This window comes from Daphnia pulex, chromosome 9 (genome assembly GCF_021134715.1).
Source record: "Daphnia pulex isolate KAP4 chromosome 9, ASM2113471v1".
Classification (NCBI taxonomy): Eukaryota; Metazoa; Arthropoda; class Branchiopoda; order Diplostraca; family Daphniidae; genus Daphnia; species Daphnia pulex.
This window is the reverse complement of record NC_060025.1, coordinates 7,410,900-7,618,126: the sequence shown is the minus strand read 5'-3', so window position 1 is coordinate 7,618,126 and position 207,227 is coordinate 7,410,900. Positions and strand designations below refer to the sequence as shown.

At 40.7% G+C, this 207,227-nt stretch overlaps 26 protein-coding genes, 6 long non-coding RNA genes and 2 other non-coding genes across 77 annotated transcripts; 19 read left to right on the top strand and 15 right to left on the bottom strand.

The window, feature by feature from the left end:
- The first annotated feature begins 6,098 nt into the window (after positions 1-6,098).
- Positions 6,099-7,086, top strand: LOC124202884 (protein PBDC1-like). The gene is made up of 5 exons (XM_046599383.1): positions 6,099-6,243; positions 6,308-6,373; positions 6,431-6,490; positions 6,557-6,852; positions 6,923-7,086. The coding sequence occupies exons 1-5, from the start codon at positions 6,214-6,216 to the stop codon at positions 6,984-6,986; spliced, it is 516 nt and encodes a 171-aa protein (XP_046455339.1). The 5' UTR covers positions 6,099-6,213; the 3' UTR covers positions 6,987-7,086.
- Positions 7,087-9,529: 2,443 nt separating this feature from the next.
- Positions 9,530-16,179, top strand: LOC124201612 (attractin-like protein 1). Of its 4 annotated transcripts, none has more exons than XM_046597774.1 (23): positions 9,530-10,121; positions 10,205-10,300; positions 10,449-10,577; positions 10,650-10,843; positions 10,922-11,107; positions 11,174-11,253; positions 11,368-11,617; positions 11,700-11,995; positions 12,064-12,208; positions 12,271-12,519; positions 12,595-12,850; positions 12,915-12,978; positions 13,319-13,411; positions 13,476-13,712; positions 13,785-14,016; positions 14,090-14,164; positions 14,237-14,598; positions 14,663-14,824; positions 14,887-15,017; positions 15,115-15,242; positions 15,305-15,468; positions 15,533-15,647; positions 15,789-16,179. In XM_046597774.1, exons 1-23 carry the CDS (start codon positions 9,751-9,753, stop codon positions 15,920-15,922), a joined length of 4,149 nt encoding a protein of 1,382 aa, XP_046453730.1. In that variant the 5' UTR covers positions 9,530-9,750; the 3' UTR covers positions 15,923-16,179. The 4 variants fall into 4 exon arrangements, with proteins under 4 accessions (XP_046453730.1, XP_046453729.1, XP_046453732.1 ...); XM_046597773.1 differs by having other exon boundaries at positions 9,563-10,121; positions 12,915-12,987; XM_046597776.1 differs by having other exon boundaries at positions 9,634-10,121; positions 15,115-15,233.
- LOC124201613 (protein TEX261-like) lies at positions 16,104-17,323 on the bottom strand. Its single transcript, XM_046597777.1, has 6 exons — positions 17,163-17,323; positions 16,908-16,987; positions 16,688-16,841; positions 16,556-16,623; positions 16,376-16,487; positions 16,104-16,304 (listed from the first exon to the last, which is right to left on the bottom strand). Exons 1-6 carry the CDS (start codon positions 17,230-17,232, stop codon positions 16,186-16,188), a joined length of 603 nt encoding a protein of 200 aa, XP_046453733.1. The 5' UTR covers positions 17,233-17,323; the 3' UTR covers positions 16,104-16,185.
- Positions 17,324-18,017: 694 nt separating this feature from the next.
- Positions 18,018-19,593, top strand: LOC124202858. Of its 4 annotated transcripts, none has more exons than XR_006878359.1 (4): positions 18,018-18,226; positions 18,287-18,502; positions 18,564-18,782; positions 19,197-19,593. It is a non-coding gene; the product is annotated as an uncharacterized LOC124202858 (long non-coding RNA). The 4 variants fall into 4 exon arrangements; XR_006878357.1 differs by having other exon boundaries at positions 18,591-18,782; positions 19,197-19,256; XR_006878360.1 differs by having other exon boundaries at positions 18,018-18,231; positions 18,298-18,502; positions 18,591-18,782; positions 19,197-19,256.
- Positions 19,594-23,237: 3,644 nt separating this feature from the next.
- LOC124202853 lies at positions 23,238-25,309 on the bottom strand. 5 transcript variants are annotated; one of them, XM_046599327.1, is made up of 5 exons: positions 25,058-25,308; positions 24,822-24,991; positions 24,604-24,758; positions 24,329-24,521; positions 23,240-24,256 (listed from the first exon to the last, which is right to left on the bottom strand). In XM_046599327.1, the coding sequence occupies exons 1-5, from the start codon at positions 25,212-25,214 to the stop codon at positions 23,339-23,341; spliced, it is 1,593 nt and encodes a 530-aa protein (XP_046455283.1). In that variant the 5' UTR covers positions 25,215-25,308; the 3' UTR covers positions 23,240-23,338. The 5 variants fall into 5 exon arrangements, with proteins under 5 accessions (XP_046455286.1, XP_046455284.1, XP_046455283.1 ...); XM_046599329.1 differs by having other exon boundaries at positions 23,242-23,687; positions 23,755-24,521; positions 25,058-25,307; XM_046599330.1 differs by lacking the exon at positions 25,058-25,308 and having other exon boundaries at positions 23,238-24,521; positions 24,604-24,677; positions 24,748-24,758; positions 24,822-24,940.
- A 313-nt stretch (positions 25,310-25,622) lies between these two features.
- Positions 25,623-66,688, bottom strand: LOC124202855 (mechanosensory protein 2-like). 18 transcript variants are annotated; one of them, XM_046599344.1, is made up of 10 exons: positions 66,601-66,688; positions 66,120-66,175; positions 58,999-59,025; positions 50,049-50,258; positions 32,759-32,859; positions 31,283-31,438; positions 28,987-29,084; positions 27,098-27,259; positions 26,841-27,006; positions 25,623-26,775 (listed from the first exon to the last, which is right to left on the bottom strand). In XM_046599344.1, the coding sequence occupies exons 4-10, from the start codon at positions 50,239-50,241 to the stop codon at positions 26,656-26,658; spliced, it is 996 nt and encodes a 331-aa protein (XP_046455300.1). In that variant the 5' UTR covers positions 50,242-50,258; positions 58,999-59,025; positions 66,120-66,175; positions 66,601-66,688; the 3' UTR covers positions 25,623-26,655. The 18 variants fall into 18 exon arrangements, with proteins under 18 accessions (XP_046455300.1, XP_046455299.1, XP_046455288.1 ...); XM_046599343.1 differs by lacking the exon at positions 58,999-59,025; XM_046599332.1 differs by lacking the exons at positions 28,987-29,084; positions 66,120-66,175; positions 66,601-66,688 and adding exons at positions 30,129-30,226; positions 61,467-62,283.
- Positions 66,689-67,210: 522 nt separating this feature from the next.
- LOC124202852 (iron-sulfur clusters transporter ABCB7, mitochondrial-like) lies at positions 67,211-71,032 on the bottom strand. Its single transcript, XM_046599325.1, has 15 exons — positions 70,648-71,032; positions 70,464-70,592; positions 70,216-70,408; positions 69,905-70,071; positions 69,735-69,836; positions 69,504-69,662; positions 69,420-69,437; positions 69,169-69,343; positions 68,871-68,989; positions 68,765-68,803; positions 68,521-68,687; positions 68,090-68,219; positions 67,887-68,030; positions 67,693-67,824; positions 67,211-67,624 (listed from the first exon to the last, which is right to left on the bottom strand). Exons 1-15 carry the CDS (start codon positions 70,873-70,875, stop codon positions 67,418-67,420), a joined length of 2,109 nt encoding a protein of 702 aa, XP_046455281.1. The 5' UTR covers positions 70,876-71,032; the 3' UTR covers positions 67,211-67,417.
- Positions 71,033-71,960: 928 nt separating this feature from the next.
- On the top strand, positions 71,961-75,847 carry LOC124202851 (prolyl 4-hydroxylase subunit alpha-1-like). 2 transcript variants are annotated; one of them, XM_046599324.1, is made up of 13 exons: positions 71,961-72,130; positions 73,011-73,200; positions 73,274-73,425; positions 73,499-73,669; positions 73,756-73,920; positions 74,018-74,165; positions 74,237-74,338; positions 74,421-74,610; positions 74,678-74,788; positions 74,859-74,972; positions 75,102-75,161; positions 75,255-75,420; positions 75,484-75,847. In XM_046599324.1, the coding sequence occupies exons 2-13, from the start codon at positions 73,019-73,021 to the stop codon at positions 75,558-75,560; spliced, it is 1,638 nt and encodes a 545-aa protein (XP_046455280.1). In that variant the 5' UTR covers positions 71,961-72,130; positions 73,011-73,018; the 3' UTR covers positions 75,561-75,847. The 2 variants fall into 2 exon arrangements, with proteins under 2 accessions (XP_046455280.1, XP_046455279.1); XM_046599323.1 differs by having other exon boundaries at positions 74,228-74,338.
- A 436-nt stretch (positions 75,848-76,283) lies between these two features.
- On the bottom strand, positions 76,284-78,178 carry LOC124202850 (collagen alpha-1(III) chain-like). The gene is made up of 4 exons (XM_046599322.1): positions 78,042-78,178; positions 77,856-77,924; positions 77,608-77,780; positions 76,284-77,541 (listed from the first exon to the last, which is right to left on the bottom strand). The coding sequence occupies exons 2-4, from the start codon at positions 77,865-77,867 to the stop codon at positions 76,506-76,508; spliced, it is 1,221 nt and encodes a 406-aa protein (XP_046455278.1). The 5' UTR covers positions 77,868-77,924; positions 78,042-78,178; the 3' UTR covers positions 76,284-76,505.
- Positions 78,179-79,411: 1,233 nt separating this feature from the next.
- On the bottom strand, positions 79,412-81,459 carry LOC124202849 (collagen alpha-1(I) chain-like). The gene is made up of 6 exons (XM_046599321.1): positions 81,412-81,459; positions 81,282-81,344; positions 81,047-81,216; positions 80,514-80,980; positions 80,083-80,427; positions 79,412-80,008 (listed from the first exon to the last, which is right to left on the bottom strand). Exons 2-6 carry the CDS (start codon positions 81,291-81,293, stop codon positions 79,587-79,589), a joined length of 1,416 nt encoding a protein of 471 aa, XP_046455277.1. The 5' UTR covers positions 81,294-81,344; positions 81,412-81,459; the 3' UTR covers positions 79,412-79,586.
- Positions 81,460-85,202: 3,743 nt separating this feature from the next.
- Positions 85,203-87,330, bottom strand: LOC124201667 (1-phosphatidylinositol 4,5-bisphosphate phosphodiesterase zeta-1-like). Its single transcript, XM_046597828.1, has one exon. It carries the CDS (start codon positions 87,093-87,095, stop codon positions 85,203-85,205), a length of 1,893 nt encoding a protein of 630 aa, XP_046453784.1. The 5' UTR covers positions 87,096-87,330.
- A 99-nt stretch (positions 87,331-87,429) lies between these two features.
- LOC124202845 lies at positions 87,430-88,747 on the top strand. The gene is made up of 4 exons (XM_046599316.1): positions 87,430-87,865; positions 87,957-88,243; positions 88,313-88,414; positions 88,484-88,747. Exons 1-4 carry the CDS (start codon positions 87,544-87,546, stop codon positions 88,511-88,513), a joined length of 741 nt encoding a protein of 246 aa, XP_046455272.1. The 5' UTR covers positions 87,430-87,543; the 3' UTR covers positions 88,514-88,747.
- Positions 88,670-91,592, bottom strand: LOC124202844 (WD40 repeat-containing protein HOS15-like). 2 transcript variants are annotated; one of them, XM_046599315.1, is made up of 13 exons: positions 91,504-91,592; positions 91,294-91,441; positions 91,077-91,231; positions 90,962-91,008; positions 90,458-90,895; positions 90,164-90,393; positions 89,930-90,100; positions 89,695-89,874; positions 89,566-89,631; positions 89,373-89,509; positions 89,144-89,318; positions 88,961-89,074; positions 88,670-88,886 (listed from the first exon to the last, which is right to left on the bottom strand). In XM_046599315.1, exons 1-13 carry the CDS (start codon positions 91,518-91,520, stop codon positions 88,863-88,865), a joined length of 1,902 nt encoding a protein of 633 aa, XP_046455271.1. In that variant the 5' UTR covers positions 91,521-91,592; the 3' UTR covers positions 88,670-88,862. The 2 variants fall into 2 exon arrangements, with proteins under 2 accessions (XP_046455271.1, XP_046455270.1); XM_046599314.1 differs by having other exon boundaries at positions 91,294-91,553.
- Positions 91,593-91,737: 145 nt separating this feature from the next.
- LOC124202846 (E3 ubiquitin-protein ligase Topors-like) lies at positions 91,738-92,701 on the top strand. The gene is made up of 4 exons (XM_046599317.1): positions 91,738-91,883; positions 91,941-92,077; positions 92,153-92,356; positions 92,423-92,701. Exons 1-4 carry the CDS (start codon positions 91,871-91,873, stop codon positions 92,636-92,638), a joined length of 570 nt encoding a protein of 189 aa, XP_046455273.1. The 5' UTR covers positions 91,738-91,870; the 3' UTR covers positions 92,639-92,701.
- Positions 92,702-95,769: 3,068 nt separating this feature from the next.
- Positions 95,770-96,816, top strand: LOC124202847 (E3 ubiquitin-protein ligase Topors-like). Its single transcript, XM_046599318.1, has 4 exons — positions 95,770-96,027; positions 96,089-96,225; positions 96,301-96,507; positions 96,569-96,816. The coding sequence occupies exons 1-4, from the start codon at positions 96,015-96,017 to the stop codon at positions 96,701-96,703; spliced, it is 492 nt and encodes a 163-aa protein (XP_046455274.1). The 5' UTR covers positions 95,770-96,014; the 3' UTR covers positions 96,704-96,816.
- A 1,423-nt stretch (positions 96,817-98,239) lies between these two features.
- LOC124202848 lies at positions 98,240-99,417 on the top strand. The gene is made up of 3 exons (XM_046599319.1): positions 98,240-98,582; positions 98,649-98,804; positions 98,873-99,417. The coding sequence occupies exons 1-3, from the start codon at positions 98,514-98,516 to the stop codon at positions 99,050-99,052; spliced, it is 405 nt and encodes a 134-aa protein (XP_046455275.1). The 5' UTR covers positions 98,240-98,513; the 3' UTR covers positions 99,053-99,417.
- Positions 99,418-102,363: 2,946 nt separating this feature from the next.
- Positions 102,364-103,390, bottom strand: LOC124202843. The gene is made up of 2 exons (XR_006878356.1): positions 102,513-103,390; positions 102,364-102,451 (listed from the first exon to the last, which is right to left on the bottom strand). It is a non-coding gene; the product is annotated as an uncharacterized LOC124202843 (long non-coding RNA).
- A 663-nt stretch (positions 103,391-104,053) lies between these two features.
- LOC124202841 (26S proteasome non-ATPase regulatory subunit 9-like) lies at positions 104,054-106,824 on the bottom strand. 2 transcript variants are annotated; one of them, XM_046599311.1, is made up of 5 exons: positions 106,710-106,824; positions 104,840-104,957; positions 104,680-104,779; positions 104,432-104,622; positions 104,054-104,356 (listed from the first exon to the last, which is right to left on the bottom strand). In XM_046599311.1, the coding sequence occupies exons 2-5, from the start codon at positions 104,933-104,935 to the stop codon at positions 104,129-104,131; spliced, it is 615 nt and encodes a 204-aa protein (XP_046455267.1). In that variant the 5' UTR covers positions 104,936-104,957; positions 106,710-106,824; the 3' UTR covers positions 104,054-104,128. The 2 variants fall into 2 exon arrangements, with proteins under 2 accessions (XP_046455267.1, XP_046455268.1); XM_046599312.1 differs by having other exon boundaries at positions 106,763-106,781.
- A 70-nt stretch (positions 106,825-106,894) lies between these two features.
- LOC124202838 (anoctamin-1-like) lies at positions 106,895-111,586 on the bottom strand. Of its 3 annotated transcripts, none has more exons than XM_046599306.1 (15): positions 111,449-111,586; positions 110,807-111,055; positions 110,485-110,742; positions 110,372-110,428; positions 110,139-110,299; positions 109,904-110,072; positions 109,220-109,839; positions 108,956-109,149; positions 108,700-108,893; positions 108,529-108,626; positions 108,319-108,470; positions 108,047-108,252; positions 107,807-107,982; positions 107,444-107,732; positions 106,895-107,372 (listed from the first exon to the last, which is right to left on the bottom strand). In XM_046599306.1, the coding sequence occupies exons 1-15, from the start codon at positions 111,467-111,469 to the stop codon at positions 107,229-107,231; spliced, it is 2,988 nt and encodes a 995-aa protein (XP_046455262.1). In that variant the 5' UTR covers positions 111,470-111,586; the 3' UTR covers positions 106,895-107,228. The 3 variants fall into 3 exon arrangements, with proteins under 3 accessions (XP_046455262.1, XP_046455263.1, XP_046455264.1); XM_046599307.1 differs by lacking the exon at positions 111,449-111,586 and adding an exon at positions 111,131-111,379; XM_046599308.1 differs by lacking the exon at positions 111,449-111,586 and adding an exon at positions 111,185-111,379.
- LOC124202840 lies at positions 111,494-113,445 on the top strand. The gene is made up of 2 exons (XM_046599310.1): positions 111,494-111,863; positions 111,961-113,445. The coding sequence occupies exons 1-2, from the start codon at positions 111,793-111,795 to the stop codon at positions 112,874-112,876; spliced, it is 987 nt and encodes a 328-aa protein (XP_046455266.1). The 5' UTR covers positions 111,494-111,792; the 3' UTR covers positions 112,877-113,445.
- On the bottom strand, positions 111,878-113,720 carry LOC124202842. Its single transcript, XR_006878355.1, has 2 exons — positions 113,292-113,720; positions 111,878-113,171 (listed from the first exon to the last, which is right to left on the bottom strand). It is a non-coding gene; the product is annotated as an uncharacterized LOC124202842 (long non-coding RNA).
- A 5-nt stretch (positions 113,721-113,725) lies between these two features.
- LOC124202839 lies at positions 113,726-116,261 on the top strand. Its single transcript, XM_046599309.1, has 5 exons — positions 113,726-114,031; positions 114,101-114,268; positions 114,954-115,515; positions 115,588-115,782; positions 115,847-116,261. Exons 2-5 carry the CDS (start codon positions 114,245-114,247, stop codon positions 116,131-116,133), a joined length of 1,068 nt encoding a protein of 355 aa, XP_046455265.1. The 5' UTR covers positions 113,726-114,031; positions 114,101-114,244; the 3' UTR covers positions 116,134-116,261.
- On the bottom strand, positions 116,182-122,223 carry LOC124202837 (phosphoinositide 3-kinase regulatory subunit 4-like). Its single transcript, XM_046599304.1, has 22 exons — positions 121,953-122,223; positions 121,614-121,794; positions 121,398-121,547; positions 121,140-121,312; positions 120,947-121,066; positions 120,733-120,859; positions 120,482-120,654; positions 120,324-120,416; positions 120,148-120,253; positions 119,932-120,072; positions 119,672-119,872; positions 119,476-119,590; positions 119,093-119,394; positions 118,736-119,029; positions 118,355-118,669; positions 117,841-118,280; positions 117,688-117,777; positions 117,519-117,622; positions 117,344-117,448; positions 116,986-117,269; positions 116,736-116,920; positions 116,182-116,667 (listed from the first exon to the last, which is right to left on the bottom strand). The coding sequence occupies exons 1-22, from the start codon at positions 122,042-122,044 to the stop codon at positions 116,379-116,381; spliced, it is 4,080 nt and encodes a 1,359-aa protein (XP_046455260.1). The 5' UTR covers positions 122,045-122,223; the 3' UTR covers positions 116,182-116,378.
- Positions 122,224-130,266: 8,043 nt separating this feature from the next.
- On the top strand, positions 130,267-155,664 carry LOC124202836 (probable G-protein coupled receptor B0563.6). Its single transcript, XM_046599303.1, has 6 exons — positions 130,267-130,865; positions 147,046-147,195; positions 151,848-152,131; positions 152,711-153,003; positions 155,096-155,294; positions 155,409-155,664. Exons 1-6 carry the CDS (start codon positions 130,382-130,384, stop codon positions 155,562-155,564), a joined length of 1,566 nt encoding a protein of 521 aa, XP_046455259.1. The 5' UTR covers positions 130,267-130,381; the 3' UTR covers positions 155,565-155,664.
- Positions 155,665-159,973: 4,309 nt separating this feature from the next.
- LOC124202835 (sulfotransferase 1A3-like) lies at positions 159,974-162,375 on the top strand. Its single transcript, XM_046599302.1, has 8 exons — positions 159,974-160,406; positions 160,501-160,600; positions 160,682-160,741; positions 160,819-161,035; positions 161,105-161,231; positions 161,330-161,424; positions 161,493-161,673; positions 161,751-162,375. Exons 1-8 carry the CDS (start codon positions 160,034-160,036, stop codon positions 161,873-161,875), a joined length of 1,278 nt encoding a protein of 425 aa, XP_046455258.1. The 5' UTR covers positions 159,974-160,033; the 3' UTR covers positions 161,876-162,375.
- A 3,840-nt stretch (positions 162,376-166,215) lies between these two features.
- LOC124202834 (SET domain-containing protein SmydA-8-like) lies at positions 166,216-169,435 on the top strand. Its single transcript, XM_046599301.1, has 8 exons — positions 166,216-166,418; positions 166,579-167,093; positions 167,226-167,291; positions 167,888-168,016; positions 168,098-168,170; positions 168,265-168,493; positions 168,754-169,021; positions 169,094-169,435. The coding sequence occupies exons 1-8, from the start codon at positions 166,339-166,341 to the stop codon at positions 169,348-169,350; spliced, it is 1,617 nt and encodes a 538-aa protein (XP_046455257.1). The 5' UTR covers positions 166,216-166,338; the 3' UTR covers positions 169,351-169,435.
- Positions 169,436-169,490: 55 nt separating this feature from the next.
- Positions 169,491-169,575, top strand: Trnat-cgu. Its single transcript is given in 2 exon segments — positions 169,491-169,526; positions 169,540-169,575. It is a non-coding gene; the product is annotated as a tRNA-Thr (tRNA).
- Positions 169,576-169,785: 210 nt separating this feature from the next.
- LOC124202833 lies at positions 169,786-180,155 on the top strand. Its single transcript, XR_006878354.1, has 17 exons — positions 169,786-170,272; positions 170,325-170,396; positions 170,473-170,638; positions 171,773-171,902; positions 171,986-172,116; positions 172,176-176,427; positions 176,497-176,664; positions 177,089-177,183; positions 177,242-177,441; positions 177,513-177,744; positions 178,514-178,735; positions 178,821-178,904; positions 178,964-179,219; positions 179,296-179,500; positions 179,567-179,851; positions 179,912-180,059; positions 180,117-180,155. It is a non-coding gene; the product is annotated as an uncharacterized LOC124202833 (long non-coding RNA).
- Positions 172,997-173,088, top strand: Trnat-cgu. The gene is made up of 2 exons: positions 172,997-173,032; positions 173,053-173,088. It is a non-coding gene; the product is annotated as a tRNA-Thr (tRNA).
- Positions 180,156-180,187: 32 nt separating the features above from the next.
- LOC124202832 lies at positions 180,188-182,130 on the top strand. 4 transcript variants are annotated; one of them, XR_006878353.1, is made up of 5 exons: positions 180,188-180,421; positions 180,532-180,652; positions 180,749-180,896; positions 181,031-181,598; positions 181,720-182,130. It is a non-coding gene; the product is annotated as an uncharacterized LOC124202832 (long non-coding RNA). The 4 variants fall into 4 exon arrangements; XR_006878351.1 differs by having other exon boundaries at positions 180,749-180,909; XR_006878352.1 differs by having other exon boundaries at positions 180,749-180,934; positions 181,031-181,494.
- Positions 182,131-182,180: 50 nt separating this feature from the next.
- LOC124202831 lies at positions 182,181-183,112 on the top strand. Its single transcript, XR_006878349.1, has 3 exons — positions 182,181-182,692; positions 182,747-182,856; positions 182,930-183,112. It is a non-coding gene; the product is annotated as an uncharacterized LOC124202831 (long non-coding RNA).
- A 5,514-nt stretch (positions 183,113-188,626) lies between these two features.
- On the bottom strand, positions 188,627-190,690 carry LOC124202830 (nucleosome assembly protein 1-like 1-B). Its single transcript, XM_046599299.1, has 4 exons — positions 190,572-190,690; positions 189,308-189,508; positions 189,107-189,250; positions 188,627-189,053 (listed from the first exon to the last, which is right to left on the bottom strand). Exons 2-4 carry the CDS (start codon positions 189,503-189,505, stop codon positions 188,787-188,789), a joined length of 609 nt encoding a protein of 202 aa, XP_046455255.1. The 5' UTR covers positions 189,506-189,508; positions 190,572-190,690; the 3' UTR covers positions 188,627-188,786.
- Positions 190,691-190,904: 214 nt separating this feature from the next.
- LOC124202828 (paraplegin-like) lies at positions 190,905-197,043 on the top strand. The gene is made up of 8 exons (XM_046599288.1): positions 190,905-191,152; positions 191,226-191,527; positions 191,589-191,946; positions 192,007-192,171; positions 192,239-192,390; positions 192,448-193,264; positions 193,327-193,524; positions 193,585-197,043. Exons 1-8 carry the CDS (start codon positions 190,985-190,987, stop codon positions 193,768-193,770), a joined length of 2,346 nt encoding a protein of 781 aa, XP_046455244.1. The 5' UTR covers positions 190,905-190,984; the 3' UTR covers positions 193,771-197,043.
- Positions 194,896-206,374, bottom strand: LOC124202829 (RNA-binding motif, single-stranded-interacting protein 2-like). Of its 9 annotated transcripts, none has more exons than XM_046599290.1 (9): positions 205,867-206,358; positions 205,042-205,784; positions 204,650-204,967; positions 199,691-199,951; positions 198,770-199,068; positions 198,545-198,695; positions 197,887-198,381; positions 197,510-197,816; positions 194,896-197,436 (listed from the first exon to the last, which is right to left on the bottom strand). In XM_046599290.1, the coding sequence occupies exons 2-9, from the start codon at positions 205,135-205,137 to the stop codon at positions 197,426-197,428; spliced, it is 1,938 nt and encodes a 645-aa protein (XP_046455246.1). In that variant the 5' UTR covers positions 205,138-205,784; positions 205,867-206,358; the 3' UTR covers positions 194,896-197,425. The 9 variants fall into 9 exon arrangements, with proteins under 9 accessions (XP_046455246.1, XP_046455245.1, XP_046455248.1 ...); XM_046599289.1 differs by having other exon boundaries at positions 198,533-198,695; positions 205,867-206,357; XM_046599292.1 differs by having other exon boundaries at positions 205,042-206,358.
- Between the last annotated feature and the right edge of the window lie 853 nt (positions 206,375-207,227).

Below are 207,227 nucleotides of genomic sequence, written 5' to 3'. Positions count from 1 at the left end.
TACACGTTTTGGTCAAAAAGGAAAAGCTGACAGATGAACATGTCCGTTGGTCCGTGAAAGAATACAAGCAACAAGACACAATATAACACAACAGCTGGGAGGAGGATATACATCAAGACCGGTCTTATGTTAATTGTATGCTGCTCCCGACTGTACCTCACCGGTTTGGGTAGAAAAAAAGAGACCTTTGCGCTGCTCCCTCCCAATTGGCCGAAATCCGGTGTATAGACGTAATCCATCGCACCGATTTGTACTGTACAACACATCTCTTTGAGAAGAAGAAGAGAGAGAAAGCCACAGATAGAATTTTGTTGTATACACGCACACGGTGAAAATGCGAAGCAAAAGGAAAGAATCTAAAGTCTAAAGGGAATATACGAGTGTCTATAATTAGAGCCTTCGGCTATTGACTGGCCCACTTTTCTCTCTCTCTCTCTCTCTCTTGAGTTCCATACACAACAGCCGAGCAGTAGTAGTAGTAGTATAGGTGTACGTAGGATATACCGTTGTTTTTTTTTTTCCATTTTCAATTCTTATACTTTTGGGTATTTCCAATTTGTGAATAGAAACGGAAAGAGAAAATCGTCTCGATTCAATACTTGTTTTTGTTGTTTTGATTATACATGACGTCCCGTTAATTATTGATAGCGCGCGGTGTAAATTGACTTTGAATATTCTATAAGAAATTAAGCGGGTTTTGCTGTTCTTGTCTCCCCTATTCATTCTTTTAAACGTGGTTCGTGCCAATTTTCGTATCCGGCTCATCTCTCTTAAGAAAAACGATTGAATACGTGATGAGAATCATCAAGGAATTTTTTTAAAAAATAAATAAAAAGACGATGGAGATCTAACCGGGAGCTGGGATATAATAAATTGGCGTGTGTGTGCTGGCGCTCTTGCTGTTGCTGGCTCTTGATCAGATCTCAACAATAAAAGGAAATTTGTCATTAGAATCAAAAAGAGAGAAATAGAAATGCTAAACATCACACTCTACTACTGGAAGATTTAGTGTTTCATCATCCCGAAATAATGTGATAACAAAAATGGTTGCTGTATACATTTTGAGCGTGAATAGAGGATGGAACTTTTACCCGTTGCCTATATAAAAGCAACACGATGTGTGAGTGTATAGGATAGTAGTGACGCCTCGGGAGTGTGTGCGAGCTCGACGTCATTAGCCCAGACATGGAAAGGTTTCGCACTTGGCTCTTCTGCAGTGATGCCCGTTGTACACACACACACACACACTAAAAGCCCCTCCATCTCTCGTCCCTTTTCCATACAGTAGTTTGTGACTTTTGGGTCGTATAATCATTCCCCATCTCTCTACTACTCCCGAGCAAAGAACGAATGAACGAGCCCCTTTGGCCATTGCTGCTGCTGCTACAAACCGTACAGATAGGCTATACACCCAAATCGCTTTGTTTTTAGCTATAGTATAGATGCCGATAAGCTTTCTACACAGCCAAACAACGTGCGTGTATATATGTATAGGCTGGCTTCTTTCGTACTATTTGTCTATGACGATTTTGGCACACGAAATCCCCCTTCCCATCTTATATATGACTAGATGCTGGTGACGCCTCTTTTGCTCTAGATCTCTCTCGGCTTTGCATATAAATCTTGTCGTCGTCTATAATCGGCCAGAAAGAGGACGACGACCAACAAGTTTGTTTTTAACTTTTTTTTTTTTAAATTTATTTAAAAAAGAAAATTCCACGCGGAAAAAGGAGAAAGGGTAAACATAAACACACACATAGCGGAGGACCACCCAATCAGCGGTCGCGGGAATTGCGTAATTGAGCGCTCCGAGCGGTCTAGCACCGCAGCAATGTCTGTGTTGATGGTTTTTGGTTTTGTTTTTTCGAACGAAGAATTCACGCAATGTTTGTGTGAATGTAATTGTACATAACCTTGAACTTTGCGTGAAATTATTTTCGCGGGTGCGAAGGTTAAAACAGTCCAAACGCGCAATGGCGTGTTTCATTCTTAATTGATAATTCCTGGGAAGTTCTTTTTGTTTTTTTGGGGTTTTTTTCGGTAGATATACGCAGAAACGAGATGCGATCAATTATCCATAAATTTTTTTGGTGTCGGCCGTCCAACTGGAAATGAGAGAATCTATGTAGGGAATCAGAAAGTCGTTGCCGCGGGTGGTCATACACTTTGAATTGTTCGTGCAACGCCATTTTGCGCGTCGTGACGATAAAAAGGCCGCCGTCGCCATCGCCATCGTTCGATGAGAGACCATGAAAAATACAATCTAAAAAAGAAGAAGAGGTTTCTCGGCGTGCGCATATAAAGTCACAAGACTCTTTAGAATATAATATAATACTACGCGCAATTTATGGCTACTGCTGTCGGGGTTCGCGCAACTGATTGGACAAGTATTATTTTGATTTTATTTTTCCCGAGCTGGATACAAAACAAAAAATATTCCGACAAAATAGTATCAAGATCATTTTCCCGCTCGTTCAATTAGGTAAAGAGTCTTGTCTTTTTCTGGTGGCCGCTCGATCTGAAAATGATGGCAAGACAAATCAATTACCGTCTGATGAATCGCACGGGATTGGCGGCCTCAATCACGGCAGACAAAAGGATAGACGGCGGGGTCCGCGTGAGTGCCAGAAACATTACGGTCCCTATTTTTATACACACATTGGTTCCGAGCTCTGCTCCAATTACCTTCTCTCACGTGACACACACACACACTAACTTAATGAATCTTGGCTAACCGCTTGTGCGTCTCAACCACGCAATCATCACCGACTTGAGACTGTTACATTATGTCTAGAGCGACTCTTGTTAGTTTATTATTAACAGCTGTGTGGATCGACTGACATTCAAATCCAATCGGATTGGCAGTGTGTACGTAATGAATGCGTACATTGATCTTTTCAATTAGGTAATTGGCGAAAAAAGATGCGCGATAGATTGCTAGAAATACTTGTTGTTTTTCCCACCAACCGCTCTCGTCCGGAGCTTGTTATCTAATTACTTTGGTGAATAACTTGCTGCAGAAATGAGACAAAGGAATGCGGGTCGGTTTTATTACGTTGGAAACGAGCTGAGCTTGAGCTGAGAAAAACAAGAAAGGAGGAAGAAGAAGACGAAGAAGAAGATAAATAGTTTTGGCAAGATTCCCAAATATCGCAAACAATCAACGAGGGAAAAGTCAAGAGATGCCCGATCCAGTCGCGGTGTTATGACGGTATACACACACGGACTAATCAATAGTCGAGGGACGCATGCGCGTCTATATAATACACAACACGCGACACGGACGACAAATACATTCCAATCAGCGGCATTTCAATATTTCAATAGTTTTTCCACCCCCTAATTTTCAAAAGAGCTCTCTCTCAAAACATTTCTAGATCCGCAATACGAAATATCGATTCAATTTCTGCAAGTAGGGCGTTGACGCTTTAAGGTCAATCAGATAAATCAAATTAATATTTTTTCCCTTCTCCGTGCAGTGTGTGTAACGATGGAAAACTAAAAAAATAATTTCAAAAAAGGGAAAGCATGACATGCTGTGTGTGCGCTTGAGGTGAATTTCAGCGATGCTACACGTAGTACGAAGAAGCATAAAAATACGTAAATGCTTAACAAAAAAAAAACAGATACCACACGCTTTCGACTTGAAATTTTTCCGTTTTCTGTTTGGTTCCTCCCGAAAAAAAAATGATGACGTTTCACTAAAAAAGAAATATGTATGGAAAAACGTTGCAATTTCTTCCAGCCGGAGGAAAGTTACCGTCCCTCTTATTGTTTTCTCTCTCTATTTAATAATGGTTAGGGAGTGCCCCTGCGGGAAATATTGGACACTCCGTGCAACGTTCGCAATTTTTTCCAGAGGGGGGGAATAGAAACCAAATGTTGCTGATGTCGTATTTTCCCGATTTCAGTGTATAGAGACGGTTGTTGTTGTTGTTTTTATTTCGTCTGGAATCATTTGATTAAGCGCTGCAATAGCAAAAATACAAAAATGGAAATACTACTTGGTGTAATAGGTATTGCTCGTTTTTTGTGTGTGTGTGTGTAATTTCTTTTAAGAAGAAAAATGTAAAAACATGAGCGAGGAATCGCCATTTATATATAAGGTGATAAGATCGATCTGAGAAAGAAAGAAAAAAAAGGAGTGACTGCGGTGAAAGGTGATTGTGAATCAAATATTGGATGTGATTTTCCGCCTGTACTTTCGAGAGAATGGGCAAAAAGGGTCTTGAGATGATGGCGAGAAAATATTAGTCACTATTGACACACTTTTGCCCAATGTATTTTTAACACACACACTCAAGAGAGAGAGTCGTAGATTCTTTTTATTTTATTTAAAAGATTCTCAATTGACGAACGTTTTATTTTTTTTCATTCGCAATGACTCACCCGTTAATTGCCTTTTTACACGATTCCCGCTTTCCCCCCAAAACTTGATATTGATTCGCCCCAATCAAAAGCAAATTGCACCGGATTAACCCCCTCGAGCTTTTGCTGGCCATGGGAGTTTCCGCTCAAAATAAACCATACAGCGACTCAAATCGACTCGAGGCATCGAAATTGAAATGAGGGAAGGCTTTCGTTAATTGCCCAGCCTTTTGAACGGTCCAACCAAACTTGTAAGTATAATGGGGCACTAAATATTCGCTACGGTCTAGAAACCAGAAAAAAATAAAAAAATAACGTCCTAATCGACCCTGAGACAGCCCGTACCGTCTAAAGCGCGTAAAGAGAGAGAGAGAGAGAAGGACGCATATAATATGTTAGACGTGGGATAGTCATACAAAGCTACTTGGCTTCTTGTCAAAGAAAATTGATCGAGGGTGGGTCTTTCCATCCGTAAGCAAACCTGTTCATGTATCCAATCGGAGAACAACATATAATAACTCACGCGCGTTGATTGCCTTTCCAACATCGTTCGTCGTGACTTTGTGACGCCCATCATTAATAATGAACCTGTTAACAGTTTTACACAAAGAGACAGGGCAGACACCTTGAAATTGAAATTCGATACTACCTCGAACAACCGAGAAAATTAAAAATAAAAAAGATAAAATCAAAAGAAAGAAAAATGTAAGGTCGCCATCTTTCAATTTCGTTTGAAGCGAGAACCTGTCCATCCGATCTGTCTGATGCGTTTGAAAGGCAAGGTTTGGAAAACATCCAGGTTGTATCAATGTCATTTAAAGATTTTTTTTTTTTTTTTTTAATTAAGGTCAATCGACAACAACAACGAAAAACGCCCTTTGACTGAATTTCTTTTTGATCGTTTCACACCTTACATTTTTATCTATTTTTGATTGTGCATTGTAAATCCACATCCTCTCTACGTTATAATTAATACCTCGTTTGTTTGTGTCTGTTTTTATTTATTTTATTTTTGCTACAAATACTATTGAAATGTGAGGTAATAAACTAATAATGTATTATACACCAATACCGCATTTCCGGTTGTGTCCAGATGTTGCAATAGCCAGTCGGTAAAATAAAACGTGATTGAAATAAGCGTAGACAAACAAACTATTCATAGTTGTGTTGACTCGTTTCCGTCCATTATACAGCCCTGTATGAAACGGCCTGGTGATTATAGAGTATACTGGTGAAATTTAATTTTTGCCGGAAATCATGTCTTTTGGACAGTCCAAATTTAACACAACAATAGCAACTGATTTTGTGTATATTTTAGCCAACGCCGAGCGGATGACCGCTGCTCCGCAACGGGGACGGCATATTTACACAACAATGTTCTCTCTAACAGTAACACAATCAAGGATGTGAACGTACACCATCGTTGCCGGGGAAAGATAACACCGTGGCGAAAAATTGCCACGTTTTCTTTACCAAAATACACATACAAAGCCCTTTAATGATCAATTATTTGTGTATTTTGAAGGCATCACTGTTTTAAAAACATTTTGTCAGTAATCACGGCAATCACGGCTGGTTGTTATTTCTTTATGAGTGTGAAGATACTTAAAGTAACTGCTACATGTTCTTTTATTATTAAAACAAAGAAGAAACAACGAAATTTTTTGTTTATTTTCTCTTTTTTGAAAAATTTCTGCGAGTTCAATTTGGTGTTATTAATATCTGCTAGATGGCATAAAGTGTCAAATTGGATTTCGTCTGCTAGATCCACGAGTTGATGTTTTATAAATCGTGTGTCGTCCTTTCGGTCAGAATTCTTAACGAAAAAGTTGATAATAATTTGTCATGGCTGTGGAAAATTTCGGAAAAGACATCGTGAGTTGACGTGCTATGTTATTCGAATGCTTAAATAAATTGTCGGTCTTCATTTATAATACAGGGAGCTGATGGATTGCTTGCTGCAGCCTCGGTGTTGGAGCGACCAGCAGAGGAGTTCGTGAATGACGTAAGATCATACACATTTGGTTTTCAACAATATTTTTCTTAATTTTACTCTTTGCAGTCTATGATTGAAGAATTATGGGCCATTAAAGCATTTGAACATGCTGAAATCTACTTCAATGTAAGTCTATTGAGTCGTTTATTTTCCAGCCATGAGTTGTGTCATTAAATTTCAATTGATCAGTAGTTATTGAGCTCAGTGGACCCTAAAGTTTTAAGATTGACCAAAATGGATGATCAACTTTATAAACATTTTCGGGAAACATTTCCTGACCTCAATGTGGCTTCTGTAACCGAAGAACAACTCAAATCTGCTGATGCCAAAGAATTCTGGAGATCATTTTGTGAAATCTACAAGGAAACGGTGGAAGATTACAATTACGCAACATTGATTCGCCTAAACTCAGCCAAGGAATACTGTGAATCTAATTCCATGATTGTACCTAGAGTACAGTTCTTAGCAATTGAACTAGCAAGAAATAGGTATTTTGTCTGAAAAAATGTAACCTTTTTTTATTGCTGTAATGTCATTTGCTTTTTTGTTTCTCTACAGGGAAGGGCACAATGATTTGATCAGAACCAATTTCAAGCCTAAAAAACTTCAAACTAGATCCTGAAAGCTGAGAAATTAACAAGAAAATACTACTCTTGAGCACTATTTACTCAAAAGTTTGCTTTCTCCGGGATGAAAATAAACGCTGAATTTGATTATTGTAACATCTCTTTTGCATTTCGTGGTATTTGATTTACATATTACGTATACACATAATCTATTAAGCCGATCATATAGTCTAGAGTAGAAGATGGTAAACATGTTTGTATTTGCACTTGAATTTCCTAGTATAGGCCTAATTCGAGCAAATAGAAAGACATCGGAATTCCGTTTGAAGTACTGTACACGCGGTATTGACTATCTTTTTATTGTGGTAAACTGTAACATTTGATTATCAAAATGTATTTGCAAACATGGTTATTTTCAAGAAAATCATGACTAACTTCTGTATCGATCGAGGATGCACTTACAGCACCAGCAACTTTGACATTTTCAGCGTTAAATTTTGATTTATTATGCAGGGATACAAAAGTCGGAAAATCTGGCTTTATGGGATTACTTAACCCACATATTCAAGACGCCATATAATCCTTTCTAAAATCGCTGAATGTGGCTGTGCTGCTGCGTAGAGTTTTTGAGTCTTAAGTCGACATTTTGGCATAAATCAAGAGTATATGAGATATGACAGATTCGTTTCCCGGATAAATCAACCCGTGGAAAAAATCTCGTACAAGCTCCTCCTCCCATTAAAACCATTGTGAGATGAAACTTTTAAAATAGTTTGTTCATGCGCAATGCGTGAGATTCTAGTATTTGTGTTTGACATTGATTCACAAATTAATACTGCATACTGCAATTTAAAATTTCGCGGCAAACAAGATTCCTTCGGTAATATCCCTCGGTAATTTTTTTTAAACGTTAAAGAGACAGAAAATAAAGGTTATGGTAGATTAATACATACTATAACGTTTGGAAAATTCTGTTTCCCTTTATTCTCTTTCATAATTGATTCTTTATAACTAATGGACTAATAATATGTTAATAAAAAATATTATGAGTGGTGCGACTTAGGTGTGGCGGAGGCTTCACCCCGCCACCCCACGTCGCACTTCATGTTTAGATTAAGTTTTAGCAACATTTATTACTATAGTAACATGGAATTGGAAAAATTATTAGTTACATATATATTACATATAAAGAAATGGATGTGGTCTTATAGCAGTTAGATTAAACCACCGCTGAAAAAATCTTAATTCAGGCATATAACCTAAGTGTTTTATGATCGGTTCCGAAATCGATACCGATGGTAGCGTCGCTAGCGATATTACCATAACTTTACTTCGTCTTTCGTTACATTGTTTGGTGTACACACCAAGCCGACCACGCTTTCCCTCAGACTTCATGTCAATGATGGTCTATTGGTTAGAAACCCGGGCTGCCACTCGTATGGATCGGGGTTCGAATCTCGATCAAGTCATTTAGGAAATTTAAATTTGTAACTTTTGAAAAATTACACTTATAAAACTTTCGGGGGTAAATGGAAGTGGAAGATCGGTGGTAACTCTTCACGACCGCCAAAAGATCTTGATGACTGTGGAGAGGACATGGGAAGAAGAGAGAGATGACCCAGAGCTTCAAAATGAGTATGATCAAACATTTTTAAAATGTTCCTCAACTTCTTGGTTGATGACTAACTGTTAAAAAAAAGGGGAATAGAAATTTTACTTGATCAAAAAATTTATTAAAATCAAGATCATCATTTATTAAAAACAGTAAACAAAAAGAGGCAATAATAAGAACAATAAAGACAAAATCGAACAAGAACAATAAAAATCAAATCAAATATCATCAAAAAATCAATATCATATCATGAAAACTTGTCTTGCTAGGGAAGATTCAAACTTTTTTTCTTTTTGTTTACACTGCTCAGCACTCTGACAGTTGGAAGGTTAAGCAAACAAAAGCGAATTCACTGCCTAGGATTCGGCAACCAGCTAATACAAATACGCAAATTAAATTTTTAAAACAGTAATAAAAACAAATGAAAACCCCGTTACGCCATGTATCAAATTTTGACAGAATTATGTACAAAATTTGGTGACAATTGGTCATTCAGGGAAGAAACGTATAAAGGAACACTAAATGGACATTAAACCCTCTGAATTTCACTACTAGCTACTACTACCCTACCCCCTATACCCCACACCCTATATTGTTAAGGACCTTCGTATATAAATATACCTCAGGGATAACTCGTTTAACCGAACTTCAACAATTTAATGATGAAACAGAAAGAAAAGCAGCACTAATAAATAATGCACCACGAGAATATCGATGGTAAACTGATTAAGTTCGTTTGACAAAGATGGCAGAAGAATATAAATTAGTGCTACCGTGAAAAATAAAAAAAAGGCGCTTTCATTAGGACATTGCACTCTGTTATTCTCTTTTAAGGGCTCGCCGCCACTGGTGCTTCGCGGTGGTAAAACATCTGGATAAAACCCATTTCGCTGCTCACTTATTTTTGTCTTTTACCTTGGAGAGACTGAAGCAAAAAAGGCGGTGCTAGAGCAGCACCGGGGTTCTTGTGGAGAAATGGACTGAAAAATAAAGAAGGAAAAAAGAAGAAAAATCCGGTGATTGGCCTGCTGCTGCTGCTGCTGCTGGTATACTGTATGCAAACTCTCTCAGCCGAGTCTTCCCAATGCCCATGCCCGTGGGCAATGTGACGTCACGCCTTCGACAGTCGACACGACTGTTTTGCTGCGAGTGTTCTCTTCTTGTTTATTGAGAAACTCGTTGTTAGTTGTTAGTCGAATGGATGAAACATGGAGTTGCAATCATCCTTTATCAGTGCCGTAGAATTTTATAAATATCGCAGAAAACATAGTATAGCAGCCTTATATCTAGTCTGTCTTGGATTACTAATTGCAACCCAAACTTCCAAGGCTGAAGAAGTCTATCAGTGCGACAATCATACACAAACCTGCATCAGCGAGTCGGAATTTGGTGAACAAAATGATCAGCAACTTTTCAATATACCTTCACCTCTTCCTACCTGGGCAGAAATACCACAGTGTAGAGGGAAAATATTGTTAAATCGTCCCTTTGGCTTCCTTTCTGATGGACCTAGCAATTATTCATTAGATACAAAATGTGCATGGATTGTTCAAAGTTCTGTGCCCAATGCAACTATTTCGTAAGTACACAAATTCAGAAAAGTAAAAAATTTCTCGCAACAGTATTGATTTCATTAATATAAATATTTCCTTAATTCTTTAGATTACAGCTCATTGAATTTGCAACAGAATGTAGTTGGGATCATCTCTATGTCTATGATGGAGATTCTGTTTTTGCCTCACTTCTCGCAGTATACAGGTATAACAAATGGGGAAATCGCTATCAAAACAAACACATATATTGTTGTTAGTTTTAGTCTATAAGTGGCTGTTAGTTGAAAATTTAAACATTTCAATCTCCTTAAAAGGGAATTTTGTGAAAACACTTTTTTTTTTTGCATTTCCAGTGGCCTAACCATATATGGCAATTACAAGGTGGAAGAGTTAAATCAAATAACTTCTACTTCCAACACTATCCTGCTATACTTTTACAGTGATTTGGCATATAACATGTCAGGATTTAATATATCTTATAGGTATGTTATTAGCATTATTTTCATTTTTGGCAGACTTTCTCAATCAACTAAATCAAAATAATCTTTTCACAGTATAAATTCATGCCCTTTTAATGAAGAGGGAAAAAGATGTTCTGGCCATGGTGTATGTATTGGAAGTACTTGCACTTGTGATGCTGATTTCTATGGACATAGCTGTCAGTATGCTGTCTGCCCTAATAATTGTAGCAAACATGGTGTATGCAATATGGAAACTCACAGCTGTGTCTGTGATGAAGGATGGTCAGGTAATATAGCACTAGCTATGCTAGAAAGCTAGGCTTTCTTTATAACAATAATAAATCTCTGATTCTTTTTTTTTAAAGGGCTTGACTGTAATCAGACTAGGGACAGAGGATTTTGGACCAGTGTCTGGGAATTCAATGGAACTCGTGACGAACGTCTGGCTCGCACTCAAAGTAGTGGATCTGTCTGGAAAGGAATTCTATGGGTCGTTGGAGGGCATGGATTAGATCTTAAGTTACCGTTAACTATGGCTTTTAATATATCAGGTTTGTGATTGTTGAGGTTGTAATGGATAATGGAATTTCAGTTAATTCAAATATTTTAATCAATAGGAAACGACTGGTCCCGCGTAGAAACAAACGGACTGTTTATTCCAACATTGCGTCACGGCCACTCTACTCTAATACATGAGGTAAGGATAGACCGATAGTGCTGGCGATTTCATGTTTTATTTTCGGTGTTTCGCTATACCACACCTAATATCGATTGCCAAAAGAACCCAACCTACTAATTTTACCTGCTTCAGGGAGTTTTATATATGTATGGAGGCGTTACTCATGATGGTTCCGTCTCGTCCCAATTATGGAGCCTTGACCTGTCTACAAAAGAATGGATACTCGTAGCGCCCAGTAAAAATAAAGAGTGCCATCATCGATTGTGTGGCCCGGTAGCAACTACGGGCCACACTGCAGTCTTGGTCAAGGATAAGATGTATGTAATTTTTGGTTACAATCCTATCTATGGATACCTCAACATTCTGCAAGAGTACAGTATAGGTAAAATTGCATATTTTAAAAATATAGAAAATGATTTTAGCTCATAATTCTGTTTATTTTTCTTTGACTAACCCAATTTCAGATAGTCGACAGTGGAGTGTAGTGTCCAGTTCTGGTGCCCTGGTTCAGGGATCCTATGGCCACAGTTCTGTATGGGATCCTTTAACGAAACGTATATATGTCTACGGCGGTTACCAGTCAGAAAGTAGCTCTGCCTATGGTTTGACGGATGCCCTACATTCTTACGATCCGGCGCTAAGAGTTTGGCGTGTTCATCCATCGAGTGGTTCCTACCGTTATCTACATTCCGCTATTATGAGCGGTGGCCTCATGCTTGTTTACGGAGGAAACACACATAACGAAACGGCAATTAGCAATGTATGGCGTAATTTTTTTTAAAGAATTTTCTTGAAACTTTCTAATATGGTTATTTCGGACGAAATTAGGGTGCCAAGTGTTATTCATCAGACTTTATCGCCTACGATACAGTGTGTGACACTTGGTTCAAATTAAATCAACCTGCGGCCACCAGCGTTGGTGGCGATCTGTCTCGTTACGGGCATTTAGCTGCTTCATTTGGTCCTTCCTCAGGTAATGAAAGTTCTTAACTTAGTTTTTTTTTCCCCGAGTAAATAAACAATTTTATTTTCCAGATTTGAATGATAGTGATGAGTACCACCAACCATTGCTTCCTTATGGAATGTTGATTTTTGGCGGGTTTGACGGGCGATTGAAGAGTGATGTTCTAGTTTACATTGTTGGCATTTGTACATCTCTCGCAACCAAGGAGCAATGTCTTACCGCCATGCCTGGTGTAAAGTGTGTTTGGAACAAAGCAGCCAAAAAATGCGAGCCTTTAGCCAGTGTATCTAAAGAAGGATATGAAAAATGTCCAGGTTTAGGTAATTGGAATTCTACTTTTCCTTTGCTTTTTTTCCCCCAGCAAATGTAACTAGTAAGAAATCTTCTCTTTATAGCGTTTCCAGAGTCGCCAAACTCCCAGACTGAATGGTCTTCTTCTGCCTCGGCGATAGGATATGCAATCAATTCAACTTTGCAGTGTGGTTCAATTTCGAGTTGCCCGACCTGTTTGCATACGACATTTAACTGCGTCTGGTGTGGCCATAATTGCCAATATGCCAAGTGTAAAGAAGGGCTTACACATACAAAAGCAATTCCTTCACTAGAGCACTGTCAAGTGGCCGACGCCAACTCTTGTAGGCTGTTGCATAGGTACAGTAATCCGGTGTCGAAGTTAAGCCTTTGAAACTTTTCATAAAGCCGATTTGCTTTTCAGCTGCTCAGCCTGCCATACGGAACCGCATTGCCATTGGGAGCCTGACGCCCGTTGCTACTCATATGTGCGCAAGGTTACATCTTGTCATTTGCGTCTCTTTCTTAAATCCTTATTTAAACAGCACGATTGCTTTCGTTTTTTCATGAACACGACTTTCATTCATACGGATGGCTTTTATTAGGTGTCCGGCCTTTGCACGTTTCATTACCCATTTTAAAAGATTCAGATAAACTTGAATGATATTAAAAAAGGTCATGACGTTTTTAAATTAGATTTTGCATGTCGTGAAGAATTTGTCATATTTAAAAAAAGTACCTAATTGATAGAAATCAGCGGTTTGGTTTCATATTAACGTTCTTTTTTTCTGATTATATTTTACATTGACCTTGTGTTTCGATTTTTAGATGGGAAACCGTACTGAGAAAGTTGACGTTAAAGAAGATCAAGTATGTGACGCAGCATGCAGTTTGCGTACCAATTGCAGAAATTGCACCCAGGTATTTCAATATCATCATTTTAATAACCACGTAGGAATCATTCGTTACTGGAATTGTTTGACAGGGTCCTTGCTTGTGGTGCTCAAATCAGAATCGCTGTGTTGACAAGAACGCCTACATTCCTTCCTTTCCATATGGTCTCTGCACCGAATGGACTACACATGAGAACAAATGCCGAGATTTGGACTTCCCGCAACTTGAAGACGGGGGTTCATCAGGACAACGAAATGTACCTCTAGGAGCAAGTGTCTATACGAAAATGACTACGTGCAAATCACATCGCAGCTGTTCCGAATGCCAGGTTGAATACGGACATGCGTTTGGTTGAAATGTGGAATAACCTTCAATATATTTTTTTCTCGCATATTTGTAGGAGGATCCCGCTTGCGGTTGGTGTGATGATGGTTCAAACCGAGGAACAGGAACTTGCATGCCAGGTGGTTTCAGTGGTCCTGTGACAAATGTACTGAACTTTCGTACAGAACTGTTCTGTCCCAGTCAACAGTGGTTCTTCACCAGTTGTCCACCGTGCCAATGTAATGGTCATAGTACGTGCATTGAGGGAACTCAGAAATGCAATCAGCCTTGCTTACACCTTACCGAAGGTAATCACTCGTAGTTTATTTGTTTTGCTGATTATGATTTTATCAAAACCGTTTTTTTAATAAATTACACCAGGTCCCCATTGTGAAACCTGTACTTCAGGCTACTTTGGAAATCCAGTGAACGGAGGAACATGTTCACCTTGCCAATGTATGACAAATCTTTGATATTCTGTATTTTTGGAAACATTTCTAATCCATGTGTGCTGGTTTTAAATTAAAGGCAGTGGACATGGAACACAATGTCATCCCCTCACTGGTCGTTGCTTTTGCACCACTAAAGGCGTTGTGGGGGATCACTGTGAACGATGTGATTTAGCAAATCATTACTCACCTGGGCTACTAACAGTATCGTCACATGCCAACACCAACTCTGGTGTCCCGGCCAACTGGACAGTGTTACCGACATGCTATTACGACCTACAACTCGATTTCCAATTTACGTTTAATCTCTCCAAGAAAGAAGACCGCCACATCAAGCAGATCAATTTCCGCAACGTACCCCTGAAGCCTGACCTTGATCTTGAATTCAGTGTACAGTGCTCCACGCTGGCCAAGCTGAACATCAGTGTTAGATCAGCCAAGGTTGTTCACCTCAGATTGAATGTCATTGTTCGGGCTCTAATTTTTCTTTTTTTTTACCCCTCAGGTGGATGCTGAGGACATTGACGAAGAAAAGTATATATTGTTTAATTACAATTGCACCACATTCAAATCGAGATTTCAACGTAATGAGTATCACTTCGGCAGTGAAGAGAATACTACGTTTTACGTATACGTCTACGATTTCCGCTCGCCAATCCAAATTACGGTATTAGAAAATTCTAGCTTGAATGTAAAGGAAAGATACAAATTTTCGTTCAACAATTTCAGGTCTCGTTCAGTCAACATCCAAAATTGGAGTTGCAACAGTTTTTCATCACCTTTTCTGCTTGCTTTATATCCCTGCTCATGATGGCCGCAATTTTGTGGAAAATCAAGCAGAAGTACGACATGTATCGAAGGTAAAGACATTTTCCCGTCCAATTCCCAGCCATTTTTGGCTTCTAACTCTTAATGATATGTGTTCTCACGTCTTTGTTTTTTATTTTCTTCATTTAGGCGACAGAGATTGTTTGTAGAGATGGAACAAATGGCCTCTCGCCCATTTTCGCACGTACTTGTGGAACTCCAAGTGCCGCCCAATTTCCCTCGTCGTGCCCCCGTCCCTAATAATAGATGTACGTCAGGTTAGTATTTGAGTTATTTTTATTCATATTTCATTGTCATGTGTTAATAACTATAAATTTAGTTGAAAGTCGAAGTCAAGGAGTCACGGTAGTGGGCACTCAAAGTGGTTCTATGAATCAACATATAATTGAAACGAGTCTGTGCAACAACGTAACCCCAGCTCCCTCATCTTCATCTTCCCATTCATCAGCAGTTACTTCTAATGCCGTCCGTCGAAGACGCAGGGTAAGTCCCATCAGAGATCAATACGTAACCATTAATTTCACAGATCATGCGTATTATTTTGCAGTTCCGTCCAAGTCCGATTGCTTTAGAACCTTGCGTCGATCAGAAGGCTGCTGTGCTATCGCTTTTGATACGACTTCCAAATGGGACTCTTCCCTACACACCCCCAGGACAGTCGGGTACTTCACTTTGATTCATTCTTGTTAATTTTATTAGACCATTTGTTAAGTTTGATTAAGTTTAAGCCATTGTTAATTTTATTGAGAATTTTATTACATAAATCCTTCTAATTTGGTTTTGAATTGTTTATATCAATTTAGGGCTAGCAATTGCCTCGACGCTCGTCTCTCTAGGTTCGTACTCGAGTCGAAAGAACAACATCAGTGAATCTCGTGAAATGCCCAGGAGTATGCCTAAAGCGAAAACTCCTCCAACGCTTTCACAACTCGCGTGAAATTATGATTTCAAAATTCAACCTTCTTATTCTTTATCTATTCTTTGCAAAAAAAACAAATTTTTTATTTCACTCTTTACTCGCTTCTTTTATTAGACTCTCTCGTTTCGTCTTTTATTGTAACATTCCTACAATAGTGTGCATGATTGGCTCTAAAATATGTAACCATGACAACTTATTATTCGTGTTTGTACAAAGCGCCTAATGTGTATTTGTTTCTGGTATTAATATCAATCAATACAAATATTTCATTTCAAGATGTATTAAAATTGCTTTTGCGGGGAGATCCATGATAAGTCTTTGATGTAGTTGAAAAAATATAACAGCCCATATTTCTTCTTGTTACTTGAAAAATAGTGTGAGACCAGGTCATCTTCATTATCTAATAATACAAGTTAACAATATAATAGGCGTTAGATTTGAGCTTATAATGAAATAATGTGGGCAACTTACTGATGAGTGGTCCTCTTTCTGATGTTGTCGGGAGAACATACTCATTGGCAGAAAGGCTTACAAAGAATAAAAATGGGATCATCCATAGTGAGATGGTAAAGTAAGCCAACACCTAAATTTAATGATCCATTCAATGGTTACAACTTGTGATTTTACCTTGGAAAATATGATGTAGCTTACCTCTAGAAAGGGGAAATACTTTGTCCCAAAAAACGCAAAAGCCCAATAGTGGTTCAGTCCAAGAGAAGCTATGAGAATAAATGAAATTAAATTGTTTATAATAAAATTAAACTGCAGAACAAGTTTTGTTACCTAGACCGAGGATGAATGATGGTGATGTTAAAATAAAGTAAGGAAATGTCTTCAAAATTGACAAATTACACAGTTGATGAATGACATTACAAAGTAAAAGGCTAATTGGGAATGACTCAAATATTCCAAGTCCAAATTGAATAACAAGATTTGCCTGTAATCAAAATGAAATTGTACTTGATTTACAATAGTCTTTCGAATTACTATTTATAAGCCTTACCCATATCATGTAACGAATAATTTTGCTTGTAATACTGGTATATTCCTCGACCAATTCAGCTAGAAAGTATAACCCAGCAGCTGCAAATAAAACAAAATACCAACATAAAGTATTTCTTTTAAACTAAAGTAATAGTGCGTTTATAAATGCTCATTGATCTCTTAATTAGCGTTTGTTTTTCAAACCGGCTACTGCCTTGGCTAGGGTTTGTGCCGTGACATACTACAGCTAAATACAATCAAGTCTGATACATACCAATTGCAAGGGTCACGCACAAAATCAATATTATAGATGAAATAATCGCCAAGACAAACAAAAACCACATTCTAGACGTGTAATTGTAATAGAGGCACGTCAAAACTCAAAAGATATTTTATTTTCTGGTTTAGCCAGTGATGACATGGCAGACGAAATGAATAGCTTGAAGGTGCCCGGAGGATAAAATAAAAACAAGCTTTGATTGGCTAGCCAAGATGGGAGGCAGAAAGACAAAATTCGAAATTTCTCTATGGTTGGAAAATCAAGAAGCTGATTAAAATTTTTATAATTGATGCTAACTGTAAGTTAACATTATGTTGTTTTTCTATGTTCTTCTGACATTGTAATAACTAATAACTAATTGCCGTTACAGTTGCACGGTTGTACCCAATGATGAAGTAGGAGAAAGTGCGGTTAATCATCGTTTCTTTTATTCGCTTCATTTTACCAATAAATTTAATGACGTACGCCATTTAGACTTTTTTAATGGAAAGAAAAGACATTCATCTTACTGTCGAACATGAAAATAATTAAAGAATTTATTGGAGTTCTATTGTCGCGTTGTGGAGTTCTATTGTCGGGTATTTTTAATAATATTTAAAAAAGGAGTTCTTATCATCTTATGTCTTTGGAGTTCTACTGTCGCATACAAAGACATTTTTTTAAATTTAAAATATTGGGGTTCTATTGTCGGTGGAGTTCTACGGTCGCCATAACGGCGGATTGTCCTCCCATCCGCCAGGTGACGCGAGTGTCTTCGTGAGTAAGAAATATTTGCCATTTGTTTCCGAGACGCTGACTTGAATGTGTCTTCCAAGTTGATTGGTGTCGATCTACATTTTGGTCCTACATTTTTAGCCATTAAATGTAAATGGTAATGCTAGTTTGGATTTCTTAAATTTAATTAATCTTTGACGTCTCTGTCTGAATTTACAGGCAATCTGGCATTTAAGTTTACTTGGCCAAATGTGATGACGTGGGAAACTGCTGTCCATTTTGTCGAAATGTCGGCCATTGTTAGCTGTACGTCTCATCTCGTGCAGAAACACTTCACAGAGCTAGTAAAGTAATTTTGTTGATCAATCTCCCTGCAATAATGCAATAGGTTTTACTTTTATAAGTTGATTTTCAGGTCGGAAATGGAGATCCCTTTGCTCAACTGTTGCAGAAATTTAGAACACGACAAAGTCTGAGCTTCATGGCTGTAGTATCATTAATGTGGTTTTGTTGCAGCCAGTTGGTGAAAGGTGTGATCGAGTCATGGTTGAGTTGCAGTTCATGCAGTTTATCGAGTTGGTGCTATCCAGGGTGTAACTGCAGGAAAACTTCTTGAATTGGTAATTTGAACTTGATTTTGTTTTTCAATAGCTAGGTGAAGTCTGTGCTTCTTTGTTGTAGTCTAATGTGCGCATGGATTGGTTGCAGTCATCCAGTGAAAGGTGTGATTAAATTGAGCTGTTGCATGCAGTCTTTGGTGGTGATGTTGTCCTGGAGTTTGGGAGAGTCCCATGCTTTAAGTCTTCTGGGATCAGTATCTGAGTTGACGCTGGATCATGCTGCATTGTGGTTGCCGAAATGTTGGACATCTAGTAGAACTGAAAAAAACTCCTTGAAATGGTAATTTGATAAAAATTATAAGTTCTAACTTGGGAAGTATTATGCTTGGACTACTATAATTGCTTACATTGTTTCATTTTAACATTTGGGGATTTCATCATGTCAACAGCTCTTTCCTTCGATCATATGTAAATTGAGTTATGGATTGTTTAAGGGGAATTGGTTAACAAGATAGGCAGATACTGTAGAAGAATGTTTTTGTTTTGCTGCAAAGCACTACAAATTTCAAATGAATTTGTATTGAAATCTTAAATGAGTCATCATCTAGTTTCATGTAAATTTTTGTTTTAACTATAGTTATCAGAATATCAGATAGTGTTGCCATAGAATATTTGGGTGAACTCCATTTGAAGTGATTTTTTTATTTTATACAAAATTTCCATTGATCAAACATTAATTTCATTTTGGTCATAGGTTTGTGTTTACGTAGCAGTGATGTTGCTGTCCAATATGGCATGTTGTTGCAGCCTATACTGGTGAAAGATTTTTTGCGTCGAATTATGCTGTTGCTGTTCCTTGGTGCCGGACTGCTGGTGTTGTGCACAAAAGTTACATCCAGTTTTAATTGTTATTTGTGTCTATGCAGTTAACCGTTTATATGTGGAAAAGGAACAGAAAAGTTCCTTGGTTTTGAATCGGTGGTGTTGTGCTTCATAAGTTACATCCAGTATTTGGTTTAATTGAAATTTGCGTCTATGAAGTTTACCGTTTATATGTTGAGAATGAAACAAATAGTAATACGGGGAATTTTTACGTTGAACAAATAATAAACATGCCTTCGTGATTGGGAAACCAGCGAGGAGGAGATTGGGGGGGGGCAATTTATTTTCGTTAACTAAAAGAAGTCGTTGTTTGTTTTAATAAGGTAGAAATAAAATCCTTTGTCTATCACATCCATATACCTACCTATATAACCACATCTATTCCTAACACCCCATAACTTCCATCAACACCCATTCCTTAAACCCCAATTCCCCACAATTATCAAATATCTGTAATATGTACATGTTATTGTTAAAAAAATAAACCATCTATTACATTTCTGACACATTACAAAATAAACAATTCATTAAACAGAGCGTCCGGTTTGAGACAATTTTTTTTGTGCGAGGCTTTTTAGCAAGTAATCCGCCACCCAATTTGACAAAAAGTGATAGTTTGTTTTCTCGGAAATTGCGTCAGACGGTTAAAAAATTTCTAGTTCAATAATCTCATGTAGAAATTTGCATCTAGTCTACTGGTGCAAATTGCGATTCTTTAAGCTTGATTATTTAGGAGATGTGTTAAAAAAATTGTGAGTAGCCAATAAATTGAACTAATTCGCTTTTCAGAATATTTTGAAGATAGATCACAAGAAAATCTAAAAACAACAAAGTGATCTAAAACCAAAATATTCAGAAGAAGTGGATAGTTAAATTGTTTAGCTACCCATATTTGCTTTCAACACATCACCTAAATTAATCAAGCTTAAAGAATCACAATTTGCACCAGTAGACTAGATGCAAATTTCTACATGAGATTGTTGAATTAAAAATTTTGTAACCGTCTGACGAAATTCCGTGAAAACAAACTATCACTTTTTGTCAAATTGGGTGGCGGATTGCTTGCTAAAACTCGCACATGCAGTGTCGGCGTAGATCCAGGGAGATTACCTGGAAATGGAAGGAGAGAGAAGAGTGCGAGGCAAGTTTTACTGGGGAGCGATTAGTCATAATAGGCTTCCGGGTTAGACTCATGACCCTCTAAAAGTTTTCGTCGGATCATGCGCCTTCCAAGTCCCCGTTCAACCAGAGCCCTCCCCTCCTCCTGGTTTCACAGCGGGTGAGTGACCACCGGCGGGCGTTGGTTAGTGGTTAGTGAGGGAAACGGGGCCACAGAAAAGAAGGGAGCCCAGAAATGCATTTGTAATTTAATCTAACTACACAATTTATCAGTCTTGGATTACAGCATTCTCTCGTCGGTTTTCAGTTTCACCAATGGAGTCCATGATCAGTAGCGAAGGATTACCCTGTAAGCAGAATGAACATTTAATTGGATGACAATAATTTTCAATAAGATTGTAGCGAAAAAAAGCAATACCTAAAATCAAGAGGGACTGTGTAAGGAGCTAAATAGGGAGATTCAAGGGTAGCAGCCATTGGGTTAGCAAACAAGGGAGTAAGGGACCTCGTTCACTTTCTTGAAAGAACATTACTTTTCATATTTAGGAACCTGAAGGTTAGAACCTGTAAATGAAAAAAAAAAAAAACATTTTAAAACTAAGTAAAAGAATAATTAAAGTTATAAGTATATTACTCACGCAATATTTTTCTCGCCAAAATCATCATCTCGTCCAAGGAAACGCCATCACACATCGCGAACAGCCAAAAATCTAAGGGTAAAACTCCGTGCTGTGTTGAGAGCAGGGTAGTAGAAGCCAGTTGGGTAGTCGAATGATGCTGGCCGCCTAAATAATGTGCATGTAGGCCGCATCTTCTCGGTCATTACCTAAATGGCTAAATCAAGAAACAAAATGTAAACAAAATTTAAATTCAGTGACATGACAATTAAGTTACACAGGTAACACCAATCAGCTTTCCTAAGCAATCCAGAAGATGGAATGAGTCAAGTTCGATGACAAAGCGAATGATCCGCGTTGAACGTGTGGTCATTACCTTATTTTGGAGGGATAACCAGATGCCCAACATTTGGTCTTATAGGCAACATCTAAATAAGAAACCAAACAATCGTTAACATTTCTATTAGTATGACAACTTCTCAAAATTCAATGTAAACACAACTTACAATGATGATAGGCATGATCACAATATTTAACCTCTTTTTTTGTCGTTGACAAATATAGGGAGATTCAAGGGTAGCAGCCAATGTGTTAGCAAACAAGGAATCTTGTTGACTGTAATAAGTCCTTTTTCTTGGAAGGACATAACTTCTCATAAAGCCAGTCATACCAATTTAGAAACCTGTAAATAAAACAAAAATTCATATTAGACTGCAATTAATAAAGTTCAGTAACATGACAAGTGAACTTTTATACAATGAAATCACCAATCAGTTATCCAAGACTCTCTATAAGATGGAATGAGAGATTGTTCCATGCTGGGGTCGGTGATCTAGCAAGTTCAATAGAAACAGCCGATAATTAAGATGAATCCTAATAAAACATGAGAAGAATATATGTTTTAGCATGAAATAAAGCTAGTGTTGGTTTTTACCTGTATCATTTCGATGACACAGTAGAATACAATGAGTTTGAAAAAAATAGTTGACGGTAGGTTGCACGACTTTCACGTTTACTCTGACTGTGAGTTGATGAAAAACAAAAACATTAAGGTTATCCAACACCAACACCGACAAGTTATTACAGACGAAATCACTCGAGTTTACCTATGAATCATTGGTAATTTTCGAAGCTAGCTCTGGAGGACTGTTGACTCAGATGAAATGTTTTACCTATGTTACGAGCGGGTTTTTTTAATTTGAGTGGTCTCTCTGAGTTCTCTTCTGTCTCTGTGTCTCACGTAGACACGTTCTGACGAATAAGCGAAGAAAATTTCGCGTTTTGGGGCAAGAAAAGGGAATTTTGCATGTATTTCTATATTTGACCGCTAGATGGTGTTGTGCCGAAACTTTTTTTAATTTTTACATTTTGTTTGTGACCCTTTCGGCGTGCCACTAAACGCATGTTGTTTCTGGTGATCCTTGGCGCAGTAAAAGACTTGAGCGCATCCGCCGCAAATTTGCGAGGCTTTCGAAGAACAAACTGGAGTTCTATTGTCGGGTATTTTTAAAAAAATTTAAAACAAGGAGTTCTGCTTCTGGGTATTGATGTATGGAGTTCTACTGTCGTTGGAGTTGTACTGTCAGCAACCAAAAATTGGGTGGTAATTTATGCTACAAAATTTTGTATATTATTTTAAAAAACTTATTATAAATGAAATAACAAGTTCAGTACATTCGCCATCGGCGAATTATATATCTCATTTAAAAAAAAATGGGTCAAAGATAGTCAAATCAAGAGTTAGGCTTACCTGTAATCAATTAAACATCCACTGTTCCACTTCTGGCCTATAAAGTTGTAATTTACACCATAATTCTAGGCCCACACTTTCCTAAATTTCAATTAGAATAGAATACATGGATGGGTTTGACACTTAATGAAGGTATTCCATATTCCAATTTGTGGTGGGTACCAACAGAACCTCGAAGCAGAATAACATCGTTACATCACTTTGGTTGTTTATAATGGTTAGGAGTGTCTTCTACTATTTGTTTCACAGACATCATCACATGGTATAAGTACTGTAAATGAGAACACCAATTTCATTTTCATGACATCACTTTAACTGACTGCAACAACCCAATTTTTTAACCCATAGCATCTAGCTTCAACACACAACAACGTTTTTGCCAACGCCATCTAGTTGGCACTATCGGCATAATTTTTACCACATACATAAACTTTTTTTTTAATTTTTTTGTTTATTGGAAAACAAAGGGAAGGAGAAAATTATTGCTGAGGTAATGTTAAGTCCTTGTTAGAATATTAATAGTAATCATCAATTATCATAATAATAATCTCCATATTCACATTCAGAACTGTGTGAAGATGACGAATTATTCTCTGGGGCTGGTTCGAAATTCCAATAATCGATGGATACGAACCAATTATTTGCATTAATTTCATCTTTCCAACAATCGACAGCATCCTGCGTAAACAGTTTACAATGGTGCAAAACGATTTGCTTAAGAGCATTGTTGTCATTCATTAACAAATCAATACTAGACTCCGTCACGGAATGACAACCATACAATTCCAGGTACTCAAGATTCCGAAAGTTGTGAAATTTCTCCGCCTCTTCCAAAATCGAATCCGTCAGCGTTGTGCAGTCGTGAATGCTAATGTATCTTAAAGTAGGCGTTACCAAAAGTGACATAAGGTTGTTAGACCCAATGGGACAAGAATAAAAACTACCATTTGATCCTGTAAACAAACTCAATTTTTCAAGTTGCCACAGTACTCGTTGATCCAACTTGATTCGTTTTTTGTCTTCTTTCTTTGTTGTGTCTTCTTCCTTCCAGAACGTCCCACAGTCGGAATGAAACTTAAGTGTCAAGGAGCGTAAACCGGTGCAGTGCTCCATGATGACTTGAATATTGATGCCTCGAATACGAGAGAGGCTAAGCGTTTTCAGTGAGCTTCCTATTCCTTTTAGAATGGGGGCAATGCCATCTTTAAAAGTAATCTCACATTCATTTTCGAATTCGCCTATGTGCAGTTCAGAGAGTCTTTCAAGGGACAATAAGCTTTGCAGATCACTGTCTTTTAACCCACTTACAGCCATGATCTTCATCTCCATTATGTAAGGGCATATGGACACTATTAAATTCAGGCTTTCACGGATATACGGCGTATTAAGTGGATCGTATCGCCAATCACTGACGCAGATGTTGATTAACGAGTATTTTGGGATATCCTCCAGATTTTTGGTAAAAAAATCGATATAGTGGATATTATATAAAAGTTGAACGGAAACCTCGTTCCATACTTTTAAGGAAGGTAAATTTGATAACGCAAGTTGAACTCCTTGTTTGGTTATTTGGGTTCCAGCGGTGCTCAATTTGCAAATTTTTTTGCATTCTCCGTGTCTCTCATTTGTTCTTCCTGAATGGTTAACACGAACACATAATCCCTCGATGCCCAAATCTGTTACACCACTGCAGTGGGAAATATTCAACTCCCTACATAAAAAAAATAGACAAATTGAACATTAATTTAAAAAAGGTTAAATGTTATAAAAAATATTTTGTGTTGTGTGCATACTTTAGTTCTTTACAAGATGTCCCTATGATTTGCAAGCAATGGTCTCCTACTGCAGAATATGGTATGTCCAACACCTGCAATTTTTCAAATGTAGGAAGGTATGTAATAAAGTCTTCAGAGATATGATGACGGCTAAGGCTCAACTTTTTCAAATGCTAATAAAAAGAAAAGGTGAAAGTTAAGACAAACTTAAAAAATCATTTTCAATTAATTTGTACATGGCATTTCACTGATGCAAGGTTTAAAAGATCAGAACTTTCATCCTTATCTTCTAGGCAGTTCAAATTCAAATCACGAAGTTGGGGAACAATAAGAAAGTGAAAGACTTCTTTCTTTATTCTGTCTTTAGTGCTCAGATTCTTGATAATTTCCTCCAATTTCACAATAGCTGAACACATAAAAATTAGCAAAACACATGAAAATATTATCATAAAACTAAATATTGGGAACTTACGCAATAACTCAAAAGGATTGTTGTTAATTTCTGGACCAAAGACATAACCCGACTGCTTGCAAGTCCATATTTTACACAATTTATCCATGTTGTCAGAAATACAGTCTACACAAATTTGGCCCAGGGACTTTAACTTGTTTTCAATTACTTGAGGCATGGTTGATTGGGTTAAAATAATAGTACAGATTAATTCAAAAACTTTCAAGATGCCTTACACATATGTTGTGAATAGAGAAATGTTTTCAAAACAGACAGACGACAATAAATTATTGTGGCGTTGCCAGATTATAAATTTCAAAAATGATTGTGACTAGTGAGTAGTGACATCTATCAGCCGCGGACCCGCGGTATAGTCCAGTATTTACCGGGTTCATGTTTTTAAACTACGCTTGTAGCCTTTTACTAGTTAGCGAAATTAATTTTCACAAACGCAGAGTTCTTTGTTATATTTGGATTGGTCTTGGGACATTTTTGGTGATGATCTTCGCAACACTGCACCTAGACTGTAGCTGTAGGCCTAAACTCACAAAGCACAAACAAATTATTAAAGAATATGACCATGAGAGTTCTTTGATCTTTATATTGATATTTCTTTGAACGAAAAAGATGTTATAATTAAAGGTAGGTAGGAGATTATCACAAGACGTCTTTTTGCCAAGATAATTGGCATATAACAACAAGTGACGGGCATATTTATATGACCAAATGAAAAACAAACAGCCGCAAAGTCCGGTGACATTAGCCATTTCTGCCCCAACTTGCCAAGTCGATAGCAGAATCAGTAAAAACAGACATGGGCAATGAATGTGATTGACACTAAAATAGAACAAGAATATCGTAAGAAAAGAGAGAGTGAGAGATAGAGAAAGGAGAGAGAAGGATATTGACATTTCTTCTGGAGCTAGGGACAGACAATATCGATGATATTAAATCAACTAAAATCGTGCTAAGTCCAAAACCAAGACGAAAATGTTTCCATCGTAACAGCAGTTTGTGTGCCGGCGGTACGTTCCAGCTTAATAGATTATTAGCAAACAAGAAATTCAACAGAAACAAAATATTCCACTAGATAATGAAGAACTCTTATTAGATGGTTCTTATAGAAAGAGTAAAGGGATAGAGAATAAAATGACTCGAATAATAATACAAGTGGGCCACTATTTGATTATAAATTCTTCGTCGTATCTTTTTTTTTCAGTTGTAGAATTCAGTTGATACTCTTGACGTGTTTTCTGTTCATGAGTGCTGTCCTGTGTGGATGTGTTTGATGCTTATGGCAATTGAGATAAAGGTGCGTCTACTGACACAATTCTTCTGGGTATTCGGGTCAAACAATTATCAAATGAAATAATGAAATTTTCTCGTCTTATGTTACTCATATGGAAATCAGAAATAGTCTACTGTGAATAGAGAAATTTCTCTCCGACCATAACATTACCAGTAGAATTGTGTACATAGTAAGAAGCACCATAATGATACATATTGTTTCAAATTCAGTTTACAATGATTGGGCGGGACGGTTGATACGTGAACGATGGTTAATTATAATTTTTCAGCTGAAAATCTGTCGATCGATTCACGTACGAAGTCCGATTAAACTATTTTTTGTCTTTTTTGTCAGGTTTTATGAAATGTTTGAGGATGTCGATCGGCAACGGAAATATGATGGTCGAATTCTTTTCGGCCGAGATGGTGTTGAGCGTCTGAAGGTAGCGCAACTGCAAGAGCACAAACAAATCATTAATAGTGAGTCTCTTCGTTAAAGACAACAGTCGATACATACTTGAAGAGCACCAGGGGACTCGGAGATAATTTCAGCGGCCTCTCTCAGAGCATGAGAGGCTTTCTGTTCTCCCTCTGCGGCAATGACTTTAGCGCGGGCTTCACGCGCAGCCTCGGCCTCTGCAGCCATGGCGCGTTGCAGTTGAACTGGCAAGCGAACGTCCTTACTGCGAAACGCATCACACAAATCGTTAGTCACTACATGAACCACTAGGAAAGAAAAAAAATCAAATAAAAAATAAATATTGCTTGAATTACATTTCGACACGTTCGACCTTAACACCCCAAGGGTCAGTGGCTTCGTCTAATGAGCTCTGCATAGTATGAGAGATGGTTTCGCGCTCCGACAAAACTTCAGCCAAATTTTTGGTACCCAGCACGTTACGCAGAGTAGTGGCCGCCAGCAAACGGGTCGAGTGGCTGTTGGCGTATACAACAATAACATTAAAAGAAGAATAGGAAAAAAAAGTGGATTGTTAAAACGTAATATCGGGATGGTGGAAAGAGAAGGTAAAAGGTTTTGATGTTTTCTCTTTACGTTGAGAGAGTCGTCGTGGTCAACGCGCACGAATATAAAAGCCGAAATTGAAATTCAGAAAACAATACGCCGTTTGGCTTTAAATTTGGTCCCATTACGACTCTCTTACGCATGCATTACCTACGGAAGAATAAAATAGAAGGATTTGTGTTGAAATGTGTATGTGTGTGTTCTTGTGCCGTGTGAGTGAAAAATGACGCACGTCAGATGCAGTCAAATGAAACCATTTGATAGCCAATGGTTTCACTCAAAGCATACAAGTGAATCGTGGTGGAATTGAGTTCAAATGTTTTTGCTGTGGCTTACACTATCTTTGATACTTTGACTTGTGCCGACTTGTGCTATGGTCACTCTAAATAGCGAAATTTTGAAAAATCATTTTTCATTAAATTTGAATGGGAAAAGCCGAAGTATCAATTTCATTGTGTGTCTCGGGCCAATCAAATTCAACTTTCGAGGAAATGAAAATACAAGAAGGATTTCGGAAATTTAATGTCAAAACAATAGTAATAACAGTAAATGGAGAATAAGGACAGATAACGTCATATAATAATAAATATTGAGAGGCGTATAATAATGAAGGTAAACCATGCGAGGTTTTGGTATTTTCGCGCAAAAAAGACCATCCAACCAACAAATAAATCAAGAGGGAGAATGGCAAAATAGACTGTTCGTTTCTTTTGATTTAAAATAATGCAATCGCAGAATGGTATTTTTATGTTGAAATAAAACAAGAAATCAATTGAAGGATTGGCTTAATTCAGAAAATATGTCAACAGCAATCAATGAAACTGATTTTAAGAAAAGATCATCAAATGTAACATGTTGAAACGCAGAAATATAAAAACTGAAGAGATGAAAGGGGATTGTGTCATTCAAAATAGAAACCAAAATCATTAAATACCACTTAATTGCGCGTTACTGCCCGCTTTGAAGGGGGTTGGGGGGGATTTTAACTTCAACTTTTTTAACTTAACGACTGCGACAGTGTTTAATTGTTGTTTTTTACGTGCTAATAGGCCCTTAATGATAGCGAACTGATCTTCTCACATCCTTCTTCGTACGAAAGATTAACCAAAAGAAATCATGAAAAATGAACCAAAAAGTTCACCTCTGGTTTTATACACACCAGGGCGGGGCCCGAAAATAATTAACGAAAAGTACACACAAAAATTGGTAATTTCTTCACTGTAAAGTTCCATTGGAATCAAAGCAGTCTTTCTTTAGTTTTTGTTTTGTTTTCAATGTTTGGAGGCTTATGTTCCGATCGCGCAGTACGAACGAAAATAATGATCGAAGGAATTTTGACAGGCGGTCTACATTCCAAAAATACAATACTGTAACCATATTTTAAAACAAGGTGATAAGACTGATAACGCTGATCGAAGATAAAGAGAGAGCGACTGGGGTTCTAGTATTTGAAAAATAATAATAATAATAATAATAAAAATAAATTCCGAAATAATTGGAGAAAAATTCAAAGTCAAATCATATGTGGTCTGTTGGTGGTGTAATTGAGAAGTGGTTGAAGAATTGGGTTAGTTTTACGTCTTTCTGGTGTTTTCCAACATCCTTTTAAAAGTTGTTGCTGTTGGGTGAGGAATTTTACCTGAAATTTTCCACATTGGAAACGGCTATGGTTGGATTGTGCACGCGGTAATAGACGACCGCGTCGACGGCCACCGTCACGGAGTCACGTGACAAGATCTGGACAATATAAAGAAGGATCATGCAAACATAGATTGAGGTGATGTGTAGGATGTTGGCTAATGATCAAATGTTGGAATCAGAATAATCGTAAAAAATGATGAACCTGTTAGGGTTTCGAGCCTATGTGTAATTGCGTATGGGAAAAGATTTTCGTGGGTAAAAGAATTGCGGGATGATCGGTAAGATATTCCGAGTAAGAAGACGAGGAAAAAAAAGGTTCAAAAATTAAAATTAGAAGAAAAGAACTTAAAGACAAACAGTAGCGATGATATGATGGACTGATGGGGAAGTATTCTTCTTAAGTATAGTTACTCTGAAACGTCGCAGTTTAATCCAACCTTATTTGATAGTAAACGAATGTTTGAAAATTGCCGAGAGTGTATCCACCTTGGACAAATGAACATAAACACGAAATAGCGCCTCAGCTTGGAGAGACATATTTGACCAAACACATCTGACATCAATACCGACGGGCCTATTAGCATTTGTATTGTATTCCAATGGATAAGAGGAAAAAAAAAAGAGAAGCAGCTGTGCTGGCTTCACGCCTTACAAACTATTTTTCGTTGCGCCCCCCGACCTCCCTGATGGTTTCTTTCGCCGAAACTAGAAAATTTGAAAGAAAAGAAAAATCAACTGAATCGTAACAAGCTCATGTTAAATGAACAATAATATTCCGCACCAAAGAAAAAAAAAAGAAGAAGAAACCAAATCAAACATGCTCAATATTATATCCGTGCACTGGATGCAATCTAATATGACAGGCAAATGCTTCCCACACTGATGCAAGAATTGACTAGATAGTTCGACAAAAAAAAATGGAAGATGGGGTTCACAATTCTGGTTATGTTTGAAGTGTTAACAACAAAGAATGTTTATCTACAAAGGATTTTAAAGTAGTGTTAAGTTTTTCTTTTTTTCTTTTTCTTTTTTTTAAATTTGGCAGATTTTAAAATTGTTCTTTTTTTTTGTTTTAGTTCGTGTGTTGGTGTGGCAAATTTGTAGCGGTAGCTTTTTTGTTTGGTGGTGATTGGGGCTAACCTGTAGTCCTCGACGTTGTTGGTGGCCATGATGGGGTTTTTGACGCGGTAGTAGACTACGGCGTCTACGCTCACCGTGACCGAGTCACGCGACAAGACCTGCATTGATAACACAAGGTGGCGGTGTGCAAATTTCTAGTTTTCTCTTTTCGCTGCTCGTCTCTTTTCCCGCCTCACGCTTATTCTCCCGTGATTTCAACGCCCAATTTCATTTCAATTTGAAATTGAGTTTGAGGCTCAAGTCATCCAGCCAAAATGTTTCATTAAATTAAGTGACTATTTCATGTTATATGTCATCATCCGCGTTGTTTGGTACAATCTCTCACTAAACTGTCTCTCGCTAATGTAAAAAAAAAAAAATCGTAAAGAAATAACAGAAATAGAAAACCGATCAAGGAAAATGAAAAGTCGCCCCCAGAACACAGCACTATAACAAGGTTCATAATGGTGAATAATAATGTCAGGAAAAAACGAAACCCAAAGCCAATAATAATAAGATAATAATCAATAAACGATGTATAAGTTATTAACTGAAGTTTCCGGGTGTCAACAAACCCTCTCCCCAACTGATTTTGAGATGCATCTTCTTTCATGCCCGATGTATATGTATGTATATATAATATGGTCGTATATATAGTAGATCAGTCGAAAAAAGATTGTGCAACGACATAAATAGAGAAAATAGAATATTCGTCGACGTAATAATAAGAAAAAAAAGCGACTGAAACAGGCAAAAAGATACCCTTCCGACCGACTCAATGAAAAAATAATCAATGTCATTATTAAAAAAAAAAAAAAAAAAAAAAAAAACGGGGAAAGGGTCTATACTGTATAGCCTTTCCTACTGGTGAACATAACTTGGAAAACCTATTACCGTATTCAATTACGTTTCAGCCAAATTATTCAAATCCTCTTCACACCCAGTCGCCCGTGAATATTGACGCCCAGATAGTCGCTAAACCCCAACATCGGTGATGATTAAGAAAATAATATACGAAATAGAGTCGTTCCTCTCTCCAAAACTTAAGAGGGGAAGATGAAAACTCGCGGAGGCGTCGCCAAGGATGATGAAAATGATCGGTGAAGCGCATAGTTTTTGAATAAAATATATACCAAAAAAAAAAAGAAAACGAAAGGTTGAAACCGGGTGCTTACCTCTTGCGGTGGGACATCGAAGGAGACGGTACGAAGATCAATTTTGCGGTAAGTATCGATGCAGGGAACGATGAAGAAGATACCGGGACCTCGAGCTCCGCCTTTGAGCAAACGACCCAAGCGGAAAATAACAGCTCGTTCGTATTCTTGTACCACCTAGCGGAGCGAATAGTAATGGAATATTTAATAACATAATAAACCGCAGACAATGAGAAGGGACTTAATAAGGCAGTCAACGAAGTCACTACCGACGAAATGGGGAGACGAGAGAAATGCATTATTCCCGTCATGATTAGCAAAAGAGAAGCGGAAGGACAAAGATTTTGGCAGCGGTGCGCGACAGCGGGGGTAGACAAATTGGCACCGAGAACTTTCCTTGACTAAACCCAAAGCAAAGAGCACAACATACCAACCCCCCAAAGGCCCTTCTTATATATACGTAGTGAATTACACAATACAAGTGCGCGCTCCTATTTGTTTCTGTTGGCTGCTGCTCGTGGCTCATTATTAAAAACTTTGGTCGGTTGCTGTCGACAGTCCAATCTTTTCCCGGGAGGATGAAAAGAACTGGGCTGCTCCCCGCTCGAACGCAAACATCCCATCCAACTTTCCAATTAAGAACCTCCCCTTTTCTCGTTTAGTTCCGTTCAGGTTTCGATGCGCTAAAATAAACGTCAGAGCCAGCACTACCTCGCGATATTCACGAACCACTAATACCCGAAATTTCTCCACTCTTTGTGCATCTTGTAAAGCAAAACAAGACTTAAGGAAAACAAAGAGATGTTTGACTTTCAAGGGACTTTCATTGAACTTAACCACCGCCGCTGTAAACAAACTCCGACTCCCATGCATGTGCTTGTTAGGGTAGAAAGCAGACGAGTTAATAACGTTCCCCTCGCCGGGAATTTCGAACAACTCCGTTCTTATTTGCCTCGGGAGAATTCGTGAGAGAAGAGAAGTGGCGCTGAATATTCCTCAAGTGTTTCACCCGCACTGCGGATGAGCTTCACTTGATTAAGCCTTTTTCAGACTTTGCTCGCTCTGACAGCCTTAGGTAAACTCCGCACAGTATAAACAGAGCATGCAGAGCATACATTAGGGGACGGAAGAATCGAATTGAGTTCAAATTTTATTATTTTACACGATTGGAAATTTTGTTTGCCATTTCCATTGTGGTTTATATTTGGCAATTCAAATCCACCACATCAACTCGCGACGCATCAAACCGTTAATGGCCAAGGAAGCATTGTAAATTGATTGAAAAATCGGCAATATAGAGTTTCGAATATCACTGGTGATGACATATCAACGGTATATTGGGGGAAAATGGCTAAACCGATACGACGACAAATTGGAAATGGTCCCAAAAGACCGTGCGACATGTAAGCCGATTATTGAAATTGCTTCCATGGCTGAGAAACAGTAGCGCGCGTAGGCTAGTATTATTATTATGTGAAAAGTGAAACTGTGTCTTACCTTGACGGAGAAACATAGCGAGAGCGGGAAAGTTGCCAAAATGAGCAGGAACGAGAAAAGTGTCAAGATGAATGCACAGATGCCAGGTCCACCAGGGTCTGCTGTTAAATAGAGGCGAATGGGTGAAATAAGATTACGAATGACTCGGCAATAACATGTTTCTCTAATTAAATGACACCCAAAAATTTGTTTTGTCAATCAAATTCGATTGATGCATTGGAACGCGGATGGGACCGAAAGAATCAAATTAGCCGAGTTGAAATTCGCACAGCGAATTGAAGCCCAGACACGGGAAAGAAAAACAAAAAGCACATTTTCGAAGTTGCACACCACCTGCTTTTGATTGCCATTAGCGACTAAACCCTGAGAGAAAGACTCTTGCCTGCTGATCCGCGAACGACAGGCGGCCCCCAAATTCTGGTCCTGACTGGGTCCGACAGCGGCTGTGGGTAATCGGCAAAGGAGGTGCTGTACTTGCTCCTGAATTCGGGTGGGATGGACGAGCCCGCCTCATCTCCGTTAGCTGCGCTTCCACCGCCAAAACGATCCGAAAAGGACGAAGTGACGGGGGCCGATGCCAACTCTAAGGCGAACATGTCCCGACTGAGCGCCGCCGACCATCGACACGCCCGACACCCTCTCCCTAGCGCTACTCGATTCCTTGCCCGGCTCCCGACGCCGCTCTTACTGCAGCTCAGCACGAGCTGCGTCCATGTCCGATTTGTGACACCTCGCGGCGTCTTTTGTCAGTGCTCGCGTCTTTTCTGGCCGCCGACGCACTCTCCGTCTTTCTCCTCTTTTCTTCTCTTGGCTAGCTCCTTCCTTTCTTCGCTCCCCTCTCCTTCCGCCTATACTATTGCTCCCCGAACCTTCGCATTACCAAGCGATATACAGGACCAAGGACCAGCAAGGACCTCCTACTCACATGTTATGCGCCGTGAAAAGAAGCTCCAAAGACTGGAGGAAAGAAAGTGCATCTGAAACAAGCGGGTGGTTTGGCGCAGATTCCAAGGAGTCGATCAAATATTTGATTGCCGACTTGTCGACCGAATTCTTCTTTCCGTCTTTCTCTAACCATTGATTGATTCTATTTCATGTGCCATCCCTATTCAATTCGATTATCAAAGCGACTCAAAGCTCCATAAAAAATTTGGCCATTTCTTTCCGTTTCTTTAGATAGAAAAAACCATAGCCAGAAAAGCGGATTCTGTTTCACCTTCGTCCTCTTGGCCAGGGCGAATTATTGTAATTTACAAAGAAAGAGGCAGCAGTAGCAACCACTTGCCGTGGCTCTGCATCCATAATTCATGAAGGCAACGACAGATTCACGGTGACTGTAATAAACCCCAACGACCAGGATGAAGGAGGACTAGACTCGCCAGAGAAAAGGAATAAAAACATGGAAGCCACTCGGCCCCCAAAAAACACAAAATAAAAGAAAGATGGAAGAAATCGCCATCTGCTGGCCAGAGCCAATCAAGGCGGGACAAGACGCTGATGTTGCGGGTTCCTCCCCGGAGAAAACCAGCCCACTCTCCTCTGTTTTTCTCCTATAATCATATACAGGAATATACTCTATATTCTCTTTCTTATACTCTATCCTTTTGATTCCCTGTTCTTTCCTCTCTATACATATTCACATCAAACCGAATCCCCCAGGCGGCTGCATACATCTATACTGCAGATATAATGCTAACAGTATAAATGTATAGATGTATACACACACAAAGAGGAGAGAGAGAATATGGAAAAAAAAGAAAATCCCGGCCACTCTGCGCTGGGCCTCCTTTTGTGTAATGCACGCACGCGCGCTGTTCGGCTGATTGCATTATTTCAGCGCCGGCGGAACGAGCTCAGCTCTGAATGTCTAGTTCATCATCATGGCGGCTAAAAGAACGAGCACACAGCCAACAAAAAAAAAGAAAGAAAAAAGAAAAGAAAAGAATATAAATAAATTGTATATGTATAAAGGAATATAGGCAGGGCGAAGAATTGTTGGGGCACGCGAGACAAATCAAAAAAGAAAAGACGCAGCGAAAAGTGTGCGAGTGGGAAAATGGGGGAAAAAAGACGATAAAACGGCGACTCAATTGTTCCCGTGTTATACCCTAATCAAGTCGCTTTTGTACCCCCATCATTGTGTTCGGCACTTTTATACAGAGTCGCTAGAATTTCTTTTTTATGAATTGCCAACTTTAAATTGACTTTGCGAAAGGTAAAATCACCCTCAAAACTGAGAGATAAGTGGAGGAAAGAAAAGACATTTACGAAAATGGGCGGACGTGAAATGAATGGTGGGGACCAATCTTCGACCATCATCATCTGTCCCTTCTAGCCACGTCTATAATGATTACCACCATCATCACGACACACGTTTTAGGGGGATAAAAGAAGTTCAGGCGTCAGCATCATCACCAGCAGCCCCTGCCTCTCCAGCACACAATGCGTGGGCAAATTGACATGGGCCAGTTCTCTTTTGTTTCCAACCAACCAGAACCCCGAAGAAGCCCATACAGCCCTCTTTTCTCTATGCTATATGGCACTGATTGCCAACGGAATCGTTTCTATTGCAAAGTCAGTGGGTGTGAAGCGGATTGTGTCTCCCTGTAATGATCAACTTGGGGAAAGAGACTAAACGAATCGGCGTAGTGACCAGCGATGATCGTGACTTTTAGGCGAAAACCCATCGAACGGTTTCGTATTACGTCAGCCGCTGGGTCGGACGGGTCCCTTTTCATGGGGCCGAGATTCTTTTTCTTGATTTGACGTATCTTATTTCCCTCCTTTTTTTACGTTTCGTTTTCCTATAACTTCTAATCCTATAAATCGTCTTCTATTCCTGGAGAGCTATCACCAAGAAAAAGAGGCCAGCCAATGAAATGCAGATGAGTTTTTGGCTCCGTCGACCGGAAGATGTTGAGCGAGAGTCAGGCGAATAGATCTCGTTATTAAATACCATCACGTCTCTTTCCGGTTTTGCCTCTTTTCTTGATCTTCCATCCCCCTCATCCAACTCTTTCTCGTCTTCCGACTGATGATGTCAAAAAACACATCAAAAGTATTCAGTAGAATACACTATACACATACATCTAAAAGACTTTTCCGTCTGGCAACGTTTCATCAGGTCGGACGGTAGTCGAACGCGAAATAAAAGAACAAGCGACGGAAGCAAAAAATTCTTCTTTGATGGATGTGGTGCGGATGCGCATCGAACAGACGGGAAAGGAACAGAAAATAAGAAGGGGGGAATCAATTCCGGGTCGCAGCCGTTTGCGATATCCGTAGGAGATGATCTGTTCCATTCCATTATATGTATAGGGTAAAAAAAGAGGAAAATACTTTTTATCTGATGGGGATTTGGAGAAAGTGAGCCTGGCCGTTTACGTTGATTGAAATCACATCAACGCCGCGGCGCTTTATCGTCGCCTGTTCCCACATCAAGTGCCTCTGTTGGATGGGCTTTGTTTAGCTTCGTTTTTGTTTTTGTCAGAAGAAACGAGTCAATAACAAAACAGAGGGCGACGACGTTGTTTGATTGCCAATGGACGAGGACAGACTGTAAGCGCGCGGATGGCAGGATGATTGAAGCGATGATGAACAGCAGAGCAGAAAGAGAATGGAGCGTACAAATACGGCGATACGCTTCTGTTTGTGTGCCCAGACTATAAACGGTTGTGTCAGCTTCTAGTTGGTTGCGGACGACCATCCGGTCCGAGGATTCCGAGTGGTTATCCCGAATGGCCATCGGAATGGCCGTTTCCTGGGGCAATCCTACACAGTAACAATACTCGGAAAAAGACAGATGATGGAAAGCGAAAACGTCAAAACAGAACCGAATATCCACTTAAGTAAAGAATAGACTGGACTCTCTATTCGCTACTGGAGCGGCGCAAAACAAACCGTAAAATGTCCCGTGAAACATCAGCAAAGGGAAAGTAATATAAGGAAGAGATACCAGCAACGAGATACTGCGCCAATTCTCGTGATGCATGGCATAGGGGATTTCTGAACTGCGATGCATCCGCGTGCGGATGACGGATGACAGTTGGGGCCTTTGTTGTACCGGGAACCCTTAGCGTGTAAACAACAAGACAAACTATGTCGAGTGCAGGCAAAGTTCACATCAGCTGGCGGCACTAGCAAACGAATGACATTTTCTTTTGTCCTGTCGGATCTTTTTTGTACAAAAATACATTGAGCAATCAAAAGGGAAAACCCCAAACGCAAACAGAGACGGAAGGAAAGATGCACGACAATAATAAAAAAAAAAGACAAAGAAAAAAAAACTGACATCTGATCTATGTACGTCTAACATAAGACCATCATCAATAACATTCACCTTCTCGCCCTCGAATAGGCTTTTTCAACGCACATGTCGTGTCGTCAACAACTTAGTTGTCGTCATGCAGAAACTTCGGTCCGCATATATTGAGACAACCGTAGTTCAAACTACCCAACAGAAATTTGAGAAGTTTAGATCCCATTTACATTCAATCTGCCCCTTATTCAACTCGCTCCTTTTTTTTCTAAAATAATAAGTTCGGAAAAAGTAAAATCGCCTTCAAATGGAAGTAAAAAAAGAAACAAGTTTTAATGGTTTCTCTGTAAAACTCAGATTTTGTGTCATTTCCATATGAAACATTCGGCAGCTATATTTGAATAATATCTGCCTAAACTTTTTTCCAGACTACACGCATCTATTCAATGGATCTGTCTTAATGTACGCCCAATGCGTACATAATCTGAACGGCACAAAAAACGTACGTGCCGTAAGTTCACTCCACATTTAAGCTTTTTAAAACACTTAGGAAACAACTTTTACACAATTTTCGATGTCAAATTAAGAACTAAAACATTTTTCGGGGTAGGAAATTTGATCACGAAATCCGTAAGAAGAAAATCGAGTCGTCTAACAGTTACTCCTCAAGGAATGGAATCGATTGAAACAGGCTCAAAACGACTATCGCCTATCGGTCTATACAGAAAAATCAATCCTTCCACATTTAAGTAGTTCAAACCAAAGTTAACTTGAGATTCACGGAAAAAATTTTTCTTGATAATTGAATAACTAATGTACAATAATGATGGGTTAAAATGAGGTTTTTTGAAAAACTATTCGTTTTAACCCGCGAGAGAATGTAAAAGTTGGCCAAGAACTTTTTATTTCTCATTCAAGTCAAGTCAACAAAGGCTTTTGAGAATGTGAACTTAATTGGTGTCGAATTCTCCCAAAATGTGGGAAATACAAAGGAGTCCGGCCAAATGATGGATGATGAGGCAACTGAAAGAGACAACTGAAAGACCGAGGAATAGCGCCCGAACCTTTGTGAGAGGCTGCCAGCTCAAACTCTTGTTGGCTTTTCGAAAGTTTTGCATGGAATCCATTCCTGAGTGAAATCTAATTAAGGTCTTTACTTATACGAGGGATAGGAGAACACAGAACATCCCCTCCCTCTAAAGTCAAAGGCAAGATAAGCAGCGGCACGCGTCAATCACTCCAGGGACGTGACACGGGAACTTAAACATTTCACGAGACAAAAGTGGCCACCGGATTCTGGCAGCAAAGGAGAGAGCCATTTCGGTCCAACGCTTCCAATTAGAGATCTAGTCTTCTTTTTAGTTTTTACCTCGGTTGCCATCACATTTTTTTGTGTCTTGTTACACATTCAGCACTCATCCATTGATGTAAAAATCTCTTTTCTTCCTTTTGTTTGAAAGAGTCGAAAAAATTCAAAGTAGCGATAAAATTATTAGAGCCTTTGAATTTCAGCATTCGATTTGGCGCTAAAAAGAATTGCACTCGTGTTGCTGCTAATCCCGTATTTCCTTCTATCTGAACGGTTGCTGTTGTTAAAGTTAACGTCTGTTGTCTCGTCAATTCTGGTCGTAGTCATCTAAATGATTCAATACTGAGGAATAAAGTTTCAGAATCGGAAATGGAAGGAGGAACTCCGAGACGACGAGTTTGCTGAAGTGCGGGGTACGTTGACGAAGACGAAGAGAGGCGGAGTTGATGGGATCGACCATTGAAACACTTTCAAGCGGGCGCGCCGTGTCACACTCTATTTTGGCTAAATAAGCCCCAAACGTAATAGCCTTGACGGATTTCCATTTCCCAAAATGTAACCGTCTCTTTTCGAGTGCCGCAGTTGGGCGATGGAAAACGATGAAGATGGGAGACGATGGGGCGAGTCAGAATATCAAAGGGCGCCGGGAGACGATTCACAGGCACCGTCCAATGGACTGTGTGTACGTTTTTTGGCGTTTTTTTCTTTTCTTTCTCCCCTTTTTTTGAAGAGGCAAGTGACAGAGAAAGATAGGAGATGAAGATCTGAAGACATCGCTGCTGTCGCTTAAATAAAAAAAAAAATAAGGATTCGACGACGTCGACGACATCGTCGGTTGAGGACAAATGCCAACTCGCTTTTCCATCTTCTTCTCCTATTTCCTCTTTTCCAGATTCTTATAGGGTTTTTTCTTTTATGGTCGCGGCGAAGCAGTTGGAGACTTTGAGCCCTACACGGCTCAAAGGACTTTTATGTTGTCCAGGTTCCACATCCGATCGCCAGGCGTCGTGGCAATCTCTTTATCCACCTCCGCGCGGCGCGCCGCGGCGCTGGATCGGTAATTCCCTAGCGATTCTCTTATGTAAATAGCTTTTTGAACGCATCATATACATCCCGTAATGCAATTCTGCTCGATGTTTATGTATAGCTACGTTACTGTGGAGAGACAAGACAAATGTGAAGACTTGAGAGAGACAAAGAGACGGCAGGCGACTGCGCAAGGGCGGATGGAGGAGCTCTTCCAATTGCGCTCCGTTGAATAGAGTTGCAATTAGCTATCCATTCTAGCTATCCATCAACTGAGCTATATTGATACTCTTACACGATACTGGTACCGTGGTACGCACATGTGTCCGCATTCGACGACAGAATCTATCGACCCAACTCGCAGCTAGTCGAGTCAACTTGTTTTAGAACTAACGAGAAGCCAGAAATCCTTGATGAACCGCCCAGAACTCCCAGCGTGGACCCTCCTACACTAACGAACCGATAAGTCATCACGTCATTGTCAATCAGAACGCCGGTTGATTTCGCCATTTGGATTCCATTCAAAGGATAAACAAGCGACGTCATCAGGCCACGACAAGGTTAAGCAACGCTTTCCTTCCAGATTGCCGTACCCGTTCCGGCGTTGCGTTCCCATTGGAAAACGATGAAAAGGAAGACGAATGAAGCAGGTCGGTGTGGGTATTGATGATGACCCACCCGGCATTGGGCAGCAGCTGTACTGGACAAGATTTCAGTAGCATGCACGACTAGGATCTCTAAGGAGCCCAAACACGGGCGGTGAGCGTGAAACTAACCGAGAAAGTAACGACCGTGTTTTTCGTTCCTTTTTTTCCGTTCGACACAAGAGAAAAGAGAAAATAACAAGAAAAAACTTTGTCCTCTCGAAAAGAGAGAAGAAAGGGACAATATCTTTGATGGTCTCGCTGTCTTTCATGTCAGACCACTGAGCGGCCAACACACGTCCTTCGTTTGTTTGCGGTCGGGATGAGACCGGGGCATTCGGCGGAGTGAAAAGAGACAGCCAAAATGTTCTGGGGGTCTATCCACTTCCACACCGGGGGGAATTGGTCTGTTTTATAAATACACTCAGAGAGATACACACACACACGTATGGTCCCATCCAAGACGAGCGAAGAACAAAGGAGAGGCTGATCTCTTTATTAGTTTACGCTCGTCCCTTCTGTTCCTTTCCTCGACACCTTTAGACCGTACTAGAAGAACAGAGACATGTTCACATGATTGCTTCACGCTTTCTTAATGAAAACGAAGTTTCGGCCGGAGCCCTTCTTCTTTCTGGTCTAGTAGACATAAGGAAAGGAAAACTAGTTTAGAAAAAAACAGGAGGTTCGAAAAATAAGAGATGGGAGAGCTGAGAGAGAGGAGAGGAGAATGAGGAGGATGTTCACGTTTGGCTGAGCATTTCAGCGGGCCTGGAGACGGACCAAAGGCGTCGGATGATGATGATGCTGGAGGAGGAGACTAAAGTTGTTGTGTAGACCGTGAGTTCACTGCCAAATGACGTTCTTATAGTCTGCGTGAATATAGCCACGGTAAATGGAGGGCTAACGACGTGATAACTTTGACGAGAGGTGCCGAACGAATCCCCAGACGACCGAGAGGAACAACTAAGCTGATAGGCTCAATTGAACGCCAACAGCGTTGCAAGAAAATGGAGGGAAACGAACTTTGTCGTATTATTCTCTGTTGGAGAATAATAAGACGTGGATGACGTTTTTGACAAGGATATGGCTCACATGAGCTTATTTTCCGACAAGAAACGAAAAGCAAATAAAAACACACAAAGAGAAGATCTTTTTCGTGTTGTGACGTTGAGATCCCATTGATTCAAGTCCCTTTCCTCGGCTCCCCTTTTTCCCTCCTGTGTAACAGCATCGATCCAGTCACAATAAGTGCTGCGTCTCTCAGAGGTCCTGTCCATCGAAAAATTTTCCACGTTCTCTCTCTTTCCTTTTCGCCTGTCTGTCGCTCCTTTTTCTGCTTGAATTTTTCATATTAAAAGATTTCACAAAGGACATTTTATGCTGCGCGCAAACACATTCCTGCTTTTCCCTCTTGCCGGCAGTTTGGGCAAATAGGCCAGTGGGCGGCGTATAAAGACACTCTGGGGCTCAGTTTCAGACGCGGGTCATATAAATACATTGACAATGTCATGTGGGATAACATGCAATTATTTCCCCCGTTATATACGTGGAGAGGACCGGCCGACCGGTGAGTCCTTTCGCTCTCGCATTTCAATTTGATTTGATTTGATGTCGTAAAGGAAAGCAGAGAGAAAGAGACCCTCGTCGAATTGATTTTTGCTCCCCAGCGTCGACGAGACGGACAACTCGAGCATGTGCGTCAATGGACGTTGTGCGTGACTTCAAACTGACAATTGCGGATGCACAGAAAACCTTTTCCGCTTTTACTCCTATTTTTACTTGGAAACGCAAATGTTAGTCACGCCGTGACATTTTTCACCGACAATTGCAAATGCAACAAGACGCAAACAAAGTTTCCATCACTTCACCTACCCCGCCCAACGTCGACGGTAAACACGGCAGACAACCGACACGCAACACGACAACGGCCAGAAAAAATTGGTTAAGATTTTTTTTTCCCCTTTCAAATGAAATGCTCGAAAGATGGAAGAGAGCCGTGAAAAATTGGTTGGTCGGTACGGAACGATTTGTTTTATTTTTAAAAATTTTGGACTGAGAAAAAGTGTCTATGACGTCTTTTCGAATTGCCCCCGCACGCACGAAGAGTTAATCCGTTTGATGGAAACCTTAATCCAGTAAATATGACGTACACGCAACATTCAATCTCGTCGTGTTAGTCAAACAAGTTCTACAACCCAGCAACGAGATCAACACCAGCACAACTGATCAAATGGATTTGGCTCGATATGACGAATAACTCGGTCACGTCTCTAAAAGAAAACCCAATGGGAAATGCCGTCGGCTGATAATGATCAAAAGAATGGAAAGACCCAAAAGACACCCAAGTCGACGTGAATCGAAACGTCCAAGAATAAAGGAGGAATGAGGAAAAAGGGAAAAGTCAACAAGAGTTTCATTAGGAGGACCAGGGACCGGTCGTAGATCATCTTTTTGGAAGAGCAAGAAAGATATTTCGAAGCGAACGGGAGAAGGTGATGACAGCCGGCCTTCCGCTTCTGCTGAATAGTTTTCTCTTCTCCAATTAGAAGCGCCGTTATAAAACGATCGATCACGCTCTCCCGCGATCATTTTCGTCATCGTCCTCTTTCTCTTTCTTTCCCTTTTCTATTTTCTTTTACCATTTTTCTTCCTAATTCGCTTCCAAAATATACGAAAACGTCGCTATTTGTTGTGAAAACAAATCAGGAAAAAAAAAACAAGATTGAAAATCAAATACCCAGACAAATCAGTCAACATATTTTTCTTCCTGATTCTCAGGGCTCTTGACAGAGGCAAGTCTGAAAGAGCGTTGGGATGTAAGCCATCTGAAGGGCTTCCTCCAACTTAATCGTATCGATAACGATCATTAGCACCCAGCTTGTTTGGTAATCCGACACTTTCGCAGGGATTTCAGGGAGCTTTAACTTTGAGTCTTCATGTAATTGCTTGCCGACAACTTCAAGCGCCAAATTCAAATGATTCGGTTGGGAAATCAAAACCAACCAAAGCAAAACGAAAAAAAAAAAATGAAATAGATTAAATACTTACAAGCCAGTCCGTTTTCACGGCAAGTTTCTTTGACGCTTTTCCACATGGCTCGGTGAAACGATTAAGTCTACGTTACAAAACGTCAACGAGTACAGCGCAAAACTTTTGGTCCGTCAGCTGCACGTTTGCTTCTTTTTAGGTGAACAGATGGTGGCCAATGGAGCGAATGCCGATTTCGGCCATCAACAGACACAAGCTATAGGTTCACAATCTCGTACGAACGGACGGACGGACGAACGAACGAATCACAGCGATATCGTCTGCCACACCGTTCACTGATGGTCTGTCCCCTGTCCTCCCGAATGAGACAATGAAAAAAAAGGGGGCGGCAGGGCCGAGAGACACGGAGCGCGCCAAACGGGAAAAATAAACAAGTTAAAGAAAGAAAGAATAAAAAAAGAGAACACGCGGCTGAGAGCGGGACGGGTGTCGAACTGAAGAAATTTCCCGGGAACTTGTTCGGGAGTCGAAGCCAAGAAGGCGAGTGTGACGGTTTAGATGGTGAATCGGGTGGTGGTAGAGGGTGGAGGGGGGGGAGGTCCAAGACTTTTGCCCGCAGTGCAGTTTCGAATGGGGGACGTCGACGTCGTCGTCGTCGTCGAGGAGTAAAGAAACGAAGCAAAAAAGAACAAAATAGATCAAGCCGAACCAAAAGCTTGTGGAACAATGAGGACGCATGCGCTGCCACCATAAGCTGGGTAACTCCGCCTCCACGGCCAAACTAGCTATACAGCACGCACGTTCTCACGATCACACACGTCCGCAATGCAACGAATTTCATACGGTTCAAACCGTACAGTGGAGACTAGAGAATTTCACTTTGCAAAAGCAATTTCACCTGGGGGATTTTCCCCGTCACAATATCTATTTTGAATAAAGCGTCTAGAAGAGAATCGAAATGATAGTTCTGAACTATTCAATCGATCCAAAGTGTGCGCCATCATCCTGGCAACAACTTCACTATAAGCCCGGCGGACACTGGCTAGTCTAATGGTCTGATTTCATTCGCATTCGCTTTGAAACCTTGTCAGGGGCTATACGGCTACGCAGAGCGAGATGGAGAGATCGCCCTTGGTTAAACAAAAACTGTCGGCTTTCAACTCTACTCCAGTCCGTGCCGAGTTTATGCCCCAGAGTTTGGATTGGGTTGGGTGAGCTGACAAGGGTAATTCAATATTATCCGCCAGCAGCACTGAGACGGCCCCCAGAACTTGAACCCCGAACAAACGCGCCGAGTCGGCCGGCAAAATGGCAACGCACGCAATAATCCCCTCCATTATTCACTTTTTTTTTGGCGATGACGATGACGTTGGCAGCGGTGAAAAGCGTGCTCTTTCTTAAACCATTTTATTCACTTACATCCATTAAAATCCGAGAAATTGTTTGATGGGGCAAATTCTTTTTTGTGTTTTAAAAAAATACGAGTTAATAAATGAATTAAAGAAAAGGGTTTTAATTTTAATTTCATCCACAACACGTCAGTTTCTTTTTTGCTGAAACTATATGAGGGGAGTCGTAAAGAAATGATAATAAAATAAACCCACAAATGAAGCGCCAGCTACAAGAGGAGCCACCAAGTTTGCAGTATGCGAGTGTTGGATCAATCAGCTGTAGCAACACGAAATGAAAAAATATGCGTTCCGCTTCTGACATACAAGTCACCGTTTTTTCCTTTGATATAATGAAATCAATTTCCAAGACAAACAGGACCCAAAGGAAAAAGAGAGAGATGAACCGCTGGATGAAGCTTCTAGAATGCGGGAGCGCGTGCTCGATAGATTTGCTTTTCCCACGACGACGTGGAATACTTTACATATTTCAAGAAACACGGTCGGGTGGTTGGGAGCCCTACGAGTCTTAGATAGATTGAACCTGCCATCCCACATCGTTCAATATGCAAGGAAAAATAGGAACAAAGAGGACGGTCAAGTGATTGAGAGATGAGACAGCAGTAGATGCAAGGGCCTCAGAAAGACGGGAAAAGACTAGCGGAATACTTCAAACAGGAGCGTCATTACGAATCCCCTAGACTACTTGTTTGTCCTAGCAGTCTCTGAAAACTCGCAACTCGGCACAAGTCAAGATCGATCTTCTTCGTACGTCATCCATTCTTTTCTCTACTCCAACTGCTGTCCCGACTTGGCCACTCGAAATTCTTGTTGTCCTCCCCGACAACGTTTGCCCCTTTCGCCTCCGAATAAACTCATTCCAAAAGATTGAGGTTTTGTTCAAGAGGATGAAGAATCTCCCATCATCATCAACTCGTCAAAGACACTACTATCGCCGTTGTTTTTGGCTCGGAACAATAAGAACTTGGGGGGGCATCTTGTGCGTTTGGCATCCGACACTGCACGCCTCCTCCACCCGCCAACGTTCATCGCTTCCCATTTTCTTTATTGATTGACTTCTTCCCTAGTCTTGATTCCAATGTCCACAAAATGGTGACCGCATGGCTTTTATCGGCGTCGAGAGTTAGTTGGAGTTAGCGAGCACATCAACGAACGGAAGCCGAAAAAGATATATAAAATAAGAATAAAACAATTTTCATCTTTTCTTCCGCGTTGAGTTGCACTCCGCAGTTACCAGTGAAAACAGCAGCCCAGAAAATCGAATGAAGAGTTAAGGCATTGAAAAACAAAAACGCAAAATGGCAAAGGGGTTATATGGGATTTCCTTCCGGGCGGATCCGCACCGCACCCCCCTCCCCCCCAAAGAGTATCACGACGTCGGAGAACAGAAAACATACGACCCAAATATCTACAGTATATAAACAGTGTGTGCACTGCAGGACCTATTTTCCATCCTTGTATTTTCTTTTTTGTAGAAAAGAAAAGGAAGAAAGAAAAATAACCATCGACCCTCGCGTAGTAGACGGCCGGACGGCCAAATTGCTCTCGAGTCCCGCGTGAGCGCCAACACAAAGAAAGACGAGAAAAAATAAAAAAAAGAACACAGCGATATCTGAGCAGCACAAAATTCCACCGTTTCCCTCTTCTTTTTCTGTTTGACGCGATTTATCGGTCCAACTCGATGATTGGTTTGACGATGTCGAAAAAGATAGATGAAAGCGGATGCGACGACAAACAGGAGGAAAAACATGGGAGTCATCTCCTCCCGTTGGAAACGGCACAATTCAAACGTGGCGCCTAGCGTCCCCCCATCTCTTCGATCTCAATTGTTGTCGTCCGCGTCTTCGTCGTTATCGTCATTTCCTCAGCGCTCTCCATCGGATCGCTGCTGCCTCGATTGGCTCCCAACATCAACAAAACAAACCAATTGATGAAATCTGTTGTATGTGCCTTTCCCCTTTCTCGCCATCCTCTCCCTCTCCCGAGTCTTCAGACTCTTCCGCTACTTGAAGTCAACCCAATTCCAAAGGGCAAGAAAAAGAACAAACAAACAAACAGACAAAATGACAACAAACATAAGGTGAACCCCATTCCAACCCCTTTTATAACGAAGGCTATCTATCAAACTGACACGCAGCAGTTCTATACCAAGAAAAGGAAACAAAAAATCAGCGTCTTCAAAGAAAATGTTGAAGAGGATCGAAGAGGATCTCCTCCTTGGGCGGTCTTTATGGTGACAGATGAGACGGAGATCCGCCATCTAGTAGTTCTAATATTAGGCCAAAGTAAAACAAACATCTACGGTTCTATACCAGTCGATTCCTCAGAGAGATAAGGAATCGCACAGTAGATTTATGTGCAGATTTCGCATTCAGATTTGCCTTCGAGGAAGGCGATGGTCCGGCGCTCATAACTTAACCAATTCCCGTTCACTCTAAACAACAAGCAAAACAAAAATAAAAAGATAGTATACAAGAAGCGAAATAAAGGCAAAATACTGCGGCGTATGATTCGAGACTTGGCAACCATAGGCGGAATGGTGCAGAAGAAAAAAAATGGAAGAAAGAGATGCAATTGTCCAATAACTCGAATATTTGACTTTTTCTTTCCATTCTATACAGAATCTTTTTGAGGTTGCGATCAATTCTCTAATTTAATCTTGGTACCACCGCTCTGCAGCGTCGTTGACGTCAAAGATGCAACAACATTTCCCTCTCACCCCAAACTCCTAGCTCCTATACTACATCTCGATTCAGAAGACGAGATTATTCGGCGTCACTTCTCTAATCTGATCTTATTTTCCATCCTGGAGACGAAAGTTGTCGCTGCATCAACCAAACTTCTAGGTGCTTCTAGGCTTGAACGATAAATCGGAAGATTTGGCCTCATCTTGATGTCTTACCTCCTAATTGAATGTTGTGCATCCTATTATTGACGTAGACGGAAGAGTAGCCGCTTGGTGGAGGGTGAGCGACAACGGGCGTCTGGACCGGACCAGGCGATGCGGCCGCCTCTCCGTTGGTCTGGTGAGTTCCATCCACGTCCGTGATGGTAATCGTCGTCACCGCAGGTCTCTCATCGGTCTTCGACATCACCGGAGCCGAAGCCGCCATGTTTGGAGATGAAGAACCCGATGAGGGTGAGCCAGTTACAATAGCTTTCGTATCGCTTCCTTCCGGATCAATCGGACCCATGTTCTTTTTCGGATTCAACCGCCCACTCCACAAATTCGCAAGTAATGAACCAACTGATTAAAGACTCGGCTGTCAAAAATGCTAGGCAAACAAGTCAGCGTCTAGGTATCAACAATCACGCTACCCTTTCGTGAAGTAAACAATCACGAATGCGCACAACACCGCCCTGTCATTTTCTGTCAATTTGCTGATACCGATGAAGTGAAAACAAATTCAGTCAAAAGAGTTTCGGATAAATTTACTTGCGCGCCGTTTAAATGAGAGAAAACAAATGAAGAACGTGAACCGATGAGCGTCGGGAGCGAAGGAGAGATGCACGTTATTCGTCTAATATCAACGACGACCGAGTTGTGACTGCGAATCACCGGCGCCTGTGCGCGACTCTTGGCTCTGGCTGACGATATCGAGCACAACCCAACGAGCACAAGGCAAAAGAGAACTGAGAGAGACTCTCTCTCTCAGAGAGAACGAAGAAGCAGCATGAAAACGAAGACGAAGCCCTTGCACACCCCGAAAGGCCCAAATAAGGAAAAGGAAAAGAAGAAGAAGAAAAAAAAGAGCAGGCTCGTGGCCTCCCGGCCATTGCGTGACCAAGTCGACCTGGTAATGACACACATCACCGACGGAACCAAACGACCGATGAATTTCTGTCTCTGCGACTCGTTTTGAGAAAAAAAAATAGAAAAAGAAAAAAACCGGTCGTGCTAGAGATTGGATGAAGGACACGTCCCACAAAAGAGGGATATTTGCTCGCGCTTCAGTGCATCTCTATGGAAAATGAGGAGATTGCTCCTGTCGCTCTATTCCCATTTGGAAGGACAGGGAATGATGGAATTAGATTGATTTGATATAGACGGACATTTCGCCAGTCAGTCACATAAATACACACGCGGACGGACATCTTTGCTTCGCCCTATTCTGTCCGACGGACCCAAGACGCTCGTAGAAAAGTGGATGGTCAGAAAATAAAGACGTTTTAGGCTGAAAACTCGTCCACAACGTACGGTTGTGTCTTTGACACAACAACAAAGCTGCCTTCTTCGTCTTCGACAACAACAGCCATCCCGAGAGGGAGGAAAAAAAAAGAGAGAGTGAGTGAACGAGAGTTTGGGTCGTTTTTCTTTCTCGAGTGGAGTGTAAACTTTTGGCGGATGTCAACGGGCACCATACCTCGTTCAAAGTGCATCCAGACGGTTCTCGAAACCTTCCTGATGTTCTTGACACACGCATATACACAAGGCATCTTTGTTGGGCTACTCTCTATTCTACACAATCACGGCTTGGCTCCCCGAGGAGTCCCATACAAACGGACCTGTCATGTTGGTATCCGAGTCATCACTTAAACAACAACAAGAGGAGAGCAACAAACCAACCAAGACAAAACCAACAAAAAATAGAGTAGACGCGCGCGCTGTATAGAAGATGAACTCTGGGCTCCAACTGAAAAGATATCAATCATGAAACCTTTTTGGCCTCTGGCAGCAGCACAGACGCCGACACTAATATAAAGAAAGACGCAGCAGACAGTTAACAGTATGTTAGACGCGGATGAAGATAAAGAGCTAGCATTTCCGTTTTTCATCAACTTTCAATTTTGTGAGAATTCGCAATCAACCGTTCATCCATCCCCAGAGGAGCTACATGGCCGGATAGATATGGGAAAGCCAAACAAATGAAAGACGTCAACCGAGAAGATAGAGGACTTAAATTTCGTTTTTTATTGTTGACTTTGTTGTCTTCCCCGTCCTCTTCCAGGCATCTGGCGGATATTTTTATATTAAAAAAGGTGCTTGCGTTAGTAGTAGTCAAACTGCCATCGCTGGATCGATTTCAGCTTGTCAATGACGGTAGCGATCCTTTTCTGTGAAATATCAAAGACAAGAAAAGACGGAAAAGACGAACGGGGGGAAGCATCTGAAGAAGAAGAAGAAAAAAAAGAAGAAGTCTGAAAGAAGATGATGCACCATATTATATATTGGAGTTGATCCATAGTTCACTGGATTTGAAGCGGGCTCGATCCTTAGACAAAGAGACAAAGAGGTTCATTGCCTAGCTAGCTACTTTGGAGATATACACCGAAAGCGAAAGTTGCAAAAGTGGCAGAGTATTCGGGGTTTATTCCGATTCCGGAAGGAAAAAAAAAATCCGAAAGGCGAACAAAGTGTAAGAAATTGGATCGATGACGTTGTCCAACGGTGTGCGCCGTTGTTAGTTATTCGCTCTCAGCATCCACACATCCACACTTATCCCTTCTCGAATAATCAAAGCTGCAGCGTAATACTTTCGGGCTACTTCTTCCGTTACAATACCGTAGTTTGAACAAACACACAAGCAGCTTACGTGTCGAATATTCAACGTGAAAGAAAGGGGCGCTGTCAGCGAAAGCGGGAGACGCTCTTGTCCGCCCCTTCGATTGTCTTCCACGATGATATTGTATTATATAAACTGTAGAACTTACGAACCTTTGCCAATGTCAATGTTATCGTTGCGCCATCTCTGCATGTTTTTGCCCCACTGATCGCCGCTCTTCTGTACAGTGGCGCCCTTTTCCACGTCATTGGTCCCGGTGGCGACGCCCAATGCTGGCGCTGGTGACATCAAACTGCCCGCGCCTGGACGACTGGCCGACGACACCTCCACGGTTTGAACTCCCATTGTAGACGCTCCTTTGGCTATAAAAAGGTCACCGCGAGGTTTTCAAAGGCACGAATAGTTGGTATATTGCTTCATATCTTTCACAGCCGAATCGATTTGTGTTAGGGGGGATCAATAGGGGGGCAAATTGAACTCGAGTCGAAACAGGACAACAAAAACAAATCAAGAGATCAAACAACCGACATCCAATAACGAAAATCACATTGAAAAGGAAAGAAAGAAAGAAAAAAAAGGTCGCATGCGTCGCTGACGGCACGTAACGGCCCTTTCATCGGAGTTACATTCAACCGAATATAGGCATTTGTGGAATAACTTTAAATCCACACAGAAAATGAGAAATGCCAAACGCATTAGGGCTTTTTCTATTGCAGTCCCATTCTGCAGCGCCATCCGGCGAAAACAACAGCACCACACAAACACAGAAAATGTTGGAAATGGAGCAAGAAGTTCCAGGAAGTAAAACAATACGGGTATAACTCCAATCGATCTTTTCATCCATCGACATTAACGGAGGGGGGCACCAAAGTTCAATGGGCTTCTCAGAGCGCACACAACACAAAGCAAACGTGTACACTCTAATCGGCACGGTATCGCAACGTCAATTAAGGCCAAATCCATCAAGCCCCCTGCCTCAAGGCCTGGACCAATTCCGTCCGCTATGCACCCGTCTCTCTCCCTTAATCTCCGGAGGCTTTTCCGTCTCCCTTTACATGCATCCTGAATCCGGCTCCAACCTTGCTTGTGTAATCAACAACTGTTTCTCATTATCTTCAATGACAGTTAGATTATTGCCCTAGTCGCACACAACTTTTGATTGCGTAGTTCTGTTCGCCTAATACTCTAATCCTAGGCTATAGATTTAGATTTCAAGTTCCGAGATGTGGAACACAGGAGAATCCTGCCGCATCAAGCTACGTCCCATTTGGTACTGCCATTCCCCAGTAGATGTCGCCACAGTACGACCCGGTGTCTACTGCCCTCTCTACTCGCCAGCAAACAATAATGTAGAAAATCAAGAAAAATGAAAATCACAAATCAAGAGACAAAAGCAAACGTAAATTTGACGAATAGAGTTAGCGGCTGTCAAATTGGTGATTCCCAAGCAAAACCCCGGAAACTCTTTTCTAGTAAACTACGCTAGATGTTGCCAGGATCGATAGACTGGGGGCGTTGGTAAAAAGAAGAGAATAAGGAAAAAAAAAATAACAATAATAAAATAAGAATAAAAAATGCATTCTCCTGCGAGTCTGAATTTGTTGGCGATGCTTCCGGCATAGCACGAATCCTATTTATTTGGGTCTATGAATTTTCCGAGTCAAGACGCTCGTTTCCTAGAGTGTCTAGCGACAGTCATCCGCAGACTGGCAAGACGAACTGGCAATGAAATTTCGCATTTATAGAATCAGCCTCGTAATGAGAAAGAAATACATGAGTGAGCGGGAGCGGGAGCGAGAGCGGACATCCTTTCTCGTTTCACTTCAAGACGGCCCGGAGGGAGAAAGCTGTCACCGAACCGGATGTAAATAACAGCAAAGGAAAAAGACGCGAACAGAAGAAGAGAAAAAGAAAGAAAGAACTAGAGAGAAGATTTTTTCTTTTCCCAAAGCAAACGACAACAAATCTCTCGACAGTCTTGTAAGCCCGAGGGTTGCCATTGAACGACAGAATAAGGCAAGAAAAAACTAAAGCAATTCATTACGTCGACTAGGCCACTGTCGTTCTTTGAGCGTCAATTCACGGAAATTCAAATTCATCTTTATTCATGCACTCCACTTCAGAGAATTTCACTCGAATTTGTCAACATAATTATCCTAACTCTGGAAACGCAAAAAAAAACAAACTAAAGAATTGTTCAAGATTCTAGATGATTCCCAACTGCATTTCATCCCATCTCAAATGATTTACTTCCGTCCGTTTGAATGATTGTCTTTCCAGTGCAGACAGACGGGCTCCTCCGAAAAAAATAGCAAGTGCCATCAATTACCAACTGTTCCGGTTGGGCTCGACGGATGATGGCGGCTACTCTACCACCTCTTTTTTTTCTCACTCTTGCCTATTGCTGCCCCTTCTGTGTTGTGTTTTTTTTTCTTATGTTTGTTCCGGCTCTTTCTCTCTCTCTCTCTCTTTCCATTTCCCTTCCTCCGGGAAAACAATAACACGCAACAGTCACGTTTCCTCTTAGGCAGCGGACACGGCCGGCCACTAGAGGATTATCAAGACACGAACTGCAACAACTTACATAGAGGGCAAGATGAAGCCGATGATGATAGTCTTTCCCTGCGTCTTTTTTTTTAGAAAAAAGTTGATCAACGAAGAGAGGATCTCGGAAAAGTCTTTAACTCGATTACAAAGTTGGGATTTTCTGGCTGGCTTGCGAATAGTCCAGGGCGAAAAGAGAGAGACCAGGAGCCAAAAGGACGTGGGAGGAAAACAAGCAGCTTATTGAGCTCCTACTTTTCTACCCTTTGACGTTCTGCGGCATCTGAGAGAAAACACTAAAAGCGATTGACGAAGCTGAGGTCTTTTAGTTAGGGCTGCGGCTGCCGACTGCCTTTTTTCCCCCTTCATCTAGCCTCTTTTTTATGTTGCCCCCAAAGGCCTCCCCCCAGCGGCAGCGAGAGTAAACTACACTATGACGGCAATATAACCAGAGCCAGCTTCTCTCGCTCTTATAATGTTATGCCGCTAACAGTTGCCTAGCAACTGTTCACTTGTACTCTCTTTTTTTTCCCACGGATAAACAAACAAATATCACTCAAAGTTATTGGTAGCAACAGACCCCGCCAACATTGATGCTGGAGCTCTTTTTTTTTCTTCTTTTCTCACCCCTCGGGGACGGTGTGTATATCGGCGCACCACAGAAAATCATTTCCCACCATCACATCATATATCTCTTGTTCTTTTGACCCGGAAGAAAATAGAATAAGTTCCCTTGGATCCTTTGCTTTTTTTTTTGTACAAGAACGTTGTGTGCAGCGTCACGGACGGCCGGAGGGGGCGACCGCATGACGGACCGCAAACACCCGACTGCCGGAGTTGCAACGCGCACGACTGCGTCGCAATCAACTCGTGTATAGGATAACACTAGCGTTGCTGTCGGCAGACATCTTAAATCAGCAGCCTGATATGTATGTAGATATATTGCGTAGATATACTGCATGGAGCTAACCCTCTTGCACTAGTAAATCCTCCTCTCTCCCCTCCCTCCCTCCCGTCTCATTTCCACATCTTGCGACCTGCGCTGAATGATGCAACTCACGAAAGCTCGGCGAGAATCCTTGATTCTCATTTCCTACAACCGGGTCAAATGAATAACGCAAAAAGGTTATAGAACTAGGGGAGGAGCTACTTTCGACAATAAGGACATTTACGTCATGGAAATGGAAAAAAAAAGAAAGAGTGCGGAAAATATTTACGAGAATAATAATAAATAATAATACGTCGTCCAAAAGATATATACGACGCATCGGTAGACCCCACGCGACTATTGCGTTCGCATTGCGGGCCGCACCTATTTTGTTTCAATGCCAAGAAAAAGAAAAGAATGAAGCAGAAAAAAAAGGAACAAAGTCTTGGGGGGGTTAAGGAGATTTATTGATGGCGATTCGACATTAATGGCATCGATGGCCAGGGAAGAGAGAGAGAGAGGAAGAATGCCAGGAAAATCGGATGCGTTCCATCCGGCTAGTCATCCGGAGAATTCACGCAGTCCCCTTAGACGACTCTCAATGAGTCTATCGTTCAATTGGAAAAGGTGACGGTTATGACTGCGGAGATTCCGGCCAGGAAAATCAAATCAAATCGGATTTGAGGGCGATTCGTCCTGACCTGCGGGCTGGGCCATTTGGCCAACGGCAATCAACTCTAATGGCTAGTCAGATTGGGGTCATCCTAATCTCCTGCTCCTCTTTTCTATTCAGGTGATTGGATTCCGAGTCCATTCCAAAATCAAGACAATCCTGGGCGCAGCTGATGTTTCATTTTTTGCCACAGTAAAAAAAAAAAGATTAAATTGAATGGAATCCGCTCAGAGAAAGCGAAGAAAAAAAGCTCAAAGGCCACACCAGCACGAGAAGGTGTCGAAGCTTTTTCCGAACCTTTTTGGTATATGGAAATATAAAAGATGAGCATCGACTATTCCAGAATCACCCAATAAAAGAGAGGAAGAATAAACAAAGATAGAAAGAAAGGAGGAAACGGGGGGCAAAAAAAAGGGAAGAGGATTGAAATTGATGGATGGGGAACGACGTCACCAGCAGTAGATTTTTTCTTCTTTGATTTCCGTCTCCCCGCGATCGACTCTCTCTCTCTCTGGCGAATTGTGTCGACGATGTCGAAGGGAACTGCTGCCGCATCTCTAACTGCTGCAATGTTTCTTTCTCCCTCTTCTTTCCCTTCTCCCTTTCATTTTTTGTTGTGTTGTTGGTTTTATTCCGAGCAGATCCATCAACCCATTTTCTCTCTCTCTTTCGCCTCCACTTTTTAGATCAAACCCAAAAAAAAAGAAGACGAGCAAAACTAAAAGGAGAAAAGCGGAAGAACAAGAGGGGACAGGAAAAGGCCACACTACTCGCGATATTGCCTCCAATAAAAAGAGATAGAGACTATAGGAATACGACAGGCTATTGCTGCGGGAGGAGGTCGTAAAGTGACTATCTTTATATGAATTCAGCTCCGCCGGGCGAGATCTCACCGTCCGGGGTTCGTTACAAGCGTCAAACCAAAGAAGAAACATACAGAAATGAACATACTCCGCCCTTCTCATATAGGACATGACAGCAAACAAAGAACCGTCTCGGACCTCTATAGCTCTTCTCGGCTGCTCTCTGTTCTTAATGTTGTAATGTCTATTTAGCGTGCGTGTGTAAATAATAATATGAACTCGACAACACCACCACCACTACCGCTATCTGTTCTACTACCCCCTCCCCCCAACGGGAGGATGTTATTATAATAAACAGCAAAAAACGCCTACGCTGCTTACCCCTCCGGTAGTGCAAGGGTCCGGCCGCTCCGGAAGTAATGTATGCGCAGCGCACCATACTTTCCTTCAAAGCCTTGTACATCCTCCAACGTCGGCCATCATCATATCACGTTGATGAGGATGAAGCTAGACATGAACTAGTCAACCATGTAAATTGGGAGTACCAGATACAGCAAACATATAATACTGCAGAGTCACTAGGCACGGTGTACATCCCCCTGGCTTTTCAAGTTACCCTACCACAACGCTCGAGCTCTACTATGATAATGTGGGATACCCGTCAATCAACCTAATCCTTATGCATTCAGCACCTCCCCAGAGTAGTTATTGTATTAATATGTGGGACTGTCGCGATTTGTCAAGTCAATTGTTTCAATTCTCTCTGGTCGGAAACCAAAGTCAGTCGTCATCGCAACGCAAGCAAGGCAAATCTGCCCACAACAAAACCGACACGGAAATCGACCGCTGGTTTCTTAACTTTTCTCGCTTTTCTCTTAACGGCCTATGATAATTGGAAAATTCAAATTCCCACGATTCCATCATCATCAATTGGTTCATTGAATCACATTTTCATTTTGAATGACAAAAAGGAAAATGCGTGCATGGCTCTGTCCTGTTCTGATTAACTTTGGATTAACTATTGATTCCTATCTGGGACTTGATGGAACGCCAGATGATAATCGACCAGTCGTGCAAGAGAGCCACAGAGCAGACAAAAACCACGGTGCCACAGAGCAAGGACAGAATGACAGAACCGGAAACTAGGAAAGAGAAAAGGAAGAAGGCTAGCCTACAGCATCATCATGTCACACAGAATACACCCAGCGGGATAACTCACTCATTACGTTTGTTTTGTTGCCCTAGTCTCTTATTGTCTGTTTGTTGTTTTGCATTGGTTGTATGTCGGGCGTAGAGAGTATCCTCTTTATACATCGAGATCTTGTGGTCGTGTTTGCTGTCGCGGGCTGAGAAACCTCACGTCGACAGGATTTTGTACACGTTCCAATTGGCCACATCAAGACGGGCAAAGACTCGACGCTCTCCCCGAAGCAATCAATAATTCCGCGCGCGACCCAACCACGGTCATTTCATCCCTTTTCCTTTGGGTTTGATTCCGCACGTAAATGACAACGGAAGCGACACAAGACGATCGCCGACCCATCTGATCCTCCTTCGACACGAATTATTGTAATGGCGATTTTTCGCTTCGCCTCGCCATTTCTTTCTCCACAAATATTCCTGACAGATTCTTGTTTGCAAAGAATTGCATCGAGGGGGGAAGTGAGAGAGAGTGACTGATTGTCCGCGTCTATTGGGGTCGACACATTGTTACTCCAAGCGCCGTTGGGGCCGGGGCAAAAGCAGCGCGTTGCGGCAACAGGGAAACAAAAGAGACATCAGCAACGTCAGAGAAACTGAAAAGCAGCAGAGGCAAGCACTATAATACACTCTACAGTCTGGGGTCTAGTCTGAGCCGACTACAGCATTAGCGGCCAACTCTCCCCAAAAAGCATTCCATCTTTTACCCGTTCCCGCCCGCCGAATTACATTATTGTCGGCCGTCAGGACTCGAGAAGGCAAGAAGTCGAGATGATGTAGTACTATCTCTTTCCCCTTTCTTCGCCCTGTGTATCTTTCAAATTGTACGTAATGCAATTTGGGGGACAAGAGAAACATGCAAAAGGATCAAGAAACTTTTTAATGATTTTACGTTGATTTCTCCCTTTTCTTTTCTTCCTATTCTTCATGCGGATTTACGTAAAAAGCCAATGGAATTGTACGAAATTGAATGGGTTCAAGCTACTTCAGACCTCACAATTCTCTCGGCCCTTTCCATAATCCTTTTTCTCGTTTTCTTTTTGCCTTTTCTCTATCTTTGGATCAAGAATACCCGACGTCATCATCGACGTTGCTGGATCTTTCCCGTTCAAAATGTTTATCGGTCCGTGAACAAGTTGCGACGAGGGGCAACGTGACGTGATCACTCGACAAAGCCAAATTCACGTCACCCGACAAGGGAATGTTGGGCTTGGAATTCCTCCTCACAACTGAGTTGCTGCTACACTTGAATTAGGCTACAACAACTGGACGACCCAAGACTGGATGTTGTGGTATTATTGACCAGAAGACTATGGTGTGGACGCGTCAGTGGAGATGTTGTGGTGTCTGCTCGGTTTTCACAGTTTGTATAAATGGAAAATGGACTAAGAAAATGAGTTTGTGTGAGAGAAACTATCACAGCGCACCAACAACACCCGGAGCAGACAAAACCAAACAAAAGAGACACACAGACCATCTAGAACTCATCAGGTGCGGATGATGACAAGGTGCCGTCAGCGCCAACACGCGGGGGGTTCAAAGTAAACAAACAGGAGAAGAAACTAAAAAGATAAAGAAATCCAACTTCTTACCGGTATTCTAAAGAAATTCTTTTTTTTTCCTACTCCTCACGCCTGCTAGTCTCACAGTGTCACGGGGATATTTCGACGGAACAATCACAGCTTTCCGTGTCACTGATGTAATTACTTGTTCGTCGTCTCGACAACTGATTTTCAGGTTGAAGATGAAAGCGAAACACCAAATCAACAACCGAGAAAAGAGAGAGTGAAAGAGGGAGAGACGATCTGATGGGTCTCGTTCAGGCCCAGACCGGCGGACAAGTGACTGGACTGCGACCGCGCGCACAGACTCTATACTAATGGCCCGACGTCTCTCCGCCTTCTCGGCGAGAGGAAAAGCCAAAAGAAGCCAAGGCAAAAAAAGAAAAACAAGAAAGAAGTAACACACAAGCGTAGAGTGTGTCCACACAAACCCGATACACTACCAACACCTTGATGTGTGTACATTCAGAAGTCGCCTTTTTTTTCCCTCTCAGTTCCCATAATTGTTTTGAAACATTTTTTATTGATTTAAGTGACGCGTGAAAAACGTTTCAAGAAGAAGAAAAAAGAGAATTTGTTCAACGTCCGGCAAATTGCATTGTGTCCCTGATGCGGAGGCCGACGATTTCTTGGCGGAAAAGTTTGTTCCGGATCTTTTTGTGTGAGAAGAGTCAAAACTGAATTAAATCAAATACGACCTGGAGAAAAACGGGAAAGTCTGATCCGTTGGCTTTGAGACGACGGTCTATAGCCACAGAAAAAATAGAAGTAAAAAAGACCTAGCGGTCGCCAATGGGAAGGCAAAAGATATGAGGGAAAGAAAGGAGTCTTGATCATGTCTAACGAGATCTGCAGCAATTGAGACGCTATTCAAAGAAACTTTCGTTCGATTTTATTTGATTTTTATGATTTCGTTGCTATCCGTTTTTCTCTTTTCCTACTGCGAGACGAGATGTGCCATCTATTCTTTTAGCCGCCTTAAAAAAAAGAAATCGGTACTGGAGATGAAAAAGAAAGAAGCGCCTCATCAAAATTATGTACCCGAACCGCTTTGAATGCCATTACACCGACGTAACACGACGCGTGGGATGTCAGTGTGTTTGAGTGCTAAGGATTGGGAAAGATTTCCAGCGGGGAAAGTAGGAAATAAAGTGGAAGAAAACACAAACGCTCCACTCTGCATAATGAGGTGCTGGCTTGATGGCGGCTGTGGTGGTGGCATATCGAAAAAGAAAATCATAATGATTCGTTGCTTTGTTCCTCAAAGGCACCAGCAACGGCGGAAGACCTACTACTCTCTCACGCCACTTTTCACATTTTAAAAGCTACCAGACATCTTTCGATTGTTATAGTATCTGTATGGTATTTTGTGTGCGCGTGAGTGTGACTCACCTCGGTTGATGTTGTAGCCGACGGGGGCTGTCGACCGAAGAGAAAAGATCCGGCCAACGTACAGAAGTATATTGCGGCGCCAACAAAGAAGATGCCGTCAGATCGAAACATAAAAGAGAAAAAGAGATCAAGAAAGAGTGAAAAAAAAAGTAAATAAAACAACTAGGCAAGAAAAAAAATGATCCAGACTGAAAATCAATGAATTCCCAGGTTTTCGCCGAACCTTTTCGCTCAAAGTGTTCAATTTAAAAATTCATGAACGACAGCATACGAAATCTATATACAATTCTACGTCATTGGCGATGTTACTAATACAAGTAGTTGAAAAGGATCGATTGCCCGACTGTGCATCTGTGAATAGGGATAGCGCGACGATACGCTTGTTGTGCCATAAGCCGCTCAAGAGGATTCTCATTTTGGCAACCAAAGAAGTTTGAAAAGTTGCGATCGGTTTCTACGCAGTCTCTCTATTGTCGCACAAGAGAAGTCAATGACTTCATTGATAATGCCAGTACTTTCATCATTTTCATGAATTCCTTTTATTTTCAAAGAAAGAAAAGAAGATTACACGAAGCAAAGGAAGCACAGAGGAAAGAGCCGGAAAAGACATTGCCGACAACCGGTGCAGCGATCGAATGACCGACCGACCATGTGTGTTTGTTTCCCGACCGCTGCTGGGCTCGGTCTGCTCTTGCCCGTCTTTTTTCCCCATACTTATACTTACTACACAAAAAATGCGATCGATAAACATAGGAGTCTCAACAGAAGAGGCTTCTATTTATTCCGCTTTTTTCGCAGTCTCATCATCTACAGCAGCGCTGAAAGGAGGAGGGATAACGAGGTCATAAGTATGAGCCTCACAGTTAACAGTAAGCCCTCGCTTCTCATTCTCATTCTTGTACTTTTTTTCTTTTTCCTCTTCCTGCCTTCTGATGAATACATGAATCGAAATGAGCAATCTTCGAGAAAGAGAACGGACTCAAAAATGGGAGAACATTCTCGAATGGTTATCCAGGAAATAGAAAAGGAAATCACCCGCTGCTCACAGTGTCTCATTGTAATAATCTGGGGTGGTGCCACTTTAGCTTCAATCACTCTAATGATGACGGCCATTTTTGCAAACAACCCGTCCGTCCGTCCGCCCCTCCATCCCCTACCATATTTGCGTCATTCAAGATTTTCATTACTAACGCGAGCTGAAGAAGATGCCAGCCGTTTATTCTCTGGCCATCAATGTCATCATCCACCAAGGGAACCTGATATAGTGATTCCATCTACCCCTCACGCATTCGTCCCGACTCAAAGCTGCGGTGAAAAGAGACGAAACGAGCCGCGCACTAAAAATAGGTCGTTGTATAAGATAGCGACAGTTGCGGGATCCGGAAACCAATATCCAGCTCGCTAGTCACAAGCACTTTGACCAGCGTGGCGAAAGACGGAACTGAATGATCAGGAATTCCGCGCCGAAGGCTCCCTTTCACTTTCTCTTTCCTCTCTCTCTATCTCTTTCCTTTTTCCAACCCTTTATATGATATCTCTTTATCGTCTTTTGTTTCGAGCCAAGTCATAGCCGTCCGCCCCAGATTGAATCCACCATGGCCGCAACCACTGCTCATACAAATATAACAGTGGGCTCCCCAGTGTTGGAAGGATATTGCCGAGTCGATTCAAACCCCGGTACCATTACGAACGCAGAAATTCATTTCTCTCTTTTCTAATATTTCCTTTGTGCTACCCACCACCAAAAATAATTTCCAAACTTGGGCGTCTTTATCTTTCTCTTTTCTTTCCCCGTTCCAAAATGAAAGAAAGGCAGGAAGGACTTAATAAATCCCGAAATAAACTTGCACTCCATCAAAAAGTAGAAAGCGAGAAGAAGTTTCGGACACGCACACTTAACTGGCAATGACGGGTGCCAGGTGGTTACACTAAGCTGAGCGGATTGAGAAGACATTAGACGTCGTGTTTGTTTTGCAAGCGACACGGTGATTTCATTACGAGTTGCAGCGCGCGTGACAGACGCCTCAATCAAGAAGTAAGGGCCAAGCTGAATAACAAGGAAAAGGTATACAAGTCCCCGCCCGTTTTTGTCCCCAGGACCCTGCGTCTCCAGAATGATGGATGGGATTTTCTTTTTTGTGAAAGTAGGACCCGTCCCCAGTCTCGGAAATGAAACAAGCAAGAAAATGGGTTACTGGATAAAGGACAGCGGCGAAAGATGGCCAAGATAAACAAGGACACTGTCTGGGGTAGCACAGCTCTTGACTTTGGCTTCTAACTAGTGACTGCAGTTGCGTTTGCTCACCCAATGTTGTAGTCACTGAGCAATTCATTGTTGTAACTAGCGACTATTGTTTTCTCCTTTTCATCATCACAACAACTGCATGCAAGGGGTTAAGACAACAGCAGCAGCGTCTGCACCACTATCAACAAAAACAACACATTGGCTGCACCCATACGATATTTACCCACTGACGGCTGATTAGATCCCGCCTCCATCTGATCAATCTCGGCCATTTCTTCCTTGGTAGACATTGTGTTGCGGTCTACTTGGTTTCAAACTGGTTCGACGCAACAACTTGTTTGACGGATCAATCGGAATTTTAAATGTCTTCCACTAGTTCAGTCCTTATTACACGACAGTATTTGCAAGTCGTAGTCAAATTCGCCACGACTCGGAACGACACACAAAAGACAAGAAAGTCCAGTCGCCGACTGCCACCGACGACGCGGTGGCCCAGCAACTTTTGAACGGCCGACACTCGGCGCTCCTTTTCTTCTTCCTGCCTTTATTTCCCTCGCTATGATACAGCTTCTTTCACGCTTGGTTTCTCCTTTTCTGTTTCACTCCTTTTTCCTGTTTTTCCCACCCGACACGACCTCTGAACAGCTGCCCGCTCTTCTAGCCGACGGCCGTACGACCCGCCCACACAACACTCACTAACACTTTTCTATGGGGCGAGGAAATAAACGTTTCAAAAGGTTCACTCTCATGCACAAGTGCAAACGCGGGATCAATACACACAAGAAACCCGTTCACGAATAAATGCCTACCACTATCAAGTAACGCGGGTAAGTGTGGTGCGTGTACGACCTTTTAACGGAAGGGAGAGAAGAGTATTAAGTGGCAATAGTCAAAGCTTCGACGAAGAGGATAAGGTAAGACCGAGTCACCGTTGAAACGCAAGGAAACAGACTGCTGCGGCAACCCCGCTCCTTGTTGGCGGCGTCACGGGCCCACGGAAAATGCCCACCAGGAAACGAACCGAGAGACACACAACTACACACACATGGTTTTCGGGCCTTTCGCTCATGCGGAATCTTCTAGCAGGCTCCCACTAAAACCCCCGAAAGTAAAAAAGAAAAGAAGTCATTCTTTTCCCTCTCTCTCCGACGTTGTATTTTTATATACCACGGCTAGAGGTAGGGAGCATCAGTCGCCTATGTTAAAAGAAAGGAGAAACTGTTAAGACAAGAGCTGGAACGAGAATGTTCGCTTTCGGTCGTCGGCTTGTCAGAAACCGCACGACGACGACGACGAGGAGGACAGAAATAAAATCCTTCGTCTTCCCATTTTATTTTTCGCCTCTTTATCCGGTTTATTTCTTCTTCTCAGTATCGAGTACCCCTTTTTCTTTTTCTGCATCTCTAAAATGTTCTAAAGGATTCAGCGATGCAGGCGAGGATCTATCTTTCTTATACAACATTTTAGAAATAAACTCTCGTTTTCCACCGTTTCAGATCGCATCAGTATCCGTCGAATGCGAGGCCAAAAATAACAAATAAGAAGAAAGAGGGGGGGATAAGAAGAGAGCATTGGTATGATATGCATCCGCACGCTGCCAAAGAATCCGGCCAATCTCCATCCATCATCGTCCATTCGACTCGACGACAACAGAAGAACACGGAATTGAAAAAGTAGAAACAAAACTAAATAAAAGAGCGACCCAATGTTGCATGTAAATGAGATACGAATCGATAAAGATTACCACTTTGACGACATTTTATTTGCTCCTCCAGCAGCTATTACACTTGTTATTAGAGTCGCATTCGCCCTCCCCTTGTTATTCGGTTTTTCTGTGCTGGCATTATTTGAACGTTCATTGGCTATGCGGCCCTCGTTCCTGCGCTCGGGGATTATACAGACCGGACGTCGACGTCTATCAGAAGCCTTTAACCTCGATTACCTCGTTTTCCCATCAGGCCCGTCCTTGGCTGCTGCTATATCGTATGGGTGGGCTTCAGCGAAAAAGAGCTTTAATCTTTAATGCCCAGAGCCAGAAAAGTCTGACGACGAATCAAAATAGGATCAACATTTTTCTTTTTCAATTTTTTAGAATAACGAAAGCCAACTTTCCCCTTTTCATTTTTTTTTTTTTTACTCCTTCATTCGATCATGCAATATGGAGGAAGTAGATGGTTGTGCTGTCACAATCTATCTGTCGCGGACGCGCGCCACCAAGTCGAACGATGGGAGCATTCCGCCCGTTCCCGTCGCTTTAAGGCTACCACTGGCTAAAAAGCGGACGCAAAAGGAAAGAGGAAAAGAAAAAAAAAAAAAAGATGGGGAAAAATGGAACATCTCTATGTAGTTCTTTATAACTTTATTATACTGTATATCGACCTTATGACCAAAAGCGATAGGCGACGATGACCGTATTGATATATAGACACGAGCGCACTTCTGATGGGATCTCTCTTGGACGGCGCCGATAAATCTCCCGCTTTTTTTCCGGTTTTTTCCCCGCTCCGCAAAGGCACCCGCGGTTCACTGCCCAACTCTTTTCTTTTCTATTCACCCATCTATTCTTTACTGTTCCATGTCCTTTTTCTTTCTTAAAATGTCACCCGATCTGTCACACATCTTCTCGGCCCTTTTTTCCTACCCTGCAATGATCGATAGGGAGACAAGTCGCCCAAAAGACCAGATGTTTTCTTCTTTTCGGAAAAGCAGAAGCGATTTTATTATCAAACTTTTTAATCAAAAAGAGGCTTATGATCCCTTCTCTTTTTTCTTCCTCATTTCTTTCCGCATGTCAAAGGATATAGAATAAAGAGAACAAAGAAACACGACGGCAGTCAGTCGAGCGGAAATAGGTGCCGCTAGCGTATCGAAAGATGACGTGAAACCTCCGCGATACAAGTTGGTCCATTGCACCTCCAGCGATAGACTCCAGTCCAATAGCGACAAACTTTATTGATTTCCCTGCGGAGGTTTCGCTCTCGGCTCCTTGAAGTCTCTCCTGGTTTCCCCACGGTGGAAACTTGTGAGACCAAAGGCACAGGGGCGACCGACATCGGGAGTTTGAAACTCTGGCTTGAGAGATCGTGAGCGAGTTAGATATTGAGTGGGAGGATTGCGAGTTCGGATCTCTCGGATTGGGGTGAGATGGTGATGGATCGTGAATCCTGAACCAAAGCATAGAGCGGTAATGTTCCACCTCTTTCAACTGTTGGCTCCAGATTACTGCGTCCGGTTGACAGCAGTCAGTTTCGATCAAAATATACGACGACCACACTATTCACGTTCAGAGAAAGTCGACGGACGGACCCAACATCCCATAGACATCCGCTGCAACGTCTAATCATTGAAATGGAGTCTTGTCACCATTCAACGATTCATAACACATCAGCTATGTTCGTCTATTGAAACGTCAAAGATTGACGGACCTTGTCGCATGTTTTCTGTATGTTGACCTGAAGCCAGAAAATCTTTGATGCCCGAAATCTTTGATCCTAGTCCAAAACTTCCATTTCATCGGTCACTGTGGCGACGTCTGGTCTTTCAATTTTGGATGAGATGCCAACGTTAGCAAATCTCGTCCAAGAAACATGGCCGCCACCGATACAATTTTAATACTAAGCCGAACACAATCACCATGGAGATGGAAGTCTATTCAAGTATTCGTCATTGAGGACGACCGATACAATACTTGTCAGTCAATAAATGTAGCCAGCTTTAGGATACGAAAAAAAAACCCGTTGTCATGGTATCGGCCATTGTTTCCCAAGTGGAATCGACATGTCCTTCTATATTTGGAGTCCATGTCCCCTGACGTCGGGACATCTTTAATAATGCAAAAAAATGTATTATTGAGAGTACCCAGTGTCACTATAAATTCTATCGGCTTTTTTACGACTTTCGCTATGGCGGTGTCAACACCATCGGAAACGGCGCGGCTTCGTTCTCCATAGACGATTTATGACACAACCATATTTAAGACTAACAAATGCTTCGCATAATCGAAATGACGGGGTGGAGGCTTTCGTGGCGGGGCGTTGGATTCAGCGATCCATGTAAAATGGATCGTTGATTCCATCGCACAAACCACTTGTGGTTGTTACCAACTTGGAACGCCCCTCTCCTGGTCTATCCAAAGGTAAATACCTGGAGTGTTTGCGCACCCTTGAGTACGTCATCAAAAGACTCATGGGACCATTCCATAAATGTCCAATCAACTGAATTCATGAGAAACGTTTTTCCGCTATGCGATCTAGATTTGTTTTTCACTTCTGCAGCGAATTTTACGGGCTGCTAACATTCAAATTGAAACTAATTGAAAATGTCAAAATAAATTCAGAAAAGAATGTGACAGGGTAATTCCGCTTGTTACCACAATGTGACTTATTCTTTAGAGGCCGCTGTCTCTCAGAAACTCTATCTTTAATGATTCGAGATGAATTGCCAAATTGGCAAAAGAAAGGGTAACGGATGAGAAAATGTACAAGGCGCGCGCCAAACGTACCAAATTTCATTTGACACTTGATCGGCGTTGTGATGTTATTATAGAGGTGGGGTCTCGACATTTGTTAGGGAATGGAAAAACAATAGGGAAAAACAAGAGAAAAAAAGCTAATTGGATGTTAATCAATTAGCTTCTGCCATGTACACAGTGTAACAGTGTATCCATTCGTTATTTGCCCCATTTTTTCGAAAAGTCCCAACAGTAAAAATACTGGTAGCACTACTGATCGACAGATGGCCTAACACTATTCAAGTTTCAAAAGAATAAATAAAAAAAAATTTCGCGGGTCTAATCTGAATGACAAACAATCTAGCTATTGCTCCATACTTTGTACAGCACAACACATCATGATATAAATGGTAAAGGATGTCCTACCTTGAGAAGTGAATCTTCCATCCCAGGTTTATCACTGAAGTTCCCTCGGTGGTGATCTGAAATGGTTCAAAATAGGAAATATTATTAATCTGAGCATCAACATCATTCGTTAAAAGAAACTCATTCACAGTCATTCACTCAGTCAAGTGTTACCCCACAAAAAATCTTTACTGTTCGTGCAAAAATTTACCATGAACCTAAAGTCCAAATTTCTGAATGTAAATGTGGTAGGTAAATGTGACATTATATTCCATATTATAACATTCTTATTTATCAAGATTATTAGATAGTTAAGATCCAAAGGTTTTCATGACCATGCTTGCTACAATAAGTATTTCACGTGGTAAGAATACAAATAAGCAATAATTCACACGATTAGTTTAAGGACGATGGACCTACACGTACACCAAGTATTATTACCAACTCAGTGGTCCCATGTTTTTCATTCCTTAGTTTTTATATAAAATTTACTGAGACTTACCTGTAGCATGCGATGAAAGGCCACAGCACTAGGCCTAAATGTGAGTGAAGACGAGGGACAAGGACAACGCGCCTGAAAACTGAAAAGACTGAAAGCAAATGATTTGAATATTCGTCTGCTAGCCCAAATTTAAAGGCTCGAGGCGATATTTTTACCAATTTGATTGGTTTATTGTTGAATAACAATAACAAACGAGAAAAGCCCGGCACTTAGATTTAATCTAATTTACGTGAATTTTTATTTGTTTAGATACATTTCTTCTTCTTGAGACAAACGTTTTAAAAATTCCATCGCCTTTAGAGTTTAGAAGAAAAAACTAATCATGTGCTCAAAGCAGATTAATGTAAGTTAATTTTGAATAAAATAAAATAACAGATGATCATAAATGATAAAGTGCAGTTTGCAAAGAAAAGTAAACTTATGTCTGTTCTGTTTCTAAGAAAAATGACGCCAATTTGTCCGCATCAGATCGATGAGCGATATGAGGAAGATACGCAAATCCGCATTACTGAAGCAAAGCGCTACTGGCACTGCTGGTATTTGGTTAACCTGAATAACGGCGCGCTCGTCAATTCAAAATGACGCTATCAATAAGTTTACCATGTAACACGTGGCTTTCCCCGATGTATTGGATTGCAGAAAATCCTTAATCTTTGCAAACAAAGCAGTTTTAACCGACCCTACTGCCAATGGCAATCAACAATTAACCTAAAAATAATGCTTGAACGATGGACATTCACTCCTAACAAACAAGCTTGATTCTCAATAATAAATCTCACAAATATTTGAAACTGTTATAATTTCAGGTAGGGTTGACTTAACAGTGGGTTCTAAATTGGGTGTTCCATAGATTTGCATAAACACTATCGACAGTAGCAAGCAATTCCAGGTGTGTTCCTCTCTCCACAATTCGTCCTTCTTTGAGTACGAAAATTTCATCCGCGTCAATCACTGTGGTCAAGCGGTGGGCAATGCAGATAGAAGTTCGATTGGTTGTCGCTTGCTTCAAGGCTTCCATTATGGTCTAAGGATTTTTAATAACAAATTAAATTAAGCTCTTTAATGCTTTAATCACTCATTTCCTATGCTTACACTCTCCGTAACAGAGTCCAGAGAAGATGTAGCCTCATCGAAAATCAAGATCGGCGAGCTTTTCAGTATTGCTCTCGCAATCGCCACTCGTTGTTTTTCTCCCCCGGATAATTTTAGGCCTCTTTCTCCGACCTTAAAAATGCAGAAAATAGAATAAATATTTATTCACTTTGTCATTAAAAGGTTATCCAGACCGAAGTGTTATATTGCTTTGGCCACGACATTATCGAATCGTGAATTCCAGCCATTTTAGCCGCTTCATAAACTTCATCTTCACTTTTCCGGAAATTGCCGTAGGATAAGTTGTAGTATATGCTATTGTTGAATAGCACAGGTTCCTAATGATCAAAGGAGAAATGTAGTGTCAAACTGTAAAAAAGGATACAAAACAAAGTACCTGAGGAACGATTGCAATTGCTTGGCGAAGACTATCTACATTTACAGTGGAGATGTCTTGTCCTCCAATCAAAATCTTTCCTTGCTGCGGTTCGAACATCCGAAAAAGTAGTCTTATAAGGGTGGACTTACTGCAAACAATAACCAAAGTAAATGACGTATAAAAACTTGTGCTATCTATACGGAGCTTTCTTTACACTAGAGCTCAAAATGTTCCTTTGTTTTTTTTTTCTTCTGCATTTCAGAAACTGGCGTACTTGACGCGCAATTTCTGGCACAGAAATGCTACCCAATAATAAAACAAACCAACCGCAGAGGGCGTTATTGTAAATCGTAAAGCGCCCGACTTTTTTACGAGATACTAGAGGAACTGGACATGGGAAAAAAAACACTCTAGTGTGAAGGTACATAAATAAGACTGCACTAAATTACCCGGAACCTGATCCCCCCACCAACGCAACCGATTTCCCCGCTGGAACACTGAAGTTTAAACCGCTGAAAATTTCTTTGTTGCTTCCGTAGTGAAAGTGGACGTCCTGGAAATCGATGGAGGCTTCTCGAAACGTCTTCAACTCCAACGGAGGACACGACGGTGCGGCCTAAGATTGAAAGAAAATGGACACATAAAATTAGATTATTTTCCCGTCCGAAAATATCGATCACTGATTTAACTTACAACAATCGTAGATTTTACATTTTGCAGGGCGAAAAGAACCTTAATTAATATTAAACCAAATGAGTTAGCACAAAACCAATATAAAATTAATGATTTTATATAGAACCTGCATATCAATTACTGCTTGGCGAACTTCCCGATAAACAGAGCCAAGGAAGTTTAATGGCAAGGATAATTGAAATAGGAGTCCATTCACCATCACAAGATCTCCGACTGTCATTTGCCCTGGAAATATGTACAAGATGATAATTTTAGCATTCGGGTATTTCGAAAATCATTTCATCTGATTTTACTTGAAATTAATTATGAATTTAAATAATACACGGAAATACTTTGAATTCTACTTTACTCTATAGAAATTAAACTAGCTTTATCAATCCTTCAACAAGTAATTGATGACTTACCGTTGACAATTTGTTTGGCTGAAAGCAACATTACTGCAGTTAGAGCAACGCTAAATATTGCTTGTTGTCCGAAATTTAGCAAAGCGAGAGAGCTGTTGGTTTTCAGAGAGGCAGCTTCGTATTTTTTCAAGGATTTATCATATTCTTCGGCTTCATATTTTTCGTTGTTAAAATACTAAGATAATGGTGATTTTAAAAAAAGTCTGACTTGTGTAAACGAAACTAAAATTTTTTTTTTTTATATACATTACCTTCACAGTTTCATAGTTCTGCCAAAGTTAAATAAGAGAAGAATGAGATTCCATTAAGACTTTAACTAAAGATAACTGTTTTACAATTAAAGAATCGATGGCCTTGTTTCCCGCTTCGTTCTCTGCTTGATTCATAGCAACTCTGAATCGTGTTCGCCACTGCGTGATTGCCAAAGTATATGCGGTGTACATACCAATGCAACCTAATGTAATAGTGGCAAATTCCCAACCGCATCGCATACCCTATAGATAAATCGGAAAACTCGTTAAGTGATGTGTTGGATGCGTATGCGTATGTGTTCTTTAATTACTTACCAAAATTGTGCTTACAAGCGAAACTTCAAAAATCGTTGGTACTACATTGAAAAGTAAGGCAGCTAGAAGGAAATTTATGCCTCGACTGCCACGGTCAATGGCCTGAAAAAAAATTTAAACCATGATTTAGTGATTATGTTTGCAAAGCCGAAAATTGTAATGCATTCCACCTTCGAAAGGGCACCTGTTTGACGATTAAGATGAAATTCAAGGTCCAAGTTGTGGAGATGAGAAAAGACATTTTTCGCTATTTGTCGGACAGAATGTTGGGAGACTTTTGCAAACACAGCATTTCGAAGTTCATTCAAACCAGATGCGCCGACGCGGGCAATTCCATCTAGACAAAATTTAATTTATAGTTGACATTTTTTTTTTAGATTTTTTTGTTGCATGTTTTTTTGGCAGCAGGGCAGCACTGTTGATATTTTTAAATTTAAATTTCAACTTAATACTCCAGAACCAGTAGATGAAAGGTACTCACAGCCAACAAGAATGGTGAACACAGTTGTAGTGATAGTTGCTTGAGGGTCGCCCAGGTGCAAGGGTGAATCCAAATGTGTGTTGAGGAGATCCACAGCATGTTTAAACAGGAAAGGAACACCAACATTGAGCAGCTTAGCAGAAACCAACAACCCAGATGCTAACACAACTCTGCGCTTGATTTCCCAATTATCCTATTAATAAACACAAAATTAGAATACTGGGGAAAAAAATACCGAAATTGTATACCTTAGGCCAAATGTATCTGAACAAGTATTTCACAAGTTGTGGAGTTGAAACAGGTCCAACATTTTTACCAATGAACTCATGAGAATGTGCCGAAGAACTTCCATGAGACTGTAATTGAATTCCACCTGTCTACAAAAGGATTATTTGATTAAACTTTTAAACAAATGGTTATTTCTAATAATACTTGTGGAATTGATGAAAGTGATGGATTTAGAAGATTAGAATCTTTCAAATAAAAAAGGAATCTTTTATTTATATGGTCCCGTCCGATAGATTGGTGACTTTTGTATCGTCTGCAGACATCCAGGTAATAGCATGAAGGCAAAATACTCTTGATTCCATAACAACTTTTCTGGGAAGTTTTTTGCAGCAGTCCTTTCTGGCAAACTGATGAAAAGAAGGCAGCTGCCATTACATAGATTGTTGACTTCTGCTGTTGTGGTATACTATAAAGGGTGCATTTTCGTATGAATTACACGTCATATGATGAAAACGTAAACAAGATATTGGATGATTCAGTTTCACTGTGATGCAACTTTAAAAACAAGGCCAAGAAATGCCCCCGAACTGAATTTGAAGTTGTATATGCAAATCACAGATGGAGTTACACTCATGCTTAGGCAGCCTTGATTCCTTTCATTTTTAGCATGTTCTTATCATAGCCTACTTATAGCTTATAGGTTCCTTTCATTTCCGGAAATTAAAATGTATAGGTAAGGTAGCCAACACTAACGCTCATAAAGTTTGAATGTTAAATTAGTAACCTTACTTGTTGAACACGGCGGACGGCGATCAAAACTACACGTTAAATGGGAATCGTGAAGTTGACTCGCGAATTTCTTGACTGTTATTGCAAAGTAGTGTAGGCCCTAGTATTAACTTTTGAAAGAGTACTTGTGTAAATTTTTTTAACTAAGCAACAAGATGAGTTGCACTATAGCCTAGCCAGTAAAATGTTTTAGCAATTTCTTTACGAATCAGTTTTTCCTACTATTTAGACTGCAAATGTTATTTCCAATTTAGGCACTTTATTTTTAGAAAAATCTTCACGGTATGAACGGAATTTTAAAAATGTCGTGACAAATCACACCTCAGCGCGTGAAAAAAAAGTATAGACGGTGTATTATTGTTATTCATATGCGACGGAAGTTTCAACTTTTCCCGCCGATTAATTTCACAGCAGTGATACCATTATGAAGATTTTACTGCATCTCCATGTGTGGTTGAATGTAGCGTGTTTTGTAATTGTGAAGAAAAAAAGAAAACGATATCAATTTTACGGTTAGGCGAGAGAAAGGGAAAGGAAATGTCCCACCCTGAGAGCAGAAGCGACGCTTTTAAAGGGTAATTGGCATGTGTGCGAGTGAGAAATAGGAAGAATGCGCCGTTGCAGGAAAAGAAAATAAGAAAGAAGGCGGGACTTGTATACGCTAACAATTCTCATGCGCCTTCATCCGCTAATGCACCCCACGTGTGAACGTTGAACGTGCAAGATCTTGCAAGCCAGCAAGTGTTGATTTTTTCAAAAAAATTTAACTTCAGTTGGCCAACGACCGCATTAGGATACAAATTCTTTTGGCTCCGTCTTGTCAAAATCAGTTTTCGTATTGTTAAGCAGAATAGTATAATTGAATTTCAAACGTTCAACCAACAACATTCAGTCACAGGTATGTACAAAATTATTCATTGAAATTATAAGCTTTGCAACCACTACTTGCCTATGCATTCACCGTGTTACTAGTAATGTGATTAAAAAGAAATCTCTCAAAATTAATTTATAGCCAGGTGATTAAATATTATCTTGCCCAAAACTTGTTAATAGATTGCTATTGGAAGGCTATGCTTTTGTTATCACCGTGAATTTGCGTGTTACTTGATTTGCGTGCGCTTGACAGAAATTAAAACTGATAGCTTGGTGGCGTGACATTTAGTGCATAGAGATAATTGACTCCGAATTGACTAAAATAATTTTTTTTTTGCCGGAAGCAATATAATCCTTGTGTTAAATCGAAATGGCCACCAGCGCTGTGCCTGCAGCCCTGCACAGTACGTAGTCTCACTTTCGCCTCATTTCACATGTAAAATGTATCATCACTTTAAATATAGGCCTATTTAAATTACCTGAAAAAATGTCTAAACTTAGTCGGCCAGCAAACGACCAGAGGAACGGTAGAATTCACGTTACAATCCGTTTCAAATGATTTCCCAGAGAACTAGAATTATTATGCATGACTAGTCACATATTTTAATGCACATACAAATGTACTGTTAAATGTAGTTAATGTTATACTCTCTAGCTTGAAAGTTGAAAGCAAAAACAAAAAAGAAATTCGTGGGAAATTCAAAGTAAAGAGAATGTTGATAAAGGAGGTGATGGTCGAATTGAAGATCTGCCAATTGATAAATTTATCGCTCTAAATAAGTTAAAATAAAAAAGTTATGGCCCTGAATTCAATTCAATTATCAAATGAATTTGTCAGTAATCTCAACATTTTCTTTTTTGTTGAATCTTTTGTATGATAGACTCATTTGTTTCTTATTTAATAGACATAATTATGATGGAAGTTATTCTGAGTATGTCTGCCATCCTCCTTGTTATTCAAACCAATGCGGTCTTGGGCGAGGTGTTTACGGCCTTGTCAGATATGGAGGGTCTCGTAACCACAGAGTTGGAACTAGTCAGGCACCTCGATAATTACATCCAAGAAGAAGAGATCAGACTGAAGCAATTGAAAAGGTGAGGAATGAATTGGTTTCACAAATTGCCCCAATACTTTTTTAAAAATTAATTTTCGTTTTCCCTCGAAAAGATTTCTTGAAGAGTACGAAAGCATGTATCAAGAAGCCAGTGAAGATGTTTCGCAATACTTGTCTAACCCCGTCAACGCTTATCTACTAGTCAAGCGCCTCACCTCTGATTGGAAGCAGGTAGAAGAGATCATGACCCAGAACGTTGGCTCCAGTATGAAATAATATTTGACACAGCATTATTAGCTGAAATTAATATCATTTGTTTCCATTTCTTATTTTGAAAGTTTTCGTCAAAAACATTACTCGATACCGTTCGGCGTTGCGGTTCCCATCTGATGAAGACTTGACTGGAGCAGCTGTTGCGCTTATGAGGCTCCAAGACACTTACGAGCTGGATACCCACGCTTTAGCCGAGGGGAAATTGTTGGGGAAAAAGTATTCCCGCCAGCTTACCGGTAATTATATACAGAGTTCACAGCTCAGTGCTGAATAATTGCCGCCGTCATTACATTACAACCACCGCGACTTGTTCCGTAATAAGCTGGAGATTGTTGGGAACTGGGACGTCAATCGTACAACAACGGCGACCACTACCACACTGTTTTGTGGATGGGAGAGGCTTTGAACAAGTTGGAAGAGGAATCGAACAAAACTGCTACCCGCCAAGAAATTCTGGAATACTTGGCGTTTTCTACCTATAAACAAGGTATAAGAGTACATATGAACTTAATACCTGGGTTTTTGTTGAGAATAATAATAGATGGAAAACTTTCATGCTCTGTTTCACACCTGTGTTATATAAGGTAATGTAAAGGAAGCTCTGCAATTGACTGACGAGCTGCTCAAGATTGTTCCGTTTCACCAGCGAGGACTTAGTAACATCCAGTACTATCGAGAAATTCTTCATCAGCAAGGTGAAATGCAATTCCAGCAGCAGCATGAAACAGTCGGGTATGTCCGTTGAGTATTACATTTCTACGCAAATTGAATTGCTGTAATATTTTCCAATTTAGCGCAAATAGCACGATCGAACCATTTAATACCAGTAAACTGAAATTGACCAAGCCCTCGGGAACAGCTGGTATACCCGCTGAGCAGTGGAATAAATACGAAAGGCTTTGCAGGTATAGAAAATTGTGTTATTTTCTCCGGTGGGGGGGATTTTCCCTTGTAAATAAATATACCCATTATTTCTTTACTGTATAGAGGTGAAAAGTTGATGGATCCCAAAATTGAAGCCCGACTCCGGTGCCGCTACGTGACCAATAACGTGCCCTACTTCTTCATTCAGCCGATCAAAATGGAGTTGGCTTCTCTCAAACCGCGACTCGTCATTTATCACAATGTTGTCACGGACGAAGAGATTGAAACTGCCAAAAAACTGGCTCAATCCAGGGTAACCTATCTTACATACAGCCGGATAATTTTTTTTTTTACAATTCACATATTATTTATTTCCAAAGTTACGACGAAGCACTGTTCAGAATAGCTTGACTGGTGCCAGTGAACCGACTAAATATCGCATCGCCAAAGCGGCTTTCTTGCAAAACAGTGAACACGATCATATTGTCAAGGTTGTCTATAGCACCTATCATTTTGATTTTCTAAAACCCACAATTGATCTTAGTTTTGCTGTTATGACAGATGACGCGTCGAATTGGTGATGTAACCGGACTTGATATGGCCACAGCCGAAGAGCTCCAAGTTTGCAATTACGGCATCGGCGGGCATTATGAACCCCATTACGATCACGCTCGGGTATAATGAAGAAAAGTCCCCATTTATAATCTTTCATTGCATAATTAACGCTATTACATCTCTATTACTATCTTTGCGCGTTATTTGTGCTTGTTTCCGGCCGCCTGGACATTTCTTTCGTGTCAACAGAAGGGCGAAGTCCAGAAAGATTTTGGGTGGGGCAATCGTATTGCCACTTGGATGTTTTACGTAAGTTTAAAACAAAATGACATTTGCGAAATGCTTATCGATCGCTGTGATTTTTGTAATTGAAAATTTCCAATTATTTTCTCTTCATTAAAGATGAGTGACGTCGAGGCTGGAGGTGCGACAGTATTCCCCCAAATTAATTTAGCCCTGTGGCCGCAGAAAGGAAGTGCGGCATTTTGGTTCAATTTGCACCCGAATGGTGAGGGTGACGACCTGACCCAACACGCCGCCTGCCCAGTCCTTACTGGATCCAAATGGGGTAAAATTGAAATGAAATGAATTAATCAAATACGAATTAATTTTTGTGGAAAATCAATTTCAGTGTCCAACAAATGGATTCATGAGCGAAATCAAGAATTCCGTCGCCCTTGTGGCTTGACATTCGACGCCGAAATGTAACGCGCTCACACCGTCATTATAATTATTCTAATGCATTCCGCATCGGAGATGAAGTGCACTCTTGTTGATTATACTCGTTTGCTCTATATCCTGTTATTTATTCGATTCAAGTCATCATCGTCAGCATCACTGTGAAATCTAGTTTAGCTGCGTTTTGCCAACAAAATCTTTAATCACTCATCCGCGTGACTCACGCGGGAAAATTGATCTGTATCTTGTTAAATTTATCTATTTGTTCTCGACCTTATCAATGAAATACAAATGAATGCGTCTCTTTACCCCTATAATGTCATGGTAATGTCTGAGTGAACTTCTTTCAAACCGGAAACAAAATGTTAACTCCAAAACAATTTTTTCTTACATCAAAACTTTCTATGCACGTACCCCAGGTGCCCAATCTAATTCAACCGGAAATAACGCCACCATTTCTTCATTCCATTACATCTATACGATATAGAGAAAAGAGAAACTGCTGCCAAATCGCGATCATATACCGTGTACAGCCGATCGTTATATATACCTTAAAATGCGTCATAATTCATCGCAAAGTGGACAACTCCAAAGTGAAAAAGAACAGCATGCAGCGCGAGACTTTTCCTCCGCGTTTTTATTTACTTTCTTCACCGTCAGGGCGTCAGATGTTCTCAAATAAAAATTTCCAAACGCTTCTCATTTCCTTTTGAACAACTTTGCAGGATTAGAAAACTCGCACCGACACAGGTGTTTAATAAATTGTGAAATTTTATTCTTTGCCTTCTTCCGACACATATATAAATCTATGATATTTGTAGTACAAGTCGCAAATAAAACAACGAATCAAGCGGAATAAAAACGGGGAAAATCAATAATGTTGACCTGACGGAGTCGTTTTCATCGTTTTACCATATTGGAATGCACATGCGATGAATGTCTACATTCAACCTCATAGTTCAACTTTGAGGAAATCTATCGACCGTAGCCGAATTGCGACTGGGAGGAAGACTGTTGAGCTGGCGCTTGATAGGAAGACTGTTGAGCTGGCGCTTGGTAGGAAGACTGCTGGGCTGGCGCTGGAGCGGCGGCAGCTTGTCCAGGTTGGCCAGCAGGGCCAGCGGGGCCTGGATAGCCGGGCGATCCTGGTTTTCCTTGAGGTCCAGATGGTCCTTGAGGACCGAGGCCTCCTGGAGCACCGGCTGGGCCTGGGCCGCCTGGATAGCCGGGCGCTCCGGGTTTACCTTGAGGTCCTAATCCACCAGCTGGGCCAGGTGGACCGTCTTTTCCTGGGGCGCCGTTGAAGCCAGCTGGGCCAACGGGGCCAATTGATCCAATTGGGCCGGGTTGAGTGCTTGGTGCGCCGTTGCGTCCGTCTTTGCCAGGTAATCCATTGAATCCGGGACTTCCAGCTTCACCTTTAGGGCCAGGTCCTCCAGGGAATCCATTCGTTCCAGGTCTTCCAACAGGTCCGATTGGGCCAGGTCCTCCGATTGGGCCGATAGGGCCAGGCGCGCCAACTGATCCAGGCCATCCGTCTTTACCAGGGGCTCCGGGAGCGCCGACGGGACCGGGAACGGTTGAAGGCAAAGTTATGCCGGGAGCGCCAGCTTCACCTTTGGGTCCTTGAAATCCGGGCAATCCATTGAAGCCATCTTTGCCAGGGGCTCCAGGAGCTCCATTGAGACCAGGTCCTCCATTATTTCCAGCCGCTCCCTTAGCTCCAGGGAAACCGGGCCCGCCCGGAGCGCCAGGGCCTCCATTCGATCCACGTTCGCCTGCTGGTCCAGGTCCGCCAGGCGCTCCATTAAGTCCAGCTGGTCCTGGATTTCCTGGTCTACCAGCAAATCCGGGACTACCAGGATTGCCAGCTTCTCCTTTGCGTCCAGGAGCGCCAGGTGCTCCTGGAAGACCAGGAGGACCAACTACTGGCTGTTGAGGTCCACTAGCAGCAGAACTAGTTCCTGGTGGTCCAGGTGGTCCAGGAGGTCCTTGTAGCCAAGGCATCTTTCTGTAATCATCCAAAAAAAGAATGTGATTTTCCGGTTGTCCTGTACAAGTATGACATGCGACTTACGCAGTGAATTGAGCCCATTGTCTCTGGATGTCTTCGATTTGCTGAGGATTTCCTCCAGCCTGGCCGTTGTTGTTGCCGCCGTAAGAACTCTGTGGTGGAGCCTGTGGGGTCTGAGGGAAGAATCCATATTGAGGAACAGCAGTGGCTGCCGCAACCAAAAACACGAGAATCGCCTGGTAACGTCACAATAGTTTTGCATATTAGATTGACGTCAATCAATTTCCTATTTAAAAAAATGATCAACTCACCGCTGCCTTCATGGCTAGATATTTGAAATTATTATCTTTTCGTTGACAGGTAAGTGGAAACAGCAAAGTCTGTAATCGCAAAATTTTAAAAATGATAGGATTAGAGAAATTGCAGTTCCAAAGTATATTATAACAGTCGACTTATTTTACTGCTTTAATACTTGAAACAATTTTCTTGTATACTACCTTGTTTCGGAAGATGTTTCTCAGAACACTGCTGGCTCAACACTGATGATCATTGACGGCAGAGAGCCGGCTATTTAAACGTCTAGGCGGTCTAGTGAAGGTGGAAGAACGCGTCTAACGTATATAAAGAAGATGGCTGAACGAATAGGATGGACTCAAAGTGTATATAATGCCCACGTACTGTAAAAGTGAAATCTTGAGTTATTTAGAGAAACGAAAGATAAAAGAAAAAAAAAAAAAGAGTTGCTGTACGTAAGGATTCAGTGTGTGTGTGTGTGTGTGTAGGCTACACATAGTCCGAGAGTAGTAGCTGCAGACTATCGGAGGGGCTTTCTGCGTTAATTGACACCATTTCTCTTTTTTTCTTTGAATTTCGCTTTAAAGTCAGCTGTCGGAATTTCCAGAAGCGCACTACACCTCAAGTCTAGTACTCTACTTCGCTATTAACAAAAGAAAAAAACATATGATCAACTTTCCCCAAAGCTATAGGGCGGCTCTAATATTTCTGCTAAAGCTATACATTTCCAGCTCTCCCATTTTAGAGATAGACAATTTTTTTTTTCCGTTAAGGTCGGTTAAAGAATAAGAGTTTGTTTCGTATTGCATTTCATTCTTCAAACAGCTATTACGTGTAAAGCGGTCAGGATGTATAAGTAATTCAGAGATAACTTGACATTTTCATCGGTGCTATGACTATGTGTGTGCTTTACCGTTTGCAAAAATGGCCCGGATCGCTGTTCGGAAAGCCCAAAACGTTCAGCCGCTGTCGGTTTTGTGCCTTTGGTCGACCACCAGCAGTTTCCTAACATAGTAATCAGACTTGTTATTAAATGGACCATGCTGCATTTCAACCAGATTGGCGTTCGCCCACATTCGCATTAGCACTAATGCCATTAGTTGAATTATCATCAATTTTGCGAATTCGCTTTACCAAAAAGAGAATGGCAAAAGTGAAGCATAAGGGAAACTATATAACTTGGCAACAACATTTTATGAGTCGTAATAAAACCGAATCCAAAAGAGATTATTTCGGAGTCACCGAAGATGAAATTTTAAAAGTCTATTGATGTGATTTCGAGGAGCAAAGTGACTACATTATAAGTCATATACTGCTCTAGCGCAGATTCCCGATACAAAAATCGATGTTCAGCCATCTAAAAATATATATAACTTTATGCAATACTTATAAAACAAACCACCGGACTTGTCTGAACTAGAGAGCTATATAAGTAGGCCCGTGAGAAAAGGGGAAGTACTTTTTATACTTTATTTTGATTGTGGCAGTTATATTATACCCGACGACGAGGAAAAGGGAAAGCTTAAATTGTGTCTATAGTTGTGCTTCATTAAGTTTCCAATAGAGCATTAGGTTCATATGAAACTTGGGTTTATATATTTTTTTGTCATCATCAGAGATTTGGGCCATTTCCGCACTGTTTCATTTTTACACAATAATTAATAATTATTACTCTACATAATTATACATGCGGGGATTGGTTTGTTTGTTTCAAAGTCCGTTTTTGCTGGAATCAAACTCGGCCCATACTAATTACGGTACCAGTTGCCGTTGGAAGCCGGTCTGCTGTAAGGTGAAGCGGTGGTGTAGGCAGGAGCGGGATAAGAAGCTTTAGTGGCCGCTTCACCTGGTGGGCCAGGTGGACCAGCAGGGCCGACGGCACCGGTAGCTCCGTCTTGGCCAGGTTTGCCTTCTTGTCCAACAGGTCCAATCTGTCCAACTGGTCCTACAGGTCCAGGATATCCAGGTTTGCCAGCTTGGCCAGGTTTGCCTTCAGGTCCAGCGGGACCGACGGGACCGATTTCTCCTTGGGGACCAATGCTGCCGGGATTTCCAGCGGGTCCTTGTTCACCTTGGATTCCTTGAGGTCCCTGAGCTCCGGGTGTTCCAGGGGCTCCAGCAGCGCCAGGATAACCGTCCTTACCAGGTTTACCTTGCTCTCCTTGAGGACCTAAATCACAAAAGCGAAATTTAAATTTAAATAAAGTGTCAAGCAATTAATAGATAATTAAATTAAATATTTACCAGTAGCGCCAGGAGCGCCGTTGAGTCCATCTTTGCCTGGAGCGCCTACTGGGCCAACGGCACCGTCTTTTCCAGGAGCGCCATTGTAGCCGGGTTTGCCGACGGGTCCTTGTGGTCCAACCGGGCCGGGTTGAGTGCTTGGTGCGCCGGGAAGTCCGTCTTTACCTGGTGCTCCGTTGTAGCCTGGTTTGCCTGGTTCACCTTTAGGTCCAGCAATGCCCGGGCTACCAGCGTAGCCGTTTTTGCCGGCAGGTCCCACTGGTCCTTGAGGCCCAGCATTTCCTTGAGGGCCGGGGCTACCAGCTGCGCCAGGAGCTCCGTCTTTACCGGGATATCCAGTTGCGCCTTTTTGGATAAAAAAAAGACAGTGATGAAATAAAATTTCACGAGTTATTGGCATTGTTATTATTTAGAATTGAAGTGGAACATACCGGGAGGGCCTGGGATTTTAGATTCGATCGTGATACCAGGTGCGCCAATTTCTCCTTTAGGTCCAACTGGGCCAGGTGCTCCGTTGTATCCATCTTTTCCAGGCGATCCAGGAGCTCCGGGGGCACCATCTGCACCATTTGATCCAGCTTCTCCCTTTTCTCCGGGAGCACCATTAAGTCCAGCGACACCTGGGGCTCCATCAGCGCCTTGTTCTCCTTTCAAACCTTGAGGTCCTGTAGCTCCGTCAAGTCCAGCAATTCCTTGGGGCCCAGCTTCTCCGTTGGCACCAGGTTCACCGGCGTCTCCTTTGTCGCCTTTAGGACCAGGAGCTCCAGGTGCTCCAGGTGCTCCGGGGGGTCCAGCAACGTATTTAGGCTGGTCGTAGCCGTAAGAGGAAGATGAAGCTCCTCCGGGTGGGCCTGGTGGTCCAGCGGGACCAGTAGGTCCTTTCAACCACGGCAGATAGCTAGAAAAAAAATATCAGTTAATTTTATTTTATTATGATCTAATTATAGTCTTATATATCATTTACTCGAGGAAGCGAGCCCATTGCTTCGACAGTTCATCGTTGCCACTTCCAGGTTTAATTGGATTCAGAGAGGCCCACTGTTCCGGTGAAATGGATCCAGCCCCTTGATTAGGTTTGGTCCGCTGGTATTGCGGAGCAGCCAAAGCTGCCGCGACCAGTAATAACACAATAGCCTATAAAAACGTGGTAATTTCAGTAATAATCACTGTATTATACAATGTCAATCTTCAAAACTTACTGCTGTCCTCATGTTGTTTGTTTTGGAATTTGTATGTAATCCTGCTTATACTTTTTTAACGCACTAAAAAAAGATGTTGAATAAGTTGAGATAAATGTACACAAGGGTCTTTTAACTCTAGAGGACTTACCTTGTGTTTCTATTGTCGCTGCTCGATGAATGCTGATGAGAAATGGCCGAGCGCTAGCCTTTTAAACATTCGAGTGATGTGCTGCTGTGTATGTAGTGAAGGTGAAAGAAACTGAAAACCAGCCATCAATAACTCCCTCCCTCCTCCTCTTCGCATATGTCAGGCGATTATGCAATAATGCAAGGCCAGGAGTAAACAAATTGAGGTTCCGAAGCAAACAAGCCACAACATTATTTCACTTGCGGTCTCTCGCGAAAACTCTCCATGTCGCGGTTCTCTCTATAATATTGTTGGAAATTCCTTGGTGCTACACGCGCGACAAAATAAGGCCAACCCTTTAAAGATGTCGTGGGAAAAAAACAAAAATCTGATCTCGTTTCCCATATGCCTGGAAAAACAAATGTTTGGCGCAAAAAAGAAATAAAAATAAATCATAAAGCAGCAGCAAGTTGCGAAATATCCCATTTTGAAGAGTTGTTACACCAATTACGAAAGGAAAGTACCGCCGCCGTCGTATAATTTTCACGTAAGAAGAGCATACCCAGACATTTTTTTTTTTTTTAATAATATAAGAGGATAAGCCAAAGTGGAAAACAAATAACTCGGTTAAAATATTATTGGGAAAGTGAGAGACTCTTTTCTAAAACAATAAAAAAATAATTGGTATAATAGACACACACGACCCAGACAACCGCCTTTGGTTATTTTTGTTCTGGATGTCTGCTGGAGAAGATGAGCTGTCAAATGATTTCACTCCGCACTATAGCGGAGGCGAAATGTCCGCGCTGCCAAATGTTGTCGAAAATGATTTTCTAATCCGCACGTTTCTTATTCGTACCAGCATCTGTTATAAGTTGTTTCCATGACTTTCCTTTATGGCGGATATGTTTCAGTGGCGAGAGTCATAAATGAAACTTAAAAAATTCTATTTGATAAAAATTAATTCCACAGACATTTCGAATCCACATGTATTCACAACATCGACTAAATAGTTTTTTTTTTTACAGTTGGACATTACCTAATTGAAATACAGCCTATAGTGTAATTGTTTTAAAAATGAAACCCGGAAAAGAATGAAATGGATGGAAAGAAAAAAGCGAAAACGATGACCACTGATGCATCACAATTACGGTGATCGCGCTGGACAAATGCAAGGTCTATGAAAACACAAACGACAGATGCCTGCTTCCTTTGCAACCATAATCTTGGTCTGGTATAAGGGCAATAACAAAAAGTGAAAGTTAGCGACGACAATTCAGTGGACTGCGGCTGCTGCGCCCAGTTATATACTTTAGCGTTTCAATATATTTACCAGCAGGTGATATTGGAGACAATTTCGGCATCGAGCAAACGCCATCAATTTCGGTTTGTTGTTTTTTCTCTTTAGCGTCGTGTGTGGTTGAATTAACTATATACGCCCATCTTTATACAATGGAAGCCTTTCTGCTTTCTGTGGTTATTGTCTCATTATTCTGTTGCTACATAGAATAAAACCACGGGGACTAATTTGACTATACAGAAGGTTGTCCTATCTATAGTGACGCAAATGGATACTTTTATGGGAGAATGAGAGATCAACACCTCGATTCCGATTGACGACGATAGAGACTGATTTACAACACTGCTAAACGGCTAAGAAATAACGACGTAGTGGATCGTATCATTTTACTTCAGAATTATCAACGTTGATGTTCTGTAAAACGATTAGATATGGGGACAAAAATTAATTGCCCAGTAAGAATTTCAGGCAAGTAAACTGTTATGTCGTTACATAACGTAAAAATAATAAAAAAAAGGTTCTTGACCTTTTGTCCGTTTGAACCCGTCCCATCATTTATCTACACGATCTGCGTAGATTTTTTTTTAAAGATAACTACATTGTCAAAAAAAAATAAACTTAGTTTTTCTCTTCGAAAGGCCTTGAAACGTATTGCGTCTTCGGCGGCTTTTAATGACGAAACAAAGCAGACGTGTATTGTTAAAAGAAAACCAAAATGATTACCCTCCCCTAGATTTTTGTATTGAATAACAGAAGGACACATTGACAATGGCAGTCTGAAGGCCTTTTTTATTTATTTTAGTGACACACTGAAATAAAGTCACCACTCACCAGTCAGGAGACCCACAGCCACAGCATGGAAGCGTATGGTCTAAAGCAAGTTAAAAGTTACATTGTAATCACGTTATCCATCGCCGTGTGTCAGACTGTCACTTGTGTGAGCAAAAACATCTGGTGATCCTGTTCGTTCTTGTCCTACAGATTTTTCTACTTAAGGAACCGATTGTGTCGTTAATTGAGATGAAAGGACATGTGAACCTCTACACAGAAATCGATTACTTCGGTCGAATCAAATTGGAGAAAAGTCTTGATTGGACTGTTCAAGACCATTGAAGATGTAAGCAGTATTGGAGATGCAAGCACGGTATGTGGCAAGATTTCCCTTTTATTACTTGACTATCTCATAAGCTACATGTATAATTTTCTCTGATTTACACAAGTCGAATTTTAACCGTATTTTAGCACAATGCATGACAATGCAGGCACAATGAGAAATTGTTTGGCTATACGTTTTCTAACTCTATGTTGCTACAAGGTTTCCCGCAAATAGAATTTTCTGAGTGACAACATGAAAGCAGGTTATCTATTCTACCACTGCGTGTCTGTGGTTATGATATTTTATGCGGTAATCGAGCAACTGTATTTTATAAAAGAACGATGCGTATCAATTCACTAGGTTAGTCGAACAGCCAAAACAAACACACAAAATGTTGCGGTAATTTTCAGTGCGGTATAAAAAAGGAGCGTTGTTCAACCATTATAATTTATAAAAGATTGTGAAAGAAAAAAGAAATCTATTTTTTTTAAGCGTGTGCGGTACATAATAGGACTGATTAGGATGGATTATGTGTCACTTTTGGTTAAAACCGAATAATCTATTGGGAATAATTTTTTTAATTGTTTAATAAAAAGGCTATTAGTTCCTTATTGTATGTATAGATAACTGTTTCGGAGGTTCTGTTTCATGTACTCTGTACTCACGCTAGAACATAAATTGACTTCTAATCCTGGTAAACGCCTTAAAAAAAAATTAATCCGCACAAGCTAAAGAATTGAGTGCTTTAAATCAATTGATGAATCCAAACGATTCAAGAGTTTCCGCGTGACAAGATTCGTTCAACTATATGTAGTATATTGTTACTAAGATTTTTTCTCTGCTTAGACTTATGCTATACTTAGATTATTATAAAGGTATTATAGTATAGCCCCTAGCTCACTCGAATTTGTTCTCTTATTACAAACCTTGTAGCAATGCGGCTTTTACCTCTACGTTACATGTTGTATTGCCACCGCAATTTTCTTGTACCTTTAATTGAGAACGCCATTGAACAATAATGTACACAATAATTGCGACCCAATTTTGGTGAAGAATGTTTTGTCGAATGTTTGCGGTAAAGATCTTCGACTGCTGGTAGCGAATCAAGAGTGTGCATGTAATAAGGTTCGTCTTATTTTTTTTCTTGGGTCAAACTTGCGTGTTTCATATTTTTGCGGCGGAATCGTCGCCCTTGGGTGTTTTTATTAAACAAACAAATTAGAAATTTTTTTAAAGAAAGAAATCTCATTTATTTAATAAATTTCAGAAAGTATTGATTGAGTGCAGCAGTAAACAGAAAAACGAAAGGGAGAAAGTTGATTGCATTAGGTGGGCTGAGATAAAACGAAAATCAGACGTACATGAGGAGACGATCTTTTGTGAACTACATGCTCATCTTTTGTAGTGAAATCGGGCCTATTTCACGAACCGACGACTGGTGAAACGATCTTTGGGATGGAGAAATCCTAATACTCTCGTTAGAAAGCCAGGCTGTTTTGTAGTCACGGATGCTCCTTTCGGATATTTGGTCGACGACGTTCCCTTTTGTTTCAAAGCAAATATCTTGTTCTTTATCGCTTCACGTAGAGCTAGCAGTTTGCCCTTTAATTTGTCCTTTATTGTACCACCTTTAACTTCAACTCCTTCCGGTTTTGGGTCTTCTATTTTGATCTCCACCGAAAGAGTAGCGTCAATACTTTCCAGGTACTGGTCGTGTAGAATAAGCGAGCTTATCCCGTTCACCATTTTATCGATTGGAATGGCATAAGAGGCAACGGTTGAATTTATCATCCCGAAATACATTGACTTTTTGATTTGGAACAAAGCAAAACCAAGTTCTGGATGCTGCACATCAAAGACCAACTCTTCGTTCCACTCGGGGCTCAGTCCATCATCGCTCTTAACTTTTTTCGTTTTCTTCTTCATCTTGTCCTTTTTCTCCCCGTCGACACGAACGCTGACAAAGGTCGTTTTGCTTTTATCAGGTAAAATTCCTTTCATTACTTTAATGGTGATCCGCTTTGGATGAACAGGGATTATATCTTGAAATTCGTGCGAATTTAATAAGATTTCCGGCTTGAGGACATAGCCGCAATTTCCAGCGTTCTCCCGGAACTTGCTTTCGTATATAGCCAATTGACTGCTGTGCGTTTGCATATTCATGGCGGCGATTTGACAACCGACATTCATTCCGGGAATGGGATCATGGTTGCCGGATAGTATATGCTGCCCTCCGGGGTAGTACCTTATCAACTGACTTGCTGTTGTTTGACGAAGATTCTTTTTCTGATGTGTTTCGGTTCCTCTCTTGTCATTGCGTAATGCTGCTGTGTTCGGTTCGAGTGACGTTTGTAAGAGACGACGGAGTTTGTTCTCCGACAGTGAAGAGACCTCAAACCATGTTCCACTTTGTGAGCTTTGTGAGTAGGGAACGGCTTGACAGATGTTTGCCAATTGACCCCATTTGCTTCTGGGTGCCATGATAATTATTTTACCCCGAAGTTCGTTTGGCGACGGCAGACATTTTAGCTCCTTGTAATCGGTTATGTAGATGAATTCATCCAAAATCTGGCAGATGTCTTGGATGAAGACATTTCGCTGTTCGTCTGACTTGATGTTGTCGTCCATCGACAAAATCAAGGGTAGGTCGCTACTTTTGAAGTTGGGTTTGATTCCGTATCGCAAAACGTTTCGGGCATCAATTTTTGAAGTCATCGTCCATCTGTGGTGGATAACGGGTGATCCGTTCGGTCCGTCCTGCAGGTCCAGCTCCAGACACTTGCAGTTGTTCGCCATGGCCCGGCGGTAACCTTCGATTGTACTTTCTCCGATCAATTGATTGCCAAGTAGATAGGTGTTGTGCGATCCCTTTATGTAATAATGTGATAGGGGATGGTCGAAGTATGGGTCCATCTTATCTACTTGCTCATCTCGCTCCTCTTCCGTGTTTGAAATTTGAAGTTCGTCGGGCATTTCTGAGTCGTCGAAATGAATTGTCTCATGCGCTTCGTCATCCTCTTCGTTTAATTCAGCTTTTAGCGACGATGTATTCTTTGCAATTTCCTCGGTTGCCCGTAAATCTACTGCTGCTGTCTGCAACTCGTCGAGGACGGGCTGAAAAATCTTTGTCTTTGAGTTTGGGGTTTCTTCTTCTGGTTGAAGACGTACTGCTGCGTTTTGTTCCTGTTTCAGTGGCCAAAAGAACTGCAACATTTGCGTAAAGAGTTTTGCAGTAAAGGTGCAGGCAGTTAGAATGATCATCCTTACCCTTACTTGGACGGGGAATAAAGAGAGAGTGTAGTTAAACATTTTAACTGGTTGTTGAATGCTGTCACTTCACATTACTTCTTGTTATATAACCTACATTGGCGGAGTAGGCCTACGCAAGTAGCCAAATGTCAATTCTGTCACCTATTCTTAATTTAGCAGAACGTTTAGCTTGAAACTTTTTTTTAAATTCAATGCTGCCCTATTAATTCGCATATTATTCCAATAACGTTTAAAGGAAAAATAATTTATTTAAATTTTTTGATTGGAATAATATTACTGGAAAAACTTGTATTTTATTTTGTGTGTTTGAAAAAGCCTAAAAAAAATCAATTAGCAAATAGTGTAAAGTGGTGTCGCTAGGTGAGGTTTCCCTGGTGTTCAAATTAGGAACTAAATTGGAACTGAGAAGTCACAACAAAACAGCTCCAAAAAACGAAAGTTTTCGTAACACTAATTATTTTAAACTATTCTAGTAATAACAGAACAAATGGAAAACCTAGTAGATACCCCTGATATTTCGGAATTTATAATATTCGTAAAAAAATTTGCTGACTTGGTATGCGTTGAATTTCGTCATGATGATATGGAGCATTGGGACGTTTTCTCGAACAAATTTCGATTTTCTCCGAATGAAAAAGTTGAAGACGGTTTCTTTCCTGTTCGGGCAATCATCGACAGCAACGGACACGTTAAGCTCAAAGTTCTCAATTTCATTGCAAGGGAAGCAGATTGGAAAATTCAGAGGACAGATGCTGAAGTTATCATTAGATCTCTGTCATACTATGGTCATCGACATAAATTTTGTCCAGGTTTGTTTATCCTCACTTTTGTACTAGTGATGTCTGATGTTATAAGAGATATTGTAAAATTTTTGTTCTATTTACCCCCTCTGTTCAACAGGAATATTTTTAGCTTCTGAATTCAGCTGCCTAGAAGGAGATCCATTATCTAAAACAATTATTTTCAGCCAGTTCCCTTATGAACATTATAGATCTTCACAATGCTCATACTTCTATTCCTCAACATTTAAATCAAGTCACAACAAGATTGTCACTGCTTCAAAATGCACAAATTGTAGAAAAATGTATTCCAATAGAAAGGCAGCAAAAAAGTCTCAGCTACTACCAAACCCACCCCCAAAGAGAGTGAAATGTAGTCTCCAAAAGGAAAAACAGGTGGAAGAAAAGGTCAGTATTTTTGCCTTACTGTAGGGATAAAGATAAAATTATGTAATTACTCCTATTCTGTGCAAATAGAATGGTGATATACAGAGTGTCACAGCAAATTTGGACAAACAAAGAAGATCTAATAGAATAAAGTTGGTGATAGAAGAGATACAGAATGAAAAAGTTACTGGGGTATTTTATTTTTGTTTATAATGTTCCGGTTCCCCACCAGAATATTTAATACTCGTGCTCTTTATTCAGGATTTCGACGCTATTTACTTGCCAGAGTAAGGACATTCGAGGCTAAAAAATCGAAGAAAACCTACTCACAGTAAGAATCGATGATATCCAGTTAACGAAATTTCGCTACTATAGTTATTATCACCATTGTCAACCTGTCAACCTGAAAACATTTAGTTATAGACACAAAAACCATTTAACTAAACATTGGCATAAAAAAAAACATAAAAAATTTCTGTATTAACCAGGTTTTGAGCATAAACAAAAGATGTCTTGATTATGAAATTCCACAGCGCAATATTTAATTAACATAGTAACAAAACATCGCGTTAACACTTTCAAACATTCTTTTTACTCGACCAGAATTCTTGACTTGAATATGATTGTTAAAAATCCAAAACTATTCAAATTCAGCCACCGTTACCTAAGTATGAAAAACACCTTTTTTTAAACTGGGCGATTTTAAATTTGTTAAGTAACATTAGAAAGCCAACTCACTTCTCGCCCCCCATTAGCCGTCGCTAATACCTTGTTAATATTCCAAGAAAGATAGTATGGCTCACGAGAATCACTACCTTCATTTATGATAGTTTCATAAACTTTTTCCCAACTCTAAAGTGGAAAATAAATAAGTAAAATAAATAAACTCGAGGTCGCCGTAAAATACGAGACGACAAATACCTTCGTGGACCACACAATTAACGTGTTATTTCTATCAGACAATGTCGCTAATAATTTTCCACAACATGAGAAGTAAACGATGTTGACAGGCTCGGTATGTCCTTTAAGTGTTTCAAGTGGTGAGTCAGAAATTCCAGAAACGTCCCATATGTGAACCAGCCCATTTTCTAATCCACTAAAAGACCAAATTAAAAAAACAATTAAACAATATATTCACAGTCAACTTTACCTGGCAAGAAGTTGTTGACAGCCAGCATTATCGCCAGTATCAGCATCTTTTTCATTTATCGGAATCCAGTCAATACAGTAAACAGGTGAATCCGTGGAGTACTGACGCACAGGTTTATCTTCTTCCAATGACCAAATCTTTGAAATAAATGTTAAATTATTTTATTTCTCGATTTTGAAATAAAAAAACCTACCTTGATGCATCCGTCATCAGAAGAAGAGGCAAGGCGACCTCTAAAACACAATCGAATCAGCGTGCCCTAAAGAAATTTTATAAGCTACAAATTACATCATATGTAATGCATCAAACACGGAGGTATTACGTTAAGATCGCGAAATGTTCGTATTGGTTTGTCTTTCCCGATTTGATGCATGTCAAAAATATTATCCTCGTTAAAACATACAAACGAATCAGCGCTGACCCAAACGGTGTCACAGACTTCCGATTGGAATTTGAACTGTTGCACTACGGTTTCTAACGTGGCACTCCACACGGCAACCGACTAAATAAAAACTTGACAAATCACAGATTCTGAATATAAAAAGCACTTAGATTACCATGTCAATACTTGTAGTGAGAAAAAGATCAAGAGCTTCTTTATTATGATTCCATGAAATTGAGCTAACCGTCATGGTATGATTTTGGAGTCCAAAGATGTTTTCACAGTTTCGATTCCACACCTGAACGAGGCCTTCCACAAAGCCGATTGCAAAACTAGTACCTTCCAACTTCAAAAGGAAAACAAATTTTAATCTATTATTGGATGGTAAAACAACATAAATTATACTTACGTCCCAAGCAATAAATGAAACCAGTTTGGTCGACAACGTTTCAACAATTGTGCCCTTCCAATCTGAAAATGGTTCGAAGTCACAGTCGTGTACTTCTTGAAAGAAACACAATTTCCCACTCTCCAAACCACAAACTAGAACTGGTCTAACTGGATTCAATGCACAACACATGATCTTCTCCTTCTTTTCGCTGGGACAAATTCTTCTGGTTTCCGTCGACTTAACTAAATCTTAAAGAAATAAAAAAAAGTTGACGAAATGAATAAGATAACTCAATTATTAGCGAACACTTACCCGAGTTACAAGCAGGAAGTTTCGGGCTAAGAAAACAAGTTTTGCCTGAAGATGGAGCTTTTTCAATCCAAACACGAATTTCGGTTTGATCTTCATACTGAAACATCAATTGAGAGGCCGATTGGAGCTCATTTTCTGCTTCTCTAAAGATGGCTTCAATTTTTTCTCTGGCCTCTGGAACATCTTGTTTTCCATTTTTTAGTTTGTCAATACTCTCTAAGGCTGTCATTAAGGTAAATGTGTGCTGAGTGTTTTCCTCAGCCTCTTTCTTAGCTGAATATTTTGCTTCCTTTAGAGAATTTAAAACAGCATTATGATGAATCTGAATTTTTGCTCTTTTCTCAAGGGCATCATTCAAATTCTTTTCACTATCCTGAATCTTTCTCTGTAATTCTTCACCATCTTGAGCTAAACTGATTGTGGAATGGCTATTAAAACCTGTAAAGATACAAAAGTAAAAAATGTATGACTATTTAGTTCCAGTAATTGTTTATCTTGTTATACATGATTCTTTGCCTACACCCTTGCAAGTCAAACACCAGCGTGGAGTACTGAATAATAGAAACCAACAACAATTTGATAAATTTGACGAAGTTAATAAAAACATGTATAAACTTACAACATGAGCTTTTGAACATTTGTCATGATCTTGCTCATCTTAATAATTTGAAGAGCATACATGTTATTTGGTAAAATTTCAACTGAAGCAATTGAAAACGGTTTACGGCAGACTGGGCAATCAATCATCTTTCCATCATGATCTATAGCCATTAACTAAAAAAATATATCATAATTTATATTCAGTGGAGAAACAGAATAGTTTATAAGTTTGATACCTTCAAGCAACTTAAGCAGAAAGTGTGTGAACATGGAAGAAATTTTGGTTTCCGTTCAACCATGTCAAATCGCAAAAAACAAACGGAGCAGCAAGTGAGATCTTCTGATTCTTCCCTGGAAGAAGCCATTTCTTCTGCGTCCATGTCACTGATAATTTGTAAAGATATGATAAAGAGGAAAATGTTGGTTTTAGACACGTTTTTGAAAACCTTATGTTGTGTTGCATAAAATTGCTCCATCAAGAAAACGTTGCCATGAAATTCTAATATGGCCGCTGTTGCAGATTACATGCGCAGATTTCCAGATTATAATAGTTTTGATGATTTTTCCTACTCAGATTTTTTAGATTTATTTAAAAGAAATAAAAAAAATTATCGTTGTTTTTTGTTGGATTTATTTGCTTAGAAAAATAGCTCGAAATCTCAGATAAATATATCGTGAAACGGCGTAATCTGAATCAAATGTAAATTGTAAAACTTTCTAACCAAGTACTGTATCAACAAAAAACAATCGAACAATCAAATTTAAACTGTTTGCGGTTTGTACTTTGTCTCTAAGCTCCATAAACGATCCATCATGAGTTCCATGAGTAAAATATAAATGTGCTTAACTTTTATTGAAGCAGTAAAATTTATTATTATTATAGGAAATTCTGTTGATGAGTCTTCGACAGCGCCATCAGATTCACCATGTGCAATATGTCTGGGAAAGGTTGAAAACAAGTGCTTTGCCAATAATTGTCTTCATGAGTTCTGCTACAGTTGTTTATTTAGATGGTCCAAGGTATTAATCAAAAATTTAGAAAGAGACTAACTAGATCATCAATAGCCCTAATATTTTCTTAAAATTTTGCTTCAGGAAAAAACAAAATGCCCGCTATGTATGCAACCATTCAGCTCAATTATTCACAACATCAGATCTAACAATGACTATGATGAACAAACAATCCAGTCAACTGATGATATTGTTTCAGATGTGCCTTTTTTACAGCGGTTTCTACAGTTTATTTTGTCTACCCAGGCAAACCTTCAAACTCTAGAATCTACACTCCAAACAAATTCAGTAATTTAAAAAATTTACCTTTTGTAGAAGACAGCACCTTCTTTTCTTATGACCAATAATTTATAGGACTCGCGTCATTCTGGTCATATTCATGAGCTTCGTCAAGCTCTATTAGAGTTGATCAATGAAAGGCAAAATATCATGTATCCCAATTCTTCTGCTGCTATTGTTGATAATCTGTTGGATACAGACAACAGAAATGATATTGAGATTGTAGAAGTGATGAGAAGAGGAAGATTTCATCCCATTTTTGATGAAATTACGCTTTCCGACGACGAATAGTGTAAATGATTCACTGTTTAATAACCTTGTAATGTCGAGCGCAACATGATCTACTACGTATAACCAAATTTTTTTTATTTCGACCAAGTAGATGTCTGACGATCTTCCCATATCTGGCCCAAGACTTGTGAAGCACAAGCGACCTCTACTGTTTTTCTGTTAGGGATATTTCTCTTAAGCTTCCACCCACTCGAATCTTTATAGGTGCACTGTGGAAATTTGTTGTGGAACTTCCTTTGTCATATATTCCAGTCGTTATCGGCTTCGTGGAATTTTCACCAGCTCCTCCTTCTGCAGGTTACTTTAATTTACTATATTTGTCCACAGTTTACCAAATGCGTTCTACAGAGAGTCCGTGGATCTCTGAACACTGCCTTTCCCAGCCTTTCCGTAGAATCGATTCGTTTGATTAGTTCAAATCTTCCAACTCTTCCCCAAATTTTCTTTTTTTTTTAAGTTTTTTCGAGAAACGATAAAGTTTCAACTTGGGGAAATTAAACGCCACGTGCACCACGTTTAGCATTTCTATCTCGAAAGGAATTTAGAATATTTTAATTGTCCAACTTTTTTCTCTATGTATACAGCAACAAGTATCGATTTCTGAAAACCTAGGAATTTGCTTGAAATTAATAAATTAGGAAATATTAGAATATAGCTTTTACGCCATCACCATTAGAAAGTAAAAAAAAAAAACGAAGTAATCTTTATTTTACCCTTTGCCTTTGCTGATCGTATTGAGGTTATGGAGCAGTTTTCAGTGAAAATCGTTTGTGCAATCCTAGATTTTCTAGAATATTGTCTATGTTATTTTTGAGAACAGAAATAATGTCGTATATGGGAATCTTTGCGACTTTGAATTGCACTTTTGAAAGACCCTTTTTTTATAGAAAAGAGCGAAAAAATTCAATTCCATCCCGAAAATGTTTCCTAATTTTTAAAAAGCGTTTAGACCCTAGTGTGTAATAGGTGTATTTAGCGTCAATATAATGACAGGGAAAGACTTTCTACAGTAAACTGTCCATCGACGATAGTGAATCACTAAAGATACGTCGAGCAACTCTGCAATTTCCTGTCTATCTCGTGGAAAATCTAAGCGCCCCAATCCGTACTCCGTAGCTCGAGTTTGTATCGATTTCGTTACTTTGCTCCTAACTGCGTGCTCAAGAATGATGCTAAGACAAACTCAAAAATGTTGGTGTTACGTTCGCTTGTCGGAACAGACAACAAACAAGAAACTACTCGAGGATTCATTTAGCCGGAACTTGTTTCAACGACCCTCTAGAATTGCATCTCTACACAAAGACAACCGACGGTCTCAAACGAGCGAATTTCATAATTTTTCAGCTCTAAATAGTTTCCGCCCCTACTTTCCTCTTCGGGGTATGACACAGTGCAATTTCTATATTTCGCCCCAATAAAATTATCCCGCTTCATTTCCTCGTCCTTGGCGGCCGGACCTGGCCAAGACGGAGAACATATTATTGGCCATGTTTGTCATAAATCTGGCAGGTACGTTTCGTCGATTTTCCAATAAGAATCATTCCGGGTCTGATTTAATAAAATAAATATGAAATTTAATTTAAAAAAAAAGCGTTCTGGTGATTGCAGGCGTGTACACAGCGCTGTTCGTCAGCATCAGGCGGACGAAGACGGCCACGCCACTGGCGCACAACTAAATTGAAATAGCCGTCCGCTTCTTTTTCAACGTCTTCTCTGACTGCCTCTGCTGGATGCCCTTTTGAAAATCATGGCCCTGGCCAACGTATACATTCCCGGCGATTTCTACTCGTGGCTGGTCGTTTTCATCTTGCCCGTCTAATCGGCCATCCATCTTCTTCTGGTGAGTCTTCCAATTTATTTTTGTAGCCTGCTTGGTGGAGATACCGGACTTGTGTGTGTCATCGATTAGCCCAGTAATTTATTTTGTTTTTCTTCTTTTTCCTACGTCCAGTACATGTTCACTACACCGACGTTTGGTGCGGCCGTTCGTGATTTCTTTTACCGCTTCGCTTTTACCGCTTCGCGCCTTCTGAGGCCTGACTGGACCAGCGCGGCCACCAGCAGCATAGGACGTACAACTATGGTTCGTGGAGTTGGACCGAGCGTCCGTTTCCGCCAGAACAATTTCAACCAATCATCGACGCAAGGTAATCACATTCCAGGTGAGCCCCATTTTCCATCGGGAAAAAAGTTCACTGATTTCAAAAAAATAATTTCTACATTTATTTACAGTGACAATTGAAGACAATTGGCCGACCGCATATCGATCTAGTGTTGTTGGACATCTGAGCTGAAACCATCGTGTTGCAACAACAACAACAACAACCGAAAGCCAAGTCGCTGTGGAGAAGCGGAGTCAAACCTGCCAGTCATTTCATCGAATCCCTGTAGATTCGGAGCCCGTCAATCAACCCCTTCAAAGTTGTGTCTGTAAATATATAATATGTAAAGTGAAAATGAAAAGAACGCTTTTGTGAATGCGGATTCATTATTAATGTGTGTGTGAAACTGGTAATACTTTACACCCCTCTGCTGTTTCTGTATACGTGTGGATGAACGAATCAAGGGCTATATAAATATTTGACTTTTGAGTTCTCGATTTATGAGTGTTTCTTCAGTGTCTCTTCGATATTTTTTTTCGATGCCATTCCTGTCAAACAAAAACGGCTACTAATAATGCAACTTACCAGGTCGCAAACAAATTCGCACGTCACGGCCGTTCGTGCCAACTGCCAATCCTCAAAACATGACATTGCATTTGTGTGTAAGATTGTCGGTCTTGTGTGGGAGGGGTTTTCTGCTTATCGCTGTGCGATGATCCGTTAATTACATCAAAAGCAAAAAAAAAAAGGAGGAAATTGTTGCTTTGAGAGTATTTTTTTACACGTTTTTGAAAACCTTATGTTGTGTTGCATAAAATTGCTCCATCAAGAAGACGTTGCCATGAAATTCTAGTATGGCCGCTGTTGCAGATTACATGCAGATTATAATAGTTTTGATGATTTTTCATACTCAAATTTTTTTAGATTGATTCAAAAGAAATACAAAAAAATTTATCGTTGTTTTTCGTTGGATTATTTGCTTAGAAAAATTAAAAAATAGCTCAAAATCACAAATAAAGATATCGTGAAACAGCGTAATCTTAATCAAATGTAAATTGTAAAACTTTCTAACAACAAAAAAGCAATTGAAAAATCAAATGTAGAAAAAAATATTAAACCAAGATAACATAAATAGTAGTCCTAACTCCTAAAGTCCTAATCCAAAACTTACTGTGTTTGGCATCGTCGAGTATCGAGTCTGAGTGGAAAAAATAAAATCCTCTCAAACTGTTTGCTGTTTGCAATTTGTTTCCTAGCTTTAAAAACGATCCATCATGAGTTTCATGAGTAAATTACAAATGTGCTTAATTTTTATTCAAGTAGTAAAATCTATTATTACATTTTATAGGGAATTCTGTTGATGAGAAGTGGACAGCGCCATCAGATTCACCATGTGCAATATGTCTAGGAAAGGTTGAAAACAAGTGCTTTGCCAATAATTGTCTTCATGAGTTCTGCTACAGTTGTTTGTTTAGATGGTCCAAGGTATTAATCACAAATTTAGAAAGAGACTAACTAGATTATCAATAGCCCTAATATTTTCTTAAAATTTTGCTTCAGGAAAAAACTAAATGCCCGCTATGTATGCAACCATTCAGCTCAATTATCCACAACATCAGATCTAGCAATGACTATGATGAACAAATAATCCAGTCAATTGATGATATTGTGCCAGCTGATCCTTTTTTACAGCAGCTTTCACAGTTTCCTTTGTCTACCCAGGCAAACCTTCGGCAAACCCAAGAATCTACACTCCAAACAAATTCAGTAATTTAAAAAATTTACTTTTTGTTAGCACCTTCTTTTCTCATGACCAATAATTTTATAGGACTCGCGTCATTCTGATCGCATTAGTGAGCTTCAGCAAGCTCTATTGGAAGTGATCATTGAACAGCAATATGTCAATAGCATGTCTGATTTTGTTACTAATCTGTTGGAGGAATATGAAATGATGGGATTTTGAGAGTGTAGAAGTAATGAGAAGAGGAAGGTTTCTTTTACGCTTTCCAACGACGAATTGTGTAAATGATTCACTGTTTAATTATCTTGTAATATCAAACGAAACATGATCTACTACGTATAACAAAATTTTTTTTATTTCGACCAAGTAGATGTCTGACGATCTTCCCATATCTGGCCGAAGATTTGTGAAGCACAAGCGACCTCTACTGTTTTTCTGTTAGGGATATTTCTCTTAAGCTTCCACCCACTCGAATCTTTATAGGTGCACTGTGGAAATTTGTTGTGGGTAACTTCCTTTGTCATGTATTCCAGTCGTTATCGTCTTCGTTGAATTTCACCGGCTCCTCTTTCTGCAGGTTACCTTAATTTACAATATTCGTCCACAGTTTACCAAATGCGTCCTACAAGGAGTCCGTGAATATCTTAAAATTGCCTTTCCCAGCCTTTCCGTCGAATTGATTCGTTAGATTAGTTCAAATCTTCCAACTCTTCCCCAAATTTCCTTTTTTTTTTCTTCAGTTTTTTCGAGTAACGATTAAGTTTCAACCTGGGGAAATTAAACTTCACGTGCACCACGTTTAGCATTTCTATCTCGAAAGGAATTTAGAATATTTTAATTGTCCAACTTTTTTCTCTATGTATACAGCAACAAGTATCGATTTCTGAAAACCTAGGAACTTGCTTGAAATTAATAAATTAGGAAATATTAGAATCTAGCTTTTACGCCATCACCATTAGAAAGTAAAAAAAAATAAGCAGTAATCTTTATTGTACCCTTTGCCGATCGTATATTCGTATTGAGGTCATGAAGTAGTTTTCAGTGAAAATCGTTTGTGCAATCCTAGATTTTCTAGAATATTGTCTGTGTTATTTTTTTGAGAACAGAAATTATGTGTATGGTAATCTTTGCCACTTTGAATTGCGCTTTTGAAAGACCTCTTTTTTATAGAAAGAGCGAAAAAAAAAATTCAATTCTATCCCGAAAATTGGTCCCAATTCTTTTAAAGCGTTTTAGACCCTAGTGTGTAATAGGTGTATTTAGCGTCGATATAATGACAGGGAAAGACTTTCTACAGTAAACTGTCCATCGACGGTAGTGAATCACTCAAGATTCCTTTTCTATTAATTGTTCTATCGCGTAGTAATCTCGCCAGCTGATATTGGGATGAATTTACTATTCGCCGTGGATTCATTTATTTCTCTCTGGTTTCGCAATTTTTTTTCAATTTCTGTTTAGAAAACCCGGGGATTTTCATTTGGTTCGGTCGGTTTCGAGAGAGGAGGCCCGGATCCATAATAAAAAATGCGATATGTAGAACGTCGCAAGCACACACACAACATCGATCGTCTCTTCTCACTTTTCGTGAAAAATGGTAGTGGCGTTTATGATATGCCAGAAGAATAAAAAGGGACAAATTGCTCAGCGGGTGCCGTTTGTCACGTGAGCGGTGATCGTTGGTTTGTTGGTTGGTTGCTGTCGTTGTTTTCTAAATTTCTTGATCCCCCCAAAATATCCTCACCACCAGATATTTCGTGTTGATTCCGTTGAAGATAACCATGACGGATGGTATACTACCACCACACCGTTCCTCGATGGAACCAGTAGCACTTGGGGAAAATACATGCTACCCGGCACAGAGGATTCGGCAGATGACGCCCAGACGTGCATGTCAGAGTCTCAGCAAGAAGCGCATAAACTCCCCTTCCTTTCTGGACTCGTCCGCCCCACGCCGCGAGTGAATTGAAATGTTGCGCAGTGAGAAAAAACGGCGTGAGCAGAGTCGGAGAAAATTTTCCGCTGTAGCTGGCCGATGGGAGGCCTCTCCTGCCAAGAAGTGAATCGGCAGTCTCATCGTAACCAAAACTCACGCTTCCGCTTAGTACTTATAATTCTTTTATTTGATAAACGTCTTTTTCTTTTCTTAGCGGCTGTGTTTTTATTTCAGTGCACCTCTGCATCCTTTCTGTGCAGCAGCATCTGGCTGGGTCAATCTGATTCAGTCAGCCTCTATGAAGTATCCAGCACAACAGGCTGCACTAGCAGTTCTGGTCCTGGAGTAAATCTAGACCGCATCCACACAACGACGGGCTATGCCGTGGCCGTAAGTTTCTAAGGGGATTTCCCCATGATTTCGAGTCTTTGTTTTACATTATTTTTTCTATTTGACAGGTGGGTGGTAACGTAATTGCAGGCAGGCGTCTTGTAGGTCAGGAGAGTGTAGATTGCAGTCACAGCCCAGCATCAATTTGCATCATCTTCTTTGGGCAAACAAAAGCAGTAACAGGGAAGCGTGAAGAGCAAACACGAAACTGTAAACGAAATAGTACCGAGATCAAGTATGGAAAGTGAAGATAGCAGCAACTCGAACTCCTCAAGGGATTCCGCCACCGCACTTTACTACTAGTACTACACCACATTCAGCAAATAAAAAAAAAACATTCACCACAACCATAATCCGTCAATTACATCAAAGCCCAGGTGTCTTTAATTTGTGATTTGTAAATTTGTGATGATTTCCATAGTGATATAACATTATTGTGATTTCATGAAATAAAATTCAATGCATGGAAATCTCGATTTAGGCCAAATCCAACCTTTTGCTAGAAACAGCAGTACTTTTCGACCCCAAATTTTACGAGGAATTAAAAAATGTAGTCAAATTTAATGAAAGCTAATATAGTTATCTAATCGCCTACTTCCGGTACAGTTTCGGTACAAAATTTAAAGTGATTGTCCTTTGTGACACTAGATGGCGAGAAGCTTGTTATGTTTATCATGGCTCATGGCGAACAAATGTCGAAAGTTATATTTGCTTTAACTTTCTTTGTTTTAAACGAATTGTTTTAAACCAATTCAACCCCAAATTACATGTAAGTAAATATCTAACAACTGTTGTTACCGACATAATTTATCTTAATCCCATTTCTGTACTTCCATGCATCAAGATCTCCCATTAATGGATCGTGGGCTTTCCACATCAAGTTGTTGTATATTTCCTACTGATTTCCTATTTATCACAACTTCAGCTACCAAACTTCAGCATAAGTATGTCTCAAAGGTCGTTGATATGTGCTGAACACAATGGGTAAACATAACATTACAATTTCACTCTTCGTTCCTCTCTTTATTTGTGCTTATGAAGCAGGAATCAAGTAACAAAATACTGGTACAACAATTTCATAATCATTCTTGGGAGCCAGAAGTGTTCTTATGTCTCATTTGAGCAGCTCCTTGAGTGTTTGCTGCAGCAAGTAATGAAATTCTGTGGTTTCCGCATTCCCTGCAGTTTCTGCTAAAGAAGCCCACAACACACTTCCAATTGCAAATAGAGGTATAGGTGTGCTGCTTTATACTAGTTCTTGCTCAATCATAGTTGGAAGCATTTGTGTCTATAGTTATTTTCAGCAAAGAAGTGACACATTAAGTGATACAATAACAATGAGTGACCATATGTGACCAACATCTATCTTCATGTGTGAAAGTGATGAAATCAATGATCATGCTCTATTTTCATAAACTTATAATGTTATAATAGTGATTTAAATGAATGTTTGTTTTCTTATTTAGATTTTGCCTGACAGATCAAATGAGAGGCAAAAAAGGCAATTGCGACAAGTATTCTCAAGGTACCTGTCATCTGATCTACTGCGAATGTCATTTGGTGGCGTCACTAATAAACGTAACTCAACATCTCCTTTACCAGATTAAAGTGCTGATGTTTAACAGCTTTGTTGTATCAAATTTTAGTGTGCAGCGCAAGGGACAAGATTTAGAGCTGAAACGTATGCCGTGGAAAACGGCAGCCACCTAGGCATCATAACAACGTGGATCGTCGGGACTGTTAGTTAACCCGTTGGCTGCAACCCTTTGTTTCCAATGTAAGTTTCTTAGATTTTCTACTAATGCACATTAAACTCTGTGTCTGTGTAATAGTTTCAAAATCAGGCCCTTCTTGCGCGCAAACAGTGTTCCTTATGAAACGTTTCTTTTTTCGAACGTTAGATGGCTTTTCGATAATTTTCAGCTGTCAAAACAGTTACAGTTTGCACATCTCTTAAACATTTATTGGCACTTCAGCAGTTAGTGTGTGGAAATTTTTTTGTGAAAACTGATGATAACTATTCCACCAACAAAGCTCACTTGTTAAATTTTCGATATTGCATTTTTTTTCTACTTCCGGTTTGCTCATTTCACTCAGTAGTTCAGTAAATATTCATCTGAGGAGCAAAAGAACCACATATTCGTGATCCTCGTCGAATTTGTAGTAAAGTTCATGTTATCTTTTTTACGTTTTCGTACTTCCGGTTTCGAAAATTTTCCTGAACTATAGTTCAGGAAAATTCTCGATTTCGGCCAAATTTTGGATTTCGCTTAAATCAAACCTAATCGACCCCAAATTTCATGGAGATCTCGAATATTTTGTTTAATTTGACGGCAGCTCAATAGTTAAGGTGCTATCGCTTACTTCCGGTATACTTCCCAAAAATTTTCTTAAAACTAGCAAGTGAGCTTTGTTCTGTGCACAGTTCTCAATATTGGAAGCTAGATTTTAAGGAATTAAAAGTGCGCCTTTAAAGTTTTGAGCATCAATATGTATTATGTAACTTTTATTGGCATTTCACTTAATAAGAATTGTTTTCTCTTTATTCAGATCATGCAGAGGAGACGTCGAGAAGATGGACACCAAAACATCGCCGGTATCTCCAAAATGTCAGCGCGGATCATCATTTGTTGTTGGTAATATTTTTGTTTGTTTGTGCTAGTTAACCCGTTGGCTGCCACGCCTTTGTTCTCCCCTGTGTGAGCTCCTTAGCACGTTCCGCGCTGTTCGGTTTCGTGGTTTACATGCCGCGGGGTCAGACAGTCGCACCAGCCCAAGATTCGCCGCAAGGCGCCTGTTAGGCAGTGCACCATAGGGAATTCCCCCTTGTCGATACGGTGATGGATTCTAGAGGCGTGCATTCCATCTTCTCCTGTCACCGTGTCAGCCCGGACTTGTCAGTAATGGCAAGTCCCTCCTTGGTCATAGATCCTTCTGACGTGGCGCGTAGAGTAGTAGAAGAACAACCTACGGGTTGTATGGCGTGGCAGCCAACGGGTTAACTTAAGTGTATGTGTGTATGTATGTTTGTGTATGTATAATTTGTGTGATTAAAATGTGGTGGAATTGTGGGTGGAGGTGGGACAATAAAAGCAATTCCTTTTCATGTTTTTGTCCAAATTGTGTCTGAGTATTATAACAGTAGTGTTATACAGTAATGTTTAGCAGGTAAAACATTATACTTGTTACACTTTTAAGTGTTACATCCATGCATTAATGATCAGTCACTTGGCTACTACTTTAAGACATAAATAAATCTTTATCTATCTCTCTTCTTGCAAAAATTCCTGTGAAAGAGCCAAACACAACATCTGTCATGAACTCCTTTGTTACGCCAACCTAAATGTCAAGTAAACTGTTAACTCAAATATTTTGGAGTGAACACTTAAAAGTACGTCGCTTTCGTAACTTACCCTAAAAAAGAATTCCGTCCAAGCACCAGGATATGTCCTATGAAGATCGACTAGAGCAGCAGTCACTTTCAAAATGTGAAATAGACAAGATCCAACCAATATAGAAATGTCGAAAGGATTAAAAATTGAGGGAGTCTTACAAGATGTTTACCCGCATTAAAATATTTATTTTCTCATTAAGCATCAACAATCAAATCCCGGTGACAAGTAACTATTAAAATATAACCGGAAAATCTAAACACAAATAACAATATTAATATTCAGCTCTAGTATTTAGAAGTCTCCTTGTTGTCACCTGGAGAAGCGTAGGTTATGGTGTAATCTTCAGGTGCCTTAGTAGTGTAGTAACTCAGGGAAGAGGAATACGTTGAAACTTCGGTGAATAGGTCGGCGCAGCGTAAGTAGTGGGGAAATACTCGGGAGCCTTGCTAGTGTAGTACTTATGAGTCTTAGTCTGGTACTAGTCTGGAGGAGAGCAACACTTTGGTTCCTCGGTGTAGTAAACTGGAGCAGCGTAGTGCGGCTTCTTCGGTGTAGTACTTGGGAGCTTCGGTGTTGTAGCTAAGTGTATAGGTTGTGGTATAGATTGGAGCATCAGTGTGGTGTTTCTGTTCAACTTAGTACGAAGGAGCAGCTTCTGTGTAGTAAGTCGGGACTGCGTAATACTTGGCCGCCTTTTGTGGTTGTGTAGATCGGGGCAGAGTAGTAGTTTGGCACTTCGGAGTAGTATTCGACCGTTATGGTGGATTAATAAGATGAAGCCTCGGTGTAGTAGCTGGGAACAGAGTAGTATTTAAGCCTCGGTGTAGTACGACGGGGAAGCATACGTAGTCGTGTAGTACTCCGGTGCCTTGGTGGTGTAGTAACTCGGGGCAGAGTAACACTTCGCGGCGTCGGTGTAGAAGCTCGTGGCAGCGTAAGTTGTGGTATAACACTCCAGTGCCTTACTGGTGTAGTACTTCGGTGTAGTAACTGGTCTTGGCGTAAGTTGTTGTCGTGTAGTAAGGCGGCGGCGTTGCGGTTAGGTATCCGCCATACCAAGGAGACATCGGTACACCAGTGATCGACCCAGCCATCAACGATACAACACCCAACAGCAGCACTACACTATAGTTAATACAATCAATACATAAAAACATTATTATTCAATAATAAGTAATAACTGGAACATTAACAAACAAGAATAAAATAAGCTTGATACACAACTCAATGAAAAAAACAAAAACAGAATATCTACCCATAATTGCGATTTGGTTACACGATGAGGAATGCAGTTGGTGACAGATGGTGCACTGCAGTTGTTGCCGTGTCGGAGATGCTCACAAGACTGATCCCTATCGACTTTTCTCTCGCCTTTTATACGACTTTTTCTCACCCTCACCTCTCAAGCCTTGCGGCTATTCTACCTTCTTGATAATGATACAAAACGTCCCGTTCTCACCCAGCCTCTACACCACTGCATGACACGTTTTTCGTAATGATCTCCATGACCTTCGATTAAAGGAAATGCAAACTAACCTTTCCTTCTGCAGGTAGACGTTGCTGGGGATGGGTCTACAAAAACAAATATCAAAATAAATACCAAATGGCTGAGCCTTGCGGCTATTGTACCTGCTCGATAATGAAGCAACATGTGTCGTTCTCACCCAACCTCTACACCACTGCATGACACGTTTTACGTAGTGGCGCCTAACTAATTTTATAGTTGAAGTGTCTTATTTAATATTAGAAATATTGTCTTTAGTATATCCAGTTTTCAGAAAACATCCTTTTGGCAAAATAAAGTATGTTGAATCTGTATAACCCTGCGAACAATGAGCTTTGGTAAACCAGCGGTCCAGCCTAACCTCTTTAATTATGAGAAACAGTTAACGGTGAAAAATGTATTGTTTGTAATTACAAATTATTGTTTTAACGGTCTACGGTATCAAAAGGCAATACCACGCATCCAAGAAAACCTTTACCGTTCCAAGGTTTAGGAATAAGGGTGATTTGCATGAGTACCTCCATTCGCCGAATGCAAAGAGGGATTTCACATTCCAGTCTGTGCTGAACAATTTGTGCCACATCTTTCAAACTGCTAAAGTTACTGGCTCGTAATGATCCGAATCCAAGGATGAGATCGTCGGCTTTAAGCCCCTTTACGTAAAATAATAAACCATTAAATATGATATTTTAATTTAAATATTTCAAGAATGTGTTGGCTAATTTTACTGCTTTTTCTGCTGGGGATCCTTCAGTTACTGCTCCTATTTTGGCAAAAGGGACTGTGTGCTCATCATATTCATTCAAGAAAGATGTCTTGCTGTTTTCATCAATTCCAGCACCTTCTCTCTGCTGTGCATGAAGGTTATGCAGAACACTTTCAATCTGATTGGTTAAGTTCTTCAAGTCATTTCTAAGGCCTGTTGACAAATGTGTTTGAATAAAATTCCTATAAGTTACAAAATGTAGATATTTACATATCACTTTTTGACGCACAGTTCGAACTTGATACACATCAATATCTGAGCGTGGAAATCCTTCATTATCCACAAGAGGAGCAGTCATGTCTGTGTTATTCTAAATAATAAATGGTCAGAGCACTTTTATATGGCTGAACTATTTATTTGAACAACATACCGACTTCAAAACATCCAAGAGCTCTACAAGTTCCGATTCCATTTTTTCTTTAGATGCCATTAGTTGTAAGGCAAACTCTCTCGTAGGCCGATCCATCTTACTCTTGTTTTAGCTGAAACTAAAAAATTATTACATATTTAACATCTAACAATGAATTGACAATTGTTGGTTGGTTGGTTGGTTGGTGAGAATTTAGGTGCGTCTGCCTTGGCATCTAGGATCCAGGGGAGCCAGATTTAAGGCTGACATCTGGTCTTCCGAATAAATTATTGGAGGACCCTCATGCACCGGCGAGGATGAATACTGTGTTTCGGAGCTTTTGGTTTGATTTTTGATGGAGATGAAGAGGGGGGGGGGAGGAGATGAGGTAGGTTTGAGAATTATGCGATAAGTCGGAGGCCCGTTTTGCTTAGGTATGATGACAGGAGATTGTTGAGTTTAAATTGAGTTTTTGGGCTGATTGAGGGGTCGAGGCCCAGGAGCGTTTGAGGGTTCAAGGGGAGACGATTTGAGTTGAGGAAACGGATGAGATTAAGGCGATGAGCGTGATGGGTAGGACAATCAATTAAGACATGTTTTGTGGATTCGATGGCTGGGCAGCCAAATCGGCAGCTCGGGTCAGCATCTTGGTCGATGCGGTGAGCGAACGCGTTTAGATGGTTGTGGTCGTTTCTCAAGCGGTGAAGGCAAGTTGATGTTGCTCTGTCTTTGGAGTGGTGCCATGGGATGAAGCCAGGCTTGGTTCTCATTTGAACGCAGGGCTTTTTGCATTTGTGAAGGTGAGCTAGAAGCGATTGTTCCCAAGAATGTTTCAATGACGAGATGAGTTCCCCTGTTGATAGGGAATTTTCGATTAGGCTTCTGGAGGAGGGGTCGCTGTCGTCGGAGGCGAGTTTATCCGCTATTTCGTTACCGGTAATACCGGAGTGACTGGGAATCCAGTAAATAATTGTTTTGGTGCCACTAGAGAGGAGACAATTGAGGAGATTTTTGATCTCCGAGATGCACCTATGAATTGGGGATATGGGGGCCGAGAGGGCCTTGATGGCGGAGCTGGAATCTGAGAAAATGTGGATGCAAGGGGGAAGTTGTTCTAGAGCGTAGATTGATTCGAGTGCTTTTAGAATTCCGTAGAGTTCGGCGGTAAATATACCGGAACCTTGGGAGAGGAGCCAGGATTTAGAGCAGTTAAGAGCGGGAATGAAGATGGCGCATGTAGAGCGAGGAGGGCTTGGTTTGACAGAGCCGTCGGTGAAGATGATGATGTCGGGCGGGGGTATATTTTCCACGAGGGAGTTGAATATGATAGAGGTGAGCTGTGGATTAATTGAGGCGGCTGATTTTTTGAGAGGGAACCATTTAGATTCAAAGAGAGGGGGAGACCATGGGGGAGGGGGAATGGAAGACGGGTAGGTGATGTCAGAGGAGAGGCTAAACAGGTTGTGATTCTTTAATTTAAGATTGGAGCAGATTGAGAGCAGACATGGGGAGCATCTCGTTGGCCATTGGTCGGAGGATGAGAACAAAGCTTTTATTGAGTTGAACGTTAAATTTCTGGGGTTTGAGCTGAGGTTAATCACATATTTGGAGGCGAGCCAATCTCTTCTGTAGGCGACGGGCTCAGTATTTGATTCGGCGTAAATGACTTCCGTAGGAGAAGAGGGTTTTGAACCGAGGATGATGCGGAGAATAGATCTAGCGGCGACGTCGATTTTGTTGAGATGGGACTTGCTGGCTGAGCCGTATATAATTAAGCCGTAGTCAATGCGGCTACGCACTAGGCTTTTGAATAACGATGACAAGGAACGGAGAGAGGGGGCATAGGAGGCTTTACAGATGATGAATTGACAATTGTGAAACAATAACATACAAATTTCCGATCGTGAGTTGTCAATAGAGAAAGCAGACGATTTTTGAGGTTACCTTTTCATCCGCTAGACGTCTTCAGGGCAAAGCCGGGAAAGCAAATTTGAATTTTTCAGTTTATGACTTTATCTCCATTGTAATATACATCTAAGTCTAATAAATATATAACTAGTAAAGAAATTAGTAATATTTTATAGTATACCTTAGTATAATTCTCAAAACATGGGTTTAAATCATCACATTTAGAGAGAGCAAAGGCAGTCAATGATACAAAATTGAAGATTCAAAAGCGTAATAGTTAGATCTATAAAGCAAGCAACCGGTTATTAACATATTTGGGAACAAGGTAATAAAGTGTAAAAGGAAAAGTTATCACACATAAAAATTATTTAAAAAGTAAAAATACTAAAATGAAGCTCTTAACAATTTCAACTTTCGACAAATAGGCGAACGATAAGATAGTAAAAGGAACATTGAAGATTGAAGGCTTTTTTTGAAGTAAAAGGACTAGCCAAAATTTAGTTTAAACGGCATCAATATTTTTACTAGATGATATTCGAGGACATGAAGATTTAGAGCGCTTGAATAATACTCCATCATCATATGATGGTTCGTTTTGGGGTTCGACGTAAGAACGCGGACGAAGAAGCCGTGCCGTAGAATCGCCCTTATGTATGTTAAAATGCAATAAAAATTAATAAAAATAACAGAATCGAAACCTATGCGTGATTTGTATACCCTAGCAGCTTGGGCACCACGAACTGTTCCACGAGCTCGAATCATTTCTTGCTTGATAATAATTTCATTGGTAAAGTAAGCTTCTTGGCGTATGCGTTCAGAGAGCTTCCGTGGTACATCAGGTATAATCCAGTGGATAGCCATGGTGACGAGAGCAACGGCATTCTGGAAGACTAGGACGAAAGTCAAACGTGCCGCTAGGATGTACCAAAAGTCGGCAGTCAGCTCATACTGGTTGGGGTTAGATTCATTGTTTCGGATCCAAGGAGGTTCCCTTAAATCACGGTACCTTATTCATTCAAAATTTAAAATTATAGTAATAAAACAAATTAAGTCATGAAAAAATGATAAAATCAACCAGACCTGCAAACCTCCACAACCTCAGTCCCGTTAAATAATTGTTGCGTATGATTAAAGTGGGAAGTTTTGAAATAAGACAAAGTGTAGTTGACGTATCCTTCAAGTGAATGATCTGGGCTATATTTCAATGTGTAAATCAGCCGAGGGATAAAATCGGATGTGAACGCAATGATCAGCCCCTTTAGAAAAAGATCGACCACATTCTATTATGACCACATTACGCATAGGAATTATTTAACTTACGTTTGTGGCCACAGACAGTTTGCCAAGACAGTCGAGAATGGTGTACCAGACCCCAATATCTTTCACGCGTTGAGCCACTGGTCTTCTATGCAAAGTCAATATCTTACGAGCATCCAATCGCATCTCAAGTACGTTGTTGAGTAGCGCGAAGAGCGGCGCAAGAGGGAAAGCAGCCACAAAGATGGTTACAAACCCATATTGCAAAACTAGAGAGAAAAATTTAAGTCAATTTAAAAATGAAATTAATGAATTAAAATTAGACATTTATTTACCCATTTCAAGATACTCGGCGAAAAGAGCTTCACTACCCCAAGCCACTAATTGATAATCTTTGGCCCACTGAGCTCTGTAAGCTTGACTTTCCTTTGGCTGTTTGCCCATTCCAGTTTGAACTCGTATCTTGTTAATCCATTTAAAAACCATCCTAGAAAAAATTATCTCACGTCAGTTGAATTCACTGATTATACCGCCTTAAAACTTACGGTAGAACCATTTCCATGCAGGTGTTCATGGCCTGTTTTCCAACCATAATGATGGCAAGTTGGATGCACAATTCCACAAGACAGCCGCCAGTGCCGCACTGTGTTTTACCGATAGAATTTATTTAATCGTCGATCAAATTTTAATAATTCCACTCAGGAATTGAAACCAACCTCCTCTTGACGAAATCCGAAGAAACGGTTGTACTTTCCCGGATAACCGATGAATTTGCCTTTGAAAAAGGCGATGTAGAAGATAGAAGCGTAATGGTTAACAAACTGTAATAGATACATCTTCAACGTCAGGCTGTCTTCAAATTCACTTTGAGTTCTAGGAAGCTCTTGTTCCGTAAGCCACAGGGCGATTTCTATAAAACAATTTAAAAATTCGGTTTGAATTCTAAAGGATTTTATGTGATAAATTTCGTACTTTCATAGAATCTGTTGAAAAGCAGGATGCAACAAAGATTAATGAAGGCGGCTGTGGCAGTTGTTATCAGCATAGCATTGGCTGTAATGTTCTGATCGTTGTGAATAGAAAGCGACGCCAACAGTGACATGCGGTAGAGAATGACTCCAATAACAGTTGCCATTGCCATTGAGACGAGAAGAAGGATCAAAGATCTTGGTCCGACAAATTAAAATAAAAAATCATAAATTAATTGTTTCTAAATTATTAAATGTTAGTTGTTACATGGACAAGAGCGCGGCTGGAAATTTGATTCGCCAGAACGGTACTCGTGGTTCCAGTGTTTGCGTTACCACATTCACTCTTTTGGCTGTGACGTGAGCCAAACGTGCAAGATATTGCGGCCGCGGATGTTCTTCTTGGTGATCAAAACCGGTCAAATCCCAACGATGAGTGATCTCGGCAGAATAACGTTTCCACATTTCCAGAAACAAAACGGCCCAAAAGGACATGAAGACGGCGAAAAAGACTGTAGTTCCGTTGTCGAAAAGGTAAGCGGCTCTTGAATGTAAGCACGTTTCAAAAAGGTACCAAAAATCACAAGAGTTATCGCCCGAATAGTCACAGATGGGGCACATGACGACATTGAATCGCCCCGAGCAAATTTCGTTACTGGGGATGTTGTTTTGCAAAGACAGGAAGCTAAATAGGAAGCAAAGTAATCCAACGACGGAAGCAAAGAGAAGAGTGTGCGTGTAGAAACCAAGCCATGCAAAATACAATGCAATCTTGACGCCAAAGTAATCCTTAACATAGTCCAATGGCTGATAGCGATGTAATTTGTTTAAGGCCGTCCACTCGGTTCTCAGCAGACTGCGCAAATTACCCTCCACATGATCACTACCCTGTAACATAGAAACCGCTTATTAGATATATAAAGAATAAATAATTCGAAAAAATTGGCATTACATCATGCAGTGGATATGCAGCTGAATAGATTCCTTCAGTCAGCAAACGTTCGATACCAAAAGCAAATTCATCGTCAATTTCTTCTTTGAAGCGCTTGCGTTTAAGAATGAAGTCTACAATTCGCGAACGAATGGATGATGTAAAAAAATCTTCATCTTCCGCGTTAAACCTATCAAAGAAATGTTAAGAAATTTACATTTGCAAAACAGTTAAAAATACTTTCGGATTTTGTTACAGATATTCTTTATCCCGACTGTAGACAGCTGAAAAACGTTGTGATTTCACTGGGAATAAAAGGGGGTCTGGCCGAAAGTAATCTAGTATACGATCGAAACCAGATTTCACTTCACTCACGATTTCGTTGGTTGCATTATGGAATTGTAACATTCCTGGGATCTTTAAATAAAAATCATGGTCAGTTAATTTAATAAATACACAATTTTCTAGTGTTAGACTGTTAGTTTATACTTTTAACAAGAATTCCATTGAGGTTGAACCAACACAGTTGATCACATCTTGTTCCACCTAAAAATACCTTGGAATGATATAGGTATGGATATTTCTTAATCAAAATTGTGCACCTTTTTCATTGGCATTCTGAGTTTCAAGATTTCTGCATAACGTCTGAGTACTTCATCAGGAGCATGCAGTTTAATGAAATGCAGTGAAACTCCAGGGGTATCCACATATTCGATTTGAAGTCCTTCTTTTTCTAGGTTATTCTCAAAAACATCTCTCTTGAAATCAGCTTGCTCAGAAATATTTGAAGGTATTAATTCATCCCACACTAGTACAAAATCAATTTTTCGGACACCATCATCAAAGAATAAGGTTGGGTTCTGTAAAGAAACAATACTTAGTCACAGGATGTAAAGAATGTGGAACATCTAAGGTCTTATTTACATGGTCGTAGAGGTCTTTCTTAGCGCCTGTTAATTTTGTGCTATTGCTTTGAACAAATTTCTCCTCTTGGCACCCACTTACTAGAGATTCATTTGTACCATCTTCCATAGAATCTAGAGCAGCATTATACTGCCCCTCTCTTCTATTCGTCACATGTTCCAACTCGATTGATCTTTTCCGAACTTCAGATCCTGTTTTGTCATTTTTTGTACGTACATAGCCCTTATGTGAACCGCCACGATCCATTACCTTTCAAACAGAATAAACAAACACGTTAGGGTAACACATAACAACACATTGGAATGGCTAAGGAGAGAGTTAAACCTCAAGCAACTAAAAATAGAAAGTTTCAGATCCAGGGACTTTCCACATTTTCACCTGTTACCCAATGTATGTCTCATCTACCCAACCCATACACCACATTGTTATTGACAGGCAAAATAGTTTTGAAGGCCCCGGTAATAGGCATACAACTACGCCGCCTACGCTTCTTCAAAAAATTAAGAAACCTTTTTTTAATTTGGTTTTTTACTACTTAATTCACGGAAATACACCGCAGATTAAAATGTAATATACCCGTGATAAATACTCTTTTTCAAAACATTAGTTATAATTAATTATAAAAAATGAGTAGACAAATACGAGCGGTCTGGCATTGGACATGGTTATTTTTCATTTAACAACCGAATGTCGTCTGCTCCTGCAAGCTGAAAATCCCGACTCCCGAGCTCGTTGGACTCACGACTCACGAAGCACGATTCACGAGTAAAGACTGACCGACTGACGAATAATTGTCGGTTGCCGAACCTTATTTCCGCGGTTGTCAAAACCCGAATGTTCGTTAGCAACCAAATTGTTGCTAGATGGCACCGTAAGAATACAAACAAACATTATTTTTGAACTGTGAAGTGAGCGTCAAGTCAAAGTAGTATAAAATAACAGATATAACAATCTGTTTGAGCTTCATCGACGAATTTGTGTGAAAAATGAGTGATGTGTCATTTAAAGGGGATCGATTTATGGATCGAGACAAATTAAAGTTGATTCTATTCGATTGGTGAGTCCTTATGGTTTTTGTTGTTTAAAAGTGTTGTATTAAAGAGATAGCATACATCAATGACTACAGTTTTCTAATAATGTGAATAAATTTTCAGGCTAAAGGAAAAAGGAATTATGGGAGAACTACAATCATTTCTTCGAATGAGGATGGTTGAAAAACTTAAAACGGAACTGGGATCAACTTCAAAACAAGTGAAATTCTCACCAAAGGATGACGCCATTAATGTTATGATTTATGAATACCTCAAGCATCACAAAATGTTCTACACTTCATCTGTTTTCGCCAGTGAGTGCTTATCTATCCAACAGTCCAGTCCCCAATATCTGGACAAGTGTCAGTGGAAAGACCTCTTAAATCCCTTAGGTGTAACAAGTGATAACATGGTACCTAGTAATGATGGGAAAACATGTTTGCTCAACTGGGTAGTGGATGCTTTTGGCAAGATATCCAGCAAGGCCTTTGCAAACAAATCTTGCCAATGCACTGACGAGTCTCCTAAAAAACTGCTCTTGAACGCGCAATCGCAGACACTAGACATTGATGAGAAGATTTTAAGGACGCAGTTTGTCCAAACTCTTCCAGCTGTTAGTTTAGCTGAAACGCAAACGGATGAGAATTGCCTATCTTTCCAACGCATGTCAACTGACTTGAATGACGAGATAACCAAACTCCAAAACAAATTGGGGAAATCTCAATCTGCTCTTGAGATGTGCAAATTAAAGTTACAAGATTCAGAAGACAAAATCGATTACCTCCTAAACCATAAAAACGATCGCGTCATCGTAGAAGATAATACGTTGACAAAGCCGCAACATGGTCCTCCTGTTCCACATCAAAATGTGCGCAACCGAGTCGTGTGCCAGAAAAGAATTCAAGAAGCGTTTCGTTTCCTCAATCATCTAGATGGTCGTCTTCAGTTTTTGGATCAAAAGTATCACAGCGTCACTGCCCGAAAGAACAGTCATGATAACTTACGATTCTTACCCGATTCCAACATTTCTCCTGTGTAGTTTTTCTACAATCTACAAATAGTTTTGAAAAACTTGGCCCAATGTTGTAAATGGTTTTCTCGGGTTTTCCATTTCAATAATAATAATAATTCAAAATTTGAAATAGTTGGTCCAAATCCCACGACAGAGTAAAAAGTAAATAACCAAAACTTTAGTCTTTGAATGTAATCCTATTGTTTTGTGACCTTCGTTTGTAGATCCTTAATTTCTCCAGGGATAAAGTGGTAATCTCCGTTCCGTCACTATCGTTGATCGCTTGGGGATGTTTGTTTCTTTTTTATTCCACGTATTCGACCTAAACGAACAAATTTATGAATAGCGAAACTTTAGGGAAGAGGAGGATTAGAGGGAAATTTGTTGTTTTGTTTATTTCATTTTGAAAATCGCAAGAATTTTTCAGTAAATGTCAAAATACCTTGTTTTGTTTGTGAGTCATGGTACAAATAGGACCAGCTTGTATTTGATAGTAATGTCGTATCCGTTCATGTGGGTTACTAACCTCTACCATTCCGCCCAGCACGTTTCTTTTGAAACTAATGCCAATAACCGAAAATACAGTATGTATTTCATCTCGCTGTAAATTGTGTTGATTTATTGATTTATAAAAATGTGCGCTGGTTCAAAAAAAATTAACTACAGTAATTGCTTAAAATACCCTGCATTATTGGTGCACTGATATCCATATAGACATATGCTGCCCTTGTTTGAATGAGAACGGGTATTTTTTTACCTGTGCCGTTTTAGGTTGCAGCGTTTGATACAGGTATATTTTTGAAGTGAGCCCCAGGCAATTTTTTTAGTTTTTTTTTTTCTTCCGGGCGACAGCAGCCAATGGTGAAAAGCCAGTGGGACCTGGAGGGCCGCGCGGAGAGCCTGCTGTTCTCCATTTTCCAAGTTCTGTTTGATACTTTGGTTGCATTCACGGTACGACTACGTCAGGTGCTAGACGGCAGTAAACAAAGTGTTGCACCCACCCACATCTTTTTGAGTTTAGGAGGGCAACACTCGGTTTCTTGCTACTTTTAAAACACAGTGATTCAAATAGAATTTCAGTTGGTCTAAATATTGTTTCTTTCGGTGATGTCAAATTGAAAAAAAACATTCCATTTCCAATAGCCGTGGTGCCAGACAGTTGAACAAAGAAAATATCTTTCGGTAAGTTGCAGTTTGCGTAACTCTCAAACTTCGATTTATTGTTCATTCAAGGTTTCTGCTTTTCTCTAGACTATTGTACATGTGAGACCTTCGAACCGCCTCGTTTTCAGCAACGATACGATGCTCTGATTGACCTTGAAGTTTCGACGAAGATCGGATTGTTGTTTTTCTTATAAAAAGCCAGCATAATATTTGGATACCGTTAGATTGAAAATGGAAGCTTTGTCAGACAGTGAGGTGAGTTACATCTATGCATATTTTTTACCCATTAATTTTTCTGGTCTTTTTCTTATTTAAAATTGTATAAGTCTGTTTGATTTGTATGAACAAGACACAAACTTAACAGTTACAAATAATAGCCCCCAAAATCACATTCTCATTTAAACCGGATGTTTTAAGAACCAGTCACCAATTTGCATGAAATGTTTTTTAAAAATTGTTTCTTTATATTTATAGTCTTGTTCTTCGATGTTGAAAAGAATTTAGCAATTATGCAAATTTATTATGCAATGCGCAACGCCTATAAATCCAAGGGTCGTTCGGTCGTGCCAACATTTCTCAAATGATAACCTACGTGTTGAATTATAAAATAAACGAACGACTATTGTGCGAGAATGTTTCACGACATCGAATGCAATTAGATATAACTCGAAGAGAGTTTGTGCATCTCATTAGGGGGCGACTAAGGAAAACCAAAAGAAATCAACAAGGAAAATGAGAAAAACATTCGACTTTGTTAGTTAATATTATTTCATGTGCAACTACCCATTCCGTTTTCCCGGTTCCTTATCTTTAATTTTTATCAATGCTCTTGTAGATACTTAATTTATCCTAACATAAAATAAAACATAAAATTTATTTTAATAATTTCAAAAACTTGACCTGACGCCACTAAAATTGTTTCCAAATTTTTCTTATTCAGATTCCAACGGAAATGGATAGTTCAGCCATACTTCTACTTGCAGAAGGCTTGGTTTTTCTACTGAGTCTTTTGCGCATCTTCGTTGTGTCTCTTGTGTTAGCGGTCAACATCATTGCCCTGCGTCGGTGTTCTTCCAGAGCTTCGAAATGCCACTGCCTCTACCTTTACGTTTCGGATTCAGTGAAAATATGTTCCGTGGTCTACATCACCAGTTGGATTCCTTTTCTTCTCTACTCGATGCTAAATGGCCGCTGGTTGCTGATCGACAAGCAAATCTTCTGCCTGATCCAAAACTACATGACCAATGCTGTCCTTTTGGTTCTATTGGCCATGGCAGCGTTGGTAACTCTCAGTAAAACGCAAGGAGGTAGAAAAATGAGTCCGAAATCAGCTGCGGGACTCACGCTGGCTGCCTGGATTTTACCCCAGTTTGCTTATTTCGTCATACTCACTACCCTGGACAATGCTGCCGTCCACGACAATCAGGATTTTTATCTGCTCGACGACCTTCTAGGAACGACTGAAAAATCCACGCTGACGACCGGCATAAGATATACAGTTGGTGAGTAGAACTCAAATTAGACTTTCCTTTTTTTTTAAAGCGCTAATAAAAAATCAAATTATGTAATTTTAGGCTTTACGATTTGCGGTCATAGCCTGTGTCGAATGGCGCTGACGCAGTACACTTTACAATACATGATAATCATCTTGCCAACTTGCCTCATTTGCGGAATTATTTACGCCCGCAACAAACGTCGTTCGCATCCGACTCAGCCAAACTACCGCTATTCCGAACCACTGACGCAAGACAGAGAGATTGCAACTACTGGTGAATTTTGGTTAATTATCAATTCGGCTTTCGCTCAAATTTCTAATGATTTTCTTAATGACAGATTGTGCAAATTGCAATTGCGGTCGAGGAGTGAGTGCCCTGGAGATGATTCTAATCGGAATTGTCGTGTGGCTTTTGCTGATTAGACCCATGATTGTGTTCGTCTGGTCTCCTGAACACCTTTTCGATTTGGGCTCGCACATCCTGCTGAGCATAACGGCCGTTTTCACACCTATTCTTCCGCAGACGAAATCAAAACGCCATGTCAAAGTTTTTCGCATCGAACCGTTAACTGCCAATAGTCTGACGAGCAATGAATTCTCCCACGACAAAGCGGGATCGACGTAGTCAAGCCGGCGGATATCAAAAACAGTTAAAACCTATGGAACGAACGTGTACATGATGGGCTTTTTTCTTTATTGATACTATTTTTTCATGCCTAGATGGAATGATTACATTTATACGTCAACACGAAACAAGAGGCTTTCTTTTTTTTTAACTAGAAACGACGTTACAACAACCGTAAATCGATTACATTATTTTCGACAAGACAAAACCTTCTAAATTGCCAACCCAAAGTAATAATATGCCCTTCACTTCCAAACCTTGACCACTCCGTCTTTGGAAGCCGAAATGATATACGACTGAGAGCCTTGTACCATCGTTATGTCACTGATGACATCCGCGTGGCCAGACGGAGGGTTGTAATCTGTCATGGTGATACCCAACGGGGGCGAAGCTTTCAAATTTGTGAGGTTGTGAATGCCTGCCAAACCAGGACTGGAACCCAAACCGTCACAATAAACCCCGTGGGACGCCATCGGAGAAGAAGTGGGCTTCTGAGTTTCCTGGATCACTTCTACGCCATCCACAAGTCGCAAACTTAATTGATAACAAACGTGCAAATGATGAATCGAAATACGTGAAGTGCAATTAAAAAATCCACTTACTCGTAAGAGACGTCCTGATTTCTAATCGTGTCGTATGCACCTCCGCTTATGAGCGCTGACTGCTCAGGATTAAAGAGATCCCAGTAGCGCAACCTCAAATCAGATCCACCTGACAGAATAAATGGCTTGTTGTGGCCACCAATCCGACAACCGATGAAAGCCCCGTAGGAATTATGGCACGACCCCTGTGGTAGAAATGAATGTTTACAACAAGTCGACACCGCAAACTGACAATAACAGTAAATCAAACCTGATAGGAAGAAAGTGGCGGAGTAGGACTGGCCCATAAGGCCAATGTTCGACTTTGGTTTTCCCAGTCCCAAATCGATATTTCGTTGTTGTGATTAACCGCTGAAATTAGACACGAGGGCTGCGTTGGGTGACACAAGAGGCGTAATACTCGAGCGCCTCCAGGGTGATTCACCGAAGCAACTGGGAGCCGGAATCGCAAATCCCAGCATATGTGAACACCATTGTCGGTCCCAATTGCTAGCCAGCTCTGACTAGGATCGATGCACATCGATGTTATGACTCCTACGTTTTATGGAAAAATGAATAGTCCATTATTAATATTCGTTTAAAATTGTTACTTGGTTGTTTGTCTTTACCGTGTCTTAAATTGTGTTCCAGTTTCCAAGCTACACCAGGACTTCGTAAATCCCAGCCGACAATTGAACCCATAAGAGTAGCATAAACTAAAACTGACTGATTGCCTTTAAAAAAAATAGAAGAGAATTTTAAATAAAATGTAAAAACTCATCCATCGACAGATTTAAAATGTACCATAATCCAGGGATTGAAGATCGACAACAGATCCTTCCTGATTAAGATCCAATTGTTTGTGATGAGTCAAAGTACTTCGAGTACTACACGAGCCAGTTTCGATTCTGAAATAGATCAAAAACGTTAGAATTCAAACATTAATCGCATCCTACAGTATATGATTGAATACCGCATAACGTGGATCATTCCGTTGCTCGAGGCACTTGCTAAAGAAGCGCCCGATTGGATCGTTGTCAACGAAGTGATTCCGCTTCCCATTCTAAATAAATTGATTAGGCATTAACAGAATGCAAACAAAATCATTAAAACAATTATCTCCAACCTAGTGCACGTTTGCCTGGAACGATTGGCTACATTTCTGCCTTCGAACTTGATGCAATCCCAAATTTTGACGGAGCCATCCATTGAGCCGCTAGCAAAGTAGGACGTGTTCCGAATAGCCGCTAGCCTGGTAACGGCGGCTTTGTGTTCGTGAAGATGGGCAATCAGAACGCATTTCGGGATCCAATTGGGGGCCCTGACACAAAAGGCTCGAGCTTCCACGCCGGATGCCACCATGCGGCGAGCCAAGGCGCTGACATGCTCCTGGGCCGTCCTACGACTGAGCAAACGCTGCAACTCGGCATTGCAAGGTAATACGCTACTATTGACGCGCTGTGGCCGGTATTCCGCTTCCGGCTGCAAAATTTCAGCGGATTCAAATTCCTTCCTCTGCTGATCGGGCAAAACGGTCGGTGGCGGCCCGAACATGTGCAGCCATTCCTAACACGTAACGGGAATTTTTCAAACCAATGTCACGATTCAACGACTCGGATTTTTTTGTTTAAAAATACTACCGGATTCATTTGAACAAATGTGGCGGGTGAATGATCGCTTAATGTTCGGTGATCAAACGACAGGGTTCGGTCTGGCTGTTGGCACTGCAACTGGGCGTAGTAAACCATGGCCTTCATAAGCATTTCCGTGCTGTGCAAATCGACCGAACGGCTTTTCACAGTGCTGAGATGAATGACCGCCTGCTCGTTCCACGTTTGCTTGCTCTGCTCAACGACTGATTTATGTCGCTGCAATTTCAACACAATCTCCTTCATTCGCAGGAGTTGCTCCTCCGTGGTGGGATTCAAGCCTTCCGACCCGAGGCGACGCAACAACTAAAATGAACAGGCACAAATATAGTTGAATAAAAAGAAATGAAGTAAAATTAGGATTTGTCTTACCGTTTTGATCGGACCGTTAATTTCGGCTGGATGGGGGATCCAATCTTTGCCTGTTTTTCGCGATTCGATTCGTTCGGCCAAAGTAGACAAGAGTAACTGGATGTCGTGGCATTTGATCACATTGTCCCAAATCCCACGCGAGATTGGCGGTTGCAGCGCTTCCAAAAGCAAAGATTCTTGATCCATCTGGACGACGTGGTAGCGCAAGTAAGGATCGAGAATGGCCGCCAGGCGACACTGGACATCTACCACGTTTAAATTACGTGCAGCACAACAAATGAATCCCACGACAGCCTAGACAAACATTCAATTTTAAAGCTATTCTTGATTTATCTGGAACAAATGTGTTATACTTACATATCGAATCCATCTATTTGGGTGAATGAGGAAGGAGGCTGTGTCATGAAGCAAGCCCAGCAAGGTGGCCTTGGGCAAGAGCCCCAACTGTGTCAGTCCAATCATAGATTCCACAGCTTTGACGGCTACGAATTCTTCAGCGTCACTTAGACCTTGCTGTAAAAGAGGCTGGCAAATTGGAGCAGAGCACCAACCAATGTAGGAGGCTACACCAGCCAAACAGTCGAAGAATGACCCTCGAAGGTGACGATCATTTTTGTCATTCAAAAACGTGATGACATGACTGAAGATCACGTCACTGGCTTTAAAAATCGACAATAGAGAAATAATTAATTGGCGATTCAATAAAACCAGGGATTGATTTGATTTGAATTGATCTTTACCTCTTTGGCGTCCGAAAAAGACGCAAAGTTTGGCCACACTATATTCTAGCAGAGTTCGCCTAACCTGAGAGTTCGAGTCGGTCAGCAACGATGAAACTAAGGTCTGAAATGATTCCTGCGTGTGTAAAGAAGAGCGATAGATTAGTTCAGCTCGTTGAGCTGAAAGCTGTGCAATACTGGAACGAAGATAAATTACCTGCAAGGCTTGAAGTTCACTTTCGAACCCGTTGGTGTTACACCAGTTCAAAGCACCACCGGGTATCTCACTGGTAGGAGTTGTGACGTTCGCTTCGACTCGCCAATGCGATAGTTCGAGGAACTTGAGCGCAATTTCGGCCAAGTCAGCTACATGCTGGGCCAAAGTGCAACGAACGAGCCCGCTGGTGTCCTGCGCTAACTAAAGTGAAAGTTTGACGGCCATAGAATTGGAAGTGAAATGAGGTTAAAGTGGCTTACACTGTTGATAACTGGGAGGATGTATTCGCTGAAGACGTTGGCATCACTCCGAGGAAGTCGTCGCACCGGGAACAGACTGGCCGCCAGTAATTTCAAAGCACTGCTGCGGACACGACTATTTCCATCCGACAACATGTGCATCTATTAAATTCGTCAAAGCAATTAATTCATCAGTCGGATTAATTTTTCTTTTTTGTTCAATTAAAGTCAAATTACTATGTAAGGCAAAATTCTGTCTAAGATTATTTCGTCCGTTAGGTGCGGACATAACTGTTGCAAAATCACCAGCGCTTTCAATTTGGAAGAAGAATACTGGAGAGACCTGCATCATTAAAAGGAAAATTTAATTGACGAAAATTGTACCAACAATAGAAAAAGTAAATAAATATTACCTCAAACTAGATAATACGACATTTGCTATAATCAGTAAGCCACTTTCTGTTGGTGACAAATCACGGACCAGATCTGGTAAATCACGATGTATCCTGACATGATAAATATATTATGTAATAATGTAGTCATTCAGAGAAAATTATGAAAATGTGTGTACTTGTCAATTTTCGTATCAGCCGGTCCCCATTGTGGTTGAGTCAAAGTTTGCATGTATTCGTAAATAGATCCATAAAAGCATTCGGGGAATACGTTTCCCCTCTGCCACTGTAGATACTCATCGGCTGAAAGACGTTTTTCTGGTACGAGTTGGATCATATTCAACAATAAATCCTACCCAGTAACAGGGATAAACAATTTAGAAATGATTCTGTCGTTTTAAGAAGTACGATGATAATTTTGCAATCTTACTCTAACTGCAGAATCCTCCATTTTTTGCAAGACTGGAGACGTGGACATCTCCTGAGATCTGTATGCCAGTAACTGGGCAAAGTCGAATGGAGCTTGTCCTTCCGTAAATAACTCAATCAGCGAACATCTGTTAAAGAAACGAAGATATTTAATAAATGTAAAGCAGAATCTGCGGTGCAATGGTAAGAGTGGTACAATGAAAGAAACCACATACCCAGCAGCAAAAATATCCATCGTTGGGGTTAACTGGTAAGGAGGAATGAATGTGTCGACCATCATTGACTGGCTCATAGGAACCGTAGAACCATCCGGGGCAGCTGAAGTCATTTGAAATCTACGCAGATGACGAACGTAAAACCATTTTCAATTTCTAAACAGAAAAATGAAGACGATATGAATAATATTACCGCTCCGGGGCAACATAACAAGTCCTTCTTCTCGAAGTATCAAAAAAATATGAAAAGTCAGCAGGGTTGTCTTCTGGCAAAAGAGCAGGCTTGTAGGAAGCAAAGTCTGTCAACAGTAACCAAACCCAACTGGTTACCAACATGTTTTCTAATTTAATATCTCCATGACAGATCTGCAAAGGCAGAAAGTTGTTGAATATTTCAAAATCAATGAAAAGATTAAAACAGATGCACTGCTCAGAAAGAATTTCGACATACCCCTTTGGAATGGCAATAGCTAAGAGCTTTTAGCAACTGATATGCTATCCATTTCTTTTCTAACAATGTCAGAAAAGGTCTTGTACTCAGGCGATCATAGCTATTTGCTTTCACATATTGCCGAATTAAAAAAACAGCTTTATCTGTTAACTAATGTACAATGTGTAATTAAAGTCATGAATTTCTCAGTATTTTTGTTGTGAAAAATTTTGTTACCACTGGTTTTGCAAATGGTAAGCAGTTGTACTTTGGTGATAGTTCTCGGTTAAGATATTCCAGTTTCTCCTTGTGTTCCACTAGTGGTAGCGTTGGATCATGGAGGACAAACACCTTGACTACAACGAGAGCTCCTTTATGTCTTGCCCGAGCAACTTTAAAAAATCTAGTGCTTCCCAAACTGAAACGAAAATAAAAGGGATTAAAATGCTTCTTGTTGAATAAAAAATTCGAATAAACTTGAGTTTGACTTGTGTTGTTGTCATTGACATTCCAAAATAAATCTTATTTAACATTGACAGACATTAAAATTAAAATTCAGAGACAAATTTCCTTTACCTGGAATCATATTCTAAATCTGATAAGTCTTGAAGATAGTGTTCCACAGGTAGGATCTGTGTAGGAACAGTCCCTGCTAGTTGGTTCCCCATCAAATCTTTCTTTTTTTAGATTCACGTTTAACTAACCTATATTAATTAGTTACACAAAATTTATATCACTGAGTAGAAATCAGCCGAAATCATTTTCCTCCAAGAATCATAGATTCCCCATGTTTTGATTGACAAACAGCTGAGTGACCCACTCCCACAACCTTGCGGTAAACACTAAACAGTTAACTTATCATTTCGCAGTGAAGCCTCTTCTCACAACCGATTTCAAATTCATTCGATTTTCAAAAGATGTAAAAAACGACGTCATTTCTTACAGAGATAACGTTTACAGCAATGTTTAGATGCTATTTTGAATCGTCGATGAATTAAGTAGTGGCCGAGCTCATTGTAATTCTATTTCTGATGCTGTTTTTCTCATCTCGATCGAAATTAATCGTTTAAACAGACAAATCCAGGAGGGTACTTAAAATCCCCCGATCGATTCTTGTTTTATTCAAGCGATTTCGAAGATGGGGATGAGTTGCTGCGCATTGCAGTAGTTGTATGTAGCTTTCTTTTTAAATTGACTAAATATTGTCGAGTCACGATGTCAACTCCTGGCTGGCTGCTGTCGTCATCTTATCCAATTGCCGTCGCCTTCGTGACTCGACTCCTGTTTGTAACTCGGCTGGGCCTATAACACACAATAATATCGACCTTGATCTTTCTATTTTCCCCGTGGCTTTCATATACCGTCAGCGGTTGATTTTGAAAAATGTTGATATTATCAAAAAAAAGACTCAACAAACTTTCATGTCGTTGCCTAGTAGCCAGCAGCACCCGTGAAGGAAAAATGAAGCTGGCAATGACGTAAACGCCGTATATGCTGTTGCTGGCGAAACGGTAATTTCCCATTTGGCGCTTCCCCCGCAAAGCGAATAAAAATTCTCAATGGACTCGATCGAATCGATATGATCAAAAGTGTCCATCATGGGATTTCCAAGGCGGATATATAATACCGCTGTGTCGCCTGAACAATATTAAGGTATAACTATAGCTCTTTTTTTGCTGTTCTAATCCCGCGTGACTATAATAAATCAGGGTCGCTGGTATATATAAAAATACGCAATGTTTTTTGGGGGCACTATAGCTACTTCGTTTACCTTTTACTCCCGTTCACAAGAAACGAATAGATTGAATTTGAGGCGTGCTCGGCTATGTATTTATTATTAGTTGGACATACTCACGCACAGCCGCCGCCGCCCACGCACACACGCTTTGCTCCCACAGCTCGACACTCTGGTGGTATATCGCGGGCAAAAGTGCCGTAACGGCCACATGAGGTGCACGGGCCGTTATATAGTGAAGCGTGAACTGAGATTCCCAGCACTTTCGTCAGCCCGGTCGCTAATGCAATTCGATCGATTGTTTCTATCCAAGCCGCAGCTCAGAATGAAAATAAAAATCCGGCTTCATTATTTGGTCGATACCAACATAAGTGTAGGCCTGTACACATTTGAGATGCTGGTTTTAGGCCTTTTTTTTCTCGTGTCGTTTGCACGCTCGTAATTGTTAGATAAAGTCAATTTCAGTCGATATTTAGGTCGCAATAGAAGCCTATCAAAATTGGATTCTGTTACGTAAAAATGTCGATGTAGTTCTGCATTTTCCCTGACTGGCACGACCCATAGGAAAATGTCCTTCCACGTAATACCTATTGAATACTACATACGTGCATCGGTAATGCTTTACACTTGAATTTTATAGATTCGATTAGACTTAAACTTTCGCTCAGACGGCGTGGAATGCACTTTCCTTCTTATACATCCGGTATAACATAGAAGAGGCAATAAGAAATTCGATATTCATCCTCACGTAACGGCGACAATGATATAGGAGCCTAACAGTGTCCCTGTTTATTTCGATCTCGCAAAGTAGAACTGTGCGCAATCCGATCTCCCCTGTTGTATACGTTATACAGGGCCGAGGTTAAAAGGAAATCGGGAGAACATTCTAAACGTTTTGATCTTTAATACACAATGATATCGTCGCTTGTTTCAGACTGAGAGCAGCTATAAACATGTTCAAAAAGAATCAAGATAAAATACATATATGCGTACATTTTACTCTGCTGGTGAGCGGTTAATAATATACATAGGGGCCCCTATGGCCAAAGTTTGATTAGTACATTTTATATTAGAAGCAAAATGTGATTATTTTTCTATACTATGCACGCGTGGCTATTATTATTTTTGTCGGCGCATATTGCGTTGTGATGTGCGTCGCCCCCCGCCAAAAAAGAAAGGAACAACTGTGGATCTGTATAGATATAATATTACGGCCGGTCTATACAACAGCTCAATAACCTTATTATATTATATCAGGGCGGCTCGTGTCATCCGGTTTTGTAGATTCACCACTCCCTGCCATTTGCAAATAAAAACATGCGGGTATTTATTATTATATGATTGTTGTATAGCCAACTGCGCAGCAGCATTTCCGGCGTGTCTCCTCTATTCAATTCTATTCTCTATTCCTTATTTCTTCCCTATTCTTATTGATGTATAGTTCACTGGCCTCTATAGATGTATTCAATTCGCTCTGCTCGTATACAATCAAGTCCTGGCGTCCTCAAATGCAACAGACGCAACGTGAGCGCATCCACATTTTCTTGTTTTTTCCAACTTATATTATAAGCTGGTTTTGTGCTGCGCTGTTTATATATGCCCACGTGTGGGATCAAATCAAAAGAGTTACGACGCAGTTCGTTTCTCGGATGGATGGATGGATGGAGGCTATATTATTGTTTGGGTGCTTTTCCAAAGACGCAATTCAAGCACATCAATTCAAATGAGCTGGCAATGCACTTTACATTGTTGGAATCTTGATTGTTTGGAAAGGCTCTCTGCATATAGCTATAGGCTAGAATCAAACAAATTTAATTTGTAGCCCAGCAAGAGTTGTCGAAAGGTCATCAGTCAGAGACTTGGTCAGAGAGAGATGACAGAAATGCCAACAGCATGTAACGCGGGCAATTCAAATATTTCAAGACAATTACACATTCTTGACAAGTTCAAGTTGTAGACGTTCATACCCACATACAGATAGAAGCGAGGATATACAGTATTGTGTAGGCTATGCTATAATAATGTGCTATATACTGCCTAGTCTTATTTCGCTTATTCCTGATAGAGGGTGGCACATATGAATAAGTAGTGTGTGAATTTTTCAAAATGTGTCCGTGTTGTGCTGAGTAGAAAAATGATTAATAAATGAATTCAGCATGATTACGTTCTAGCCCAAAACAAACATCATTTTTTTTATTGAGAATAGTAGTACATACAGACTATATATTTATTAATCTGCAATAAAACCCACAGGGTGATAATAATAAATGCGACAGTTTATTACTGCTGTGATGTGAGGGGCGTGTCAATATCAATATTCATATCACTTATTTAAAAAAAAGGGGCGGCCGACGAAAAACACATAGTTACAAAATCAACGATTCCAAGTAATTCTAAATTGAAATGGTAGGGTTTTTTGCTTTTATATTATATTCAATGGCATATAGAATAAAGTCAAGCTTAGTGGTGCTATAAATAGTCCTGCGAATTAAACGTTGATATTGCATGTACCGTACAAGTTGCCATTTCACCTCTACTGAGTAAACCTATATTGTGTTGCAATGAAAAAGGGCTTTTGGCAATCACAAACAAATTTGAAGTAAGTTGGCATTAAAGTTAATTTTTTTTTAGCTGTTAAATCATTGACTATATACGCATAACGGGTCTAATGACACATGCGAGGACTGTAAACATTTTTACAGGGGCATTTGATATACTTTAATGGCCCATGGCTCGTCAAAACAGCCAACTAGCGCAACTACATAATAATACGAATAACAACGATTCGAATGAAACGTTAAAGGGACCATCAACAACATTTTCTGGAGGCTATAAAATAATATTCCCTTTTTATTTTCCTGATAAGTAGGTCACTCTGTAGCAAACAAACAAGTTAGCCTTATTACGTATATAGGCGAATGATGAAGGACTGTGTGTTTTTCACCAGAATTGCGCACCTCTAATTCAATATATGGCGTGATACGGTTATTCATGTCTATACTATTGCCAACTGATTCTGCAATTGATTCTTTGGAACTATCTACACTATGGATATAGCACGATAGCTGGACAAGGCGTTCAATCAGTCTATAATAGACACAATATATAGCCTATACATTGTACATAATCCAGTTGGTGTTGGGAAGTTCTTGGAAATCGGAATGAAACGCCCCAATCAATTAAACACGCGCACAACGGGGGGGGTGATGAATTTTCCAAAGACTTATTTCCAACTTTACACTCGAATATTTATTACTTAAATAGATTTCGACGATGGCAAGTCAAATACGATCGAATTCAATTCACAAAGAGTGAAACGGCTTTACTATACAACCAAATTCACAATCTTCGGGATCATCTTTAATCCGATAAAGCCCGCGCTTGAAATAGAATGGAGCCGCTGTGCATGGAATACGTAGGTGCTGTACATATCAAATGCGAAGGGGGGAGAACGAAAGTAGGCCGACCATAAGGACCTACACAAGGTCTGAGTATACAGGCTGTTGGGACAAAAGGGCAAGTGCTATATCTACACACTGTGTATCTTAGGGCTATAGTACACGAAACAGCATGGCGGACTATATAATGTACATATAGACGGCTTCTCTCTTTTTATTTTACCCTGCTGTGCTGTGTGCCACCGGTGCCCAGCACTGTGTAATAGGCCCACACCGACTATAAACGACCGATAATAAAAGGCACGTACGTAACAGGGCGACCCGGTCTAGCCTATGTAGACCCACCTGCTCCTAAATTGGAGCACACAGACTTGGAGAAAGAAATTGTGATTTCGGGGTCGTATATAATACGATCAGCTGTATATAGGAAGCGATACAAGTGCTGGCAGTAATAACAGAGGCACTTATTAAACACAAAAGTATATATAACAGCTGATAATATCGCTGCTGGGCAATCTGTTATAAACTCATAATGTCAATCGCACAAAAGCCTTCGGGCTTGTAGTTACCAAAATAAAATTCTCGTTCATTTGTTTCATCGAAACTCTAATAGTTGCCAATTTCAATTTGAAAATTCGTTTTTATTTTTCCTGGATTGCAAATTGGCTACCATTTATGGCCGCCAGCCAAATGTCAGACCGAATTCTTTTTCTCAATGAAAAAGTAATGTGTATATGGCCTATCTCTCTACGTATACACGTTCAGCACGTGTCCCAACACATTTAAAGTTAGACGTGATGGACCTACGTAAAAGGAGCCGAATTGAGCCTGGGCACGCGAGCCAGCGACGACCAGCGCACATCAGATGGAAATAGCCGCACCGGAATCAAGTTTATTGGGGTACACTGGTACAGCCTATATACTACCTATATATAAACACACACACTCACACAGCACGCAAAAGTAAAAAGGGAAACATTTTGATTGTCTTGGGGCGGCGTTGGTGATGTGGGACCAAGTTTGTACAAATAGTTAGTGTATATCCCGCAGAGGATATAACTTGTGCTGTGCCGCCATGGCACTTGAAGGAAACACATCGACTACATCTTTGTTATTTTTCTTGTTATAGTTATATATATTTGCTCGCCTCTTCTCCGCGTACTATCTGGTTATTCCCTCCCACGCACGATTTAATAGCTGCTTAAGCCTATACACATTTTTACGGGGGGTGCCAACTTTAACTTGGAAAAAGACAGATGGCTCGTTTTAAGCCAACATTTTATTGATCTTGTTATAGAGTTATAGGCTTAGGCAGCTGCTGTAATCATTTATATAGAACGAGGAGGGGCTGCCAGTGTGGCGGCAGATCACTTTGCACTTTGCTTGGAGTGTTTAAAATTCAACTATTTTCGAATTTGATTGTTTATCCACAGTCACAAGTGGTGAGGTAGTTCAAAACAAGCCTGATCTGCAGTCGTTCTACAAATGAGTTATCTATAATGAACCCTGACTGAGTCAACAAAAAATGGCAAGAGAAAACAGTTCCAGTTAACCGCCTAGCTTAGGAATAATCGTACTCCGTAACCAATTTATGACCAACGACACCAAATAATCAATAAGGAAAAATAAAGATTTGTCCTACCTTTAAGCCTGGGAAATACGGCCAGGCATCCGCAAGTGATCCATCCATCCGGTGAAAAGTTGAATCCAGAAGGTGGAATATAGGAAAAAGAGCCTCAGACTCGTGAATACACCCACACTCACATGGGCGTACACGAGGACAGAGGGGGAAGATTTAACTCGGCCGGTAGTTTCTCCAATCCAGAGGATGCTGTGTAGCCTATCTTAATGAAAAATTGAAAAATGAGTTACGAAAAAATATTGACAGAAACAGCAAGTAGGGAAATTTGAAAATTGAACACCTTGGGTAAACCTCCATTTTTAATAAAAAGGAGAATTTAAGGATTCCATGTTGCATGCCTTGACTGCCTTTGTACAAGTCATGCATTACAAAATATCTAGCAGGCCGCAGGAATAAAAGTAACGAAAAATCATCACCCAAGAGATGATGTTGAGATTGTTGGTGATGACAGGAGAACACCAGCTGGCTGGCTCAGGCCTCAAATCTGCAAAAAAGGAAAAGGTTACATAGTGAAAACAAATTGTCATGCATCGACAAGGGGCTTACCTGATAAATGCTAGTCAGGCACTAACATTTCACAAATTCAAACAAGTTTAATCTACTCTCCATATATGCTCTTTCTATTTAAGCTCCCATACAATCGTATTTGTATTCTTATTTTTATTTACCTGCCAAACAGCGTAGAGTGGAGAGCAATTGGAGACTTGGGAGAATCACGACAGACTTAACTCTGCAGCCTACTTCATGCCAGAGTTGACACGACGACAACATTTTTATGATTGTAATTGTTAGACTATTTCTCGTGCAGCCATCAGGCCAGGTACGTTTCCAAAGTAATCGTTCACTTTTCTTTGTAATCTCAAACTTCGTCTCTTTTTTTGAAACTTGCAAACAAATATTGAAACTTGCAGACGACAAAAATATTCAGATTATTCATGGATAATTAAGATATCGATAGAAAATGAAAAATCGACCTCCTAAGATTTAAAAAAAGTATTTCACATTTCTTTTTTGTAATTTTTCTATGAAATAAATGACGAACCCAGTGACCTGGCGTCCTCTTTCCTTGTAAGTTTTGTAAGGTATCAATTTCGGTGAGTGGATAAAATTAGGCCAAGGCACGAGGCGAATTTTCAATTTACATATATCACACACCAGACTCGAGCAGACTCAACTATAAACTATTGAAGTTTAGACACATAATAATATCCTTTGAAAGACGCTGTTTATATAAAACTTTGACGTCGACACCAGATTTTCAATTAATGAATGATGGCAGTCGCTTGCGTGTTGGGCTATACAAGACCCAGCCGACCCAGCAGCAGCAGCAAAAGGAAAACACAATAATAAAGTTGCCAACAAAAGTCATCAAGCTTCGCAGCACGATCCGCAACAATTAGCCAAAGTGTGTCGCCAACATATATATATCCTTTATTTCTATATACGCACAGCCAGCTTTCGGCAGCAAATATATTTATTGTTTAGCCCAGCAGCAACAACAAAAGAAGTTCCAATCTTCAATGAATCAACCCATTGGTCTATTCTATAGCTACTAGGAATCGGTTGCGTGATTCTTTCAGGTTTATGTAGGCCACTAGGGATTTAATGCCGACGTGGGAAGATAATATAAAAGGTGACGGTGCTTGGCCAGCACCGGAAGTTATAGCCGGCGCACAGTAATCGGTTCGTATTAAATTATATTTTGGCTAAAGTATTAGTCTATTAGATGGCAAAAGGCAATAAAATATATAAATCACAACGATTATTTCCTATTCTCTAAAAAAATTATTTCATCAATTTATCACTTTCATTTAATCTGAGCTTATAACATTCTATATTTTCCAAGAATTTTTTGATTGCATTTTATTTATTTATTTATTTTTTCAAATCAATGAATTCAAGAATCGTTATTTGAAAAACGCAGATATTATACATATTTATTTGCATATTTTATTACAAACGTTGTAGAAACAGGTGCGAATATTAGGCTATAATATACGTCGGTGCTGTGCTGTTGTGATGTATAAGCGAACTGAGTTTCTGCGCATGGCACTCGAGAGTCACCCGGTACGTCTTAGTCGGCAGCATATAAGGGGCTATGAGGGTCGGCCCGCATTTCATTCAGTCTCACGATGTAGTGGCGAGTGAATTGATCAGGAAAAAAATATACGTATAGATCATATAACACCGTATAGGTTAAATTTCTACACTAAAAAATATTTCAGTAAATATGATCATCATGGAAGATCCCAGCGTTGAAGACATTTTAAGTTTATCGTCTCTGGCGGAGATTGTGATCAAATGTCCGCCAGAGATCACCGCTTATTTGACTGGCGCTGCTTTATTCACTCGCTTCAATCAAAGTGCTGCTGTTGCTGGCGATTCCTTCTTCGACCCCAACGTCGTCAGCGGCAATAACGAGCAGCATCACCTTTACGGCGTGACTTCCGATTGGTCATTGTCATCGATGAGCTCCAGCAGCGTCCCGACGCCATCCGGCATCCTGCGCAATCACCAGCAGGAGCTGCAGCAGGAGCTGCAACACAATAGTCTCAGCAACGCCAGACAGCACGAGGAGATGCAGAGGTTGAAATACTACTCGTACGGCATCGCCCTGCCCGCCATCTGCATTCTGGGTATTTTGGGCAACGTTCTCAATTTGATCGTCTTGACTCGGCCGTCCATGCGAGGGCCGGCTTACGTCTACATGAGAGGTACAGCAGATTATGTAATCACTTTCCCTTTTATTCAGTTTTATATTAACACCAGTCCGATCCAATCATTTCCGAGTTATGTGCTATGGACTCGACGGGCGTGTCTATAATCTATAGTGACCGATAAGAGTCGAGTAATGCCAAGAATTCGGCCAAAAGTTCTTCAGATAATATAATAAATAAATACATACAAGTCCTCGGGATTTTCCGCCTGGATGACCCGCTGACGGCTATATGTACTTATATATTCCGTCCTTGCAAAGTGCTTTAACTTTTTCACACTGCGCAAAGTGTACCCAGTACCCTAATAGGGTACAATTTAGACTCTATACTCGGCAAAAGATATTATATTTCTATTTTATAGGAGCTGGTTTTTTTATACTATATTATTAGCGATAGCCACAGGGATATATATTTCTTCGCAAGAAAATATAAGTCGATTAATGACGTGTGTGTCTAGACGAACTGAACCCATTTGTGCTGCCCGGCGCAGCACTTTCTGTTTTGTGTTTTTATTGGAGTGGCCCTATATTACCAGCACTTTCCCCCAGGATTCTTTTATGTAACCAGTGTATTGTTGTGGGTGTATTATATAAGTATATATAGGATCATATTCGCACATTTGATAAGGAATTTTATTGATTCACGGTCCTATACACTGGCACGGCCAGCAGCACAACTCTTTTAATGACATGCGCGTATATATAATACTTCAAATGGTTGATCCCTATACCAATATAATATACTGTTGTGATCTCTGCAGCTGTTTTCGAGTGGTTTATCTCCTCGGTTATATCGGGTTATATTGGCCATTTTGCGCAGTCTGTCGCGAATAATATGTCTTTTGAAGTTAAAAGAATCTCTCCGAGCGAGCGAGGGAGAATACAGCAGCATAATATAAGACCCTTGCTTTTACCCAAAACGCAATATAAGGGGGTACATACTACAGGATTATACAGATTGATTCGTGTAGCTACAAATGATATATGCAGAAATAGAAACGGTGGAAAAAAAAAAAAAAAAAAAAAACGTATTTTTGCGCTCGAATGGTCGTTGCCAGACGATTCACATTGTGTGATGGGACTCGTTGATGCGCAGTAGATTCAACTTTTCTTGGCTTTGGCCGTCAGCCCGTGTCACATACTATATAGTTTGAAAAAAAAAATCCAGTATAGTCATAATTAGACTTCCTTTGATGCTGATTTCTTATAATACTCGATAATACTGGGAATTGTGGAATCCCTTTGTCTCAATCCCTCCATCATATACAAACGTATACGCTCTTCTATATTATCGATTTGTGTATAAACAACACACACACAAATATGGGCGTGATCAATATCCATCAAGCCTATAATAAACATGCAAGCTTGCATATCATATATGGTATATATATAGCCAGCATATATCATTCAATCAATGTGTAGGCCTACAGAAAGTCGCAGAAAGTCACCCTCAAAAAAGTTCTTTACACACCTTATAAACAAAGAATCTATATAATAATCTAACTTATTTCCTTTTTCTCCCGGTTAATAAGACATGCATAGCACACATATGGGATATATACCATCATCAGTCAGCACGTATAGCCCCTGCCTATAGCGCCTCTATGTGTATTAGTTTCCTGCTAGCTCCTGCTCCTGATGCACTCAGCTCCAATTGTTTTTGTTTGTTTGCGTTGAAAGTGCTGCTGCTGCATGGCTTGCTGGCTGTATGAAATAACCCGCCCGCCGCCGCCCGCCCGCTTTGGAGATGTGTTTGTTTTTTAACTGATGATGTGATGAATGTTTATCTTGTCTGTGTCTCTCTCTTTTACCCAGACGCTTGTATATAGGATATAATATAAATTCTTTCCAGCATCACAAAAGGTCGTCTGGTAATATGTATATATAGAGGCTATAACAAATTGTACAGGAACGTATATAGGATAGCCTATCCGGCCGTATCCGGCCTATCCTTTTTTGTTGATGCTTTCATGGTGTCGGGTTATTGACCCTTGTGTCAAAAGTGAATTCCCTCGTGCTGAAATTCTATCCATCAAAATTGACCCACTTTATCGAATGAGTTGCACGACAAAAGAAAAAATCAAATATATAGTCCTAAGTTCTGCTCGGATCGTCCGTCGTCTGCTACAGCCTCGACGTGTTGTGATTTTGTGCTCCCGATTTTTTGGATATTTGTGCTTTTTCTGGTTTGTTTTCAACAGTAGTTTTGGATTTATCTCGTTTGCGAGTGAATCTGGACTCTGCAGATTATCTTTTTTCTATATTTCTCATCTTCTTTTTCTATCCTTTTCGCGTTTGTTTCTTCGATCTACTGTCTGTGTATAAAATTCCCCCCCCCCTTCCAGCTGATCTGTCAGTGGCCTGACGGATCAGTTTCTCTTTTCAGTTTTTGTTTTCTTTTCTTTTCTTTTCTTCTCTCTTTGTATCACACCTTTCTGCTGCCTTCATATTTTTTTCTACGTCTTATTATTTCTTCTACTTATATCAGTTGGCTTAATTGTGTTTTTTTTTTCTCTCCCAATTAGTAGACTCTCTTGTGCTCGTTCATCAGTTATAAAGGAAATCAAACAGGGTTATAACCCTGTGTCAATCGTAAGTTGCGAAGTTCTATTTTCAAATTTTTTAAAACAGGAAGTGTGTGGTGAAATTCCACCCCGTCCGGTCTGGTTCTAAGCATAACTGGAAAAGGCTTGGTCCCCTAGTTTATTGCTCTATAGAGCTAAGATCCCCGGTGATCTTGCTCCTCCTCCCTGAGCGAGTGGCAAGGCCAGCTTCTCAATCCGTTCTCGTGTCGTGGGCTTCTGAGGGAGCGCCGGAAACCTTCTGGTGGAGACCTTGGGGGGATTGAGTACTGGGCACTCTGCTCACGCTTGGTTTGAGGGGTGAGGGAACTGGGGGTAGTTTTAATTCTCTTCGACGCCGTACTCGTCTTGCCTGTCCCTCCCAGTGTCGAAGAGGATCGTCCATCTCTTTCGTTCTCTTCTTTCTCGTTTTTTGTTTCCCTTTTTTTTTATAAGGGCCCTGATCTTAATTGCTAGCCACTAACTTTATCCACTTCCCTAAGAGTGATGGGAGATGACGATGATGATCCAGGCGGAGATACCTCCGTCTGGGGCCATACTTCCCTTGCTCTCAGTATCAACACCCCGTCTCAAAGTCAAACTATCTCTTGCAAATCTTGCGCTCTTCCGTTTGCCCCGATTGACTCGAGATACAAATATTGCGTGGATTGTAAAGCCGCAATGTTGTTAAAACCGAAAGCGGCCGGGACAAAGAGGGATAGCTCTGCAGCTCAGTTTTCCCTCCAAGAGACAAATTTGTCCAAACAGCAGAAAGATGATAAGGATGATAATTTTCCTTTCCTATTTGATAAAGCGTTCGGAATGGACGTTGATTCATTCCTTGATCTCGACGCAGCAGAGCAGACGCTAAAATTGAAATCCTTGTTTGCCAAATTGGAAGAAGAAGCAGTCGGTGTCAAATCAGAAAAGTCTCTAATGACAAAAAAAATCGAGAAGCTGGAGAAAGCAATCGAAAATAGAGCCTCCCTCCAAAGCGAACTTAACCTAGCAAAAAAAGATCTTTTAACGGCCAAACTATCTCTTGCTGACAAAGACATCCGGCTTTTTGAGCTGCAATCGTCTGTCAAATCAGCTAGGACTCCGTCTTTGATCAAACCCCATCCAGCTTCAAACCCTCCAACTAGCAATCCCTCGGCTCCGAAAAATACCCGCCTGTATGCGGAGGTACCTAAAAAACCCGTTTTGATCGCTCATGTAGGAGGTAGCGACCGCCTGCCGATGAGCGAAATTTCGAACGACAAAATCGACAAGTTATTTGACCTTGATGGTGACGGTCCAGTTGTCCAAAACATAAAGAAAATCGATGGACGAGTAATTTTGTCTTTTTTAGACGTGGCCTCTCGTGACAAAGCCCAAGATCTCTTCAACAATAACTCAGCCCAAAATGTGTTTCGTTCTGTATCGGTCCCTCAAAAACAGTTTCCTGCTCTGGTCAGGTTTCGAGAGTTACAGGGAATCTCCCATCTAAAAGGCACTGAAAATAAGGCTGCTCGAGTTGCGCAAGAGAACGCTCTTAATCGTAGGCTTGTTGAACAAAATCCTGGCCTAAGGGGTCACTTACAGTCTGTGCGGGTTCTACACCAACGCCCAAACAGTAACTCTTTCCTTGTCCGAATTGCTTTCTCCTCCAAGCCCTTCTGTGAGCATCTGATCAAAAGTGGTAGAATCCTCCTGGATGGCGTTACTCATGCGGTTGTCGAGTCTGACCCAAGAAAAGAGGTGCGGCACTGCTCAAAGTGCCAAAAGTATGGACATATCCATCATTTTTGTAATTCCCCTATCTTAGTCTGTGGGAAATGCTCACAGAACCACGCGACTCATTCCTGTACATCATTCCCTAAAGACTTCAAATGTGCGAATTGTCAGCAAAACCACCAAGTTGGATCTATCGCTTGTCCTGCTCTGGCCAAAGCCGTAGCTCAATACCTCGACTACATTTCCACCGAGTGAATATGCCAGTCGCCCATCACAACATCAGTAAAGCGTCTGCCCCACTCAAGTGCTTTCAGATCAATCTAAGGCACTCGCGCTGCGCTGCGCTTAATCTCTCTCAATTGATACTCGATCTTGACATTGATGTAATTTTAATTCAAGAGCCGTATGCAGCTATGTCCCCCCTGTCTTCTTCGTTTGAGCCTAAATTCGTTCCTCTTGGCTACTCTTCTTTCCACAATCTATCTTCCGAGCATGCTTTCGGCGCCCTGATTATTGCCAAAAGTTCTTTGAACGCTTCGCTCTGCATTTTTGGTCTATCAAATAATTGTTGTGGCATCAAGCTGTCCAACGATCTGTTCTGCTTTTCTATTTACTGCAGACCATCTCTGGTATCGATTCCTCTACACCTCGAGTCAATTTTTAATTCTATTCCGCCGGCCGTAAAAAAACACGCCTTTTTCGGCATTGATTGCAACGCCAAAAGTCAGGCCTGGAACAGCGTTCGCACTGACCACATCGGCGTTGACCTAGAGCTCTGCTTCCTAAATAACGCTCTCTCTGTTTCAAATGTGAATCTCAAACTACTCTCACACAAGCCGTCCAACACGTCCTTTGTTGACGTCACCCTGGCTGGGGACTCCGTCTCCCTCAATGGTTGGCTGTACCCGGCCTATCCGTCTCTTTCGGACCACCCTTTTATCTCTTTCCGTGTGCCCTTTGGTTGTCGTGTTGCCCTGCCTGCACGTACTGAGTTCCGACTTCCGTCTCCTCCCAACTGCAACATGCCTCTTTTTCTCTCAAACCTTGAAGCCTCCCTCGGTTCCATGGCCAGCCCCAGTACTGTACAGACGTTTACTTCTCCTCAGGATATCGAAGCATTCATTGCAAATTTGACTGACTCTATCAAGTCGGCTGCTCTGAAAAGTAAACTCCCATTTCATCCCTCCCGAGCTCCTGCTAGGATGCCCTGGTGGTCCGATATGATGTGGTCTCTGCGTAAAAAGCTGAAAGTCGCCTACAAACTCAGCCGTGAGTCTCCCTCTCAAGGGAATAGAGACGCGTACAGTCACCTCAAAGCCGAATACCAAAGGACCCTAAGAGCAGGTAAAAAAGAAAGCTGGAAATCCTTCTGCTCCAATAACCTAAACGGAGATATTTTTGGAGAGTTAAAAAAGTTGACGTTATCCACCCCAGTAAACAATCATCCTTCAGAACTACTAATTGATGGAGTTTCCATTACCGACCCAAAGGACATCCTTTCTGCCTTCAGCTCGCACTTCTTCCCGACTAACCCTCCAGATGACTCATTTCACAAATCCGCTCTGCTCTCCTCAACTACCTTCTGCGAAGCACCTCTCTCCTCTACGGAATTTCTGGTCCTCCCTTCCGAAGTTAAGCAGGCCTTCGATAGTGTACGCCTCTCTAAGTCCGCCGGCTCGGACGGAATCTCGTCCATCTGGCTAAGCCATTCCTTCGATTTAATAAAATCCCATTTAGCGGCCCTCTTCTCGGTTTGCTTTAACCTCGGCTACTTTCCTAATTGCTGGAAAACCGCCTCTATCGTCATCCTTAAAAAAAACAATAAGCCGAATTACCTTCACCCAAACTGTTTCAGACCAATCAGTATTATCAACAGCCTCTCTAAACTGTTTGAGAAAATCATTCTTGCTAAACTCAAAGCTTTGGCTGCTACGCACTCTTGGTTCAGCCCCAGTCAGCATGGTTTCAGGGCAGGTTTATCCACAGAAACGGCCTCCCTCTCTCTTATTAAGTTAATCGAAGGCAACAAAAAAAAGAAGATGGTCACTTGTTGTGCTTTTTTAGACATTAAGTCAGCTTTTGACGCGACCTGGCACCCAGCCATTCTGAACAGCCTGATCAAAAAAGGCTGCCCCCAGTTTTTAGTAAAAATTCTGGGTGACTTCCTCAGCTCTCGCTCAAGCATTTTGAAAAACGCTTCGGACACCTTCACTGCCAACACTGAGCTCGGTTGTCCTCAAGGCAGTGCCCTCTCGCCGTTTCTTTGGAACATTCTTATAGAGGAACTGCTAAGCCTTAGTTTCCCCTTCCCCTTCCTTATTTTGGCGTATGCAGATGACATTGTTCTCTGTGCAATGGACAAAAACTATGATACTGCTTTTGCCAACCTTCAAGCAATGTGCGATTCCTCTGTAGCATGGGGTCGTTCGGTCAAACTTACTTTCAACGGTTTAAAATCCGTCTTCATGGTCTTCTCCTCGAAACGAACCATGCCGTCTCTGCCCTTGAAGGTTGACAACGTATGTGTTGCTCGTTCCCACTCATGCCTGTACCTTGGTCTAACCATCGATGACAAACTCAGCTGGAACACCCACATATCTAACAAATGCGCTGCGGTAAAAAAACTTTTGTTTCTTATTCTAAAATGCTGTCGGCTTTCGTGGGGCCTCTCGCGTAATGCAATTTCTCTTCTTTATAAAACAACCGTGATTCCCACTATACTATACAACTGCTCTGTTTGGGCCTCGGCCATCCGCAGGAAGCGTGTAATTGCAGCCCTGAAATCCGCCCAACGCCCTTTTGCGCTGACAATTGGCCGTCTGTTCAAATCCACGTCTACTGACGCGGCCCTCATTCTCGCCAACACCCTCCCTCTGCACCTCAAAATAATCGAAACGGTGCTAAAGAGATCCATCTCTACCCTAGCTGCGCTTCTGCCACCCTCGTCGTTACAAGTTGCTGGCGTTATCTCTGCCAAAATTCTGGCGTCTGAAGCTCCAGCAGGCATACCCCTTGGTCTGCACAGGAAAAGACTGTTGCGGTCAGAAATGCTTTCCCTTTGGAATGAAGCCTGGCAAAATGCAAATACTGGTGCCCAGACCCGCTTGTTCTTTCCCTCAGTGGAATCCGCCTCGATTTTGTCCTCCTCTAAATTACCCTTCTTTCTCTGCAGCTTTCTCTCGGGCCACTGCGGCTTAAACAACTTTCTCTTTAAAATAAAAAAGTCTCCGTCACCGCTCTGTCCCTGCCTTTCAGGGGAAGTGGAAGATGTGGCTCATATTTTGTTTGTCTGTACCAGCCACGCCGTACACAGAGTCAGCCTTATTAATTCTGCGGTTGAGTTAAAGCTGTCGTGGCCAGTCCCATTAGACGCTTTCTCCCAATCCAAAATTCTTTGGTCTTCGCTTGTTAAATTCCTATGTTCTATCAAAAGACTTTAACCACCACCACCTTTTCCCAGTTCTTTATATTTTACTTCTTCTCTTAGTTGCGTCTTGGTACTCTGTACATTTTTGCATGGGTCCATCGTGCCCTAATTTCTGGCGCTTTAACCCTGCTTTCATCCTCAGGCTCTAGCGGGCGCCTTAACCGGACCGTGGCCGTAAGAGTCGTCCGGTGCTTCGCGGTGCTGGTGACATCCAAATCAGCATCTCGTCGCTCCGGACTATCTGGGGGGTCGGCAGCGGCGTCTTTTTATTCTTTTTAGTCTTCCTATTCTCTTTACTCGTGCTCTTAGTTGATGCATTTTGGCCGCTCTTTTGTTTCGCATGAGTCCCTCGTGCCCTAATTTCTGGCGCTTTTAACCCTGCTCTCATCCTCAGGCTCTAGCGGGCGCCTTAACCGGACCGTGGCCGTAAGAGTCGTCCGTTGCTTCGCGGTGCTGGTGACATCCAAATCAGCATCTCGTCGCACCGGTCTATCTGGGGGGTCGGCAGCGGCGTCTTTTTATTCGTTTTAGTCTTCTTATTCTTTTTTACTCAGTTTTTCAATCGCGTGCCGCTCCGCTTCACTTTCCAGAATTCCAGTTCTACTTTCGATCTTCTGCCTAATCTTTCCTCTCGGTTCCCTCTCTCTTCTCCCATCCCCCTCTCTTATCCTTATTTTATCTCTACTTCATAATAGTGTGACTCTTGTATTTTACCATGCCTATGACAATAAATTGGTAACATTCGCCTTCGGCGAATACACACCTCATTTAAAAAAAAATAGTCCTAAGTTTTGATCTTTTCGTTTCTTTTTCAAACAAGTTGCGTTTTATAAAAGCTGCCAGGGGAGAGAGCACAGGGTCTTCTGACTGACGTTCAACATCTAAGAAACGCCCTGAGATCAAGTTGATGTATTGCAATAGGAATATATCATATAACGTACACATATTATATGCACATGCATAATAGTAGTGGTATATATGTACAAAGGAGAGAGAGTCATCACCCAGATGCCTTTGTGTGTCACAGCAAGAGCCTCTAAACACCCCCAGCTCTCCTGCATTCATCTTGTTATAAAAGGATGACACGTGTGCTTTCACTTCAAGTGATATAGTTTTTCACTATATATATTACATGCACATAGGGGTTGGTCTACTACACAGAAATCCATCACCGAGCTGCCAACCAACATCACCCGAAACTATTTATATAGTTATATATATAGCTACGGAAACATCCTATAGCAGGCCTATGCGAGATTAACTTTGACGGAGAGATTCTATATTCTATTATTTATACATACAAGCACATCAATAGACTTATTGCTGGTGGTGGTGCTCTGGATACTGGAATATAGCTCGGTTAGCTCACAAACAAAAAGATCTATAAAGGTTTTTTGGGGGATTTCAAATTCAAAAGATTTAAATTTTATACTTTCAGCAAAAGGAGCTTGAGCTGTGCATATAGCTATCTTTTGCGTTGCAGTGCAATGGGTACACGCGGACAAACTGTCTAGTACATTTTTACGATAGGCCATCGAGAGTCGTGCACTCTCCCTCTTCTCTATATAATATTACGAACGTTCAGATTTGTCGGCCGGGAATATTATTTCCGCCTCCTGCCAACCCCTATAATAAGTGACATATCCCGACAAACCTTGTATATATATATATGCATGTATATATTCTGTATATATTCTCTATATTGATATAGACGCAGCAGAGACCGGAGAGAGTCTTTTATTGTATAAAAGATGGTAGACAAATTGCTAGGGTAGAAATCTAAGATGAAAAAAAAGGGGAAATTTATTCGATCTTTATATATTCTTTTATCTACGTATATTTTCTTCCCCCTTTTTGGCTACCAACACGGGTTATACGACCAAACCCCCTCCCAGCACCCTCGGTATTGCGTCTGTGCTGGCCAAAGACATGCGGGTATATATGATACGCAGCAGGGGTTCATATAGGATAAAAAAAGGACGGCATTGTGGATCGACCACACGTAAAGTCCATTTCCGACAACGAATTTGGCTGTCATCCATGTGTGTGTTATATAGAATAGGCCTATATTGGGATAGAGCTGCGCAACGCTTATAATACTACACACATAGATATATGCTGTACTATATTATTTGCACTGTATATTACACAAAAGGTCAGCAGCCAGCATAGGCCTTTATATCTATAGAGTTAAGGGCGACACAAACAGCTGCTGGTGCAGAGTGATTGGAGCTGGACATGTTATTTCGTCAGCACAGCCGCGCACGCGAAAAAAATCGCCAAAGTGCTGTTATGCGAGCTCTCTCGCTGCAAATCGATCGATATTAGACACATGCCGTTGCTGGAGTTTCATTGTAAACGATCTGTGTTTTTTCGCGGGTATTGGATCTCACCACAGCAGCACAGCAACCAGCCAAACAAAATAACATTACTTAAATATATAGGAGAGCCAACAGCACAGCAAAGGAGTGATACTACTATATATAAGAAAGTAAAGAGAAAAAGAAACTTTTCTTTTTCTTATTCGGTGATGCTGATGGAAAAGGATTTATACAAGAAAGAATAATAGAAAGAGAGCTAGGATAGGAAGTCTGCTGTTTTTCGCCCTCCTCATAGCAGGAAGGACTGAGATGTAAAGGAACGAATATATTGTAATAGATATCGAGACTCGAGCGCCTTTTATTCTGGATCGTATTAGACCATTAGACTAAAAGTGACTTTATATTATATCCCCTTGTGATTTCTCTCGATTTCTTTCCCACAAACCAATGGCGTATAGACACTGAGAGAGGGGATGTGGGCATATATAGAGCAGCAGAAGGGGGTAGTATAGTAATGTTCCTGTGAGAAAATCAGTCGAAGAAAAGTAATAGAGTTACATTTTTTTTAAGATATAAAAGGGGGGAATGTGTGCTGTGCAGTGGGGCGGTGTTTAATTGTGTAGGCTATATAGCTATAGGGGAGAAAAAGACATATAAAACGTCTTCGGCTTTATTTTTTTCATCCCCCTGTGTGTGCTGTGTTGCTGGGCTGAAAGTGTCTCTCTATAAAATGTCAACCAAAGCTAAAGAAGAGATTTATTTGGTCTTATTCGCGGGGGTAAAACGTCCGCAGCACCCCAGTTGGATATTACAGCATAAAATATATTGGAATTTTATGGCCGTTTCAAAACGGCCAGCAAACGACGTGGTGTCTTTGATCCGATATTATATTATAAACTGCTGTGTGCAGTGTGATGGTGTTGTTGCGGGAGGCTAGAGTCAACTATCAAACTCTCCATGCATCATCACTCTCAGCTGGATTGGTCTGTCTACAAATGTGATTGTTCTTTTTTTATTATATAATATATATATTTCCAGCGTGATAAATCAGATTCTTTTTTTTTCGGGAGTGTGTACACTTTCACCCCCCCCCAAGTCTAAATGTTATATTATATAAGGGCCGCAGCAGTAAACTATAGAGTGATATAATAATATAATAAAGGGGCTTTTCGGGGCTTTTCTTCACCCGATCAACGTTGCTGGAACGACTTAGCGCGACTTAGCCATGGCAAACGCGATGGCAAAAGAGAAAACAAAAAATATAGAGCAGACTTTTTTCTTATTATATTGAACGAAGACTCATCGATAAGGAAATATTATATAAATTGCCAAACGGTCGTGTGGGCGTCTATAAAGCAAAAAAAAACCTGATGTAGTATATCTACGCTAGATGCTGTTGGTCAATGGTCATGTGAACAATATGTATTGAAAGCCTGCTGAGATACATTTTGTTTCATTTTCCTAAAAGAGGACCGTATTATTTCAAGTCTATATAGGCCTACCTATGAGGTGCTAGGCGTCAACCGAGGTCACAGAGTATATTACACCTCATATAATAGGAGAGTATCGTACACATATACCCAACGACCCGAGGATTGGACATCAATGTACAACATCTTTATTCTAAGAATTTAAAGGATAGTTATATCTCTGCTATATAGCTACTGACTTTTGGACTAAAAAGCCTTTCCTATATATCTTGGAATTGAAATGATTATTCACATGAAAATGTAGGCTTGGATAGGAATTTCATTATGAATCAAGTTTGTTTGATATGGAAGAGTGTGTGTGGATTATAGGCCAATTATATTGTAGATTTCCAAGAATAGGCTATATGAATAATTACGATGTTAGCAATACATTCTGTTATTTCGGAGAACTCTAGAATTCGGTCTGGTGTTTGCATAGCGAAAGACTGTAAGAAGAACCTTTCCAATAAGGACGGAGGTAGTCGAACACTATACCGCTTTATAAAGGAGTCGTGTGGGTAGTTTTATTAAGAACAATATTCATATTATATACTGTCGGCATCACACGATGAAACTCGAAGCATTATATATGATATTATTAGCTTTCGGCGTGCGGATCATTGAGTTTATTATGTATCCAACGGTTTTAATTGGAAACCGGAGATGACTGTTGATGTTGGAGAGACTTCCCACATTTACATAACCATGGTGCTGTACGTCCTGTGTGGATCGCTTAATCCAACTTCCTCTCGCTCTTTTTTTTAAATTTAATGTTGTGCATAATAATTTTAGAAATTGTTTTTATTTTCCTAGACAGACTTTGTAATCAAGTCCAACCATCTGAGTTAATAAGAAACAATTAAAATGAATGTGCTCGTCAATGTCCATCGGCCTTAGAATAAAATTCATTGTGTTCGGATCTTGATTGATTGTAACAGATTTCCGCAATGGTAATTTTGGAAACAAAATTATGTTGATATAATTATCTTGTCCATATACAAAGCGACCCGAGTTCTAAATAAAATTCAGACCAAATTGAAAAATGATTGTGGACACCAAATGTGGAAAGAAATGAGCGATTTAAAAACGTGTTTAGTTTCTTTTTTATATAAATCTCTTTCACTGCTGCTGTGATTGGATGTGGCATCGTTGTGACGGGAAGTCGAACGGGAGATATACATCACTGCAAATAAATATAGGACAACGAATTCAATCGAATTCAACAACAGGTTTGATTACAACATTCAACCGAAAATATAGGTCGATGCACAGCAGCAGCAGTCACGCTGCTGTAAATACTTACATAAATGTGTTAGTACCGCGGGAGTCCGACGAGAGAGTTCCTTTTTTCATTCATTGGAATTCTATCGACCATGTTGCTGACTGCTGAACTGTGCCAGATAAAAAAATCTTTTTTAAAAATATATAACGCCAAGAGAAATCAAAATGCAAAAATTGGCGAACCATAACACAAACATTGTGTTAAGATTATATATTTGCAGCATTGGCGCGAGATGATGATGGTGTTGACAGGTTATATTCGTGACAGCTGCTGCTGCTGGCCTTGCGCAGATATTCCAACCCGACGAACTGATTCATCAGCCGCGCCGATCATCAATAATAATCTTAAGATCAAATCCGGATCAAATATATTTCGAGTCAACATGATTTGATATTATTAGGTACAGAGTCCTGATGCATATAAGTTATATAGAACGATGTGTCACTTTCACCCGCATCAGCTGCTGAGCCGCAATAAGAGAAAAGCTCTATATATATGGCCATCACATCGTCATATAATCTAGAAGCTTGTTATAATACTGTGTTGGTCATATATATTATATAGCCAACTAATACGTCTAGACGCTATATTATATAGACCCAGCAGCAGCAGCAAGACGAGACAGGACGTCAGCCGGGCTCACCATTGTACCTCCTTTTTCCTTAGATATGTTTCCCCCTCTTCTATATATTTCTTCCTTCATCATCAGCGTAGCCCTGACAATCCACGCTCAATGCAGCATCTCCACACACTCAAGGGCCTACACATATAGACCCTTGCTGTCAGGAGCCCATTCTATGTAACCCCAAGTCCACACAAGACCCTTGTGCTGCTGGCATAATTATATAGTAAAAGAAACGCTTGCTTCTATGCTGCTACTGATGGGGAAGAGGGGGGGATGGCTAATTAACGCCGACGACGCCAAATTACTCACTCAACTTATTTGTGGCCTAGTTGCCACTTGGTCGGTGACGGCATACATCAGAGAAAAGTGGCAGAGAGAAATCGAATAGCTAATAATATAATGCAGTAATGTGGGAGCTAATATGCTAAAAAGCCTCGTCGTTTCTGGTGCTATGAGCGAACTTATTACTCATAATCTATTCATAGAAATTCCACGTGTTTCGATCTCAATCGTGACGCTCTAAAGGCTGCTTTATGTAACTAAATAAGAGAGCGCAGAGATTCCTATGTCGGAATTATTGAGTCTCAATTCAGCAGAGAGCGGCAGAGAGAAAAGAAAAAAAAATCCTATGAAATTGGAGAAAGTTCCTCCAGCAGCAGCAATAGGAATTCGGATGGAATGAAAAGAATTCACGTCCGTTCACGTCTAATATCATTCCGACTATGAATTCGTTTTTTCTTTATTTTCTTTCTTTTTCTTTCGTCCAGCATAGCACTTGATCAAGTGTCTTTCCCTTCTTATCGTGTCACATATAGCCTATATATATAAGCCGGGAGCGGCCGTGAATTGAATTGATGACTTTAGATCTGTTCAAAGTATATATAGGGTTATTATAAATCGCCCTCCCCTATAGCAAAATATAGAACTATATCTATATAATAAAAGAGCAGCATATTACATCTTAGAAATATAAATGTGCTGACTGAACAGGCCAACCAATCAGGATGTTATATACAAGAATGACATGTCATATAGCTATATATCGCATTGAACTCTGTGCTGCGCTGATGGCCTTAGTATATATCTCTCTCTATACCATTTGATGTTGGGCGACGGCGTCAATCAATCACAAAGTTTCGTTCAAAAAAGGGGTATATAGAGGATTTGAACTTTGGGCCGAGTTTGAAAAAGACGCAGCCCATCTTTCATGTTATATGGTCGTGCTGTGTGCTGTGCTGTGTGCTGTGCCATCATTCTTTTCGAATTATTTATGGTGTATAAGAAAGAAATAAAACTATCCGGCGGATGCTCAATGGAGCCTGTCATATATGTGCACTCAGCACACAGCTGTGCGGATGTGAATATAAATGGAACTTTGGAAAGAAAAAGACAAGTTTTCAAACTTTTGAAATTGTTTCGGTTCTGATTTCTATAAATTCCAAGAATTGACTTTTGATTTGCTGGAAAAAGGGAAAACGAATTTGAAATTGTGCAGCACACGCAAATGACTTGCTGCTCGATTCATAGTGGTAGCGTTAGTCTTTGAATGTATGGACGCCCAAGTGGAACTTATATTTATAGTCTATATAATATAAAGGCCTATAATATTAACATTCCTGTGGGACCGACGATTTCTCATCATCGTTATATATATAGGGATTTATATATATAGGGACCGAGCAAAATGGGCCAGATTTCCCACAAGACTGTCAATCCCGCGTTTTTTCTTTTCTTTTTTTTTTTTTTATTCCCGCCGACCTCTTGATTCGTATTCACCTCGTCACGGTCCTTTTAGCACCGGCATCAGTCGTCCCCTAATAAAACACGATTATAGCTATCGATCAATTTATTGTGTGTAAATATTTGAACTCTGCTGCTGGATATGTTGGGGTGCAACTTTATATTGTATTGGTTTTTATATATCTACGCAATCGTATAAAAGTTTAGACACACACAAACAGGGGGGTTATAAAAAAACAGCTGACAAAAAGGCGCCGGCTGACAACTGAGTACATATATAGACGCGACGTCGTGCGGGAAATAAATAAACACGTCAGGGGGTGCCAAAAAAGAAGATGACATTCGGCACAAATAACTTGCGCGACGGCACGTGGACTAGACACAACAAAACATGAAATCGTCAGCAGCAGAATAAAAAAATAAGGAATTCCCGATTGCGGTTCTGGAATAAGAAATACTGAGCTCTTACACGTGTATAGCTTGTGTCAATGTAGGACTCTATAATCATCTCTAACGTCATTCGTCAATAAAAAAATCGTTCACCTTTTATATTGGAAAAAAAAGGAATATAAAATCGCATAAGCCATGTAGTATACTCTACGGAGATTTATCTCGACAAAGAGTATATAATAAATCACTGAAATGTGCTGTGTTGTATTCGCCTAAACTTGATTTCATACTAGGCTATGGAAAAAGATTTTATTTTACAGCATTTAATCCGCTGCGCAGCTCAGTGCATGCTGTGGGAGAGTGGATATATTTTTCTGTTCAAGACGTATTTTATTAGCATGGAGATTTAACCATTATGCGCATTTTTCGCTCCAGGCGTTTTTACCGGGCAACAACAACAACCCATGCAGTCGTATCTGTCATGTGATTCATTCAAACCGCACACAACTGCGCACCTAATATTTATTCTCTTTCTGTCATTCATAAGCCGATAGCTGATATATAGACTTAAATATAATATAATGAATAATTTCAAAAAAGGACAAAAAAAAATTAAATGTCAATTCAAATTCTTGTACAAACAGGTTACGCCGGTGCAGCGCTGCTGGCCATCGTTTTCGCGCTGCCCTTTTCCAGTCGAATTCTATTCCACAACGAAATTGGACCTTGGAACAGTTTCGCCCAGGCATTTTTCCACGCTCATCTCGAACTATTTCTAGGCAACGCCTGTCTGGGTAAGCATCATAATAACAAACACTTAAAAGTTGTGCAAGCGCTAAAAACAAAAAACGCGCAAATGTCGTCGCTATATAAATTTCCCGCGCCGAAAAAGAAAATAAATTTAATGGCGAGCAATATTATTATTATTAGTCAATATTTGTTTGAGTTTAACCTCTCATCATCCTTGGCATTTGTTGAAATTGCACGGAAAATGTCCCTCTCTGCTGTAGCTGATGATATGCCAAGGATCAACAGTTCAAAATATAATCCAGGGAATAAATGACGGGATGAAATTTTGATCGAATGTCATCACGATCGCGGTTTTTTGTGTGTGAATAAATAAGCGACAGAGAGACACATCATGCGGGTCGTCGGGAACAATGCAGGGTGTCTGGTATACGAACAGCAAACACACACACAAAAAAGAAAAAAACATTTCGTCTGGGATGTATAACCAAACAATTCTGTCATGGCAAAATCGTAATGACCCTCATCAATCGATATTCTTCTCTGCGCGTACATGTCATCCTTTTACGCCGGGACACAATATGTGTGTAACGAAGTGTCTTTTTTGGGTGTAGCTACCCGAAAAGTTTTCTCTTCTCATAGGCTACAACAGAAGCCAAGTGCAGCATATGATGTACTGTGTGTAGATATAATGCAACTTATTCTCTTCTCATTTCCCTTTTCTTTCTAGACTTAAACGAGTCCTTTTTCCATACTAAACTGACCCTCCCAATCTTCGGTGTTATAAAGTTAATAACAGTTCGGGATGTTGACAAATTGTTAGGATAAGGTGGTGCTGGTGCTCCGGGTTCCAGTCAAAAAATCAATTGGAATTGAGTGCTGGGATAAATACGATGATGTAACGTTTACATCCAAAAGAAAAAGTGGATGCTGCTGACTTCTGGAACAAATGGGAAAGACTCTTTAATAGTAAAAGGGCCTTTTTCCCACGCTATTTCTGGGTCGCGTGTTGCTGTTGTTGAGATAAGACGAAATAAATCACGAAACGTTTCTCATCTAGTTGAAAGCTTTTTCTTCCCCCCTTTTATTTTTTTTATCCTGCGGCCAGGAAAAAACACAAACTGTGGTATATAGTTTGTTCTCAAAACTCTTGATTATTTCTTACACATGTGCAATAAGTAGAAAATTTTATGTCAGAGTCCTATAGATCTAAATACCTTTCATTCACTGTTATGTTAATTTTGGCCATAGTTTACAATATAGATTTTGGGTACTTGACGTGCATAAAGCTGCAGCATAAAGGCCCTTCAGCTCGGCTAAAAATATACCCACTCAATTCAGGGACTTTGAACTGTTTCATGCATAAGCAATCGTCCGCTGCAACCACAAACATTTGCGCAATCAAATAAATATATACTGAGACTGCTGATTTATTGACCCAGTTCTATTTTATCGATTTTCCGGCGGTGCTGTGTGTTGTATACGTGTTTAAGAAAGAAAAGTTTTTCCTTCACGTGATTAAATTTCCTTCAGAAATGCACCCAGCAGTAAATGATTATAGGAAGCTCTTTAATCAGTCCACTTGCTACTGGTACAAACAAAAGAAAGTTTCCCTTGACAACACACAAGACGAATGTTTAGTCTATATAGTAGACTATCATTTGAATATTCTTCAGACCAATTAATTGGATGAATATACATTGTCTGGTTGCTGGAACAAAAAAACAATAGTAGCCTAAAGTGTATTATACCTTATAAATATTCGTCATGATCTATTTAAATGACGCCTTCTAAATGCTAATTCTCTTCTCCATCTAGTAATAGTCTCGACTGCTATTGGAATTAATGTGTACAGTACGTGTACGGCACTCGCACAATTTATACACGGACATTTGTTTCATCATCAACGTAATCGTCCTTTAGTCGTTTCCCCGCCGTGAATTCTTAGAATTTTCCCTTTGCAACGCAAAAGAGCGAAATTAAATCAACTTCTAGGGGGAAAACAATTTCTTTATATTATAGCTCTTGCGAAATTGCCCTTTGACGTAATAGCACGTTGCACAGCTCTGTGTGATGACAGAGCACCGATTATACATCACAAAACATTATATGGCCTCTTAAAAACATGTAAAAGCTGCTGCATCAGAAACTTCCACACGGGACGTATATAAAATTCGCAATAGATTTATTTCTCTTGTGAATTTGTTCTGTATAAATTGAATTTGGCGGGCTGCTATTTAGAAAAAGAAAGTTATTCAAACAGCACACGCACGTAGACAAGTTTGGAAAGCCTATAATTCAATTAGACCAGAGGATTTATTAAGGTTCCACAGCTGCATGATGCTGCGCTTATATAATAGATGATGATGGGATGTAATATAAAAGATCAACTCAACCGCCCATGGATGAAAATCACGACGTATTACATTTAATACGAGCCTTTCCTTTTATATGTTTCGCACAAAGGTCATATAAGAAGCTAATATTACTCACTCTTTTCTCTCAGCTTATTCGGGGAAATTAAAATGTATAAACTGGAAAGTTTGAACCACCGCGCTCATCTGCTTATTCCACCAACGAGCGGACCATCGTAACCAACTTGTATAGAAACAAACTTATTATCCGACGACTATATACGTAACGTATATTATAGAAGATTGATTGCGCATAGTTTAGTCATCACCAGGGTTCTGCGTAAAATTTGTGTTTTAAAGTTAAAGGTGTTCTTATATTACGTCATAACAGTTGCATATGTTTGTTTGGATTTGAGGACGCGTGCCCAGGAGCGCAGTAACTTTATGTCATCGACTTGTAATGGATACATATAGTTGACATCATTAAACTAAAAAAAAGAGTTTCTTATTTACACTCATTGTCGATCTCTATCTGCTAAAATATGTCTATAAGAGAAAAAATATATAGCTGTACTTAAAAATCTCGACCGAAACGAGTATTATTTTGAACAAATAGCATTGCGCTTCTAGCGGTTTGGCTGTGCTGGCTGGCTGGAAATGCGAATAACTTAAATATCAAAAATGGTCTGAAACTTGTTTGATACTCCACTTTGGCAGCAGAGTCATTGAATTGATTTAACATGGAAAGGAAATCGAGAAGTACACAGCATCGAGCGATATAATTCTCAGTTCTGGGTATGTCCTGGCACGTGTAGAGACTCCCGATTGTCCTGCTGTTGTTGACCCACAAACGCGAAGGATCTTTTTGAGCAGCATGTGATATTGCTGCTGCTGCGGCTGCTGCTGCGGGGCGGAATTGAATTCAGACACACTTTCTTTTATAGTTGCAACGGATATCAAAGAACGTCAGAGCTGCTGGACCCCTTTCATCCGTGCGCGCCTATACAGATTATAAACAACCCGTTTGCATGTGGGTGCTGGCACAACAGCAGAGCAGCGCAGCAGTCCAGGGTTCAACGGGTCCACGATTATATCTTGAATATCTTCGCATGCTAACCGGAGGGAAATAAGTGCAGTGCATTAAAATTTTCTATACTGTGCTGTTATATAGCCTCCAAAATGGATATACAGCAGAGGCAATTTCGTATCTCTTATATGTGGATTTTAATAGTGCAAGATTTTTTCTTTATTCCGAGTCAATTCCATTTGGATTTTAAAATATCAAAAAATATGAAAGTGGAATTTACCGTGTACGTACGTAATACGTCACGAATAAGCAGCAAAGTCCAGCAGGTGGAAAGATGAAGCCTATGCTGGGAATATTATGAAAAATAAAAGTGTTTTATGTTATTTTTTTTCTGGGGATAGCGAGGTGAAAAATGGCGAATATTTCAGCCCAATAATGTATAGTATAGCGCTGTGTATGTGTAGCGTGCATGCATATAACTCTGGGAGATTAATATATTGACTAATGTGACAGTTGCCCTATGACGCCCTATAGCTCTTCCGGCCGGCAGCTTTCAGCGGAATGTATATCCAACGACGACGACGTCCACATGCAACTTGTTCTGCTTTGCTGCTGTTGATTTATAATATACAGCGCTAATGTTACGAATGGTCCGCGCTATTATATCCTATAACAGTATATACGCTGTATGCGCTAATATCAAATATGAACAGTCAACATCACATATAGAGCTGGGCTCGGCTGCTGGGCTCGCCGTTGACAAATGAGTTTTCGCACACAGCGGACGCATATATAGTAGAGTATAACTCACAGCTGAGTATATAGAAGCCGGCCCCGAAAGGAAATGAGACGAATAAATAATAATCCTAACCGAAATATAATTGCGTCATTCATTTTCCCAAAAGAATTAAGGCTCCCCTCTAAAAATAATTAGGATCGATTTGGGTTGCGCGATTCCATTCAAATCGGCTCTCTGCATATCCACGCCAGAAGATTATACTCCCGTTTGTACCTCAATCAATCACGTCAAATCGCCAATGGGGAAATATAAGCTGAAATGTAATATAACAAAGCTGATTACAACTCCATTTCCTTGTAGATTTCGAAATGCTGATCTTTATAACGATCTAGGAAATATTAATGTCGGCCGTCAGCGACAGCCGTCGTTCTAAACGATAATTGTTTCAACTTTCTTTTTGAATTTTAAAAAAAAATGAAATTCCGCGTCTCGAGACTTGACTTTCTTTTTGTCTTTTTCTTTTCTCTTTTCGCTTATGCAACGTTGATGGCATATTTATTTAAAACCCAAATAAAACAGGTATTGGCGTTTTCATGCTGGTGGCTCTGACGGTGGAGCGTTACCTGGCCGTCTGCCGGCTGGGACGGACGCGGGCTTTCGCTGCCAAAAAGACTCCGCTCGTCGCCCTCGGCTTGGCTCTCCTGGCCGTTTCGCTCTACCTCCCCTACTTGTTCCGGGCCCACGTCATCACCTGCTCATCGCTGCCCGACGGATTGCCCGTCTACAGAAAGCGCGAGAACCCCTCCTTCGCTCATTCCACACTCTGGGCCGTCTACCTCTGGATCCTAGAAGTCATCTTCAAAGTAAAAATGATGATTCAACTTTTATTATTAACCAAACTCTCACTCCAAAAGGAAAATAATAAAAAATCAAAATCAAACGAATTTTCACTTCAAAGGCAATTTCAAAAAGCCCGCCAATTTGAAACAAATTACATGTTAGAAAAGTTCAAAAAAGGGAGGAGCTTTTTTGTTTGGCATTCAATTCGTGAGCGCAGCTGCTCCGTTTTTATTTTATTTTGGGAGAAACAAATTTGTCCCCGTCACTTTCGAACGTCACATCTGTTGACACGGAAATTAATCAACGCGGTAAATATAATCATATAATACCAAAAAAGAGGGAAAGTTGATGGCGCAACACGACAGGCGGTTATTCCCATGTAATACAACACGAAAGGGACGATGCGACCTGATGAATTATAACGACCAAGCCATTAATATACGCCGCTCAGCTCACCCCCCAGCCGCGTACACTATAAATGATCCGCACATTACGTCAACCCGCGTCAAATAATCAAAAGTGTATCATACCTTTTACCAAAATGAATTATTGATCTCATCCATTCCCGTTTTATTTATTTTTATTTTTAAAAAAATTAAAAGATGGCGCCGACACTGATCATCGTCCACCTGAACTGTTGCATCATCGTCGTGTACAGGCGGACGTGCGCCAGGCGGAGGAGGATGTTGACCAAGGCGCCGACGGCCTCGCAGCTCCTCCCGCCGCCGTCGTCGGTCCAGAGCGCCAACGGCAGCAGCAGCTTGGGCCAGCAGCGGGAGCGGGACCAGCAGCAGACGAGCGGCTCGTCGCCCACCACCATGGTCATCGCGTCCGTCACCCGCGACGGGGCCGTCAGTTTCGTCTCCAACAACGGCTCCGCCTGCAACGGAAACGAGTGAGTCTCTCCATCATCTCTTCTCTAATCTGATCGCAAATCAACTTTCCAATCAAATAACGTGAATTGATTTATCAGTATCTGATGTGCGTGGCAGCCGATGTCTATGCACACACCAAAACAGACTTTGTGTATAGTCTGTTCCGCATAGTTTATATGTATAATAATGAGTTAGACGAGTGTGTGTGCTGGCCTTATACGAGTTGTTTTTTTTGGGTTTTGGTTTTTTGGAGAAAGTCGCCCCCAAAAAACAGTCGACATTTCCCTGCGGCTTTGTGAAAGAAATCGTCAAGGATTTGCATATGCTAATTGGTTCGTGACTGAGGGCACTGAAGCCCGGAACTTTTACGGGGGAGACATCTCCTTCTGTTTTAGTGGGGGGTTCTCGATTGAAATTTGGTGGGATAGGAAATGCGATTTCGAAATGGTCGTGTTAACTGACAGTATATAACAAGTGGCAAACGTCAAACAGTTGCTGGCGTAATACGTAGTAGATATATCGAGTGTGGTGTTATAACCTAACCTAACCATTTGGGCGGGTTGTATTCCAGTTAATCCTGTGATACTTTTCCCTTTCGACGTCCCGATTACCTCGGGTTGACTTTCGGTTGACGCAACCCTCCCGTTACGTGCTGTCTGGGTTTCAGTCCCTTATGCACACATTTGAGATTTCCGCACTATAATTTTTTTCTATTTTCTATATATTCTATATTTTATTCGCTCCGCCAAAACTGGTTTCTCGAGGGCTTCTGTACACCCACAGCCCACACTCGAACATACTAGATCTACACACACCAGACGTGGTATAGACTCATCCAGACAGCACCAGTAAAGTTCATCCCCGCCCATGACGAATATTTGCATAGCGAAACATGTGTACAATATAAGCTCGTATGCAAATACAGACATCCCATATACATGACATGACACCACTCCCTCTGTGTCTGGAGATATCTCAAAAAAAATAATGGAAGAAGAAGAATAAAGAATATAACACACAGGAAATCCCAGCGCGTCCATATAGAAGAACCATCCGAGAAAAAAAATTTTCTCCGACTTTTGGCCAACTCTCCTTGTGATTTATGATTCGGTTTTTGGCGCTCAGAGAAAGTCTAATATCTATAATACTACGCGAAATATTTGAGAAAATCTGGTTTTTCCTTTTTTCTTATATACTCTACGATGATAGCCTACTACTTGTAACAATGATCTATAGTGCTGTTGTATACAACTGATGTCGTCATATAGGTATTGAACGCCGTTATATAGACACGATGTGTTATTTCGATTCAGAGCGGAATAACAAAAGAAAATGGCATATATAAGCCGGAAAGAGATATCTTTTTGACGCCAAGAAACTAACTGCTGTTATATTACACGACGTGGATAATTGCCAGCACGTTTTGTTTTCTCTCTACTCACACAACGTCGTTGACCTCGTCATCTTTTTTTGGCTCCGATTCACCAAACATTAATTTCGAGTTTTTATTTTTTAGTTGCGCAGGTTTGAATGGGGCGACCACACATGGTTATTCAACCCAGAAATATAAATTTTTTTTTTTTTTTTTTTTTCCCAGCCATCTAATATAGAAAGCTATCTAGCATTTCTTATTCGTGAATATCTAATACCTATGTACCCCATTCACGATGATGGAGCAAAAAAAAATTGAAAATAAAACCGGAATTGGTGCCCAGGTTGGACGAGAAACTTTTCAACCGGATTTGATAAACTGGAATCTAATGAGAGAAAAGAAGTCGAGTGGAATAAATTCCCATTTTTCTGGTCCGTCCCAACGATTCAACCGCCCGCCCTATTATAGTTGGCAGTTAAGGCGTATAATACCGCGTATCAATGCCAATTAGTTTCCCGACAAGTCGTACAAAACTTTGACATCAAGCGCCGTCTCAATATTAGACTTGTGTAAATTTAGACGTCGGAAAAAAGTTATCTATGATGTGATTATATATATGTGATATGATTATATATGAGTCTATTCGTTATAGAGGTAAATTTACATTTAAACTTGATAAGCGCGGCTTGATGGACGTGTATAAGAAAAATCATTGAAAATGGAAAAATTGATTTGATCAGACTAGGAGGAGGCCAGCAACAGCAGACGAGGATGCCCAACGGCCAGCAGCCGGCGGACGATTCCAGGCGCTACTGGGAGGAGAAGCGGCTCATGTTCCTGCTGGGATCGACGTCCATCCTCTTTTCCGTCTGCATCACGCCGCAGTTGGTGCTCAGTCTCATGATCCACGAAGCCGTTCTCCAATCCTATTACTTCCAGGTCAGCCATTTCAATTTCCATAAAAATCTAAAATCAAAAATTTCATTTCCATCTAATCAAATCTGAAATCGAATTTCTTTTGATTTGATATTCACGGGGCCGATTTGATTATAGGTTTTCCGGGCGGTGGCCAACATTCTGGAGGTGACCAATTACTCGTTCACCTTCTACATCTACTGCATGTTCTCACGCGATTTCCGAGCCACTCTGTTCCAGACGCTGCGCATCTCCACCCGGCCAACTGCGGCGGCCCAGCAGACTTGCTTGTAATCCAACCTCCATTTGATTTTTGAGCCGGCCAGCACACCTCATCCATATCACCGGTGGATCGCTAAATAGATATAATATATTCAACCAGTCGGCATTTTTTTATTTTAATATATCAGCTTACATCTCATACATACAAACACAAACAGCTGTGCTCCTGGAGAAAAAGACGACATTTTCCCTTTTTTATTTTAAAATTTTTAAAAAATGATTTATTCTTCTGCGCTGCGTTCCAGCAGGTACCAGAGAAAAAAAACAAGCGACCACTTTCTATATGACATACGTTCTGTGCGTGTGTGTTATTACTATTCCGTGAAATGTAATTGCCTCAACGAGTCCAATCACATATATTGAACGCGCTCCGAAAGAAAAGAATTAATATAGATGATATTTCGACGACGAGATATTATAATATGATCTTATTATCATGTCTGATGTGCATTATTTTGCACAATATATACAAGACTGATGTGTTCTTTTTTCTTGTTTTTTATACAAGGTTTTTTTAATCGATGATATATTACCATTTTGTTTTTATTTGCATCATAATTGGTAAATAATTCCAATTGTATTTCCATGACAACTCCAAGACCCCCCAGACAGCAATGAACAATACAAATTTCTTTTGGAAACGATATCATATTAAAAAACAAACCGTTTTTGATTCATTTTCATATCATCATCATCACACCCACACAGCACACGGACGAATGATCTCATTTCCTATATGGCCCTTGTCACTTGCGGCTTTTAGACGAGATCGGAAATTGTGTTAGGCGTCGATCCGACGCTTTGGTGTTGGCTGGCCCATCTACGTCATTATTATAGACCCGCAAAGTCTGATTAGATTTTCCCCTAGCTGATATGGTGGTCACGCTCGGCAGAAAATGCGGTGCATTATACATGTACAGACTGTGAGCTCTATTTCCATCTAGTGTAATATCCTTCTGAGGGGGGGTATTCCCGGTGCAACTATGAAATGAGCGAGTATACAACCTAATATTTCGCGCACATTTGTTAATCCAATTGCAGCCGCCCACAGCCAACAGTGAATATTTGGACAGGTGAACACAATTTTATACGCGCGCATAAATTAAAAGAAAAAGGGAAAATTTTGATTTATAATCGACGCTCAAATTTAGGATAATTAAATTGTGAAAACCCGTACAGAAGAGAAAATCACAAATGAAAAAAATAAGACAAAATGTAAATCTATCAGATCGACGAAATTTCACAGGCTGTTCCAGTTTGTTGTACTGTGCGGTTAAAGATGTGGAACACAACAGAGTCACGAAAAAATAAAATAATAAAAATTTGATTTATCATTTCAAAATACATATAAGGAATCAAGTATATAGGGAGCTGGAATTCTTAGACTAGAGTCAAAATTATATGGCCTGGAAAAAAGAAAAGAAAAACATTTTAAATTAACGGCGAGCGTGGAAGAGTCTATCGCCTTATTACGTCACAGTCGGGCAAAAGCCCCGTGGGGCTGCCCGCTGCCGTTTCGTGGAAATACGGTAACGTATTATTTCCGTGCTGAAAACAATTTTTTTTATTATTTTTCGTGAATGGACACGAAAAGTTATAAAGGCAGTCACGCGCCGTTTGCGCTGCTATTGTATACACACTAGTGGCCTATAGGCATAGATTCTCCCTATTGTATCAGGCAGGTATACTGTATAGACTCTAGCGCGTGATGTAACATAGATATATAAGTTGCGCAAGTTCATATAAAAACGGGGACTCTATAAAACACGTTCAAATAAGAAGCGTCGTAATACAATTTGGGCTTTTTCTTTTCGATTTATAAACAAGATCCAATTTGAGGCTTAAATAAAAATAAAAATAGAGCTGGACTGGACGTACGGAATTCCATTTTTCTTATTCCGTTTGACACATAACTTGCATAGCTACATTCTTATATACATCTCCCGAGATGTCATCTCAAGCATAGCGCTATAAAAATGAGATCATTCGTGACATTTATCTTTCACTCAAACGTCAACACACGACAACAGTTACATTTTTTTGATTATTAGCTGTATCAATTAGGAAACGCCCGCTAAAAATTGCACGGGGGGATATCTGTATAGCCAAATATTGTATTGCTTCATCCTCTAATCATGTTGGCGTGTGGACGCGAAATTTGAGCGCCAGGTTTCGTGTAAAGGTCATGCCAGACGTAAATATAACTAATAGATGTGATATGTTATTATTCCGCAAGCGAAACGAACACACACAAAGTCTTCCGCTATATGTTCTGTACCAGTTTTGCCATTCAATGAAAACAACTCTCTCATCTCTACACCGAACGGAATCAAATCCCCCCTCAAAAAAATATAATCGACCTAAATAGAAAATTGAAATGACGTAATCACAACTCCACCGCCGTTGCTGCTGCTGCTGCTGTTGTGTGGCTCCGTTTTCTTCCCGACAAAAATCTCGTTTGAATTGCCCCCGATTTGTGTTCCCTTTCGACCGAGTCGTCGTCTGCCGAATCAACATCAGATGACCCGTCTGACAAGAAATGGAAAGTGTGTCAACGATCGCTCGTTTGCCCAATTTTCATTCAACCAGCTATTGGAACTGCTGCTGCTGCTGATGGCCGGGCTTATATAAGTTTGTCGCCTCTCTGCTCCCCACAGTGTCTCAAATGATTTATAACGACGCCCTTTATAGTATTATATAGAACGAAATCAGAGTCGCCGTCCTGCAGACAAGAATGTTGTTTATTATTCCCACTCTTTCCCCCTATATAATCCACTCAATGGCAGCCAGAGCAGCAGCATCCATTTAATTCGAAATGTTTGAAAATGTTATTTGAAAACGGGTTTGTAAGGCGGAAAAAGAAATGAGCTGTTTGCAAAAGGGGTTTAAAATTTCAGATTCCAATATCCTTGGCACTTTCGATTGTTGTTTGTTTGTTGGCTGGGCGCATCCAGCACACGTGCTCCAAGAGGCGTACACACGCACATCTCGCAACAGATAAAACTCTCCGTTTGACATACTTTCGCTAAAAGTTTGCAACGTTTCTATAAGGGCCTGGTACCGCCAGCGTTTCTCCAACAAATAAGTGATTTGCTGAGATATAGTAACGTTAATATAGTCGAGCTATTTGGCAAGCTCCGCCACATAATGATACCTTTGAAGCTTATACCATCATCGAATTCCAACTTTCTTCCAAGATATTCAGCCTTTTTCGCCCTATACAGATGCAATTAAATTTATTGGCCCTTTTTTTCTTTTGTAGAGAGAACAGGCGTGTGAAATCACGGCCAAAACTCAAAACTTATTATAACGACGCCCTAACACGAACGTTTTCAAAGCTGCGGCCTCTTTTTGACATTATAAAAAATCGCCTTCACTTCCTTGTAAAATTCTGATGGAGGACCGAGCGGGGAGAGAGAGCCATATCCCTTCATTTCCATATACAAGCGAGACAAGAGCTATAACATTATTGCGCAATTATTTACAGCTATATAGTGACTGGAACTCGGTTGTTGGAAAGCAAAAAAAAAAACTTTCACAAGGTCCCAAAACTCTTAAGGACATACAGGGTAAAACGTATAGTCTATAGATGCATACTAGACACATTCCTTGAACCCGATGGGTGGTGTGTAGTTTTACCTATCAGCATTTTTCTTTCTTTTTTTCCTTTTGTGGGTCATCCCAGCCAAGAGTTGGAGGAACAACTTGACGGCCGGGAAAAAAAAGAAAGAAAAAAGAGCTCTTTAGGACAAAGAAGATAGCCTGGCCCATGCGTAGAAAGCCCTTTTACATGTGTGTGTGTTTATATAGGAAAGAAGACAAAACAAGTCGAATGTTATATCTAGCGCTGTATAGGGCCTTCTTGCGATGCGCATTTTTTCGACTCGTTTTTGCCAATTGTTGTGGTCAACCCGGACCCTCGCCACCGCTGCCCGTTGTCCGAACAATAATAATACCAAGAAAAAGAAAAGAAAGAATCGACGAATTCTAACTGGGTCTATCGATACATAGAATCTCACGCTTTTTGCACACGCTGGACAATAAGAGGGTTTGAGCGTGACCTGGTATTATTTGAAAAATGGCCGTGATATGATATGAGACCTCGGGGCGATTTGGTGTCCGTAATAGGGGTGAAAAGATATAAAGCTGAGAGAGGTTGATGAATCAAGATGAGATAAAATTTTGGATTATCATTCTATCGGCCAGCAGGAGCAGCAGCCGCCGTGGTTACATTCAATGACGGTGGGAGATGTGTGACGGTTCTCCCTCGCCGTATCTTTTTAACACCTGACCTGACCCAGTTGGGCTGTGTGGAGGAGCCCAGCCAAAAGGACTGGCCATGTGAATCGGGAAGTGGAACGTTACAACAACCCGAAGCCAAAAGAACTTATTCTCTCCTGTGTGTATACAGTATAAAGAGGAGGGCTTCTTCCTGGCTTGTGGTGATTGGTCGACTGCTGCTGTTGGTTTCTTCTTCTTTTATGCGTCTGGCCTACATGAGTGTGTACAGATACACACACAGAAACGGAAGAATGGCTAGCGGGCAGATTCGGGAGAAAGAGAAGAAGAGATATAATTCTATTGTTTTCGTCGTTTGGACTTCAGTACCTCATCGATCGGCCAACATGTCGGGTGCTGATAACCAACGTCTGCCTCTCAAGGAGAAATTCGAGCTGATGCCCGAGACGTTGGGCGGCCAATTTCGCAAGGATTTCCCGCCTTACCTTGACGGACTCGTCAAATCTTTCCCCCACCGGTACGTCACCACTCCCGAGTTCGCCAAAAATGCCGAAGATGTTTACAATCTCAGTCCCAGGCCGGATGACGTCTACATTTCGACTTTCCCAAAGTGCGGTAAGGATATAACAACCCCAGCAGCAGCCGGATTTGATTTGATTTGATTATTTGATGGCCGAGAGAAATTCAAATATTGGCCGTTCTATAATAGGGACTACGTGGGTGCAGGAATTAGTGTGGATGGTCGTCAACGATTGCGACTTTGAGAAAGGCAAGAAGGAGCAGCTGAGCATTCGCTCGCCATTTCTTGAGTGAGTCATAGTCAGCTCATTTGTTTTTATTATTACACCAATTCAATTAATCAAAACCCTTTTCCTATTTCCTGTAATAAGGATGAACTACATGTTGCCAACCAAACTGGCGGAGAAATTTGAAAAGGAAGCCATTTGCAGGTGAGAATTATTCTCATTGGTGGTGACTAAACAAGAGCGCGGGAAAAACATTTGAAATTTGAATTGAAATCACGCAGAAAGGCCAACTCTCCGCTGGTCGACAAGATCATGGAGCTGCTCTGCTACTGGAACTTGATGGACTGGCTCCGCCCTTTCATCAGGAAAGCCATCAGCTTAGTATTGGGCGACTGCCTTCGCGATCTGGAACAAATCGATCAAATGGCCGGCCCGAGGATCATCAAAAGTCACTTGCCACTCTATCTGTTGAACCCACAAGTCCTCAACACCAGCAAGGTATTCAACTCCGACATCACAATAACTTAATCGCAATGAAGCTTATACAACAGTTGGTTGTATTTGAAGGTCGTTTACGTGGCCCGCAACCCCAAAGATGTCATCGTCTCTTATTACCACTACCACCGGCTGCTGGAATTCCATCACTACACCGGCAACCTGGAAGCTTTCGCCGACTATTTCATGACGGATAGAGGTACGATTGTGTGACGCTACCAGAGTTAAAAATGAGGAATCAAAACAAATCTAATTCGGAAATGATTTTCGACTTCGGCTCTATTTCGGAAAGGATAGTTTACAGTGCTCCGTTCTTTCCTCACTTGCTGGACGCCTGGAACAAACGGCACCATCCCAACTTGCACTTTGTCTTTTACGAGGATCTCAAGCGGGTAAATTAAAAAAATTTTAAAAATCATTTTGCGTTAGCCGTTAATGTGGAAATGTTATCTTCGGTTAGGATCTCCGAGGAGAAATTGTCAAGATCAGTCAGTTTCTCGGAAAGAAGCTGAGCGACGATCAATTAACAAAGCTGACGGAGCATCTGCGCTTCGACAATTTCGCCAAAAACGAAACGGTCAACTGTGAAATCGGCAAAGAGATTGGATTGATGAATAACTCGGGCCATTTCATCCGCAAAGGTAAAACGAAACAAATTCACCGGTTCATTCCTAGACGGAAATACTATATAACGTAATATCGTAATATCAAATCTCAGGTAAAACCGGCGACTGGAAAAATCATTTCTCTCCGGAATTGAACGAGCGGATCGACGAGTGGATGCGGAAGAATTTGGAAGGCACCGATCTGAGGTTCATCACGGAGCTGGAGCAACAAGATTAAAAAAAAACAAAACAAAATAATTGGCACGGAAAAAATTGTGTGAAAAATCCTTATGCTGGTATATGGATATTTCGAAGGGGTTTTTATTTTGAATTTTTTAAATTTTAGAGGTGTGCAGTGCACTTGCTATATATCTCGTCAAAATGTGTTTTTTTTTAATCGTCTCACCTATATATAAATTGCGTATCGGCGCATTATCTATAGTTGACCTAATATGTTATATAACCTACTTTTTATGCCCTCCCTTTTACAAAAGAAAAAATCAATAACGTTTTTTTTTTTCATTTCGTAGTGCCTCTTCAATGACTAGCATGTAGAATTGTAGATAGTCTCATAAGGTGCGACCTTAATTAATATTCACTCGTTTCAAATAATTTTCAAATGAGAGACATTTCGGCATCAAAAATTTATAAAAGGCTGAAATAATATTATAAGAGATTTTCGATGTGCCCTGTGTTTTTGAAACGACTGTGCTCAATACATTTTCTGTTCTATCATCATTTTTCTACAGAAAGCTACTTAGACTACACTTATCGCTTTGTATATAGTATAAAATAGAGCCTCTAGCATAACTGTGGCCAGCATTCTTTATTACGCCAGCTTTTAAAATTTTATAACCAAATTTAAAAAAAAAAGAACTTTTTGAACTTTTCATCACAAAAGGCCATTGTTTTCTAACCTTGATTTGTTTCCGGCTTATTATTGTAACTTTGACTTCTTTTTTTTTTTCATAACGAGGTATTTTATTCTTATACAATATCACCAATCAAAATTAGTTTAGAGTAAACTTTGGTTGTCGCTTTTCAAATCTGCTGGCAAGCCATTGTTTTGTTTTTTAAGGGCCAGTGCTTCTCGGTATTTTCCAGCACACTGGATTCGTACCCAGGAATCCAGGTCATTAATAATACTTTTATCGATTTTGTTTCGTTTGCGGTGAAATCCTCATTTTTTTAAAGACGACCAAAGACGACATCGTACATTACAAGGAAAATAAGAACCGAGGTCGGAAATATCATTATTGCCTTTAGTTTCGTTATGCGATAATAATTAGTTTAGTTTTCAAAAATCAGGATCGTTTAATGATGTTATTATTACAACGCTAGAGTATACTGCGTGTGTTCTATCTTGCAACACGGACATGGACGATGTTATACGTAACATTCTACGAGTGGATTTCTATTAGGGGAAAAACCAGCGAAATTTCAGCTTTTTGATTGAGGAAATAAACTGCTGTCGTTACAAAACGCCAAGCTTCAGTTACTATAACTTTTGTCTAAAAAATTCTAGATGCTCAGTGATGCCCAGATGACGACAGTTGGCAAAATAATTTTTTTCAATTCTCATCAACTGTCTGTGAATAAACATATAGATCACATATTACCACAATGTTGTCTGTGGAACCCTTCCAAAGAAAAAAGAAAAAGGTCTCATCCGCCTGACATAAATTAGCGAGAGCATATACTAGATCCTTACGGTTATCCAGCAGCAGCAGCCAAACAGCCGCAACGTACACTTGCAACCACAACCTGGTTTCTATGGACTTTGGCATGGCCAAGCAAACTCTCCAGCGTACGGTACATACATCCAAATAATAATACGCGGTGGTTACCTCAACGCTAATAACGTATGGCCACTGGACCTCGAACTCCTTTAGAGCCAGAGCTCCTATATATAATAGCGTATTATCTCCGTATACTTTCACACGGGCAAAGCGAAACTGTATTATCCACGCAACGCACGCACATAGGCCTATATAGACGCTGCTGATGGCCTCCACTCTGTTATTATTGTGCTGGATAGCGGCCCAGGAACCCCAGGAAGAGTTTATAATCTAAATGAATGGAGGGGGGAATGCAAACGAGTTGACCCACTTGCGCATCTCAGCTTATATAGCGTGTATTGTGCCGCGGGGAACGAATCAAAGCGTTCAACATACCAGAACGTGTGTGTAGATATATACGCGCGTCCTTACGTGTGTGTATATATTGTATAGTCTAGAGACATCCAGTTTTGACTCTGCTTTCTTTTTCCATAAAAAGAAAAGAAAATCTAAATTGTTTTTTTGAAAATAAAATTGCCAGAGGAGGGAAAAATAAAAACGAACTTCAACATTTTGAAAGATCGAGTGTAGTGCGGTAATATTCTTATATCTATGTTGTTTTGACTGTTACCAGGCCGTATGTATATTGCCCGTCATCTGGTTAACAAATAAGGAAATGAGCCCAGAAAAAAGAAATACCCAGACTGCGTCGATCCATGCAAGAAATTACGATACTACTCTAGTCCTTCCTATTGTGTAATTGCAATAACGAATAACCATTTGTATGATAATGAAATGAAGTAGGTTGTATTTATCAGGATAAGTAAATTAATACATTTCTCTTGTTGTGTTTGTGTCCGTTCATATGGGGCATCAATCACAAATCTTTTCGGTTACATACAAGTTTTCCCATGGGCTTTTTGCTCCACAAATGTAGTACCTACCTATCGTGTTTGGTTTATTCTAGGTCAGTGCTGGACTAAATTGCTGCACGGTCGGCAGAAATTGAATCTAGTTTCTAGCATCTAGTTCGTCCAACTATGCGTACGTGACTGAGTACGTGTCACAACTTCATCAGGAAAAAAAAACCTCTTATCGTCTACCTACACGACTCGTGGAATTTCTCTCATCATTATCAGATATTTGGGATATATCTAAACTTCAGGGATTCTTTTCTAAACTAAGTGGCTATTTAAAACAAACTTGCCTTGTTTAGAAAGCAAAAGAAAATGAGAATTTCGCATTGCAAAAGTGACGAGAGAAATGGAAATTTGAACGTTAGCCGCGCGCATATAATTGTTGATTCGAAAACAAGTGGTAATTTCAAACGGATGATGATAAGCGCTTTCAGACTCGCATGTGTTTTCGGTCCTTTCACCAATTCCGACGTCCAGCTGAGCCATCTCTGAAACATGTAGTAGAATTCGTGGAGATGACAGGAGAATCAAGAATGATTGATTTGCCGACTCGGCAGCAGCGTTTATTCGAATCCTGGTTATTCTTCTCATATTATACACGCTAGACATTGTGAGACATTTGTGGGTCACGGACTCAAGGTCGGGAGAACCGGTTGTTATAATCAAGACTTCACTCCCGCTGCTGCTGCTCGCCGTGTGATGATATAGACGAGAGAGAAAGAGAAATAATCTACCGTTGGGAGACGATGATGGTGATGTGTGTAGGGAAAAGAATGGCTCGCAAGAGAAACCGAATAAACATAACTAGACATGTGGAATATATATATTAGGAAACCAGAATTGTGTTGTCCGATTTTGGATCACGGCAAACGCAATTAACTCTTCTTGCGCAAAAGAATCGACTGATGGCGGGCCGCCGCATATTAATTCACAATTAAGGACGTTATTGAGTAGCTATAGCTACTTTCCTATTTTTAAGGTTATTATGGCGTTATAGAAATCTCGTGCTCACAGGATCTCCGAAATCATTTTGGTTTTTCCCCTACATATAGGATTAGGTCGTTGATGACGCGCACGCCGGGAAAAAGACTCTAGAGGTTTTCTGTTTTCAAATATCCCGCGCCCATTGTGGGGCAACGCAAATTGCTCTAGTTGTTGTTGCTGTACACATAGCGACGTATGGTGCCAAAATAACGCCTGTCCCAATTGCAACCACCATACACTACCCATATCTTTTCTTAACCTGGTTTCCGTTTTTTATTTTTCACGACAGCACGAAATCCTTTCATGTAAGAATATAAAGGCGATTTCTCGCATATGGGTTTCCGGCTTGTTTGCTTCAATCTTACTGCGGCTCAAATTGTGCTTTCACGCCGAGCGAGGGGGGTTAACGGGACGAAAAAGCAAAACCAAATGGGATCTCACCGCGCGAAAAACACATGCGTGAAACGGTGCGGAAAGGCTTTCATGTTCTTGAGATGGACGCCCTTTTCTCTCTTTACACTTGCGCTTCAATACTTTTGAAATAAAGGTCTCGACATTTACTTTTATATCAACGGAAAACACCAGCAGAAACCGACCACAACACAGTCTAAATGGACGTTCTTTTTTAAACTAATACAGATGCCAAGCCAATTGTATTTAAACCAGAATAAGACTAAACTAGATAAAAGAATGTGGGAATCCGTGTCAGGAATAAATCGCTTTCGTTAAGTTCTTGTCTTGCTCCAAGGGGGGAGCAACTCTCGTCTGTTCTGTGCTGTGCTGTGCGTTCCAGACCCAAATATAGGCCTATGTGACTATGTCGGACTATCTTATGTTTATTATCGTCTAAAATTAACTCCTTCGCTTCTCCTGCGCGTTCCGCGTGTCGCGTCTGGTCGAGTCTAAAACAGTTTGACGACGCCAGTACGCCATTGAGATCTGGTGAGGAACAGTCGCGAGTTTGCCGAGAGAAAAACCGCAACTATTTTATTCGGATAATATTATTCGATATCAAAAGGGGAATGACGCAACCCAATAACCGGAAATCGTCAAGCGGCAGTAAACCTGCAATTCATTTGGATAGCTCACCAGAACTGGGCAGGTATATAAAACACAACAGTCAAATGCAAGTCTATTCAACTAAACACTATAGCTATTGCAGCTATAAATAAATATAGACACCACTTGTCCTAGATATTGAGAGCCCAGATTTTGATCGTTTTATTTTTATATACGGTGGCTTGTTGTCAATGCGCAATAAGGTACTTTGTGGCTAGCCGAGCGTTTAAACCAGGAGATATTGTGATGAAGGAATTCCCGCTGGCTTCGGCGCCCGGCCCCTTGTCGGAGCACGTTTGCTTCGCATGCCACCGCCTTTTCGCCAGGGCTCACATTTGCAGCGATTGCCGCAGTCCGCTGTGCAGCCGCAACTGCCAAGTGTCGCCCGAACACCAGAGAGAGTGTGGCTACTTGACCAAGATCATCCCCGAGATCGAAAACCGCCAGCGAAACGGTAAAATCCAACGTGTTCCCGTCCAGCTGGGCATGCTGATGCTGCCACTGCGGTTGCTGATGCTGCGCCGAGAGCAGCCGGACAAGTGGAACCAGTTGATGGACCTGGAATCTCACATGGCAGCTCGTCAGGCGACGTCCATTTGGGGTTTCAATCAACGAAATATCACGCCCTTTTTGGAGACGATGCTCATCGATGAAATGCCCGATATCAACGACGATTTAGTCCAGCAGATGTGCGGCGCCGTCGACGTCAATTCCTTCGGTTGGGGAGAAAACAAAAAATTAACTTTCCAATTTTATTAATCAATTTTTTTTTTAATTTTTCTCTATTTTTTGGAAGGTGTTAATTATATCATTTAATATTTTTATTTTTATAATTAAACCCAACTTGTAGAGATTCGCATTGAGACACCCGATCGGCGACACATCAACGATCTTCCTCAGCAACCAATGCCTAACTGTAAATAAGTTTTAAGCGGTTTGACATTTTGCAAGAAATGCTGCCAGATTGCATTATACATGTTCTTCGTCTATGCTCAAAATACTTTGAATTTTCAGATGGCTTCGTGAGAAAACAGAAAAAGAACGTTGCTTATTATAATAAATAACAGAATTTGCTGGAATGGCACACAGCTTTCACATCAGAAACATGGCTTGATATGATACGCAGTATTATAAGCTCTAAGGTTTGACAGCTAATCATATTTTTCATGCTGCGCACAAGAGATTCCGTCTTAACGTTATGCAGATTCCCATCATTATTATTTGCGAAGGAAAATCAGCTTCTCACTAATGACATACGACGGTCGTCCAAGTTTTGCATGTCAACTTAGATGACAGCAGCTCTGTATAGTGGATTTCCATCTGCTTGCTGGCATATGATATAGCTAGGCGAAATGGCCGGGCACGTGTGTATACATATTATAGCCTTATATAATCAAAAAAGAAAATAATTGAAAAACCCCACGCTCGCCTGTCTGTCTATAAAAATAATGCTCGGGTTCTATACTATATATTTCCTCTCTCTCTACTGTTTCCATTTCGAATTGTTATCAGCGCAGGAAGTTTTGCGCGGAACTTTCTACATGGCGTCACTAATGGCTCACTCTTGCGTCGTCAACGCTCAAATATCCATTGGCAATGACTCGCAAATGACTGTCAAGGCGACCGTACCCATTCGTGAAGGTATAGTGTATATTGTATAACGACATTTCATCGAGCTTCTATAATCGATTGATGGACTAATTTAAAAATGAACAACGCCAGGTGAAGGGATCTTTGTGAGTTACACGGACCCGCTGCAGACGACGCTGCAGCGCAGAACGTTCCTGGAAAAGGGGTGAGACAACTCTCAACTTGGTCGTTTATATTCGTACGTCTAAAAGTTGATTTGAAAAAGTCTAATTGAATTTTTGATTTGGTACTTTGATCAGAAAGCACTTTATCTGTCGCTGTCGTCGCTGTCAAGATCCGACCGAGTTCGGGACATTTGCGAGCGCGGTTCGTTGCCGATCGTGCACCTCCGGCTGGGTTCTGCCCAACGACGATCCCCCGGCGTCCACAGCGTCAGCAGTAGAGGGCGTGGCCCTCCGCTGGAAATGCTCCGAATGCAGCAGCGAGTTGAAAAGCGAAGAAATTGGTCGGACGGAAGAAGTCATTCAGGTTTGGTCGGTTGGCAAATTTGCCAGATTTTCTCTTCTTTTTCTATTTGATTTGGTCGTCTCCATCGACCCCGATCGTCTTAAACTGGATTTTTAATTTATTTAAGGAAAACAGAAAAATGCTACGTCATTCTGTTACGTGGGAAATGGGGTCTCGATCTCAAAAGAAATTCATCTATCTGCAATCTTGACAGGCTCAAAAGGGAAAATTTTCAATCGTGTTTTTTTATTTATTTTTTGGAACTTATTTTAACCATGAAGAATATCGTGAAGAATATCCAGCGCTTACCTGTTGATCGCCATTTGATTGATCGGTGCGAGGAACTTTTCGTGACACTGCCCAAGAAAATTCATGTCAATCACGCCTTTCTCCTGCAACTGCGCATCTCGTTGATTCACTTGTACGGCAACGTACCGGGATTTTTAATTCCGGAACTGTCAGTCGGTCTACTGCAGCGGAAGGCTCAACTTTGTGCGGAATTATTAGAAGCTCTCCGTCACCTGTGCCCAGGCTACTCCCGTCTGCGAGGTTTCCGCCCGTCTAGTTCTAATTTTCTTTATCGTGAAAATAGAATAGACCGCTTAATTCCTTTTTCTTTAGGAATGATTTTGTATGAACTTCATGTACCACTGGTGTGTTTGGCCAACAAAAAGTATGAAAAGGGCCGATCGAAGCAGCCGGATCAACTGATTACCGAGCTCAAAGAAGCCGAAATCTATTTGAAGGAAGCCGTTCAGATCCTGATTCACGAGCCCATAAGTACGCCAGAGTCCCGCATCGCCAGAGCTGCCATGGCCGATCTCAAACAGTTGAGGGAGTACATTCGTGATATGGAAAAACTCAAGCACTTGGCATAATAGAGAGAGACATCTTGAATTCAATCATTGACCTGTAGATGTCATGTAATGATAAACATTATAATAAAAGTACCTTTGAAATTTTGGACAATGAGCATATGTATTGATAAATTTATTTCGTGTTTTATATAATTTCCACAGCCTTTATAGCTCAGTGGTAGAGCGTCGGTCTCGTAAGAGTTGAAAGTTAACCGAAGGTCGAGAGTTCAATCCTCTCTGAAGGCAATAATAAAAGAAAATAGGAGAAGTTAAATTCATGTTATATATTTTGGCCAAAACATATGATTTGAACAGTATGATTTTGACAGCGAAAAGGTGCAGTGATTCTTTGTAATTAGATAACGGTCCTACCTAAATTACGTTTATCAGAATTTTTTTTTCAAGTAATATTCAAAATAGTTCATTTATTGCCTAATGAAATTTTTAAACCTAATCCTAAATTCCTAATGTGAATGTGAGCCATACCATCAAGCTTCGTAAATTGGCCGCACCGGCGCATCGATTCGCTTCCCAATTCTCACCAAAGTTCGTCTGCTGGCTAACTGGCGAATCTATCGAACATCGAAGCATGGTCCAAGTGTCGGTTGGGACTTTAACTCTGTGTTATAAACTTATAATATAAAACTTTCAGTAATTGTAATTTTTTTTCATGATGTTCATTGCAAAATAACCGTTCGTCGCTTTCCTCTACGCGTGGTTGGAACAAAGAAGTCAATTAAAGAAAATGTTGAAGAAAAGCCCTGGCCGGGATGCCCAGATTATGTCGGTACAAACGAGAATTGAGGATCGATGGTTGGTTTCTCCTGCATTGGATTTTAAATCTATCCATGCTGAAAAAGAAGTGAGGGATTCAAGAAGTGTTTATCTGTGTATCTTTGTTGGACAAATGTTATGCCATCATTTCAATCAAAAACAAGTTTGGGTAATTTTGTTAGGTTTTTTTTGATGTTTTCACCTAACTCCTGACTCACTAGCAAACTGGAGGAAATAAACAAACAATCCGACAACCTTCCTTGCTTCTATAGCATGAGCCACAAGATTATTGGGTAAGGCTAGCGTAATCTAGGTTGTATGTATTTTAAAGTAAAAATATGATTTTTTAAAATTCCTTATCTCTCTTAGCCTCAGTCTTATTTTATTTGTACGAGGAACGGCCCATTGGAGCCGCTCCGACACTGATTCCAAAAGACAAGAATTTTTTCTTCCTACGAAGAAATTCCTATCGATCTTACTGCACTTGAATGGGCAGCACCTGCCTCAACGCAAACGGATTGACCCTTCAATTAAAGTGAGTTGCACCAAAGTCATCAAGTCTTCTTTTGCATGTATTCATTCGTCTTGCCACGTGATGCGTTTTGTAACACACCTGGAAGGGATCATATCAGCGAAACCAAAACCATAGCTTAAAGTGAGGATTTTCGATCTTTTTTGGGAAAAAGGTTATTTGTAAGCGCGATCGAAATTAATTCTAAGCATTTAAGTGTGACGTAGAACTTTAGATTGAATGCTGTTAAATATTGTAACGTTAAATCTGGGGTTCTCGGTGTTAAACATATTTCTTCAAAGTGGAATGCGGCTATGGGTCTTGAGGCACTCCCGCTTTGGGGGCAACTTCTAGCCAAACTTTACCACATTTCTGCATACTTTCAACAAATGCGTTTCGAACCAAGCGAATGGGTTATGTTTTTTCAGCTTGGAGGAAAACGGTGCCAAAGGTGGTCGGAGAAGGATGTTTACCGTTCCGCAGGATCTGTAAATTCGCCCATCGCTTCCCGTTTTGATCGAAGATACCTTGCAGGTCGATGCGAGCTTCACCTTAGCTAACTAAGGTTCTTGATTTTTCATTTTTCGAGAAAGCAGTCGTTGAGAATAATGCGACAACCTCAGTTTCAGTACTTGCCAGGTAAATGATATTTCTAGTGGTTAGTTAAGTTTTTCAACTTTTAAAGGTTGATGGTCAAGTTGCCTGTATGATGATAAAAATTATCATCGCTTCATTTTGATAGCGTCGTTGTGATTGGTTGCATCCTGGCGCACATTCAAACATATGGTATTTTGTTAGCGCTGTAATATAATCTATTAAGCCACTTGCGACAACAATCGACGGAAATGCTAGACTGCGTGCACTGTGTTTTAGTTACGTATTGGATAGTACCATCTGTAATTTACCTTGTTATGATTGTAGTACATTGGAACCTTGGGAGTTACAGAAGTGTTTGAACAGTTGTGTCCTCAGAGTAGGTTCTAATGATAACATTCAGATTGCAAATGTTTAGTTCAGTTACTGTAATATAAACTAGACAAAAATAATTAAAGCTAATTTAATTTCAGATTCCTTTTTTTTTTACATATGTGGTCATATTATAAATATGCACACCAATTATGTTTCAACTTTACTAATTGTCGAATATCACCATTTTAGAAGAAACAGATAATTGTTTCTTTTATATCGTGGACGCCCTCGTTGACGCCCGCATCTACCTAAGCAACGTCTTCCTATATCACACGAACGTGGGCGGTCTACCGGCCGTAAATAGTGAAACTGGCTGTAGGTAAATATTTGTCGCGATTTTATTGAATCCTCTAATTGCATGCTCCAACCATACGCTTTTTAAATTTGAATTTATGGCTACAGGATGTGGCACGGATTAGAACTTCTCGGCTTCGGATGCTTTAACAACTGAAGGAAATGGCAGTTTTTTCCAGCTTGGTATCAAAGTGACTGGCGTTCCGATGAATGAAACGCGGGCCAACGATACTGCTACGGTAAGCACATGTTTTACACTTATTCGTTAACAAACCAATAAAGAAGTTTTGAAATGTAGATCAACTTTTCATCACACAGTCTGGCAATTTCATCGTGGAAGATTCAGAAGATAAACCTGCCAGCTTTTTGGACAGGTTCACTTCATTATTCGCCCTATTGATTTACATGGGGATTCACCATTCCACTAGTCTGTTATGAAATAACAGTTACAAACGACAAAATCTTCTCGAAACATTCCGGCGTTCATAAGGTCAGGAAATCCCCTTTGCTTTTTTCTTTGAATTTTTTCCAATGTCAAGCCTCACACACGTGATGAAATTGGCGCAGAGGTTCTCTGTCTCGTTTGTTAATTACTTTTTACAAAGAGTTAACAGTGACTGTGAAATTCATAGTGAATGCGCCATCCTGCTTTGTAAGATAGGCCGTAAATTCCCTATTTTGTCCTTGCATATTTCATTCGGATGTGGAAAGCCATCAGTTTCCTGTTGTAGCTTCGCCTTCATTCAACAGGGACACTTTCATTTCAAAAAAGATCGGAGGCATACTGTTTTTAGCTACGTACTGTTTTTGAATTTTCAGATCGATAACATTCGGTCTGAAATCATCGGACTAAACGACATATGACCGACAGACCACTTGCCTAAAGAAAGGGAATTATTGCGAGCAGAACAGGATTTGACATTCGTTTTCTAACCAATGAACAACTGGATGCGTAAAGCTTCCTACCGAATCAGCACCATTTTGATTATCGTTGCTTTATTTTTCATCCACTTTGAGGAGTCCTCGATGGAGAACGAAATCCGCATTTAACCTCACCTAGCTGCCTTTAGCCATTTAAAGATAGCTCAAATTTCTTGATCTTGTTTGCCAATTAAAACAGTCTTCATAGCTCAGTGGTAGAGCGTCGGTCTCGTAGATAAGTTGAAGGAAAGGAAAACCGGATGTCGAGAGTTCAATCCTCTCTGAAGGCTTACTAAAGAATATTTTCAAATTTCGTACTTGAATTAAAGACAGTTTTAAGTACCGTTCAGACTAACGCTCGTTGTTACGTATTACGTAACAATTTGATATCATTTTTTGACCGAATGGTCCATAAACAAAAATTTCATCCTGCTGAAGAGTGTGTGTTTTTTTTTTAATTTATTTGGCTGATCCGAATCATGCGATACTTCGTATAACGTACTACGTAGAGCGTCATTAAAATTTTGATTGATTATCATCCCTAAATTTTATGGCCCTATAATTTAATTCCATCTAAAAATACCCGTATAACAACTAGCCACACTCTCTCCTACCAGCATAAGGATTTTTCACACTATTTTTTCAATCTTGTTGCTCCAGCTCCGTGATGAACCTCAGATCGGTGCCTTCCAAATTCTTCCGCATCCACTCGTCGATTCGCTCGTTCAATTCGGAAGAGAAATGATTCTTCCAGTCTCCGGTTTTACCTGAGATTTTTATACGAGACGTAATTATTTGATGAACGTCTGTGAATGAATGAACCGAAGAATTTCTTTTTACCTTTGCGGATGAAATGGCCGCTGATATTCATCAATCCTATCTCTTTGCCGATATTTTCCAATCCAGCAACCTCTTGCTTTTCACAGTTGACCATTTTGTTTTTGGCGAAATTGTCGAAGCGCAGATGCTCCGTCAGCTTTGTTAATTGATCGTCGCTCAGCTTCTTTCCGAGAAACTGACTGATCTTGACAATTTCTCCTCGGAGATCCTAACCGTAGATAACATTTCCACATTAACGGCTAACGCAAAATTATTTTTAAAATTTTAAAATTTACCCGCTTGAGATCCTCGTAAAAGACAAAGTGCAAGTTGGGATGGTGCCGCTTGTTCCAGGCGTCCAGCAAGTGAGGAAAGAACGGAGCACTGTAAACTATCCTTTCCATAAGATGAGAGCGATCGAATTCCACAAGCCGAAATAAATCGAAATTATTGGTTTTGGTTTTGGAGCTGGTGACAGTTAATCGTACCTCTATCCGTCATGAAATACTCGGCGAAAGTTTCCAGGTTGCTAACGTACTGATGAAATTGCAGCAGCTGATGGAAGTGATAATAAGAGACGATGACGTCTTTGGGGTTGCGGGCCACGTAAACGACCTAATACGAGAGTAACAGGAACTGTTAATGAAAGCTTAATTGCGGTTAAGTTTGGGATCTGGGTGTTATACCTTGCTGGTGCTGAGTACTTGTGGGTTCAACAGATAGAGTGGCAAGTGACTTTTGATGATCCTCGGGCCGGCCATTTGATCGATTTGTTCCAGATCGCGAAGGCAGTCGCCCAATACTAAGCTGATGGCTTTCCTGGTAATAGGTAGAGCTAGTTCATCAAGTTCCAGTAGCAGCAATTCCAATCACGTTTTTTTTTTGCATTTTAATTCAAACTTTGATTTTTCCCGCTTTTGTGTCACCACTGGGAACTCACCTGCAAATCTCTTCCATTTCGAATGTCTCCGCCAGTTTGATTGGCAACATGTAGTTCATCCTTAGCAAATAGGAGAGAGGAAAAGGGTATTGAATATAGTGTGAATTGTACTGGAACTGGTGTAAGCAATTGCTGACGTATGACTCACTCCAGAAATGGCGAGCGGATGCTCAGCTGCTCCTTCTTGCCTTTCTCGAAATCACAGTCGTTGACGACCATCCACACTAATTCCTGCACCCACGTAGTCCCTAAGATTTTGATGGGAAAATCGAACATTTTTGTCTCGGGTTAAAAAAAAAAATTCAAAAAGAAACAAGTTGAAAGCGAGATGCAAGTCCGGCCCTTACCGCACTTTGGGAAAGTTGAAATGTAAACGTCGTCCGGCCTGGGACTGAGATTGTAAACATCTTCGGCTTTTTTGGCAAATTCCGGAGTGGTGACGTATTGGTGAGGGAAGGATTTGACCAGTCCGTCGATGTAAGGCGGGAAATCATTGCGAAATTGGGAGCCCAACGTTTCGGGCATCAATTCGAATTTTTCCTTGAGAGGAAGACGTTGGTTATCAACACCCGACATGTTGGCCGATCGATGAGTTACTGAAGTCCAAACGACGAAAAAAATAGAATTATGAATTATATCTCCCCTCTCTCTCTCTCCCGAATCTGCTGCTAGCCATTCTTCTGAGTATCTATACACTCATGTAGGCCAGAGGCCAGGCGCATAAAAAGAAGAAAAAAAAAACATTCGACCAATCACCACAAGCCACGAAGCCCTCCTAGGTTGGCCGAAAGTAAAAACCAGATAGAGTGCAGCGATCTTTGACCTACTTTCCATCTCTTGTCATAATCTGGTCATCTTGTTATTCACCTGAATACTCGCCGAAAGGGATCACAAATTAGGGATATTTCAAACGAGATTTTGGGGAAGAACTGAGCCAAGAGAGCCAACAGCACAACAGCAGCATAGGGGAGGGTTGGTCCTGGTTGGTCTAGTTTTTTTAAAATATTCTCCCCCATCCTAACATCAGTACCCTTTAAATATCTTTTAGACTAAAAACGATAGAGTAAAAATTGTTTGAACTTGAATTAAAACCAAACACGAAAAAAATACTTCAAAAAAGATTAGTTTATTAGCTTGCTGTTACATCCTTTCACATTTTTTTAAACCTTCCTTAGCGATCTGAGGCGCTTGGCTGGCCATTTAATAAAATTTGTAACATTAGAATTTATAAGGTGCCGTCAAGCTATTTACAATTTGCTATTTGCAGCACTGGTTCATTCCCACTTTCACGAAAGTTCGTCTGTATTGCATGATGCACCTTCCACGGCGGTGACGTTGCAAAATTAGCATAGTGCTTTATAAATGTTTTATCATCAATTTTATTGTTCGGTTGTAATTGTGTTCGTTCGTGCGAAGTTTTCTGTTATTTCTCGATTTCACAATAGTAGTACCCTCAGTTAATTCTTAATCTCTATGCTGAAAGCAAAGTATGGAGTGTTTTGAACACTTGCATTAGTGTCAGGGTGTCAGTCTATGCTAAGAAAGGATTGGTGGATGTAAGCAAATTTTCTTCTGTAGTTCTCTGTCGCAACAGTAACTGGTAAGCTTTAGTAATGCAGTGTGACACCCCTGCCTACAAAGAATCCAGTTGTGAAGTACAAGTGAATTGAAAAATTCAATATTAGCCTACCTACATGAACTGCTGAAGCTAGGCATAATGTTATTGCCTGAAATAATAGGAATTCTACACGTGTATCACAGACCACAGTTCCAGGTAGGAATTCAGTGATGAAAAACAAGTACCTGATTGCAGTGAACAAAATGTTCAGTTTCACATTTAGCAAAATATCAGCATTGAAAATGTCAAAATGTGTGTTTTAAATTTTAAAAATACTATTCCCCTATTCATCCTCTTGATTAATTTTGTGTTCATCTTTAGGTTCATTTTGTTGTGTACAGCAATATTTTTGTTTGTAGGAAGGCGAACCCCAAGGTTCATTTGAAGATTTCCTGTGGGTGTGGACGAAAAGAAAAAAAATTTTTAACAGTACTTGCGCAACGAATCTAAACGGCAACTACTGGATGTTTATAAATATGGCAACTTCCGGTAATTACTTTGAATTGAAAACTTAATTTAGATTAGACGTTCTCCAACCGTTATTTTTCATCTTGCCGCCTTCTGCGCTTTGAATATTCAATCTAGTTCCGTGACCAATTTTACTTCTGCACGCAATTCAAATCACACCTTGTCTGTCAGTTTACAAGTATTTCAACATCTTCGGAGACGACATGAATGGTAGTCCGGATTAATTAGAATGTCTTGTGTACCTGCCACGATTGTTTATGGTTTTTGAATACTTGATTTGATGCCCTTTTATAAAATACGTTAAAGTTGATAGTTCACACAAAGCAACAATTCAGAAAGCAACATACTTATGAAGTGTGCGGACTGCGAAGTAATTTCATTTGAAGTAGACACAGTACTAATTTAATCAAATTTTCTATTATATGCAAAAATTTGTGTTTTCCAGATTTTGAAGAGGACAAGCTGTATTTGGATTGGATATTGAAACTGTTATCATTTACTGGGCATTGGGCATTGATGGGAAACCTGTTGTTTGAAACGGTAATTATTAATCTTTCACACATCCTGTGTATCTAATCGCATTATAATAATATTACAGCTGCCGAGGATATTAAAACTCCGGTTTCAGTAAAATATCTGAGTGGAGCGCGTTGGATGATTTCATCGACATCTTTGACCCCATTTTAGTGAGTGTGTTATTAAATTTGGTTTCCAGCTGCCGCTATCGTTGCTTGTCCTGAAGAAGGGCCGGAGAAGTGACAAAGATTGATGTTGACAGTATCAAACGAGATCATATTGGTATCGACGAATCCTTTTTCTATTTAGTGAAATAATTTCAACTGAGTCAACGCTTTAACTATATTCTGCAGAGCTCTTGCCAATACCCACTAGGATTGTGAGATTAAGGGTGCTGTAAGTGCAAATATGATAGTTTACTACTACGGACGATCAAACCAGTTGACTATCCGCTTGCAGCAGTATTTCGCAGTCACCTACCATGTTCATGAAGGGCAAAGTCGGAAAGTAGGTGGAGACAGTCATCAGGATGATGCCGACGACCAGTGTGATTTTGACCGGTACGGGATTGGATTTGTCACCAAGGTGAGTCACAGCTGCACAAATTAATCTTCCATCGAAATCCATTAGCACTCTTCATGGCGGACATAGTGGACTTAAACATTTAAAATCATCTGTCGTTCCAGTTGTTCACACAAGTCTGTCGGAGAACACGAATCTTTGCTTCTGCTGTCGTACTAGACATGATTGAACTTGAAACTAAAGTACTAGACTAGTTGCTGATTCACTTTACCGGAAAGATTCTAAAGTTGCCAATTACCTAGCTGTAATTTTAAGAGATTTTGCTCAATCCGTAGTTAAACAATACGATGCTGATCCGGTTGAACACATTGTGATTCGTGGTTGGATAAGAGCGGTATTTGTTATTTTTCAAGTTCAAGACCGCGAGGAAATATTTCGCTATTTTAGATCTTTGTTCTGCCGCAAACAGCTACCATTTCTTTAACAATTAAAAGTTCTATAATTAATTGTGCATGTTTTAGCTAAGTTACAGAGTGATTCTGATTTTTGCGAAGAAGTGTTGGTGTGGATCTAGTATACTAAGATAATTTCCTATTATTGTGTGATTATTGTAGATTTTAAAAAATTCATTTAACCGCGTTCCGTGATGTTAAAAAGTGTCCATTACAGCGCTGCGTTGCTAATTATCTGAGTGAGCGGGCGAAGAAAAAAAAGAACAATCTATGGTTATAATGCCATCGTTTTTTTTTTGGTCTCTATCTTGAATTTTGCCCGTTCTAAAACCCGAACCCAATGATCCTTGACACGGATATTTTTCTCTTACTCCTTCTAGTTATGTCTAGTCCTTTCTTGAAGGGGTGTTACCACTGCATTGATCATTACGGCTCCAAACGAACCAGAGATCGGTCGTATAGTTCAGTGTTGGAAGAAAGAGTTTTAAAAGCTATTTTAGATTTTGCCAATAAAGCTAAGTGGGCTTTATATCGTAGGCGCCCACGTCTCCCTACACGAACGTGGGCGGCCTACCGGCCGCAAGTGGTTAAACTGGCTGTAGGTAAATATTTGTCGCGATTTTACTGAAACCTCTAATTGCATGTTCCCAACCTAACGCTTGTTTAATTTGAATAAATGGCGTACAGGATTCGACCTGGATTGGAACTTCATTTCGACTTCGGATGCTGTAAAAAACTGAAGAACAAACTTGAGTTAACGATACTGCAGTGGTAAGCACTTGTTTTACACTTTTTCGTTAACAAAATAATAATGAAATTTTGAAATGAAGATAAACTTAATCATACAGACTGGCATTTTCATGGTGGAAGATTGATTTGACATTTCGTTTTCTAACCAATGAACAACTGGATGCGTAAAGCTACCTACCGAATCAGCGACATTATCCGCTTTGAGGATGTTAGAACGAAATCCACATTCAACCTAACACGGCTGCCTTGAGCCATTTTAAAAAAGGTAGTTCAACTTACTGCCGACTTTCAACAGTTGAAACGGAGGACCTTTCTTGTCATTGAAAATATATTAGGGTATTTGAGCACTTTAACTTAACGTTGCCTAAATGCTTAACTTTGTCTTATTGCTATTAATTGGTAACGGGTATAGGTTCAACCTGACGCCGGTTGAGACTGGTTTGGGTCTCACAATCCACTGGACTCGTCAGACTATCCCGTTGCCTGCATGCTGATACACTTTGGATCCGGCGTCAAGTACCGAATACTCGACGAATCGTGTAATAATTTAGAGCAAACATTTTGAGGCATGCCTCGTTCGACGTTTCAGCGCATCCTACTTCCCACTTAAATTTATGGTTTGCAACTTAACCATAGATTTGTGTAGTAGAAAATGATAAAAAAATACTTTGGTTTCAATGAAGTGAACAGGTGTCTTTGCGCCAAAAATAGCCATGGACCAAACTGCTCTTCCTAGCGCACGATCAGCCTTGCCTACGATGCCCCACGGGTTGACTTGATAAGATTCACGCCAACCCAGTGTTTTCCCATTGAAATCCCAGCTGACGATCCGTTTTACCACAAGTTCAATCAACTTGGCATGAACTTTGCCCTAACCACGCCTGATGGCAACTGTCCTTGAAACGGTTCGAAATGGAAGATTTATTCATTCACCGAAGAAACGAGTCAAATAACTCAAATGTCAATTGGTATGAAGTGAGTTTTAAGCCATAACCATTTGGTATTCATTTTGATATTGGTTTTTGTAGACCCATCCCCAGCAACGTCAACCTGCAGAAGGAAAGGCCAGTTGCCATGTACAATTGAAGGTCACGGAGATCATTACGTAAAAGGTGTCAGGCATTGGTGTAGAGGTTGATGGGTGAGAACGGGACGTTTTGCTTCATTATCAAAAAGGTAAAATAGCCGCAAGGCTCAGCCATTTGCTATTCATTTTGATATTGTTTTTTTTAGACCCATCCCCAGCAACGTCTACCTGCAGAAGGAAAGGTTAGTTTGCATTTCCTTCAATCGAAGGTCACGGAGATCATTACTTAAAACGTGTCATGCAGTGGTGTAGAGGTTGGGTGAGAACGGTACGTTTTGGTTTTGCATCATTATCAACAATAGCCGCAAGGGTTATGAGGTGAATCAGGATGAGAAAAAATCGTAAAGGCGAAAGAAAACAGTCGACTAAGCATCTCCGACACGGCAACAACTGCAGCGCACTATTTGTTACCAACTGCCTTCTTCGTCGTTTTACTAGATCGCAATCATGGGTAAATGTTCTGTTTTTTACATGGAGTTTTCTGTCAATGCTACTTTAAAATTACTGGTTAATATGCCAGTTATTATTGAATATAAATGTTCATTTTTATTAATTGTATAGTAAACTATGGCATCGTGCTGCTGTTGGGTTTTGTATCGATGGCTGGGTCGGCCATTGGTGTATCGATGTCTCGTGGGTAACCAATTGCATTCCTCGTCGTTTAATCAATTCGCAATCATGGGTAAATATTCTGTTACGTTGGTTAATTTAGTGTTAATATTTTTTTTTGTTAATAGTTAAATTAACCAGTTACAAGTGTTGCATAATTTCCAAGCAGTTACAGAGTTGGAAGGTGAATCAGGAGAAGAAAAATCGTTTTAACGTAAGAGAAAGGGCGATAGGAATCAGTCGAATGAGCATCTCCGATACGGCAACATTTGCAGCGGCACTATCTGTCACCAACTGGATTTTTCATCGTACAACCTGTTCGCAATTATGGTTAAATATTCTGTTTTTATGTTGAGTTAAGCATAAATCCTCCTTTTTTTTCTATGTGTTAAGATTCCAGTTATTAGTGAATATCAATGTTTAAATTTATTAATTGTTTTGTTAACTATAGCGTCGTGCTGCTGTTGGAAGTTGTATCGTTGACGGCTAGGTCGACCACTGGTGTGTCGATGTCTCCTTAATGGCGGATACCAAACCGCAGTGCCGTCGCCTTACTACAAAACCACAACATACGCAACAACCGGTTGCTACACCACTAAGGCTCCAGAGTATTACACGACAACTTGTGATGCCCCGAGCTACTACACCGTAGCTCTGAAGTATAACTTTGTCCGAGCTACATCACCAAAGAGCCGGAGTCTACACCGAGGCTCCCAAAGTACTACACCACTAAGGCACCGGAATACTGCACGACTATGAATGCTGCCCCTGCCTACAACACCAAGGCCCCAAGGCCCCTAATTACAACAACACCGAAGCGCCCAAGTACTCCACTACATCCTTTGTGCTCCGAGCTACTACACCGACGCCCCGAAGTGTTACGCAAGGAGTACTCTGTTTAAAAGTAGAGAAAAGGTAGTAGAAATCAGTCGAGTGAGGATCTCCGGCAATTCAACATCTGCAGTGCACTATCTGTCACCAACTGCATTCCTCATCGTGTAACCAAACCGCAATTATGAGTAGATATTCTGTTTTTTTCATTGAGTTTTGTATCAATCTTGCTGTTCTGTTTGTTAATGTTCCAGTTATTAATTATTAGTGAATAATAATGTTTAAATTTATTGATTGTTTCAACTATAGTGTCGTGATGCTGTTTGGTGTTGTATCTTTGATGGCTGGGTCGACCACTGGTGCACCGATGTCTCCTTGGTATGGCGGATACCTAACCGCAACGCCGCCGCCTTACTACACGACAACAACTTACGCCAAGACCAGTTACTACACCGAAGTACTACACCACTAAGGCACTGGAGTATTATACCACAACTTACGTTGCCCCGAGCTACTACACCGACGCCACGAAGTGTTACTCTGCCCCGAGTTACTACACCACCAAGGTGCTGGATTACTACACGAAAACGAATGTCTCATCCTACTACACCGAGGCCAAAGTACTACTCTGTTTCCAGCTACTACACCGAGGCTTCAGCTTATTACTCCACCAAAACGGTCGAATACTACACCGAAGTGCCAAAGTACTACTCTGCCCCGATCGACACAACCACAACTGAGGCGGCCAAGTATTACGACTTACTACGCAGAAGCTGCTCTTTCGTACTACGTTGAACAGAAATACCACACCGATGCTCCAGTTTGCTACACCACAACCTACGCTAAACCTAGCTACAACACCTAAGCACTCAAGTACTACACCGAAGAAGCCGCACATTACCGCATATTACACAACCACGTACGCTGCAATAGTTTACTACACCGAGGAACCCTAGTAATACTCTGCTCCAAGCTGCTAACTATGGATCATAATTACTACACCAGCAAGGCTCCCGAGTATTTCCCCACTACTTACGCTGCTCCGACCTATTCAACGAAGTTTCAACGTATTCCTCTGCCCTGAGTTACTACATAACTAAGGCACCTGAAGATTACACCATAACCTACGCTTCTCCAGCTGACTACAAGGTAACTTCTAAATACTAGAGCTGAATTTCAATTTTGTTTTTTGTGTTCAGATTTGTCGGTTATTTTTTAATAGATACTAGTCATCGGGATTTGATTGTTGATGTTTAATGAGAAAATAAATATTTTAATGCGGGTAAACATCTTTTAAGACATCCCTTAATTTTTAAGCCTTTCGACTTTGAGGCAGATGTTTGTATTTTGGTTGGATCTTGTCTATTTCACATTTTGAAGGTGACTGCTGCTATAGTCGATCTTCATAGGACATATCCTGGTGCTTGGACGGAATTTCTTTTCAGGGTAAGTTTTGAAATCGACGAATTTTAAGTGTTCACTCCAAAATTTTAGAGTTAACAGTTTACTTGACATTTAGGTTCTGGCGTAACAAAGGAGTTCATGGCAGACGTTGTGTTTTGCTCTTTCACAGGAATTTTTGAAAGAAGGGAGATGGAAAAAGATTTTCTAATGTCTTTGTAAGTAATAGCCAAGTGACTGATCATTTGCGCATGAGTGTAACTATTCAAAGTTTAAGAAATAAACTGTTTTATTTGCTAAACATTACTTTGTTATAAAATACTCAGACACAATTTGGACAAACACTTTAAAACGAATTGCTTTATTATCCCACCTCCACCCAAAATTCCACCACATCTTACAATCACACAAATTATACAAACATAAATACATACACACATACACTTAAGTTAACCCGTTGGCTGCCACGCCATACAACCCGTAGGTTGTTCTTCTACTACTCTACGCGCCACGTCAGAAGGATCTATGACCAAGGAGGGACTTGCCATTGCTGACAAGTCCGGGCTGACACGGTGACAGGAGAAGATGTGTTGCAGACGGCTCGTCTGTGTCCATCTAATCTGTCCCGTCACCCCATCTGTGTGCGTATGTGAGAACCCTACCGTGTAGTTGTACCGTCAGAGGGCGTAACTGTTGTAAGCTGGCCAGCGACTATGTGTAGTCAGTCGTCGTCTCTCGTCGGTCGTCTCCCGTCAGTAACCTGTCGGTTATGTGTGTTGAGTAAGTCTTACTTTCGTAAGCAAGTCTGAGGGATGGCTTTGGTTAACACCTGGCCTGTTCCGCGTAGTGTCCCCAATAAAGATGTTTTTAAGAATCCCTTGTGTCGTGTATTCGTTTAGTCATGTAACGTAAACAATCTGCTTGGTCGAATCCGCTCGTCGGCTGAGCAGATTGCAACATTTGGTGTCAGAAGTCGGGCACGGGCCATTGAATAGTTCTCATTTTTTTTTTTTTTTTTGGTAAAATCTTTTTTTGTTTTGTGAGAACTGCCCGTGCGATATTTACGTAGTTTTTGTTTCTTTTTGTTTTTTTTTGTAAAGCCCACTTAAGTCCTTCTCATTGTTCAGCTTAGTTAGTAATTTAATTATTTATTTTTTTTGTTTCTTGTGGAATTTTCGTCAAGACAGTGACGATTAGTAGTTTCAGTCATTTTTTTTTGTTACGTCATCAGCCCCCCCCCCTTCAACTTTTTTTTTTCTCGTGTGGAAAACGCCCCCACCCACCCCCCTAAACATTTCGCGCGTAAAACCACGTGGCCCGTCGAGGCATTGAAACAAAATCTTTTCTTTTTTTGTGTGGCTTATGGAATCTGCGCGATAGCCGCCATTTCTTTTTTTTTCTTTCGTCTGAAGCCCTGAACATGCACTGGCTCCAACAGTAAGTAAATTATTCTTTTTTTTTGCTCTGGTATTGAGCATATTATTGTTTCATTTTTTTTGGTCAAGTATAACTAATTATTTTTTCGTCGATTACGTCCAGTCGTCGTGATTCGTAACCACGACCTGTGTTTGTATTTCGTTTTTTTTTATTTTGTTTTTGGTTTGTTGAATATTTAACTAACATTGCGTAGTAATTAAGTGTGTTTAGCCCTACCAGTAGTTCTAATTTAATTATATGCCGCCAAAACGTGAAGATTCTGGAGTGCCGTTTCAAGGTACACGTCCCGTTTGCAGACAAAGGCAAGTCTAATAGGCCTTGGAGCCATTTTATGCAAGTTTCTGGAGATGGACCACGTCAAATCGCCATTTTCTTTTTGCTCCTTTTTTTTGAGCCTTCGTCTCGTTGCAGCATGATTAATTAATTTTGTATCGTTTTTTTTCGTCATTTAGAGTAACAGCGTCTAATAATTTCATTTGTTTTGGTTAAAGAAATAGTATTTAGTATTTACTGTGCAGTTGTGTTCTTTGTTAGAACATACGTGTATGGTAGTCGATTTTTGTTTTTTTTTTGTTTCTTTTTGTTTTTTTTTGTGGTGACAGCTCTGCTGTTCGTTGAGTGGAAATTGAAGTTTGAAGTGAGTGGTAAGTTCGCCAGATGGAACCTGGCTATGCAAGAGTTTGAATTTGAAGTTTGCCACAGAAAAGATGTAGATAATTGCGTGGCTGATGTCCTATCTCGAAACCCTGATGAATCCTGTATTGGACGCAGTGGCTCCGAGATCGGTCATGTAGTGTGTGTATTTGACAGTAGAAAGCCAATAGGCACGCTTGAGTAATGTTGAATTGGCGTTCCAACCACAACTTGGATAGCCAATTGCGTCCCATTATCACCTTCGTAAATTCAAATGTCATGGGTTAAAGTTCCAATAATTTTAAAGTTGGTCGTAAAGTTTTGTGTAAGATAAATTTTTCCCAGGGTCGTAAATTTATTTTGTTTTCCCGTCCGTATGAGTAGAAAAGTAATTGAAATTTCGTCACAACAACTCCTCTTTACAGTCATATGGGCATGGGTGAAACAAGTAGTATCAGTATGGTGTTGATTGCCAATTTGTCGTGTGAATGTACAAGAATATGTGTCTCCTTGCAATTACTGTCAGTCTTATACATGTACCCGTGGATCTCCTGCTGTATAGCTGAAAGCTATTCCTTCTCCTGATCGCCAGTTTCGTTCTGTCGGAATGGATCGTCCCGGTCCTTTGAAAGTTAATGAGTGGGGAGCTCATCACGTGTTCGCGATGGCAGAGCAACCGAAAACGTCCAGATTGGTAAAGAGAACGAACGGAACGATTCCTCAAACTCTTTCAGCGTTTATTGACATGGAACACGACGATTTGGATTGTCACCTGCCTGCAGAAGTGTTTGATGTCAGCACGGTTAGAAAAAGTAACGTAAACATTTCGCCGTTTCAGCTCATGCATGGCAGACTTCCCTTTACTTCGTCGAAGTATCAGTTCCAGTGGCCAAAAGAGCGTCCACAGCCGTTCAACGTCTTTTTCGCCCGTTTCAGCGAGCTCAGAGAAGCTGCACGTCTCATCAAGTCGAAACATCTGGTTGACCTAAGGCAACGAGTGGTGCAAGATTTCTATCCTGGTGCGTTGCTGCTCATCCAAAGAAAATTGAACCAAAGTTAAAGCTGCTCCCTCTCCTACGAAACCGAGATCCCGAAGAACAAAACTCCTCTTCAGTTGGTTGAAAGTTTGAGTTGAAACATTCCTGTTTTTTTTGTTTTTTTTTGGGTATGTCTTTATGGTGTTTTTTGTTTATTTTTTTTTGTTTATTGTTGTGTTGGTTTCACGCCATATCCCTACCCACCGCCCAGCTCTGAAAGTTTAGTTTTTTTTTTGAACATTTATTATTTTTCTTGGGTGGGTTTGAATGAGGGAATGGAAAGGTTAGTTTTAAGGTCCCAATCTTTTTTTTTGTCTTTGTTGCTTGATTTCGATTTGACAAATGGCATGTATCATATGTAAATAGTTTTGTTTGTGTGCTTCTATGTTGGTGTCAAATCGAGTCAGGAAGGGCCGAATGTTGCAGACGGCTCGTCTGTGTCCATCTAATCTGTCCCGTCACCCCATCTGTGTGCGTATGTGAGAACCCTACCGTGTAGTTGTACCGTCAGAGGGCGTAACTGTTGTAAGCTGGCCAGCGACTATGTGTAGTCAGTCGTCGTCTCTCGTCGGTCGTCTCCCGTCAGTAACCTGTCGGTTATGTGTGTTGAGTAAGTCTTACTTTCGTAAGCAAGTCTGAGGGATGGCTTTGGTTAACACCTGGCCTGTTCCGCGTAGTGTCCCCAATAAAGATGTTTTTAAGAATCCCTTGTGTCGTGTATTCGTTTAGTCATGTAACGTAAACAATCTGCTTGGTCGAATCCGCTCGTCGGCTGAGCAGATTGCAACAGATGGAATGCACGCCTCTAGAATCCATCACCGTATCGACAAGGGGGAAGTCCCTATGGTGCACTGCCTAACAGGCGCCTTGCGGCGAATCTTGGGCTGGTGCGACTGTCCGACCCCGCGGCATGTAAACCACGAGACCGAACAGCGCGGCCCGTGCTAAGGAGCTCACACAGGGGAGAACAAAGGCGTGGCAGCCAACGGGTTAACTAGCACAAACAAACAAAAATATTACCAACAACAAATGATGATCCGCGCTGACATTTTGGAGATACCTGCGATGTTTTGGTGTCCATCTTCTCGACGTCTCCTCTGCATGATCTGAATAAAGAGAAAATAATTCTTATTAAGTGAAATGCCAATAAAAGTTACATAATAGATAATACATATAGGTACATTGATCTAGTTTTTTTGCTCAATACTTTAAAGGCGCACTTTTAATTGCTTAAAATCTAGCTTTCAATATTGAGAACTACACACAGAACAAAGTTCACTTGCAAGTTTTAAGAAAATTTTCCGGAACTACACCGGAAGTAGGCGATAGCGCCTTAACCATTGAGCTGTCGTCAAATTAAACCACATATTCGTGATCTCCATGAAATTTGGGGTCGATTAGGTGTGATTTAAGCGAAATCCAAAATTTGGCCGAAATCGAGAATTTTCCTGAACTATAGTTCAGGAAAATTTTCGAAACCGGAAGTACGAAAACTTAAAAAAGATAACATGAACTTTACTACAAATTCGACGAGGATCACGAATATGTGGTTCTTTTGCTCCTCAGATGAATATTTACTGAACTACTGAGTGAAATGAGCAAACCGGAAGTAGAAAAAAAATGCAAATATCGAAAATTTAACAAGTGAGCTTTGTTGGTGGAATAGTTATCATCAGTTTTCACTAAAAAATTTTCACACAATAACTGCCGAAGTGCCAATAAATGTTTAAGAGATGTGCAAACTGTAACTGTTTTGACAGCTGAAAATTATCGAAAAGCCATCTAGCGTTAGAAAAAAGAAACGTCTATGGAACACTGTTTGCGCGCAAAAAAGGGCCTGATTTGGAATTACTACACATACACAGAGTTTAACGCAAGAAGATTATTAGCAGATAATCTACGAAAGTAAGTCAGTTACCTGGGTATAATCCCGTGGCGAGTGACTGCAGGTATTTCACAGCGGACGGAAGCGAACCCTGAAGTGATCTAATAATTCGCCAGTGAAGCACAAGAAGCAGCGTACGTCGTGAAGATAAAGATCCGAACGTTGGTGGAAGTCCCTTTTCTGTCATGGACAAAAGCCAGCGTTGGCTCAAGGATCTCCGTGCCAGGACCTCACGATTCCATGAAGAAACTGCGTTGTAGATTGAAACTGGCGGCCGACTCTCGATCTCAGGGGACGTCACAAATTGTTCTTAAAAACGAGTTGGGAATCAATAGGAAGCTTAAACAAAATTAACTCATAGTAGCATGGTAAAAGGTGATAATGATGTTTACCTTTATCATTTGGGTGACAAATTCAGTAAGGCATTTGACTTTCATCAAGCAGATCTGGTAAATGTACTAACACTTCACACACTCCATGTTCATTCACTGAAACTGGAACTCTAAGTAGCAATGGGACAAGGAAAATTATCTATATTATTTACAAATTTACACAAATCTATCTATGAAAAATAAAACTCTACATACCTCTCAGCTGGGTTGCCTTCTGAACGGCTGTAGAGTGTAGAAACAGTTGTACACTCGACAAACATTCTGACACAGGTTACACTTGCAAGATTCAGAAAAGATCCTATGGTCCATGCGCAAGAACTTTTGTCTAATTCCACTGTATGTGGGCTTCAAAAGATAAAATGATGAATTTTTCTTCTTTCATTGATTTTCCCTTCGATAATACACGAAACTCTTTTCAAGTCTTGAATACGTCCATTTGCTTCGTGTGTATTATTAAAAGTGAACATTACTACATGGAAAACCCACAGTGAATGCAGACCCGAGGGGGGAAAGCGAGAAAGATGAACTCGATACCAAAGAAAGAAGGAGAAAATGAGCGAAAACTTCTCACAGTCTGTAGTCTGGAAATCTTCAAGCATAATAATTTCCAGACAGTATTAGGTATAGTTTTAAGACTATGAGCACGGCCTCAATATAGGTCAACCTACTACGCCATGTTAGGTAACGACGAATATTTTTGTCTTCATCTCCCTCTTCCTCCTCCTCTTCTTCATCAAAGTCATCTTCTTCTTTTGTTTCACCTTCAAATGTAAGTTCTTCACTTTCCTTGTCATCATCTAAGGTCCAGACACAGTCTTCATCAGTTGGTTCAAGTTCTCCACTTGTGATTTTGGCTCGCTACATAAAAGCAATTTAGATTGGATTCCAAAATTGTTCATAAAATCTTTTACCTTTTCAAAAAACGATTGATATTTAGTTTGATACTTGCACTCGAGGACATGCACTTCTTTGAAAAATTCAGCTTCAATTTTAGTAGTCTCTAATTGGAGATTCTTGAGCGCTTTGATGCGCCTTTGGACAGCAACAGGCAAGCTCTATATGAGACAATTGAGGTTATGTATGCAGATATAAGCAGAACAATTAAAATTTACCTTGATGTATCCAGATGGATCCCCAACCATGCTGTCAAGACAAGTGCAACACGAGCATGCAGCCATCACCCTAGGGTTCTGAAGAACAGCCGCTTGTAATTTCTCTTTGCTCAATTTATCAGATCCTTCCTCTTCCTCTTCAACTTCTTCAATATCCTCCTCAGAGTTTTCAACAATTGCGGCTTTGTCAGATTCCATTATCTAGACAGAATTTTTAATCATTACAAATTATGTTGCATGTGGTTGAATGAATCCATTTATAACATTAACTACTCAGGATTTAAGAACTAAAGCCAATTTTTTAATTGTCCTCCTTCAAAAAGGAGGAGCGGTTTTCTCCCGCCTCATGACACAGAAGTGATGACCTTAACGTCCTAAGAGTCCTAGTTGAGTGGTCTGAAAATGAGTCCTAATTCGCCCATATCGCCAGTGAATTCTTGCAATGGTACAGCAGTAGCCACCAGTATTGCGTGGGAGGGTCATCACATCACGCAATCCGGCAGCAAATAGAGACGCAAGAGTGTAAACAGCAACCTGCATGTAATATAGCAATGTAATTATAATTTCACTACGATTTAAATAATAAGTTAACGACGAATATTTCGGTCACCCTCACCTTGTTCATCTGCCTCTTCCTCCTCCTCTTCTTCATCAAAGTCATCTTCCATCAAGGCATCACCTGATAATTCGAAAAATTTATACTTGAAACATTCGAAAACACTAAATAGATTACCTGTGAAATACAGAGTAGCACGGGGGACAATACTTTCGCGAATGTAGTGTCCAATTTCGAAGTCGACTGTCAGGAGAGCACGAGTATCTTCATCATTCTGTCAAGACGAGCCTGCAATGCACCCATCACCCTAGGGTTCTGAAGAACGGCCACTTGTAATATCTCTTTGCTCAATTTATCAGATCCTTCCTCTTCCTCTTCAACTTCTTCAATATCCTTTTTCAACAATTGCGGCTTTGTCAGATTCCACTATCTAGACAGAATTTTTAATCATTACAAATTATGTTGCATGTGGTTGAATGAATCCATTTATAACATTAACTACTCGGGATATAAGAACTAAAGCCAATTTATAATTGTGATCCTTCAAAAAGGAGGAGTGGTTTTTCTCCCGCCTCACAACACAGCAGTGTTACCACGTGGGTAACACGGTGACGGAATACTTCATAACTTAAATTACAATTTAGCAGCAATGACATATAATAATTGTTACACATAGATAAACTAGAAACTCTACACATTTTTACTTACTGTGAGAATATAGAAGAATTTGAAGTTAAGAATGAAAGATGACACCAAGAAATACCAACGGCCGGTTACTGTCGAGTGAGCTCGTGATCGTGAAGTAAAGTTTCGTCTCAGGTCTGGACCGTCAGCAACCAATGAGTCTGCAACGTTGCCAATTTGCCATTGAAACAATTTGGAGTACATTATTACTGAATTTCATGAACTTTTAGAGTTTTCAGCTAACTAAAGCATTTCATAATTAAATCTATTGTTTAAAAATAAATAAGTGTAAATACATAACAATCTTAAACATTTTTTTATTGGATGTTGAAAACTTGAAACATTGTAGCCTAAACAAACTCAATATTCGTCTGCTAGAAATTACATAAATAAATTCAACAAAATTGTTTTGGACCGTTGGACGTACAATTTTGCAAATGGCTCAGTTATTCTCTAATAAATCGAAACTAGCATCTATTTTGCAGAAGTATGGCCGTCATATAACAAGCAAACGTCTTAGCGAGTGTCGTTCTTTACTGTACCTACGCCGAGACGGTTTTGTGACCTCGTCCAATCAAATAAATAAAACCTGGTTACACACTAAAGTATATTTAACTTTTAATTAACCAATAGTAATCAAATAGTAATGCATTTATAAATAATTATTTCTTTTCACAGAATCTCCGTATTGTGAAACAAGAATATTCTGCTGTTCTTCAACTTGTAAAAAGATCACTTCCTAGAAATCACGAATTCAAAAATTGCACAAGAGGATTTGCTTCTTCGTCTCAACACATGCAATCCAACAAAGATCCGCCAGATGACCAAAAGAAGAATAATGAAAACAAAGATGACAATAACGACGACAAAAAAATCACATCCATGTTGGCGAAAGCAATGATGTGGATGTTTACTGGTTATATGTTGATCACCATTGTGTCACTTATGTTTCCTGGGGGGAACCAACCAGAGATCGTTAGGTAAATGCTTTGTTGTTTTTGTTTTTTCTAGTTTTGCTAGTAATTTTTAAAATCTGTTTAGATATGTCTCTTGGACGGAATTTCTTCACCATATGCTGGCGAAGGGTGAAGTTGCCGAGATAATCGTTCGTCCTGATGTGGACATTGTTACGATAGTCTTACATCCAGGAGCTGTAATCAAAGGCCGCAGGATAGATCATCGAACATTTCATATGAACATAATTGACACAAACAAGTTTGAAGAAAAGTTGCGAGCTGCAGAACAGCGATTAGGTATCTCTGCTGGACAAGGAGTGCCAATTGTTTACGAACGAACCGATACAGCAGGCCGGTTATTGACCACTTTAATTGCTGCCGCTATTATCATCTCCATTATCTCCCGAATGAAGTTTAAATCGCCTATTTCGATGGACTCCTTTGTAAGCTTTCATATTTATTTCAGGTTTGGGTGATTAATTCAATATTGTACCCCATTTCAGACGCAAATGTCTCGAGCTAAATTCACTCTAGTCGACCCTTTAACCGGTGGAGGCAAAGGAGTTCGATTCGTTGACGTCGCTGGTCTCAAGGAGGTCAAAGTCGAAGTACTGGAGTTTGTCGATTACCTTAAAAGGCCAGAACATTACAAGAAATTGGGTGCCAAAGTATAATTTACTTTATTGAAATTCGACTTTCCAATGTCTCATTTACATTATCTGTGTTGTCTTAAAGGTTCCTAAAGGAGCACTGTTGTTGGGCCCACCTGGCTGCGGAAAGACGTTACTGGCTAAAGCTGTCGCAACTGAAGCATCTGTTCCGTTTCTGTCTATGAATGGCTCGGAATTCATCGAAATGATTGGAGGACTGGGAGCGGCCCGAGTCCGGTATTCCACAATTATTTAATTATCTGTTCAATAATTCTAAAATTTTGTTTAATTTAGAGATTTGTTCAAAGAGGCCCGGAAAAGAGCCCCTTGTATTATTTACATTGACGAGATCGATGCCATTGGCCGCCAGCGTTCTTCGGGCAGTGGTTCTTTCGACGGAGCATCCGGTGAAAGTGAGCAGACATTAAACCAACTTTTGGTGGAGATGGATGGCATGGCGACACGCGAAGGTGTCCTGATGTTGGCCTCGACCAATCGAGCCGACGTGCTAGACAAAGCCCTTCTGCGACCTGGCCGTTTTGATCGTCATATCATGATCGATCTACCTACACTCGAGGAGCGCAAAGAGATCTTTGAGCACCACTTGAAATCGATCAAAATGGAGAAGACTCCTTCATTCTATTCCAAGAGGATGGCGTCTTTGACGCCCGGATTCAGTGGCGCCGACATTGCCAGCGTCTGCAACGAAGCCGCCCTTCGGGCCGCCCGCGACTTGGGCAAGGTAGTCACGGCCGCCCATCTGGAATACGCAGTCGAACGTGTGGTGGGCGGATTGGAGAAAAGGTCGTCAGTCATCGCTCCTAAAGAGAAGCGGATTGTGGCCTATCACGAGTGCGGTCACGCTCTGGTCGGATGGCTCCTTCCGCACACGGACGCTCTGCTCAAAGTGACCATTGTTCCCCGTACGAGCCAGGCCCTGGGATTCGCCCAGTACACGCCGACCGACAAGCGACTCTACTCTACTGAAGAACTGTTCGAGCGGATGTGCATGGCCTTGGGCGGACGAGTGGCCGAATCCATCACATTCAACCGAGTGACAACCGGAGCTCAAAACGATCTTCAGAAAGTCACGAAAATTGCGTACTCGCAGGTTTGAATAATTTCACAAAAGTTCTGACATTTTGTCACACTAATTATCCGCTCTCCCGACAGGTGAGAACGTATGGAATGAGTGAATCAATGGGTCCCATTTCCTTCCCGGATGAGGATCGCAATTCCAGGGAATTTGGCCGTCGACCTTACAGCAAAAGATTGGCCAACACGATGGATGACGAGGCTCGTAGCATTATCGCCCGTGCATACAAGCGGACCGAGAGTATTTTGCTCCAGCACCGCCACATGCTCGAAAAGGTACAACTCCAGTCGCTAATTTCCATTGGTTTAAACTAACAAAATTGTTGTTTGTCTTAGTTGGCGGAGGAGTTGCTGGTTAAAGAGACGCTCAGCTTCAATGACGTGGAAGCCCTGATCGGCCCTCCACCACACGGCCAGAAACAATTTATCGAACCTCTTCAGTTTGAAGCTGAGATTAACGAGCAAGCGGGTATTCCGCCCGGTAGATCCCACCAACAGCCTCCACCTCGCTCTGGAGACTGAGAGAAAGCTTTCTTTTCCCTTTGTAAGCTTTCATAGATTCAAGTTCTATATAGAGGATAAATATACGGTGATGTATAAAATACAAACAGACACCCGACCGACGCCAGTATTGATCCTTTTTTTTCCCTTTCTATTTGAGGGATTTTCTTTTTTTCAAAAAACTTGTAAAATATGTAAGTGGATTGTAGTCTGCAAAAGCCGGGGGAGAACCAGGTCGTCACGTTCTGGAGAAAATAGATTTAGTTTGTTGGATCGTTAATCTGTTTTTCCCCTTTCAATTATTCTTTACGTTTTGATATTATTTACCTTTTATTTCCATCTGGTCGTGAATTGTAGGTCACATTTTCTTTTTTAACTTACGAGTTTGATTTTTTTTTTTCATTTTTACTTGTTTCTTTCCATTCTAAGAATTTTTTCAATAAAGGTGAGGACAAGGGTGAGAGGGAATCTTTTCGGGACAGGCAAAAATTTTAGTTTTCACACGATTTGTTTTTTCCACAACCTAGCAGAATTTTGCTTTTTTTTCGCTTCTCCAACACTTTCATGCGACAGACACACACATCACTCACCAGGTCATGAAATAATAAAATTTTGGAACATTTTCTTCTTTTTCAGGAGAAAAAATAAAAACAAAGTGAAATCAAAACAATTTTCGAACCATCTCAATTATCCATACCCAATCGACAAAAATGAAATGAAAGTGAACAAAGAGAGGGAGAGACAAAAATTCAACAATTTTTTTTTTAACAAACATTTTCTTTTTCTTGGGAGGGGGGAGGAGGAGGGGAGCACGCATACACACACAGGATTTTTTTTCTGATCGCACTTTGTTAATTCTGTCATTTTTTAAATTCTGAATTTCTTGCCCAGGGGCAGCAGCGTGGTGGTTTTACAATAAAACAACAATAATAACAACAACACGTGTGAAATCAAAATTGAAATTTTTGTTTGAATCTTTTTTAACCCTCCCCACTCTTTTCCCTTGTAACAGACGAGAAATTAAAAATTAAAAAAAAAAAATAATAAAAAAAATCGCCCCCACCAAAAACGTTTCTTCCGGAAATCTCATCAAAGAGACCAACAAAACAACATAACAAATGGCTTTCAAATTTTTTTGTTTTTCAAAAAATTCCCGCCGCCATTTTTCGAAAACATAACAAATCGCGTGAAATTTGATCGCCTTTTTCTTTCCAGGTCGAAAGAAAAAGGGGAATTAACGAATTTAACAATTAGCAACAACCGAGACAGAAAATGAAAACTGGAGGGGCGAGGTGGTGCAAACATTCTTCAACAGCAAACTTAATTTAAAAAGGTGAAACGAAAATTATAAAAAAAAAACACACAGTTTGGTAGGCGACACACAATTCAAAATTGCATACGGCGCACGCATTTTTCATGAAATAAAAAAAATTATCTAAATTCTACGAATTTTACCGATTTCCCCATTTGCATCAAAAATTGTCTTTGCTTTTTTTTAATAGTTTAATTAATTTTTCTTCAAAAGACGAGAGAACAGGACAGGTGTGTGTGGGGGGTGGGTGGCGGAAGTGACGTAGGAGATAGTGAGGAGGAGAGGAAAAAAATCTTCTTTGAATTATATAACCATCATCTTTAAATAGTTTTTCTTAAAAGATCGTTTGGAAATAATGGCTATTCTCGGGAAGTTAAAAAATATGAAATGTAACTGAAACAAAAGGAAAACGGCAGTGTGTTTTTTCAACAAAAAAAAGAGCGGGTAGGGTTTTCTTTTGAACAAAAATGTTTAAGATTTAATTTCAAAATCATTACGACGCCACACTTGTTTGTATTTTTGTTTTGTTTTTTAAATTAATTTAAAAAACTTAAAAAAAGGGGGGATTTCGGGTGGTATGTTGGTGTGTGTTTCCCTCTCTAATCTTTTCTTTTTTGTACTTTTTGCTCCGATTCCTTCGATCCTTTTTCGTCGAACGACGACGACAATCCCTTTTTAAAAATCACCGCATAAAACACTGAACTACTTGAACGACATTCGCTTCATCAATCATCATGGACACAAAAAAACAATCCTCCCCCTTTTATATTTTTACGGAATTGACAATTTTTTCTTTTTTTCAAACCCCGGGAATTTTAAAAACGAAGAACATTGGAGGGCGAAAACAAACAAACAAAAAAACAAAACACGCGAGAACAAAGTTTTGTTTCCAATTCTGCTGTGGAAATGAACAAACAGGAGCCCCCAAACAACAATAAAGAATTCAAAACGGAAATTTTTCCCGTTTCTTAAAACTTTTTTTTAAATTTCTCTCAATCAAATAACATGTACTTTCCGGGCAATTTGTTTTGAATTTTTTTTTTTGGTAATTTTGCTGTTTTAGTTCCGCCATTCGTTTCGTAAATGGAGGATAACTTTTTCTTTACCTTCCCACAACACAATCAGAAATTAAAAATCCTCTTAATTATTTTTTTTCAATTTTTTCAAGTTTTTACTTTCGTGAAAACAAAATTCTTTCTCTCTTTTTAGCCCCCCTTTTTGGTTCCAGCAATACGCCAAATGTCTAGAAAAATTCAACGGGTTAGAAAACAAGGATCGAACAAAACTGGGAAAACATGGAGAAAAGTTTGATTTAAAAAAAAAAAGTTCTAACGGGAAAAATTATTTCTTTGTATGGGGAAGATAAAACCGGATTTGAAATATTTCTTTCTCCCATTTTTTTTTAGCGATTTGATCATCGGGATGTATGTGTGTGTATGTGTAAGGAAGGAGCGGGTGGGAGGGGGGCATTGAAAAGGCACATCATTGGCTGGCAGACGCTTTTCTCTCTTTTTGTTATTTTCCCATTTTTTTGGTTTTCTAATTTTGGACATGTAACGAAATTCTTCCTTTTTTCTGAGCGGATTTTCTTCTTTTTTTTCCTGTTCCTCCCAGTAGCTTAAATTTTTCTTTTCATTCGGGAATTATTTTTCTTTTGCCTTGTTTTTTCTTACGGGAGAGGAGGGAGAGAAATGAAAGAAAAAACAAATAACAGGTACCTCTACGATCAGAGACGGGGTTATGGGGATACTGATTAGAAAATTCTACCGGTTCCAGAAAAATGAAGAAAGAAAGAACAAACAATCGAAATTTTTCCCATTCAAAGAATTTGCATCGTTCGCCTTATTTACAATGAAAGAAAAGGGGCGTGTCTGTCAGGAGGAAGAGGGGGGACGAGCATATTACGCAACGGAGAATAGGCGGCGGGGAGGGAAGGAAAAGCACATTTGTGTGTGTATGTCTGTGTTGTGTGTGGAATGTCTACCTATTTGAAAGAAAAAAAAATCATCGCGAAGAAAAACAAAAAGAGGCACGATCAAAAGAAACAATAAAGAAGAAACGCAAAAATTCAAATGAAAAGAAGAAAAAATTATCGGGTCCAGGTCATTTAAAAAAATTGAAAAACACACACACACACCACCACGTAATTAAAAAAAAAAAAAGCCCACCGATGTGTTTTTGTTTTACCGTGTGATCGGTGATCTTTCTTTTTTTCTTTTTGCTGCTCACACACTTTTGAAGAAAAGAGAGCTACTGCTGCCAGACATTTCTTATTTTTTGCAAATTTCTGAATTCACTTTGGTATTTTTTTCTTCGTTCAAAAAATAAAAAATCCCAGTTTTTCTTTTTCTGTTTTTCATCTTCTCACATGGCTCCTGGAATAATGTTTGAAATTTATTTTTTTAGAAAACGGGATCCGTCAATCGCGAAAAAATGGGTAGTGAATACCGTAGGAGAAGGGCTCGTCGGGTGAGGCGGTGGCGCTGGCAGAGGGATCGGATTCAGGAGCCAGAGAGAGTGAGGCCGGACCCATGACGGCCGCCTGCGATTGGCTGGCCTGGTAGAGTGCTGCCGCCTGATAGGCGTTGTGGTGGTGATGGTGGTGATGATGATGACCACCGTGACCACCGGGGTGGCCGCTGGGACCCATCGCGTAAGGATTTCCAGGGCTGCCGACGTGCAGCGATGACAGGTGAGTCGTCAACTGAGGGATGTACTGCATCGACGGATCCATTCCGGACGTCAACATCTCCATCTAAAATTCATTTCAATTCAAAAATACAAAATTTTCCTGGCGGGTAAATTTAAAATAAAAATAGTCCAACCTGTTGATGCATGGGAGGCTGGACAATGTATTGTCCTAGCCAGGGGGCGCCGTTGGGCCCAATGGGGAAAGGCGACATTTGGTGCGGGAAATTACGTCCGAGCTGCATGTGGGAGAGCAGTGTGGGCAATCCGTTGTGGACGGGATTGTCGTAGGCCGAGAGGAGTCCGCCGGGTCCGTCGGCGGCGTCGCGCCAGCGCTGGTCGTGCGTCTTGTGCTGGCGCTTATTCTTATTGCCGCCATCGGCGAATTTGACGAGGAGCGGCTGGGTCGATCCCGACAGCAATTTGCCGTTGAAAATGCTGATGATCTCGTCGCACTTTTCCCTCGACTCCATGCGGGCAAAGCCGACGCCCCGGCTCTGGCTGCCTCCATCGCGCAACACCCGGGTCGAGATGACAGTGCCGTACTTGTAGAGCATGTCGTGCAGGTCCTGTTCGGTGATGTGGGCCGGCAAGTTGGCCAGGTACAAATTGGTCGGATCTTGCTCCTGTTGCTGCTCGCGAAACAAATTTTTTTTTTTTTTTTCCAAGGTGGCGAGAAGGTGGCGAGATAAAAAGAGAGAAAACATGAGAGAGATGGTGGCTCTGGTCCCAACTTGTAATGAAATGTATTAAAAATGCAAAAAAAAGAGAGGGTTTAATTACTTTGACGATTACCTTCGCCATCTGCGCTTGAATGCCTTGAAGCTGCAGGGCTTTGACGGCCGACTCGGCCGCCGATGGCGAATCGAAATCGACGAAACCGTAGCCTTTGCACTTGTTGGTATTCTTGTCCAGAATGGCTTTGGTCGAAATGATGGTGCCGAATCTGGAATTGAAATAATTAAAATTTAAATTTCGCCGGTTTGAATCGACATTTCCCGACGATGGATCGACACTTACTTGCGACACAATTCCTCCAGGTCCTTGTCGGTGGTGTTGGGTGTCAATCCGCGGATGTAGAGGTTGGTCCTGGACAGCTGGTCGCTGTTGTTGGTACTGCTGCCGCCAGAGCCACTGGTCGTCGTCGTCGTCGCATTGGTAGCCGCCGTCGCAGGGCTGGAATTGGCGCCGCCTACTCCCCCACTTCCGCCGCCGCCGCCTCCTACACCGCCGGCGCTCGTCGAGCTGCTGTAGCCTTGACTCCCGGTCCCCGTGCTGCTGCTACTGTTGCTGCTGTTATTAGATCCTCCCACGCCGGCCTGCCATCACACACACACACACAAGATTCAACAAGTTAGTTTCTCTCCCCCGCGACATTTATTCATCAAATCCAGGGCGCGGATATCGATTAGACTAAGAAGAAAAACATCTACACACGACACACACGAAATCCCGTAAAAAGGTCGAATGCGTCATCCGCACAGAACCGATTGAAACCTCCTACCTACTTCCTCTTTCTCAAAGGTAAGTAACCTTTGCACGGGCCGATGGATCCTGCAACAACACGGCTCCTATAGAACCACCTGCTGCTGTACACACACACACACACACATCCCTCCAGCTGTAGACCCAACAGTGAGTGGGGGTGGGGTGGCGCTTGTCTATTTCTTTGAGACTCACGACAGATGGTCTCTCGTTCAAACCAGGAATGTCCGAAAAAGTAGAAACAACATCTGCTGCTGGGCTTTTGGGTTACCATGTGATAAAACTACTACTACTACTACCCCCGTCGATTTGGGAAAATGTGATAACATTCTTGTGTGAAAACGGTCAAGGATCACTTCCGGCCAATTCCCAACCCCCCACTCCCACCCACCCAAAAATGGATAACATAAAATGTTGTTTGGCAGAGAGAGAGAGAGAAATCCAAGACAAACTCACTCCGTAAGCGAAGGAGCCAGTGGCCGGCGATTGATAAGAGGCCAGATGAGACGGAATCCGAGAAGATCCTCCATTACCTCCTCCTCCTCCACCACCTCCACTACCACCACCACCTCCTCCTCCTGCGCCGGCCATCGATGCCCGATAGATGGCCCCTTGAGGAGCTTGAGCTGTCGTATTCGTCCGAGCTGCCCGGCTTCCTCCTGCTCCGGCTGACCGCGCCGCACCACCACTGCTACTCCCGCTTCCTCCACCACCGCCCTGTTTGTGTGGTTCCAACAACAACAACAACAATTGTTTTAATATTAGACGACGATTTTTTTTCTTTCTTCTTTCAGTCTCCTCCTACCCCCCACCAACCCCCCCAATCCCCACCCATCGAAATACAAGACAAAATCATTAAGCGACATCCGTCCCTTTTTTTTTTATTTTTGTTATCGTGAAAGGAACCCGCAAGAATCGTTCGGTTAGGAGCTCCCCCCACACTAAACACAAGACACGGGAGGAAATCGACATTTCAATTGTAATTGAACGGACGGACATTATTCTAATCGTGATTTTCTCTCTCCCACCCGACTATCAAAAAAGCAAAGGGGATGAAAGAGTGAGAGGGATGAGAGAGGCTGGTGTGTGTGTAAGAGCGAACGAACGAAGGAACGAACGGAGTCCAGGAATAGACGTGAACGATGATGATGGGGGAGGCAAAGAGGAGGGAGGAGTCCGTGATCGGAGAGAGAGAGAGAGAGAGGCTAAGAGAAATCAATACAACACACTCAAACGAGAACGCGGGAGTTTCGTCGACGACGGGCTCGGTCGGGAGTTATCGGAGAGGCTCTGCAGAGATAAAGGAGAGAGAGAGAAAAGAGAAAAAAAGTAGGCTACTTCAATCAACAATTCACGACTTTTATGGTCCCATTGTGCGGGAGTCGACGGGAGAAGAGGAGGAGGAGTGAGTCTAAGATTCGACTTGTTTGTCATCATCTTTCAACCCCCGGCGGGTTTTGAATGGATTTCTTCATCCAACTCTTAAACGACTCAGTCTCACGGCAACTGATATCAAAATTGATTTGGCATTTGTCGTTCGTGAATAAATATCTCGTTTTTACGAAGAATCTCAAAAGTCAACCTTACGAGTTGGGGAGTTGGGAGGGGATACGATAGCAAACAAGTGAAACGATACACACACACACACCACCTGGCGGGATTCCTTTTTGAAGAAAAATAAAAATAAAAAAGATCCGATCAATCCGACGAGACTTAAAGAGGCGGAATGAGTGGGCGGAGATTCACGCAGCGCTCCACGTGCGTGAGCCACAGGCCTCACAATTTTTTATGTCTCCCTCCCACCTCCCCTGGTGGGTGGGTGGATTGACGTCACGCGGGAGCCAGAGACTGACTACACACACACAAACACAGAGATTGCTGCGTGAGAGAGAGAGAGAGAGCGGATAGTATACTATGCGCCAAGGAAAGGAGCAGGGAATATCGCAGCTACGGCGATTAAACCAACAAATGAGAAAGAAAGAAAAATAAAACTTGGTCCGAGAATTTCTCGGACAATGCCGAATACGAAACGGAGAGAGAAAAAAAGGGGGAAAAAGATTTTCCCGTCAGCGTCAAGAATGTCGTTCGTCCACTGGTAGGGAAGAAGAAGGAGGAGAGAATGAGAATAAGAAAAGAAACTTGTTTCGTTTTTGGCTCGGCGCGTGACGTCAACGACGCCGTAACCTTGGCGATGTGATGACGTCGGCCTCCTAACCGCAGACGATGGTGCACGAACGAACGAAGCGACACGACAAAAGAAAAAAAATGGCTACCAAACACACAACTAAACTCCCCCCCCCAAAACAAAATCTTTTTCTCTATGAAATTAAAAACAAAATGTTTCTCCTATCGAATGACGCAATCAAATTCAAAAAAAAAAAAAATTCCCAAAAAATTTAACAAAATTTTATTTTTTTAATTTTTCACGAAAAAATAAAAGAAGAACGGCCCCGGGATAATAACACGAAAAACAAGATGGAGTCTCTCTCTCTCTCAAGGTCGGATTAGATATACCAATCGACTTGGACGTGGATCCAATTAGTGTTGGAGGCCCCCGAAAGAATGTTTTTGTCGCGTACACACCAGCCAAATAGTTCTTTATCTTGTTTTAAAAAATCAAATAAAAAAAAACAAAAACAAACAAACAAAATAAAGTAAAGTGAAATTCGTACTCTGTATGAAGTTTCCATGACGACTCCGGCAGTTGTTATGATTACTTATGTTTAAAAAAAAGAAATGATTTGGGTTGTTGTTGTTCTTCTTCGTTTACTTTTTTGGCAAAAAAGTAAGCCCCCACCAATATTCAAATTTTCTTCCGAATTTCGTTTGGAAAAAACCAGAAATAAAAAAAACTTGGCCTCGGGAATGCCAAGAGTCGTGTAGACACGCAGAGACACTAATAATAAAATTCGTTTCTTTCACTACTACGATGTTGTTGTTTCCGGTTCACTCGGATGATGATGTGGTTCATCGTGGAACCAGTTTTGTCGTGTCTTTTATTCAATTCCAACCAAACCAACCCAAAAATGTAAACAGGTTTTTAGTCGATGATAATGTCGTCCGATTCCACTCCGTCGTCCACTCGCACTCACGAAATCAACTAAAAAATTCCTTCGAATGGAAACAACAAAGAGAAAAAAAAAAGTCCCGAACGGTGGGATTACGTTTTTAACACGGGAGGTCCTTTCTGTTAATACCCAACACAAATCAGACGAACTCGAAAAAATAAAATAAAACGAAAAAAACAAAATGGGAGGAGAAAAGGAGGTTGCCGCGCTGGCGAAAATGGCGCTGAGTCGAACCCAGCGCTCCAATTTTCTCCCTTTTTTATTCTTTTTTAAATTCTTCCCTGAACGAACCCCCTGAAAGTTTATTGTCGTGAAAAAGTGAACGAATCAAAAACTTTTGGATGGTGGGTTTTGCCAAAAAGGGCAAAATGTTCCTGAGAAATCAAAAAAAGGACCACCCGGGACAAGTGTCACTGTTGTTGTTGTTGTCGATGGAATTCGATTGAAACACACACACACACTACACACCCATACACACACGTCCACAGCACACAACACACGCAGCAGCACTAGTCTAACTGGGATTAGATATAGAGGGCAGTTCCGACTCTCTCTCATACACACACTCACACACACACACACACAACACTCGAATTCACTTCTCAACCCCCACGGTCAAGTCATGTTGTTGTTGTTGTCTGTCAAAAATGTTGAGACCCAGGGCGAAACAACCGAGAAATAAGAAGTTGAAAACAAAACGAAACCAAACCAAAAAAACCACCAAAATTTCTTCTCCGGGAGTTTTAAGTGTTCGTGTTGGACTGACTCGGGCAGAGACGAAAAAGAAACGCGAACGGACGGGAGTGAGAAGGAGAGAGAGAGAAGAGAGAAACACGCACAAAATGGCCGCGTCTAATGTTGAATGTGTTGTCTGTTGTGAGAAAGGAGCGCTGCTTCGTGAGCAACGGACCGGACTCACGACAAACAAACTCACGAATGGCGACCTTTTAGACGAAAGGAAAGAGAAGAGGCGGGCAGAGCCACAGCGGCAGCAGCAGCTAGCCAACATGCACCAGTCCCGAAAATCTCCCCCCCTCTCGACGCCAACGCAGTGACATCTGGCGCTTGAGAAAAACAACTTTTCACGCCCCACCAACGACACACGAAATCTTTTTTTCTTTCTTTTCTATTTTTTCACGCTCGTAGTCGGAGAAGGACCACGACCTTGGGAAAAAGGAAATAATATTCATCACACACATTGTGTTACCCACCACCCCCACCACCCCCACCCCAACCACCTCCTCCCGCAAAAAAAATGAAAAACGGGACCACCTTTTCGGATGAAATAAAAATCGATATCTTATATAGAGAGACATGTAAATCCGGGAATGTGTGTGTGTGTCTTTTGTATACGCACAAGACGCCGTTCCGTGTCGATGATTTCACGAAGTAAAAAAAACGAACGAACGAACGAAAAAAAGCGGCGTAATACACACACAGACGCGACCTGGAGAGAAAAAGAGAGAGAGAGCCCCGGAGCGGTTGGACGCGGTCGAGTGATGGAGAGTTATTTTTTCGCCATTATCATGTTCTTTCGTCTTCTTCTTCTTTTACGTATTTTTATATTTCACTTGGAATAACAATGAAGGAAGGAGTAAAGGAAAAAAAGAAAAAGGATGAGCCAAAAAAATTCAAATCAGTTTTTTTTTTCTTTCTTTCTCCTTTTCGTTTCATTCCGTGTGTTCCCAAACCGAACGAACGAACGAACGGGAGAAAGAGAGAGAGAGAAGAGAGTTCACAGACCGGAAAAAAGCCTTAGGCGATTTTTTCTTTTTAGTTTTTTTTTCACGTTCTTTTTCTTCTTCACATTCGTCCAACATTTCAACTAGTCTTCCTTCGTTTCGCCTTCCGTGTGTGGTGCATGTGTGGGCCCTTCCTCGATTGGTTACACGAGAAATGTTTCCCCTTTTCCCCCCAGAAAAAAACAAACAAACAAAACAAAACGAGAAAAAATCATTTTTCTGTTGGTTTTGTTTTTCTTTTCTTTCTATGGACTGACAAAAAATAAAAGGAGTTGACTGATCGGCCATGACAATGGAACGTTGACATTCCATTTCCAAAAAAAAAAAAGAGAAAAATTTAGGAATGTCTAGCTCTCTAGTACAGTATAAACACAAGAGATAAAAAACCTGTTTCTACTTCCATGTTAATGAGCCCCATTTTATTGAGAGAATCTGAACATTTCCGAATTCCCTCGCCTGTTCTAAATTTGGTTTTGTTTTTTTTCAATTCCTTTACGAGTCATCGAGTTGTGTGTGTGTGTTAGTAACAGCGATTTCCGGTTAGAAAAAGGAATATAAAAATGGAGAGGAAGTGTTTCTGGGGGGGTTTTTGTCTTTTTTCTTACATTGCTGAAGGGTTCGGCACTATTGGCCCGGCTGGACGGAGTTGTTGAAGAAGAAGAAGCAGCAGCGAGCGACGTAGCCACCATGACCAGACCTCCTTCACCGCCGGAAGTGTTACTGCGGTTGATGGCCGTCCGGTGTTGTTGTTGTTGTTGGTGGCCGGCAGCCGCTGCTGCTGCTGCTGCTGATGGAAGATGATTCGAACCACCTGCTGGAGTTCTCTGGGCGACGACACGGTTGGACGACGATTTTTCACTGGTGGCTGCTGCTGCTGCTGCCGCCAAAGAGTCGGATGAACTCATATCAGTCGTTGCTTCCTTCTACAGAAAAGAAAATAAAGAAAAAGATTGAATGAGAGATTTAATTTTCGCCCAAAACAATTTGGATGGCATACCAAATGCGAGGAGGAGGATAACGTATCCAGGGATAAGGGATCAGCAACGGGGGGCGTGTCGATAGAGTGGGCGTCCACTTGGACAGATTGACTCATGACGTTTCTTGAGTCTCCACAGATGACTGACGGATGGTAGGGGGGAGGTGGAATGAGTTGGTGGGTGATGGAATAAAAAAAAAGGACGAAAAAGAGTTTTGTCGGGATTCACCAAAACGCCATAGTTCTTCGTCCTCTCACGTCCACTCCAGGTGGGAAATCCCACGTATGTGTGCACTTTCCGTTCTTCCGGCTCTTCTCCTTTTCAACTTTTTTTCTCTCAAGCTGGTCGACGAACCTCGTGCGTTTCTTTTTATAACTTTTTTTTTCTTTCGGACGGCGTCGAACTGGCGACGCACCAGGAAACAAGCCCCACACGCACGTGTCACTGTGTAGCTCTGGTAATTGGGTGTGGACGAAGCTGTCACACAAAATGCCAACCTGCTGGCGTTCCAGTGCTGCAGGGGCACACTCCAGTCAAATCGCAGTCTCACACAACAACAACAACCGCAGGCAGACTCTCACCAGGCTCTCGTGTTCATCTGCACACTTGGGATGGCCACACCAACGATGAGTTGTGATGTTGCAGATTTTGAGGCTGACTGACCGGCAGGGCAGGACACACAGGCACTAATTGGAAGTTGTTTGGGGAGTCGTCAGAACATGGACAGACGCACAACCAATGAGTCTCTCTGCAGCAGGAACAACTAAAAAGATAAAAAAAGACAATAAAACAAGAAGGAAATGAACACACCAATTGTCTAAATGGAATCGTCTGGCTGATCCAACCTGCTTTCAGGTTTCAAAGCAGATGAATGGCTTGATCTATTCGCTTTTGCACATCGACACAACTGCCAGCATTGGCATCCGTTTTCGATCGAACCGACACACTCGACGTCGACAACATTGACATGAAAACACGACAATTTTCAGAGCAAGTCTTCTTTTTTTGAAAGACACTGAATACACTGACAGTTTGGACAACACACACACAGCACCAAAGTGGGTGGGAACACACGTAGGTCCCGGTTTCCCCCTTAAGCTGTGTGCAACACACACACTCTACACACTGGTGTGTGTGTACGAAGAACTTTTGGGGTGAAGAAAAAGGGGGGAAAAAATCTAGTCAACTGGCCCACCGAGTTCTTCTCACCGAATGTGGGCCTACATAAACAAATCCTTTAGAGATTTTATTTTTATTTCGGCAGCGGAAATGGGCTCGAGTGTGTGTGTGTGCTAGATTGCACACATTCGTTGTGTGTGTGTGTGTAAATATACTGTTTGTGGGGTGGGGGGGAGAGGCGGGGACGGGTGACTTTGAGGCGGAAAAGGCTTTGAGAAAGAAACAACAAACATGCGCAAGAGACATCTAGCGGTGGTTTATAAAACTACGTCGACTTGGTTATTTCCCGCTGCACTTTTCGAACGCTATCTGTTTAGATTTTTATATGTGATTTCATGATTTGAAAGTTTTGCATGCGTTGCTTTGGCAACCTGAACTTTTATTAGAAGAACGAATATTTGGCAAGGACATCGAAATACATTTCGGATAACCGAATTAAAATAAATCCCCCCCCCCCAAAAAAAAACCCTTATTTCTTTGTAACGTCAATTAATAGACCTAAAAACTGAATGACTAAAATTAATCCGGGAATTATTTCTTACCTCGTTAAATCAATTAAATTTTGAAAAGTTTTCTGAACGGTAGATGGCGCAGGAATCGTGGCTGATTTCCCAACCGAAACGACAACAACAAAAAATGAGGAATCCACTTAAGGAATTTTTCCCCCGACACACACACACTCTTCTTGCTATTTCAAATCAGCAGCAATCTAATCTCGGTGATTAGAGAAATTCCAAAGGCAACAAAGTCGAACTGGAGAGAAAGAGAGCTAGTAGGAAACGAGAGCAATTTCTCATCTCAGTGTTGCGATCACAGAAACCTCCTAAAAAAAAAATACTTTGACTTCAATGACCCCCCTATCTATTCCGACACGCGTTCTATTATGTAGTTAATTATTTTTTAACGAATAAGGAAACAAGGAAAATAATGGGAGGCCCTTAGATTCTTCTGGTACTCGTCTGCTGTGAATGGACCAGTAATTCGGATTGCTAAACTCTCTGTTAATGAAAGCTGCATAATCGTCCGT

Excerpts from the sequence above, each read along its gene's own strand:
- LOC124202884 (XM_046599383.1), top strand. The coding sequence starts at position 6,214 with ATGGCTGTGGAAAATTTCGGAAAAGACATC. Across the intron at positions 6,244-6,307 it reads AAAATTTCGGAAAAGACATC|GGAGCTGATGGATTGCTTGC; the intron begins GTGAGTTGACGT and ends TTTATAATACAG. Across the intron at positions 6,491-6,556 it reads ATGCTGAAATCTACTTCAAT|TTATTGAGCTCAGTGGACCC; the intron begins GTAAGTCTATTG and ends ATTGATCAGTAG.
- LOC124201612 (XM_046597773.1), top strand. The coding sequence starts at position 9,751 with ATGGAGTTGCAATCATCCTTTATCAGTGCCGTAGAATTTTATAAATAT. Across the intron at positions 10,844-10,921 it reads CTGTGATGAAGGATGGTCAG|GGCTTGACTGTAATCAGACT; the intron begins GTAATATAGCAC and ends TTTTTTTTAAAG. Across the intron at positions 12,851-12,914 it reads TCTTGTAGGCTGTTGCATAG|CTGCTCAGCCTGCCATACGG; the intron begins GTACAGTAATCC and ends TTTGCTTTTCAG.
- LOC124201613 (XM_046597777.1), bottom strand. The coding sequence starts at position 17,232 with ATGTGGTTTTTGTTTGTCTTGGCGATTATTTCATCTATAATATTGATT. Across the intron at positions 16,624-16,687 it reads ATCATTCATCCTCGGTCTAG|CTTCTCTTGGACTGAACCAC; the intron begins GTAACAAAACTT and ends TTATTCTCATAG. Across the intron at positions 16,305-16,375 it reads AGAAAGAGGACCACTCATCA|ATAATGAAGATGACCTGGTC; the intron begins GTAAGTTGCCCA and ends TTGTATTATTAG.
- LOC124202853 (XM_046599326.1), bottom strand. The coding sequence starts at position 25,214 with ATGCCTCAAGTAATTGAAAACAAGTTAAAGTCCCTGGGCCAAATTTGT. Across the intron at positions 24,992-25,057 it reads CAATCCTTTTGAGTTATTGC|CTATTGTGAAATTGGAGGAA; the intron begins GTAAGTTCCCAA and ends TTATGTGTTCAG. Across the intron at positions 24,759-24,821 it reads TTGCATCAGTGAAATGCCAT|CATTTGAAAAAGTTGAGCCT; the intron begins GTACAAATTAAT and ends TCTTTTTATTAG.
- LOC124202855 (XM_046599332.1), bottom strand. The coding sequence starts at position 61,533 with ATGTCTACCAAGGAAGAAATGGCCGAGATTGATCAGATGGAGGCGGGA. Across the intron at positions 27,260-30,128 it reads AACAACGTCGAGGACTACAG|CCACTCGACCCGTTTGCTGG; the intron begins GTTAGCCCCAAT and ends ATACGCCAACAG. Across the intron at positions 27,007-27,097 it reads AAGGTCGAACGTGTCGAAAT|TAAGGACGTTCGCTTGCCAG; the intron begins GTAATTCAAGCA and ends TGCGTTTCGCAG.
- LOC124202852 (XM_046599325.1), bottom strand. The coding sequence starts at position 70,875 with ATGGCAGCTGCCTTCTTTTCATCAGTTTGCCAGAAAGGACTGCTGCAA. Across the intron at positions 70,593-70,647 it reads CACTTTCATCAATTCCACAA|ACAGGTGGAATTCAATTACA; the intron begins GTATTATTAGAA and ends ATCCTTTTGTAG. Across the intron at positions 68,031-68,089 it reads CAATTGCAATCGTTCCTCAG|GAACCTGTGCTATTCAACAA; the intron begins GTACTTTGTTTT and ends TTTGATCATTAG.
- LOC124202851 (XM_046599323.1), top strand. The coding sequence starts at position 73,019 with ATGATGGAAGTTATTCTGAGTATGTCTGCCATCCTCCTTGTTATTCAA. Across the intron at positions 73,670-73,755 it reads GTATTCCCGCCAGCTTACCG|CTGGAGATTGTTGGGAACTG; the intron begins GTAATTATATAC and ends TTCCGTAATAAG. Across the intron at positions 74,973-75,101 it reads CCCATTACGATCACGCTCGG|AAGGGCGAAGTCCAGAAAGA; the intron begins GTATAATGAAGA and ends TCGTGTCAACAG.
- LOC124202850 (XM_046599322.1), bottom strand. Across the intron at positions 77,542-77,607 it reads CAATGGGCTCAATTCACTGC|AAAGATGCCTTGGCTACAAG; the intron begins GTAAGTCGCATG and ends GGATGATTACAG.
- LOC124202849 (XM_046599321.1), bottom strand. Across the intron at positions 80,428-80,513 it reads TAAAATCCCAGGCCCTCCCG|GCGCAACTGGATATCCCGGT; the intron begins GTATGTTCCACT and ends TTATCCAAAAAG. Across the intron at positions 80,009-80,082 it reads CGGCGCTCCTGGCGCTACTG|GTCCTCAAGGAGAGCAAGGT; the intron begins GTAAATATTTAA and ends TTTGTGATTTAG.
- LOC124201667 (XM_046597828.1), bottom strand. The coding sequence starts at position 87,095 with ATGTTTAACTACACTCTCTCTTTATTCCCCGTCCAAGTAAGGGTAAGG.
- LOC124202845 (XM_046599316.1), top strand. The coding sequence starts at position 87,544 with ATGGAAAACCTAGTAGATACCCCTGATATTTCGGAATTTATAATATTC. Across the intron at positions 88,244-88,312 it reads AAAAACAGGTGGAAGAAAAG|AATGGTGATATACAGAGTGT; the intron begins GTCAGTATTTTT and ends CTGTGCAAATAG. Across the intron at positions 88,415-88,483 it reads AGAATGAAAAAGTTACTGGG|GATTTCGACGCTATTTACTT; the intron begins GTATTTTATTTT and ends CTCTTTATTCAG.
- LOC124202844 (XM_046599314.1), bottom strand. The coding sequence starts at position 91,533 with ATGGAGCAATTTTATGCAACACAACATAAGGTTTTCAAAAACGTGTCT. Across the intron at positions 91,232-91,293 it reads TCTGCTTAAGTTGCTTGAAG|TTAATGGCTATAGATCATGA; the intron begins GTATCAAACTTA and ends ATATTTTTTTAG. Across the intron at positions 89,632-89,694 it reads GAACATTTCGCGATCTTAAC|GGCACGCTGATTCGATTGTG; the intron begins GTAATACCTCCG and ends AAATTTCTTTAG.
- LOC124202846 (XM_046599317.1), top strand. Across the intron at positions 92,078-92,152 it reads GTTTATTTAGATGGTCCAAG|GAAAAAACAAAATGCCCGCT; the intron begins GTATTAATCAAA and ends ATTTTGCTTCAG. Across the intron at positions 92,357-92,422 it reads CTACACTCCAAACAAATTCA|GACTCGCGTCATTCTGGTCA; the intron begins GTAATTTAAAAA and ends AATAATTTATAG.
- LOC124202847 (XM_046599318.1), top strand. Across the intron at positions 96,226-96,300 it reads GTTTGTTTAGATGGTCCAAG|GAAAAAACTAAATGCCCGCT; the intron begins GTATTAATCACA and ends ATTTTGCTTCAG. Across the intron at positions 96,508-96,568 it reads CTACACTCCAAACAAATTCA|GACTCGCGTCATTCTGATCG; the intron begins GTAATTTAAAAA and ends ATAATTTTATAG.
- LOC124202848 (XM_046599319.1), top strand. The coding sequence starts at position 98,514 with ATGGGAGGCCTCTCCTGCCAAGAAGTGAATCGGCAGTCTCATCGTAAC. Across the intron at positions 98,583-98,648 it reads AAAACTCACGCTTCCGCTTA|TGCACCTCTGCATCCTTTCT; the intron begins GTACTTATAATT and ends TTTTTATTTCAG. Across the intron at positions 98,805-98,872 it reads CGACGGGCTATGCCGTGGCC|GTGGGTGGTAACGTAATTGC; the intron begins GTAAGTTTCTAA and ends TCTATTTGACAG.
- LOC124202841 (XM_046599311.1), bottom strand. The coding sequence starts at position 104,935 with ATGGATCGGCCTACGAGAGAGTTTGCCTTACAACTAATGGCATCTAAA. Across the intron at positions 104,780-104,839 it reads TCTTGGATGTTTTGAAGTCG|AATAACACAGACATGACTGC; the intron begins GTATGTTGTTCA and ends TTTATTATTTAG. Across the intron at positions 104,623-104,679 it reads TGTGCGTCAAAAAGTGATAT|GCCTTAGAAATGACTTGAAG; the intron begins GTAAATATCTAC and ends ATTTGTCAACAG.
- LOC124202838 (XM_046599306.1), bottom strand. The coding sequence starts at position 111,469 with ATGTCCAATGCCAGACCGCTC. Across the intron at positions 109,840-109,903 it reads CTGCATATCCACTGCATGAT|GGTAGTGATCATGTGGAGGG; the intron begins GTAATGCCAATT and ends TCTATGTTACAG. Across the intron at positions 107,983-108,046 it reads AACTGTCTGTGGCCACAAAC|GGGCTGATCATTGCGTTCAC; the intron begins GTAAGTTAAATA and ends CTTTTTCTAAAG.
- LOC124202840 (XM_046599310.1), top strand. The coding sequence starts at position 111,793 with ATGAGTGATGTGTCATTTAAAGGGGATCGATTTATGGATCGAGACAAA. Across the intron at positions 111,864-111,960 it reads AAGTTGATTCTATTCGATTG|GCTAAAGGAAAAAGGAATTA; the intron begins GTGAGTCCTTAT and ends ATAAATTTTCAG.
- LOC124202839 (XM_046599309.1), top strand. The coding sequence starts at position 114,245 with ATGGAAGCTTTGTCAGACAGTGAG. Across the intron at positions 114,269-114,953 it reads AAGCTTTGTCAGACAGTGAG|ATTCCAACGGAAATGGATAG; the intron begins GTGAGTTACATC and ends TTTCTTATTCAG. Across the intron at positions 115,516-115,587 it reads CGGCATAAGATATACAGTTG|GCTTTACGATTTGCGGTCAT; the intron begins GTGAGTAGAACT and ends ATGTAATTTTAG.
- LOC124202837 (XM_046599304.1), bottom strand. The coding sequence starts at position 122,044 with ATGGGGAACCAACTAGCAGGGACTGTTCCTACACAGATCCTACCTGTG. Across the intron at positions 120,860-120,946 it reads ATGGATATTTTTGCTGCTGG|ATGTTCGCTGATTGAGTTAT; the intron begins GTATGTGGTTTC and ends TTTCTTTAACAG. Across the intron at positions 120,417-120,481 it reads GCTGATACGAAAATTGACAA|GATACATCGTGATTTACCAG; the intron begins GTACACACATTT and ends TTATCATGTCAG.
- LOC124202836 (XM_046599303.1), top strand. The coding sequence starts at position 130,382 with ATGATCATCATGGAAGATCCCAGCGTTGAAGACATTTTAAGTTTATCG. Across the intron at positions 147,196-151,847 it reads TCTAGGCAACGCCTGTCTGG|GTATTGGCGTTTTCATGCTG; the intron begins GTAAGCATCATA and ends CAAATAAAACAG. Across the intron at positions 152,132-152,710 it reads TCCTAGAAGTCATCTTCAAA|ATGGCGCCGACACTGATCAT; the intron begins GTAAAAATGATG and ends AAAAATTAAAAG.
- LOC124202835 (XM_046599302.1), top strand. The coding sequence starts at position 160,034 with ATGCGTCTGGCCTACATGAGTGTGTACAGATACACACACAGAAACGGA. Across the intron at positions 160,407-160,500 it reads TTCGACTTTCCCAAAGTGCG|GGACTACGTGGGTGCAGGAA; the intron begins GTAAGGATATAA and ends GTTCTATAATAG. Across the intron at positions 161,036-161,104 it reads AAGTCCTCAACACCAGCAAG|GTCGTTTACGTGGCCCGCAA; the intron begins GTATTCAACTCC and ends TTGTATTTGAAG.
- LOC124202834 (XM_046599301.1), top strand. The coding sequence starts at position 166,339 with ATGACGCAACCCAATAACCGGAAATCGTCAAGCGGCAGTAAACCTGCA. Across the intron at positions 166,419-166,578 it reads AGCTCACCAGAACTGGGCAG|GTACTTTGTGGCTAGCCGAG; the intron begins GTATATAAAACA and ends ATGCGCAATAAG. Across the intron at positions 168,017-168,097 it reads GACCGTACCCATTCGTGAAG|GTGAAGGGATCTTTGTGAGT; the intron begins GTATAGTGTATA and ends GAACAACGCCAG.
- LOC124202830 (XM_046599299.1), bottom strand. The coding sequence starts at position 189,505 with ATGGAATCTGACAAAGCCGCAATTGTTGAAAACTCTGAGGAGGATATT. Across the intron at positions 189,251-189,307 it reads ATCCATCTGGATACATCAAG|AGCTTGCCTGTTGCTGTCCA; the intron begins GTAAATTTTAAT and ends TGTCTCATATAG. Across the intron at positions 189,054-189,106 it reads ATCAATCGTTTTTTGAAAAG|CGAGCCAAAATCACAAGTGG; the intron begins GTAAAAGATTTT and ends GCTTTTATGTAG.
- LOC124202828 (XM_046599288.1), top strand. The coding sequence starts at position 190,985 with ATGGCTCAGTTATTCTCTAATAAATCGAAACTAGCATCTATTTTGCAG. Across the intron at positions 191,528-191,588 it reads AACCAACCAGAGATCGTTAG|ATATGTCTCTTGGACGGAAT; the intron begins GTAAATGCTTTG and ends AAATCTGTTTAG. Across the intron at positions 192,391-192,447 it reads CTGGGAGCGGCCCGAGTCCG|AGATTTGTTCAAAGAGGCCC; the intron begins GTATTCCACAAT and ends TGTTTAATTTAG.
- LOC124202829 (XM_046599289.1), bottom strand. The coding sequence starts at position 205,137 with ATGAGTCAATCTGTCCAAGTGGACGCCCACTCTATCGACACGCCCCCC. Across the intron at positions 199,069-199,690 it reads CTGGCTCCTTCGCTTACGGA|GCCGGCGTGGGAGGATCTAA; the intron begins GTGAGTTTGTCT and ends GTGTGATGGCAG. Across the intron at positions 197,817-197,886 it reads AGCCTCCCATGCATCAACAG|ATGGAGATGTTGACGTCCGG; the intron begins GTTGGACTATTT and ends AATGAATTTTAG.